The sequence below is a fragment of the Podarcis melisellensis genome, assembly GCF_964234715.1.
Source record: "Podarcis melisellensis genome assembly, chromosome: 17".
NCBI classification, from domain to species: domain Eukaryota; kingdom Metazoa; phylum Chordata; class Lepidosauria; order Squamata; family Lacertidae; genus Podarcis; species Podarcis melisellensis.
The window spans coordinates 13,593,726-13,837,443 of NC_138534.1; the positions used below are offsets into that span (position 1 = coordinate 13,593,726).

Below are 243,718 nucleotides of genomic sequence, written 5' to 3' on the forward strand. Positions count from 1 at the left end.
ATAGAGGGCAAAATTAATGTTTAATATACTCCAAAAATGAAGAATTTTGATTTTTTCAGGGTGTGAGATGCAGGCTGCAGTGCGCCACCCACAGACCTGGAAGTTCCATTGAACTCACTTCTGAGAAGACATGTATAGGATTGTACAGCCATTGTTGCAGATTCAAGTCTGGATTGTCTAATTTTGGTTGTGATTTTAAAAATACTTCCTTTTCCCATCTTGATTTAATAACTCATTCTTCTGATGGGCTGTGTCTTCCTTTCCAGGGGAACATCAGCTGCATGGCTATGGCTGGATAACTCACCTGTGGAGTGGGGCAGGGGGACAAAGTCACCTCATCTTTTAAGTGATCCCCAAGTAACCTAGAGCTAATTACCTACACACAGGCCTGAGGTTTATACCGGTCTCTTTAAAACTGGCCCTCTTTCTGTTGAACCTACAACCTGTATTGTCTAGAACCTCTATGTATTGGCAACAATCACACATGGCAAGAACAGTCCGTGTGGCTCTCATATACCGTATTTTTCCCTCTATAAGATGCACCAGACCACAAGACGCACCTAGTTTTTGGAGGAGGAAAACAAGAAGAAAAAAAGAATCTCAGAAGCCAGAACAGCAAGAGGGATCGCTGCTCAGTGAAAGTAGCAATCCCTCTTGCTGTTCTGGCTTCTGGGATAGCTGCGCAGCCTGCATTTGCTCCATAAGACGCACACACATTTCCCCTTACTTTTTAGGAGGGAAAAAGTGAGTCTTATAGAGCAAAAAATACGGTATATGAAAATGGTCTGAGATAAAAATGAATGTAACAGGAATGGTATAAAGTGGTATAAACACAGCTGTGCTACCTCTTGCCGTGCCACTATTTTAGAGCTGCAATGACAACTTTGTACAGTACTTCTCCAGCATTATTATTTTCCATGTGAAAATAATTAATTCAGTTAAGGGTTTAAACCACATGTTGGCACATGCAGCGCTAGTTAATTTGGACAAGCCACAACTAACAGTGGTTGCTAGCAGTTGAAGCATCGACTTTCATTGCACAACCGAAAGAAATCCAGCAGCTTATTGTGTCTTGCTCCGAAGCATGGAGTTGCACCAATGGCAAAATTTATTCTGGCCCTGCTGAGGTTCCAGAGCCAGCCCAACCAGGAAAGAGAGGCGATAACTCTCGACTCAACTGCTTTAGAGCGTGTGAAAAGGAGACCCCAAAAGATGCTTCTTCCTGCATGCTCCAGTGTCCTACATCAGTGTAACGCTCTACTCAAGGAGTTAGATCACTGAAGCTTTTCTTTTCTTTTCCTAATACAGTGGTACCTTGGGTTAAGTACTTAATTAGTTCCAGAGGTCCGTTCTTAACCTGAAACTGTTCTTAACCTGAAGCACCACTTTAGGTAATGGGGCCTCCTGCTGCTGCCACGCCGCCGGAGCATGATTTCTCATCCTGAAGCAAACCCGAGGTACTATTTCTGGGTTAGCAGAGTCTGTAACCTAAAGCATCTGTAACCTGAAGCACAGTGGTACCTTGGGTTACATATGCTTCAGGTTACAGACTCCGCTAACCCAGAAATAGTACCTCAGGTTAAGAACTTTGCTTCAGGATGAGAACAGAAATCGTGTTCCGGCCGCGCGGCGGCAGGCCCCATTAGCTAAAGTGGTGCTTCAGGTTAAGAACAGTTTCAGGTTAGGTACGGACCTTCGGAACGAATTAAGTACTTAATCTGAGGTACCACTGTATCGTGGTACCTCGGTTCTCAAACACTTTGGTATTCAAACAACTTGGAACCCAAACACTGCAAATCCGGAAGTAAGTGTTCCAGTTTGCGAACTTTTTTCGGAAGCCGAACATTCTGTTTTGAGTATTACCCTTCCGTTTTGAATGACACACTTCCGTTTTGAGTGTTACACCGAGGTCTGTCTGTTTCTGCTATTTATTTTGCCTTTTTGTTTTTGTGTGGAACCCAGATCAGCCACGGATTGATTCTGTGACTGCAGTACATTGTTTATTGCTTTCATTTTATGGATCAGTGGTCTCGTTAGATAGTAAAACTCATGTTAAATTGCTGTTTCAGGGGTTGCTTTTAAAAGTCTGGAACGGAGTAATCCGTTTTGCATTACTTTCTATGGGAAAGCGCTCCTTGGTTTTGGAACACTTTGGTTTTGGAACAGACTTCTGGAACAGATTAAGTTTGAGAACCAAGGTATCACTGTACCCAGACTGTTCCACAACACATTATTGTCCATGTATATATGGCTTACTTTGCACAGCTGCTAATGCTAGTCAGCGCTGATATTAACCAGAGTGCGCTCTCACCCGTTTATATGAGGTTAGTGAGGTGTATCGCATTTAGATTTACAATTTAGATAGTGTCATCTCGACCCGTTCTAGTAATCTTGCACATCCAGGTACACTGTTACTCAACCTATTTCCCTGCTTCTTTCTTTCTCTCTTGCTGGTTTTTTAAAATGCTGTTTTTACCATACACTGCTTTCCACAGAAAAGCAGTATATACATTTACAAAATAAACCCACTCGCTTGGCTATGCTTATTCCAGCAGGTACTTTAAGGTAGTGTTTGGTTTTATGATGGATTTTTATTGTTTTATCCTCTGCATGGCTTATTTTTATGTACACTGCTTTGAAAGGCTAGTGATTAAGCGTCATATAAATGTATTAAATAAGTTGCCTTGAATGGCAATAGCTGTTAGCCTCAGTTCTCCATTTGTGCAATGGGAGTCTAATTACCTACTTCGCTGGCAATGGCTAGGTTAAATGATGTGAAGGCAGTTTGCCTTTAGCCCCAAAGAAACAGAATGGGTAATAACGTAGTTTATAAAAATAGGAACAAATTCAATCAAATCTTTCTACTTGTACGGATTGCAGGCGAGAAGCTGTGGTAACATACGTAAAGGACTATTTTAACAGAATGGATTAAGGGGAAATGTTTTTGTGGCCTAAACTGGACACATTTTCATGCTGATGCAAGTCTGGAATTTATATAAAACCTGGTGTTTTGCTTACTGCAGAAACCTCATTCAGCTTCTTCCTTCAATATACTGCAGATTCTCTTTTGTGATAGGGTGGGGAGAAACACCAAAACAGCTCAAGACACAAAGATAGATTATTTGGAAAGGGCTACGGTCCACACAGATTTGCTTGCAAGTGAAGGTATGTTGCATGTGTGTGCATGAACACACACACACAAATTTCCCACCCCCCACCACAAAAAAGACCACCCTCCCAAGACTTCAGCAATAAGCCTTTGAAGCAAATGAAGGATCCAACACGTAATCTCAGTTAAACATGGGAAACGTTGCAAAGATAAAAGAGCTCAGCCTGGCCAGTATTGTGCGGGGACTGTGTCTGTGCGGTTAAATTTCCATTCCTATTGCTCACTGACATTAGAGCGTCACAGTCGCAGTGTAGAAAACACACATTTCCAAAATATCCTTTGTCTTGCTACCTATGTTGGCGGGCAGGGGCAAGCTGCAAGCTTCCCCAATAATTATGGCATTATATCTCAACAACTATTTAGAAATCACAACACGGGGCGGGGGCGTTGGACGCGGCGCGGATTCCATCTCCCGGCTGCTGCAGCAGCAGCCTCTTTTACGACACAGTCCAGCATCTCCAAGCTGATATTTTTCTTTACCTGCCCTCTGCTCCCCCTGTTCTTCTGTCACAATGGCAACAGCGAGGAGCTGCGGCAGAAGGGCACCCAACTGCAGTGGCTGCTGGGCTGACAAGTGTGATAAAATGATCTTCCTTAACTAAACTCGTAAAGCACTGGGCAATAAAACTCAATCTTCTGTAAAATCCAATTAAGTCATTATCTGACTGATTGTATCTTTAATTGAAAACAGAAGTGACAGTAAATTTCTGTGATATATCAGGATCAATCGATACCGCTATACAATCCAACCCCGAGAAGTGATTTATAATGTCAAACCCATATAGGTAACTCGACATTATTCTCTCTAAAACCACTGGTGGATGAAATTAAGAGTAAGTGCATTTAATAAAAAACAAGATGGTCAGGTTATTGATTACAACAGATGGGGGTGAAATCAAATAGATGTTTTCAAAGCACAGAGTGAAGAAAATACAAGTAATTTCTTTTTTTCCTGTTTAATACAGCTTGCCAACTATACACAAGAAAATTTGGTCATCAATAACGTTTTTATTTCAGGTACCGCTGCAACTACAGAGAACAATGAATTTTTTAAAGACTAGTTTCATTTCAGCTTGGCCTCTGTAACCCAAGGAAAAGTACATGCTAAGCAATTTTTAACAAATACCGAAAATCTGTAGTAACTTTTCAATGCTTTAAGTCAAGATTGTAGCAAACAGGTTAACCTAGAAAGTACTAAATTTATGTTAATTTTATGCTGTTAGCAGAATAAATGCCTAGCCAAAATCTAGCATCTTCCATAAAAACATCCAACCATGAAGGTAACTCACCAGATTTTTGTTGAAAGTATCATTCTTACTTAAACTCCGCCCCCCCCCCCCACTTTTGAAGCCTACAAATAGATAGAAAGCAGCATTTATGAAGGGGTTTGTAAATCCTAGAACATTACACTCACTCGCACATTCTGTTTTACTGTCATTAAAAAATAAAAGCTGAAAGAATTATTTTGTGATAAGAGAATTATCAACCTTTATGCCAATTTCTTAAAATCTTCATCATACTGAAAGCCCTTTTTACAATTTTATCTTGTCTTTGCTGAAGAACTAACTCTTGTGCGCTGTAGAAATCTTGCTTATATAAGTAGCTTAGCCATTCACTTAACTTTGATCACAGTTTATCTGCAAAGTATTATCTTTTTTATACTAGGATTAACCCCAAGGACCTCCCAGGGAGCCCCTAATGGGAAAGACTTGAGTCCTTAAACTAAGAGGTTGCAAATCACATTGTGCGGAACAATACAAAGGGAATAAACTCAATGTTTTCTCAACGGTTACATCGGCATCAATCATCACAAACCAAACACATCTCAACAAGAAGGCACTTTCCCAAGACGTCCAAGGAGGAGCTTCTTCTTCAGGGCTGCTCATTCACCGTCTTCCATGACAGAATGAACAGTGAAGGTCCCAGAATCGGAGGTCGACTCGCACTCCAACACAGCTTTGGTGCTTTCGTTGCTGATGGGAGAGCTGCTGGAAAGGGAAACCAAGCCAGAATCTTGACTACTGGGTGGTGAAAATACTGAGGAAGCAACGAATAAAGGGGGGGGGGGGAGAAAAAAGGGAACACATAGTTAAGCGATCTAGATCAGTGACGGTCTACACAAATACACCCAAAGGCATGGAGTGATGAGCTGCCGTCCTTTCCTAGGCGGGTTCCCATCCATGTATCTCATCTGTCGTCACATGCACATGTCTGCAAGTGACTGCTGCCATGCTCATCCTGTGGGATGTGATCCATGAGAGGCAGTCAAGTACAACATTCCTTGTAATGCTAGAGGAGACACGCAGGGGAATGTTTGATCCAGCCAGTCGAAACTTCCTGTTCCTCCTGGCTGGAGCATCCTTCCTTTTGCATGTGATAGAAGGTGGGCGTGACCTTACCTGTCCTGGTAACAAAAGGACGAGTCGCGCAGCACCCTTTTTACCTCCTTCTTCGTTTGACCAGCTTTTAGCTGGGACTGCTCTGCTAGCTTCTCAGCTAGCAGAAGCACTGGGATTATTCCCCCATATGGAGTAGATCCACATGTACATATTTGTAACTAAGTCTGCCTTCAGGAATCCAACTGTGAACTGATGTAAGTAAACGTCTTTTATTGACTTTGAGTAAGATTGTGGAGTCTTTATTCTTTTAAGAGGGATTCAAGGGAACTTACCAGGAACGTACAATTCAATCTGAGACAGACTGGATTGTATAATAGTGAGAAGCTCGCACGAGCCTGCAACCAGCCATCTGCTGTGCATGTAAAAGGGGATTGTAACTCTGCCATGTAAAGGAACTTGCTAGTGCAAGTTAGGAAGGATATTAGTAAACAATATATCCTCTCCTGCCACTCTGAACTTTCCCACACATCCCCCCCCCTCACCAAAACAGAAACTGACATGTTAGAGTAGACTAGATGTCATCAGGCAACGTTCAGGTCAACGTTCAGTTGTAGACCTTTTTTTAGGGGGAAAAGTCAAAGTTGTTGATCTTTTTTTTAGAGGGGCAGTTCAAAAATGTAAAGCTGTCTTTAGGGAGAAAGGAGCAAGTCACTCTCCGGAAAAGCAATCAGGAATCAAAGAGCCTCACAGCGAGTACTACGTCTTCCGTTCAAGCGATCATGTGCGAATGGAGGATGGGGCGAGGGGGTGGGGCTGGATCCTCTGCCCCCCCAAACGAAAAAGAGCCCGTGATCGACCCAAACCTCCTGGGGATCAACCAGTTGATCGCGGTTGACCGGTTGGACACCCCTGTTCTAGACTAATCTATGCATTCTTAATTTTTATTCATTTATGTAGATCCCAAGGCAGCTCACAACATTAATTACTGTTTGCTGTGTGACTGGATGAAGTGCCATTTTTAATAGGGGGGGACCCTAAAAATTTCAGTGATATACAAAACAACACCTTTTTTTGGGGAACCCACTGTTGTTTGTTTTTTTAAAAAGAGAACCATTCTATGGAATAAATGAAAACGTGGCTAGAAGAAGCCCGCCCCCTTCGCTCCGTAATCATCCCTGTGAAATTACGGTGCAGAATCCCTGATGGGGCACCTGCCAACTGCCTCACGTGTGGTTTCTATTTTTTTTATTAACATATAAAACACATACATATACATTTACATATACAGTGGTACCTCAGGTTACATACACTTCAGGTTACATACGCTTCAGATTACATATGCTTCAGGTTACAGGCTCCGCTAACCCAGAAATAGTGCTTCAGGTTAAGAACTTTGCTTCAGGATAAGAACAGAAATCGGGCTCGGGCGGCACGGCGGCAGCAGGAGGCCCCATTAGCTAAAGTGGTGCTTCAGGTTAAGAACAGTTTCAGGTTAAGAACGGATCTCCGGAACGAATTAAGTACTTCACCCGAGGTACCACTGTACATTTACACAATACACGTACACAACACACTACCTTATTTTCATAACATAAAACATACCTACATTGCTCTATATAATACCTACCTATACTATACATATCAACATACCTACACACCTACCCCACACAGACACCCAACAAGCGACTTGACTTCCAGCCATTCTTGTTACGCTATTTTATTTTTCCAACTAGCTTAAACACATTTCATTATTTCTTTAATCTATTCTTTTATCTTAACTTTCCTCTCCTTTCACTCTAATCATTTTCTGGATTCACTCAGTATCTGTCAGAAATTCTACTTTTCCCACATAATTTTTGATGTATTCCTTAAAGATAGCCCACTCCTTATTCACTTTTTGTACCATATCTCCTCTTATCCTCCCTGTTAGTTCGGCAATATGGAAGTATTCCATTATTTTAGATAATTGGTCTGTTTTAGTTGGGACGCTGCTGCTTTTGAGTAGAGGACCCTCCACCCGCATAGGATTATAATAAGACACACAGACGCATTATTTTAGGTTAATGGGCAAAATTAGGCCACAACTTTTATTGGTTACAGCATGTGAGTGGTATTGGCTTAAAGGTAAAGATAAAGGGACCCCTGACCAATAGGTCCAGTCGTGGCTGACTCTGGGGTTGCGGCGCTCATCTCGCTTTATTGGCCGTGGGAGCCGGCGCACAGCTTCCGGGTCATGTGGCCAGCATGACTAAGCCGCTTCTGGTGAACCAGAGCAGCGCATGGAAACACCATTTACCTTTCCACTGGAGCGGTACCTATTTATCTACTTGCACTTTGATGTGCTTTTGAATTGCTAGGTTGGCAGGAGCAGGGACCGAGCAATGGGAGCTCACCCCATCACGGGGATTCGAACCGCCGACCTTCTGATCGGCAAGTCCTAGGCTTTGTGGTTTAACCCACAGCGCCACCATTGGATAAAACAGCAATACCAGACTCCACCCTGCACAGCTGGGAGTCATATCAGGGTAACAACCAATGGGAGGAGCTTGTTGATGCAAATAAAACTGGAAGCTCCCCCTGATGTCACCGGGGGTCGTGCTATGGCCCTAGCCACCAGTAGGGCATCGGACAGGATCCATGACTGCCAGATTCTTTTAACGGAATACCCAAAAGACGAGGGGTAAATGATGGCGCATACCCAATCCTCCAACACAGAACACATATTCCAATGCCTAACCTCCAATGCCAGAAAGTCGTGACGAATTGCTACGAGGTAGGAGAAAAAACCAAGAGGCTGGTGCCAATTTGCCAAATGGATAAAAAAGTCCTACCAGGCCCCTTGGGCAACTAAGGCAATCAACCGAAGTCCATAGCAAGGTCAATACGCAAAAAGAAGCTGACCTAAGAGGGAGGGAGGGCGGGAGATCCGAAGAAAGCAGGAACAGACTGGGAGCTGAGTGCTTTCGCCCACCAGCCAGCCCTATTGGTCGGCTGGGAGGCTTGGCTGCGGCAGCAGAAGAAATCAGGAGCAGGGAGCTGAATACGCCTCCTCTGCAAGGAGGAGAGGCTTTTCCAATTTTTGGCAATCAATAACCTTGCCGCCGTAGTTGCATACATAAATATTGGTCAGACTGTTTCCCAGTCTGCCACCTCGGCCACTCTGCTCCTCCTTACGCCACTTAATGTTGTATTTTATTTTTTAAAGTTGTATTTCAATCAATTGTTTTTATATTTGGTGTTAGCCGCCGTGAGCCTGGTCTTGGCTGAGGAGGGTGGGGTATAAATAAAATTTACAATTTTTATTACAGTGGTACCTCGGATAAAGTACTTAATTCGTTGCGGGGTTCTGTTCTTAACCTGAAACTGTTCTTAACCTGAAGCACCACTTTAGCTAATGGGGCCTCCTGCTGCTGCCACACCGCCAGAGCCCGATTTCTGTTCTCATCCTGAAGCAAAGTTCTTAACCTGAAGCACCATTTCTGGGTTAGCGGAGTCTGTAACCTGAAGCGTATGTAACCTAAGGTAAAGGTAAATTAGGTCCAGTCGTGACCGACTCTGGGGATGCGGTGCTAATCTCGCTTTATTGGCCAAAGGAGCCGGCGTACCGCTTCCGGGTCATGTGGCCAGCATAACTAAGCCGCTTCTGGCAAACCAGAACAGCGCATGGAAACGCCGTTTACCTTTCCACTGGAGCGGTACCTATTTATCTACTTGCACTTTGACGTGCTTTCGAACTGCTAGGTTGGCAGGAGCAGGGACTGAGCAACGGGAGCTCACCCCGTCGCGGGGATTCGAACCGCCGAACGTCTGATCGGCAAGTCCTAGGCTCTGTGGTTTAACCCACAGCGCCACCCGCGTTCCTTAGGTACCTAAGGTACCACTGTATTATTATCCACAGACAACGATGAATAGGATAAGGGCAGAGGCGGAACTGCGTGACTAGTTCTACCACTCTGGGCACTGAGCCTAGGGGACACTACAGGGCGTCGCAACGATGGCACGGCGTGGGCAGAACGGAGCGTGACAGGCGGAGGCACCACATTTGTGCATCGATGAAATACCAAAGTCTGCCCCTGCTAAGGGTTGCCACCTTTCTGCTGCCAGCAGCGCTCCTCTGACTTTTAACAGCTGCATGATAGGAAGATGAAGCTGTTCGCAGCACGGCACCTGAAGGTTGAACAAGGTTTCTGCTTGCCCTGTAACTATTATAATCACAAAATTTCCATCAGAAAATAAACAAGTTGACTCTCACTTAGCAACTGAGACCTGTGGATATAGGGCAGTATACAAATTTAACTAGTCAAACCTAGACAGCATCTTAAAAAGTAGGGACATCACCTTGCCAACAAAGGTCCGTATAGTAAAAGCTATGGTTTTCCCAGTAGTGATGTATGGAAGTGAGAGCTGGACCATCAAGAAGGCTGATCGCCGAAGAATTGATGCTTTTGAATTATGGTGCTGGAGAAGACTCTTGAGAGTCCCACGGACTGCAAGAAGATCAAACCTATCCATTCTGAAGGAAATCAGCCCTGAGTGCTCACTGGAAGGACAGATCGTGAAGCTGAGGCTCCAAGACTTTGGCCACCTCATGAGAAGAGAAGACTCCCTGGAAAAGATGTTAGGAAAGATGGAGGGCACAAGGAGAAGGGGACGACAGAAGACGAGATGGTTGGATAGTGTTCTCGAAGCTACCGACATGAGTTTGACCAAACTGCGGGAGGCAGTGGAAGACAGGAGTGCCTGGCATGCTCTGGTCCATGGGGTCACGAAGAGTCGGACACGACTAAACGACTAAACAACAACAAAATATTAATAGTAATAACTGCCAGCCCCATACCTCTCCTTAAGAAGGAATGAGGACAAGGAGTAGGTTGTGAATTGTGCAAAGCATTAAAAAAAAACCCAACCCAACCTCAATTCAACTTCCTGATCTGATTTTAGGATGTATTTTAATTGATTGCCTGATTTTATGTTAATGTGTTATACGTTTGATGTTAGCTGCTCTGAGCCCGGTTTTAGCCGGTGAGGAGGGAATATAAATATATAATAATAATAATAATAATAATAATAATTATCAAGATGTATTTGAGTATATATAAAGCGTGATTCAATTAAAGAGGTTCTTCCCACCCATATAAACAGAATGAGGAAAAAAATGTTCAATTATGATTATTTATTTATTCCGATTATTCCTACCCTGCTGCTTTTAGCAAAACAAAACATTGCAAGTCATTTAGAAGGCATGTTGCAGAAAAGTAACGTTGACCTAAGCTATCCAACAGAAGAAAGCAGAAACACTTGAACAACTTCTCGTAAGCGGCAGCAGGATGATAAAACCAACATCGCCTTAGAGCAATAAACTTCAGGGACAATAATAAAATCGGTATCCAAACACAATTAAAAGTTTTCCGGCAGGTGCTAACGGAGGCCAACAGTCCTGTGGAGAAAGAAGATGGTGAGGGAAGCAGGGAGGCCGAGACAGTGGCAGTATAGCTGTCAACGTTTACCCTTTTTAAGGAAAATTCCCTTATTCCGAATAGGATTCCTTGCAAGAAAAGGGAAAAGTTGACAGCTATGAGCAGCAGAGCCTGATCCAGCCACTCTCCTCCTCTCCACCAACTAACAACTCCCCTATGGAAAACATGAACAGGCATCAAAATTCCTGCATTAGTGGAGATTGCATTTTAATGTTTTAATGTTGTATCTTAATCTTGTTTTTAAGTTGTATTTCAATCAATTTGTTTTTATATTGGTTGTTAGCCGCCCTGAGCCTGGTCTCGGCTGGGGAGGGCGGGGTATAATATTATTATTATTATTATTATTATTATTATTATTATTATTATTATTATTATTACTGTCCTTTTCAATTTTTCCAAACTTTAGCACAAAGCAAAAGGAAGATCTTCTGAAAGTGCAGAGAAATCAGAAAGGGGCCTTTTCTCTCTGCACTGGGATTAAAAGATGGGATACACATTAATAAACACATGACCCTCACCACAATGTGTTGAGCACCACTAGTAATAGTTTCTCTACCACCATCCATTTGCAGATTTCTGCCACTCCCATCATGGTTGGAATGACCAAGGAAATGCATGGAGACATTGACGTGTGTCAGTGGCTGCCCATCCTGACATGAAAAGGGTGCAGGGCAAAGAAATAGAGGAGTCCAGAGCCGGCCCTGCCATGTGGCAATGTGGAGCAACCTGCTTCAGGCGGCACCATGAGAAGGGCGTGCAATGGTCAGGGAAAGGATGGGAAGCAGGAATTAAGCGTATGAATGCTGCAGCAGGACTTTTTCAAGTGTTTGCCCTGGGGAGTGGCTGCTACAGTGGTACCTCGGGTTACATACGCTTCAGGTTACAGACTCCGCTAACCCAGAAATATTACCTTGGGTTAAGAACTTTGCTTCAGGATGAAAACAGAAATCGTGCAGCAGGAGGCCCCATTAGCTAAAGTGGGACTTCAGGTTAAGAACAGTTTCAGGTTAAGAACGGACCTCCGGAACAAATTAAGTACTTAACCTGAGGTACCACAGTATTATCGAACAGGAATCCAGCTGCTGTGATGACATATGAAGCAGACAAAAACTGGTGTAGATCTTCTGTCAAACAGAGGGCAAGGAAAAAGAAAAGCAAGCAGGAACGAAACCACAAGTGTCCCGTCTCCGGAAAATGGAAAATAAAAACAGATTGATATGAAATATTGGAAGAATTTGAAAACTAATACAGTGCGAGAAATACTGGCAACATTTCCATCTCCACTAGATACAAAAAGCAAAGCAAAGGGGTCTCTGACCTTGCTCACCTTTGATGAGTCAAGATCCACGCAACTGCACTCCTTTCCTGCCTGGCGTGGATGTAATTAAGGGGAAGCTGCCGTGGTAATTTCTCTCCTCATTAACTTCCTGATTGGTTTGAGGCTCAGATTTCCACCAGGCTGCCGTTTGTCACCAAATCCAAATGGCCAATCGTTAAGACTAATGTTTGTGTAACTAACTGCCGGCATCTGCCGCACGGCTCCTTGTACAACAATAATAGGGAAAGCGAAACATTAAAGCTCCTGTGTTAATTCAGCACTTATTCATCAACGGGGAAATCTATGGTGTAATTAGCAAAATGCATCGCTAGACAAGTGCACCGCCAGTCCTTTGGAAAAAGCTAAATCACAGGAGAGGCGGTCTGAGAGCCTTTAACGCGTTAACCATCAGGACTTATTCCACTCTGAATACTTATCGTTTAGTGGGGGGCCAACACCGAGCTAAGATCCTTTTAAAAGGTAAGTGGAACAATTCACCTCCCGTTGACTCCATTGATTGACAGCGGCCAGATTGCATAAAGTTGCTTAAAAAGATGTGGTCAACCTGGCAGAATCAGAAATGAATTTGTAAGGAATGGCGGTAATGACCCAAATTCTGTTTTCAGGCAGAGACTTCTGCACTGCAACCGGTTGAAACTCGACCCGGCAACTATCGGAAAAACAGGCAAAGTTCCCATTGTAGAAAATACAGTATTTCCTAAGCGTTGAAAGCTGTTTTTATTCTCAGAGCAAGCCCCTGTGATGTCCACCGATTTCAGTGGCAACGGTCAAGTGCAAACGATGCAAGGAAACTGTTCCAAATGAGAGATTCCTCGTAGTCTGTCCCAGAGGAAGGGAATGTCCTTGCCTCCGTTGGCGACTCCCATCCACACACAGCTTCCTTCTGATTCATGATAAGAAAACAAGTCCGTCCATCCCCCAATGCTTTGAGCCCTGGAGGGGCCACAATTGGGAGATCCCTCCCTTTCATCAGTTTCGATAACTATGGAGAGAAATCTCAAATTGATTTGCTGAACCCAAAGGCTACCGGTAGAAGAGACTTCTGCCATCTTTTTAAGGTGCTCACTTGATCTCCTGTGTTGCCCATGCCTCTGCCGGGAGGGGCAAGATTGGGATGGTACAAATGCATCAGCGTGGTCAATCCATTACTCCTGCCAGTGATAAGACCAGTGGTTTCCAGACCACCAACCTCTGGCCTCTTCAGTCGCCACTGAACCGACTCTTCAGATTTTACACCATGCACAAACTCTAAAGAAGGGATGCAGACATGGCCCTCCAGACCTTGATAGACTCCAGCTTTCATCATTCCCAGCCAACATGGCCGATGGCAAGGGATTATGGGAGCTCTTTACACATACACACTCGGGGATGTGCTCGAATACGGGGGGAAAGTTGTCCTGGTTGAAGTCTAAAGACAAGGGACACACAAACACACACACTCCCCTATTTCTAGGGGTGGACGGCAACCCTAATTCGAGCAGAAGAACCTTTACTCTTCTCTATGACAAGCTGCATCTCCCCAAATTGCCCCTTCCACTCAGCTAAAGGTAAAGGGACCCCTGACCATTAGGTCCAGTCGTGACCGACTCTGGGGTTGTGGTGCTCATCTCGCTTTATTGGCCAAGGGAGCCGGCATACAGCTTCCAGGTCATGTGGCCAGCATGACTAAGCCGCTTCTGGAGAACCAGAGCAGCGCACGGAAACGCCGTTTACCTTCCCGCTGGAGCGGTACCTATTTATCTACTTGCACTTTGACGTGCTTTCGAATTGCTAGGTTGGCAGGAGCAGGGACCGAGCAACAGGAACTCACCCCGTTGCAGGGATTCGAACCGCCGACCTTCCGATCGGCAAGTCCTAGGCTCTGTGGTTTAACCCACAGCGCCACCTGCATCCCCTCAGCTACTAAGGTACAAAAGCCCTGTTCTCCTTTGCTTCTGGTCACCTTACAAGACGGCACCGCTCGTTCAGAGATGTCCTTTGTTCCTCACCTTTGTGACATCTGTAAAATTGATGGAAGTTGTAAGAAATTTAGGCATTGGAGGCATGAGCAGCTGAAGCGTGGAGCAGGGCTCTGCCTCAAAACCACCCAAAAGACAGCCATGCCACAACACATAGGCTGGTTCCATCTCATTCTCGTTTCTCCCAACTCAAAGTGGTCATTACTGTTTTCTTGCTTCATGGAAAAATAAAGAAATCAAGCATTGCCCCGCTAATCCACCCAGTTTAGTCCACAGCTAGTGAACTGAGTTATGAATACCGATCTCCCAGGAATGTGCCAAGCCTTGTACTGTTGTCTCAGTCTTACTACAAAATAAATATATGCATGTTTACCTGGGCACATGCAACTCAGCGGCTAATAATTAGTATTTAGTTTGGAACTTGCGTATTTCCCCCTTCCTTCCTTGTATGATATTGGTTACATTTTGGCCAAAATGCAAAAACAAAACAAAACACATAACCTCCAAAATAAAAGTCATCAATGAACTGAGATGCCATACAAAGAACTGCCTAGACTTGAGTGATCTTCTGTAAGTCAATGGCCTGGAAAGCGTAATATGCTTCTACTGATGTGAGAAACCACTAGGATAGTCATGCTTGGAAGGCAAATGTTCTTTGTGTTTACATTTAAAAACCATTAGACTCTTAATAAGAAGCAATTTTTTAAAGATTTAAGCTCTCAAGTGTTACAGACAATTTATTAAAGCTCTTTCACCTTCTTATTCAGGGAAGGAAATAGAAGGCACATCCATTCTGCAGACTCGCTTGGAATCTGGATCCGAAGGCTCGTTTCTACATTAAGGCTGCAATCCTATTGCCACTTATCTAGGAGTAAGTGCCGCCACTGCCATCAATGGGGCTTACTTCCAAGTAGTCAAGTATAGGCTGGTACTGGAATAGAAACAGAGCACCGACATGCCCAAAAGATGGTCTATAAAATGTGGACATAGATTAAGGTTAGTTTTCTGAATGCAGATACGTAAGGAGCAGATGGAAGCCAGAGTAGGTCCAGTTTGGAAGTGCAAATATGTAAAAGACAAAGGGAGTCCATTGCATTCTCCCCTGAGTGTTACCTATTTGAGAAAGGGCTTGTTGATTAATAGAAGCAGATATAACAAAGGAGTGCGTATATCTATTTTGTCTGTTTTGATGGGAAAAGGTCAGGCCGGGATGGCAAATGGAAGGTACAGTGGACCCTCTGGATGTGAACTTAATTTGTCCGGGGGTCTGTACTTATCCCGGCAATCTTAATTCTGGCTTGGGATTCATCCAGCCCAGCCTTTCGCATGATGAATTCGAGCGCTCATTACAAGCACTCTAATGCCAACTCAAGGAATATTATTGTATATTCAAGGGCAATAGCGCACTAATAATAACCAATATTTGAGAATTTAACGGAAAACCATGTCAATACTTTGGTTTAGCACAAATATTGTTTTCTTTTTAAATTTAGGTTCTATTATTTTTGCTTATCTTTGTAGGATACAGATTTTGTAATTAGGGGCAGAGGCGAGGGAGAAGGGACTGCCGTAATAGGGCACCAGTGGGCTTCAGGAATGTAGGGCAGAAATGCGGAGAACCCCCAAACTGGTGAGCCGTTCGAGATAAATTATATCAAAATCCAGGATTTTCCAAATATATTCCTCTGCTGACTATACCCTACATTACGGTGATCCCGGTGAAATATCTATTTAGCACATTGATGGATCACAGACCCCAAATGTTCCGAATGACCATCTGATTACAGCATTCTGAATATTGGGATAAATTATATATATATTTTCTTCTTACCCAGTCATATGGTGGAAAATGCGCGGGTATTTTCTTTTTCCCCCCAACAGGTCACAGTACTTTGTAACACTGTAAATACATATTTGCAGGGCCATATCTTCTCAATATAGTATGAGAAGGGAGAACAAAATTTCCACACACCACAACCGGCACAGACCTCTGCCATGATGGGTGGGACAGTTTAAAGACATTGGTGCTGTCCAAAATGGCAGCCAATATTAAGTTTTCTCCCCCGTCTATATTGCATGCTGAAACATATCCGTACCATGGTGACAACGGGCAAACCAACGAGACAAGGCTCATTTGTTTCCCTACACTTTACAAAAATCACTGTATACTGAGCTGCCATTTTCAGCCGTAGCGCCATGCTTATCTGAACACCCAGTTCTGCCTTGAATACGCCTATTATTTCACAACAGAATCTCTGGCTGCTGCTGATCTCCCCTTCTCACCAACAATGTTAAAAAACCATTAGGATTATCTCAAATGCCTGCCACTTGACTGATTCGCTGTGTACTTTCAAACTGGATTTCATTCTTGGCATTTAGTGCACAGGAGAGACGGATGAATGGATGGCTCCGTTCCATCTGCCCTATCAGAGCTCATATCATCCTTCCCCAGTACATGCCAGTATTTGTAGTCAGCTAGAAAGCTTGCTGTTAAGTGATGGAACAACTAAAATTAGCTAAGAAAAACTAAATTCTCTCCGCACTGGACAATAGATCTCCTGAAAGCTATTATTTGAAACAAATACCTTTCCTGTTTCCCTTGTTTAAAACAGAAAGAAAAAAGAAATAGGGGGAGGTTGACATGTTGGGGAAAAGCAAACAGGAGATTCACCTAGAGTTCCTTGTCTACAAATCCAGATGTGTCAACAGCAGTAGCTTGGCCTCTCAAGATTTGACGCTTGTTATGTCACATGCAAAAGAAAGGAAGGACACTGGCTCTCCCCCCCCCCCAGTGCGTAATAATGCAGCGATACAGAGGGAATGTTATCGATAGGGATTTGCCATATTAGGACAGAAAACACAATGATCGCTTTGGAGCTACAGTGGTATCTCGGGTTACATACGCTTCAGGTTACAGACTCTGCTAACCCGGAAATAGTACCTGAACTTTGCTTCAGGATGAGAACAGAAATTGTGTTCCGGCGTCACGGCGGCAGCAGGAGGCCCCATTATCTAAAGTGGTGCTTCAGGTTAAGAACAGTTTCAGGTTAAGAACGGAACCCCGCAACGAATTAAGTACTTAACCCGAGGTACCACTGTACAGAAATGTCCTCTGGGATGGAAGACCATCTGCCAAGTCTTTCTTTCTTCTTTCTTTGGCAATTCCTTGTAGCCGAGTAAGATTGTCTTCCATGAACACGGTTTTAACACTGAGTCCATATGTGACTGTAGAGGCCATTTCTGGATCCACACGTCCTTCCACAGTGGGGACATTGGTTTCCGGGCGGGAGTTGATCACAGTGAGGGTTTGCCAAGCGTGCCTTCCTCTTAGCACATTTCTCCCTTGTGTCCTGAGTTCGAGTGTCTTCAAAGCCCATGACACCTTTGGTAAAGGCTGTTCTCTAATAGGAGCGCTTGCAGGCCAGTGTTTCCCAGTTGTCGGTGTTTATACCACATTTTTAAAGATTTGTCTTGAGAGAGTCTTTGAACCTCTTTTGTTGACCACCAACATTACGCTTTCCATTTTTAAGTTCGGAATAGAGTAGTTGCTTTGGAAAGCGATAATCAGGCATCTGCACAACATGACCAGTCCTGTGAAGGTGATGTTGAAGAAGCATTGCTTCAACAAACTGACGAGAAACTATAGCTGCCCCCCAACCTGAACAGCATATGCCCCAATGACCCGAATTGGCCGGTGCAAAAACACTGGGGAGTCGCAAGGGCGCAGGAGATTCAAGATCAAAAGTAGGAACAGTGCTGAAAAACAAGGTCTGCCTTGCCCTGGTTCAAAACCAACCCTTTGAAACTAGGCTTTTCTGCTCCTATTGTAAGGTACTCTAGACCTTAGCAGTGGTGGCGCAGTTCCATGAAGGAATTCAACTCTGTTAGCTGTGTAAACTTCTACCATTGCTTGATTTCCTTGCCAACAATTGTATGTATTCCTATTTGGCCCTGGAAAGAATCCACTGGAACAGGTTCTGTTATTGCCAGTAATGTCTCTGGAGCAAAACGCTGCTGGGAGAGAATGAATCTTAGCCTCCAGTGTTAGAAACTGAGAGAGGAAAGCTAGGAGCTCAAGGGACCTTAAACCGAGGTTATGGGCGCAACAATGAGTGTTTTTTATAACAAGAATATAAAGCTGAAAATGAATGAACTGCAGCTAAAATATCATGTTCATTTTGCACATGGTCTGGTCCTTCCCCTGCCCACCCCCCTAATATTCTTAAGAGAATCTCTTCTCCAGTCTTAACAGAGTAGCTGGAAGTGGGGAGGCAGAATAAGCGCCTCCTTTCCTTCCACTCTGCAGTTTCAATCTGAAATCTTAGGTGCAGTATTGCGCCCAGAGCTCAGAAACTGCTCACATTAATGAAATCCCCTGTCGCAAAGTTTAAGGCACCAGAAAGTGTGTAAAGAATGGATAACATTTAAAGAAAATCTAAAACAATATTGTGAAAACGCAAATCTCTTGACAGGTCTAGATTGAATCTTGAATAATAAGGAAAACTATAAATGTAGAAAATTTTCTGGATGTGTAACGGATATAACAGGAAATGCTTCAAGGTAAAGAATATGTAGAAAGCACAATGAGGTGAATCGGAAATCAAAAGTGTGTGTGATGTCAGATGATGTCTTGTTAGTTAATGTTCAGTTGTCATCGAGGTACTGTCTTTGTGTTTTGCAATAAAGTTAAAAAAGAGAGAGAGAAATCCCATTGCAAAATCGCCTGGAACAATGGGAGTTTCGAACACTGTTAGCCTCCTAGTGGCCAATCTAGCTGGCAGTACGATACTCACACAGCGCACCTGCTCATTTGGGTCCGAAGAAAGAAAGTTCAGCTTTCACTCTTTGAGAGCAATTGGCATGAATGAAAACAAAACAAGGCACTTTATGTAGGTTGTATCTGAGAGGGTATACCATATTTGCTGCAAACACCAGCACACATCAGTAGAGCTGGGCGATACCTGGTTTTCAACATTGTAATATATATCCACCAACTAAACATTGCGATATATTATGATGTCTGAAATAAGGGTGGAACTATGCATATGCATAGGTGGCGCTGTGGGTTAAACCACAGAGCCTAGGACTTGCTGATCAGAAGGTCGGCGATTTGAATCCCCGCGACGGGGTGAGCTCCCATTGCTCGGTCCCTGCTCCTGCCAACCTAGCAGTTCGAAAGCACGTCAAAGTGCAAGTAGATAAATAGGTACCGCTCCGGCGGGAAGGTAAACGGCGTTTCCGTGCGCTGCTCTGGTTTGCCAGAAGCAGCTTAGTCATGCTGGCCACATGACCCGGAAGCTGTACATCGGCTCCCTCGGCCAATAAAGCAAGATGAGCGCCGCAACCCCAGAGTCGGTCACGACTGGACCTAATGGTCAGGGGTCCCTTTACCTTTTTATGCATATGCAATCCTGCCTTGTGATTTTTGCCGGCAGCTGCTCTCGTGATTTGCTGCTCCTTGCGTGAGGCAGGGGAGATTTGAGCTGGCAGACTTAAGAGGGGCTGCAGGAATCGAGAGAGAGAATTGCCTGGCTTCACTGTTTTCCCCACACTGTGATTTCTGCATTGCACACGCACAGATACTTATCACGATTCACAATATATGGCCAGGTCAAAAATTATGAAACCAGTATCACGATATGGGCTTCAGACCAGTTTGGAACGATGTATCGCCCAGCCCTACGCGTGAGTTGAGGCCTAAGCCCCACCTCAAAATGCAAAATCACATTTAGTAAAATCAGAGCATAGCTAACATGAGCAGTTATTTCAACAGAAATAAACTGAGCCAGTTCAGCTCCAAGAGACCATTACCAACTGTAAAAGAAATTCTAGCGTTTAACTTTCCAGCCTAAGCTGAGATGACGGTGTCATTATAAATATATGAGGCTATTCACGTACATGGCACAGATATACCTTTTCCTAAAAATGTCAATGGCTTGCTAAGAAGGAAGAAAATGAATAGAATTCATTCTTACAGCATGAAGAATTAAGTGTTTGGCTTTATACCAGCTAGGCAAGTTAGTCTGAAGGCCTGCTGCAATGTGCAGGTCTTTAAAATGAAAACCTTTGTCTCAGTAATATGAGCATATTGCTGGTACGTGAAGCCGACATGCACAAAAAAATTACTTACAAGCTTTAGAAAATAGAAGCTTTGGCATTTGCATGCCTGATCTCCTTCAACAGGTCTACAGGGAGAAGAAATATAATTTATTAGAGCTCATTTGGCTCAGCAACAATGGCTTCTTAAAAAAAAAAAAAACACAAGGGGAAAAGAGAACATTGTAATTGAAAATAAGTGCCCTCTTTAGCGAATAAGCCTCCAGCGCCTGAGGCGGAGAGGAAACTACAACTGATGTACTACAAGGCATTACAAGAGTGCTGGGTGCTATAGCCAGCAATTATCCTGGTATTTAACCAAATCTATCGCTCATCAGCAAAGCGTTTAGTGCGGCAGTCGGAGCGAGACAGGCTGACATGGAGCACAGTTACTTAACTGTCCCCTGCAGCGATTATGCTTTTCCACAGCTCAAGAGTCATGTCAAATTAAACAACAACGCATTGACTTTTCGCTTCTAGAAACATTACGGTGTGATTGACAACTCAGGGATGCTGCAAGCTGGCCGGTTGCTAGAACCTGCTGCCGGAGGTTCTTCTTATTTGGGAGGCTGGCTTCCTCATCTTACCTCATTTTACAATCCTCTATCCCTTGAAGGGATACGGGTGGCGCTGTGGGTTAAACCAGAGTCTCGGACTTGCCGATCAGAAGGTCGGCGGTTCGAATCCCTGCAACAGGGTGAGTTCCCGTTGCTCGGTCCCTGCTCCTGCCAACCTAGCAGTTTGAAAGCACATCAAAGTGCAAGTAGATAAATAGGTACCGCTCCGGCGGGAAGGTAAACGTTTCCGTGCGCTGTTCTGGTTCGCCAGAAGCGGCTTAGTCATGCTGGCCACATGACCCGGAAGCTGTACGCTGGCTCTCTCAGCCAATAAAGCGAGATGAGCTCCACAATCCCTATCGGCCATGACTGAAGCTAATGGTCAGGGGTCCCTTTACCTTTATCCCTTGAAGGCTCCTTATTATCAAGTGATATTCTCCTTGATGGGCAGGAGGAGCAGAAGCCACAATCTGCTTTCCAAACCAGACACTCTTCCCTTTCCCAGATATTCCAGTTTGCCTTTGTTTTAAAAACCTTTTTGTTGTTGTTGTTGTTGCATCCAGTGCCTCAAAGCAGTCCCCTTCTAAATGGAGCTTGGAACCCTGAATTGCAAGAGAAGAGCAACAGCTACTGGTTCATCTTTTCAGGACGTTTCCTCAAATGGAGATTTCCACATTGGGTCCTTCAATTTCCCAGGGTTGCCACGAGGGATAAATGCAGGGCCAACTGGCCTGAAGGTCTCTGGAATAGTCCTATACAGTACAAAAAAAACACACACAAACCTATCCATATAGCAAGTATCCACAGGTAGCCAACGACTCTGGGATGCAAAACGTGCATTTAAAAAGCCATTTCCTTGGCTGTGTTTCTCTCTGTCGTACTCCAGGGAGCCAAGAAATGGAAACTCTGGGCATGGCTATGTAGATGCAGGAATGCAGCTGTAAAATGCATATGGCATGCAAAACATATATGGAGGGCCAATCCAAGACTGGTCCCAGAGACCCTCTGCATAATCCAGAACCCCCTATTATTATTATTATGATTATTATTATTCCAATAACCCCCCCCCAAGAGAGCCACATTTTAAAGGGTATAGAATAAGTCAGCCAAAGGCCTGGTTAAAAGGGACTGCTTTTGCCTGGTGTCTAAAGGTGTATAATGAAGGCGCCAGGCGAACTTCCCTGGGGAGAGCATTCCACAGATGGGGAGCCACTGCAGAGAAGGCCCCGTTCTCCCGTTTCCGCCATCCGCACCTCTTGAGGAGGGGGCACACGAAGGAGGGCCTCGGAAGATGATCTCAGGGTCCGAGTAGGGTCAAATGGAAAGAGGTGATCCTTCAGGTATTGAGGTCCTGAGCTGTTTAAGGCTTTATAGGTCAAAACCAGCACTTTGAATTGGGCCCAGAAACTAATTGGTAGCCAGTGCAGTTGGACCAGGATTTGTGCAATATGTTCAGACTGTCTTGCTCTGGTGAGCAACCCGGCCGCTGAATTCTGCACCAGTTGAAGTTTCCGAACCATCTTCAGAGGCCGCCCTACGCATTGCAGTAATCTAAGGCCAAGACCCTTTGGAACGCTCATTCAGCTTTCATCTCTTGGGTGTCAATGCTCTTCTGGCCTGGGGACTCTCCTGTGCCTGAGCGTCTGCACACGGGAACACCAACCGATCTAAGCCAAGGGGCCGATGCCCTTTGCCAGATGCCACCTCTGTTCGGAAGGGAGACTTGTCCCCACAAGAGGGCTTTTACGCAGCTATGGAACGCCCTCTCCAGGGACGTATGCCTGGCATCAACTTTCTGGTGGTGGCCCTTAAAATTAACCCTGGGATTTAAAACACGCTATTTAAGACTCTCTGATTCTGGGGTTTCCTTTGTTTGTTGGTCTTATGACTGCAAAAAATAAAGGGGGAAAATGGACCCTGTGTTGATGAATGTATTTAAAGGTTTCGAATGAATGCAAAAAATACATAGCGATGGAAGACCTGGACAGAGCATGGTCACCCAAAAAGGCTCAGTGCCATTTTGTGAGGAGATTTCACCCCTCCCATACCCAAGAATCTCCTGATCATCTCCTGAGGTCTCTGCTGACTCTACAGAGAGGAGGAGCAATGTACTGCTCTCTACTTAATTAGTCAAGTGAGTGAGTCTCTGTGTGTGTGAGAGAGTCAGTCAGTCAGTGTGTCGGAGAGTGAGTGCAAGAGATAGTATTTAGAGATAAGATTGCTGCTAAGAGCAGCTGCAGGCACTCAGAGTAGCATTGATGTATGCTCAGAATATTTAGCTCTGTATATAGTTTGTATTAGAGCTGTAGTTATAGAATAAAAGAAGATACTTTACAGAGCTGCTCTCCCGAGTGGTTTATACTCTGCAAGACTCTGCAAAACGCTGCTGCGCAACGACTGCATTATTGAGACAGTGAATCCGGTGCTCTCAGCTCCAAGCTATGAGTCCACAGCACTGTGACCAGTTCCTGTGGTAAAGGAGGTCTCTGGCAGTGCTACCCAGCTCGCCCAGCCCAGTCGGGGCTGTAGTGCATGAGTCCAGTTGGTACACTGGCTCAAGGGCGATGCTGACATTTTGCACCCAACTTGGTTTCCTAGACAGGCTTACCTGTGCTGGTACCGGCATGCCAACAGCTCTCTTTATCTATCAGCGGCAGTTTGGCAGGCTAGAGAAAGAGAACAGTAGCTACACGGGGTCATTGCCTAGCAAAGGTCTCACATTTGAGGCCCAGCAGCAGAGATCAGCATTGCTAAGCATCTGCTGAGAGCTATGGTTTGACTGAAGGTCCATCAGATACACCCTGCTCCCTCCCAAATTCCTACTGTTCCACTACAACAGCCTTTCTCAACCTATGGGTCCCCAGATGTTGTTGAACTACAACTCCCATCATCCCTAGCTAGCAAGGCCAGAGCTCAGGGATGATGGGAGATGTAGTCCAACAACATCTGGGGACCCACAGGTTGAGAACCGCTGCTCTACACCTTACCCAACCCCTCTGCTCTCTCACCTGCCTGGCAGGTGGCGGTCGGAGCAGCAAGGCTCCTCCATGCTTCCACCTGTCACAGTCCCACCAGGTACAGAAAGAGCCAGCGAGGAGGCATCTCAACAGAGCCACCCGATGGACCTTCTCACCACCATGGAAAGAGCTCAGTGAGGGCAACGGCAAGAATTAGGCCCCATGCACCTGCAGGGAGAAGAGTGAGACCACAAGCTCCCAGGTGTGTATGAGAGAGGGGGGCAATTGTGGGTCTCTCTCCTAGGGCTTGCCCGGCTCTGCCCCCCCCCCCAACTTCTTTTCCACCTCTCAGCCTTCTGTCTTCTTTGGCTATCTCCCTGGAACCTGAGTTGGGAACGCAAGAGTCCAGCAGCAACTCTCCAACCCCACCGCAGGCAAGGTCTCTGGAAAAAATGCCACCCACTGTTGACACTTCGGTTTTCTTTCTCAGGCTTGTTTTAAAAACCACTCCTTCATATTCTGGGAACTGGTGGTTGGGAAAAGAACCCTCCAGGAATTCACAATGCAAAGCCAGCCCCACATTTGGAAATTGTGAACCAAGTCTACTTCCCTATAAGCTCACATCCTTGCTGATGGTGGCAGGCCGTACAGTGGTGCCCCGCAAGACAAACGCCTCGCAAGACAGAAAACCCGCTAGACGAAAGGGTTTTCCGTTTTGGAGGCGCTTCGCGAAACAAATTTCCCTATGGGCTTGCTTCGCAAGACGAGAATGTCTTGCGAGTTCCTGCGGTTTTTTTCCTCTTTCCCCCCCTTTTCCTAAGCCGCTAAGCTGCTTATCAGCTGATCCGCTGATAAGCCGCTTAACAGCTGATTGCTAAAAGCCGCTAAACCGCTAATAGCGCTAATCCGCTAAGCTGTCAATGGGCTTGCTTCGCAAGAAGAAGAGAAGAGTTTGGATTTGATATCCCGCCTTTCACTCCCTTTAAGGAGTCTCAAAGCGGCTAACATTCTCCTTTCCCTTCCTCCCCCACAACAAACACTCTGTGAGGTGAGTGGGGCTGAGAGACTTCAGAGAAGTGTGACTGGCCCAAGGTCACCCAGCAGCTGCAGATGGAGAAGCGGAGACGCGAACCCTGTTCCCCAGATTAGGAGACTACCGCTCTTAACCACTACACCACACTGGCAAGACGAAAAAACCGCTATACGAAGAGCCTTACGGAACGGATTAATTTCGTCTTGCGAGGCACCACTGTACTTAGTTAAATAATAAGGGTGAGTTTGGGACAGAGTCCAAAATCTAGCTTTCCTGACTTCTATACTTTATGTGGAAGGGAGAGGGAGAGAGAGAGAGAGAGAGAGAGAGAGAGAGAGAGAGAGAGAGAGAGCGCAAATCATGGAATGTGACTAGCCAATTTGATTTTAACCACCTGTTCAATAGGAAGCTGAGACTATTAAAAAAGGCAAGTCATTCAAACACAGCGGAAAGCTTTTGTCTGGGTGGGAACAATGGAGCTAAAAAACACACACTTGCGTTTGAAGTAAAATGACTGAATCCCAAGATTTGCTGCACTGGAAAAAACCATTTCTTTATAGATGAGATTGTACCAGCAGAGACTCGCCAGGCATGAAGTTATGTTAGGTTATGCACTGGGGGTCCAGCTGCAGTTGTGATCTTAGGCAACTGGTTCCCCAGGTAGCTTTTCAGGTGATATATAATTACACACATAATGAAAAGCCAGTAAGCACACAATACACAACATAGCACCAAAGAAAATGCATGCACATATACAGATACATAGAAGAGACACATGCGCACCACTCCATAGGCGCATGCCTGCTTACAGATACATCTGAGCAAGGACAACGGTGTACGGGCCCTCTGGCATCTATGTACATATGGAAACTAAAGCACATTATATATTACCTAAATATATATAAAGCTAACTTTTTAGTCTTGAGAAAACAAAAGCTATCCTCATATAACAGCCAAATTCCTACATAACTCAATTTCGACATCTCATCTGGTGTGAACTGCACTCATTCCTAGTGTAAACCCCGCCGTGCTGTGCAATGATATACTGTAATGTCACCTCGCAATCTGGATTTACTATAAAGGGCTTCTGACGAGTTTCAGAGCAGTAAACATTGCAGCGAGGTGTATTTCACACTGAGCTGGTTTTTATGAAGAACACTTCACCGCCCAGCCACGGCACCCAGATGATGAATGGTGAAAGATGCATGACAAGCTTCATCATTGTTTGTAAATCTTAACTGTTCCTGCTCACTAACTCTGCAGGCAATTTTCAAAGACAGCGGCCGACAGAAGGACAGCACAGCTTTCCTGAAGGTTATTCAACTTGTTCTTGGCCTAAGCTCTGCCTCCCAGCAGCTAAGCACTGGAAAATAAACTTGCTGGTTACCAGAACCCCGGGCACCAAGCAGGGTGCTAAGGAGAGCAAACTTAAGAAATGCCATCTCTAAGGTACCTTTGCAACAGACACTTCCATTGTCTTTTCGCTGCTTTTTTACTCAGCTAGTCTACAGGCACAACAGAATTCAAAATGTGCTAAGAGCAACTAAGGCCGGGCTAAGTGATTTTGTGCATCAGTCTTAAAACTGCCTGCACAAATTGCACAGCTGCCTCAAACTACTTGAATTGCCACTTTGGACATTGGTTATCCTTAGGCAACAACCCCTTTCATCTTCTATAGAGCATAGAAGACTTAACAGCAATTCAGCTTTGTTGTCTTGAGGCAACAACACTTCCATCCAGACATGCAAGAAATCCAAGGGATTTTAGACCTTCCTCTTTTGTGTATCCCTTTGGGTTAACAGAGATGCTGAACTGAGTTAACAGCAAATGGGAGGGAATTGCATGCTGAGAAAAGCAGAAACATGACTGGGATCTCAGGTATGAAGCAGAAGTGACGGCAAGCACCCAGGTAAAGGTAAAGGGACCCCTGACCATTAGGTCCAGTCGTGACCGACTCTGGGGTTGCGGCGCTCATCTTGCTTTACTGGCCGAGGGAGCCGGCGTACAGCTTCCGGGTCATGTGGCCAGCATGACTAAGCCGCTTCGGGCAAACCAGAGCAGCGCACAGAAATGCCGTTTACCTTCCCGCCGGAGCGGTACCTATTTATCTACTTGCACTTTGACGTGCTTTCGAACTGCTAGGCTGGCAGGAGCAGGGACCGAGCAACTGGAGCTCACCCCGTCATGGGGATTCGAACCGCCGACCTTCTGATCAGCAAGTCCTAGGCTCTGTGGTTTAACCCACAGCGCCACCCGTGTCCCCTTGCAAGCACCCAGAGACCCACATAAATGAGCTTGATTCCCAGATCATCACATTCCCAGGCCATGAAGGGTTGCTGATTCTAAGTAACAAAATCATGCCATCAAACCCATATGAAAATTGTTGTGTGATCTGCAGCTCTACCTTCCTTTTCCATATCAAACCTGGGATGCCAGGGAGGTCATGAACCACAGCTGAACATTGGTAATGGACTGGGTATGATTTAACGAACTGAAACTAAGTTGTGGCAAGTCTAAAGCTGCTCTTGGTCAATAAGCCTTTTGATCCAATAATCAGATTTCAGCTTGATTTGGATGGGATTGCCCACCTCTTCAAAAATCACTTTTTTCCAGGATGACGCACGAACCATTCATGAGAACTCTTTGGGTTCAGTCAATCAACCAGCTACAAATCCACCTAACATTGTTCAACCCACATTTGACCAGCTTCCAAAAGCCTTGTCAAAAGCCTTACCGAAATCAAGATACACTATGTCCACAACATTCCCTTGATCCACCAAGTTTGCAATTCCATCATAAAAAGAAATGAGATTGGTCTGGCAGGACTTATTTTGAGAAACCTATGTTGGGTATTAGTACTCACAGTATCCTTTGCCAAGGGCTCATAGACCAACCGTTGAATTTTCTGTTCCAGGACCTTCCCTGGTATTGATGTCAAGCTCACCGGTCGGTAGTTACCTGGGTTATCTTTTCCCCTGTTTCTGAAGATGTGGACAACACTTGCCTGCCTCCAGTCTGCAGGGACCCCAACAAGTCATAAGTTTAATCTAAGATTCATGTATTGATGGTCACTGTGTTTTCAATATGAACTGACTGTGGTCTCGTTAGTATTATTTTGATCACCTCTTTCTTTTTTAATTGCAATGCATCTCTCCCCCCCCCTCCTTCTTAAATCTGCAAATTTTATTTTTTAAACTCCTCTTTTAATTTATTCATTATCAAGGCTTATATCCTTTCCGTCATCCTAATGTCACAGGGCAGGTAACGTATCAACTTCACTGGCCGCTGGCCTGATTCTGGGTGAACCTCAAACTGATCATCTCGTCTCCTTTGCCACTCCTGCCCCTTTTCACGCAATCTTACAGCAGCATTAGTGACGGGAGAGTCTTGTAAGAAGCACATTTACTCATAATGAAATCATGGCAAACAACATGGCTCTTGATGTCCTAATGAGGACATCAGATGCACTAGGAACCATGTTTCCCTAAATTAAGTTCCCTAAGCTTCCTTTTACTGGGTTTTATAAACAAGAATAATGTTATACAAGCAAGTATACCAAGTTTTCTCATGTCATTTGTATATCACAAAAATAGCATTAAAAAATGTGGGAAAAGATCTACAACATATGTTTCATTAATGGTGGTCAATGTATAGGTTCTTGGTTCATGAATTGGTTTAAACTGTTATATAGAAAGAAAGAAAGAAAGAAAGAAAGAAAGAAAGAAAGGAAGGAAGGAAGGAAGGAAGGAAGGAAGGAAGGAAGGAAGGAAGGAAGGAAGGAAGGAAGGAGGGAAGGAAGTTTGGTTAGGTTCCCTAAATTAAGGGTCATCCTCAGAACCAGATTTGAGCATGTAATGTCAGTCTCACTGCAAGACTTTCCATCACCACTGATGGCACGTGTATTTGGGAGAGGAGGGGAAAGAACTGGCCGAGCCAATGGGAAATTGACCTGAGGGGGGCGGCTACTGCCTTACACAAAGAGGTATTTTCAGGATTTAAGCCTTTAAGATTATTTTCCAAACCATTTGTTTCTGAAATCTTTATTTGCCTCCCCTGTCTCTAAAAATATGCCGTGGGTGGAAAGACCGTTGGCATGGCTATGGGACCACCAGATTCCCCACTCGGGACTGAGCCACCATCGTTCTGTAATTAGAAAGCATTGTTTCCTAGGAAGCTGCAAGACATAATAATAGCACAGTATAGAACCTTGCGTGAAAAAATAAAGTCAGAAGCTTCTCACAAACTTCCCGCTATTCACAAAAGAAAAGTATAAATCAGAGGGCGGCTTATATCTCCTCCCTATGAGCGCAAACACACACAGAGAGAGCATAAACAGGCAGTTAACTCAGCAGAACAACATTAATGAAACGGTAGGTCTAACGGTGCTAATATATGAACTGGCGAAGCCGCCATAAAACGAAAGTTACACCTCAGGATTTGGAGGCAAGTAACAGACTTTGTGAATTATGAAGAAAACGCCGTACACTTTGGTTATTAGCTGTGGTTTAAAGGACATTCCTCCCTCTCGTCTCCCTCTGTCAGATAAGAAATCTTGCTGCCTAATAACCACAGTGGCTGCAACACTTGAGGAATAGCAGGGGCTCAGAAGTATTTCTGCTGGAACACTGACTGCTTTTTCAGTTTGCAGGTCAGTATTTCTGCCCCATGCTGTTCCGACAAACACATCTTTGGGCAAATGTATTACTATAGGAAGAGAGCAAGAGAAGCAAAAATAAAAATAAAATAAAGGATGCGATCGGGGCCACTGAGAGATATTTCTTATTGTCCCTCTCCCAAGTCAGGAACAAGGTTTGGGAAACGGGATGGGTTTGGCCATCAGCTAAAGAAAAACGAAAGTGACGGATGAAGTCCTATTCAGGAATTTCCCCCCACATAGATGAAGGAACAGCAGAGGTGTTCTTTGCTGCCCTGAGCTGCCTCTGGGTGAAACTTAACTCTTATTTCTGCAGGGACGTCATTAATCACGGTGATGTTCATATCAATGCACCCAAGGATCAGGTCGAATTCTGCACCCACTGGAGTCAAGTTAGCTAGGCAAGCTGACTTTTTAGGAGAGAACGTGCTGTGAGTCAGACGACTCACCCCCATTGTTCAGCCCAGACACTGAGGTCCAGCGCCGAGGGTCTTCTGGTGGTTCCCTCCCTGCGAGAAGTGAGGTTGCTGGGAATCAGGCAGGGGCCTTCTCGGTGGTGGTGCCTGCCCTGTGGAACGCCCTCCCATCAGATGTCAAGGAAATAAACACTATCTGACTTTTAGAAGATGGTGCTGACCTTTAAAGCCCTAAATGGCCTCAGCCCAGTATACCTGAAGGAGCATTTCCACCACCATCGTTCAGCCCAGACACTGAGGTCCAGTTCCGAGGGCCTTCTGGTGGTTCCCTCACTGCGAGAAATGAAGTTACAAGGAACCAGGCAGAAGGCCTTCTTGGTGGTGGCACCCACCTCCCGTCAGATGTCAAGGAACTTCACAAAATTGCAAAATACCTGAAGGAGCGTTTCCACCCCCATTGTTCAGCCTGGACACTGAGGTCCAACTCTGAGGGCCTTCTGGCAGTTCCCTCCCTGTGAGAAGTTGGCTCCCAGTATGTTTCTGGGCACAAATCAAAGTGTTGGTGCTGACCTTTAATGCCCTAAATGGCCTCGGCCCAGTATAACTGAAGGAGCATCTCCACCCCCATCGTTCTACCCGGACACTGAGGTCCAGCTCCGAAGGTCTTCTGGCAGTTCCCTCACTGTGAGAAGCCAAGTTACAGGGAACCAGGCAGAGGGCCTTCTCGGTAGTGGCACCCGTCCTGTGAAATGCCCTCCCACCAGATGCCAAAGAAATAAACAGCTATCTGACTTTTAGAAGACATCTGAAGGCAGCCCTGTTTAGGGAGGTTTTTTATGTTTGATGTATTTATCGTGTTTTTAAAATTCTTTTGGGAGTCGCCCCGAGTGGCTGGGGAAACCCATCCAGATGGGCAGGGTATAAATAACAAATTATTATTATCATATTATTATTATGAGACCTGCAGATCTGGGGCAGAGCAATTTGCTTCGTATGCACAAAGTCCCCATTTTGATCCCCAACTGCTTCAGCTGGTGCCAGGAATGTCCCTGGAAGGTCGCTGCCAGTCAGAGTAGACAACACTGCGCTGCATGGACCAATGGTCCGACTCAGAAAGAGAGCAGCTCCCTATGTCCCATAACCCTGTCTCAAGAGTGGGGAGCATTTTTTACTTTGGGGGTTGCCCTTCTTTCTGGGCAATGATCCAAGGCCCACATTTCTGTGGTGGGCAGAGACAGAGGCTCGTTTCTGCACATGCAAAAATACTCTCATCCTCCTTGCGGACAAGCAAGAGGCGATGTTACAGAGGGCCGGGGGAGAGAGGTGGTGCGTATTTCGAACGCTTTCATTTCGGTGAATGGTTTCTATGGGGTTCCGCGGTCCCCGCTCTTCCAGCTGAACGGGAAAGCCACTTCCGCCCTGCAAAGGAGGCGGTGTTACGGGCTTCACGCCCCCTCCGCCCGATTGAGGGAATCCCTGGCTGCGTCACCCCCTGGCCAGCCAATCAGCTGGCTTGGGGGGCGAGGGCTGCCCTATTTAAGGCAGGCGTGGGCTGGGGATCTCCCTCTTTTGCCGCCTGCCAGCTGTTCCTGCTTTTCCCACCGTCCCGCCCTTTAAGGTTTTCGTCCTTGACCTTGCTATGGACCTCGTTTGGTCGCTGTTGAGGGGCCTGGTAGGAATTTTTCCACTTGGCAAATTGGCACCAGCCACTTGGTTTTTGCCTACCTCGTAGCAAATCATCACAACTTTCTTGGTATTGGCAGTTAGGCATTGGTATTGTTCTGTAGGTGGAAGAGGGGAGGTAGGGCCATCACCTGCCCCACATATTGAAGGGTAGTCCGGTAAAGGATTCTGGGGGGCATGGCCCTGTCTGAAGCCTATGGAGGTGAGGGCCTAAGGCATACCCCCAAGCAGTGACCCCGGGGGAGTTCCTAGTTGATGTGCATCAGCAGGACTCCCCCTACTGGTGGTTAACCCTTCCCAGATGGGCTGAAGCCGGATATAGTCGGTTAGGACCAATGCCTAAGCCAATACTGCTCATGCCTGTAACCAATAAAGTTGTGGCCTTATTTAGCCTATTAACCTTAATTATTGTGTCTTTATTTCCGCTGGGGGGGGGGGACTTGCCACGCAACACATTGTGTTGTGTTGTTTTAGGGAGCAGCACGCACACAGACAGCACCAAAGAGATTCATCTGGCCCCGGACTGAAAAAGCGCAGCGTTTGTTTGAAATGATCCATGGGTTGGCAAAGAGGAAGGGCTATTAGGAGAACCATCAAAAAAGTGCGCCACGTCTTTTAATTCACACCCTTCATAATTGTACCTGAGCTTCTCATGCCGGCAGGTCCCCCAGCTATGGAAAAACACTCCGTCAGAGCTTGGAAAACACCGCTGGAGCTCAGTAAATTACATCTCCCGGCTTGTCCGCCGCTGATTGATGAGTGAACTTAGGGAACAATATCAGTATGTGGAATATCGTTTGAACGAGTGGTCAATAATGATTGAAAACAGGGCATTTTCTGCAGTTTACTAAGGCGCATGGCACACTTCTCCTCCGCCTAGAATCAAGGCCGCATTTGGGGAGGCATAAATGTACTTTTAAAAGCCCCCCACCCACTTCTTGTTTAAAAAAATACCTGATTAGAAGAGGAATTTAACAGGTTAGTAGGAAGGGGAAATACCACGGCAGCCGAAGGGATGCCTTTGTTTTTGGACCACAATTTGATCTGCTGGATTATCTGCTTACCATTTGCTTTCGTTTCAGAGAAAGAGGGGCTCTCCTCAAAGGTGAAAATCTGGGGGACACAGGCAGGAGCCCCAACGCTCTGCCCCAAGTAGGAGCTGGAAGGATAGTAAGAATGCATTCTGTACTGGGAACTCACACCATGGCGGTTTTCTGGGCTTTTCACCTGGTTAGAGAAAAACAAGAAGAAAATAACGCCTGTTAAGCCAATCAGAAACAGGAGAACAAAAATGGAGTTACTTTTAATGCCCCCCAACATAATCTTTTGGTCACCAGGTGGAACACTGTATTTTTCTTGCACTCAATTTGTAATTGAAACCGTCAGTCTGAGAACCCCTTGTGCCTGGAAAACTCAATTTGCTCCCTGCAAAAAGTCATTGCCAGGGTTGGTGTTCTAATTTTCTGAAAGGGTTTTCAAGCTAGAAAGAGATGCTGTTTTCCCCAGAGCTTGGAAAGGAACTAGTGCAAGTTCAAGACGTCCCAAAAGGGAACTAATTCCAGTTCACAGTCGTCCCTCTATGGAATGAACCAGTTTGATTCACCTTCAGTTCAAGGTTCAATTGAAGCTCATCCAAACCAGGCATAGGCAAACTTGGCCCTCCAGATGTTTTGGGACTACAACTCCCATCATCCCTGACCACTGGTCCTGTTAACTAGGGATGATGGGAGCTGTAGTCCCAAAAACATATGGAGGGCCGAGTTTGCCTATGCCTAATCCAAATGATCCTTGATAATTTATTTCCAACATTCAGAATTGTTACAAGCTGCTTTATGAAACATACTTAAGAAGACTAAAAAAAGATCAAAACATAAACACAGAAGAATGTGAATTGTTTTACTTTATTTCCCCCAACCGTTATGATCTTTAGGATTAGAGGCCCAAAGATTCTGAAGCTTAAGAAACACATGGAGAGATGAACCAAAAATTGTTTTAACTTCCACCCCAAAACGAACTAAATTCATGTTCCATTCACTTAGCATTTACGGGAACTACTTTGAACTGGAAAGTTTTTTTTAACTAATTCAGAAAACTTGGTTAAAAACGAAGCAGTTGATTCCAAGCACTGATTACGTTTCCCTGTCTACTGTGGTCAAATGACAGCATTATTACAGCTCAAAGGTTTTGCAAGCTTTGGTAGTAGTGATTCTGAAATGTGCAATGCTTGCTTGACCAAAATTACCTGTGGGGCAAAAGAAAAGGTGCTGTGTACATCAAGAAATTCTGTTCAGGCCACAGGGCAAGAAAGCAGGTTGGTTGTCACAGCACCACAAAGGGATTCTGGTTGTGGGAATGTTCAGGATGGCAGGAGAGGATATATTGCTTATTAATATCCTTCCTAACTTGCGCTAGCAAGTTCCTTTACTTAGCAGAGTTTACATTCCCCTTTTAACATGCACAGCAGACAGCTGGTTGCAGGCTCATGTGAGCCTCTGACTATTATACAATTCAGTCTGTCTCAGATTGAATTGTACATTCTTGGTAGGTTCCCTTGAATCCCTCTTAAAAAGAATAAAGACGCCACAATCTTATTCAAAGTGAATACAAGAGGTTTACTCACATCAGTTCACAGTTGGATCCATGAAGGCAGACTTAGTTACAAATATGTACATGTGGATCTACCCCATATGGGGGAATGATCCCAGTGCTTCTGCTAGCTGAGAGCTAGCAGAGCAGTCCTAGCTAGAAGCTGGTCAAACAAAAAAGGAAGTCGAAAAGAGGGAGGACTCGTCCTTTTGTTACCTGGACAGGTAAGGTCACGCCTTCTATCACATGCAAAAGGAAGGATGCTCCAGCCAGGAGGAACAGGAAGTTTCGACTGGCTGGACCAAACATTCCCTCGTGTGTCTTCTCTAGCATTACAAGGAATGTTGTACTTGACTGCCTCTCATGGATCACATCCCACACTGGTGGGTGAAAAAGGATGGAAGCAAACCGAGGCCTTTGGATTGAACTGGATTTTGTCCATGCCAAAGCTTATTTGATGTTTGCAGTTGGACATGCACAGTCCACACAAATGGAAAAGCAAAGACTAAGAACACCAGCTGAAGAACAACTGGAACACACTGAGCTCTTTGAAGGCGTCTTTATTCTTTTAAAGAGGGATTCAAGGGAACTTACCAGGAACGTACAATTCAATCTGAGACAGACTGAACTGTATAATAGTGAGAGGCTCACACGAGCCTGCAACCAGCTGTCTGCTGTGCATGTAAAAAGGGGAATGTAAACTCTGCTAAGTAAAGGAACTTGCTAGCCTTGAAGGCAAGAGTCCCAACCCTTAAGTTCACCCCCCCCATGTATGTACACAGCCTGTCCTCTGTTGCGATGCTTCCACATTACACAATAACTCTCTGCACAGGTTGGTTTTTCAAGCCTGCTCTCCGTGCCATGATCTCTCTTTACTTTCCCCCACCATCCATCCCCTAAAAATAATCACTGGACAAGGACAATATAATTTTAGCATCTATTAAATGGCCCCCACTAGCCGCTGGTGCTGAAAGGAGGTCTGGTTTGTTTTCCTTCTCCAGAGGATGTGGGCAATGACCTGTTTCCTTTCAAGCCTTCTTGTTTTCCTCTCATCTCACCCATTCCTTAAAAAAAAAAAAACCCACCTAAAATCCCAGGACCCAATGAATTATTACAACTATTATTATTAGTATGTGGTCGCTGGCTAGCAAGAGACATGTTTTATAATCTTATTACCCGCACCAAGTCTGTGAACCACGGTACGACCGACAGACGGAGGCTAGGCTCTGCAAACAATATGCGCTGGATTAACCACTGGAGAAAATCTAGAAAGCTTTAGGCTTTGTTTTATTAAACTGTTTAGAATATATACCACAGTAAATCTGAGCCACAAGGTTTCCTTTTTATAGAGCTTAGCTACCCTGTTTTATAGTAACAGTAAAGAACAGGGGAGGCATAAAAATGCTTGACCTTAGCTCTGCATTGCAAAGGGGACCAGGAAGATCATTTGCCCAATGAAGATGACGGGAGTCGCGTCTTTTAGCTCCAAAACTCACTGGGCATCCTTGCCCTCGTGTGCTACGGGGTGTATGTGTGCCCCCAAAAATACACCACTGATCTGGTGGCAAGGGAAGAGGGCAAAAAGATCTGAGCAGGGAATGAGTAACTGTGACTCTTTTCAGAATGAGAAACTGTGCGCTGATGCAAATCTTCCCAATGGCCCTTGTTATAGACTTCTTCTAGGTTCATGTTCCACAGCCAGGATGGACCTGAGACCAATGGAAAGCTGGACTTGTTGCATGCCCTCAGGGGCATTAAAACACGTGCACACACTCAGTATAGGTGTGCCTTAGTCTTGCTGCATGTTCTTTGCCTCCCAAAGGAAATGCATCTGTTGTTCATGACTCCCTGGTCCTGAATGGGGTAACTGAAGGAACAAATGCACAGCCTGGGAGTCGTTTTGGACTCACAGCTGTCCATGGAGGCGCAGGTCAATTCTGTGTCCAGGGCAGCTGTTTATCAGCTCCATCTGGTACACAGGCTGAGATTCTCCCTGCCTGCAGACTGTCTCGCCAGAGTGGTGCATACTCTGGTTATCTCCCACTTGGAATAATGCCATGCGCTCTATGTGGGGCTGCCTTTGAAGGTGACCCGGAAACTACAACTAATCCAGAATGCAGCAGCTAGACTAGGAACCGGGAGCGGCTGCCGAGACCATATAACACCGGTCCTGAAAGACCTGCATTGGCTCCCAATACATTTCCGGGCACAATTCAAAGTGTTGGTGCTGACCTTTAAAGCCCTAAACGGCCTTGTCCCGGCAGACCTGAAGGAGCGTCTCCACCCCCATCGTTCTGCCCGGACACTGAGGTCCAGCACCGAGAACCTTCTGGCGGTTCCCTCACTGCGAGAAGCAAAGCTACAGGGAACCAGGCAGAGGGTCTTCTCGGTGGTGGCACCTGCCCTGTGGAACGCCCTCCCATGAGATGTCAAGGAAATAAACAACTACCTGACTTTTAGAGGACATCTGAAGGTAGCCCTGTTTAGGGAAGTTTTTAATGTTTGATATCTTTTTTTTACTACTATTATTAATATTCTGTTGGGAGCCACCCAGAGTTGCTGGGGAAACCCAGCCAGATGGGCGGGGTATACATTACATTATTATATTATATTATATTATATTATATTATATTAATATTATATTATATTATAATTACATGCGCCTGATGCTGGGAGTGGAGAGAATTGCTAGTCCCTGCGCTCATTCTCTCATAGTAGGGCAGGTTGCAAGGCTGGCATCTCCTTTGCTGATTCTGGAAAAATCCCAATTCTTCATTAACTGAGTCCGGAGGATTATCACAGTCAGATGCAGTCGATGCGTGGCAGCTTTCCCACACCCCAAAGCAGTGCCCTTTCTCATAGGTTAACTTGGGGTAGCTAACACCCAGCCTGCAGGCCTGATAGCTCCGTCTCCACAAATCTCGCTCCCCCACACCCTGCAAGACTTCACTGATTTGGTCAAAACTAGAAAATTACGGAGACACAGTGTGGAGGTGGACAGAGACGTTTCAACCTGTCCACCTAGTCCAGGACCCCAATGAGATATGCAAAGAGTCCCCTTTCCCAGTCACTGGATTGACAAAGTTGCAGGTTCTATTCCTGAGTCGAAGGGGGTTGGACTAGATGATCGCTGGGGCCCCCCTTCCAACTCTACAATTCTAAAATTCCATGATGTGTGTGCTTGGAAAAGGATATGGAGCAGCCACCACTGGCATCCAGCCCCTGAAAGGCTGGCCGAGGGTAAATGCAGCCGCCAAGCAAAAGAAATAAAATAAAATAAATTAGGCACCCCAGAGTCATTGAAACGGTGGGTCACTCAGAGCTTCAAAAGTTGGAATTTCCTGTGTTAAATTATGCTGCATTATTACTGCTAAGAACTGCGTGGAGCCACCAAATTTTAATCCTGAGACCTACCAGCGGGGGGAAATAAATAAATGGTGACCTCCCCACCGTCTCCCTTGAATTTCAGGGTGGAAAACGCAAGCGCCATCTATATCTGTCCCCCCGTGATAGACAAACTTAATTAACCTTTGCTATTCTGTTCCAACCTACTGTTTAAGACAAAGGCGTTGACCCACAAACAATATGTTACCATCAGAATCTCAACTGCCGTGACATCAAGAGATATGGCCCTATCAGCACTATTGGAAAATAAACAGCCTAGATTAGCTTCCCGAAGAAATATGGATTATATTCATGTCACACTTGAGCTGTCAGAAACATTAGGTTACTTTTAGCATAAATCTGTATTGTGAAGGCTATAGCTTATAAATACAATGTAGGATTACGCTGTTGGCATTGCAAACCCAGAGCATTTTTAGATTCGTGACAGAATCCTGCAATAGCTGGATTTCTTATATAGCTCAGTTTCTTAAATTTGGACAGGCCTTTTTTCCCCCTAGACTGGTCAAGGGTGGTTAAAAAGCAAAATCTGTTTCGCATTCAAATGGCAAATTAGCCTTCAAGCACTCTCTGTTGTCCCCTTTATTCACACAAAAGCACACTTCATAAAAATAAAAATTAGGTGCAAGCCCTTTCAGGACATGGGCCAGGTTCGTATTTTGGAGGGAACCATGGTTAACGGCTAACCCTGGGTGAGGAGATCCTTCCAACTTCATTCCTCCCTCTGGAAAGAGCAGCAGCAAGCCACAATCCTTGACTTTGTACCGTGTCCAAACCAGGGTTTGCAAGTTAGTTGTTGTGTTGTTTAGTTGTGTCTGACTCTTCGTGACCCCATGGACCAGAGCACGCCAGGCACGCCTGTCTTCCACTGCCTCCCGCAGTTTGGTCAAACTCATGCTGGTAGCTTCAAGAACACTCGTCCTCTGCCGTCCCCTTCTCCTTGTGCCCTCCATCTTTCCCAACATCAGGGTCTTTTCCAGGGATTCTTCTCTTCTCATGAGGTGGCCAAAGTATTGGAGCCTGAGCTTCAGGATCTGTCCTTCCAGGGAGCACTCAGGGCTGATTTCCTTCAGAATGGATCGGTTTGATCTTCTTGCAGTCCCTGGGACTCTCAAGAGTATCCTCCAGCACCAGAATTCAAAAGCGTTAATTTTTTGGCGATCAGCCTTCTTGATAGTCCACCTGTTGATCGCGGTCGATTGGTTGAATGTGTCTCCCTTAACAGCAACTCTAACCTCTGGAAATAAGTCACCGCCTAAAGGTAAAGGGACCCCTGACCATTAGGTTCAAGTCGCGGACGTCCCTGGGATTGCGGCGCTCATTTCGCTTTGCTGGCCGAGGGAGCTGGCGTACAGTTTCCCGGTCATGTGGCCAGCATGACTAAGCCACTTCTGGCAAACCAGAACAGTGCACAGAAACCCCGTTTTCCTTCCCACCGGAGCGATACCTATTTATCTACTTGCACTTTGACGTGCTTTCGAACTGCTAGGTTGGCAGGAGCAGGGACCGAGCAACAGGAGCTCATCCCGTTGCAGGGATTCGAACCGCCGACCTTCTGATCGGCAAGCCCTAGGCTCTGTGGTTTAACCCACAGCGCCACCCGCGTCCCATAAGTCACCATCTAGATTTCCACAAATCTGGTAAAGAGGTCTCCAGAGGAGCCCCTTTGGTCACGCCAATATCCCTTTTCACCCATTGCAGCCCTCATTGTGGACAGAGGATGGAGACATTTTTGGAGACTCCTGTTGGAGAACTCTAAGGAGGGCAGAGGTGAGGAGGGCAGCATTTTCTTCGCTGGGAGTAACTACTTTCAGAGACCACACTCCAAAGCGCTTAAAAGGATGCCGGTGGTGTTTTTTTAAAAATCCTTCACACACAAGTTGTTTAGGTCAACAAGCTCAACACCTCTTGTAATTAACAATGTAATATATCTCTCGGTACAGCCAATTAATTTTTCATTTTCGCTTTCCGTGGCAGTTGTTTTGCATCTTCTCCCTAATCACTGCCGCAGGAAGGAAATTGAAAGAGAGCTACCCAAAAGGGAACATGATGATTTATATTTGTGTTGGTTTTTTTTATCATGTTACATTTAAAACATAAAGCTTCGGAATCTTAATTCATAGCCAGCTAGTAATTCAAGGTTTAATGTCAGAACCTTTCGGACTCCCTTTTCTTTGCCCGCTGTCCTTGGCTAGAAGAGAAACTTATTAAAGCTTCCACAATAATAAAGGTCATCTGCAGGGGAGACCTGACAGTTGAACTTCAAGGATAAAACTTTCAGCAGAAGGATCCAGAATTCCTAATTGGATAAGCTTTTTAAAGCTTATTTAAAGGATTCCTGACTGCAGAACTGGGTGAAGATCCACATCACACATATGTCCCCCACCCCCCAATTTAAGGATTCTGGGAACTGTAGTTTGTTTGGGGTGCTGGGAAATGTAGCTCTGTGCTTTAAATATGTGTTGAATGTGTTTTAAAGGTGCGTGTTTTCTCTAAGGCTGCATTCCTGTGCACAGAGGTTATCCCACAACGCCTATTTTTGACAGCAGCTGAATGGGCAGAAAACATTGGAAAGAGATGTATTTCTAAGCCTACCACTTGGTTTTTGGAAACTGGGCAACTAACCCAGGGGTCAGCAAACTTTTTCAGCAGAGGGCTGGTCTACTGTCCCTCAGACCTTGTGGGGGGTCGGACTATATTTGGGCAGGGGGGGAATGAATGAATTTCTATGCCCCACAAATAACCCAGAGATGCATTTTAAATAAAAGCACACATTCTACTCATGTAAAAACATGCTGATTCCTGGACCGTCCGCGGGCCAGATTGAGAAGGCGATTGGGCCAGATCGGGCCCCCGGGCCTTAGGTTGCCTACCCCTGTAACCACAGGAAAAGTTAGTAGACCATAAGCCAAGAATAAAGAAAACAAAACTTTCCCTACAATCAGAGCGATTGCTCATTGCCTTTGGTGAAAGGCGTTTGACAAGTTACCAAGCCCAATAAATATTATATCACGGCTGACTTAATACTTTGACATAATGTGACTCTTTAAAAAACAACAAATTATCTCCTATCTCCCTGTCTCTCTGCTACTTACTTATTTATAGGTTTGAGTTAGATGCACATTATCTATTTTATATTGTAACAAATATGGTAGATATTTATAGGCCACTTTGTAGTAATTGCTTATGTGTGAATCCTCTTCCCTGAGCATATGGGGCAGGCTGCGTTTTCTTTAAATGACACCTTGAACAAATCTTTGTTTATTTGTAAACTAAAAAAAACAACAAATAGCAAACGGACCCTGAGATACAAAGTCACCCTGGATGCTTATCAGAGATCTGAAATCGTATAAACTGAGGGTTGCGAACCCAGCACCCATGGGTGCCATGACGCCCATGCAGACCTTTACCGACACCCCTGGGTGGAAGGCTCTATATTTTGAGCTTCCGTTTTTCTAAAAATGTACGGCTCTTGCCCTCCTAGAAAGAAAGTTATGAAGCAAAATGTGCAGGCACCCTTCTGAGCAGTTGGTGTGAAATGAGAGGTGCCAGCCTGGCTGCTCTCTGCCAGTGCTTTTAGCCAATCTGAAACCAGAGCCATGATTTGACAGGGGAGTTATTTGGAATCCTAAAGAGCTGTTGTTTCTGACCCCTTTAACATACTTTTCCTGCTTCTGACTTATTTTTTAGCAACCCCTAGAACTGCCTGCTGGACCATCAAGAAGGATGATCGCCGAAGAATTGATGCTTTTGAATTATGGTGCTGGAGGAGACTCTTGAGAGTCCCATGGACTGCAAGAAGATCAAACCTCTCCATCCTGAAGGAAATCAGCCCTGAGTGCTCACTGGAAGGACATATCCTGAAGATGAGGCTCCAATACTTTGGCCACCTCATGAGAAGAGAAGACTCCCTGGAAAAGACCCTGATGTTGGGAAAGATGGAGGACACAAGGAGAAGGGGACGGCAGAGGACGAGGTGGTTGGACAGTGTTCTTGAAGCTACCAGCATGAGTTTGACCAAACTGCAGGAGGCAGTGGAAGACAGGAGTGCCTGGTGTGCTCTGGTCCATGGGGTCATGAAGAGTCGGACACGACTAAACAACAACAACAACAGAACTGCCTGCAATTTCCGTTTTCTTTCCCTATCAGCCAGGATGCATCTTTCTCTAAGTAAGCAATCCATACCATACCTGCCACTGGTTTCCTGACTGGCTTGACATATAGGTCGCTGGGAGGCTCCGGAGGCTGTTTTTAACAGGGGACCCCACCAGCGGGCCCCCCATATCTCCAGGGGTGGCTTCGCTGGCCACAGCCATCTGGTACTGGGAGTAGTTGTAGAGGTTGTTGTAGTAAGGATACAGGGAGGGCTGGTAGAAGCTGCTGTAGTAAGTGGAGTCCACGACCAAGTCGGAGGCGCTCTCCAGGTGACCTCTGCTGGCCAGGGAAGGAAGGTCCGGGATCAGCATCCGGCCCTCTGCAAAGAACAGGGCAGGGAGGGAAAGAGAGCCGTTAGGAAACAGCAGGAGCAGCTGGCAAAAAACCACTTCTGATCTCTGAAGCATATTTCAAATTTGCCGAGAGAAAGGCTTGGCAGGAGCAGATGGGAGGGAAAGTTGACTCAAAAGACAGGGCAGAATCAGAGGGATGTGATGAAACAGACCTGCTCTGTGCCCCTTCAGGTGTCAAAGGAAGGAAGGAGGGAAGGAAGGAGGGAAGGAATGAGGGAGGGAGGGAGGGAGGGAGGGAGGGAGGGAGGGAAGGAAGGAAGGAAGGAAGGAAGGAAGGAAGGAAGGAAGGAGGGAGAGAGGGAAGAAAGAAAGAAAGAAAGAAAGAAAGAAAGAAAGAAAGAAAGAAAGAAAGAAAGAAAGAAAGAAAGAAAGAAAGAAAGAAAGAGAGAGGAGGGAAGGAAGGAAGGAAGGAAGGAAGGAAGGAAGGAAGGAAGGAAGGAAGGAAGGGGGGGAGGGAGGGAGGGAGGGAGGGAGGGAGGGAGGGAAGGAAGGAAGGAAGGAAGGAAGGAAGGAAGGAAGGAAGGAAGGAAGGAGGGAAGGAAGGAAGGAAGGAAGGAAGGAAGGAAGGGTGAGTGAGTGAAGGGAGGGAAGAAGGAAGGAAAGAAAGAGGAGGGAAGGAAGGTCTTAGAAACATGGTCACTGGCAATCATTCTGCACTCCTCAGTATTATTTATTATTGTTGCGGTCTTATCCTGTCTCCACTGGAAAGAGCTCAAAGCGGCGCACTTATGTGACATCCAATGCCCTTTTGAAATGTGTTGTGGGGGTGGTTATTGGGTTGTTTTTGTTTTTAGTTTGATTCAGTATTTTGTGTTTTTATATTGTGATTTTGTCTTGTGAACCATCCTGAGACCTGCAGTTATAAGGCGTTTAATAACAACAACAACAACAACAACAACAACAACAGCAGCAGCAGCAGCAGCAGCCTGGTTTTATCCTCACAACACCCCTGGGAGGCAGGCCAGGCTGAGGCACAGTGTCTGGCTCCTTGTCACTCAATGAGCATCACTGGTGAAAAACCCTGCTGCTATGTAATGGAAAATACTGCTGCCCCCTCTTTTCAAAATTGTGTATCATTCTTCTACCCTAATGCTTCTCAGTAAGAAAGTTAGCTTTTTAATATATAGATGGGTTAAATCTGTTGATTTCAGCTGGATTTCCAAAGACTGGCACCATCTGATACAAACAAGGAAATGCACGATGGGAAAACAACAAGTCTCAAACATCAATCCTAGAAATCAGCACTTTGGGTTGACAGTTCACTTCCTCTGGGTTTATACGTTCAGGCACAGAAAACTAACCCCAATGCCTTAAAGAATCATGTAACACATAAAAACAGCAAGCATCCTTAATATTAGTTCTGATTCAAGTTTACAAATACCAGTTCACATAAAACCTACCACCTAGGGCAAATACACCTGAGGGGCTTCATGCAAGTCAGGTTAGATTTGATTTAAATCAAATCGATTTAAATCACAATTTAAATCATGATTTGAATCATTAGTCATTAAGACTTGATTTAAATCTTTTTTAAAATCAAGAAGGACTCATTCTTGCTAGTATAATCTTAATATTTACAACCAGACGAAGGTTTCGTTTTTGGAATAATCAAATTTCAGAGTAGTTTTTACAGTTATATCAAAAAGTACTGATTTGGTTATACAGTGGTACCTCGGGTTAAGTACTTAATTCATTCCGGAGATCTGTTCTTAACCCAAAACTGTTCTTAACCTGAAGCACCACTTTAGTTAATGGGGCCTCCTGCTGCTGCCATGCTGCTTGAGCACAATTTCTGTTCTCATCCTGAAGCAAAGTTCTTAACCCGAGGTACTATTTCTGGGTTAGCAGAGTCTGTAACCTGAAGCATATGTAACCCGAGGTACCACTGTACTATTAGAAGTATATTGGCAGGTAATTATGAAATTATGGTGAGGTTTAATAAGTTAACTGTTTATATTTGGACAACTTTTCTGCTGTACTTTATTGGAAGGAGAAAAATAATCATTTCCTTAATAATAATTTAAACAATTTATTTAACTAAAACAATAACATTATAGCATATGTATCCATATTTGTTAACTGATGTAGTTAAACATCTATTTATTTATATAAAACTTAGGCTGAGTTCTTTCACAAGGAGAAGGGGACGACAGAGGACAAGATGGTTGGACAGTGTTCTCGAAGCTACCAGCATGAGTTTGACCAACTGCAGGAGGCAGTGGAAGACAGGAGTGCCTGGCGTGCTCTGGTCCAAGGGGTCACAAAGAGTCGGACACGAGTAAACGACTAAACAACAACAACCCTGGTTTAAGGAGCCATTTGGCACCTAGCTTATATATCCTAAGTTTCTAACACTGCCTTCAAGAGAAGAAAGGTTTCCCGACCCAGTTATAAATTATATGAACACATTCAGTAAGGTGTTGGGATTATATGCCATTTTCGACTTTTTTTAATACTGCACACCCCAGGTTGGGGGTTGTTGCTTTGCAATTCTGTGTTGGGTTTGATCTCTTTTTGCATACGTTCAGGCATGACGTCACCAAACTCTAATATAATTTGATGAAAGCCCTTTGAGAAAACATGGAGGAGAGAGAAACTTCTTTTTGCTTCCTGTTTTGAGGCAAACTGCAGCACCATATTAGTAATGCATTAACTCCTAAAATGTCAATACTGCAATGTATTAAATATTTCAACAAAAATGCCACAGTTGAAATTAAAGGCCTTCTGCAATCAATAAACATATCACTCCAGGCAACTTGTGGCTAATTCGCTTGCCATAAATCAAGATACTATATGCAGCGTGAGGACAGCATAGTATTTCAAGGCTAGCGCAGGGCTTGAAAAGTGCATAGCAAGGCAACATAAATTATGAGCAATCTAAATCTTCTTCCTTTCCAGAAAAAAGCTGGAGAACTCTCCGTTTGGGAAAGAAATAGACAATAGAGGGATAAATGCAGAAATGCATAAATTGCAACACAACAAAAAGGGATTAAAAACTGTTGCTTCACAAAATAGTCAGGTTAAATACATGTGCTAGAGATCCCAGGCCCTGAGCTCTCAAGAGAAGCCATTTTGGAGGGCCTGCCAGTGAACTCAGACAGGGCCTTTTCTGTGGTAGTGCCTTGCCAGTGGAACTCCCTCCCACCAGGCCGCCGATACATGAAGACTCATCTCTTCACCCGGGAAGTTGGGGACATTAATCAGTGTTGCCTATTCGAAATAGGGTCCGTTTCCTGCTGTTGGCTTGGTATGGTTTTTAGCCCTGGTTTCAGCGTGTTATTGAGCTTTATACTTTTTCATAGTTTTAATAATGATCCCGGGCAGCATAGAAATATACTGAATGACTAACACATCTGAAAACAAACCAGTTCCCAGATGTCACAGGTGTGGAGAAAACTGTAAAAGATATTAAAGCTTCTGAGATCAGAGGGAAGCTTTAAGTTTAATTTGTTCATTTAATGTATTGATATGTAGCTTTAAAATTCAGGGGTTCTGGGTGATGAAATTTGCACAGAAAGAGAAGGGAGATCTTCGGTCAGGCACAGGCAAACTCGGCCCTCCAGATTTTTTTGAGACTACAATTCCCATCATCCCTGACCACTGATCCTGTTAGCTAAGGATGATGGGAGTTGTAGTCCCAAAACATCTGGAGGGCCGTGTTTGCCTATGCCTGTCTTTGGTGTTGTTGATTTTGTCAATAAAGTAAAAAATAATAAAGATTTCAGCTGTCGGGGGAATAAACTGTTTTTAACATTGTGACTCAGTTCTCCCTGTTTTAACAACCTTAGGCAGAACATTTGCTACCTTCCCGACTGCATTCCTACATGTGAAAATCAGCTGTCTCTTTCATTCCAGATCAATGCCTCATTATTGATCCTCCATGTTCTACAAAAGCCTTTCGGCCATATGGCATATTAACTTACGGCAGTGAGCAGTAATTCGTTTCAGAGGAGAGTGTCTATTCCTAGAGAAAGTCTAGCTGTGGGGTCAGCTATAAAATAAGTAAACCAATGGAGAAGTTTCCAGCAACTGGCATTCAGGACCATCCTGCCTCTCACTCAGCAGACGGGTTACAAATCAACCCCAAAACAGGAATTTGAGGGAATGAAAGGGGAGGTGTTTGCAATTAGTGCCAAAGATCCAAAACAAACTAAAAACACATAGCTCAATGACATGAGGAAATAGTTAACTCTTGGGCTCTTGTAAGCATCGTCTGGAGTCAAAATAGTTGTGGCCATGGCAACAAAGGAGTTGCTGGAGACCTTAGTAATCCCTAAATAGGTTATCAGGTTCTGAGGGCAATGGTGTTTTTTCTCGATGTCCCACATGGATCGCTGCTGTGTGTGCTATGGTCAACAAACACCACTATTGCCTCATTGTTGTTTAGTCGTTTACTTGTGTCCGACTCTTTGTTACCCCATGGACCAGAGCATGCCAGGCACTTCTGTCTTCCACTGCCTCCCGCAGTTTGGTCAAACTCATGCTGGTAGCTTCGAGAACACTGTCCAACCATCTCATCGTCCCCTTCTCCTTGTGCCCTCCATCTTTCTCAGCATCAGGGTCTTTTCCAGAGAGTCTTCTCTTCTCATGAGGTGGCCAAAGTCTTGGAGCCTCAGCTTCAGGATCTTTCCTTATAGTGAGCACGCAGGGATGATTTCCTTCAGAATGGAGGTTTGATCTCTTCCAGCACCATAATTCAAAAGCATCAATTCTTTGGCGATCAGCCTTCTTTATGGTCCAGCTCTCACTTCCATACATTACTACTGGGAAAACCATAGCTTTAACTACACGGACCTTTGTCAGAAAGGTGATGTCTCAGCTTTTTAAGATGCTGTCTAGGATTGTCATTGCATTGCCTCATTACGACTTGACAATCCTTGGACTTTACGATACTAATACATACAGAAGATACGATATGTTGCCATCAGGGACTGTGCTTTTTGATATGATGATTAAAATTACAGTTTTATTACATACCATGTTATGTTACTTTACAGCTAGTTACGTGTGTGTTGTGGTGTGTGCTATGGAGTGTGGAGTTCATGCGAGTTTGTGTGAAATCCCTAAATCAGATTAATCAACTTCTCTGAAGGACCGAGCTGGCCAGCTACCATTGCAAACACGAGGAGACAGGGAGGAGATAGTACACCCATCTTGAAGCACTTCATGGAAGATGGAGCAAGCTTGTTTTCTCCTGCTCTGGGAGGTAGGACTCGAACCCATGGCTTCAAGTTACAAGGAAGGAGATTCCGGATAAACATCAGGAACAGCTTTCCGAGGGTGATAACTGTTCAACTGTAGAACAGATTCCCTCGGGAGCTGGTGGACCCTCCTCCCTGGGAGTTTTTCAAGCAGAGGTTGGACAGCCGTCTATCATGGATGCTTCAATTCCTGCATTGCAGCAGGTTGGACTAGATGACCCTGGGGTCCCTTTCCAACTCTTCAATTCTATGCTAAGCTGGAAAAGGGACAGAGTGTCTGCTCCTGCTGGTCTCCTGTTCTGGACATTTGGATGGCAATGTTAAGGCACTGTTTGCATGGGAATTCACAGAACCCCAGATCTGAGATGGAAGCCTTTGAATTCAGAATTGCCAACACTAAGACTCTTTGGTAAAGTTGCAAAATAAGAAAAAACAAACAAACCCCGCAATCTGACTGAGTACCAAGACGACTGATCTTGACTCAACCATTTCCCAGCATGCTCCCCCCCCCCCCCGGCTTTGAAGCATCCTCCCTCCCTCCATAACAGACCTGCCTGTACTTCGGGCTGCAGCAACCGGCTGCCGCTGAGGTCAGACAAGAGCCTTGAATTGAGGCTGCTGTGAAACAACTCCCTAAAGTCATAATCAGAAACCGGGGGAACAATGTGTGTTTCTCCCACCAGACCTATCATGACAGAGCAATTCTTGTTGCTGAGCCCCTCGCTGCCAGCATTTTCCGGAGGCAAAATCAAGGCTGCGTTTCCCAACGGCGGCATGGGGAGGAAGGGGGGGGCACAGAAGCTTGGCGTTCTGCTTGTGTCTCCCCATCACCACCACCTATAAGCCTTGCCTTTAAATAAAACAAAATAAAACCAATTCTCCTTGCAACTTGTGCTGTTTCAGTGCTGAACTTGTAGCTTACCATAAAGTTAATGTACTACGCAATATTCATTCCAGACTAGGCTGGGTGTGTGTGTGTTTTTCCCCACCCCCAAAAAGAGCCATTATCTGTAATTACCCATTACCAGGCATAATTATTTCTCCTGGGCTGCTCTACAACCCCCCGGATTTGATGCAGTTACAGCTCACTGCATTATGTTATCAAGGAAGCTTTTTTGACCTTTAAGAGCTCTACTCTCCCTACATACAAAAGTGGGCAGTAAATTGTTTAAGCGTGTGATTTATCCTGGGGGCCCCAATCGGGTGTGCCGCATTGCTCAGGAGTCAGAAATGTTACTTGTACCCACTGCCAAATTTTAGGGGCAGGACAAGACACCTTCCAGAATTGTTCGCGTCGAACATCCGCATTTGGGCTACTGGTCCAATGTGTGTTTTTGTCACACCTCAAGCTAAAGGTCAGGGACTTTTCAAATGTTTAAAATGCACACAGAATGACACATGGGCAACAGTGCACGGGGCAAAGGATCCAAATATCTCTCCCACCTGCAAAACACCTGACAGTCCAGCTAGCAAGTCAGCTGCAAGGCGATCAAAATATATTTTCCCTGCCAAGCTCAACTCAGGCTGGGCTGCGTCTTAACATTATCCACTCCAGACACGTCCCACGTTAAAAATCTGCAATTCTGCAAGCGCATGCAGAAGAAGATTTTCCTTGTTCAATCTTAGTAGCCTAATATGAATACATGAAGACATGGTGTTGCCGTAAGACAAAAATTCCATTAGTGGAGAAATAAAATAGAATCAATGTACACTATCCTGTAGGCAGCAAAGTAAGAGGTTGCTGGTTTTATATAGTGTCTTGGCTTATGGTATAAATGCATGGAATATATACCGGGATGCAGGTGGCGCTGGGGTCTAAACCACTGAGCCTCTTGGGCTTGCCGATCAGAAGCCCAGCGGTTTGAATCCCGCAACAGGGTGAGCTCCCAATGCTCGGACCCTGCTCCTGCCAACCTAGCAGTTTGAAAGCATCCCAGTGCAAGTACATAAATAGGTAACACAGTGGCGGGAAGGTAATCGGTGTTTCTGTGCTCTCGGGTTTCCATCACGATGTCCCGTTGTGACAGAAGTGGTTTAGTCCTGCTGGCCACATGACCCGGAAAGCTGTCTGTGGACAAATGCTGGCTCCCTTAGCCTGAAGCAGAGATGGGTGGCGTACCCCGTAGTCAAATTCGACTGGACTTAACCATCCAAGGGTCCTTTAAAGTAAAGGTACAGGGACCCCTGACCGTTAGGTCCAGTCACGGACGCCTCTGGGGTTGCAGCGCTCATCTCGCTTTACTGGCCAAGGGAACTGGCGTACAGATTCCGGGTCATGTGGCCAGCATGACTAAGCCGCTTCTGGCGAACTAGAGCAGCACACGGAAACGCCATTTACCTTCCCGCCAGAGTGGTACCCATTTATCTACTTGCACTTCATGCTTTCAAACTGATAGGTTGGCAGGAGCAGGGACTGAGCAACGGGAGCTCATCGCGGGGATTTGAACCGCCGACCTTCTGATTGGCAAGCCCTAGGCTCTGTGGTTTAACCCACAGCGCCACCCGCATCCCTCCAGGGATCCTTTACCTTTTCCTTATATGGAATAAAACGGCATGACACTCCTTCCTGGGCCAGGTCCCTATTTAAAAAGGCACTTTTGCACTTGCTAGTTCTTGCTCCATCATGGTTTCTTCTCTCCACGACCAACCTGGTCAGCATCCAACAAAGCAAAGCAACCAATGACAACTTCCTTTGAAACTCCAAAGAAAATATGTGATATTCAGGCCATAGCAGTGCTGTTTCTGTGACTATTATCAGGTACCCATGCAAGGCCTATTGGCAAGAGAGAAGAGAGCCGTCTGTGGGCGGACACTGGCTTTATCTAGAAAGACGTCAATGGCTTCAGCTCAAGTGTTTCTCAAGGTTTATCCCTTCTGCCGGGAACAACGCTCAGTTGTGTTTTAAATAGAGTGGAAAAACGAAGAGCCTTTCCCCCCCGCCCATCAGCGATAAGTTGGCACCTCCGCCGACTGCAGTCCCCGTCTCCAGGAATGAGCTGCTTCCCATTATATCATTGCTTCTACTAATTATATCAAGGTGTCAAGAGTTCTCCCATTAGGGATCGCCGTACAACGTTAATTACTGAGCAATTAGGCACTGCAGATTAGCACACACACACCCGGCACATCAGGGAATTTAAAAACAGTTTCCACATGGCTCTCGTAAGCCCAATAAAGTAAACCTGGTGTCATTGCTGCTATCTTGGGTTGATGGCAAGTGGGTAGTCCTGTCTGTATGTCAAACGTGGGCCACATGGGATGGGGAAGATTGGGCACACTGGACAGACCCAGTTCTCCCTAAATCTCCCCACAATGGTTCCAATGAAAATCTAGGGCTGGGGAAAAGAGGTATGCATGAAACCAGAAGGGTTTCCAAATCCAATATATGTCTGTATTATTGGCAGCTCTTCTGCTCTACCTGCCTGGGAAGACAGGGGAACTAATACCAGTGTACTGGAAGAAGCAAAGACCACCGGTGTTGAAGCAATGATTCTTCAACATCAACTTCGTTGGACTTGCCTGATTATCATCTTCCAACGCGACTCCTCTATTCCAAACTTAAAAATGGAAAGTGCAATGCTGGTGGTCAACAAAAGAGGTTTAAAGACACTCTCAAGGCAAATCTAAAAAAAATGTAGTAGAAACACTGACAACTGGGAAACACTGGCCTGTGAGTGCTCCAATTGGAGAACAGCCTTTACCAAAGGTGTCATGGGCTTTGAAAACACTCGAACTCAGGACGCAAGGGAGAAACGTGCTAAGAGGAAGTAATGCTTGGCAAATCCACACCGTGATCAACTCCCGCCTGGAAACCAATGTCCCCACTGTGGAAGGACATGTGGATCCAGAATTGGCCTCCAGAGTCACTTACGGACTCATTGTTAAAACCGTGTTTATGGAAGACAATCTTACTCGGCTACGAGTGATTGCCAAGGAAGAAGAAGAAGCCTGAAATAGGAAAGGGTACTTTTCAACCTAGTTCTGCCATTGCTGCAGTGATAGAAAATCCTTGATGTTTGGCCCATGCAATGCCAAAACTAAACGTTATGCCTAGTTCCGTCATCTGCCGGCAAGAAGTACCAGTGTGGCCTTCTCCTTTCTAGCCAGTTTCCCACTCAAAATCAAAACCTGTCCCAAAAGTAAAATATATGGGGACTAGCGTGTGTTACACAATGTGCTACATGGTGGGGAAGATAAATGATAGAGCCACACGTAAACTGAACCCTAAGGGTGTTGTTGTCATCTAATAGACTACGAGTGCAAGACCATCTGGATATTCTGGAAATGAAGATTTGTAGTTAAGGCAGCAGAAAAGCCTGGCAATAATGCCTCTTACAATCCCAAAGCAAAAAAAAAAAAACCTACAACAACCAAAAAACCTTCAGGGGGAGAAACAAAACCAGTGTGGTTACAATCAGAATGGAACAAATTTCATTAAGGGAATATCAAAGGCAATATTGAGAGGGGAGTATGAGCTGTTCAAGTATCTGCAAGCGAAGGCCTTGGAGAAAATACGACTAGGATAAAATCATTATAGCTCACACTAAAAATAAACTAAGGGAGGTGGCAACTGATAGGAACTCACAAGAGGCCACTTCATTAGCAGCAACATGATGAAAGAAGCCCAGGTGGTTTCTAAAAAGCAGAAAATGGCAAGGCAGGGAACATCCCGCTCAAAGCTGAAATAAAGCAGACGGGGGCAATTGGTGAGCTTTGCAGCTCAGAGCTGCTGATGAGAAAAAGTAAAAACGGATGCAAAGATACAGAAAACACAAATGAGAGACCCAAGTTACAAATGCAAAGACTTTGCATTTGGAAGTGACACTAAAAACAAGTTAGTTTAAAATGTGATCATCAATCAAACTTATGCTCTATCCTAGAAATAGATTTATCTCTCTATGCTTTCCCTTTGCTCAGAATTAATCACGACCAATTTAAAACAGAATCAGCTTTCTTCCTTTTTAGCAAAGCGTTCCCAGGTGATATGGGAGGGGTAGAAATAATAAATTATTATTATAAATTATTATTATATGGCCGATCCTGGCACTCTGAGAATGGTGCCAGTGAGTGAGGCAACATTCACTACTAATCAGCTCAATGTAATCAATTAAAAAATTCTCAGGCCCAATTAAAATATTGGGCACTATTAACGGCTACTAGCTCTTACTCCTCGTAGTTACCTCGTCTGTTCTACAAACAGTGTGTAGAGGGACGAAACTAAACTTTCCAGCAACTGGTGAAAAACCTTTTCTTTGTTCTTGTTGCCTTTTTCGCTTCTCTGGCATGCCTACTCAGAAGTGAGCCCCTCTATGTTCAATGGGAAGATGTGCACAGACTCCAGCCCAAAGAGGCGAAGTAAGAGATTGACTTTAGCTCTGCAAAGCACTCCAGGGCTTTCCATACTTGGGTCTCCAGCTGCTTCTGAACTACTCCCACCATCCCTAGCTAGCAGGACCAGTGGTCAGGGATTATGGGAACTGTAGTCCAAAAAAAAATAATTAGCTTGAGAACCAGCTTTGGAAAGCCCTGCACTTCCTTTTCACACACCCAAGTATTGCTGAAAAGGGATTGTGTTTGGACATTACAATCGCAAAAACCTCCAGCTAGCTTTGGCATTGTCAGTGGATGTGTGCGCATCATGCAATTACAGCGCGTCTTTCTCTTCAAGGAATCCGTAGAGATAGCACTCCCAGGACTCTTAACAAACCCTGTGTGGAGGAGGGAATGTGCTTCAGACATGTGGCATGTGCAAAGTGCCCCACAGCCCTAAGGTCATTCCAAGTCTTCCCCATTGCAAAATATTGCTTACAAATGCAGAACATTTGGAACAAATAGTATAAACGCCATCTCCAACTCCTTGAAAGATTCCATCAAGGGGTTCTCCGAAATTTTTTGCACATCGCTTGGGAAGACAGGCAAACTAATGTCAGTGTACTGAAAGAGGCAAAGATCACCAGTGTCGAAGCAATGATTCTTCAACATCAACTTCGTTGGACTGGTCGTATTGTGCGGATGTCTGATGATCATCTTCCAAAGCAACTACTCTATTCCAAACTTAAGAATGGAAAGTGTAATTCTAGTGGTCAACAAAAGAGGTTCAAAGACTGTCTCTAGACAAATCTTTTAAAATGTAGTATAAACACCAACAATTGGGAAACACTGGCCTGCAAGCGCTCCAGTTGGAGAACAGCCTTGACCAAAGTTGTCATGGGTTTTGAAGACACTCAAACTCAGGACGCAAGGGAGAAATGTGCTAAGAGGAAGACACACTTGGCAAATCCACACTGTGATCGACTCCCACCCGGAAACCAATGTCCCCACCGTGTGGTTCCAGAATTGGCCTCCACAGTCACTTACGGACCCATTGTTAAAACCATGTTTATGGAAGACAATCTCACTTGGATCACCAAAGAAGAACCATAAAGGATGCAACCACAGCATCTCTTACTGGTGGCCATCTAGCCTTGAGTATCTCCATCATCTTCATAGGCAGTCTGTTCCACTGGATGAACAGCTCATACCATTAAGTTGGTTCCCCACCCAATGTTTAGATGAAATTTGCTTCCCTGCTCATTCTTCCCCCTGCAGCAACGCATAACATGCCTGGTCCATCTTCTCTGACAACCCTTAATGTATATAAGTTTGCTATCCTCTACAACTTATCTTCTCCAGAGCAAGCACCCACAGCTCCTGCTTTTCTTCCAGACCCTCAGACAATCCATTCACCCTCATTCGGACACAGCCCAGTTTGGTCTATTGCACAGCAAAGTTGAATATGGCTAATCAGCTACCTTTGGCCGGGGTGGTAAGCAGAAATATATAACCTCTGCAAGTCTAAAGAGTTGGCTTCAGCACCACCCCAGGCAATTATCTTAAATCCCTCCAGCAATGATGCTTGAAGAACTTGCTTTCCCCCATGCAGGCCATTCAACTGCCTAATTGCATTTCTAGTTAGGAAAGGAAGTGTCTTTTAATTAAATTATTTTCCTTGTGCTTTTAGGGTTTTTTTTCAGTTTCAAGCCACTGCTCTTTGTTATTGCCTCAAACACTGTAAATAATCCCTCCCCTCCTCCCTATTATTACCTCTCAAATATTTATAGACTGGTTATATCAACCCGCAGTCTCTTTTTCTACAAGCCGTACATCATTTTTGTCACCCGTCTCTTGATCTGCTCAGATTTATCTATGCCCACCTTTCATAATAAGATATTCAAAAAAAAAACAGCAACTCAGGGCTGGATTCCAAAGTAGGATTTCAAGAAAACTGGAGAGAGACTGGGTGAGACTCTCTCTGTTTTTGTTATTTATTTTGTACAAACTGTACCCTGGACGAACTGTACGGTGGCTTTAAGGCTCAGGTCTAGCAGACTCCATTTGTTCTCCTTAGCCAGGAACTCTGGAATCGGTGTTTCCAAGGAGCTGATTAAAAGACCGAGGGATGGGACGACACGTACCACTTCCGAACATCCACAGAGGACCACATGTTCAGAGTCAATATGGCAAGAAAGAAAAGGGCTGAGAGACAAGTCTTCTCAATGACATCTTAATAATCACGTTAAAAGTCTGATTTTCAACCCACTAATTCCCCATGTGCATATCTGGGGCAAGGGATGAGAGTGGCGCTGTGGGTTAAACCACAGAGCCCAGGACTTGCCGATCAGAAGATCAGGGGTTCGAATCCCCGTGACGGGGCGAGCTCCCATTGCTCGGTCCCTGCTCCTGCCAACCTAGCAGTTCAAAAGCACGTCAAAGTGCAAGTAGATAAATGGGTACTGCTCCGGTGGGAAGGTAAACGGCGTTTCCGTGCGCTGCTCTGGTTCGCCAGAAGCGGCTTAGTCATGCTGGCCACATGGCCTGGAAGCTGTACGCCGGCTCCCTCGGCCAATAAAGCGAGATGAGCGCCACAACCCCAGAGTCGGCCGCGACTGGACCTAATGGTCAGGGGTCCCTTTACCTTATATCTGGGGCAACCAAGTTCCATGAGGCCTAGAACCACGTGCCCTTTAAATGCCCAATGTTAATATAGAACATGGTTGTTCCGGAAGTTGTCTGTGGCCATTGGAGCACCCACAGGGCTTGAGTGTGATTTTTACAAGGCCCAAGTTACCAGTGATGGGGAAGGAAGAATTCTCCACTGCTATATTTTCCTATGGAAAAGTCTTTGTTTCTAGAAATGTAAGATTATACAACTAATTGATAAAAATAGATCCAATTAATGAAATTATATATTCAAACAAATCAAAATAGCGTACTTGGAAATGAAGACTTGGGGTGTGTTTGAAAGTATAAACCTTTCACATGTGATTTATCAATTCTTTGTAGGCCACGAGAGAATCCAGAATTGGCCTCCACAGTCATTTACAGACTGTTAAAACCATGTTCATGGAAGACAATCTTACTCGGCTACGAGGGATCGCCAAAGAATTAGACCATTAATTCCCCGCCACACACACACCTCGTCTCCATCAAGTACAGTCATACCTCGGGTTACAAACGCTTTGGATTGCATGATTTTGGGTTGCGCACCGCGCTGAACCCCAAAGTAGTGGAACGGATTACTTCAGGGTTTTGGCACTTGCGCAGAAGTGCTAAATCGCGCTTTGTGCATGCACAGAAGTGCCAAATCGCAACCTGTGCGTGTGCAGACATGGCACTGCGGGTTGCGAACATGCTTCCCGCACAGATCACGTTCGCAACCTGAGTGTCCACTGTATCTCAGTTCAACTACTTTTGCTCTTTAAAAGGACCCACATGCTCACTTCTTCCAGGTGACAGATTAATGCCGCACGTCGAATATGACCCTCAGGTCCAGCAGACTATCCCAATGCAAAAATGCTTGGTTCAAATTTTCCTCTAGCATTAGCTAGGAAAGTGGGTTAGAGGCTTCCACGGGCATCCCATCCCCATCGTTCAACAAGGATATTAATCCATACCTGTTTAAACAGATTTACCCTGAATTCCTGCAAGTGGTGGCCCTTATTTTGGCGCTTGACCATCATAAACTGCCCACATGTTAAGGCTGCAATTCCAAGCACAATTGCTTGGGAGCAAGTTTCTGGAGAACAGGGATGCACAATTCCAGAGCGTTTCCCACCGACCTAAAGTTCAGGCCCTACTGCAGCTTTTTCCTATTCTTCCCCCCAACTCAGGCAAACTCCTTTTAAAATAACCATGACTACAATGAGGTATGTGCATGCTGGCAAGGCACCACGGCTTCCCGGCCTGCTTTTTTATTTTCCTGAAGAACTGCATGTCACCAGAGCCTAGAAAAATTGTCTCTGGCCTCTCAATGCGCTGTAATATTTCTGACCTGCCAATAAAATGGATACAGTAAGAAAAAGACTTTTTTCCCCGGTACCTTGTATGATTTGTGTGGCTCCTTCACATCCTATTCCTCTCCCTGTAAACTATGTTCGGTGTGATGAAGTTTGCAAGAAAAACTGCTAGACCTCAGGGCGGCAAGGAGGGGGGGGGGGCGCAGGGATCCCGACAAGGTGAAATTGAAGCCGCTGCTACTCTGGAAATGTCAGAAAGGAATTCTGACCCCCGTGGAAATCAACAGACCTACTGAGCAAGAATTGCGGGTGCTCATATTTGTTCGGCGGCAGTGAATAATTCGATGCCGACAGTCTCCTTCCCATCAAATCCCACAATATTCTCAGGCTGCCTAAAGCACCATAGCTGTCAACGTTTCCCTTTTTTTAAGGGAAATTCCCTTATTCCGAATAGGATTCCTCGCAAGAAAAGGGAAAAGTTGACAGCTATGCTACCGCATTTCTCCGGAAGCAAGGCTCCCTTGAACCCAGCGGAGCCCACCTCTGAGGAAAAATGCACATATTTGAGCTGCACACCTGTAAAAAGGCACCTGCCTGAAGCATAATGTGCAGCTGCCCCCCAATATCTGTGTAGCAACAGTAGAGAGCACGACACAGATCTTGCAGTCCCTGTAAGCCTCCTGAACCCTTTTTGACCAGATGGCACATTCCGCAATTTGGCAAACATCGCTGAGGGTTCCAGGCACAAAATGGCTGCCTGGGAACATGCCACAATACAACATGGACGGCACGGTGCAGCACAAAATCAAAGCGAGGAGTGCTGCCCCGTGTGTGTGTGTGTGTGTGTGTCCCACTTCATACTTGCTGTGGGAAATCAACTATGTCCTGCTGGTCCGGATGGTGGAGACCACACCGTATTTATCCCCTTCCCCAAAAACAACGTTGTTTCTGTCTAATAACAACCGGGAGCATTCTCCTGTGGGAGAAATATATGAGGTGTGCATGCCACACTCTCTCACAAACTGCACAAACACACTGCAGATGACTTCGTTTGGATACAGGATGCCGCGCATAAGCAGAGCATATGCTGCACATGAAGAAAGATCCCAGATCCCTGGCATCTCTTTAATAAATAGTCAGCTAGCAGGAAAAGATCTCTCTCTGTTGGGAATACGGAGAGCAGCTGCCGGCCAGAGTCTGTAATACCAGGGTAGATGCAGTGCCGGATTTATGTATAAGCTAAACAAGCTCTAGCTTAGGGCCCCACTCTCTTGGGGGCCCCAACAAATTTAAAGAGAAAAAAACCTGGATGTACATTTCCAAAATATAAGATAAAAAAACCAAATAAAATAAAACCTACATACAGCAACCATGTTTTGTGTTGTATAGGCTCCTGTGATATAAGTCATGGGTCCCGACTGCTTGCCTGCTCCCTCAAATATCACTGGATTGTCCTTTCTATATATATAGGGTGCCTACATTCTGCATGGACTGGTTGCACAGCAACATGTGCAAATGGCTTGAGATACCTCTTAAAGGTAAAGGTAAAGGACCCCTGACCGTTAGGTCCAATCGTGAACGACTCTGGGGTTGTGGCGCTCATCTCACTTTACTGGCTGAGGGAGCCGATGTTTGTTCGCAGTTTTTCCGGGTCATGTGGCCAGCATGACTAATCTGCTTCTGGCGAACCAGAGCAGCGCACAGAAACACCGTTTACCTTCCCGCTGGAGCCGTACCTTGGTCTTTGATGTGCTTTCGAACTGCTAGGTTGGCAGGAGCTGGGACCGAGCAACGGGAGCTCATCCCATCGAGGGGATTCGAACCGCCGACCTTCCAATCGGCAAGAGGCTCTGTGGTTTACACCACAGCGTCACCCGCATCCCTCAGATGCGATCCAGAAATTACCATATAGCATGTATTCATCACAAGAAACCGTGATGATTTGTTCTTGACAAAGGACAGATGGACATAGAAAGAGCCCCATCACCTTCAGGAGCTTAGGGCCTCCCTTGTCAAACCTTAATCCGGCCATGGGTAGATGGACAAATGATCTCACCTGGTGTGAGGCAGCACATGGTTATGCTCCTGAATGAAAAACTAAATGGATGAAAATGGCGATGGCTTCCTATTTGGCTTGGAAGAGCCTCTAAATACTGCCATCTTACGGGGTGAGGGCCGGGTCCTTTGGCATTGCGATTACCTGTGGACGAGGTTGGCACCGCGGAAGCTGACGTGGTGGGCAGTGGTGGGCTGGCACTCTCCAACAAGAGGCAGGAAGGGCCCCCGCTGGCGTTGCTCTCTTTCTTCACGTACATTTCCGTGGCGCTGGGCAATGGGATGGGGTGGCTGATGCCCAGCTCCTCTTCCTGAGCTTGCTGCCTTCGCAGGGCAACCTGAGAAAGAGATGTGGGAATGTTCAGGGATGCAGGAGATGATATACTGTTTGATAATAACCTTTCCAACTTGTGTTAACAAGTTCACAATTTAGCAGAGTAACATTCCCCTTTTAAAACTTGCAGCGGATGCGTTTGCTCAGGCTCGCTAAAGCCTCTATAATAACTGTTCTGGTATTTTCCCCTTATTCCCTCATAAAAGATAAGACACGATACAGTCTTCTATGAAAGTATAAAAAGAGTTTACTCACATTCTGTTCACAATCGGATCCCAGAAGGCAGACTTAGCTTAGAAAAGTAACATACACCTGGAAACTATCTCAGAAGGAGACAGACCTTTTGTCCTCTCTTACCAAGAGAGCATCTTTGGCTAAGCAGATGTTGCTTCTTCGATGCATGTAGTCAAAAAGAGAGAGATGGCTGCCCTGCCCTGTGCTTTTGTCGTTACCTGCACAGGTGAGGCCACACCCACCTCTAGTCACATGCAGAGGAAGTCTGTCCCAGCCAAGAAGGAAACAGGAAGTTTACCTGCTGGCTGGACAAACATTCCTCCCCATGTGTAAACATGTTCACTCTAGGAATGTTGTACTTGGCTGCTCTTGTGTTTCACATCCCACAAGAAAAGGGGCAAAATGGTGTTTCCTCTCCAGATTGAAAGAACGATGACGGCAGCAACTTTGATGGGAAATGCCAAGAGCAAAACCAGAACGGCATTTTAAACAGTTTGCATGCACCAGCACAAAAGGAGGCTGGGGGAAGGGCGGCAACACACACAAATACACCTTTCCTCATTTATGATATTTGTCTGCATGCATGCAGAAAGTTGCATGCAAAACTGGAAGTTCACATAGGGAAATTAAAAAAAATAATAATGTTTTTGTATACGTTGGAAGCTGCTCAGAGGGGCTGGGGCAATCCAGTCAGACGAGCAGGGTGCAAATAAAATCACCATCATCAGGACTCAGGACTCCTAACCAAAGGCAACAAGGAAAAGATTTCCTTTGCTTCAGTGAATTCTGGATTGCACCTAGAATTATGGCAAATTCAGGCCCGGGTGTGTGGAGAGAATCAAATTCACTCCAATAAAAGGTGGAAACTACTACTGAAATCCAGAGTTCTCCGATTCTGCTCGGATATCTGCGTAGTTCCTCTAGAAGAAAAGGAACAGCTGCAGAAAAAAAATAACAGTAGAGGTTTCTTGAATAAAGGACCTAATCCAGTGGGGGGCTTGCTTTAGGACTGAGGTTAACAAGTTATATTACTAATTAACGTGATTTGATTATTTTTAATCTCTCTCAAGATTGTTTTAAATATAATTTTTTGTTGTTTTTCTCTTTGTAAACTGATTTGAGGTTTTTTTGCTATGTGTGTTTTACAATCAAGCAGTGTTTCCTCTGGAATGCTTGAAAGAAATGGCATGGGTGATTTTGGAGCAGAGCAGAATTAAATGTTGGGAAGAGTGTCTTTTTGAAAGGAAGAATACGTAAGGAAATATGGGACAGTCTCTGTTTTTCTCCTTAACAAGTGAGCAAAGAGAAATCACAGTAATATAATCCATACTAAGGTCCTAGCACAAGCCAGCTTAGAAATAAAGTATAGGCGAATGTATTATTACCGAAAAAGATGGCTATTCCTACATCTCTATTCTGAGATCTGGTTTAATATTGTGTGTGTGTGTGTATGTATAATCACTGGTATTTTTTAAATGTATTAAGAACTATTAAGAGAGAGATGATGCCTATTATTTAGGTTAATGGGAAACCCACAGAAATTCAAATATCTTAGTTTAACTGCGATTTGAATGTCGGCTACTTGTTATCTAAGGACTGGTGGCTGAAACTTTCAAAACGCTCTTAAACTGGGAACTTTGAAAACATTTGTAGCAGATCTTTTCCAACCGATTTTGCATCAGGTCTAGTTATTACATAGCATTTTAAATGGAGGGAGAACAGCTTTATAATGGGAAGAGAAAGAACAAGTCAACAATGTATTGATTTGAGTGGTATTTACACACCAATTTGCAACTCAACACCTTGGGTTGTTTTCCCTTTTTTTGTGCTTTTCATTCCTGAAGTATTCTAAATGAGTTAATGGCACAAGGCCAGAGAAAAAAAATTGAAATATTTTTGCTCATATATAACCATTAAAGCCAACCTACTTGCAAGAATCCCAAATCCTAAAATGTCTGCTGAATAAAAACAGCGCTTGAAATTGAGAGTTTTTGTTTCTTTCAATTGTCTTCATCATGGAAGTTGAAGTTTCCCCTCGACTCTCAGCGCATTCCTACATGTGCCTACTTAGAATCAAGTCCCACGGGCTTCAGTGGAAGCTTCTCCCAGGTAAATGGATATAGAATTGCGGGACATGAACTACCATTTGCACAACAGAACACTTTTAACATCTTCTATGTGCACTTTTTAGTGTAGCCATATACCTTTCTAGAACGCAAATGACAAATCTTCCCAAAATCCAATGTGATTTTTAAGTTTAGAGATTTCCCTTAACAACATTCAACCCTTTCCCCTCTATTTTTACATCACATACACAAATTCTAATATATATTTTTTCATCAGTAGATATAGCAAAATAAGATGGAGCCGTTATTCATAAGTTCTTCATGGATAACCGTCTACAAAATATAAGCTCAAAATCCTGATATGCAAGGGCGGGGAAGAAAGACTCAGAGACGACAGAGAGAAATCGCATGATGGATATTATTTTAACTAACAAATAAGCAAACTCCATTTGTTGTTTTAACAACTGTAACATAATTTTTTCTTTTAATATAACGGGATGTGATGCATTTTCAGATATTATCAAGGTAGCTTCAAATCTGGCAATGAACGGTGGGCTTTTTAGCACCATCTTACTCAGAAGTAAGCTTGGCTGTGTTCAGTATGGCTTACTCCCAGGAAAACCAGCATACCATTGCAGCCTTTCCATTAGATGATCTGTCACTGGATCCTTAATTTTAGAAATCATGACGCACACACCCTAAAGTGTCTGAACAATCCAGGAAAAAAGTATTTGGAGTTGCAAATCCGTACCAGGGAGAAAGGCCCAGTGCTATCCGTGGGCCTTACTCCTGAGAAGGAGGAGCAGGGATGGACCCGAGTCTTTCTAAATGCAAAGCTGGCTCGCCCGCTCACTTCCCTGGGACTCCACCTGCCGCATTGCAAGCCAGAGCTGCGCGCAAACGGCCCGGGCATCCTTATGGGGCGGGAAGGGGGTCTCCCCGCATCTCGTCCCCCCCGGGAGGTTTCTGCTCACCTGGGCGGCCATCACCCGCTGCCTCTCGGCGATCAGGCTGCACTTCTTGCACTGACAGTCTCTCCACATGCAGAAGCGCTTGTGCCCTTTCAGGGGCGAGGAGTAGCCGTGGTTCCTGCACCGCGCGCACTTGGGCAGCCGGGGGGACTTCTTCCCCGACGGGGCGGCCGCGCCAGCCGGACTCTGAGCCGGACCCCCGGCATTGCCAGTGGTCCCTGCGGCCGCCAGGCCAGAGGATTTCCCGAAGGTGCCCACCTTACCCCCCTGGCCGGCATGCTCCGACTGGGCCGACGGCTTGTTGAAGGAGGACTCGTTTGGCATTTCTTCTGTGGGGACGACTGATTTGACCGTGTGGGGTTCAATTGCTCCTGTTTTTCTGCAGCGGGGATTATGTCTCAAGGACCAGTTAATCTGTGTGCCCAGTTTTAAACAGAGGCGTCGAGGCCCTCGAGGCGCCCCTGGTGCCCAGCGGCTGCTCTGGTGCGCGCAACCTTCCTTGCAGAGCCGAGCGCAGCAGCTTTGCGCAAGGAGCAGGAGTTTCGCCAAGGACGCCCGTTGCAAGGAGGGAAGCGGGCACCCGACGGCGCCAGCTCCGCCCCCCACCTGCTCCCGGGGCTGCCCTGTGCAAGGCCCAGCCCGCGCCTCCCTGCAAGGGCACAGGGGGCTTCCTCGGCAGGCGCCAGTACTCCTGCCAGAGGGTCAGAGTGCACGCGCTCGGCCATGGGCAGATCGGGACTCTAGCATGGGAGGGTAGGGGGCTTTCGACCTTTTAGCATCCCACGCCTGCAAAATTTGCAAGGGGGGTGGGGGGCAACAACAGCTTCCCGTTGCTTCCAGGAGCGTGCACTTATACTCCGAGGGAGCTGCGCGTGCAGGATTGCAGCTGGTGCGTGCAAGGCTCCTGTGCACACTTCTGGTGCACCGCCTGAACCCTTTGCACTTTGCTGCAAAAGCAAGCAGGCGCCTCTGCTCTTTTGCTGCAAAACCCTTAGCAGCATGCAAGCTCAGTCTAGTGGAAGGAAGAGCATTGCATTGCTACTTTTTCTACTGGGGTGGAGACTCATTTTGCGCCCCTTAAACCCCCTTAATTTTGCAGGCAGCAACCGGTATATTAATTGCACGTCTGTTATATATTTATTCCCAGGGAAATTCCAGAGCCCAGTTTAGCCACTTTACACATGCTTATCTGTAACTTAAAGGAAACATGTCTTTTCAACCACAGGAGGCTGCAGTGTGGCGCGAGGGTGGCCGGATCGGGACCTCACCACGCCCGCTTTTCCAGAACCGAATTCCCCGCTCCGCACCCGGGAAGGAATGGTGGATGAAAACGTTTTCTATGCTACGTTTCCCTTTGCTTGAGGTGATAACAGTAAAACAGATTGGAAAGTGGTTTAATAGTTTTATTTAACGGCTTAAATGGCACTGTGCAACCATGGCTTGATCTAAAGATCATTCCCTTCCAAACTATGATGACAATCATTTGAAGGAGGTTTTTCCAAGAGAGAAATTTTAATCCAGGGGTGATGCACTGGTGGGCCTCCAGTTGTTGCAGCAGTGCTGGATTTACATATAAGCTAAACAAGCTATAGTTTAGGGTCCCACTCTCTTGCCCCCCCCCCCAAATTCACTATTAATATACTTCTTCTTAATTGTATTTCAGTTAAACAGTTACAGTACTTTGATAAAATACATACTTTGGTATGTATTTTAGATACCTATGAGGTCCATAAATTACCATATAGCATATAAAAAGGTAAAGGCTAAAAAAAACCTTGACCATTAGGTCCAGTCGTGACTGACTCTGGGGTTGTGGCACTCATCTCGCTTTATTGGCCGAGGGAGCTGGCGTACAGCTTCCGGGTCATGTGGCCGGCATGACTAAGCCACATCTGGCGAACCAGAGCAGCGCACAGAAACGCTGTTTACCTTCCCGCCAGAGCGGTACCTATTTATCTACTTGCACTTTGACGTGCCTTCGAACTGCTAGGTTGGTAGGAGCAGGGACCGAGCAATGGGAGCTCACCCCGTCACAGGGATTTGAACCACCGAGCTTCTGATTGGCAAGTCCCTATGTAGCATATATTCAACAACAAAAAACAGTGATCATTTATTGTTGACAAAAGACAGCTGGACATAGAAAGGGCCCCATTACCTTCAGCAGCTTAGGGCCTCATCAAACCTAAATCTGGCCCTGGTTGTAGGGCTACAACTTCCATAACTGGCCATGCACACTGGCCATGTTCAGGGCACCAGGCATAAAGAGATTCTTGCTCCTAGTGACACAAACCCTCCAGCCACCGGTGCACGATCTGCGCTGAATTTTTCTGCTGCTAGTGTTGCTATGGCTGCAGCCGCAGCAGCATTCAACACACCTCTTGTCCCCACACCTTTGCAATGGCACGCAAGTCCCACCTGCAGTGGCAAGCCACCATCTTAATTGGTCTAAAATACAAAGCCCCAGGGCCTATATGTTAAGTTGTGGGTGAACATATCCGACAACACAGCGATTCTTCAAACAGCTCTTGCTTATTCACAGGCCAGAACAGAACTGAACTGAAGGGTTCAGCCAGCCTGCTTATACATAGAGCTCCACTAGAACGCAACAGTAACCATTTTCTGTAACTATCCAATCACTGAACGTCACTTTCAATCCCTTATTTGCATATGTGGACCTGAATTATCTACAGTATCCCCCTGCTGGCCCAGGGTGAGAACTTCTGTACTGTACATAACACTACAGGTTTACAAAATCTGTCAGCTGGGGGCTTTTCGTTGGGGTGAATTAAGATGGTGGGCAGCCACTGTGGCCGGAAGCCAAGCTTGCTTGCCCACCCAGCTCCAAACCTACTCATCAAAGGGCCAGGTGAGTGGGGCAGTTAGTAGCAGCACAACTGGTCACATGACATCCCCAGAAGGCATCAAATAATCTACCAACATCTGGAGAGTCATTGTCTCACCACCCTTGCTATGATCTCTATTGTTGCTTTTGGCCAAGGTGTAGGTTTTTGATAAATACCAAAGCCCAGTTACCTGAGATAGAATTGGAATGATGTATCAGCGACCCTTTTTTCAATTGCCTTTTAATTCTCTGGGGGAAAACAACTATTACCTGTCTTCAGCTTATGAATCAGCTACATTCTCCGCATAGTGAAATAAATGTTCAGAAAGGAATAATGTCTTTTGGACTCTTAGCTTCCCCCCCACCCAAGAAGAACATCTTGTGAATATGGTTAATGTAGCGTGGAATGCAAGAAACAACCATTTTTAATTTGAATAATAATTCCTAGGTATGTGGGTCTTTAATTCAAATTATCAGAGGGATGCATACATTCCTGTTCCAGGGAAGAGATGGCGGTTATTAAAGATGTACATTATCAATTGCTCCTTGTCACTTCTTGTTAAAGAAACTACCTTCCGAGGAAGCTGTGTCCCCCCACGCTAGAAAATGGTGCCTGTGATAAAGGAATTTAAAAAACGTTAGCATTTCAGCATCGTAGAATGTGTGCCACTGTGACATTGTTACATACATAACAGCAAGTGCAAAATGCAATTAAATGTTATGTGTAAAAAACAACAACAGATCCTTAGTCAAAATGGGAATCAAAAGTTGTGAGGATTCTTTAAAGTTGGAGAGACATAAGAGGTCCCACCTGAGAATCAAAGTAAGGTCACCTCCAGCCATCCTGATTTGTTTGCACCTAGTCTGTGAGGATATTATAGGAGATTGGCTGCTTATTTAGCATTTAGTCTGATTTGTTTGTAGGGACACTCTACAGCATTGCATCAAACAGCTGTTATCCCACATTTCCCATTGTGTTTTCCTGCCAGTTTCCTTGCTGTTAAGTTGTGGGTGAACATATCAAGACGACACAGCGATTCTTCAAACAGCTCTTGTTTATTCACAGGCCAGAACAGAACTGAACTGAAGGGTTCAGCCAGCCTGCTTATATAGAGCTCCACTACAACGCAACAGTAACCATTTTCTGTAACTATCCAATCACTGAACGACACTTTCAATCCCTTATTTGCATATGTGGACCTGAGTGAAAACTATCTACAGTATCCCCCTGCTGGCCTAGGGTGAGAACTTCAGTACATAACACTTACCACACAAATACTGGATTGTGGTGGTTGTGTTTTTTGCAAGCAGGCTTGCTGGGTAAGAGCACAAAAACCTCTCATTGTGTGGCCTTAATTTGCTGGCATGTGCTTGAATCCAACCCACAACATTGTGGGGGCCTGAAGAGGCCTACGTATGATATAAAGGGCTGTTGTTTGCATGCCGTTCAGATTTTGGATTGCTTCAAAAGTGATAATGGGGTAAAAACAACAACCATGTGTCTACCTGTCTCTCTGTCTGTTTGCCTAAAATCAGCAGCGGGTTGTGGCGGCAGAAAAGGCTAATGCAATTTGGGGGTGCCTTAATAATAGCCCTTGTTTCTGCTGGACTTAGAATATACAGTGGTACCTTGGGTTACATACACTTCAGGTTACAGACTCTGCTAACCCAGAAATAGTACCTCGGGTTAGGAACTTTGCTTCAGGATGAGAACAGAAATCGTGCTCCGGTGGCGCGGCGGCAGCAGCAGGAGGCCCCATTAGCCAAAGTGGTGCTTCAGGTTAAGAACAGTTTCAGGTTAAGACCGGACCTCCAGAACGAATTAAGTACTTAACCCGAGGTACCACTGTAGTTACAACGAAATGTGTTTGGAAGAGGGCAGCAAAGTATGGTCAATAGTATGGAAAACAAGTCTGGGGGAGAGAAGCTTGGAGAAGATGCCTGAAGGTCATTTAATGGGCTAGAATCTAGGTCTAATGGGCTTCTGTGAAAAGAGAGTAGATGTTGCTTGAATATGAGGAAACATATTCAGTGTAGCAAGCAGATTTCTACCAACCTGGACATCGGTCACTAAGCATGTTAGTAATGGAGATGGGAGGAAAAAGGCACTCGCCAAAGTTTCCCCTCCCCCTCCACTGTAAAGGTTCCAGGAACCTGTTTGATTCAAGACCTAGCAAGTTCACACGTTAGGGAAGGTGTAAGGTGTAGGGCAGGCCCTCCAACTGTTGCTGGAACCACAGCTTCCACCACTGATCCCTGGCCATTGTCATTGTGACCAGCTCCACCTGGTACGCAGGCTAAGATCCTACCTGTCTTGCCAGAGTGGTGCATGCTCTAGTTATCTCCCGCTTGGACAACTGCAATGCACTCTACGTGGGGCTACCGTTGAAGGTGACTCGGAAACTGCAATTAATCCAGAATGCAGCAGCTAGACTAGTGACTGGGACTGGCCGCTGGGACCATATAACACCGGTCCTGAGAGATCTGCATTGGCTCCCAGTACGTTTCCGAGCACAATTCAAAGTGTTGGTGCTGACCTTTAAAGCCCTAAACAGCCTCGGTCCTGTATACCTGAAGGAGCGTCTCCACCCCTATCGTTCAGCCCGGACACTGAGATCCAGCGTTGAGGGCCTTATGGCGGTTCCCTCATTGCGAGAAGTGAGGTTACAGGGAACCAGACAGAGGGCCTTCTCGGTAGTGGCGCCCACCCTGTGGAACACCCTCCCTTCAGATGTGAAGGAAATAAGCAGCTATCCTATCTTTCAAAGACATCCTAAGGCAGCCCTGTTCAGGAAAGTTTTTAATATGTAATGCTGTACTGTTTTTAACATTTGATTGGGAGCCTCCCAGAGTGGCTGGGGAAACTCAGCCAGATGGGTGGGGTATAAATAATAAATTATTATTAAATTATTATGGACTGGTTGGACACAGAGGAATGGTGGGAGGCAGAGACCAGGGAACCACCAAGGGAAGAAGGCTCAGCGCCCAGGGGTGGGAGCATGGTGAGAGGTCAGAGGGAGAACAGGAGGCATCAGAAGCTGGAGACGGGACAGGGCTTATAAGCTGGGAGAGTCTGTGGCAGAGAGAAGGCCAGAATCAGAGGCAGAAGCTGAAGCAGGAGAGTGGGAAGAGGGCTAGGCCAAGACAGAGAGATGAGTCAGGATGGTGAAGAGTCACAGGTGTCACCCCTGCTGCTGCAACAAGCTCCTCTCCAGCCCCGTCTCCCAGAACCAGAAGAGGGCTGAAATGGGTGGAGCAACAACAGGTCGCAGGTAGGCATAGTCTCTGTCTGGTTGGGAAAAGCCCTGTAGAGGAGAGGACTTAGAGGGCTGGGGGGAGGCAGGGGCTTTCAGTATGACCCACTGGGAATATGCTGCTGCGCTCATTGGATCTGATGCTCAGCCAAGACTGTGCAGATCATGTTTTTGCACCAGCTCAGCATTCCTGCTTTAAGAGAATATTGAAGCACAATAAATGCTCACAACTGCAGCCTTTCAGGCTCGGTATAGAATAGTTCAAAATAATATGCTTAACATAAACTGATCATATAAATAGGAACTTTCAATCTCTGTGTCAGCCAGATGAACTGATCTTTATCTTTTTGCTTTGTAATATTTGCATGTGCTTAACAGTGGCGTATTTCACACAGAGGAGTAGTGTGGTGATTGCATGGGGTAGGGGCAAAGAATCGTGGCACTGCGGAGTTTGAAGGGACCCCAAGGGCCATCTAGTCCAACCCCCTGGGGATCCCCACTAAAGCATCGATGACAAACGGCCACCCATCCTCTGCTTAAAAACCTCCCTTGGAGAGTCCACCACCTTCCGAGTAGACCCACTGAAATTAATGGACCTTAGGTAGTCATGCTTTAATTGGTCAATTTCATGGTCAATATCAATGGACTAAGGATCTGAATAAAACTTATTTGAATACCACCCCATTAGCTAATGGCTAGTCTTTTCTTTCTCTCTTGTTACACATCTTGCTATATTTCAAACGATAAAAGATGGATTGCCTGCAATAATCAGGTGCTTTGAATAAATTTCCGATAGGCCTATCAAGCAGTGAAGTGGGTTTTAGTTAATTACGTCCTTTAACTCATTATTTTAATAACAAGCCCATCAAGCCAATTAATCATAAAGAAAAGGGGTGTTCTGAGGGTCTTTATACCTGTCCATTCTTTCGTTGCCACTTGGAATTCAAAGTAGACACATTTTGAATCCTCTGCCAAATAATTACTTAGTTAATCAAGTTGGCTAATTGTAACATGTTTCCAAAGCTTGGCTGAGCCTCATTTATAACAGAGATGTTGAGGGCAGGCAGAGGAAACCGCTGTATTACTCCACAGTGATCTTCCAATTCATTTTAGGTGCAGTAAAAAAATTAATTGGACCAGTGACTTAGAACATTGAGGGCCGCTGCATGACTCATTAAACTGACATTCTGAACATTTGTAATTCACAATACAAGACTGATAGAATCCTATATGCGCTCTATATGTTTGTCCTCTTTTATCATGGGCCAGCACCGGTACAGAGAAGGCCTTCTGATTAAGCTGCCACCATCAATTGAGAGAGAAGACAACCGTAATGTAGCTCGATTTGATAAACCGGCAGAGTGTGACAAAGGAAGTCTCTTTATATAAAAAAAGGCTACGCAATTAATTGCTACCTTTTTTATTTATGATATTTAATTCCTTATTAGATACAGCCGGTTTTCCACCGTGGCGAGACAAGGTCAGGAATAAGAAGATGGTTTCAAGTGATTAAGCAAATGCCTTGCTCTCTGCATTTTTAAAATATGTGATCCATCTAATTATGGCATATTTTTGGCTGTTGCAGTGGGACGCGGGTGGCGCTGTGGGTTAAACCACAGAGCCTAGGACTTGCCGATCAGAAGGTCAGCGGTTCAAATCCCCACGACGGGGTGAGCTCCCGTTGTTCAGTCCCTGCTCCTGCCAACCTAGCAGCTCGAAAGCACGTCAAAGTGCAAGTAGATCAATAGGTACTGCTCCTGCGGGAAGGTAAACAGTGTTTCCGTGCGCTGCTCTGGTTCGCCAGAAGCGGCTTAGTCATGCTGGCCACATGACCTGTACGCCGGCTCCCTCGGCCAATAAAGCGAGATGAGTGCCGCAACCCCAGAGTCGGCCACGACTGGACCTAATGGTCAGGGGTCCTTTACCTTGGCTGTAGCAGCTCAGCCTGTGCCTGCAACAGCCAGTCTCCCATCTGCATGCAGTGGGTGAATACATTTTCAACTCCCCTGCTTGTCCTGCTGAACTCCTTCCCTTGCGGTTATGCATGTGTGCCTGGTTCAGCAGAGGAAAGAGCAGCGCCAGATTTAACCAAAAGCAACTGCCCCGCTGGGACACCTGGCAATGAATATTACCACCCAGAGGGGTTTAGCCTGCAATTGCACTGAACGGGGCACCATCCTTTCTTGGGGAAAGCAGGGCATTCTGGGATCAAATCCGGGGAAATACTTGGAGGGTCTGTGATTCATTTCTGCCCTGGCTTAACCCTGGTCTATGTTTTTAGCTCTTGAGCATCGCTGCCTCAGAAATCTTGCGCAGGTGAACCAGCAATGCCATTTGCCTAATTAAATCTATTTGTATTCATATGTTTTCATTTCCTTGCTTTTTCTTTTTTAAAAATATTTTTTATTAATTTTCCATTTAAACATATGTAAATCACATCATTATTAACCACTTATTTGGCTCTTTAGAGCCTGTCGCCTTTCTTCCCTCCCACCTCTTGGCTTTCAAAACTAACCTTCATCTCTCTCTCTCTCTCTCTCTTTCTCTCTCTCTCTCTCTCTCTCACACACACACACACACAAACATTTATACACCATATTTTTTGCTCTATAAGATGCCCCAGACCACAAGACGCACCTAGTTTTTGGAGGAGGAAAACAAGAAAAAAAATATATTCCGAATCTCAGAAGCCAGAACAGCAAGAGGGATCACTGTGCAGTGAAAGCAGCAATCCCTCTTGCTGTCCTGGCTTCTGTGATAGCTGCGCAGCCTGCATTCACTCCATAAGATGCACACACATTTCCCCTTACTTTTTAGGAGGGAAAAAGTGAATCTTATAGAGCAAAAAATACGGTATATATATATTTTAGTTTTTTTAACGTATCATTTTCAACAGTAATTAAACATACTTTTACATCTTATTCAAATTTTTGACTTCCATCAATCCTGTCTGAAAATTTTCCAATCTAATCTCTCAGTATGCATTTCTTATTTTCCCTATTACCGTACATTTCAAACTCATAACCAATATCTCTATCTTTTTCTACTTTGTAACACTTCATATATTTCTCCTTACAAAACTTCTTGTAGTCCTACTAGCATAATTTGTTGACTACAGTTGCTCTTCAAATAATTCATATACTTCTTCCAATTTTCTGTAAATCTCTGGTTCCGCAGGTTTTGAATCCTTCCTGTCATTTTGTCCAATTCTACATAGTCCATTAATTTCGTCGTTTGTTCTTTCATCGGAATTTCTTCTTGTTTCCATTTCTGGGCTAACAATACTCTTGCCGCAGTTGTTGCGTATAAAAACAATTTAACATCTTGCCTATTAATATCCTGATGTATAATACCAAGTAAAAATGCTTCTGGTTGTTGTTTTTTTTAAAAAAATAACAAAACTAACCTTCATATCACAGCATTTTATATATTTTCCAGTTCTAATATAACTCATTCCTAAATACCTCAAAATTTACCGTATTTTTTGCTCTATAAGACTCACGTTTTCCCTCCTAAAAAGTAAGGGGAAATGTGTGTGCGTCTTATGGAGCGAATGCAGGCTGCGCAGCTATCCCAGAAGCCAGAACAGCAAGAGGGATTGCTGCTTTCACTGCGCAGCGATCCCTCTTGCTGTTCTGGCTTCTGAGATTCAGAATTTTTTTTTCTTGTTTTCCTCCTCCAAAAACTAGCTGCGTCTTGTCGTCTGGTGCGTCTTATAGAGCGAAAAATACGGTAAATAAATATAGAAAGATAGAAAATTTCTCATTACAAGGCTCCATATAACCCTACTAGTGCTGTTAAATGCTTACAACGATCTTTCAAATGTTGTATAAATTTACTCCAGTCTTTTTGGAATACTAGATCGTCACTTATTTGCTTTTTCATGCCAGACTCTCAAAGCGGCAAATCACGACCCGTGCACCCGCAGATGCGGGTTGCGTTCTGCTCAGGTTGCAAACGGGTCTCCAGAATGGATCCCGTTCGCAACCAGAGGTACCACTGTATAAATATGTATCAGAGCGCCATCTGTGTCAGCAATCTCATGCCCACTAACAACTAATTGCATGAAGGTGACTCTAAAAGACTTTCAGAGGATACCCAAGAAGAAAGACTTCGGTTTGTTGTTTGTTTGGTTATCATTCGTTAAATGTCTATTCTGTCCTTCATCCTTAGATCACAGGGCAGTTTGCAATGCAAAAACACAAAAATATATAGCCTAATAAAAACAATACCCCACAGAGATCATTTAATTAGCCAAAGGCCTGGGATAAGAGGAATGCTGGGTCCTTTCCTGTCTTGCTGATCACACAGGGAGAGGAGCAGCCAGCCTATGGTGGTGTTTCTGCCAGATATCTCACCTTGAACTTGGTTTCTGAAACCAATGCTGTCAGAGGCCCAAAGTGCAACTAGACACAAATATTTATAATTGTTACAGGAGGATTTCTGTATCGCCGTATCATAAAAGAGCAGGGCAGTTTGCAACGTTAACATATAAAATTCCATTTTAAAAAATAATTAAGAAAAAGATCACTGCAGATGGTGACAGCAGCCACGAAATTAAAAGACGCCTGCTTCTTGGGAGAAAAGCAATGACAAACCTAGACAGCATCTTAAAAAGCAGAGACATCACCTTGCCAACAAAGGTCCGTATAGTTAAAGCTATGGTTTTCCCAGCAGTGATGTATGGAAGTGAGAGCTGGACCATAAAGAAGGCTGATCGCCAAAGAATTGATGCTTTTGAATTATGATGCTGGAGGAGACTCTTGAGAGTCCCATGGACTGCAAGAAGATCAAACCTATCCATTCTGAAGAAAATCAGCCCTGAGTGCTCACTGGAAGGACAGATCCTGAAGCTGAGACTCCAATACTTTGGCCACCTCATGAGAAGAGAAGACTCCCTGGAAAAGACCCTGATGTTGGGAAAGATGGAGGGCACAAGGAGAAGGGGACGACAGAGGACGAGATGGTTGGATAGTGTTCTCGAAGCTACCAGCATGAGTTTGACTAAACTGCGGGAGGTAGTGGAAGACAGGAGTGCCTGGCATACTCTGGTCCATGCGGTCACGAAGAGTCAGACACGACTAAACGACTAAACAACAACAACAAAACAGCTGTAAAAGCCTGTTGGCACAAAAAGTGATGTCTAAAAGTCAAACATGAGGTTGGCAGGACCTAGTTTGGTGCTTTTCATACCATTGTCCTCCAATAAGAGAGATGGACGTTAGTTGCTTCTTACACACACACACACACACACACACACACACACACACACACACACTTGGCGTAGCAATTCACAGGTAATGCACTCTAGCCAACCATGTGTCTGTAAGTGAAACGCGCTCATATTAATTAATGATGCTTTGCTTTCTATATGCATCATTAATACCCTGTTTTTGATAGATCCTACCAGCAGGAGTCTCCCTTCTCCTTGGGGAAATGGCTGCTGCTTCTGCAGGACATTAGTAGGTATAAACAGACAGAACAATCCCTGCTTGTGAGTTTCCCACAGACACCTGTTTGGCTGCCGTGAGAAAAGGCTGCTGGATATGATTGGTTTGATGGCCGAATCTTCCCTTTTCTTATTTTATTAAATTGTAGCTAAGAGATGCTGAACTGCACGTGATGCCAGAATAAGGTTACCAGATGTTTTTCAAAGAATCTGGGGTCACTTTTTTTTTGAGAAGAGAAAAAAAAAGTTATTTTAAAAAATTATTTAAAAATATATATTAAGAAGTAATATCTTCTCTTCTGTGGTCTCCTCTGTCGCGCGGCTTTCCTCTGGGCCACAGCCTGCTCTCCTGGAGCACCAGCCGCAGTGGAGTAGGTTCAGTTCGGACCTGGGCTCAACCATGCATCCTTGTCCTCCCAGGGCTCTCCTGAGAGCCAGTGTGGTGTAGTGGTTAAGCGCAGTAGACTTGTAGTCTGGTGAACCGGGTTCACTTCCCCGCTCCTCCACATGCAGCTGCTGGGTGACCTTGGGCCAGTCACACTTCTTTGAAGTCTCTCAGCCCCACTCACCTCACAGAGTGTTTGTTGTGGGGAGGAAGGGAAAGGAGAATGGTAGTGATAAAGCGGAATATCAAATCCAAACTCTTCTTCTTCTACCTCTCTTCTTCAGAGGCAGCAGCAGTGGCGTGGCAAGGTCAGGACTCCCCTCTTTTTTCTCCTTCCTCTTCCTCCTCCTCCTCCCTGCGTTAGCTCTGGGGTTTTTCTGGCCCAGCAGTGCCGCTGGGCAGGTGGCCGGGCGCTCTCACACATCAGCTCGATTGGGGTGGTGGACAGCGGTTCCCCCAGTTGATGCGCCGGGCGTCCCCGGTTCCCCTTTGGCAGCGGCAGTGGCAGTCTCAGCAGCCCGGAGCCAGCCTGGTAGCGCAGTTGGCTCTGGCTGGCTTCAGGAGCTGTTCACTGTTGTGGCGCCCGCCATTTTGCCTCGCCGGAAGTCCCCATACGATGTGTCTTGTGCCACTGAACCAATCACGCAACATTCATTCCCTACTTATAAATCTACAACACTTGAAATATAAATCCGGGGACATTAAATGAAATCCAGGGACATTACCACGGACGGACTCCCCCATTGCGAGAAGCACAGCTACAGGGAACCAGGCAGAGGGCCTTCTCAGTAGTGGCATCCACCCTGGGGAACACCATCCCATCAGATGTCAAAGAGATAAACAACTACCTGACATCTGAAGGCAGCCCTGTTCAGGGAAGTTTTTAATGTGTGACATCTTAGTGTATTTTTGGTCTTTGTGGAAGTCACCCAGAGTGGTTGGGGAAACCTAGCCAGATAGGCGAGGTACAAATAATAAATTATTATTATTATTATTATTATTATTATTATTATTATTATTATTATTATTATTTTGTTCTGGGACAGATTTGTAAGCCCGGGGACTGTCCCTGGGAAACGGGGACATCTGGTAACCATATGCCAGAACATTCCTGTTTTCCAGTAATACAAGTTCAGTGATAACCTTTTGGGAAATCTTTTAGCAATACACTATGCATAACCTGGGACTATTTTCTCAAATTCAGCGCTGTGCCATTCAAGAGAGACATGTGGTATAAAACCCTCGGTTGCTCGATAAATTTTTAGCCAGGTTTGAGATATTTGATTATATAGTGTGTGTGAATATATACTTTCCACAGCACTTTTCAGGATATATAGAATGCCACAATCTCTTCTCTACAGATCTTCTCACAACAACCCTTCGAAGTAGGCTAGGCAGATGCGCTGTCCTGCACAAGGTTAACCCCCTGGGAGCCTCGTAATTGTGCAGTGATTTGAAGCAGGGAATCTAGCCAGCTCTTCTGTCCACTGAGTGACACTGCTTGCCCACTGAATGATGAATCCAGTATCTTTCACAGAACTGTCGAGTTGGAAGGGACCGCAAGGGTCATCTAGTCTCAACCCCCTGCAACAAAGCAGTCTCAAAAACACAGCCTATTTCAATTGACTAGCAAACTCAGAGGAAACTCAAAGCAAAAATTTGCGGGAAAATGGGATGGTTATAGAAGATATGTTCAAAAAAACAATAATAGTTTTGACTCCGTGCTAGCATTTGAGTGACAAAAAACATTACAACCATACTACCACAAAATATAATTGAGAAATTAAGATTACATACATCAGTATTTTGTTTGTTATTTGTTATTTACTGTCTTATTTCCTCCCAAACATTTCGTACAAAACACCCACCCACACACAAACAGAAAATAATAATAATGAAAATAAATATTTCCCCCCTTTTATCTTACAAAATCTTTTCTTCCATTTCAATTTTGACTTCCTGTCAAGTCCCTTCTCATAGGTTTTATTTTACAATTGAATGTACTCAAAACAATAAACCTTTGTATATAAATTTTCCAATACATTCAGAAGACATAATAAATCCTTAATTGTTATCCACCTCCTTTTACTTCCTTTGTAACATAAAATCATTCAATAATTTTTTTAAAAAAACAACAACAACACACAGCCCATTTGGCACCACTGTATTTGAATGAAAGTTATTCACAACTGGGAGAACTTACTAGCTTCCTAAGTTAGATGTAAAATTCTACACACACAATTTGTCATTTAAATGTTGTAAGGAAATGAAAAAATTCCTGAATCCTCTCATCTGCTCCGATATTTGGAGATTACCATGAGATTTTTTTGTGCCTGTACCAACTGGTCAATTAAAAAAACATATATATACTGCTGACTGCTCCTGTGGGTATTATGCTGTGATAACCAAGAGAGTTGGCTCTCTAAAATTTGATACTTTTCTAAAATGTAAATTTCTTTAAGAATACAGACTGCTCCTGCAAGTCCTCTTTTGGAAGGCAGACTTAAGAACTGCAGTTCATCCATAGCTACGTTAGACCCTCAAGGAGGCTGTTGTGACCACAGCCCAAAGTAAAAATTGAATTGGGGTGGGAGAGAAGCTGGAGATCTGTGGCCCACCACCTGGTCTTCAGGTCCTCTTAATGATGCCACTGCTGTGTGAGCTTCAAGAGAAACCATCAAAATTGCAACAAGACCTGAGAATTGTTCTGAATTTCAAAATCAGAGGGGATGTGTGTGGCCGGGCAGAAAGCTTCGGTATATGCGTACATTCATGTGAGCTGCTCCAGATCAGATAGCTTATATTTCGATCGAGTCCTACTGCTTTTCTGACCGCAACACTGGGGTGTGCCACTCCATTTTAAAAGAGTTATCTGGCAAACCTTGTTAGTTCAGCAAGTGGGCTGTATCTCTTACATCTGATGACTAGGCAAGCCTGTGGTCAAGTAAGGTCTCTGCCTTATAATCTGCAATAACCATGCTTTTTATATTGCCAGTGGGCTTGAAAATTGCTGCCATGCTAAATAAGCAAACAGGCCACCATATGATTAGCAATTTCCTTATGGCAGGAAGCTCAGCTAAGCGGGTTCTGGCCACAAACCTATTCTAAATAAAACTACTCTTCCCAGTAAAACGGAAAATAGAAAGCTGGTTCTGTTACAGATACTCATGCACCTGTTTAGCTCGAGGGCAGTCAGGAAAGCTACACCTTCAAGTAATCTGAACCGGCTTTGAGGGGCTAGTTTGACATTCTTCCTCCCTTAACACACAATGACTCCAAGTGTGGGGTGGATAGAATAGCTACCATAGTGTGCATGCAACAGCCTGCCTTGCCAAAATGACTGGAAGAATCTGACCACTTCCTCACATTCCCAACCATGAAGGCCACACTCATCATGAATAATAATAGTTTATAGAGGTCCCGGGCCCTAAGGAAGTCAGATTATCCTCCACCAGGGCCAGGGCCTTCTCAGTGATGACTCCGACCTGGAGGAATGCTCTGTTCCATGAGACCAGGGCCCTGCAGGATTTAACTTATTTCCGCAGGGCCATAGCTGTCAACTTACAGATTTGAAAATAAGGGACCAGCAGCTTCGAAAATAAGGGATCAGCAGCCAAAATAAAGGATTTTGCGGGCACAGGTATGTTCAGCTTCTGAGCCCCTTGAGCCAAAGGCAGAAAGCCCAGCCAGCAGCCAAACGAAGCCTCAAGCGGTGGTTCCCACAGCGCAGCAACCCGGCAAAGGGGATGCAGCAAGGAAAAGCACCATCACCTCTCTGCTGGGAAGCGCTGAGCAAAGGCAAGTCTCCAGGCAACGCGGCCAATTTGATCGGCACAAGGCATGCAAGCTCCACCCCCCCAGACGTTCTTAGACTCCTTATTGGGTGAGCAACGCAGCCAAGCAACACAGTTGGAGCCTTCCTCCTCCCTGGCAGGCAGGGAGGGAGGGAGGGAGAGGAGATGCTGCCTTTGAAACCCGGGAAATTTAAGGGACATCATCAATAAGGGACAATAAGGGAGCCTGGTTTTCTGAACCGGGAAGGGTGGGGTATAAATAAAAATTTATTATTTATTATTATTATTATCACGTGGCAGGGCATGTCAGCAACCAGCTAAACCCGCTCACTGGGTTTAATGCCCTCCAACTGTCGCTGAGCTGTGGCTCCTACAATCTCTGACTGTTGGCCATGTTAGCTGGGGCCAATAAGAGCTGGCTCCCACCATGTCCAGAGGGCCGCAGGTTTCAAGGGCTAAAATGACCCTCACCGCATTCTGAGAAAACTTTTGCTGCTTTCTTGGACAAAGGAATTTCTCCCGGAATCTTGTTTGCTGATATTGGCCTTCTTTCCCGCTACTTAGTAGCAAGCATTTCACTTTGCCTTCTCTTGCAAACATTCGGTAAGATTACAGAATTGCTTTGATAGCTTAATGCCTGTAAGATTTCTGTGATCAAGTCTCTCCTCTTTCTTTGCTACTTAGTTGGGAATTCACACATTTCTATTTTTTGTAGAATGGTACACGTAAGTTTTTCTTTTTTTAAAAAAATATTTTTATTGATTTTCCAATAAAAAACATCCAGTTAATATATCCAATCATAATACTTCAATTAAATAAAAAACTAAAATAAAAAGATCAAATTAAGGTCCAAATTGTATTTATTAATTTTTCAGAGCTCCCCACAGTCTGAAAGTTTTTTTACCATAGAAGGCAGGTCTATGTGCTGCCTGCACTTGCCTTGAGGAGCTCATAATTTTTGTTTTCGGCAACTGAGGTGGCATTTCCCCAGTAGCAGCATCTCCTACAGCCAATGTTGAGGAATGTTTTAACAAACCAGAAATAAGGGAAGGTATAAGCAGCACCCGGCATGTCACACAGCAGCCAGTTTACAAATATGCCTGGCAGTATTTTGGGCTGTTTTATACTCTCCCCAAGGCTCTCTTGTTCTGCTGACATAACTGTAGGCTTGGTGTCCTGTGTCTTGTATTTTTAAAAACTGCTGCTGAGTACCGGTATTTTATTTCAGGGTTAGGCCTTTTGCCATTATCTTTTTAAACAACCAAATCATCGTCCTTATTATATCTGCCTAGAAAAGTTTTGGATAAAAGTGTAGCGAACAGTTCTATTACAAGGAAAAGAGCTAAGCTGGATATCATCATTTTATGACTATTTCTTTTCATTACCCCTTAGTTGACAGATATTTATTTATTTGCTTCAGTATTTTAGGTTGTATCTTCAGTGGCACTGCTAAATACAGTGGTACCTTGGGTTAAGTACTTAATTTGTTCCAGAGGTCCGTTCTTAACCTGCAACTGTTCTTAACCTGAAGCACCACTTTAGCTAATGGGGCCTCCTGCTGCTGCCGCACCGCTGGAGCCCGATTTCTGTTCTTATCCTGAAGCAAAGTTCTTAACCTGAAGCACTATTTCTGGGTTAGCGGAGTCTGTAATCTGAAGCGTATGTAACCTGAAGCGTATGTAACCTGAGGTACCACTGTAATACAAAAACAGCCATCACTTTTGAGTACCATTTCTGCCCTGCCCACAGTGGTGGTGCTCCTCTTTGCTTTGTGTTGAATTTTCACAGAGCGTGAAAATATGTTCAGGCTGCTAAATGCATCTTAACATAGTGCAAAGCCAAACTTTTATTTTTAATCAGGTGTTAAATAAGCCCAGTTATTTCCAGAATATCAATGCTACGTCTTCAAGAAACTTTTTAGAAGATAAGTTTTATTTCATTCAAGTTCCCTTGCAATTCAAGTTTCCAGCTCTCAAGAGGTTAGTGTGCTATTAAAACACATGAAAAGCAAAGGGCGAGTAAAAAGCAGCCCCATATCATTGCTTTTCCGATTCCATAAAACAACAAAAGTCAGGAATAAAATAGCATAAGGAAATTTTATTTTGAAAATATGGCAAGAGTCTAAGGCACTTCAAACATTAAAATGCACATGACTGAAGTGAACATGACAGAGAAATAGCTTTCCATATATATGTGCCCAGAACTACCTTTGATTTCATTAGAGATGAACATATCATCCAATATATCTCAGGGATCAGGTATATAACAGTTAATAAAATCTAGTTAACAATTGTGTAATGTATTATTTTAATTACAATGGAATAAAAAGTGTCAAAAATACTGACTTAATATTTGATATAAAAGCTATACAAATCGGCAGCAACAGTTTATTTAGCAAGTTTCAGACCCATCTTCCACTGTTAAGCCATCAACCCACCAGCTGAGATTCCAAAGAGCTGACAACATAATCAATTGCCACTTTTTAAAAAATAAGCATGAACACACTCAAAACCGTTTTGGAATGACATTTATAATAAAAGAGTTCTTGCCAACAATTCCAACATTAGCAAATATAAATATCTGTAAAGAACATACCTTAAAAAAAGCCAACAAGATTTGTCCAGAGGTGCATTAAGGGGGAGTACAGTCATAACTGAACAGATAGCTTAAAAACTGTACGCAAAGTAACAGAAGATATATTCTGCAGCAAAAACATCATACCATTTCCTAGAGGCTGAAAATGTGGGCTCTAGGAAGACTCAAAGGGCTACAGATGCCACACAAAGGCTTCATGAAAATACCGTATTTTTCTGGGTATAAGAAGCCTCCTATTTTGGGGGACTCCTAATTAAGAAAATGGTTGTTGACCTTTTTTTTTTGGAAAGGATTTCCCATAGTTGCTAAGGGGTTTTTTTTTTGGGGGGGGGTAGCCCAAAGTTGTTGAGCAACCTATCACACGTCGCCCTGATGCACTATCCATGTATAAGACACCCCCAAATTTTTAACATACTTTTTGAATAATAATTAAAAAAGCTCGTCTTATACACAGAAAAGTATGGTAGCTACGGCAATTATCCCGCTAACAGCGTCCTTTGTGTCCAGCAACTTGCCCTGTCATCAGATACTTCCCTATACCTCACTGTATACCTGTAAGATCCTGCACTGGCATGGGGAAGTCTGCCCAGTCCGTGTGGTGAGCAGGCACACACGCATGACCATGGTCACGCTATGTACACGGATCCTAGGTGACTTTGTTAGGAAAGGTGCTATCCTGACTTTTCTTCCTCTTGACCCTTCTTTGTATTTAGCTCCAGATGCTTTATTTCAGTTTGCAGGTGAGCTCAGGCACAAGACGATTACATTCAATATCTGTCACTGTAAAACAGTAACCGCTAGCAGCTTGGGAGAGGTGACATGAGAGTTTACAGATACATGTGCATTAGCAATCAAATGTGCCTCTATGTGTAGGACCAGGAGATGGCTTTCTTCCAAGCCTCGGGGTGCCCTAGAAAAGAAAAAGGAGACGGCTGTTAAAGATGGGAAATAATTAACGTGGCCGTAGAGAGCCACTGACCCTAGTTTAAAGCTTACTGAATACTTTTATCGGCTCAAAGATAGATGCAGCTCCACCAACTTCAGTACAGTTCTGAAGTGTCGGGTGTGATACCTAAGTAGCAGTCAAATACAACATTCCTTGTTTTCCTAGAGTGGACGTGTAGGGGAATGTTTGGTCCAGCCAGTCAAAAACTTCCTGTTTCCTCCTGGCTGGGACACACTTCCTTTGCATGCAACTAGAGGTGGGCGTGACCTTACCTGTCCAGGTAACAAAAAGGACAAGGCACACAGCACTCTCTCTCTCTCTCTTTGACTTCCTCCGTCGTTGGAACAGCTTTTTAGCTAGAGATTATCTCCATATGGGATTGATCCACATGCATATACTTTGTAACTAAGTCTGCCTTCAGGGATCCAACTGTGAACTGAATGTGAGTAAACTTCTTTTATATACTTTATACAAGATTGTGACGTGTCTATTCTTTTAAGAGGGATATAAGGGAACTTACCAGGAACCTAATAGTGAGAGGCTTACACAAGTCTGCAAACAGCTACCCACTGTGTGTTTAAAATGGGAACTCTGCTAAGTAAAGGAACTTGCTAGTACAAGTTAGGAAGGATATTAATTAACAATATATACTCTCCTGCCTCCCTGAACATTACCACATGAAGCAGTGAAAGAACATGGCTTTCATGAGGCAGTGGCCACAGGTCATCGTTTTTCGATTGTAGCCATCATAGCAGAAAGAAAGAAAAACAGCAAGAAACAGGAACTGTGGTAGATTTGTATAGCAAAAAGGGAGTATGAGTACACTGGATGGGGAAAGTGACACAACCTCCACCCTGGAGACCAGACTATCCAACACTGGAGGTGGGTGTGGGCATGTTAAGTATAATTGGTTTAATTCACTCAGAAATGGGAAAATGTCTGAGTATTAATGAAGGTTTAAAAAGGAAAATGACTAAATGTGTATTGGCAACATTGGCTTTCTAAGTGGTTCCTGGGCTTCTTAATGGGTTGATAATTAGCTAACTGTTGTTTTCTGCTTGCTCTAAACTGAATGTAACATTTGATCAGATGACAAAGGTACTGAGTTGCAAACTCGCCATCTTGTAAGTGTGGTGGCCATTTTCTTTCTCTCAAACTCTGTGGAGTGAGGATGTAAATGAAGCTTTGCATATAAAAAGCCTAAGGCAGGCTGCAGGGAGAGACAGACTTCTGCTTCTAGGTCTGTTTGGATTATTTCACATTTTCTAAGATGCTGAGCCTGTGCTGGACAGAACAAGACACTGTATGGATATTTTGGATGTATCATTTGAAGTTTTTGTTATGCTTTGAAGAAAGTTCTGCAAGTAAAAGTTGGAATAATATCTAATGGGCCTGGACAATGGTTGCTTCCAAAAGGAGTCAGTTCTTATGCTTCCAGTTGCTTCAAACTGCACAATATATTAGTACCTACAATGGGGCACACCTTTCTCATCAGTGTATCTTTTAATAAAGATCTTGTTCCAGCAACCATGGCAGAAAAATTCCAACCATCACAAGAAGAAAAATACTGAAATGAAGAATAGCAGCTACAGTGACACCAAGCAGAAGGCTAAATTGGGAGAGACATACCAAGATCACTACTGGTTAAGTTTCTAAACTTTAAGAGTCGGCACTGACTTGGACGAAGACTCAAAAATCCTTTTGCCAACCCTGACCACATAAACCAAAGAATTATGTGTGGAATGTAACCATGTAACTCACCGGGGACTGTGTTTTGGAAAAGTTCACGTGAGCATAGAGAAGAACAGCTATATCCTTGTGCCCTGCCTCCAGGGCTATCGAAAGTGCCGTACTGCCATCCTTAAAAGAGAGAGAGAGAGAGAGAGAGAGAAATAATGTGCATATGTCCATCTAGAACTTTCTTAAAAGTGCAACAGCCTTTGAATGTTGAAAGAGAGCAAAATGCAAGTCCTGCCATTCAGCCAGCCAAAACCATATAGAGTAAGTTTCAAAAACAATTACAGTGGTGCCCCGCAAGATGAATGCCTCGCAAGACGAAAAACCCGCAAGACGAAATGGTTTTTCGGTTTTTGCGACGCTTCGCTAGACGATTTTTCCCTATGGGCTTGCTTCGCAAGATGAAAGCCCATAGGGAAATCTCCGGGGACCTCTTTTAAATGCTGGCAGTGGGGAGCAAAGCCTTTCCCCCCCCTCTGGACTTCAGAAGAGGTCCAGGAAGGCCGGCGGGGGCGAAAGGCTTTGCTCCCCACCGCCAGCATTTTAAAAGCCTTCGCTGCCGCCCGCCAGCATTTTAAGATCGCCCCGGGACAGCGGAAAAGTCTCCACTGTCACGGGAAGGCAGGCGGGGGGGGGGGGGAGCAAAGACTTTCACCCCCCGCCAGCCTTCAGAAGAGGTCGGGGGACAGACTGTCCCCGGACCTGGTCTGAAGGCGGTTTCCATAGGAACGCATTAATTGATTTTTAATGCATTCCTATGGGAAACCGTGCTTCGCAAGACGAAAAACTCGCAAGACGAAAAGACTTGCGGAACGAATTAATTTCGTCTTGCAAGGCACCACTGTATTACAATTGGCAAGATCTGTGTTTCTGTTTTGTGAGGCAATGCGATGGTCAGGGGGGTCTTCTCAACGAGGGAGCAGGATTATTACAAGAACACTGGGACCACAAGAACACCAAGTAATTTGGTGACCATTTTAGGAAGCTGAACATTATATTGCCCAGAGGAAGAGAAATGGGGTGATAAAACGTTCATCAAATCTTAGAATTGGCTGTGATAGTTCCAGTTAAATTAACCACATTCTTAAATTTCAGACACTCCCAGAGGGCAGGCTTCTCTTTACGACTTTCCTACATGCGTAATCTTGACACAAAAACAAAAAACACCACCGTTGTCAGAATCACAGGGTGCTATATTGCCTTATAAAGACTTCAAGATATAATGACACAGCCAGAGGTGCCAGCTTGCAAAGGCGATGGAGGGGGGTCGACTTCAGGGTGTTGGGGGTGGAGCTGAACATGGCGGCAATGCGGCTTCGATGGCCGGTGGCTCCTCCTCCTCCAGCCGCCACCAGTTGGGGGCTGATTTGACCCTCCTCCCCCTCCGCAGCAGGCCTCTGATGGCAACTCACATTATCCTCCAGCGTGCCATTGCATCCCAGCTGAGCCAGCAGAAGTTTGACTATTTCCACGTGTCCATGTTCGCTAGCGCACATCAAAGCTGTGGAGCCCTCGTCATCCTGGATGTTGACATCTGCGCCACAAGCCAGCAGAGCTTTCACCATATCTATTCGCCCATGGCTCACAGCAAGCATGAGAGCAGTCTGGCCAGCCTGCGTGCAGGAGAACAAAAATGATACACGTTTCCTGGAGCACAGATTAGCATAGTGGAGTCATACCCAGATCACACTCTGTCCAACTCCTCGAAAGATTCCATCAACAGTGTCTCCGAAACATTTTACACATCACTTGGGAAGAAAGGCGAACTAATGCCAGTGTACTGGAAGAAGCAAAGATCACCAGTGTCGAAGGAATGATTCTTCAACATCAACTTTGTTGGACTGGTCATGTTGTGAGGATGCCTGATGATCGTCTTCCAAAGCAACTATTTTATTCTGAACTTAAAAATGGAAAGCGTAATGCTGATGGTCAACAAAGGAGGTTTAAAGACTCTCTCAAGGCAATTTTTTTAAAAATGTAGTATGAACACCAACAATTGGGAAACACCGGCCTGCGAGTGCTCCAACTGGAGAACAGCCTTTACCAAAGGTGTCATGGGCTTTGAAGACGCTCAAACTCGGGATGAAAGGGAGAAACACACTAAGTGGAAGGCATGCATGGCAAATCCACACCGTGATCAACCCCTGCCTGGAAACTTGCCGTATTTTTCGCCCTATAGGACGCACTTTTCCCCTCCAAAAATGAAGGGGAAATGTGTGTGCATCCTATGGGGCGAATGCAGGCTTTCGCTGAAGCCTGGAGAGCGAGAGGGGTCGGTGCGCACCTACCCCTCTCGCTCTCCAGGCTTCAGGAAGCTCTCCCACCGCTTGCGGAGAGCTGCCTGCTCCCAGAAGCCTGGGGGGCGCTGAGCTCAGCGCCCCCAGGTTTTGGGCTTCGCGCAGCTCTTGGCAAGCGGTGGGAGAGCTGTGCGAAGTCGCGCAGCTTTCCCTCGGCTTGCGGGTAGCAGCCTGTTCTGGGGGCTGAGCTCAGTGCCACCCAGGCTTCTGGGTGCAGGCAGCTCTCCGCAAGCAGTGGGATAGCTTCCTGAAGCCTGGAGCTTTCCCGTGCTTGGGGGAGGGGAAAAATAATTTCCCCCCTTATTCCCCCCCCCAAAAAAACTAGGTGCGTCCTATGGCCCGGTGCGAAAAATACGGTATGTCCCCACTGTGGAAGGACATGTGGATCCAGAATTGGCCTCCACAGTCACTTACGGACTCACTTTTAAAACTGTGTTTATGGAAGACAATCTCACTCAGCTACGAGGGATTGCCAAAGAAGAAGAAACTCTGTCCGTTATTATACAGTCTTACAAAACAGAATACTGACGTCTATGCATCTATATACCCAGCTAATCCTCCTACAAGTGCCTTCTCACCTGGAGGTCTTTTCTGTACAGTGTTAGCACCAGGCCTTTAGTGGGGCATCATGTCCTCTCCAGAACTCTCTCTTATTACAATATAACCATCTCTAATAACATCATCATGATCATTAGGGGGTTGGACTCAATGGCCCTTGTGGTCTCTTCCAACTCTATGATTCTATGATCATCATTTGTACCCCACCCACCTGACTGGGTTGCCCAAGTCACTCTGGGCAGCGTTTCAGCACCTGTTGAAGATGTTCCTTTTTCAACAAGGGAAGATTTTTTTTATCCCAGTTGGTATCTGTATTAGATGTGTAATTGTTTTAACTGTTTTTATATGTGCAAGCTGATTGAAAGCTGGCTTCGCCCCACTGCAGATGATATGACACCTCTCTTCATTCTAAGTTACTGTAATAGATTCAGGTCTAGGGGAAAATGTTGACTGTGTATGCGCATATTATTTATTTATTTAGGACCTGTGTCCTATGAGGCAACTCAAAGTGACTTCACAATACGATCCAAACGTATATAAAACTATTGCACACATATTAAAAACAGTTAATACAATTGCAGGTATAAAAACATCCATGTAGGCTCAACTTCTATAGTAGAAACACAAAAATGTGAAGCACAACACACAAGCATGAAGTAATTTACTTATGTTTGCAAGTGGGGGCGTAGTAATTTGCATTTAATGCTTACACCTTTTACCAAAATCCTATTAAAAATGCAAATGCATAGATCAAAAGAGGGTCTGGTTGGGTTCTGGCATTTTGCATTACTCACAGAATTTACTAGTAATGGGTTAGAATGGGCAGCAACCAGCATTGCACAAGGGGACTCCCACTCCCACAATGGGATTTCCCCTCCCCCCTTGCAGCCCCCCCCCCTTTGCACCCACCAAAATCTGCTGTGGGGCTACAAATATAATTGGGTGCACTCTTCACACCTTGGATCAAATCTATGCTTCCAGGTGCCATAAAAAAGCTGCAGAGATAGCGCAGGATAGTGCGCACCCCGGAAATTATCTCTTTCAGCTTCTGCCTTCTGGAAGAAGGTACAGGGTTATAAGGACTAGGACTAGCCGCCTGAGAAAAAGTTTCTATCCAAATGTGATTTGGATTTTAAACACATTGTAAGGAGTCTGTATGGGAGTATATTATATTTAAAAATGGGGTATCAGAGTTTTTAGGGGGTTAAGCAGGCTGGGATAGCAGGCTTGTTGGGTTTTGAATGTCTGATGTAGATTTTTCAATTTCGTTTCGTTATTTTTCAATAAAGATTATCGAATCGAATTGAATCAAGAGGGAGGAGTGGAAAGTCCTACTGTAGGAGCAGAAATCTGTTGCCCAGGAAGCCAGGCAGACTCTAGAAGTGTGCCTGGCCAGCAAAATATGCCAGGAAATTGCAGTTTACATAGGGTAGCAAAGCAAAAATAAGAAGTGGTTGTTTTAAGTGATCTAGTGAAGTACCATGGAAAGAAACACTAAGGGGCAGCTTAAGCCTGAACGTCTATCGCTGCGCAATGAAGGCTGAATTCAGCGGCACCAACCTGGCTTGCTTTAGCGTTCACATCCCCACAGGCAAAGAGTTCTTCCACTATTCTCATTTCTTTCTCCGCGTCTACAGCTGCAAGAGCAGCCAGCATAATGGGGGTGTAGCCAGCCTTGTTCTGGTGATTTACATTGCAGACATCTGCAGAGGAGAAGAAGAGACCATCTCTTGAGAAAGTTGGACGCAATTGTGCAAAAGAACTGAATCGTCTGTTACTAGAGCAGCTCTTTTGGAAGTTCAGCAATTGCTTACATAATGAAGATGATTCAGAAGGACTTCCAAAGGAGGCAAGCGTGGTTCTTGAGCCAAGTAAAGCAAACAACTCTCGTTATTGTATGCATTATAGGAGAGAGAGGGCACAAAGCCACATTTCATGCGACTGCTAAGGCAGTTAGCTTGAAGGCAATTGTTCAATAATTCTATGAACAGAACTGCAGGCGGACAGTACCAGCTTCTGCCAGAGGTTCAGGTATGCAGGGATAGAGCTTCGGATTTACGACAGGAAACATCACACAAAACAGTGAAATAGTGGCCGAAATATATAAAAGTGTCTGCACTGTTCCCCCCGCAACTTTACACCGCAGTATAGCCATTAAGGAACACTTTTTACATTTCCAAAGCTTTCAGACATGACTTGCCGGTTAAATGGCTTTCTTCACTGAACAGCATTTGTGTGGCTTCAAATGCATTCAGGTCCCCTGAGGAACTGCCAAAAGCGAGGAAGCAAATTCCTAGCGCCAAGGAAGCTACTGCTTTTGTTCAGGCCTAGCACACCAGTTTATTATCTTTGCCCAAGAGTCTCTAAAAGGAGCTCTGAAGGCCTTCAAACTTGCTAGCTAAGAAGTCTTGGATGTACTGATTTGAATTAAAAAAAAATGTGGACAGATTGCATGTATTTCTGTAAGATGACTAGTCACACAAACTTCAAATTTATTGGCTGCTGTTTCCAAGATAAATATTCACATGCGACATTGGGACAAGAATAGACACTGAAGCAAAAAGCATGCATTCTCTGAAGTCATAGCAGCAGATTAAGCCAATATTTGTAGAGAACTGTAAACTACAGTTTTAAGCCAGTTTCCACTGCAGAGAATATTCTTTAAAAGGTGCAGTTTTCAATAAACATTTAAATGGAAACATTCAAATGCAAACAGTTAAAAATAAAAAAAATCTAATTAAACTTGAGGTTACAAAATAATCATACACTATATACACTATATTAAAGCAATCCAAATTTTAATTCAATAGGCCTCTTGCCTCTGAAACTTCCAGGACTCCACAGGTTCAAATATATGGGAAATTATCCCTCAAAGATTCAAATATGGGAAATTATCCCTCAAAGAGTGTTGTAGAAACTTTTGATTTCAGAACTTCCCAACTAAGACACCAGGTGTTCATCAGCATCCAGTTCTGGCAAGTTGTCTTATAAGGCAACCTGGTCTGAGCTGTTCATATCATTACAAGCTCATTTAATTGTATGCAGAATGATGAAAGGCAGTTTTCAATTGCAGCCCTTATTGAAGCAACATTCATCCTCTAATGAGAGCTCTAGTAACCTAGGTTTGAACTGGAAGGAAGGGACAGGTGGCTTCAGGAAGTGGTTATCTGCACCTGCTTGCTGGGAATTAAGATGCTAGAGATCAGTCGTGCTTAAGGAGTGGTGGCACAAATTATAGAAATATTAAATGCTGATGTTGTGTTGCACCGTCACGTCCCAGGACTTTTATCTGACATTCTGCTGGAGAGGGACCCAGTGCTCTGCACGGAGATCACACAAACATTTCAGAACAGCCAACTTACTTGCATCTAAAAGCAGCTTCACAATTTCAAAGTTCGAGTGGGAGACGCTGTAATGGAGAGCTGTGTTGCCATTGCCATCTGACATGTTGATGATATATCTGAGGACTGCAGGAGAAACCTCCAGAAAAGCAGCGATGTAGTCTCCAACCATTGCAGGAACAGCCGACTTTTGGCTGGATACACGGAACCACTCGTGCTGGATGGTGTTTAAACAAAATCTCTGCCAAAGACACACAAAAAAGTTTTTCAAAGGGATGCCTGTATATGCAAGCGGTTTCTGTCCAGTACTGAAATTACAGGAAAAGTAGTCTTCTCCTTTAAATCAAAAGTTGGCAACAATTCCTAGGCCCCCACATCATGATCATCATGATCATCATAATCATCATCATTATTATTAACTCTTTTTCTGGCTTCTGTAGTATTTTAGCCACACAAAGCACAAAGTCTGCTTTAACAGGGCTTGACTTTTACCTGCCTCCTGCAACTATTTGAAATAAGTATGTTCATGGACATTCGGAGGATAAAGAGCGTGTGTTGGTGGGTGACAAAAAAGCATGGAAAACCGAGAATGCATGCAAGGAGCCTCCTCCTCTCTTGTCAAGAAAAGAAAACCATCCTTGGTGAGATTCACCTCCCCCACCGATCATTAACATTTATGTAACATTTGAGAACAGCCCCATTTGCCCAGGCATTTGCCCATAATTTGAAATTCTTAAATTGTGAGGATACTTGGGTTTGCTTTTCTTTTTTAACACTGCATTGCTTTTATTGGTGCTAAAAGCAGGACCAGGGCAATAGACAACCACAGGGCATACGTCTCTAGGGAGTGCTCAACTACTTCAGCAAAATCTGGTGCCCATGGACAAAAGCCATACTTTTAACATAGGATGGAGCAGAAGCTCTAGTGTGCAATACAAACTAATATTGTGTGACACAGAAGAAAGGTAGCCAGCAGGGCAGATGTGCGGCTGGAGTGTCCTTTAACCCAGAAAATCTGGCTCTTGAGTCAGGATTGAAATAAATTGAGCTTTATTGGCTACGAGCCCTCCAGAACTACTAATTATCTCTAAGGTGGCATTTGCATACATGTTCATCTGTGTGTATACACTCAACATAGTTTTTCATTAAAATGATGCCATAAACCAGGGGTCGGCAAACGAAGGCCCACGGGCCAGATCAGGCCCAATTGCCTTCAGGATCCGGCCCGCAGACTGTCCGTGGATCGGCGTGGGGATTCTGTTGGTTCGGGCTGCGTCATTCCATCCCCCTCCCCACACACTGCGGCAGCACCTCCTCCCTCCCTCCCAGTATATCTGAAGGAGCGTCTCTACCCCCATTGTTCTGCCTGGACACTGAGGTCCAGCTCCGAGGGCCTTCTGGTTCCCTCCCTGCGAGAAGTGAGGTTACAGGGAACCAGGCAGAGGGCCTTCTCGGTGGTGGCACTCACTCTGCCTACACACAAGAAGCAGCAATAGCGATGGTGGCAGCCCCTGGGAAGGTAAGCACAGCGGCTGGTGGGGAGGACTATTTGCCCCCCTTGCCTCTTCTTCCAGCTCCCCCCCCCCAGTACCGCTTCCCCGGACCACCCCAAGGTCTGAGGGACAGTGCACTGGCCCGTGGCTAAAAAAATTTGCTGACCCCTAGTATAAACAGTGTGAAGGAAAGCCTGCCGGAAAGCTCAGAGACAATGCAGGTTATCTGGGGACACCTGAGGCTGAAGGGCCCATCGGCTTTGATCTGCTCGCCTGCGTGGCACAGATCATATACTTCAGCCCAACTTCAAAAATGGAGAGATGGAAAGAATTTCTTCCTGTGTTTGGCTAGAGCTGGAGTACATTCCACATTGGAACACAAACTTTATACTTTCATAATCAAGAGGAATGCTAACTTCCTATCCTGTGTACTTTCCCAAATGTGTTAGGGCTGCTAAGAGCAGAAGCATGACTAAGTGAATGGTGGTTCTGCTTTCAGCAGCTTGAGGATGCTTCATGGGGCTTTAAAACAAGCCTTTTAAAAAATGCTTTCCTTCTATTAATAGCTGCATTAACTAGCGGCACAATGATGTTTGGGAAGGTAAGTGAGCTGAAGTCTTTTTGGATGGGACTGAAATTAGATTCAAGCCTCCATCACTCTTATTGAAGGGAAGGAATGCTTGGGGTTCAGCATGCCTGGTCATTTTGGCACACAAATTTGGCTACCTTCATTCTACCATGGTCCCTCGAGTGTCCACAGTAGATTAAGCAGGTCTACTTCTTCAGTACAGTGGTACCTCAGGTTACATACGTTTCAGGTTACATACACTTCAGGTTACAGAAATAGTAACCTGCTAATGCAGAAATAGTGCTTCAGGTTAAGAACTTTGCTTCAGCATGAGAACAGAAATCGTCCCCGGCAGCAGCAGGAGGCCCCATTAGCTAAAGTGGTGCTTCAGTTTAAGAACAGTTTCAGGTTAAGACCGGACCTCCGGAACGAATTAAGTACTTAACCCGAGGTACCACTTTATCAAAGAAGTGTGCATGCACATGAAAGCTCATACCAATAACTAACTTAGTTGGTCTCTAAGGTGCTACTGGAAGGAATTTTTTTATTTTGCTTCGACTACAGCAGACCAACACAGCTACCTACCTGTAACCAGGTCTACACGGATAGCTTTGCTGCAGGAAGCAGGAAATGCAACTTTCTATTTCCAGGGAAATTTCCCTTTTATGGGCCTTGCCATTTTTTTTGCTTCATCTGAGCAGGATCTGGCAAGCTGCAGCAACCAGGCAGTGATGTTTTGGCGCATAGACAGCTCTATCTTAGGCAACTCAGATTTTAATGTGGCAAGTAATGAGAGCATATACGATTTTTAAACGGCACTGGACTTACTATCTCTTTGCTGAGCATAGCCTTTGGATCATCGATGCTGCCTTTAAGAAGATGGCAGGCAGAAAGCATCTTTTCACTCAATTCATATCTGAAGGAGGGGAAAAAAGAGGTTATGTTTAGATGACACACTTTCTGGCATTCGTGTTTGGGGCAGGGGGATGAAAAAATAGGATGCTCTTTATCAGACAGTGGAGCTACTCTGAGAAAGAAGAACAGTGGCATGAACTGACTTTATATCAAGGAAGGTGGTAAGATGCCTTACGCATTTTATCCTAAACTTCTGAAGAAATATCCTCAAAGATCAGTGCCTAAAATATCTCCCCACCCTCTTAAAGCCCCTCCAATTAGTCTAAAGGCCAGTGCTTTTTTTCCATATATATATATATATATATATAATATGTGTGTGTGTGTGTCTCTGTGTGTGTGTGTACTCTCATTTTCCTACTCATATTGAAATACTGCCCCTCAATGAGGCCAAACTTAGATTCACAAAAGGTTTAGGGGTACGAGTCCCCCTGCGTCCCCCCAGAAAAATTCAGCAGTTATGTACAAAGCCTTCGTACTTGAAAGCCCTTATGCAGCGTCACTGTTTAGAGGACTGAAGTCAAGCAGGTAGATACAGGAGCTATCGTGCACTACGTGTGAAGACCCCTCCAATGCAACAAGAAATCTGGCTGCCTGAACCTATGGATGGCTTGTTCCAATGTATGTTACTTAAGAACATGGGAAGCTGCCTTGTACAGTGGAACCTTGGTTCCTGAACGGCTTAATTGCTGAACAAATCGGCTCCCAAACGCTGCAAACCCGGAAGTAAGTGTTCCGGTTTGAGAATGTTTTTCCAACGCCGAACGTCCGACGCGACTTGAGTGCAGGAAGCTCATGCAGCCAATCGGAAGCCATGCCTTGGTTTTTGAACCGTTTCGGGAGTTGAACGGGCTCCCGGATCGGATTAAGTTCAAGAACCAAGGTTCCACTGTACTGAGTCAGACCTTTAGTTCATCTAGTTCAATATTGTCTTCGCTGACTGTCAACAGCTCTCCAGGAACTGAGACAGCCCTACTTGGAGACACCAGGGATCGAACCTGCGACCTTCTGAATGGAAACAGCTGCTCTACCCTAGAGCCACGGTCACGCCATGGCATATTATGTTACACTGCAAGCATCTCTGGCAAGGTGCACTTGAAGTCATTCAGGTCGCCATTGTACAATCGTGCCAGAGACTAATTTGCAAAGGATGTTTGTGTCACGAAGGACAGGATTGCCAATTATACTGGAGCAATCATCTATTCTTTCCAGCCTTATGATTCTAAACTGTGCAATACATTTGAATTATGCCATCTAATCAAGCAGTGGATGTTTAATTAATAGTGATGATGCAAACATTATTGAGTGGCATCTGATTAAACGGCAATCATCACTAAATAAATATGCATTGTTTGGTGGCTACTGAAATATCAACGTTTGATTTCTGCCATTATTGTGCTACCATTTCTGCCATTTATTTAAGTCTCTTGACACACTCTTAACTCGACGTGTTAGCAATGTTTCCCCCCCCCCCCAACTCAACGGGTGTTTCATTTTGGCTCTCATTTGCAAACCATATTTCTCGCTTAAGTTTATTATGTAAGAAATAATAAAAACACATACAGTACTGCCTACAATGCAAAGCACAGCATGTGTTTGAATCCTATTTATTAGAGGTGCAAACAAATTGTGGAACAGCAACTTAACATTCATAGAGTTTGGGTTTAATAGACCACACTCAGCATATTTCTCAGTCTAGAAAGATTAGTAGACATATCCAGACTTCAGAAGGAGGAATTACACAGGAAACCAAGGAGCCAGCGTTAGAAGAGGAAGAATCTTGTGGCTATGAACACAGTTTTGGATGGAGTCAGCTGTGTAGTCCTCCTATCTGCCATTTGTCCAATGACCAGGTAGATTAAATATCCTTAAAAATTACATGCTTTTAACAGGTCTATAAAAGAAAGGACTTACAAGGGGGCTTGAGGTATCCCTGGTTCACTCTTTCTTTTTATTGTACTGGGGAACAGGTCTTATGGGGAGGGGGAAATAAGAGAGGTACAACTGGTAGAAATTCCAGATACAGGAACTTGAAAGTACAGAGAAGTGAAATTATTATTTTGGATTTGATATCCCGCCTTTCACTCCCCTTAAGGAGTCTCAAAGCGGCTAACATTCTCCTTTCCCTTCCTCCTCCACAACAAACACTCTGTGAGGTGAGTGGGGCTGAGAGACTTCAGAGAAGTGTGACTGGCCCAAGGTCACCCAGCAGCTGCATGTGGAGGAGCGGAGACGCGAACCCAGTTCACCAGATTACAAGTCTACCGCTCTTAACCACTACACCACACTGGCTCTCTCTTCAAATAATGCTTTGAAAATTCCTCAGAAATATAAAAAGAGATTGCAGTAACTGCTGCTCTGAATATTAAGCAATACACAAAGCAGGAATTAGCTTTTGGGTTCCGAAAATAAGTCTTACGTTCAACTTGACGCCCAAAGCTTAGGCTGTGGACAACCACCAATGGTCAGAATTGGGGTCTAGTTTCCCTAAACACATAACATTTTAGAATGCGTAAATGGTACCTCTCACGGATTTCCACTTTCTCCATCTCCGTCTCTTGAACCTCCACCATTTCTTCCACCCTGGCAGACTTAACATCTCCTTTGTTTATCTCCTGCTGTCCTTCCACTTCAAGCAAACTCCCATTCTCTTCAATTTGAGCATATTCGTTCCCGACACACTCATCATCTGACTCAGATGATGAACTCTCTTCTGAACTGGAATCGTCACTCGATGTTGTTTCATACCTACACGACAAAATGTTGTCTATCAATGCTGTGTATAAATTCCTTTCATTTAATAAGCAGCTTATTAAAAATGTCGCTTATTTCATTTCCCTTAAGTAGCTGTGAGATTGCAGTTGTTCACAGATTACATTTATGGAGGAGGAATAAACTATGTCCAGAAAAGTCTGGTGGCTTCTCTCCAAAAGGTTCAAAAGTGAAGATTTGTAGTAAAGCACTGCCTAGCAGAGGAGAAATCAAGCACCAGAATAGTAGGGGCAAACAGACGTTAGTCAATGCTAACAAAACTACAGTACGACAACAAATCTAACTTTCTAAAAACCTGACTGGTTCATGCAAATACTGTGTGACCCCATGAAGATTACAACATTTCAGCATTAATTGTTGTTTTGTGTACAGTGCCATTTCCAATTGTTCTTGTGAACTGGTCTTGTCAGAAGGCAGGAACGTTGCAGAAAATCCAATTTGTTTTTATGAAAAGGAAGACAGGCTGAAAGTGGGCAAGTCTACTAGACACATGGCAAATTGACAGCTGCGTTCAGTTAATCTGAAAGACCATAAAACTGGAAAATTCATGGGCATTTAGTGTAAAAGGCGTTAGCCAATGAGAACCCGGCAGACCAGGAAGTGACCAGGCCACATATGAGGTCTCTGAGTGGGTACTCGCTGGGCGGCAGACTTTAGTGTAAGGCAATGAAAGGAATTTTCTCCCCTGTCACATCCTTAAGTTTGCACTAGCTGTGATCTACTATCAGTAGCACAGTATTACGTTGAGAGAAGTTTTGCTACAAGAGAATATAATATTTTTAAATGTCTTAAAGTACACAATGGAAGATCCAGGCTCCACTTCTCTCCCCTGAAGAGGAGAGGCATAAAGCCTTGAAAGAGTTGAATTTTATTATTTTATTTTATTTTAAAAAGGGAAAAGAGAGAAGGCTTATGAAATGGTGTGGAATTGCTAAAATGGAACAGGATATTCTTCTTCCTGAACTAAGGGCGTGGGGCACGAATGTCGCAGTGGGGAAAAGGAGCAAAGTGCAGCCACATTCTAGGCAGCTCTCATTCCCAACATCATAAAAAGCTAGTTGTGGAAAGCATGTCGTTGTTTGAGGGCCAGAAAAATGGGGATTTGCATGCAGAGGAAACTGTACACAGCAGAGAAACACATGGAACCCACAAAACAAAGCGGAACTATTGCACAGAAAGCTAGTCCTTAGGTTGTCATATTGTGAAGTCTCCTTTTGTTTTTGTAATGGACATTACAGTCGTACCTCAGAAGTCGAATGGAATTTGTTCCGGAAGCCCATTTGACTTTGAAAATGTTTGGAAACCAAGGCACCACTTCCGATTGGCTGAAGGAACCTCCTGTAGCCAATCGGAAGCTGCAGAACTCACGCTGGATGTTCAGGTTCCAAAAAACATTCGCAAACTGGAGCACTTACTTCCAGGTTTGCAGCGTTTGGGAGCCAAAACGTTCAAGTCGCAAGGTGTTCGACTTCCAAGGTACAACTGTAGTCAGTTTTGCTTATATAACTTTGAAGAGGAAGCAGCTTATTTCAGACCTGGAACTCCTTACCCTCCATTAATACCGACAAACTGCAGGTTCTTCTTCCCATTCTCTTCCTTTTTCCCATCCTTTTTCTTCATGATGGACTTCAACATGCCCTCATTTGCACATACTGGGAGAGAGAGAGAGAGTGCCACAAGAACTCATTTAAGTAAAGCTTTCACGTCCCTATGTGTGCTGCTGTTTCAGATCTTAAAGCCAAGCTGCTCTGGTTCACCTACAGATTTAAGATGTACTGGTGTGGTTAAAAGGTAAAGGGACCCCAGACCATTAGGTCCAGTCGTGGACGACTCTGGGGTTGTGGCGCTCATCTCGCTTTATTGGCCGAGGGAGCCGGCGTACAGCTTCTGGGTCATGTGGCCAGCATGACTAAGCCGCTTCTGGCGAAACCAGAGCAGCGCACGGAAACACCGTTTACCTTCCCGCCGGAGTGGTACCTATTTATCTACTTGCACTTGACGTGCTTTTGAACTGCTAGGTTGGCAGGAGCAGGGACCGAGCAATGGGAGCTCACCCCATCACGGGAATTCGAACCGCCGACCTTCCAGTCGGCAAGCCCTAGGCTCTGCGGTTTAACCCAGAGTGCCACCTGCGTCCCACTGGTGTGGTTATAAGCACATAAAATTGGGTCCCAATGAATAATGCACTGGAAATTAGCCCTCCCCTGACCCCTCTTCCCCATGCCCAGCTGCCTCCTTTCCCAGCCTTTGGATTATTTATTTATAAAAAAATATCTGTATACTGCAATTTCACCAAAAGATATAAAAATTAAGAAAGCAAAGCGGTTTGAAACAATTATAATACAACAAAAACCAAACAAAAATTGAAACAGATCACCAGCTAGTTATTACCTAAAACTTTTTTTCTGAACTGTTTGCATAAGCCTGGCGGCAAACATGTAAAAGGGGATTCAAAAGGGATTTAGAAACGTGAGACACAAATGATTTTAGAGCTTACTTTGAAATACAGTCATGCCTTGGAAGTCCGTTCGACTTCCAAAATGTTTGGAAACCAAAGCATGGCTTCTGATTGGCTGCAGGAAGCTCCTGCAGCCAATCGGAAGCGCCGTTGGACGTTCGGCTTCCAAAAAACGTTCAGAAACCAGAACACTCAACTTCCAGTTTTCCATTGTTCGGGAGCCAAAACGTTCAGCAGCTAAGCCATTCGAGATCCAAGGTACAACTGTATACATTTTCTTAATGTTGTAAGAGACAGGTGTCATCATATTTGGGTTGCTGAGATATTTATATTGTCTGCAACAATAGAATCGTAGAGTTGTAAGGGACTTTGTGGAATATGCAGCTGCCCCAAACTTTGCATTATCAGCATCATCCTCTAACCAAATGGGCATGGAGCAAGGGTATAATTCTATTACGAATTACATTTCTCCTGCTTGAATTAATGACATTTTCCCTAAAAGAGTTCCACTTGAGAGTGGTGCACGAAGAAGTCATAATGGCCAGATACGTTTATTTACAAACTAACAACAGCACAAATAACAACAAAGCAAAAAAGAAACAAAGCAATAATAAATAAATTACCATAAAGCCCAGAGGCCAGCTGGTCATCTGTAAGATTAATTGGAGACATGGTGCTGTCTTGGGAGGGCGAGGCTGTCCGGTCCGGTCCTGCTCCCACTAGGGTGGTCTTCTCCTTGCTTATTGTCCCCATCTCCTGACCCAGTTTCAACACTTGGGAGCTTGAAACTAAATGAGAACTACCAGGGTGGCCACGAGGAACGTGCAACAAATTGTCCGCTGTCAGCAAAGAAAGGAGTGGATTACTGAACCATGAAAGCTTCTGGCTTAATGTTTCTGTTATACAGTGGTCCCTTGGTTCTCAAACGCCTTGGTACTCAAACAACTTGGAACCCAAACACTGCAAACCCAGAAGTAAGTGTTCCAGTTTGCAAACCTTTTTTGGAAGCCGAATGTGCTCCGTTTTGAGTGACACACTTCCATTTTGAGTGTTATGCTGAGGCCTGTCAGTTTTTGCTATTTATTTTGCGTTTTTTGTGGCTCCTTTTTTCTTTTGTTTTCATGACTGTTCAGCTACTGATGGATTGTGAGACTGCAGTACATTGTTTATTGCTTTCATTTTATGGATCAATGGTCTCGTTAAATAGTAAAATTCATGTTAAATTGCTGTTTTGAGGGTTGTTTTTAAAAGTCTGGAACGGATTTATCCATTTTGCATTACTTTCTATGGGAAAGCGTGCCTTGGTTTTGGAACGCTTTGGTTTTGGAACGGACTTCCAGAATGGATTAAGTTTGAGAACCAAGGGAGCACTGTACTCAATTTCTAGTATTTTGTTATCTATGGAAATGCCTCAAATATCCACAATGCACAACAGTTTGCTCCTGTTTGCGCTTGCTTGGCCTCTTCTACACTGAAACCAACTTCTTAAACATGCTCACATTTCACTGGATGCCGGGAATAGACACCTCCCCTCTCTTGCATCCTGGTCACAGAGGCTGTGGCAGTAGTAGTAGTAGTAGTAGTAGTAGTAGTAGTAGTAATAATTTTATTATTTCTACCCTGCCCATCTGGCTGGGTTTCCCCAGCCACTCTGGGAGGCTTCCAGCAAAATATTTAAAATAATAAAATGCAGTGGCGTAGCGTGGGGGGTGCAGGGGGGCCAGCCGCACTGGGCGCAACATCTGGGGGTTAGGGTTAGGGGGCGCAAATCCACGGGTTAGGGGGTGAAAATTACTTGCCTTGCCCCGGGTGCTGACAACCCACGCTACGCCACTGATAAAATGTCAAACATTAAAAACTTCCCAATACATGGCTGCCTTTAGATGTCTTCTAAAAGTTGTGCAATTCTTTATCTCCTTGACATCTGATGGGAGGGCGTTCCACAGGGTGGGCGCCACTACCAAGAAGGCCCTCTGTCTGGTTCCCTGTAAGTAAGTCCAGTGAAATAATCTTCAAATGTTATCTGTAAAACAATTTGAACAGATAACATTTGAAGGTATTTCACTGGACTTATTTAATTTTTTTAAAAAATTACCATCTTGCTTTTCTTTTCAGAATTCAAGGACATCAGTTTTTGCTTGTATAAAAAGGCGCTGCTGTTCAATGACCACAAGCAAAAAGTTAATAATAAACAGTCCCTCCCATGGGGTAAATCTAACATCTGGAGATGAAGCTGGTTACTTCTATATCTCACACCTCTGTCTTCCAGAGAAAAAGATGCTCTTGGACTTTCTGCAGGAAGGTAGCTGCCAAAATAGGGGGTGGAGTATTCATTTATTTTATTTAAAGCATTTATTAGCCATGACTCAGAGTGCTTACAAAGCGAGACATAAAATGTAGATTTTTTTTTAAAAAAGAGACAATGGCCCTTCAGCATATTGAGAATAAATTATTTCTAGTTTCTTCCAATAAACGTGGAGTCTTTGTGGAACACCATTAAAAGCTAAGCTTTGAAAGCCGACTGATTCATGACAGCAAAATGCATCCAATGAAATGTGGAAGGATACAAATTCCAAGTTTTAAGAGCTCTTCCTGGAAGATGCTGTAGGCAGCTGGGAGAAGCTGGAATGGACTTCTGCCTTGTTCTTCTCCCTTACCCCCAAGAAATGTCCCAGTAAAATCCAGCGTCTTTCAAAATGTGCTTTTCCTTCTGGGAAACCGTGATGATTTTGTTTTTCTTATTATTATCCTGGTACATCTCCTATACACACATTAAACAACTGCAAATATTTAACATGGTGTTTCCATTGTGGCTGCTTCCAAGAAGGAAAGAGGGGGGGAACGTTTTGAAAGATACAGGACTGTTGTTGCAAAACAAGGCCAACTCTCAAAGGCTGCATGAGACTTGGTCTGACACATGGAACTACTATGACTTAACGCATTAAGAGACTGGGCTGCCATTCATTTTAAGGCCTCTAAATATTTTAAGCTTGAGGTCTGTGCAGAAAATATTTTCTTAAAAAAAACAACAAGTAGCAATGTAGCTCTCAATAGCCACTATATGGCACGCTTGAATAAAAACAGATACTGGAAGCTTGTGTGACTTCCCACACCAATTTTAAAAGTTACTTTGTGTAAGTAAAATGATCCTATCCCTTTTGCAAATCGATTAAGGGCTTCTAAAATCAAAAGCAGTGGGAAAAGTCAGCAAATTAAATTATACTATAAATTAAATTAATTAAATTATAGTAGATCCAGCGGGAACAATGAGCCTCGTGTCACTCATGTTCATTAATTTCAATGGATCTACCTGGAGTATAAATTTGTTGGCTAACACCCAGCAGGTTTAGGTTCTGCTAAAATAAAAGTTTAATTTCATGCAAGTGTCTAGGACCTAGTTCTCTCTAAAGTGGGAAACCTACATCTATCATAAACAGCCACTTAAAACTTTTATTTTTTTAAAAAGATTCCTGCAAATTGGACGAAGAGAAGATTGTACCTGCGATGGGGATTTTCTGAATGGAAGAGCATTTGAGCCAAGTGAGCCCCTACCTGAAGCTGTAAGGCCCAGGCTTTACAGAGAAAATAAGACATGGGGATTAGGTGCCATGGTGCAAATTCATTGTTAAATAACGGAGGGATGGAATAATGGCCAGCGTATGATGGCTGTTCAGAGAAATCACTTTAAAAAGACCAGACCACCATAGGGAGGTACAAAATCTGGACACGTTCCATTATGACACTAATAATTACAGGTCACACAGATTGTGTGCATAATAGCCAGGATCCCTAGGACATCTGTCCATAGGACAGAGGACAGGGGAAGCAGTGTAATGACAGACCTGCCTTTATCTGTAGGTAAGCAACACTGAGAAACAGAATTAGTTATGATGAATCAAAAGTATAAAGGCAGTGGGAGCAAACGTCTCTAGTCTGCAAAATGTTCACAGAAATGAGACAACGGTGGTAATAGCTGTTCTACTCTATAAAATACCTCTGGCCGTAATTTTAGAATCACTTCCTGCCATTAAGAGGGGTCTGAGCTCTTAAGATCTTGAACTATATAAAGGTTAAATTCCCAGGAAACAGGACAGACGATTATCCAGTCACTGGGTATTTTTAGGCATTTTAGGTATTCAAGCACTGACACCGCTTTTATCTATTCACTGCAATCTAAGACTGGCATCTCCTCCCCAATCCTTTCAGTCCTGGAAAGGCAAGTCATGGCATAAGCAGTTTGGTGAGAACGACTCATGCCCCTCCTTTTAAGGCACCAGCAACCTTTAAGCAAACGAGAAAGCCCCTTCCAGCATACCTGCTGCAGAAGTTCTCTCCGCGCACTGCTTCGACATATCCAAGTTGCGCAGTTCCTCGGTGCTTGCATACTTCATGACGCTGTTGATGGAGGACAGAGTGCTGATGAGCTGAGAATTAATAGAGCCGATCTGTGAGTGGGGCTCTCCAAACGCATCAGCTAACTCAGAATAGTTTTCAGCAAGTAGCATCTGCTGCTCTTGAACGAGCTTCTGGACCCGTTCGATGTAATGATCCAAGCCGGTCTTCATCTCAGGCTGAGAGAACGGGCTGTCCAGCCCAAGGTTCCCCCAGTCAGAAACAGAGTCATCCCCAACACCAATGCTTCTCATGCCAGGTGGCGCTACAGACACCGGAGGAGGACCACAGGCAATATTTCTCATTTTCAGGCCCACTAGATAGTTCTCGTTAATACTGATCTGCCCCACGCCACAGTCTTTGGTCTTTGTTAGGGAGGGTTTGTCAAAGCTAGCCATGCTAGAAAGCACCGTCCCCACGCCAATGGAGCGAGTTTTAGCCGCCGTGTTTACATCCTTGACCCTTCCATCTCCTATAGCAACTGTCCTCATCTCAACAATCACAGTGTTTGTCTGTTTATCGCAAGTGCTCAGGAAAGTGTTGGTGCCAGAATCCATCAAGGGAGCTACATCCGTGTTGGTGAACTGGTCAGCTTGTTCTAACACTGTGTTGGTTCCCTGGGTCGCCGTACGAGGCACCGCCATGACTCCAGTATCTGCCTTGCAAGCAGGTTCCGTGTTGGTGCTGCGGGAAACGGCCTTGCTTGTTGGGCAGACTGTTTGGACGGGACAGTCTCCGCAGCCTATGGACCGAACTTCCTTGATTTTCAGCTCCGTCTTGCGCAGGCTTAATCTGTCCACCGATTCCTCCGTATTGACCCCCGTTTCGCAGACGGACCTTTCCGTGCCCACACCCTTGTCGCACATCTCAAGAGAGCTCCCAGTGCACCGATCACACATTTCTTTTCTCTCCTTCACAATCCACCAATTCATAGGCACATCTGGGCCCGCAGCTGAACTGTGCGATTGAGGCCTGCACAATACTCCAATGCTGCTCATCTGCAGATGGCTGCCCACGCATGAATCAACCACATCCACGTGACCTCCCACCATTTGGTCTTTTGTTTGTACGACTGCTTCCACCGCTCTGCTGAAGACAAGGGGCTGCGCCATCATTGCCTTGTCCATTTTTTTCCTTGATCCAGCTGCCTGGAGCTCATGCTTTAATTTGGTCATCTCTCTGTCGTGAGTCGTTTCCCTCAGTTGAACTTCCAGCCGGTAGATCTTATCTTTGAGGGCTTCGATGGTCTGATGCTGGAGCTCTAGTTCCCTCTCGGCCTCTGTAGGCAAGCCAAGCATCCCCTCCGTCACCCCGACGCTCGAATCTTTAGTCTTCTGCTCTGTTCCTACTGCTACATCCCTGCACTTTATCAAAGCTCTGTTGTACACAACAACGTCGTTCATGTTCTCCTCTGTGCCCACGGCAACCGATCTGCTCTCTTTCGTTGCACTCGCTCGGTTCACTCGCAGGTTAGATGGAACGTCATAGCTGCTGTCCTGGATCTTCTTCTCCAAGGCTTGCATTTCAGCAGTCAACTGCCTGAACTCTTCCACCCTCTCTGAGCTATGTTCCACACTCCCCATGTCTTCCTCACAGTCTATATAGAGTTCGCCACCCCCTCTGGCCGGAGAGAGGGGCTTCCACTGCTCCGCATTTCCTGCACTATAAGATCTCTTTCTGAAATGGCCTGCGTCGTTCTGGTTGACGACCCTTTGGCTTTTGAGCTTCTCCACCATCTGCCTTTTCTCCTCCTGCAAGACTGAAATCTTAACCTGGAGCACGGGGATGGTCTTGACTTGCTCCTCAAGCTCCTTGAGGCGCTTGAGGGCAATGGCCATTTGTTCCCTGATGTGTTGCAGGTGCACCGGGCTGACGTTAGTCACCGGTGTCGATATCCCTGAGCTCAAGGGGCTGTGGCGGATGGAGCTCCCTAGAGAGGATGCGAGATAAAGATTGTATTCCCCATTGCCCTGGTATCCGTTCTGAAACTGCTGAGACATCTGGTTGTGGCCGCTGGACCCCACAAAGGAAGGGAGGGAACTTGTGGAGCCCATGGCTCCAAAACTGGAAAGCCTCGGCCTCCGAGATTCTCCTGGTACTGCCTGCATCGCCATCTTCTCCTGCTCCAATCTCCTCCGTGTTTCCATGAGAGTTTTTGTAACGCGGAGGTTGTGCCGAGGCGGCTGTGGCGAAGGAGGCCGGAGCTGTTTGCTTTCGGGGATAGTTAGGAAGCTTGGAGAGGCTTCAAAGGACAAGGACGGTCTCGGGGCGGCGGCTGCTGGGCTTCGTGCTGCAAAGAGCGAAGACGAATGTTTGTTTTCATCACTGTTGGACGAAGACAGAGATTCATTGGATGTCCACCCGCTATATTGGCCAGAGGTGTTTTTGCCGGCTGCAAAAGGTGGCGTCACTTTCTGCTTTTTCTGAATGTTCAGTTTCTTAATAGTATTTCCCTTCTGTATATCCTCCACATACTTGAGAAAATCCAAATCAAGCTGGTAACCGTAAGGTGTTTCCACAAAATAGGGGTCCTTCTGATTTCTGTCATCCTCCCCATTCAGAGCATTTTCATCTTTTTCTAAAAAAAGGAAACACACACATTAAGCATAAAATCCTACATAAAAGGGTTGGGGTTTTTTGTTTGTTTGTTTTGGAAAATTATAAGCACTCTATAATTTGGTGAGTTATAAGCACTCTACTCAGACAGCAGAATCAGTGTTCCACGCTGGAAAATCTATTGCATGTCTCTTGATTAAATTTTTAGCAAGCACACATTTTCCTTTTAAGAGTGCGTCAGCAGAATTTTAAACCACAAAGCAGGTGGGTACATTTCTCATAGGCTTTACATAAAGCTGTATTTTTAAAAAAGAAACAACAAGACCCTGTTAATACCATGAAGCAATACTCTAAAAGGAATTCTGCATTTCTACGACATCCCCAGTATACAGTAGTTTCCACGTGAAGTTCAACTATTTGATATGCTGCGGTGTTGTGCAAGGGAATTCAATACATCTCAGAGCTCTTCCTAAGGGCTACTTCCAAAAAAACCCCCAAACCTCTCTTGGTTTACAAATGCTAAAAACAGACAAAGTTATTTGGATTTCAAAACAAGACAGTCCAGAGGAGGAGGATCTCCCTAGCACATTCATCTCCGATTGTTCATGCAACCTATTTTATATTCCTATACGGTGCAGAGTCGACACACTGAGAACTATGCAGGCAGACCATTTCCAGAGCAGTCTAAAATATCTCAGATGAAAGAGAAACTGTCAGCTCAGATGTCAGGACAGCCCAGCTTCCTGGAGACACGGGAGAGGCATGTCGCACCAAAGCAATCTAAATAAAACTGCAGCAGATCTGCCGAGCTTCTGCAGGAAGGATATTTATGCCTAGGGTGTCTCTGCAACCTGCTTCCCACTCTCAAACACAGAAACGCAGCAAGAACTTCAGAGCAAAGCCTTCATTTACATCAGCTTGAAGTTTCTCTTTCCGTCCCTCCACGCTGCTGTTCAAAGTCTACCCGGCCTCGCTCTATTTCCCGCAATCGCGGCTCCGTACGTCACGCAAGCTATTTTGCCTGCAAAATCCCTGCCTCCCAACTTTCTCATTCTTCAGCCCTTAAAGGGAAAAAGTACTCGGCATTTATATAAATACAGCAAAACAGAGCACAAACATTTCATAGGCTGAGCTTCTTCCAATGAGTTCATCAGCTCAGATCTGGAAGGGGGGAGAAGTTTTTCATTTCTCTACTCCTTTCCAGCACAGATCTCTCTCTCCTTATTGCAGCAGACACCTCTTAAAAAGGCTCACAAGTCCCGCTCTTTTCATTAACATTTCTTCAGATTTGAGGTGTTGCGCTTTTCCAGTTTCTCCTTAAGAAATAGTTTGCGTTCATAATCTAAGTGTATACTAAGACCTCTGAAATCATGAAATACATGAGCCATTCTTTGATATCTTAATGTGAGCTGTTGAAAAAACAAAAATGACTCTGCACACCAATGATCCTTTAAAAATGACACAAAAGTGGCTGCATCATATGCCATTTCTCCTGTGTGTGTTTGTGTGTAGGGAAAGCTAGTTTATACACAACTTTTAGAAGGCTGCCCTGTTAAAGGGAGGTTTTTAATGCTTGATATTTTCATTCTGTTTTTAGATATGCTGTAAGCTGCCCAGAGTGGCTGGGGAAACCCAGACAGATGGGCAGGGTATTATTATTATTATTATTATTATTATTATTATTATTATTATTATTATTATTTTACACATCACTTGGGAAGACAGGCGAACTAAGGTCAGTGTACTGGGAGAAGCAAAGATCACCAGTGTCAAAGCAATGATTCTTCAACATCAAATTTGTTGGACTGGTCATGTTGTGCGGATGCCTGATTATCATCTTCCAAAGCAACTCCTAACTTATGAATGGAAAGTGTAATGCTGGTGGTCAACAAAAGAGGTTTAAAGACTCTCTCAAGGTAAATCTTAAAAAATGTAGTATAAACAACAGCAACAACTGGGAAACACTGGCCTGTGAGAGCTTTAGGTGAAGAACAGGCTTGACCAAAGGTGTCATGGGCTTTGAAGACACTCGAACTCAGGACGCAAGGGAGAAACGTGCTAAGAGGAAGGCACGCTTGGCAAATCCTCACCGTGATCAGCTCCTGCCCAGAAACCAATGTCCCCACTGTGGAAGGACATGTGGATCCAGAATTGGCCTCCACAGTCACTTACGGACTCATTGTTAAAACCGTGTTTAAGGAAGACAATCTTACTCAGCTACGAGGAATCGCCAAAGAAGAAGAAGAAGATAATAATAATAATAATAATAATAATAATAATAATAATAATAATAATTCCTACACAATATATGCAGAGAGCTGCATAAAAATAATGCTGGGTTTCCATGCATGTCCACAGGTGGAACAACAGATAGCAGCTCATGGAACACATACATATCCTTAATGCTGTTTTTGTCTGTCTGTTTGTTTTTAAGACAGGTTTTAAAGCAGCGGTTTCTGTGCAAGGCACAATGGCCAAGCAGGAATTTTGAGAGCAACGTGTCTAGAGAAGTAAGAAATAATAACACAGCCTGATTTCATACAAGTTTGACTCCCCTCCCCCCACCCCACCAGCAAAAATAATAATTGAACAATTTAAAACATTAATAAAGGCGGTGGAGTGGGGGGACTACTCACAAATAAATACATAATCAAAATATCCCTCTAATAATCACCTTCTAATATTGGAAGTCAGGTGGTGAGTGTTAACCAAAATGGAGCCAGAAGGGGGACTGGCTGATAAAAAAGAGTGAGGGATTGGTACGCACAGGGGAACACACAGGTGTGCAGAAGTACGGGGATATTAAATAATAAATCTAGACATGCTCACCTGTGACCTACGAGATAAAGCACAATAATGTTTCTATAAAAGCGGAAATGTTTCGTGAATATTACAGTAAAGCAAAGCCGGGTGGCCGGCTTACGCAAATAGATTTATTTGCATTCTGCAGAGGGTCAAACAGTTGCCCAACCAGCCGTTTCTTTGTTGGTCTAACCAGCAAAACTGCATTTCCCACCGCTGGAAGAGGAACTGCTCCTCAGGAGTTTCGGAGGCTCCCTGTATCTCAACGGTGTCCCTGCCTCCCTCCCCTGTTCCGATGGCAGTCCCCTGGCATCCGGCAGTTACTTGACAAAGCTAGAGAGGTTTGAACTCTGGCCTTGGCTAGGTGGCTTGGCTAGAGGACAATGTCCCCAAGGCACCTTGCAAAGTTATGCCTTGTGGGACAGTCGAGTGTCAATGTCCACCAATGCAAACCCTGTGGGCATGGAGGGGAACAGAAGAGACCCAGAAAAGAGTTTGTTTCTTTCCAAATGGCTTCCTTTCTTCAGCGTAAGAAGCCCCGCTTTTAATTAATGGAGACACACCTGGGGGCTCCAAAGTAGCTCTTAAGTGCATGCTTTTCCATCAAAGGTGACGAAGAGATCAAAGCACTTTGGGGGGGCCCATCAAGTCATCTTGACATGAGGGCTCCCCCAATGCTTTGGTCTCTTAAGGGACACGCAATGTCAGATCGCAAGTAATGTAATGTCAACTGCTAGAGGAGGATAATCACGGTTAATAATAATAATAATTTATACCCCGCCCATCTGGCTGGGTCCCCCCAGCCACTCTGGGCGGCTTCCAACAAAACACTAAAATACAATAACCTATTAAACATTAAAAGCTTCCCTAAACAGAGCTGCCTTTAGATGTCTTCTAAAAGTTTGGTAGTTATTTTTCTCTTTGACATCTGGTGGGAGGGCGTTCCACAGGGCGGGCACCACCACCGAGAAGGCCCTCTGCCTGGTTCCCTGTAACTTGGCTTCTCACAGGGAGGGAACCGCCAGAAGGCCCTCGGTGCTGGACCTCAGTGTTCGGGCAGAATGATGGAGGTGGAGACGCTCCTTCAGGTATACAGGACCGAGGCCATTTAGGGCTTTCAAGGTCAGCACCAACACTTTGAATTGTGCTCGGAAACATACTGGGAGCCAGTGTAGGTCTTTCAAGACCAGTGTTATATGGTCTCGGCGGCTGCTCCCAGTCACCAGTCTAGCTGCCACATTCTGGATTAATTGTAGTTTCCAGGTCACCTTCAAAGGTAGCCCCACATAGAGCGCATTGCAGTAGTCCAAGCGAGAGATAACCAGAGCATGCACCACTCTGGCGAGACAGTCCACAGGCAGGTAGGGTCTCAGCCTGCGTACCAGGTGGAGTTGGTAGACAGCTGCCCTTGACACAGAATTGACCTGCGCGTCCATGGACAGCGCTGAGTCCAAAATGACTCCCAGGCTGCGCATCTGGTCCTTCAGGGGCACAGTTACCCCATTCAGGACCAGGGAGTCTTCCACACCTGCCCACCTCCTGTCCCCCAAAAACAGTACTTCTGTCTTGTCAGGATTCAACCTCAATCTGTTAGCCGCCATCCATCCTCCAACCGCCTCCAGACACTCAAAAGATTACATTTCAAAAGATCTAATTTTAAGGAAAGCACCATATTGCATCATTAAGATTGGCAAATTTAAAATTTAAAAATTAATTTTAAATTTATACAATTTATAACTCTGTTGCATATGCTATACAAAAAGCAGATACTCCTGCAATATTATTCCAGTTCTGGGACTCTTGGGCACTTTTCTTCCCAGGTCCAGAAGAGAATTTATTTGGCAAAGTATTTTAGGTTATCAAACAACCTTCCTTTATGCTTGAACTGCTGGCAACTTCTCCTGACCTGGAGCAATTTTGGTGCAATGATTGTCAAGTTCTATTTCACTGTTTGCTTTGCTTTGCTTAAGCACTTAAAAGACCATAAAACGGCCTCTTTCTCTCCTACCTAAGGGGTTATTTTTAGCTTCTACCATATTAGGATTAGCCGTACTTGTTATTTTCTTGGAAGGATGCAAACATGGGCTCAGAGATTTCAAGTGCTGAAACTGTGACCGTAGGTACTGAGAGCAAAGAGTTGTGTTGAATGCAGGCATAATAAGCAGTATACCAACATTATGGGATGGAGGGAGGGAGAGAGGAATAGATTCTGCAGCTCTGACAGGGCTCCTCTCAGTTCCTAATATGTAAAATTGTTCTCTGAGATATTTGCAAAAAAGTCCAAAAAGTACTCGTGATAAAGATTAAGTGAGATGTCATTAAAGGTTGGTTCCCCCCTACAGTGTATGGAGATTTCTCATATATTTATTCTGTAGAACTTTGGGGTAGGCTGTAATTTGGGTTTTTGATTTTTAGTTTTAAGTAGATGAGAGATCTTGCTGTTTCTAAATTTACCTTAAGTTGTATTTTTGTGCTGCCTGTTTTTTTCTTTTTCTTTTAAGAATTGTTTTATCCTCTGAGTGCCATCTTGGGGGGGTCTGAAGGCAGCACAAAACAAATTTATGACATTAATAATCACTTTCCCCCTTCCCCAAACAAGAAAAATCTATTGCTTACATGTAGGCAAGGGAAGGTGTGAAATAGCCGGTACAGAACTTCCTCTGCTTGGCAAAACCAAACAGTCACAGGTAGATATTGGAGTGATCGTTCTGTGATATTATGGCAGCGGAAAAAGCTGTATTGTAACTTTTGAATAAATTGAAACTTTTGTTTTTAAAAAAGGTGCCCAATCAAATAAGGCATAACTGTAAAAATCAAGCTCATTTGGTTAGTATATCTGAGGTAATAACAATCATCACTCCTCTAACTTTTTTGCATATTCAAACAAAGCACGGCCCTTGAGTGTGCAAAAATCTCAAAGAAAATGGGTAGGTCTCTTTAGTTAGATGCTTGACATTGATGCATTCTTATCTGAAAGTGCTTCAGGAGTGCCAGTCACAAAATAATTTTTTGTGTGTGTCTGTTCTCAGTTGCTAATAGACAGCAGTAGTGTGTTTGTGTGTGTGTGTGTGTGTGTGTGTGTGTAATAACTATGTTCTGGGAGCCTTTTTGGCTGAAGAGAGGGGTACAAATCCTTTAAATAAATAACTAAAATGGGCCATGCGTAATGCAAAGAGAGCCATTCCTAAGATAGCCTTATGCTTTCCATAGGAATACTGATTTTTTACACACACACACACACACACACACACACACACACACACACACTACTGCTATCTATTAGCAACAGAGAACATTCCTCAGTACCAGGAAAAATATGCAAAGGTAGACACTTCACACTGACTCTCATCAATTGCTTACAAGGTTCCTTCACATTTTGCCCGACAACTTTCTTTCTAGGGGGGGGGGGCCCACAGACTTGCTTTTAAAAAAGAAGAAAGCAAGCTCAGAGCCTTGGGAAACACCAGCAAAATGCTCTGCAGGCTCCACAATGCCCCTGGGCACTGGGTTGGCAATCCCTGGTCTAGAGGCACTATTTTGGAGAGGATTAATGAAAAGAAACACACATTGTTCCCACAGTTCTGCATTGCTGAAGCCTTGAGACCTGGCTAGCCACTCTGACTCAGACAAATTTGCCTTCTCTGCTTGCAGAAGACAGAAATCTGTGCAGTACCAACTCCTCAAAGTTCTCAAAACTCTCGCTTTGGCTGGGCCATCAAGAATTGAAAACGACTTGCTCCAAATGAGTGAGCCAAGATTCATTGTATACCTTGAGGGAAACCTTGACAGTGAGTAAATTCAACCAGTGTACAAGAGCAGCTCTGACGGAGACCTTAAAACCATCACCTTCCTCCCTCATGGAAACAAACCACAGGAATGGAGAGGCATGGCAAGGGAATATAACCCTTCCAGAAAACCAAACATTCCTGAGATGACAACAACTTCATCCTGGGAAACGTGGATGTGTCAAAGACTTCACTCAAGCACATTCTGTTGGGAGTTCTGTGCTGGATTTTTTTTTTAAAGAGAAGTATTCCAAAGAGAGGGGGGAAAGGTTTGTATGAACAGGCAGTAAGTTTGCAATGTGCTCACAAATGATAAGGGGCACCAAGGTATTCCAGACGTACAATCACATTTGGTTAATTGCATTCCTGTTGAGTGTTCAGAGTCGGGCCTCTGCATTTGAGCACCTCCTTATGCCAATAACAAGGTCAGTAATTTTATAATTTCAGAAAATACTCCTCTCCCATCCCCTTTCCCCCTTAAGGTGAACAAACACTCCTCGCTCAGGTTTAGCTATGTCGAAAATGCTTGGTAATTTACAACACAAGCTATTCATTATCGAAGCCATTGCCTGAAAACAACTTACTTTTTTAAAAAAGAAAGAAAAAGAAAATATATCCAGCTTGCTCCCTAGGTTAAGAAAGCTCAACCTGCTCTGTTAAACGTGATTTAAATAATATACTATTTCCTAACACACTATAATGCCACAGGCAATGAAAATATAAACTCTTCAAGAATGCCTCAGAACAGAAGCATTGAGATGTTTCCCTTAGAGATACCCACCATCTCTCACATACCTTGCTATGTCCAAGCAGAAACGGCACATTAAAGTTGAGAATTAACTCTCTTTTTTTAGAAAAAAAGGTACACGAACATGCAAACATTCATTTAGAGGATGGAAGTTGTGTTAAGTGAGGGGAAAACAGGCTAAAAACAGAGACACGCTCAGCTGTTGCAGAGGTAAATTGGAAATAGGCACTCTCCTATGGCCATTAGTCTAACAGAGTTACTTTGTCCGAGAGAACAGTGCTATCTTTATGTTAAAAGTCACAGTGAGAAAAGCAACCAGCCAGCATAGGTAGGAGCAGATAATTCTTTGGGGGGAGGGCAATGAAACAACAGAAGTTACGAACTTACATTTCCTAAAATTTAAGTCGTTCATCCCCCACCCCCAATCTGCCAGCGTTACTTACTTATTCCGTGAAGAGCATAAAGTTGCCGTGTGTTTTCCTTGCAGGAAGCTTGGCTTGAGGCAGACTTTCCTTAGCTTTGCAGGGAATATGTGCTTCTGACACATAAGCAGGCAAGGAGCCCAAGGCTCGCTGTGGAGAATTTATTTATACTCATTTGGAATTTCCTGACAAAATTCTCCCCTGCCTGCCAGGCTCGGCTAATGGAGCTCCACGGCGCAACCTCTCCCGGCTTGTGCAACATCATTCGCTGCACCGTCAAAACGTAGACGGCCGCTGCTCAGGAGGAGCTGGATTTCAGAAAAACAGCTCTATGGCAGGAGGTCGCATCATGTGAACCACGAAGAGTTGCACTCCTCTGATCATGTCGAACAAGCCAAATCAGACAAGAGGGGAAGAAAAGGCAGCAGGACTCCTCTCGCCCTCCTCATTCCTTCCCCTTTTGACCCCACCTCCCATCGCAGGCAAAGAAAGGTTCGCGGAAATAATACGGTCAGGATAATTGTCTCCCTTGTAACCATACCACAGGCTGCTTTCAAATAATTCTGGTTTCCTTTGCCACATGCAGTCTGTTTTTGCTCCCTTTTGTCCAGCCCAGCTTGCAATTTGGAGGCTAAAAATAAAAGCTTTATTCCGCCTGGGAGGCAGGCAAAAATATTTTGCTGAAGGATGCGGCCAAAAATGAGACAAGTGCGCTTTCTAAAGGGGGGAGGGAAATTTGTCGGAAATAAAAAGACAGCCTTCCCAGAGCTACTCTGTCAAAAAGGCTTCCCTGCACATGCATTTTTTTAAGTTTTCAAACATTAAGTTATCAATCTAACCGTGTGCCCAGGCCCAGATATCCGACATTCACAGCACCATAACAAATCAATTTCTGGAAAATGTCAACTAAATCTCTTCCATCTTTTCGCCGATATTGCAGATTAGGAAAATATTAACAGATTCGTTTTGTTTTTAGTAGATAATTTCCAGCGTAGGTCAGCTGTTGAGAGAGTCCAAAGTGTAGGGGCTTCGAGAGATACCCTTATCTTGAGGAAAGTATCAGAATTTGGAAATACGTTTTAGTGACTTTGGTTTGAACTGTTTGCAAAGGAGCATTGTGCTCTACACCAAACTCCCAAAGTCAGAAAGAGGGTTCAGGGGTGCAACACAGTTTCACAAGATCAAGCCCCCCCCCAACCATTTCCAAATGATCTGCCAAGAGCTCTGCAGCAACAGCAGCACATTTCTGCACAAACTCCAAGGGTTTAAAGTGGAAATGACCAATGGCGTTGGCATGTTGGCATGACCAAGAGCATTCACGTCTCTCCGTCTGAATCAACTCCCACTCTGGGCAGCTTCCAACAAAATATTAAAACACAATGATTCATTAAATATTAAAAGCTTCCCTAAACAGGGCTGCCTTCAGATGTCTTTTAAAAGTTAGATACTTGTTTATTTTTTTTTGACATCCGATGGGAGGGCATTCCACAGGGAGGGTGCCACCACCGAGAAGGCCCTCTGCCTGCTTCCCTGTACTTCTTGCAGGGAGGGAACCAACGCCAGAAGGCCCTCGGAGATGGACCTCAGCGTCCGGGCAGAACGATGGGGGTGGAGACGCTCCTTCAGGTCTACTAGGCCGAGGCCGTTTAGGGCTTTCAAGGTCAGCACCAACACTTTGAATTGTGCTCGGAAACATACTGGGAGCCAATGTAGGTCTTTCAGGACCGGTGTTATGTGGTCTCGGCAGCCTCCCCCAGTCACCAGTCTAGCTGCCGCATTCTGGATTAGTTGTAGTTTCTGGACCACCTTCAAAGTTAGCCCCACGTAGAATGCATGGCACTATTCCAAGTGGGAGATAACCAGAGCATGCACCACTCTGGCAAGACAGTCTGCGGGAACGTAGGGTCTCATCCTGTGTACCAGGTGGAGCTGGTCCTGCGCCTCCATGGACAGCGCTGAGTCCAAAATGACTCCCAGGCTGCACACCTGGTCCTTCAAGGGCACAGTTGCCCCATTCAGGACCAGGGAGTCCTCCACACCCGCCTGCCCCTGACCCCCAGAAACAGTGCTTCTGTTTTGTCAGGATTCAACCTCAATCCTGAACCAATGGTGTAGCTGGTAAACCAGCTGGTGCTGGTAATAAGCCCCTCAGGACACAATCTGTGACTAGAGGAGCAAGCTGGGGTCCCTCAGGGCACAAATCTGGTCCTTTAGGGAGTGAACAATCGCACCCAGAGCCGCCATTTTCCTGGCCAACCCGTCTGCTGTGTTTCCTGTCCTAGTCACCTGTTTCTTATCTGGTTTAAGCTCATTTCCCCTATTGCTGTCCATAATTCATTTCAAATAGTTCTTCAAAAATGTGGCTGCTCCACTTGGAGCTGATGACAAAGAGAAAAAGCGCTGGTGTCACCAGTAAACTCCATGGTCTTGGCCTGCAGCTCCCAGTCCTTTGTAAGGCAAGTATTTTCTCATTTCAAATATTTATGAATCATACACAAGGAAGTAAAAATATTAGAAGAGGCCAGATCAAATTATTTTTCCAGATATATTTACAGAAATAAATGATACTTCAAAATCCATACAATATCTGCATTTAAAAGCTTGGGAGACCAAACTCAACTTGAGAAGCTCCTTAGAACGAGTCTGTTGAAAACTGTTTCTCAGAAAAGGCCACAATGGTACAATACTCTAGCCTGAAGATGGTACTAAATGGTTGATGGTACTGAAAGTACCAAGAATCTTTTTCTCTGTATTGGCCAGCTGGCTGGGCAACCAAAGCAGTTCTTGTACTAAAACAAAAATATTTTAAAAATGTCCACCGCATTGCTCTCAATCATCTGTTTAGTCTTCTGTATTTTATCTATGTTGTTTTAATTTGTGTAAACCACTTTTGAGTCCTAATCTGGGGGGAATGAGGAAAATTGTGGCAGTTTTTGTTGATAGAATGAGAGTAACAACTATATTTTATATAAAGTTAGGGAGGAAATCAGGTCATTTCTTAGCCAGATGATTATTAAAGTCAATTCATACAGATCACGTCTTCTTATTTTCAGTCTTCTGGGGTCCTGGTTTCGCTCTCAGCCTTTAGGAGTGAGCACTAGGCAGCCAGGTCATCACATCCTGATACCATTCAAAACAAAAGCAAGGGCAGCAAATAGTTCTTTAGGACAGAAAATCTAATATGCTTGCAATAAACAGATGCTTTGATGTATAGAGCGGACCCTGTCAATTCTGCCAAAGGGAGGAGAAGAGGTTTTCCAAAGCAGAAGACAAACACAGCAGCGAAAACACTCTCTTTGCCATCTTCCATAAAGTCTAATAAGGGACACATTTCTGGGAACATGCCCACTGGGAAACTGTTGAGAGGGAGATTCACGGCACACTTTGAGTGAGATTTCTTCTTTTGCCCACTTGTGGCCCTTAGAATGGAACTCTAAAACTGCATATATGGCAATGGGCTTTCAAGTGAAATACAGTGGTACCTTGGTTCTCAAACGCCTTGGTTCCCAAATGCCAAAAACCCAGAAGTGTTCTGGTTTTTGAACATTTTTCAGAAGCCGAACATCTGATGCAGCTGTCGGCTATTGTTTCCGGGGTGCCTGCACCAATCAGAAGCTGTGCCTTGGTTTTTGAACATTTCAGAAGTCAAACAAACTTCCAGAACTGATTAAGTTTAGCCCTTTTGTTTTTGCTATTTATTTTGTGTTTTTGTTTTTGAGGCTTTTCCGGTTCATTTGGTTCAATTTTTTTTTAATCTAAATTTTTATCATCTACAATACTGTCTTATTAATTTTATAGTACAGTACTTTGATCATTGCTTTCATTTTATGGATCAATGTTCTCGATGGAGAGTAAAATTTATGTTAAATTGCTGTTTTAGGGGTTGTTTTTAAAAGTCTGGAACAGATTAATCCATTCTGCGTTACTTTCTATGGGAAAGCACGCCTTGGTTTTGGAACGCTTTGGTTTTGGAACGGACTTCAGGAACGGATTAAGTTTGAGAACCAAGGGACCACTGTACTTTCATTTCACAGGCACCTTCAAAATCCCTACCTCTCTCATTCTCCTCCGCAAAGGTAAGCTCTGCAGTCACAAAATCTTCCACCTTGACACCCACAGGTGGAATATCCACGCCAAACAAAACCACCGGAAGCCTCCAGGCCTGCCTCAGAGCCACCAGGTAGCAGCCGCTGAGTTGGGCAGAAGTAGTTACATAATAAGGCAGTACTAGCTTGTTACCTGTTTACTCCACCTTTCCTCTAAGGGGCTCAGGGCAGCATTTATGACCTGCCCTTCCCATTAATCCTTATGACAACCCTGTGAAATTGTGGAGGCTGGAATATAGGGAATAGGCGGTGTCCACATGTTACATCCAAAGTGTGTTCTCCCAAATCTTGGTCACCGTAGTAGCTCAAGGGGTTGCTGGGAACTGTAACTCTGTGAGGGGTAAACTACGTTTCCCAGAATCCTCTGAGGGGGATGTGGCTTTGGCTTTTAAGGTAGACTGCAGCCTACATATAATACTCTTGGCACTGTGCTTTTTAAATAATTATTGGTTTTTTTAGACCAATTATCTCACTGAAAAATGTTCGGTGTTTTCTTTTCCCACGGAAAATTTTCCATCCCATAAGTGCATTATTAACAATTGCCAATTGCAAATGAAGTATTAGGCAAGGCTGGCGGTTTCAAAGCTTTAATTAATGTTTTTCAGGGGATTATCTCTAGCAGATACACAAGAGAAGCATATTTCAGGTCAAACATCTATGGTGTACTGAGACAAAAACATTAACGGTGGGCAGTTTTTCTAGCCTGGTTTAGTAGATACAGGTAAAATAAATATGTTAAATGATATCGCTCTCATCAGGAAACGTTCCAATGCAAATCATGTTGTGCAAAGGAACCCAGCTCAAAGTTCTCCTGAAAATCTGCAGCCCTAAAGGAGTTTCACAACAAGGTGCCATCTCACAATTCATTCACAGCCTCAACTACCGATGCATAAAGGTAAAGGTAAAGGGACCCCTGACCATTAGGTCCAGTCATGGCCGACTCTGGGGTTGCGGCGCTCATCTCGCTTAATTGGCCAAGGGAGCCGACGTACAGCTTCCAGGTCATGTGGCCAGCATGACTAAGCCGCTTCTGGCAAAACAGAGCAGCGCACGAAAACACCGTTTACCTTCCCACCGGAGCTGTGCCTATTTATCTACTTGCACTTTGACGTGCTTTCGAACTGCTAGGTTGGCAGGAGCAGGGACCAAGCAATGGGAGCTCACCCCATTGCGGGGATTCGAACCGTTGACCTTCTGATCAGCAAGTCCTAGGCTCTGTGGTTTAACCCACAGCGCCACCCGCGTCCAAACCAATGCATACCTTAACACACACAAAAGTACAGTGGAACCTGGGTTGTCGAATGCTTCAGATGTCGAACGTTTCGGCTTTCGAACGCCAAAAACCTGTAAGCAAATGCTTCCATTTTCAAATGCACCTTGGAAGTCAAACGGCTTCTCCATTTTTTCAATGGATTTTGCTGGCCGGCAATTGTGCCTCGGTTGTTGAATGTTTTGGAAGTCGGTCTTCTGGAATGAATTATGTTCGACAACCGAGATTCCACTGTACAGATAACTAGGCTGTGATAAAAAACGTGAGAATAGAGAGGTGCTAGCATAATCCAGTTGTGCAGTTCACACATCACAGAACCATGATCTCACACAAAAGCTGTATATTTAAAAGCACAGGTGAGCAGGTTATTCCTGAATCCACTCCCTGTAAGAATAGGTGCCAACAAGCAATAGGTGCCAAGAAGCAAATGCACTTAATATGCAAAATGTACATGAGAAGATTTCATAAATGGGCAATTGATTTCCACACTTAATCTTCCTCTCCCACACAACATCTACTGATCATCAATTTCTCCTGATGATCTAGAGACCTAGAAAAGGAGAGACCAAGAACTCAAGGGCTACCCATTGAAGGGAGCAGAGAAACAAGGCTGGTGGCTTATAGAAGAATGTGAGACAAGGAGAACGTCCATGGAACTTTGTACGATATAGAGGTCAGGGCAGCTGGAAGAGAAATGCAAAATTTCCTGAAATTTTGATGTCATGGGGAAAACAGGCTTTTTTTCGGGGAGTGGGGTTTCAGGAAAAACCCATAAATTGGGGAGAGGGGAGAATGAAAAGCATGCAATGTTTGTTTAGCTCCCTCTACGGCTCAAAAGTCACTGTTACTCGAGTAACATAGAATGGGTGTATAATCTGGTTTGCCATTATATCACCATGTTTGGTATATCAAAAAAATACAATTTATTCAGTAAATAATTACAACTTCAGTTCCCTTTTATTTGTTATTTTAAATGTTACAAATGGAGCTATATGACACTGAACTGTTTTGCCGGTTTTTGAGGAGTAGGCAAACAATTACAAAAACGGGAGAAACCATGAACCTTTGTAGCAAAAAATGAAAATTACTATGGATCTGAAATTATGGATTGTGAAAAACTAAGTCCTACTTAGACCAGACCCATTGAAATTAATCAACTCAAAAGCATTGTTAGTTGATTAATTTCAATGGGTCTGGTCTAAGTAGGACTTAGTTTTTCACAATCCATAATTTCAGATCCATTTTAACAATGCTTTTGGGTGGCACGCATATTTGTGGTATGACAAAGTTAAGATAAACAAGGCCTTTAAGAACCATATTGTCAGAAAAGCAGTGTTTAATGTCTGGACAAAATACAAAGACTTATTAGAAAATAAAACTCCGAGGTGGCTTTCACCCTTGGAAGCTAAGGCTTGGAAAAGACCCAATATGGAAGCCTACTGGCCGAAATATTGGGAACTGTTAGAAAAAGATGGGGACAACTGGAAATTGCAGAGTATGGAGAAAATGAAGGATAAAGTGCGAGACTGGTTACATTACGCTCAGATTAAGGAAATTTTTAAAAGTGATAAAAAGCTAGGATTCCAGGTGGAGAAATCGAAGTTGGAGACAGAGCTGTTAGAACCTAAGACTAAGGTACTTTCAAGAATGTATAATTTGCTGCTGAAATGGAATACGCAAGACGAAATGGTTAAGTCGGCTATGATAAAATGGGCACAGGACATTGGGCATAACATTATGTTTGAGGATTGGGAAAGGTTGTGGACCACTGGGTTGAATTTCACTGCATGTAATGCTTTGAAAGAAAATGTAATGAAAATGATATACAGATGGTACATGACCCCAGTTAAACTTGCCAAAATATACCATTCGTCTGATAACAAATGTTGGAAATGTAAAGAAAATGAAGGAACATTCTTTCACCTCTGGTGGACTTGCCCTAAAGTGAAGGCCTTCTGGGAAATGATATATAACGAGTTGAAAAAGGTGTTTAAGTATACCTTTACCAAGAAACCAGAGGCCTTTCTTCTGGGCATTGTCGACCAGAAGGTGTTAAAGAAAGATAGAACATTTTTCATGTACGCAACAACAGCAGCAAGGATACTACTTGCTAAGAACTGGAAAACTCAAGATCTACCCACACTGGAAGAATGGCAGATGCAACTGATGGACTATATGCAATTGGCGGAGATGACTGGCAGAATCCGAGACCTGGGAGAAGAAAGGATTGAAGAAGATTGGAAGAAATTCAAGACCTACCTGCAGAAATATTGTGATTTAGTGGAATGTTAAGAAGGATGCTTGGTTATAAATAATTGGCCATCATTAAAATAGATTAAGAATTGATACTTAAGCATGTGGTTATAGATTTGGAAATAAGATGATAATTTGCTTGACAAAAATTATTAAAGATGTAAATGGGAGCGGGAGACGTGAGGAAGCTCAAGAATATTACGAAACTTTGTTAAAACAAAGCAATAATGTTTATTATTATTGTATTTTCTTTTTTTAAAAAAACCTTAATAAATATTTATTTAAAAAAAAATGAAATTAATCAACTCAAGTTAGTCATGTCTATTAACTTCAGCCGGTCTGATTAGGACTTGTGTTGACTCCCACCCAGTGTCTCCCTCTGTGCTCCACAGTGTCAAGTAGACGAAAAGCATTCATTTCCATAAAAAGAGCTGTGAAAAGCAGAGGGCAGAGAGCCAAAACTCAATATTTCAGAAAGAAAGACTAGTTAAATGTCATGTGCTATCTGTTTCCGCTTCTTCTACATCTTCATATTTATCATCGTATTTATCACGACTTTCTAAAAACTGAAGGTTTGCCCGAATTGAAACAAGCTTCTCTACCTTTTCCAATTTCATAGTCCAACATTTTTCAGTTTTTTGGGAGGGGGCAGTTTGGATTGCCCAGCCCCCAGGCTATCACATCTCTGAGACCTGGGGGGATAGGGTGGTATCCAAATTTAATAAATGATGATGATGATCTCTAAGTAGGAGAAGCTTGCTTTGAATATAGTGCATATTCACAGAGGAACCACTAGACAATTTGTGGGGAAATGAGTTCATGCTTATTGCAGCAAAAGGCACAGAGGCCAGGCTTTGTTCTGCTCCTCCAATGGACAGCCTCAGACGCCGCAATTAATTTTGCAACGTATGTCATATGCTGGGAGCAACAAGAGAGAATGTGCCCAGTTACAGCATTCCCTGAAATGCACCTAGTCACCGTTTCCATCCTGCTTTATCTGCAAAACGTCAATATTGGGTCAATCTCATCCTCAGGTTAATTTTTAAATGACCTCCTAAAATGGGAACAAATGATGCAATGCAGAGAAACGTAAAGGAAAGGAGGAAGGGCACAGGTTCTATGTCCTAGGTAAAGGTAAAGGGACCCCTGACCATTAGGTCCAGTCGTGGCCGACTCTGGGGTTGCACCGCTCATCTCGCTTTATTGGACGAGGGAGCCGGCGTACAGCTTCCGGGTCATGTGGCCAGCATGACTAAGCCACTTCTGGTGAACCAGAGCAGCGCACAGAAACACCGTTTACCTTCCTGCTGGAGCGATTCCTATTTATCTACTTGCATTTTGACGTGTTTTTGAACTGCTAGGTTGGTAGGAGCAGGGACCGAGCAATGGGAGCTCACCTCGTCACGGGGATTCGAACTGCCAACCTTCTGATCGACAAGTCTTAGGCTCTGTGGTTTAACCCACAGAGCCACCCACATCCCTGTTCTATGGCCTACCCTACACCAAAGGCTTTTGATTCTGCAGACTTCTATATGCAGGAAGGATGGAGGCAATTTTTGCAAATCCCCGTCCTCTGTCTTCTGAGGTCTTGCATGCTGCAACCCATGGTACTCTGGAGAGCCCCCTACCCTCTGGAGCAGATCACAGGGACAATGAGGATTGCTGGGGTGGGAATCAGCAAAAAATATGCCTTCCCTCCCCCTTCCATTCTTGGAAGCTTCTTCAGGATCAAAGAGCCATCTCTGAATGAAAGGACAGCATTGGATACAACCAGAAGTTCAATGGTACATTCCTTCCCCAAGAGTCCTGATAAATGTATTTCAGTCTCCCCCGTACACAGGAATATGTATATTACCATATTTTTCACTCTATAAGACGCACCAGACCATGAGACGCACCTAGTTTTTGGAGGAGGAAAACAAGAAAAAAAATATTCTGAATCCCAGAAGCCAGAACAGCAAGAGGGATTGCTGCGCAGCGAAAGCAGCAATCCCTCTTGCTGTTCTGGCTTCTGGGATAGATGCACAGCCTGCATTCGCTCCATAACACACACACACACACACACACACATTTCCCCTTACTTTTTAGGAGGGAAAAAGTGAGTCTTATAGACCTCTGCTGCAGATAAGACACCCAGATGACTACTAAGATGAGGGTTTTTTTAAAAAAAAAAATCCTTTTAGAGTATTCATCAGTCATAATAACTCATGTAGGTTCGTGGGGGAATGTGGTATATGAAAGCCTACATTGCAAACCTAAGTGTCAAATAAACAGGAGAACTGCATTTGAAGGCACAGAGATTTCTGAAACATCAGCATGAGAACAACTGTGAAAGCTAAGAACAACTTTGCTTATGGGAGGAACTTTTTAAATATAATCTAAATGCACATGAACTTCAAGTACAAAGTGGTAAGGAAGCAAATAATTACATTAGCTCAGCTAGCATCTTTGGCCTGTTAATTTTATTTTGTGAGATGATGCTGGATTAAAACTGAAGTCAACCCCTGCTGGGTTCAAAATATAACACCCTAAAGTTTCTATGTTACTGAGCTTATGGAGACTTTCCAGGGGGAGAGAAGGCAGCTGTAAAATAGCATACCCATCTAAGACAATATTCCACATCTTGTTTCAGTGTTTACTGTACAGTTGAGCTGAGTCCCCAGTTGCTATCAACCTATGTTACTTCTAAGAAGTAAAAAGGTAAAGGTAAAGGGACCCCTGACCATTAGGTCCAGTCGTGACTGACTCTGGGGTTGCGGTGCTCATCTCGCTTTATTGGCCGAGGGAGCCGGCGTACAGCTCCCGGGTCATGTGGCCAGCATGACTAAGCCGCTTCTGGCGAACCAGAGCAGTGCACGGAAATGCCGTTTACCTTCCCGCTGGAGTGGTACCTATTTATCTACTTGCACTTTGACGTGCTTTCGAACTGCTAGGTTGGCAGGAGCAGGGACCGAGCAACGGGAGCTCACCCCGTCACAGGGATTCGAACCGCCGAAGTCGGCAAGTCCCAGGCTCTGTGGTTTAACCCACAGCACCACCCACGTCCTAAGAAATACTTCTAAGAAGTATTTGCACCTAAAACACTGCCAAATGAAAGCTTCAAGGCAGACACAATTCTCTACGTTTGCACCCCACAAAGTCACTTGTGTGGATCCAAAGGTGACCTGTTGCTAGTTGCTATAGCAATGAGCTCATATGTTTGCTTTGATGCAACTTAATTGGTTTGGTTTGAAGGTATCCTTATCTGTGGGTCTGAGATACTGGACTCTGAGTCCAGAGAGGGGAGAACAGCTGTGATGTGTTGGGCACCAGCCACTTGTGCTCCCATCGAGTTAGGCAATGGGACACAGTCTGCTCCACTGTACAAAAAATTCATAAATTTTGGGCTGGGTGCGGACAAATCACCTCCTTGCTGCGGTATCTGCTTGCTACAGGCTTGCGCCTCTAAGAGAAAGGAGAACCAATGTTCTGCTTTGGCTGTAAGTCTATACTGTTCTTTAATAAAGCATTAGAACTGACTATTCTCACGTCTTTCACCTTCTTGGCTGGCACCGCACAGATCTCAAACTCCTAGGACCTCTCCTCTAGCTCTGGGGCTGGGATGCAACTCACAACATCACTGTACAGTGGACCTTCTGGATGCAAATTTAATTCATTCCAGGGGTCCGTGCGCACCCTGAAAAATCCATATCCAAAAGCGCCACTTCTGTGCACATACGCAGCACGATAAAGCACTTCTGTGCATGTGCGAGCAGCGAAACCCAGAAAAATGCTTCCAGGTTTGCTGTTTTCGCAACCTGAAGTTTACATTACTCGAGAGTAACGTAACCCGAGAGTCTACTGTACAATGAAGAAGTTCCGTCAGCAGCCAGGTGCCCACCCTTAGTTCCATTGCCATCCTGTACACATTTACTTGGGAGTAGTCTCAATGGAGGGACACAGGTGGCGCTGTGGGTTAAACCACAAAGCCTAGGACTCGCTGATCAGAAGGTTGGTGGTTCGAATCCCCGTGACGGGGTGAGCTCCCATTGCTCGGTCCCTGCTTCTGCCAACCTAGCAGTTCGAAAGCATGTCAAAGTGCAGAGGATCAATAGGTAGTGCTCCAACGAGAAGGTAAACAGCGTTTCCGTGTGCTGCTCTGGTTCACCAGAAGCGGCTAGTAATGCTGGCCACCTGACCCAGAAGCTCCCTTGGCCAGTAAAGTGAGATGAGCGCCGCAACCCCAGAGTCGGCCACAACTGGACCTAATGGCCAGGGGCCCCTTTAACTTTACCTTTAGTCTCAATGGACTCGGTTGGGGTATGACTCTTCTACTTGTTCCAAAGAATTTCCACAGGATTTGGATAATTCATGGGCTGCATTCATATGTTCCATTCTGAACTACTGTTTTAGTGAGAGGTCAACAAGCCTGGCCTCTTCTCTCCCGCACGGATGCAATAAGAAATCGGGAGCCTCCACTTCTGCTTAACCTCTAAACAAGTAGAGCAACATTGAATGCTCAGTGCTTGGAAACACCAGTGGAAGCTGCCTGGGAAAGTTTACAGTCGTCATTCCAGCCCACAGAAAACTCACTCAGTGCATGAGTCAATTCTTTTTACTAGAGAGCCGAGAGTACAAAGAAAGTAGGAAGATTCTACATCTGGGGGACAGGTGCATTTTCCCAGGTGCTTTGAACAAGGGTATTTTGAAGTTTCATGGGCCAACATTCTTTTGCAGAACTATGCTGTAGAACAACATTCACTTGGTCCTCATTTTCTTCATGTAATCCCTCACCACAAGAGGTGGAGCTATAGGGAACCAGGCAGAGGGTCTTTTCGGTAGCAGCACCCAACTTGTGGAACGCCCTCCTGTCAGATGTCAAAAAGACAAGTAACTACAGTATATAACTTTTAGAAGACATCTGAAGACAGCTTTTTAATGTGTAAAGTCCTATTGTGCTTCTATATGCAGTCGTACCTTGGTTTTCAAACAGCTTAGTTCTCCAACGTTTTGGCTCCCAAATGCCGCAAACCCAGAAGTGACTGTTCTGGTTTGCAAATTATTTTTGGAAGCCAAACATCTGATGGGATGTCCGATTGGCTGCAGGAGCTTCCTGCAGCCAATCAGAAGCCGTGCTTTGGTTTCTGAACGTTTTGGAAGTCAACGGACTTCCAGAACGGATTCCGTTCAACTTCAAAGGCACAACTGTATGTTGGAAGCCACCCAGATTAGATGGGGCAACCCAGTCAGTTGGGTGGTGTGCAAATAATAAAATCTGTCATCATCATCACAATTCACCTCCCCAAATTTAAGATTAATACTACACCTTAATTAGGTAATCAGAAACTTGATGGGAATTGATTGTGGTCTTTAAAAGACTGATAGCTTTCTAAACAAGCTGGACATTTCCAGCCTCTGTGGCTTAAAAAGATAAGATCAGCTATATATTGATCTGCTTCACAGTGAGCTACAAAGCAAGATTCTTGCAACCTTTAGGCAAAGCGGAGTTAAAATGCAATCAAGACTGCAAAGTTAAATCTGAAGGCTGAAAACTAGTTGTATAAGGTTGTGTCCACACACAAATGGGTCTCTCCCACAGGAGTACGAATATTGCCTTTGTGCTTATAGAGCACTCTCATTCCTTAGCTGGTGAAAAGAATCCACTGTGTACCTACAGTTTTCTGATGATGGTGAACAGCACTAAATATTATAGTATACAGTATCTTCAAAGGATTTGACAGTCACTTCAGACCATCTTTCGAACAAGTTCTATATGGAGACAACAAACTAAAAACGCGGATGACTTTCTTCTTTGTTGCTGAGTTTTCACGAAAGAGGCCCCAAACTATTTTCAAAAGGTGCCTTCTCAGCTCCATTTGGCAAATGATGCTATCAAGTTAATTAATACACCTACATGCTTTTGAAATTCTTGCAAGCAGGAGGGTGTGTCCTCTATAGCTGCTTTTCAGCATCTTTCCCAGGTTCCCAGAGAATGAAGAGAAGCAAGAAAGAGGGAAAGATATGAGGAAGAAAGACAACCGGGGGGAGTTATTAAAAGTGTGAAACTGTAAACATAACTATGGAAGAATGAAGTGGGGAGACAGTGGCTTTTACATTCTTTAGCATTTTCTTCAGCTTGAAATGTGCCCCTCTGTGCCCTATGCAGACTTTTATATACCGTATTTTTCGCTCCATAAGACGCACTTTTTTCCTCCTAAAAAGTAAGGGGAAATGTTGAGTGCGTCTTATGGAGCGAGTGGCGCTGCGCAGAGAGGGAGAACTGCGCAGCGCCCCTTCAGCGACGCGCCGTCCTGGCTTCTGCCTTAGCCATGCGCAGCCTCTTTGGGCAGGGGCAGCCTTCATCCAACTGCCCTGAAGAGGCTTGGCGCGGTTATCCCAGAAGCCAGAACAGCCACACGGTATCCCAGAAGCCAGATCCCTCTTGCTGTTCTGGCTTCTGGGATTCAGAATAATTTTTTCTTGTTTTCCTCCTCCCAAAACTAGGTGCACCTTATGGTCTGGTGCGTCTTTTGGAGCGAAAAATACGGTAATGCTTCCAGGTTTAAGAACCCAAGTTACCTTTAAAAACCTCCCAAACAATTTGTATTTAGAAAGGTGATTTCTAAATGCCCTGTTCCAAGGCCTCTCCCCAATATGAACAGCACCTTGCCCCAACTTGCCCACGTGTCTCCTCCTCCTCAGGGAACGGCTAGCTTTTCAAACAGGGAACAAACTGTTCAGTTTTCTTGGAAGGAAAAAACCTAACTGACCAGGGCACACAGTTGGAAGTGGCAGAAAATAATGCCTAGGCCCAGCACTTCTGTAGTCTCAAGTGTGCATGCCACTGGGAGCTTCTCTATAAACCTGCACCTCATAAAACAAAGCCATAATTTCTGCAAGCCACATATTGCTGCAAGGCAGTGTAAAAGCTCCACTCCCGAATTGCTCCTTCCCAGCCTGTCACAACCAACCATGGATGGTTTCTGCTAGGTCCCTATCGTCTTCTTCACCTCCCATCTTGACTACAGACATCTTCCAACTGCAGTATCATGACCTAGGGCACTGTTTCTTCTACCACAAACTCATGGAAGAGGTGCTCGCTCCTGCTTCCCATGTATACTCAAGGTTATTTCATGAATAAACCCTTTAGCCTAGTCCCTCAAAAAGAGACCCTATGGTGCAGAATGTGGTGGCATAAATCTAGACTGTACCACTTGAGTCCAAAATTCGGTGCACCACAATTCAGCCCGGACACAGAGGTCGGGCTCTGAGGGTCTTCTGGCGGTTCCCTCAAAGTGGCGGTGTTTAAAGTCCTAAATGGCCTTGGTCTGGTATACCTGAAGGAGCGTCTCCACCCCCATCATTCAGCCCGGACATCGAGGTCCAGCGCCAAAGGCCTTCTGGCGGTTCTCTCACTGGAAGAAGTGAGGTTACAGGGAACCAGGCAGAGGGCCTTCTTGGTGGTGGCACCTGCCCTGTGGAACGCCCTCCCAGCAGATGTCAAGGAGATAAAGAACTATACAACGTTTAGAAGACATCTGAAGGCAGCCCTGTATCGCGAACATTTATGTTTGACATTTTATTATTTTTTATATTTTGCTGGAAGCCACCCAGAGTGGTTGGGGAAATATAATATAACAACAACAACAACAATTTTGATGCCTTCCGTCAGCTTTGGCATCTGCACCCCTATTTGGGCAGGGACAGCCTAAGTTCTGTCATCTATGCTCTGGTAAGCTCTAGCTTAGATTACTGCAACGTGTTATACGTGGAGCTGTCTCTGGAGACAGTTCAAAAACTCCAGCCAGTGCAGAATTCAACAGCCAGGTTTGTCACTGGGGCAAGATGGTTTGAGCTTATTACACCAATTCTGTCCTGGCTGAAGTGGCTGCTGGCTAGTTTCCGGGACCAATTCAAGGTGCTGGTTTTAACCTATAAAACCTTTAACAGCCAAATGCCTGGTTATGGAGAAACCTTTTCACTTTCTTTAATGTGGTATACCACAAGATGGAGCCAGTCCAAGTGGTAACTAAAGACCTTTGCAGCATCAAAATTGATTTGAGGAGAGGTGTACACGAGTTTTCAGGAGCAATCTGAATAAGCAAAAGAAACTGGCCACAAGATACTAAAACGTTTATATTTAGATTTAACTCCACTTTAGAACACATCCAAAATTCAATTAGGATCATGTCACACACAGCAAGAAGTGATATCAGATATTCCAAGCACATGCCATAAGTAGTCCACTTTGGAGATTCCTGCCCCTTTATTTAAGGCATCCATGAAGGTTGCAGCTGAATTCTGAATAGATGGTCCATTGTAGACCACATTACATGTGACACTGCCACGATTAATTGAAATAAATCAAAATAAATCAAAATTGCATCATGCATTAAGATCTTTAAACAAATTACTGCTGCACCATCTACTCTAATTCAACTTACAAAAATTAAGGAAACTTTTGAGTGTATGCATGAGACGTGTCCGACATCATTGCAAATCTTATAAAACTGACTTATTAACAGCATGTTCTTGTTTAGCTTACATGCCTAATAAAGCGACTGCCGTTAATCCTGCCTCAAAGCAACAGCAACACAAACACATACCACATCCCTATGTTCTGACAACACAACGTGCAAAGCACACGGAACACAAGTGCCAGAATAAAAATTCAAAACCTGCCTGCACATTCCAGTCAGTATAGTCTTGCTGGCTAAAACAGAAGATCACACATAATGAAATAGTCTACTCCCCAAACGTGTAATCGACGACTCATTGCTCAACACCATATGAAATTAGTTCCCAAACATCTGCAACCCCTCTGGAACCTACCGTTCGAAGGGCTACAACAGTGTCCATGAGCAGACACTCTTGACAGTGGAATCGGTAAGCCAATGTTCTGGTCTTCGTCCCGATAGATTCAGAGCATGGAGAGGAAAAACCCTCCGCCTGTTTAGCTTGACTTTCTGCTCTTTGAATACAGGGCAATTAAGAAACCTGTTCCGATGCTCTCAACGCCCAGTTGTGGATTACGAGACCAGACTCCCTCACCCGGCACAGCAGAGAACCAATACCAGACGTGCCGGGGAGTTCAACGCTATTATGAAATGCTCATGATCTGAACAAACACAAACACAAAAAACCAAGAATGACACGTTGGAACGAGGAGCTCAAGGGTGTATAATGCAAAGCAAGTCCCGACAGTGTCAGAAGTGCAGAACCCTAGTTAGCCTTTGGTTTGGGTGCTGTGCTTTTTAAAAAAGAAGTCACTCTTAATGAGATACGGGGGGCAATTTTATTTCTTTTATGCATTTGTCGTAAGAAATATCAGCGTATGTAACGTGGCTGCACATGCAGCAATATTTGTTTACCACTTACAACAGTGGAACAGCCTAACTGGTGTGTGAATTATTCAAAGCAGAGAGATCCGGTTTCATATGTCCCTGACCAATAAAGAAACACATTGCAGACAACACTCTGGCTGCACTGCAAATCCATCCCCACAAATTCCATGCATAATCATTATCTCCCAAAGGGAAAAATTCCTTCTGTATTACGTAAAAAAATAGTTTCTCGGCCTTCTGAACAGAACGCCAAAATTGAAAGCAACTTCTGCCAAGCTAATAGCCCTAAAGGGCTTCCAGTTCCTTTTCAAACACCTCCTCTGACACAACCTGGTGTCCTGTACTGAAGTTCTGTGACTGACATGATAGGTTAACTGAAAGGAGACTGTAGGGTTAAAATAAATTTGGCCTTCTCCATTTGGTTTTATAGGTTTTAACCTTATACCTCCCAAACACTGACACAGCTAGATGAGCTTGTTATATATATTTGGAGTGTGTGTATGGAAATCTATACTTAAAGGTAAAGGTAAAGGGACCCCTGACCATTAGGTCCAGTCGTGGCCGACTCTAGGGTTGCGGTGCTCATCTCGCTTTATTGGCCGAGGGAGCTGGCGTACAGCTTTTGGGTCATGTGGCCAGCATGACTAAGCCGCTTCTGGAGAACCAGAGCAGCGCACGGAAATGCCTTTTACCTTCCCGCCGGAGCAGTACCTATTTATCTACTTGCACTTTGACGTGCTTTTGAACTGCTAGGTTGGCAGGAGCTGGAACTGAGCAACAGGAGCTCATCCCGTCACAGGGATTCGAACTGCCAACCTTCTGATTGGCAAGCCCTAGGCCCAGTGGCTTAGACTGCAGCGCCACCCATGTCCCATACTTAAAGAGTTCAAATATCAGTTGAAGCCTATCTTCCATGTTCAAAATAGCCAGGAAAGACACCGTAAGTGGAATTCAATATCACATTATTACAAATTCTTTGCCCGGGCAAGCATACTAAGCTTGGCAGAAGACTGATCCTCCTTTTCTGCTGTGTGTTCTGAGGATTCTCCCAACTGCCCCCCCCCCAAAGTCAATTATTTGGGGAGGGAGGCTGCAGAGGGAGGAAAGGCGAGGAAGCCGCATTGCAGAAGCCCTTCCACTGAACTTCAACTTGCCATGATTTGTTAGTAGATTCTCACCCAAAATGCATTGCAGTTCGGTATCTTTCCTGAGTGGCTGAGATACCACAACTAAAATTGGTATGTTTGTTTACTAATTATAAATTTAAAGTTACATTCTACACATTCATTTTTAGAGAAAAGAGGGGGGAAAGTTCAAACTACTTTATAGTAGGATATTTGTTGAAGGGCTTCTTGAACATCGTGATTGCCTAATCCTACCCTAGTAAGTTTTCCTGCAGCAACTGGGTGCCAGTGTGGTGTAGTGGTTAAGAGTGGTAGACTCGTAATCTGGTGAACCAGGTTCGCATCCGCTCCTCCACAAGCAGCTATTGAGTGACCTTGGGCTAGTCACACTTCTCTGAAGTCTCTCAGCCCCACTCACCTCACAGAGTGTCTGTTGTGAGGGAGGAAGGGAAAGGAGAATGTTAGCCGCTTTGAGATTCCTTCGGGTAGTGTAATGGTTGTTAGGGGTTACTTGTGCGTAACCTTACTTCAGATCAGTTAGCTTGCTTGCCCCAACCATGCCCAGGGTCGGAGCTCGCCCTCCGTGACCTGTTAGTCACTTGCAGAATCCGAGAGTGGGCGTCTCTTGAACCTCTTCCAGCATAAAAGCTGTTTGACCCCGAGTCTCCTCCTATGTTCTCTGCGCGGAACGCGTCTGCGCAAGTAAGGGGAAGGCAGGGGCGTCCCAGCGCTCTCTCCACTATCGTCGGGGGAAGGGTCTTGGAGCCCTGTCACCAATTCCTCCATCTCCCTCTCTTCTCTATGGGTGTTACGTTGAAATCCTTCCCCCCTGCTCGTCCCCTCTCCGGCATCGCTGGGTGGCCCTGCCTCCGTCTCTCGTTCTGATGGCAGTTCCCTGACAGGTAGTGATAAAACGGGATATCAAATCCAAACTGAAGGAAGGAGGGTCTAGAATCATATTTTCTGGTTGGACACATAAATATAATAAAATCAGGTAATTCAGCTAGCGTTGCTTAATTTTCTCTCAGGTTTGGTGCACCCAGACAGAAGAAAAAAAGCACAAATGCATGGCTTCAGAGTCGTCAATGAGGTGCACAAGGAAGCTGCTACATAAACCAGTTCTGCAACAGGAGGGGCACACGAACTATTGGTGTGTACACACTGCGTGACAGTTTTGTGTTCAGTGATGGATGCAGACGCCTTGATGGGGTGCTGTATAGACATCATCCCCATGTCACACACCATTTGTCAATCTAAAGCTCATTCTGCTGGAACGGTTATGATCCATTTTGTGCCAAGAATGCACTTCTCAAGCACAGGGGCGTTTTCAAGGGCCACCTTCTGCTGGGACAGGACTGCGCCACGCCCCAGCACCAGGTCCAACTTGTCTTTGAATGAAGCAAAATAGGAAGCAGTACGGTAGTATCTTAGCTGCCTCTATAGACAGTGGTACCTTGGTTTACGAACTAAATCCCTTTCCAGAAGTCCGTTCTTAAACCAAAGCATTCTTAAACCAAGGCGTGCTTTCCCATAGCAGCGGGGGACTCAATTTACAAATGGAACACACTCAACAGGAAGCGGAACATGTTCTTATTCCAAGGCAAAGTTCACAAACCAAAACACCTACTTCCAGGTTTGCAGCGTTCTTGATCCAAGTTGTTCATACACTAAGCTGTTCTTAAACCAAGGTACCACTGAGATATATATTCGCTGCATAGAGGCATATTAACAGATCATCTCCCAGCGCCTCTCTTCCAAAAGACTGTGAATATGAGAATGTTTATCTGGGGAACAGAGGACACAGTTGCACACTAATTTGAAAACATGTTGACCTGTGTGTATAGACAATGCAGTTTTCATGGAAAGGTGTTGTGCAACTGCAAACTGCTATGCACAAACGAAAAAATGACCCATGGGCATTTGAAAGGCAATGTTTGTTTGGACCCTGGGTGGGAACCCAGAGGCTGAGGTGAAGGGTATATCAGAAAGAAAATGAACTTCTAACTTTGTATCAAAGTAACATTTTTATGTGCAACTGTGTGTTTTTGTAATATTTTTGTTGTTTACGTTGTCCGTTGATGCTTCAGTTTTCTTAGAGATATTTTTAAGATAGTAAGCAGGATAGAAATGTTGTAAACACCAACAACACATTTGTACATAGCCTGTACAAACTCCTCCTTCTAACCCAGTAAATGCATTCAGACCCTAGAGGTTGCACCTCTGCAAAAGGATAATGTCACAAGTGGGAGGGAATCATGACAATGAAAAGATTCCAAGCCTGATAGAGCTTTACAGGACTTCCTTTGACAGAAATGTTCTGTTCCTGGCAAGGAAAAAACAAAACCAGGAATGCTCTGTTTCACTCTGGTTATGCAAGTCTTCATAATGGTGCCATAAGTCTCCATACTTGCAGTTCTCTTAACGATTCCAGGTCATTTGTTGCTTCTTGTTAAAAACAGAAGCCAGTTTGCTGCTATCAGTTATGCAACTTATACACCGGATAACTTGGATGCAGACATCATGCATGAGCCATTCAGACATGACAAACCTGACATGGAAATAACCATAGTAGGGAGATATTTCATGATACTATTTCAATACTTGGGGGGATAAACATATACACAGCATTTTAAGAACATGACATTTTTTTAAAAAAAATGCCCTGAACAATAGGCTTAGTATAGCTTTGCTATACTAGGGAGGTTACTTCTCATAAGGCAAAAAGTTACCTGTGGAGCTGCCATTAATATTTGTTGGCTGGGCCATGCTTGCTGAGTGACAAATCCAGAAACTGATTGTTAGGAGTCATGCAAATCAAGCATCAAATCCAATCAGGCATGCAACCTGCAAGAGAAAAAAAAAGGTCATCAAAATATTGCAATTCCAAAACTAGTTGACTTTCATTATAAAGATCACCAGGTATAGGCCCATGTCCTCAAGTTTAAGCATAGAAAATGGAATAGGCTGATGCATTTTAAAAATAATAATACAGAAGAGTGTGAGTTTCAAAAGTCAAGTGACTTAAAGTGTTACTGTCAGGCATAAAATTAACAGAAAGACATAGCTGTCAATTTACAGATTTGAAAATAAGGGACCAGCAGCCAAAATACGGGATCAACAATTGCTTTGATAAAATACATATTTTGCTGCGTGCAAATGGCTTTAGATACCTATTAGGTCCATAAATTACCATATAGCATATATTCAACACACAAAAAAACCAGCAACAATTTGTTGTTGAAAAGGACAGCTGGACATAGAAAGGGCCCCATTCCCTTCAGTAGCTTATTTAAGGGACATCATCAATAAGGGACAGCAGCGGGACATGGTGCTGGGATAAGGGGCTGTCCTGCCAAATATGGGACCCTTGACAGCTATGCAGAAAGATGAAAATATCTGAGCAAACTGAACACAGATGTTGGTAAACACCACAGACCACAAATCCTCTACAGCAAATATGAAGTAACACAAGCATGGCTTTGGCTTTGGTTAGAGGGGAAATCAATAAGGCAGTGATTGTAACAACGAAGCCCTGAAATACAAAGAGTCTACATGAACATAAAGGAGGAAAGAACTTCAATTTGGACTCACAAACGTCACTTTTATTTGCCTCTAGGTTGCTTGAAAGGCATTAGAGTCCAGACCGGAATTTGACTGAAATGTGTTAGTTGAAATATAAAAGCAAAGGGGAGCTAAATTATAGACTGGAAAATTACAGACAGGCCCCAAGGACCTAGACAGTAGCATGAGAAATGTACTTTGCCAATACTGTTTGTGAGAGAGCATGATGTTATGCCACAATAGTTCCAAAGTGCGAAAAATGGATTGGAAAATCCAAATCTGCTTCTGGGCACAACTGTATTCATGTCACAGGACCAATACAACTGAACTGCACACTAGCACTATGTTTGCAGTGCAGATTCAGAAGCAGCGAGCTGCATGGCGCTATCATTCTCACATCAATGATTAAACCGTGTGGGGCTTGTTTTATCATTCAGCATCATTTATCTAGCCAGCAATAGGTGGCTGTAATTTAAACCAATCAAGGGGAATTTAAACCAAGAAGGAAAACTGATCTGCAAAAAATATAACTTTGCAATTTGCAGGCAGTGTTCAGCCTTGTGTATGTATATACAGTGGTACCTCAGGTTAAGTACTTAATTCGTTCCGGAGGTCTGAAACTGTTCTTAACCTGAAGCACCACTTTAGCTAAAGGGGCCTCCCGCTGCTGCTGCTGCTGCTGGAGCACGATTTCTGAACCTATCCTGAAGCAAAGTGCTTAACCTGAAGCACTATTTCTGGGTTAGCAGACTCTGTAACCTGAAGCATATGTAACCTGAGGTACCACTGTACTGAATATCACACACACACACACACACAATATATATATATGTGTATATTGAAGTTAAGAAGGTGTCACACAGAGCATGAATATTAGAAGAAAGTTTGTTTCTCAGAAAATTAGGCTTTCTGCCCTTACCAATCCTGTGTTCCTACATGCTTGTTTCATACCTGCCTGAGATTACTGTGCTCTGAATACTTCAGGGCAAATGCAAAAACAAGTAACGACTGGTTAGAAGTACTATTTGCTAATAGAAGTTTAGATGCTGCTCTCAAGGCGGGAGAAAGCATTCTTTATTCCGTATTCAAACACTGAATAGTCAATGTGCCAAGAGTCTCGGTACTGACATGGCTTGACAGGACTGTCAAAAATTGGAACAAAATTCTTTTCCGCATACAGGCAAAAGCTTATTCAGCAACACACATAGATTATGAAAGTCTTGAGAAAAAGAAAAAGGGGAAATAAAAAATCAGGTCCTTTGTCCACCTATTGCCGTTTAGTAAAGGTAAAGTGACCCCTGACCATTAGATCCAATCGCGGATGACTCTGGGGTTGCGGCACTCATCTCGCTTTATTGGCCAAGGGAACCGGCGTACAGCTTCCAGGTCATGTGGCCAGCATGACTAAGCTGCTTCTGGCGAAACAGAGCAGCGCACGAAAACGCCGTTTACCTTCCCGCCGGAGTGATACCTATTTATCTACTTGCACTTTGAGGTGCTTTCGAACCACTAGGTTGGCAGGAGCAGGGACCGAGCAACAGGAGCTCACCCTGTCGCAGGGATTCAAACCGCCGACCTTCTGATTGGCAAGCCCTAGGCTCTGTGGTTTAACCCACAGTTAAGCCTGTGCCTAAACCACACATTCAGAAGCTACCATTGACTAGGCTTGAGGTCCCTTCACCTTGACTTAGGCTGCTTACCTGCACTGCATCTCGTGCAATTAGTATAAATGCATATATCTGATTCTAAGCATAGGAAACCCACCTTATAATGCACAAACTACAGAAACAAAAAAATATAATGCATGTATCCACCATGCATGCTGCAGGGTGCGCTATGGACATGTGTGGTACATGGTCAATTTAACCACTACTCTGTGAGTGTCAGCTATCCGGTGCAAAATTCAGATTCACTAGATAGCCTTTAGCAAAGCCAACAGACTTCCTTTACCTCAATATTTCATATGCAATATGAGGATTAAAAAAATGATGTGATGATAACCAGGGTAATATGTTCAGGTAGGTAGCCGTGTTGGTCTGACACAGTCGAAATAAATAAAAGTATAAGGAAATTGTCCAGTAGCACCTTAGAGACCAACTAAGTTTGTTTTGGGTATAAGCTTTCGTGTGCATATAAACTTCTTCAGATGGTACCTCAGGTTACATACGCTTCAGGTTATAGACTCTGCTAACCCAGAAATAGTGCTTCAGGTTAAGAACTTTGCTTCACGATGAGAACAGAAATCGTGCTCCGGCGGCACGGCAGCAGCAGGAGGCCCCATTAGCTAAAGTGGTGCTTCAGGTTAAGAACAATTTCAGGTTAAGTACGGACCTCCAGAACGAATTAAATACTTAACCTGAGGTACCACTTTACACTAAACCTTATATATAGTGGGAGGGGGGCGGGGTTTTTCTCAAAAGGAGACGGGTGATTGAAGAAGTGCGCATGCACATGAAAGCTTATACCCAGAACAAACTTAGTTGGCCTCTAAGGTGCTACTGGACCATTTTTTAAATTTATTTTGACAGGGTAATATGTGACATGCTTTAGAAAAGCTCAGCAAAAGCCAGGGGTAGGCAGACACCACACGCAATAGCTTTTTCTGAAGAGTAAGCATTAAGGTAAGTGAAATGTTAAGATTATATAAAGTTGCCAAAGCCTGAGAACTGAAATGGCGCTAACGTGGGCCGTTCATTCATCAGTGGGAACTTTTAGTTAATCTGCAATTTCAGCCTCCCCAAGTTGCCAGTCGCTGCATGAAGATGTTTTTCTGGGAACTTGGCCAGAGTACAGTGTTTAAAATGTAACCCTGAGTGACGATAAAAACAAGACACACCAGCCCCTGGAACCTCCCACAGCAGGGCATGAAAGGGACTCCTTCAGACATGGCTTGCAGGAAAGGGGACAGTCATGTCAGGAATAGCTTACCCAAACCACATCAAGGTACCACTATGGCTTAATTCAAGACTTCATCGTATTTAGAGTAGATCCACTGAGTTCAGTGGGTTTACTCAATGTAGGGCTATGTCTAGTTCAAATCCCTTGACCAGGCATCCCCAAACTTGGCCCTCCAGGTGTTTTAGGACTACAATTCCCATCATCCCTGACTACTGGTCCTGTTAGCTAGGGATGATGGGAGTTGTAGTCCCAAAACAGCTGGAGGGCCGAGTTTGGGGGTGCCTGCCCTTGACTTTACTGCATAAGCATATAGTTAGCAATACATGCCGCTGATGATGACATCCCTGTGGCCCAGGTGTTCCCTTCTGGGTTCGGGAGCTTAGGAGTGAGACATTTTAAACAGAGCTGGGATTCGTTCGTAGAGTTTAGATGGTAGACTCACATTTACAGAGCTTCAACAGTAAGCAATGTTACAAGACTTGCAATGATATGAACTAGTGGTTACACTGTAATTATGGATTGCAATTTTTAAGCAACGATTGCTATGGTCTCACCTGCTCCATATACTCAAAACTTTTTATTTATTTGCATTCTTTGTTTATTGTGTCAATAAATAAAGTATCTCGACAAACTTTCATTAGCTATGAGAACAGACGTATAGCACAGGAAAATGCTTGCAGAATAGTAGCAAAGGCATCACAGAAACAAAGGGTAAAAAGCATTGTTTACATTATTTTAGAAATGAAAGGTTGTTTTTTTAACCCAAACACCAGCTCTTAAAGCATCGTCCCCATTTTAGCTCATGAAATGCAACTGAAGAGCCTGAAGACCACTGCGATTTTGGTATCTGTTTACCATGAGAATAAAGTAGAATAACAATTCCTGTTGCACTCCCTCCCCTCTGCCGCAAATATCAATTTGCAGCTCAGTAATAAGTGACCTGCATTAAAGTGTGCTATTCAAGTTATGATACGGATAACCATTATGTAGGATTCCACTGCCACCACCCTCTTATCAAGTGCCAAGCTGGAATTTTCTACATTTCAAGGTTAAGAGTACTGGAAAATGTATAGTTCTGCTAAATCTGGCTTGGCATCTGTCAGGTCCATAATATGTACTGTATTTTTTGCTCTATAAGACTCACTTTTTCCCTCCTAAAAAGTAAGGGGAAATGTGTATGCGTCTTATGGAGCGAATGCGTCTTATGGAGTGAATGCAAGCTGCACAGCTATCCCAGAAGCCAGAACAGCAGGAGGGATTGCTGCTTTCACTGCACAGCGATCCCTCTTGCTGTTCTGGCTTCTGAGATTAAGAATATTTTTTTCTTGTTTTCCTCCTCCTAAAACTAGGTGCATTTTGTGGTCTGGTGCGTCTTATAGAGCGAAAAATACGGTAGTTATATTGTGCAGGCTGAATGCGACCTCTGACCTAGGTCATAACACTTGTGACACTTGGTACTGGGCAAATTGCTTATTACTCTTTACACCACTGTCAGTGTGCATCATTTTTAAAAAAGTAACTTGTAGAAAGAGGCAACACTATGGCTCTGAAGACGGCAATGATAAATCTCTGAGTCAGGACAAAGTGTCCTGTCTTTTCAGCCACACAGGAAGCTCCAGCAAATTACATTTGGCAAAACTATTTAAGAGCTAAGGCTACAGCTCTGTGCTGATATTAGCTAACACACTATTCAGAGAGCACCCTGTATATTTGTGTACATTCCAAGCTATAATCAGACACCTATTCCTAACAAAAGTTCAGCTCGAAAGGGCAGATTTAATTGTAATGCGACACTCGCCAAGCCCAATCCAGAAGACTAGCAAACTTTCTTAGTCTGGATACACTGCTACTTCCAATATTTAATAGATAGAAAAACCTTTTAACAAAAGCTCATTGTTCTTAGCGCAGTTCAGGAAATAAAGATGGAATATTTTTGTTGCACAGCAAATTATTCAGCAGAAAAGGGGTTCAAAGCGGGTGGTTCAAAGTGCTTTCTATGTAAAAACATTGAAACTAAACACTGAAACTAAGATTTCATTGATTTTTCTTGGTGGTTGTTGTTGTTGTTGTTGTTGTTGTTTTGCATGGTTCACATCTTTACTTCACAGGCGCAACTACCCCCGAAGACAGCAATAACTTTCATGAAGTTGTTCACAAAGATTTGAAATATCGATTTACTCTATGAAGTATCTATATGTGCTTTATACTTGTGTAGTCCAACAGCTCTTAGTTGGTAAAAAGCCAGTCGTTAAATTTCAGCTCTTCAGCTCAGCTTCCTCACTTCTACCCAGAGATGTTGGCAAGAAAATTTTCTACTCCTCCACCCAAAACCTCCGAGTCTCCTAAGTTCATAAGTACAGTGGTACCTCGGGTTAAGAACTTAATTCGTTCTGGAGATCTGTTCATAACCTGAAACTGTTCTTAACCTGAAGCACCACTTTAGCTAATGGGGCCTCCTGCTGCCGCCGGAGCACGATTTCTGTTCTCATCCTGAAGCAAAGTTCTTAACCCGAGGTACTATTTCTGGGTTAGCGGAGTCTGTAACCTGAGGTGTATGTAACCCAAGATACCACTGTAATAACGCATCACAGAATCAAAGAATTGTAGCGTTGAGATTGAATCCTGACAAGACAGAAGTATTGTTTTTGGGGGACAGGAGGCGGGAAGGTGTGGAAGGATTCCCTGGTCCTGAATGGGATAACTGTCCCCTTGAAGGACTAGGTGCGCAGCCTGGGAGTCATTTTGGACTCACAGCTGTCCATGGAGGCACAGGTCAAATCCGTGTCCAGGGCAGCTGTTTACCAGCTCCACCTGGTACGCAGTCTGTGGACTGTCTCGCCAGAGTGGTGCATGCTCTGGTTATCTCCCACTTGGACTACTGCAATGCACTCTACGTGGGGCTACCTTTGAAGGTGACCCGGAAACTACAACTAATCCAGAACGCGGCAGCCAGACTGGTAACTGGGAGCAGCTGCCGAGACCACATAACACCGGTCTTGAAAGACCTACATTGGCTTCCAGTATGTTTCCGAGCACAATTCAAAGTGTTGGTGCTGACCTTTAAAGCCCTAAACAGCCTCAGTCCAGTATATCTGAAGGAGCGTCTCCACCCCCATTGTTTTACCTGGACACTGAAGTCCAGCACCGAAGGCCTTCTGGTGGTTCCCTCACTGCGAGAAGCCAAGTTACAGGGAACTAGGCAGAGGGCCTTCTCGGTAGTGGCGCCCGCCCTGTGGAAGGCCCTCCCACCAGATGTCAAAGAGAACAACAACTACCAGACTTTTAGAACACATCTGAGGGCAGCCCTGTTCAGGGACGCTTTTAATGTTTGATGCATTACAGTATTTTAATATTTTGTTGGAAGCCGCCCAGAATGGCTGGGGAAGACCAGCCAGATGGGCGAGGTATAAAGAAATTATTATTATTATTATTATTATTATTATTATTATTATTATTTGGAAGGGACCTTGAGGGTCATCATCCAACCCCCTGCAAAGTAGGATTCCTGCCCACAGCCATCCCTGGCTGGGCTCAAACCACCAACCTTATACCTTATAGTTAGCAGCCAGACACACTGACCCATTGAGCCACAGAAATGGATACTTGTGGCAAATAGCTATTAGGCAAGCTTGGCCATCCCAAATTTTTCAGCTTTGTTCACTATATGCAAGTAAAATAAACGTGTTAAATTATATCACTCTAGAGCATCCCATTTTTTCCCCATTTCAAATTTTGCCGTGCACATTGGCCAATTCAGAAGAAGAAGAAGAAGAAGAAGAAGAAGAAGAAGAAGAAGAAGAAGAAGAGGAGGAGGAGGAGGAGGAGGAGGAGGAGGAGGAGTTTGGATTTGATATCCCGCCTTTCACTCCCTTTAAGGAGTCTCAAAGCGGCTCACATTCTCCTTTCCCTTCCTCCCCCACAACAAACACTCTGTGAGGTGAGTGAAACTGAGAGACTTCAGAGAAGTGTGACTGGCCCAAGGTCACCCAGCAGCTGCATGTGGAGGAGCGGAGACGCGAACCCGGTTCCCCAGATTACGAGACTACCGCTCTTAACCACTACACCACACTGGCTCTCAAGGAAAACACTCTAGGAAACCCCTATTCACTGCCCCATCTCACCTAAGTAGGATCCTCTGAAGAAAGTAATGTCAGAAAAGGCTCAGCGCATGTAACAAAGTTCTGCAAATTCGTATTACTGACTTACTAAGTAGACCGGATGCTTCAGAAAAAAAAACGCCACCCAGGACAGTTTTTACAACTAGCCTTGGAGACTCTATTAGGGATGGGGATGATGATGATAATATTTTATTTATATCCCGCCCTCCCCAGCCGAATCCGGGCTCAGAGCGGCTAACAACGGTAAAATAATACAGCATACCGGATGCCCACCAAAGACAAGATTCAGTATTTCAGAAACTGATTTACATTGTTTTGAACTGCCTGTCTTGTCTCAAAGAATAAGAGAAGTGTGTTAGGGAGTTATTAGGAATGATAAACAATTTGACACTTTTCTTGCTGTTTTCTGCTCAGCTGATCTACCTCCTTTCCAAAAGCACCTTGTCTTTTGTTGTTGTTGTTGGTCAAATTGTTTTCATTGACTTTCCAAATTTTACCAAATGAGCCACAAATTAAGACAAACCTAATACACCTTTTCCAAGCATTGCTTTCTCGCACTCCCTTATTGGCGCGCCCAAAGTTTCCTCTTGTTGCTGCTTTATTTTCCTGGTTGCTTCTAGTTCACATTCCATTCCTTAAAATTGACCTTGCATTGCATTAGGTTCTTTTATTGTTTTTAAACTTATCATCCTTAACCGTCAGCTATCCACTTGCCCAAAAGCACCTTGTCTAGAAAGAAAACGACAGCCCTGGCAAATTTATTCCCTGGCTGGAAGCTCAAGATATCACACACAATACACACAACCTCTTCCTTTTCCATCCTTTGTAGACTGTTTGGTAAGATGAAATGACTTTAAAAACAGTCTGGGCTCTCTGGTCCCTGGGGCTTCAGGAGCACCTTAGTTCAGTTTAATGTGCCTCAGGGAAGACTTGCTTCACCCCAAAAGAGCTCTGATCTCCCCCAAAGCAATCTTCTCTGGTGATCCCTTGTGGCCGAGTAAGATTGTCTTCCATAAAGAGAGTTTTAACAATGAGTCCGTAAGTGACTGTGGAGGCCAATTCTGGATCCACACGTCCTTCCACAGTGGGAACATAGGTTTCCGGGCAGGAGTTGATCATGGTGTGGATTTGCCAAGCGTGCCTTCCTCTTAGCACGTTTCTCCCTTGCGTCCTGAGTTTGAGTGTCTTCAAAGCCCATGACACCTTTGGTCAAGGCTGTTCTCTAATTGGAGCACTCACAGGCAAGTGTTTCCCAATTGTTGGTGTTTATACTACATTTTTTAAAATTTGCCTTGAGAGAGTCTTTAAACCTCTTTTGTTGACCACCAGCATTACGCTTTCCATTTTTAAGTTCGGAATAGAGTAATTTCCCCAAAGCAGGATACACGAATTCAAAATCATGCTTTCTCTAATCTTACTGAGTGAAACATGTGTACCAAGTGTTCTTGGTTGATGCTAAATGGAAGAAGCCTTAATGAAAATTCAACAGGATGTCAGAGGTAATCAGAACAAGAACAATGAAGGGAATAACCTTAGATTAACAGATGGGGGGAGGAGAGGAACAGGATGGGGGGAGGAGAGAGAGAGAGAGAGAGAGAGAGAGAGACCAGTGGCGTCCTCTTGGTACCATGGATGCAGATCTGGTAGGCTGTTGACTAGTATCCGATTTGGCAAGAAATTATCCTAGTTCCCTACATAATATTTACATAACGTCTGAGGTTTGGCACATACACAACATTTTATCACTTCATTTTTGGCAATCTGTAACTCAATTTCCACAACTGAGTAATTTTGTTGATGCTCTGATTTTTTTGTATTTAAAACTAACTCTACATACCTACTAGCCTAATCAGCTACGGGAATACAGACATCCTCCAGGCATTCCAGATAGAGATAGCTTTGTAAAACTGGCGCCTTTCCTCTTTCAGGTGACAAATACACACCTAGGCAAGGGCACATGAGCTAGTTTTTGTGAACTCATTTTGCAAAATTGTATTAAAACCCAAAATGCTAATTCCAGTGACAAAAGGCATGGCTCTGACAGACATCTGGGGACCCTATAAATTGCCATACAATGAAGACATTCTCTAGAAGTCCAACCAAGTCAGAGGACTACCATTTTCAGTATAGCAGAATTATTATTTTTTTAAGGTATAAATGAGGAACAGATTTTTATTTGCTGAGAACTAATTCATTCCCTTGGAGTGCTTTTTTAATATATAAAAATCCACATGGTGGCTATTCATATACACCCTACGCAAGTCAGGCATGCTAGTACCTTAAACTAACATAAGGAACCCTTTCTAATTCTGTACCTCTTAATTCTATTCCTTTATAAAGGGAAAGAAAATGGGGAACAGATTTTTGATACCTCCAGTTAATCTATGTGCAGTTTAAAGCAGTCTCTTCCTTGGCATTAAACAGCAGTTTGTAATTTTAAATCTTTACTTACGGAAGTCTATATAGAAAGAGTGCATTTTTATAAGAACATCATATAGTTGATGCAGATTTTAACAGTATTCAGCCATGATCAGAAATTTCTTACCTGCTGCCATCACACTCAAACTTGTTTTTTTTAAAAAAAAAATAATTAAAAAAATGCTGGGAAAGAAAGAACAGCAGGTTAACACACTAAAATGACACTCTCAAATGCTGAGATTGGGAGCCCTAACTCTCTTCTAAGTATAGATAAAAGTTATCCCAGGAGAGCTAAAGCAAGCTGACCTATTCGGAGGAACCACTGAGAGCTATTTCCACGAGGTGCTCAGAATTCATTTACCTCATGAGAAACCAAGTTTCAAGCAGCAGATGGCATTGAGAAAAGATCACCGCTATTTAAACACGCTTCATTCTCCTTGTCAGTAGAAGTTAAGTGGGCTCTAACTTTAGCTTGGAACATGTAGGGCTTAAATTATAATTTAGACATGGCTGCGACATAGTGGAGCAACTGCTTTGCATGCAGAATGTCTCTAGTTCTGTCCAAGTAAGGCTGGTAAAAGATTTCTGGCCACTTAGTGTTTGCAATGATTCTTCAACATCAACTTCGTTGGACTGGTCATGTTGTGCAGATGCCTGATGATCGTCTTCCAAAGCAACTACAGTGGTACCTCGGGTTATATACGCTTCAGGTTACAGACTCTGCTAACCCAGAAATAGTACCATGAACTTATTCAGGCATAGGCAAACTTGGCCCTCCAGATGTTTTGGGACTACAACTCCCATCTTCCCTGACCAGTGGTCCTGTTAGCTAGGGATGATGGGAGTTGTAGTCCCAAAACATCTGGAGGGCCGAGTTTGCCTATGCCTGAATAAGAGCATGGAATCCAGTAATGTAAGATTATGAATGCATCAAATTCGGCACATGGAGACCACTTTAACTAAAGTGTATTAATAGGGAATTAATTGGTATTGTTATAATTGGGCTGTTATTGGGGCAATACTGGAAAACTAATATAAATTTATTTCACGAAGAAAAAGCTTGCACTGATGGAAAGATCAACTTAGCACAACACTGAATTCTTCCCACTGACTGGTTCAACAAAAGTTATCACGCCCATACACACAGCTCTGGCTCAAGTTGGGATTTTCAGCTCTGCAAAGACCAGAGCCTGTTAAAAGTTTATACACTGTTTTTTCATCCAACATGCTTCAGCTTTATCTTAAAACAATCACTGAGGCACCTCGCTTAACAAAGTGCAGTTCCACAGTCAAAATAGGAAACACATGTGTCTAAATTTGTACAGCTGGCAGAATGCAACTGTAGAAATAGCACAGTATTAAAACAACAAGACTGCAGGAGATTTTGCGATGCTGTTGTGCAAGTTGCGGGACCTGGTACTTGCCTTCCAAACTGCAGAAGAGAAATTGTCGAAGGGAACGTACAAGGGCTTGGTTCAGGCTTTGAGTCTATTTATTTATAGATAAGCTCACCCACCACATGAAGAGGTCGTGCAAAATCCAAGATGTTCTCTCTCCAATGTGGCAAGCATTCCTGAGGTATGCCAACCGTACGTCCCAGATCTAACCCACACCACTCCCAGGATCTTTCTAAGACCTTCCTGACCCATCAAGAGATGATAAATACAGGCTGAAGGTTTTGCAATTCTGCATGCTATGCACTGCAACCAAAGTGCTGCGTTTGAGTAAATTTTTTTTTGTGTGATTGGGTTTCTTTTCTTTTTTAATTGGGCTATGCATAGACCGTTCACTGTATAATGGAAAATTCCATATAAAGTTTTAAGAATTCTTTCTGGAACAACATTAAGGGGAAAGCAAATCACATCTCCTATAGCAGCCTCCAACAACCTGGTCCCTTTCAGATGTTTTGGACAACAAACCATAGCAGTTCAAGACAGCAGGCGAGTTGCAGTCCAAAATGGATGCAGGGCATCAAGTTGGTAACACTGGTCTTCCAGAGACACAAAATTTGAAGGCACAATTCTAATTATACCCCAAATACATATAAGCTGTAGTTGTCAGATCTTCCTGGCATTATCCCAGAAGGACAGGTTCATCACAACTAGCCCAAATCCCCACCTTTCCGTTCTGTGTTATCCCTGGTGCATGGGGTGTCCAAGCAGTGGAATATGAAAGACAAGCAACAGGCATTGTCTTGTGGGTGTTGTGTTTCCTATAAGACAGGGGTGGCCAACTGCCAAGAGACTGCAATCTACTTACAGAATTAAAAACAGTGATCTACCCCCGTTTTTTGGGGGGGTTCGGGTCAAAGTTGTTGAGCTTTCTTTAGGGAGGATCTGCAGATCGTGAGAGAATGGAGGGGGTGGGCAAGGGGGGGATTCAATTTAACCAACGCTACGGAAAGGGACCGAGCGATCGACCGCAATCTACCAAAACCTCCCAGGGATCTACCAGTAGATTGCGATCGACCTGTGGAACATCCCTGCTATTAGAAACAAGTTAAGAACAGCCACTACTTCCTCTGGCCTGAGAAGAAACATGCCAGGGGCTGGGGTATTTAAATAGGATGGAGGCGGCTTATAAAACACAGAATCCTGCAAATTTCTGTCAGCCCATCCTCACATCCCTCCCGTCTCCATCCCTTTCAGGAGACGTGGGTGGTGGTGCAGTCTAAACCACTAAGCATCTTGGGCTTGCCGATTGGAAGGTCGGCGGTTTGAATCCCCACAACAGAGTGAGCTCCCATTGCTCTGTCCCACCTTCTGCCAACCTAGCAGTTCGAAAGCACACCAGTGCAAGTAGATAAATAGGTACTGCTGCGGCGGGAAGGTAAATGGCGTTTCCATGCACTCTGCTTTCCATCACAGTGTCCCGTTGTGCCAGAAGCGGTTTAGTCCTGTTGGCCACATGACCCAGAAAGCTGACTGTGGACAAACGTTGGCTCCCTCAGCCTGAAAGCCAGATGAGCACCACAACCCCACAGTCGCCTTTGACTGGACTTAACCATCCAGGGGTCCTTTACCTTTTACCATACTGTTCAGCCCCACTCAGCTGGATCCCACCCCTATGACCACATTAGGTTTTGCACCACTCCCAGCAACAGTTTTACTGATGAAGTTGGAAGGCGACTGTTGTTAACAAGGACAAAGCAGGTGATGTTGCCATACTTTATGGAAAACATTAGAAGCAACATGTGGTTAATTTGACTAACTTCCCAGACTTTCAGCAATCATTTTCTGGTCATCAATAAAGGTTTGGAGATCAAGAATCCATTGTAAACAATACAAATATAACATGCAAGTGGAACCATCTCCCTCAAGAAGCTGTGGACTCTCCTTCCATGGTGGTTTTTAAGGAGAGGCTGGATGGCCATCTGTCATTGGATGGTGTAGCTGAGATTCCTGCATTGTGGGGGGTGGACTGGATGACCCTCAAGGTCTCTTGTCAACTCTATAGTTCTATGATTAAAAAGAGAAGTCTCTCTTAGTCCCAGTTCTAGTCATGCTGTTTAGACATTTCATATGCCAGTATGTGCCATGTATGTTAAGTTCAAGCTTAAATTTGTTAAAAAGTCACTTTGCTTACAACCTCTCACAATTACTGATGAGAATTATTTATGTTCACTTCCTGTGAAAGGTTTCCCTCCTCTTAAAAATAGGCCTTCTTATTTTCCTATTAGTTTTTCTTATTTTATTGGCATTTTAGCTGTGTTATGCAAGCAGCAGTACCTTTTACACAAGAGGTTTAAAACTTAAAATTAAAAGCTGTTGATACATACAACTCACAAAGAGGTTCTTTCATATGCAAAGCACTCCAGAAAACGTGGTCGAGAAGGAAATAGATGCAGGAGCCAAGTATTCCAGCCATTTTGTCGGCTTTAAAGGGAATTATAGTCTGGCTTTTCTATAGGGATAACTAGGTTGCTAAAATGGAGACCAAAAGTGAAGCAACAGGTCAGAGAGCTTGCTGAAAGACAGAAGACAGAAAACAGCTCCCACCCAAAGGAGGATATAGTTTCAGATGTCACCACACCTAATTATTATCATTATTTATTAAATTTCTATACCGCTTTACACCCATAGATCTCAGGGCAGTTCACAACATAAAATTACACTATAAAAACGACAAAACACACAATAAAAACAAAAGCAACCCAATAACACCCGCCCCCTTCCACAACACATTTTAAAAGGGCTTTAGATCTAAATCTGCCAAAGGCCCGGTTAAAGAGGAAAGTTTCCACCTGCCAACTAAGAATACACAATGAAGGTGCCAGGAGAACCTGACTGGGAGGAAAATTTCACAAATGGGGAGCCACTGCAGAAAAGGCCCAGTTCTCGTGTTGCCACCCTCCGGACCTCACACAGAGGAAGCACATGAAAAAGGACCTCAGAGGCAACATTTGAAATTCGCTAGGTGTGTTTTGTAGGCGTGTTTTAAATTATAAAATTGCTTTATTTTAGTAGTTAATCAACAACCTTTGGTTAATTTAGGTCCTTACTGCCAGCAATCTGCTTTTTTTCTGCTGCATTCAAGAACTATAATGTCAGTTAACTGAATCAATGTCATTTTATAACCTCTGAGTCAAGAGGCGTAGCAAGGTGGGTGGGTGTGTTCCGCCCCAGGTGTCACCTCTGAGGGGGGTGACAAAATGTTGTGCAGCACTCAACGTCTGTGAGAGACGTTGTGGCTTTGGCGAGCACAGGCTTCCCGCTGCCGAAACGGTCTGCCCACTGGCTCTCTCTCAGATGTTGGCCGGCTGTTAAGACTCCTCCTTGCAAGGCACACGATCTCCGCTAAAATAGCTCTGGCCGCGCAAAAAATACTCAACAACTTTGGCTCCGCAAAAAAAAAAAAAAATGAAGTCAAACCATTTTTGCAGGCAAAAAATAACAACTTCAATGTGTGGAGGAGCGACAAGAAATTTTCCACACCGGGTACCACTTGACCTTGTTACGCCACTGCTCTGAGATCCCTGTCCCGTCCCTGAAGAGTGAGGAGATTAGGGAAGCTTTTAATGTTTGATACATTACAGTATTTTACAGTATTTCAATATTGTGTTGGAAGCTGCTCAGAGTGGCTGGGGAAGCCCAATAAGATGGACGGGGTATTATTATTATTATTATTATTATTATTATTATTATTATTATTAAACTGTTGTTGTTGTTGTTGTTGTTGTTGTTGTTACAGTGGTACCTCAGGTTATATACGCTTCAGGTTACATACACTTCAGGTTACAGACTCCGCTAACCCAGAAATAGTACCTTGGGTTAAGAACTTTGCTTCAGGATGAGAACAGAAATCGTGCTCCGGCGGCGCGGCAGCAGTTGGAGGCCCCATTAGCTAAAGTGGTGCTTCAGGTTAAGAGCAGTTTCAGGTTAAGAACGGATCTCTGGAACGAATTAAGGTACCACTGTATTATTATTACCTAACCCCTGCAGGATGGCAGGACTACTGAAGGAGCTAGGAAATTGCTCAAAATCTGGCTGGGGTTTTGGTGGTCTCCTCTTCCCCAGCAGACCCTTCGCTCCTCATACCATATTGCTCTGGAGGGTCTCCTTAACTTTCAGAGGGAGTTTTCAGGGGTAACAGGCAACTTTTGGGGGGGGGGCGCGAGAAGGGCAACTTGGTTTCCATGAAACTCCTTCCACTGACTTAACAACAGCTTGAATTTTAAGGCAATTCTGACCTCTCCAATTAAAGTCCATTGCAGAATTACAATACAATGAAGGGTTGGGCTCTACAAGCCAAAAGTAGTCCCAAATCTGTTGATTAATTGCTTCCTGTCAACGCATCTTAATTGAAGGCATGACAAAACCTTTGCCTATTCAGTTGTCATTCCACAGTAGGATTAATATTGTTTAAATCTTCCCATGTCAATTGCTTCCTCCATTAGTTCCTCACACAGTTCTCTCAGGGAAACAACGCAGGACAAATGCAATAGACTTTGACGGCATTGCTATAGCATACCAAGCAATTTGTACAGCCTTAGATTTTAATAAGCTGCATCGAGGAAACTGAAATATCATGAACAGGAGAATCAGCCCAGATGCATGGGATTGTTTTATGGATGCCTTTGTCCATTTTACTCTCAAAATATTGTATAGCGCCTTGAATTAAAGTTTTTTATGAAAGTGTGGATTATAAACACATGCATACATAAATAAACTTTATGGAGTAAGTATGTCCATTACTGTTTTTTTTGTTAGAAGTGAAGTTGTTGTTTTTTTTAAAGAAAAAGAAAAATCAGCACCAAGTCACTAAAACAACTATATTTGGGTTATTGCCTTTCACAAACAAGCAAACATCTCCATGGAACCACCTTACAAAACACATATTGTTCAAGAGAAAGTAATTCCTCTGGTGGGACAACTGATCGAAAGTGTCAGGTGAAACAATGGCTCTGTGAATCTGGCCGTTAACCAGAAGGTTGGTGGTTCGAGCCCACGCAGGGACAGATGTGGGCAGGATTCCTGAATGGCTGGGGGATCGACTAGATGACCCCCAGGGTCCCTTCCAACTTTATGAGTCTATGAATCATGGTTGAAATGTGTCCCCTTATCTTCTGTTGCATTCTGCATTTTCCCTCCACTTTGCTTCACACGTCTTGCTTACGATGAAAACTTGTATTGCAAAAAAAAAAAAATCTGTGTTTAAGGCTGTCCCCCACATTAAAAAATAAACTGCATACAGTGGTACCTCGGGTTAAGAACTTAATTCGTTTCGGAGGTCCATTCTTAACCTGAAACTGTTCTTAACCTGAAGCACCACTTTAGCTAATGGAGCCTCCTACTGCCACTGCGCCGCTGCTGCACAATTTCTGTTCTCATCCTGAAGCAAGGTTCTTAACCCAAGGTACTATTTCTGGGTTAGCGGAGTCTGTAACCTGAAGCGCCTGTAACCTGAAGCGTCTGTAACCTGAAGCGTCTGTAACCTGAGGTACCACTGTAGTCTGCTGGAATGAAATTCTAAATCCTAGTCTTAAAGCCAGAGGTATCTATGTAACAGACTTCCTTCAATCAAAGAAATATGTATCAGCTTGGCAAGTCCAATCTGTTTCCCAAAGCTTAGCAGGAAAATGCCAGCTCAAAATGCCCAGATATCAACACCAAAGAAATATCTTTCAGAGACTATATTTAATACCAGGCAAGTTCCGGATGTAGGAACACCCTAGTTTCCTGCGGCTTAACAGTGAAAATCAAAACATCAACACCTGCCAGCTGATAAGCAATGCTCAGGAAATTGCTTTTTCACACACGTACGCATGGAGCACAATGTTCAGCTGTTCAGAACTGGGGCACAGCCGACATCTTTCCATTATCTAAGCAAATAACTCCCAAACACGGTTTCTGCTCTTTTACCTTTTGCAGATAAAAGGTTACACGTTAATAGTGTATCGTCAACATACTCTTTGGGAAATGGTAATCAATTTGAAGTGAAAGGAAGTGAAAATATTTTTCCTCATGGGACCTAAACACAGTCTCTTGATGATAATAACCTTGCCTTTCGATTTCGTGATTTTCGTTTCAATTATGGAATCAAGGAAATAGCAGAATGGAGGTGGAATAGCACACATTAATTTTTCCTTGGCCGCACAAGTGTAAGATTAGTTTTACATATACAGTAGACCAGGCATAGGCAAACTCCGGTCCTCCAGATGTTTCGGAACTACAATTCCCATCATCCCTAGCTAACAGGACCAGTGGTCAGGGATGATGGGAATTGTAGTCTCAACACATCTGGAGGGCCGGAGTTTGCCTATGCCTGCAGTAGACGCTCAGGTTATGTTACTCTCGAGTAACGTAAACTTCAGCTTTTTGGCTTAAGAGGAAAGATGTGGATGTGATTCTGGGTGGTGGGCATGAAATATAGATTTACACACATACTCCAATGCACAGATAGCGACACTTCTAGAATGAAATGAAAGCAGTTTGCATAGTGATGAAGTTGAAAGCTGCCCTTTTCATATGTACTTGACTAAACTTTGCTGATGTGGAGAAAGGCAGGATGCTCGACCGTGGATACAGAACTTTCATCAATAATTTCTTTTGTTACGACAGCAACCGATTCTAGTTTCAAGTATCGGAAAGGCAACTGTTCTAACCTGTAGGTATCCTTTCTGATTCCAATTAAAAACAAAACAAAACAAAATCCCTAAGGGAAAAGATAACAGAATTTTAAAAGCCTACATTAAATGAGCAGCTGTAGGTTTAATTTATTTGGGCCACACAATATTTGAAGTGTCAAAGTGCAGGATCAAATTATACACATTGGGGTCTGCTACTTTTAAAACTAACCAAGGAGCTGGTTCTCATTTTATTGTCTCAGAAGCAATCTTGTGGTTTAAATTCTCTGCTCTACTGAAATGAGTCAGAGCCCTGAAACTTGTTTCCTCCTCAAGATTTGTCCATACATGTGTGTCATTTTCTAAAGGAAAGATGTTTACTCTCTAAAAGTTCATTAAAGCTGCCGTCCCGTAGTCCCAGGTAGTACATATCTCAGTGAGTCCCACTGAAGTCCTCAGAGTTTACTTCTGAGTAGAGATGTATAGGATTGTACTGCAAATTAATTACATCCAACTCCCAGGGGCTTTATTATAGAAGGAAAGTGAAAGCAATAAATCCAATGCACAACCGCAGCCTCTTGCGTCCTGAGCCAGGAAAATAACGCAACTGTTCTGCGTTGGAGAGGAAAGCAGGAGTGAAATCCTGACTAAAGTCATGGCCAGACGTAACTCTTCTTTATTAAATTTATTGGCCACATTTTCTTGGCAAAGGCATCTCAAAGCAACTTACAAAGGAAAACAAAAGGAAAACCCCACACAGGAACATTATAACAAAACCAAAAAGCACCATTAGAATGATTAAAAGTACCTTAATATGATACTCCAGCGCCTATAAAACATGCCACAAACTCCTGGGCCATGCCATGTTCAGGTGCATTAATGTGGCGCGGGGGCAAACGGGACAAAATAAAACTTATCTGCAAGCAACCGAGTTCAAAATATTTAGTAATTATTGCTGCTTTATACATAGGCAAACTCCGGACCGCCAGATGTTTGGGACTACAACTCCCACTATCCCTGATCACTGGTCCTGTTAGCTAGGGATGATGGGAATTGTAGTCCCCAAACAGCTAGAGGGCCGAGTTTGCCTATGCGTGCCCTAAGTCCTCAGTGTTAAGCAAGTGTTACTCTCTAGTAAGATTCCCTCCTCCCCAAAGCTCTGTAACAACTAATTAAGTACAAATTTCTATACGTCTTATCTGAGTTTGTAACTTTTCCAATTTGGAAAGGAATACCCAGGGTTTTGTTGCTGCTGAATGACAAGTTGTTTTGAAAGAGCAGCTTTCTGGTCTGCAAGCGGCAACATGCACAAGGCGTTCAGGTTGCACCTGTAGGACGGAGTGTCAAGAGCATCAGAGAGCACATGCAGTGGTTTCTTAGCCATTGTGCTTCTTGGAAGCAAGTTGGAAAACGTTTTTAGGAAGGTGGACGGGGGCTTCCTTCCTGGCCCTGCTAAAGAAGAGGTGAGAAGGGAGCCACTATCCCAGATCTCACCTGCCACCTTTGCAGGGCTCCCTCTTGGAACACGGCTACTATGCTTGTGAGTTCACTTCTCACACTGGCATTCCTAAAGTCACAAGTGGAGAGCCTTCTATGTCATTAGGTACAGACAAACCACTAGTTTTCCAAAGGGAGAAAGTGGTTGCAAGTTGCATTCTTTGAAATTACTTATTGTTGGCGTGTGTCTAATAATAATAATAATAATAATAATAATAATAATAATAATAATAATTTATTTATACCCCGCCCATCTGGTTGGGTTTCCCAAACCACTCTTGGAGGCTTCCAACAGAACACAAAAATACAATAACCTATTAAACATTAAAAGCTTCCCTAAACAGGGCTGCCTTCAGATGTCTTCTAAAAGTCTGATACAGTGGTACCTCGGGTTAAGTACTTAATTTGTTCCGGAGGTCCGTACTTAACCTGAAACTGTTCTTAACCTGAAGCACCATTTAGCTAATGGGGCCTCCTGCTGCCGCCGCACCGCCGGAGCATGATTTCTGTTCTCACCCTGAAGCAAAGTTCTTAACCCGAAGTACTATTTCTGGGTTAGCGGAGTCTGTAACCTAAAGAGTCTGTAACCCAAAGTACCACTGTAGTTGTTTTTCTCTTTCACATCTGATGGGAGGGCATTCCACAGGGCGGGTGCCACCACTGAGAAGGCTCTCTGCCTGGTTCCTTGTAGCCTCGCTTCTCACAGGGAGGGAACCGCCAGAAGGCCCTCGGCGCTGGACCTTAGTGTCCAGGCAGAACGATGGGGTTGGAGATGCTCCTTCAGGTATACTGGGCCTTTGAGGCCGTTCAGGGCTTTAAAAGTCAACACCAATACTTTGAATTGTGCTTGGAAACGTACTGGGAGCCAATGTAGGTCTTTCAAGACCAGTGTTATATGGTCTTGGTGGCCGCTCCCAGTCCCCAGTCTAGCTGCTGCATTCTGGATTAGTTGTAGTTTCTGGGTCACCTTCAAAGGCAGCCCCACATAGAGCGCATTGCAGTAGTCCAAGCGAGAGACAACCAGAGCATGCACCACTCTGGGGAGACAGTCTGCGGGCAGGGAGCGTCTCAGCCTGCATACCAGATGGAGCTATAACAGCAACTGTTCATCCCCCCACCCTGCTACCAAGCTGGACAAAATCAGGTATTTTTATTTTTTTATTTACATTTACATTCTGCCTTTTCTCAAATGAGCTCAAGGCAGAATATGTGGCTCTCTCTGCCCCCCCCCCTTTTAACCTCACAACAACCCCATAAAGTAGATAAGGTTGCAAAACAGAAACTGGCCCACAGTCACCCACGAAGGTTCATGGCTGCGTATTGACTTGAAACCTGGTTTCTCAGGTCCTAATCTTAAAGAATAACCATTTCCTCATATCTCATTTGTTATTTGCCACAGGAGATGCACATGGAAACACACACTTTTTTTGGGGGGGGGAACAACTCCAAAGCAAATATTCATCTCCACCCTGGCCTAGTTCCCAGTTTTAAATCAGGAGATTCGCTCAAATAAGAAAAAGGAACTGAAGTGAGATGACATGTTTGTAGCTGGAAAAGGTGCGGTGATGTCTGATTTAAATGATCATAAAGTAAATTAAACCATCACCACTCAGGGCAGCTTCCATATAGGAAATAACATAAAGTCTGTGGATAAATCACATTCAGCATTTTACGCATGGAAGTAAACCTAACACCGAAACCTGGTCAGATTTTGCATCTCACAGTATAGGAAGGATAACACATTCTCCCTAGACAGTGACTGAATAAAACATTCTAGGACAGGAACTGACAAAGGGAAGAATTTCGCTCCCTCTGTAATGATCCCTGCACGATAAACCATGGTTTATTGATCTAAGAACAAGCTATGTGATCTACATATTCCCTCCCGCCAGGACGCCAAGCTTCAGCACAGCTTTCTTTCTTAAAACCACAGTCTTTCACGATGAGCAAACCAGGCAACTGTGGCTCAAGGAATCCCTGCAAACCAGGAAATCAGACCAGAATCCAATCTTAGTTGGATTCACAGAAGTGGATGCACTCACTTCTCGCAATGAGGGAACCGCCAGAAGGCCCTCGGCGCTGGACCTCAGTGTCCGGGCTGAACTATTGGGGTGGAGACGTTCCTTCAGGTCTACTGGACCGAGGCCATTTAGGGCTTTAAAGGTCAGCACCAACACTTTGAATTGTGCTCGGAATATAGTGGGCAAGAGACCCGGGTCTAATTCAGAATTTAGGAACCTTATTTGCTTAGTATTCTTTGGAACAGCAGTCAGATTTTATTCTTATTTTAAGATGATGTTTAAATATCCATACTGCCATCTAGTGAATAAAATTGTTCTTTTAAAAAGTGCACTGTACAACCCACAACATTTTTTAAAAAAATAATAAGATGAAGTTCCCATTTACAAGCTCTTACCGTGGAATTCTGCCCCTTCCCCAGCCTATGCAAAATTTGCATTAGTAGTTATATAAATATTTGGGGAAACTCTGTGGGGGGGGAAGCCCGAGAGCAACCTTTTTCATCTTAAAAACTACAAAAGCCCCTTTTTTCATATGCTCTAATTAGAATGGAGAAAAAGGTGTGTCTGGGAACAAAACGCAGCTCTTCAAAACATACAGGAAAAACAAGGAGCCTCACCCTTGCAGGGCTGCAAATGCAAAGTTCAAACTATTATTATGTATTACATCAGTAATTATGATTATTCTGAAGGCAGAATACCCCTGGCAGGGATTGCTGCAGAGATAAAGCAAACATAAGCATGTGCAGACAGTTAGACAAGTTCAGTGCATGAGGAAAGGACAGAGAGCTTTGTAGCAGAACGAATATTGGTAGTTTTGTGGCTCACTTCCGGCACTCACAACGAACGAGGATTGTGCTAGCCGAAGCTTCAGCTCCCAGATGTGCAAGCAAACCATGTGCAAGCAAACCAAGCAATGTGCCTGCTTTCACATTCTGTCTGCTCACTAATTCTCTCTCTTCCGGCAAAGCCCTATGGAGATGGAGCAATTGTAGATACAATGGTTTGTCAACGCAAGCCGCAATTACCGCAAACCATGGTTTGCAAATCTGTTTCAAACCATTATTTCATCCTATATGGAACTGGCAGAAATGACTGGCAGAATCCGAGATCAAGGAGAAGAGCAGGTGGAAGAGGACTGGAAGAAGTTTAAAGTTTATCTACAAAAACATTGTAAAATTTATGAATGTTAAGGGCATTGTAAATGAAATGAGGGGGTTCCAGTGATTAAGATAAATAAGAGTATAAAGGTAAAGATAAAAAATGAATTTGAACAATATGATAATTGCTGAACTAATTTTAAAGTGGAATACATGAAAGGAAAGCGGGTGGAAGCAAGGAAAATAAGATCTGGAAGGTTATTAATTCGAAACAGAGTTTGTTTTTAATCTTGAATTTTCTTTGTTGTTTTTTATTGGTTTTTTTTTGTCTTTTGTTGGTATTTTTTGTTGTATGCGTTTGTTGGTTTTTGTGTGATTTGGGTTGTTTTTATTGTTGTTAATTTTTGTGAAATTTAATAAAATATTATTTAAAAAAACAAAACAAACCATTATTTCATCTACTGGCTTGTCAAATTTAGGTATCGTACAATACCAGGCTAAGCCTTGCTAGCAATGGATTGGTGTGTTATCTCACCTGCACTTGAGTGTCCTATTAATATTTCAATCTTCAAGGTCCCTTGCAAGGTTTTGCAAAGGTTTTTAGCGGGGGCAATTAGAGTGAGATCTATTATTTGATTATTGACGTAAACCTCCAAAATGTATTTTGTATAGTTTTTTACCTCTATCTTCAGTACATTTTATTTTGTTTTATTGTTTTATTTTTATTTTGTTTTATTGTTATTGCTAGTGACTGATGCAAATAAATAATATTCTGATCTGATCTTCAAAGTCCCAGTTACATTTTGAAGGGGACTACACATTTAGTTTTTTAAAGTTTTCAAGTAGGACAGGTTAAAATGTTGTACTACAGTGGTGCCTCAGGTTACATACGCTTCAGGTTACAGACTCCGCGAACCCAGAAATAGTACCTCAGGTTAAGAACTTTGCTTCAGGATGAGAACAGAAATCGTGCTCCGGCAGCATGGCGGCAGCAGGAGGCCCCATTAGCTAAAGTGGTGCTTCAGGTTAAGAACAGTTTCAGGTTAAGTACGGACCTCCGGAACGAATTAAGTACTTAACCTGAGGTACCACTGTACTTGCATTTTATAGTAAGTAGGGAGCAGAAGTAGCTCATGAAGGGAGAAAGGACATCAGAAGTGCCCTCCTAGTGTCACACAGGATTCACCAGGCTGGGGAGGCCTGTTCAGGGGAAATTTATACATGGACCCTCCAGATACAAATTAAATTTGTTCCGGGGGTCTGTCCGCAACCTGAAAAGTCTGTAGGCAGAGGTGCCGCTTCTGCGCACCTACACAGCACAATTGAGTGCTTCTGCGCATGCAGCAAAACCCAGAAGTATACGTATCCAGAGCGGTACATAACTAGAGGGTCCACTGCAACAAATAAGAAGAAGGGAACACATCTAGATTGTACCTATGAAGACAATAAAAGCAACCCTATAAGCAGTCAGTTCTGCCAAGTATGAGGGAATAATGTCATGTGTTTCAGTCTAATCTAAGAGCATGACTATTGTGATAGCATCAAGATTAAAATAAGAGAACATTAGGAGGAAGTAAAGGCCTTCAGACCATTTTAATTATTTTCAAAAAATGTTTTCCTCAATTCATGCTATGAGCTTTAAGTGCTATTCCCCCACACAAAATCAATTTGGTGCACGAATTCTGACTTTCGCTAAATTAATTTACTATTGCCCATACAGTGGTACCTCGGCTTAAGTACATAATTCGTTCCGGAGGTCTGTTCTTAACCTGAAACTGTTCTTAACCTGAAGCACCACTTTAGCTAATGGGGCCTCCTGCGGTTGCCGCGCCTCCGGAGCCCGATTTCTGTTCTTATCCTGAAGCAAAGTTCTTAATCTGAAGCACTATTTCTGGGTTAGCAGAGTGTGTAACCTGAAGCGTATGTAACCTGAAGCGTATGTAACCTGAAGCGTATGTAACCTGAGGTACCACTGTATTATGTTCTCTTTTAAGTAGGATTACATGTAACCTAACTGGTTTGAGGTTATGCTAACTTATAAGGCCCCACATAACAGGGCTTACTTCTGAGTAGACACGTACAAGAGTGCACTGTGAACTGTCACAGCCCAAATGTCACGTTCCACAGGTATGCAAATAAAATATGCTGGCAGCTTGAATGATGTGTCTCAGTTGTGCCCTCTTGTGGGTGTACTTATTCTTTTAATTTGTTTGAAATCTCTGGCAGCAATTCTACAGACATACAGTGATGTGCACTCAAAACCCTATGGATCTTGATTTGACTTACACACTGACACAGGCATGTCCAAAGTCCACTTTGGGGGCCTAATCCAGCCTGCCGGTTGAATTAATCTGTCCCCCGTGGCAGTGTTAGAATTCCTACTCCATGATTGCAGTCATAGGATTTTTGTCTATCACATGACGATATATGTTTTGACAACACAGAGTGGGAAGTGACGGAAACAGGATATTTGTGTTACTGTGTTCCGTGAAGTGGATATTGTCCTTCATTCTTTTCTCTTTGCTGTCTGATGCTAGAGAGAGAGGGAGCCATGTTGCAGTGCTCCGTGTATGTTTATATCTAAATAAAGTAGATTAGCCAAAATGCTGAGTTGCTGAGGTCTGTCATGCACAAGTTGCGCAAACTCTGCGGATCCCTAAGTGTGCTGGTGTCAGTTGGCATCGGTCGCTGTGATGTTCAGGCTGAAGAAAGCTTATGAAGCTCCCGAACGATTGGCCAGGAGGGAGAGAACATGCCAGTCAGGCATGTGTCTCTGCCAGAGTCCTACTCGAGGCAGTATATGTCCTGGGGTAAAAAAAAAAAAAAAGCTCAACAACTTTAGGGTTAAACCCTTAAAAAACCTCAACTTTCAATCCTGCACTAACAGCCCTGCACTAACAGCTTTGGAAATAGCAGTGGCTATCTGCACACAACTTGCTTAAGCAAATCCTATAATGCTGATTAAATATGGTGAGCTGGAGATGCAGATCTCCCACCCATTTGGGGTGTGGCCTCAATACGATGCTCGAGTTTAGGGAGAAACGTGCTTCTGCACCTGAGTAATTTCGTGGGTGGCAAAATGCCCAAAATGAGAAAAACGTGTCTTGAGCAATCCTGAACAAAACCTGGAGATTAATGCATTATGAAGCAAATATCCTGTTTACATTTAAAGGGCCGGGGGGGGGGTAGTGACAAGACTCATTAACCAGTTATTTGTATGACTTATAAAAAAATTGCATGCCAAGAAAATAATACGCACACACTTAAATGGAATGTAGCTGATGGACCAAACAGATAAACACATATTTGGGGGAACCGTGAAAAGTGCTGGTGTCTTTCTAAATACAGTGGTACCTCGGGTTAAGTACTTAATTCGTTCCGGAGGTCCGTATTTAACCTGAAACTGTTCTTAACCTGAAGCACCACTTTAGCTAATGGGGCCTCCTGCTGCCGCCGGTAACCTGAAGCATATGTAACCAGAGGTACTACTGTAGTTTCATTGGGGAGGTGGGAACCAATAGCATGGCTTTGAGGGTTAACACTAGGCTAACTGATTTTTTTTTATTAAGTTTCCCAACAATACATTTATTTACACATTGATAATAACAATACATTAAACACTGATGCGGGTGGTGCTGTGGATTAAACCACTGAGCCTAGGACTTGCCAATCAGAAGGTCGGCGGCTCGAATCCCCGTGACGGGATGAGCTCCCGTTGCTCGGTCCCTGCTCCTGCCAACCTAGTAGTTCAAAAGCACGAAGTGCAAGTAGATAAATTGGTCTTGCTCAGGCAGGAAGGTAAACGGTGTTTCCGTGCACTGCTCTGGTTCGCCAGAAGCGCCTTAGTTATGCTGGTCACATGACCCGGAAGCTGTACGCCGGCTCCCTTGGCCAGTTAAGCGAGATGAGCACCACAACCCCAGAGTCGTTCGCAACTCGACCTAATGGTCAGGTGTCCCTTTACCTTTAAACATTGAACGTTGACTTCCCTTCCATCTCCCCATGGTTTCCTTCAAATATCAATTTTTGCTGCATACTATAATCCAGTGGTGTCCAAACCTTTTCCAAAGAGGGCCAGATTTGATGAAGTTAAGGGCCGTGAGGACCAACCAAAGTTGTTAACCTTTTTTTAGGATTGTAGTTGTTGAGTTTTTTTAGGATTTTACCCCAAAATTGTTGAGGGTTGTTTTTTGTTGTTTTTTAGGATTTACCCAGGCCAGCTTAGGCTTCTGAAACAGAATTTGGACATGCCTGCTATAATTGAATCATACATTCTTTTGCTCATTTCGCTCTCAGTGTAACTTTAAATGAGGGTGGCGCTGGGGTCTAAACCACTGAGCAACTTGGGCTTGCCAATCGGAAGGTCGGCGGTTCGAATCCCCATGACGGAGTGAGCTCCCGTTGCTCTGTCCCAGCTCCTGCCAACCTAGCAGTTGGAAAGCATGCCAGTGCAAGTAGATAAATAGGTACCGCTCCGGCAGGAAGGTAAATGGCATTTCCATGCACTCTGGTTTCCGACACGTTGTCCCATTGCACCAGAAGCGGTGTAGTCATGTTGGCCACATGACCTGGAAAACTGTCTGTGGACAAATGCCGGCTCCCTTGGCCTGAAAGTGAGATAAGCGCCGCAACCCCATATTTGCCTTTGACTGGACTTAACCATCCAGTGGTCCTTTACCTTCACCTTACTGCTGGATTTATTCTGAACCTACTAGTGATTTAACCTGTTTACAATAATTCTTCATATTATCTACACTATGCTAACTGCTGGCCATCAAGTCAAGATCTCTGAGACAATACCCAAGGGCCTAGATGCTGCAATACTAACCCTCCTTCTAGGCCATGGGATGACATAAAAATATTCCTGCACATACTTCATAGTATTAAAGAGAATGAGAGAGGCTTAAAGGTTCCCTTTTAGTGACTGTTGGGGGAATCTTATAGAATGAGTCACCGAAACAAATCCACTAGCTAGCCAAGCTAGCCTTGATGCTATCTCACAAGACAGATTAGCTTGGGAGCTCTCTGTGTTTTCAAGGAACTTATCTTAAAATTTGGGATGGTAGCCTTAGTCTAAGAAGAGCTGTCAGAATTCCAGAAGACTCCACCCAGCTTTAAAAGACTCGACTTATGTAGTAAACATCTCAATTTCATACGTGTTTGGAATTTTTATGGACAGGTGACACTCCACCCAAGAAGCGAGGAGGATGTTAGATAAATTATGACAAGAAAATTGAGGTGTGCATGGAACAGCTTAAGGGGAAATTCACTAATTAGCCGCAGTGGGTGTAGCAGCGTATATATAATGAGCCAAATACCTGTGCGTGTGGAACAAACAAAGGGGGGGGACACATGTTTTACTTGCCCTGCCCACTGGCACAGAGGGAATGCCTCATAACGTCCCATACTTTAAAAGTTGAAGCTAACTTAATTAATATTCTCGCAAAAATACTTGTCATGTTTGGATTAGAACAGGGCAGAGGCCAGGAACCTGGACCCAATAATTACAGCTGCATCACTATGGAAAAGGGGGAAAGGGGGCTAGGAGTTCTGCATCTGAATAGTTGTATAGAAGAGGAATTTATATAGATGTCGCTTCTGAATTTGCTGAAATTCCCTCTTCCGCACAGCTATCCCAGGTGCAGGAGTGCTGGCCTCTTTCGCAAAGCCATCATGCTGATGTTGGTACATAAGGGAAAAACAAAAAGCCAAGACAAGTTATGTAAGAAGTTGAAGGTCAGCTAGAAACTAGCTTTTAGACCCAAAATTCTAGGGTAGCAGTGGTAGCACAATTCTACTACCACAAATGGCAAAGAGAATTTACCAAAGCATTGCGGCAATAATTCTTTTAGCCCCAAAATGGAAACAACAAGAAGTACCAACGAAAGAAGAGTGGCAGATGAAGATGATGGGCTTTGCAGAACTGGCAAACTGACGGGAAAAATCCAAAACCAGCAAGATCAAGTATTCCAAAAAGACTGGAGCAAATTTGTACGATATTGGAAAGATCATGGTAAGCGATTACCACCACTAGCAGAGTTGTCTGAAGACTTGTAATGAGAAATTTTGTATTTCTATATTTATTTAAATTTTGAGCCTTTCTGTAATGAGTGTAATTAGAATTGGAAAATATATAAATTGCAATGATATAAAGGTCAATTTTGAGAGCTGTGAGGAAGTTGATAGGCTCTAAAGAGCCAGGGCGGTAAAGTGAATAATGATGATGTGAATGTATAATAATAAATGGAAAATAAATAAAAATTCTATACATAAAAAAGAAAATCTACCAAAACATTGCATTAATTTAACTAATTCCTTATATCATTCACATGATAAAGTGTTTCCTAGATTACATTATTTCAGACCGCAGGTGACTCGTGTCGGTATGTTTCCTCGTAAGGAAATATCCTGTTTGTTAAGCTAGGTCAAGCGCAAGGAATCTTTTCACGGAAATAGCATTCTCTTCTTCCCCACCCCCCAGCAGTTAAAAAGCACCCTCCCCATGTAGAAATCATGTGCTTATCACAGTTTTGCAAATGGGCATTGATTTCAAGTACTTTGCCAAAGGCACTGTATGGTGCTGAAAAATGACACCGGGTGGTAATTTTCAAAAGCTGTCCCATCCAAAATAAAAACATGAGCTTCAAATGTAAAAAAGCATTACCATAAGAAGCCTGATTCTCTGCCTCAGCGACGGTAACTGTTCCCACTTTTCGTCTCTGAGATTTTGGATACCATAGAGTTCTGCTCCCAGCTTTTTAGCTGCCAGTTAAGTTTTGCCATAGTTCTTCTGGATAAATTATATTTCCGTGTTAAGAAGGCTGATCAAGTTTACGCAAATTCCCTCCCCCGCCCCCACTCCCATCTCCCTTTGATATACAATACCCTGACGATGTTCTTGCATCTCTTTCTCCAAAACACACACACACACACAATAGCACCACAACCTGCCTCCGGGCAAAACAAACATGTCTGAATTAGACCCCGATCACACCTGCCTCGTAGTGTGGAATTCCTTCTCTGAAGAATCACCTCTCGTTATTAAAAATGATGCTTCTCTTTTCTATTTAAGGCACAACATGAATGAACAAACAAGGCTTCGCTTTTGCATTTTTCAAATCCATCTCTGCCTTGATTGACAGAAGGTAGTTCCAGTTAGATCACCTGAAGGCATTCTGAGTAAAGTCAGCACATGCCAGACACTCAGCAGAACTTGTAAGGAAGCCACAAGCCGAGATCCAAGCAGACACACTTTGCTGCTCTTGGCCCTGACTCTCCCATTTACAGCAGGGCTGAGCAGCTCCCATTCCTTTTTAAAAATTATATACCGTATTTTTCGCTCTATAGGACGCACCAGACCACAAGACGCACCTAGTTTTTGGAGGAGGAAAACAATTAAAAAAATATTCTGAATCTCAGAAGCCAAAACAGCAAGAGGGATCACTGCGCAGTGAAAACAGCGATCCCTCTTGCTGTTCTGGCTTCTGGGATAGCTGCGCAGCCTGCATTCGCTCCATAAGACACACACACATTTCCCCTTACTTTTTAGGAGGGAAAAAGTGAGTCTTATAGAGCAAAAATTACAGTATTTATTTGAATTTATTTTACGACACACATACACATGTTAAACATCATCATCAACAACAACAACACTAAAACTTACAAAAAAACACAAAGACAAAAAACAGAGAAATACAACTACAGTGGTACCTCAGGTTAAGTACTTAATTCGTTCCGGAGGTCCGTTCTTAACCTGAAACTGTTCTTAACCGAAAGCACCACTTTAGCTAATGGGGGCCTCCTGCTGCTGCCGCGCCGCCAGAGCACGATTTCTGTTCTCACCCTGAAGCAAAGTTCTTAACCTGAAGTACTATTTCTGGGTTAGCGGAGTCTGTAACCTGAAGCGTATGTAACCCGAGGTACCACTGTAAAAGATTGCTACTTACAAAAATTTATACAAACAAATGAACATCAATATATATACACCACACTTCATTTCGTCTTTTCTTCCAATTGACTTCCTTCATCGTCAACACAATTCTACTTTCGTTTTTGGTAAACTGTTTCCTTCTTAATTCCTTCTTACCTCTTTTTCTTTCTATTTTTGACTTACATACCTTTATTTATTTTCTGAAACAGCATCATACGTTGAAACTAAGGCACATTCTCTGATGAAGTCTTGTACCCTTAACTAATAAATGTGAGCTGAGCCATTCTTTGATCTCTTTTTATAGTTGAAGGGGGTGGGGAAAATACTTCATTAACCAGCACTAGATTCTACAAAATTAGAGGATCCTACAGAATCCTAAATAGGCTACAGCCATCTATAAGACAAACTTTTCAATTTGATGCATAGAGTATTGCAGATTATATCCAAAAACGTTTACCAAAGACAGGAAATAATTTTTGAAGAAAGCATAACCAGTCCGGCCAGTTGCACTTTTTCTGGCTTCCCTTATCGTTAGCACTGAGCACTGTTTTGCACTGTGTGATGTATACAGCTGCTCTTTAGAATATGCCGAACTTCTGCAACGCAAACTGGACCTATTGTTTTGTAGTTATTTTGAACAACACAGTTTGCAATAAGGGGCACTTGACACATTCTGTATCAGAAAAGGCTTGGGGGAAAGTCATGATAAATCATGGTTCCTGCACAGCATGTCCCCATAACAAACATAGAATATTTATTCAAAAACAATGTGCAAGGTAGTCCTGGGCATCTTAGAATTGAGTGACCATAAAGCTAGTGATTCCAGAGGGAGGGAGGAAAGGGAAGAAACAGTGAATCTGTCAAGCAAACACATTCTACAATTCCTTCAAACATCTCCTTCCCATGTAGATTTGATATCCTGTTTCTCCCAAAAAAATTTACACATCACTTGGGAAGACAGGCAAACTAATGCCAGTGTACTGGAAGAAGCAAAGATCACCAGTGTCGAAGCAATGATTCTTCAGCATCAACTTCGTTGGACTGGTCCTGCTGTGCAGATGCCTGATGATCGTCTTCCAAACCAACTACTCTATTCTGAACTTAAAAATGGAAAGCGTAATGCTGGTGGTTAACAAAAGAGGTTCAAAGACTGTCTCAAGGCAAATCTTTAAAATGTAGTATAAACACCAGCAACTGGGAAACACTTGCCTGCAAGCGCTCCAGTTGGAGAACAGCCTTTACCAAAGGTGTCATGGGCTTTGAAGACACTTAAACTCAGGACAAAAGGGATAAATGTGCTAAGAGGGAGGCACGCTTAGCAAACCCTCACCGGGATCAACTCCCGCCTGGAAACCTGTGCTCCACTGTGGAAGGACGTGTGGATCCAGAATTGACCTCCACAGTTACTTATGGACTCATTGTTAAAACCGTGTTTATGGAAGACAATCTTACTCTGCCACGAGTGATCGCCAAAGAAGAAGAAAGAAATCTAGATTTGAAAGTGAAAACCCCATGTTCAAGCCTACACTCAAGTATGGAGCTTACTTTACATCACTCTTAAGCCTAAACTCATTATTTATTTTATTTATCAGATAGATAATCATAAGATCTCAGGGCAGTTCACAGCATTTCAGCCAAGCAGCATTCAGACATCAAGGGAGTCCATGCTGGAAAACTAAACTATATGATATAATAATAATAATAATAATAATAATAATAATAATAATAATAATAATTTCTCACTGCCACCCCCCCAATCTGGCTGGGTTTCCCGAGCCACTCTGGGAGGCTCCCAACATAATATTAATAATAATAAAGTGGTAATGTTTGTGACACCTGAGACCCTGAACATAGGAGCAGCAGAACTTTGAGAGCTTAACAACTTTGCAATATAACCAGACCTGCAGGTTACTCAATATACCTCCCAGTATCCAAGAAGCTTAGATATTTATAATTATAACAAGAAACCTGAGCAAACCCTCTTCACAAAACTACCCCACTGTAGAGCAGATGGTTCTACAAAATTTGGGGGGAAATGGAGGAAAAAACCATTTTACCCTCCCAGATTAGCAATGGTAAAAATGATTATCCTTCCAACATTGTTGTGTCCGTTCCAATCCCTCTCAATTTGGATCGCCCTCAACCAGATACAAAAGTAGAAAGAGGGGGGGGGATTCATTCATTCATTCATAAAAAATTTTCCTACAAAAAACCCAGAATAAATGCCAGTCAGGTTGTTTATCCCCAGCAGAAGAATAACTGTTGGGAGGAGTGCAGAGAATAGAAACACTCCTTTGTCTTCCCCACCTGCAATAAATCTTGTCTCTCTCCATATCAGGTGTTGTAACTTCGAAAGACTTTGTCCCTGTACTTAAGAGTGGACGCCAGGCCAAGAGGAACCAGCCCCTACAGAAGGAAGAAGCCTCTGCCAAAGACAAAGAAGATTGCCAAAATAAACTACTGAACTATGCAGGACAAATCAGTTAACTCGAAACCCAAGAAAGAAAGAGGACCGTGATTTTTTTTTTCGAAGGGGGCAAAGGTTTAATGCTTCTCTTTTCAGCTTTGTGTATAGATTTTTACATTAGTACAGTCATTTGTTGTTGTTGTTGTTTAGTCGCATCCGACTCTTCGTGACCCCATGGACCAGACACTCCTGTCTTCCACTGCCTCCCGCAGTTTGGTCAAACTCATGTTAGTCGCTTCGATAACACTGTCTCACTATCTCGTCCCTCTGTTGTCCCTTTCTCCTTGTGCCCTCCATCTTTCCCAACATCAGGGTCTTTTCCAGGGAGTCTTCTCTTCTCAGGAGGTGGCCAAAGTCTTGGAGCCTCAGCTTCACGATCTGTCCTTCCAGTGAGCACTCAGGGCTGATTTCCTTCAGAATGGATAGGTTTGATCCATCCCTTCTTGGATCACTGCCTTGCCGTGGCGAAGGGGCTTGAATAACTCAAGAGAAGCTATGAGCTATGCTGTGCAGGGACACCCAAGATGGACAGGTCATAGTGGAGAGTTTTGACCAAACGTGATCCACCTGCAACAGGAACCGGAAAGCCACTCCAGTATCCCTGGCAAGAAAACTCCATGGACAAAGACAACAGTACAGACACACCTTGGGTTAAAGTTGCTTCAGGTTGAGTGTTTTCGGCAACCTGGAAGTAACGGAATGCATTACTTCTGGGTTTTGCCGCTTGCGCATGCGCTCAAAATGACGTCATGTGCATGCGCAGAAGCGGCAACTCGTGCAGACGCGGGTTGAATTCTGCTCTGGATGCGAACAGGGCTCTGGAACGGATCCCGTTCGCATCCAGAGTATAGCTGTCAACTTTTCCCTTTTCTTGAGAGGAATCCTATTCGGAATAAGGGAATTTCCCTTTAAAAAAGGGGGAGCATTGACAGCTATGATCCAGAGGTACCACTGTATAACTTTTCAAAGTCACCTGTAATACGATGAAGAAGGTTTAAAATTGGATTATTAAGAATACAAGGCTTTAATGACATGCGTGAACGAGTATTAAACAATGGAACCAAGAGGGGGAGTGGAGGGAAGTCAAGCAAAATTTCTGGTTTAAAAATTGGTTGATTTTTGTTGTTGTTATTTCTGGAAAATTGATAAAATGTTATTCCCCCCCAAAAAAACAAACAAACACCCATATAATGTGTTGCAACTCAACCATGGTTTGACTTTATCCCAGAAGGCGCATTCTTCCATTGTCTCCAGAGTCAGAGAGATGCCAACAATGGATAACATAAGATAAATGACTATTACTCATACTTACAGAATTGTAGAGTTGGAAGAGATCACAATTCTGTGATTCTGCAATCTTAATCTATTCTAATCTGAGAATAATCACAAGGCTCCCGATTAGATATTTAGCTATGAGATGTTGAATGTTATCTGTTCTAGCCTGTTTCCCCTTTGTTTAGTGTAACCCCCTGTGGCAGTTTATTTATTGCGGTCAAATCCTAAAGAAACCTCAACTTCAACCCTAAAAAAAACCTCAACAACTTTGGGATAAAATTGTAAAAAACAGGTTGGCCCTCACGCATGTTCACTTCATCAAATCTGGCCCTCTTTGAAAAAAGTTTGGGCACCCCTGGAAGCCAACTCATAAACCCATCGCTTACATACCGGTCACTGATAATGCACCGTAGGTTGTAGATATCGCCACAAATTCATTGTGCTAATTCTGTGATTTACAAACGATATGGGATGACTCGGGTCTGTTTATTTGTATCGTTTGTTGTTCCTATAATCCTCGTTTATAAAACCCAATAAAAAGTTATTCCAAAAAAAGCAAAAATGTATACATTATGAGAACCTGAATCAGAACTTTCATTTGAATTTGTAACATGGGATTCCTCACTTAATAAATTAATCTGAATTTCCGATGAGGTGAACTTGTCCAACATTTGTCCTAATCAATTAGCCCAATCCATTTCACTGGGTGAGGAAGGGAGGCTATTTCCAATATCTACATACTTTGTAAACTTTCATCATATCCTCACTTTTCTAAACTAAAAAATATACAGTATGGACGAGGCGGGGAGAGACAATAACAATATAAGGAAGATACTTAGAATGTGTCAACCGTATTATTCATTGTTGCAACAATTTTGATGCCTATCGCTACTTACAGTGCTATGAAAACTGTCATGTCTTTCAGGTGCTTCATTAAAAACGATTCCATTGAAGATAAAACCAGCAACGTTTTTGCCAAGGACAACAGAGAGGATTCTGTGACACACCCAAGATAACCCAAATTTTCCCAGACTTTGTTCTTCTAAACTGCTTCTCCCTTCCATAATCTCACTTCCTTCCCCCTAAAATGAATAAATTACTTCTTTGTGGACTTATTCGTGAAAAATACAGATAAGCTGGAAGCGAGCTATTTGTTTTCTTACATTAGTGAGGTGTGCCATAACTCTGAAACAAACGCGGCAGAAATCCATTCACCTTGAACGTTTTAATCATCTCAGACCTACAGCCAGTTGACTAAAGGCCAAGAACAAAGTCAAACTTTTATATTACAACGTCCGTTCTACTTCATTTTTAGAAATATATATTTTTTAATTATAAAGCCGATGAAAAAGGCATGATCTTGTTTAAAAGCCCACACACAGAGTGCCTTTAGTTATTTTATGTTAAAGGTAGAGAACCCAAATGCATGGCAAAAATCAAACAGCATTATTGTTTTGGAAACAATCTTATTTATTAGAAAACAAATTTGAATCTGTGCTTTCCAGATTCACTTCAACAAGGACAGACAGCCTAGAGACTGAACCTTAGATTCCAGAGCTTGAAAGTTTGCTTCCTCTTATTTCACATAGACTCTCCCTGTTCAAATATCTCAATTCCTAACGCAGCCTTGAGGGATGCATCTCATTATCTTCTGTCATCACAGACACACAGTCAAACGCTACAAAGACTGGCAAAGTACCCAACTGTTAGCTGATTTATTAAATAGTTGTTCTTAGCTCAGTGTTATAGAGCGAAGAACTCGATGTGAATAACCCACGAGTACCACAGAATTTGGGGGAAAGCTGTAACACAGCAAGATTATGGATGAAGCAATCCCATTTCCCACCCCACAAATTGTAAGCAACGCAAAGGTACACATGAATATGTTCCTTACCGACAACAGTGAGTATCAGTGCTAGGGTTGGGCAATATATCTATCAATATATTGTCTGAAACCGGTTTGAAGTCCATATCGTGATATTGGTTTCCTAATTTTTGATCTGGCAAGGTATTGTGAATCATGATGTGTGTGTGTGTGTGTGTGCGCGCGCGCGCGCTATGCAAAAATCACAATGTGGGGAAAACCATGAAGTCAGCCAATGCTGCTGCTTTTTTTTTTTAAAAAAATCAACCTTTATTATACGGAAAACTTAAAATACATAGTCATACCTCATGTTACGGACCCTTCAGGTTATGTTTTTTCAGACTGTGTCCTGTGGCGACCCGGAAGTATTGGAAAGGGTATATGCAGGTTTCTCCACTTGCGCATGCGCAGATGCACTAAATCGTGCTTCGGGCATGCGCACAAACGCCAAATCGCGCTGCGCACCTGTGTAGATACGGTGCTTCATGTTGCCCTCTTTTCAGGTTGTGAACGGGCCTCCAGAACGGATCCCGTTCGCAACCAGAGGTACCACTGTACAATATAAAGCATTACATTTCAGACATTACAAATTATAAATACAGTGGTACCTCAGGTTAAGTACTTAATTCGTTCCGGAGGTCCGTTCTTAACCTGAAACTGTTCTTAACCAAAAGACCACTTTAGCTAAAGGGGCCTCCTGCTGCTGCCGCGCCGCCGGAGCCCGATTTCTGTTCTTATCCTGAAGCAAAGTTTCTGAAGCACTATTTCTGGGTTAGCAGAGTGTGTAACCTGAAGTGTGTGTAACCTGAGGTACCACTGTATACAAAAGAATATAGAAGAAAAGGAAATAAAAGAAATAGAAAAACAAGATAGAAGGTGGTTTTATTTACAATAAAAAAGAACCTTCCAACTGTACCTGTTGTACTATTTTGAAATTATTATTATTTTTTGCACATGCTTTTCTCAATTCCTGCAGCCCCCGTTTTAATTCTGTTGGCTTAGCTTTTCCCTGCAGAGAATCACAAGAGCCCTGGGAAAAATCACAATCCGGAGAAAACCATGAAGCCGGCCAATGACTCTCCATGGCTCCATTCTATAGTGATGTTTAGCTGGTGATATATCGTGATGCTGAAAACCAGGTATTGCCCAGCCCTGATTCGAACTAGGAATACATTGTAGATCAGGAAGGCAGGAAAATCAGCCAACTTTATACGGCAAGAGATGGGCATTTTTGTCATGAGTAAGAACTATAAATGTTGATTTTACACCATTCACAGAATGCCAATTAGCCACTCACCCATTTTTCACAAAGTTTCAAAAACCACATTTTTGTTGTTGTAACTTTGTCTTTAAAGTACCTGTCAGGGTTTCTGGGAGAGAGGAGGAGATGACAGAGGAGACGGAGAGCGAGTGGGAGGAGGGGCAGAAGGATGAGGAAGAAGATGACGGAATTCTAAGGGAATCCACGAGTCTGAGCAGCGAGTCAGAGGATTCTCAAAAGGGGGTTACCTTAATCAAGCAAAAGGGAGGAGAAGGGAGAAGCGGAGAGGAGCCCAGTGGAAGACAGACGCAGCAAGAGGCGTCTCAGCTGGAACGGAGTAAAGGGGGTGGAGTCGTCAGCCTCTCGGAGGGAGCAGGATTAGGAGAGAACAGAGAGAGGGGGTTGGAGCAAGGTGTTCAGCCGGAAAGGGTGGAGAGCAGAACAAAGGGTGGTGTAGCGGTCGAAAGAAAGGTCAGGAGCAACGTACGCGCGCCAAGTTCAAACGTAGAGGCGCGCGGAAGTGGAGAGAGCTCAGGGGAGGAGCCCGGCCCCAAAGCCAGAAGGAGGGGGGAAGAGGCGGCAGAGGATTCAGCCTCAGGCGAGTCACGGAGAGAGGGAACCCAGGGGGGCAGGAAGACCCTGCGGAAAAGAAAGGAGAGGAAGAGGTGGTCTAGAGCCAGGCTATTAAGTTGGTGTGGAAGAGGGGAGGAGTCAGAGGGGACTTCAGCGGTCTAACGTGACAGACGTACGGCCACAATGCTGAACTGTATGAGGAGCAGAAATCTTCAATAAACTTTTCCTGTAAATAAACTGCAACGGAGTGAGGTCTCTTGTGAGCTGGGACCCATCCTGGGTGGCCGTGACAGTAAGTCCCCTCTCTCAAAGCAAAAAATTTTTTTTTGCGAAGCTCACGAACGGGAGCAGCCATGAGCGCTGAGGAGCAGCTGGTTGCACTGCGGGATCAGGTTACCGCTCTCACATCGGCAGTCATTGCTTCGCAGAAGAAGAATGACGACTTGGAGAAGACGTGCCAGGATTTGCAGGCAAGGTGGGAACACGCGGACAGGGCGGGGGCCCCAGGATCCAGAGCGGAGGGCATTGCGCTTGGACGGCGGGGGGGTGCCCTGGTTCCGCATTTTAATGGCAACTTGCAAGATTATCCCAATTTCAGAGCGGACGTCGTGTATGCACTGCATTTACTCCGTCACGATTTTAAAGATGAGGAGGAGAAAGTGGGGTTCATTGTTTCGCACCTGCATGGGGAGGCCAGGGCTTGGCTACGCAATCTGTGGCGCGAAGATGGACCGGCCCGTCGCAATTCAACTGCGTTCATCAAGGCGATGGATTCTTGTTTTCAATCCTCTGTGGATGTGGACATTGCGCGCCGTCAAATGCACGGGCTGAGGCAGGGGAAAGCGACTGTGCGCCAATACCACTCTAAATTTTTTGCATTGCTCACCGCCTTAGATTGGCCAAAGGACAGTAAACCGGTCAGAGATCTTTTTTGGGAGGGATTGAGCCCCCCCATCAAGGATGAGATCGCTAGGGGGGACAGACCCCAGACCCTAGAAGACGTGGTGCAACGGGCTTTAGCTATTGGAATTCGACATGAGGGACGTCCGTGGCACGAGGAGGACGGGCCCCAAGCGCGTGCGCAAGCGAGGACTCTCCCTTTTGTGCACAGGGATTTCAGCCGTGCGCACCCCTCGCCAATGGGGAAGGACAGCGAGGAGCCAATGGAGATTGGTGGTGCTAGGGCTCAGAAGCCATCCCAGAGCCCTGTCCCTGGTGCAGCCAAAGCGAAGCCTCCTAGAGGAACCAGGAAGTGTTACATCTGTGACAGTGCGCACCATATGGCGAAAGAGTGCCCCCAGAGGCTCCAGAAGCACACTGCGGCACTGGCAACTGTGACAGCAGAGGTGCAACCAGGGGAGCGACTTCAGGGAAACGACAGTGCCTGGCTGGAAGCAGAGCTCCTGGGGCTCAGCCAGGCGGATCTGTAGACAAGCCCCCAGCATCGCCGCAGAGTGTGGACCCTTTGCCTCCCAAACCGGCAGTTCTGCTCACAGCAACACTCCAGCTGCCTGATGGGAGACTCCTCGAGGTTCCAATAACGATCGATTCGGGAAGCAACGCCGACTTCGTGGGACTGCAGTTCGTTAAGCAGCACAACATAGCGCTCCTGCCTGCAACGACGCCTCTGAACGTGGTCACGGTAGACGGCAGGAAGTTGCTGGGAGGGCAAGTGGTGCAGCAAACCCCTCCCATGCTGATGCAGATTGGCAACCATCGAGAACTTATTAGTTTCAATGTCACCCACTTATCGGACACGCCCATCGTGTTAGGCATGAGTTGGCTGGAGAGGCACAGTCCCGCGGTTGCGTGGTATCAGCGGCAGATCACCTTTTGTTCATCGTATTGTGCTCAGCATTGCTTTCAGACCGATCAGGGAGGAGAAGCCGAGCAGCAGTTGCATCTGGGTATGGTGCAAACAGTGCCTCACAAGTACCAGGACTTCTTGGAGGTTTTCTGTGAGAAGGAAGCTGACAAGTTGCCGCCTCACAGACCTTACGACTGCGCGATTGATTTAGTGCCAGGGGCGCAACTGCCTGCTGCCAAGCTGTACTCCATGTCGGAGGACGAAATGCAAGAGCTTCGGGAGTTCATAGACCATAACCTCAAGCGCGGTTTCATCCAGGAATCTAAAGCAGCGGGAGGCAGCCCTGTTTTCTTTGTGAAGAAGAAAGACACGCCCCAAAAAAGGCTTATAGTGGATTACAGGTTCATAAACAGCTTGACTAAGCCCAAAGCTTTCCCCATGCCCAAGATTGACGACCTTTTAGCGACCGTCAGGAGGGGCAAGATTTTCACCAAGCTGGACCTACGTGGAGCTTACAATCTCATCCGCATCCGGAAAGGAGATGAGTGGAAGACCGCCATGTTCACCCCTCTGGGCACATACGAATACAGAGTCATGCCTTTCGGCCTCCAAAATGGCAGCCACGTTTTTCAAGCATTTATGCACCACGTGCTAGCAGGTCTCCTCTACAAAAAGTGTGTCTGCTTTCTCGACGATATCCTGATTTTCTCGGAATCGCCGGAGGATCACGATAAGGACGTGAGGGAGGTCCTGCAGAGGCTGAAGGAACACAGGCTGTACGCCAAGTTGGAAAAATGCCAGTTTGATGTCAGAGAGGTTGATTTCCTTGGCTACAAGTTGTCCGACGAGGGACTGGCCATGGACAGGGCTAAGGTTCAAGCGCTGTTGGACTGGAAAAGCCCTCGAAATCGGAAAGAGGTCCAGAGGTTCATCGGCTTTGCCAATTTTTACCGCAAGTTTATTAAAGGCTTTGCGAACGCGACGGCGGCTATCACTGACACCCTCAGTTCCAAGAAGAAGAAGTTCGTCTGGACCGAACAAGCGGAGCGGTCCTTCCGGACGCTTAAGGGTCTTTTCGCCTCCGAAGAGCAGCTGCTCCACGTGAATCCCGGCAGACCCATGCGGGTAGAGACCGATGCGTCAGACAGAGCGGTTGGGGCCGTTCTTTTGCAAGAGGATTCACAAGGCAACTGGAGACCGGGTGCGTTCTACTCCCGGAAGCTCAGCAAGACGGAGCGCAATTATACCATATGGGACAGGGAGTTGTTGGCCATTCATGCAGCTTTCAAAGCGTGGCGACACTTCTTGATAGGAGCCAAGCACACGGTGCAGGTCCGCACGGATCACAAGAACTTAGAGTATTGGCGGACGGCTAAGTTGCAGACCCAGCGACACATGCGCTGGGCGGAGTTCTTCGCGGACTTCGACTTCAAAATAGAATACATCCCAGGAGACTCCAATGTTATTGCAGACGCGCTGTCCCGAAAGCCGCAATACTTGGAGGAAGCAGCTCCAATCGCAGCAAAGCACATTTTCGCACCGCAGGCGTGGACGTGCGCTACCATCGCAGTCGACCTGGACGCGGTGCGACGCGCGTTGCAAAGGGATCAGTTTGCACAGTCTAAGATGAAGGAACTACGCGGAGGGTCGCGAGACAACGATGAGTTTCAATTGCAAGATGGACTTTTGACTCGTAAGGGTGCCCTTTACGTGCCCACCGACGAGCTTCGAGCCAAGGTTCTGCAACAATTGCATGACGCCCCTAGTGCAGGCCATTTCGGCAAAGAGAAGACGATGGAGTTGGTGGCTAGAGACTTTTGGTGGCCCCAGATGAGAGGAGAGGTAGCGGACTACGTCGCCAGGTGTGATATCTGCCAGAGGTCCAAACCAGTGCACCAGAAGCAGGCGGGATTGCTAGAACCGCTGGAGACACCGCAGCAACCGTGGGAGAGGGTAGCGTTGGACTTTGTTACAGACCTGCCCAGCTCCAGAGGTAAGACGGCGGTGTTAGTGGTGGTGGACTTGTTCACCAAGATGGCGCACTTCATCCCTTGTGCCAAGGTGGCGACGGCAGAACAGACCGCAAAGCTCTTCATCGATCACGTCTTCAGAGTGCATGGACTTCCGCAGTCCGTCTTGTCCGACAGGGGGCGCCAGTTTGTTTCCACTTTCTGGCGAAAGCTTCTGGGCATCTTGCACGTCAAAATCAACCTGACATCGGCGAGGCATCCACAAACCAACGGTCAAGCGGAGAGGGTCAACGCGATCATGCAGCAGTACCTGCGGTGCTACGCCAACCAGCAACCTGCGGCGTGGGTGGACTATCTGCCGATGGCTGAATTCGCCTACAACAACACGAAACACGCATCCACCGGGGTGACGCCTTTCTTCGCGAACAATGGCCGTCATCCCAGGACCTTCCCGAGATTTGCGGCACCAGGAGGGGGGGGGGCCTCAAGATGCCGACCAGTTTGCAGCGGAGTTGCAAGAGGTGCACGAGGAGCTGCGGAGACATTTGGAGCTGGCAAAACAGGCGTATAAGGTGCAGGCCGATAAGCACAGGAGGGCGGGAGAGGACATCCAGGTTGGGGACTGGGTGTGGTTAGCAGCCCACGCGATGCCGGCCAGGTCATTGGCCAAGAAGAAGTTAGGACACAGGCAGCTAGGGCCATATCAAGTTGAGGCTAAGATCAATCCGGTGGCTTTTCGTCTAGCCCTTCCGGAGGGTTCCAGGGTGCACCCGGTCTTTCATAGGTCGGTGCTCACTCCCTACAAAACCCCACACAGGTTTCAAGAGTCAGGAGCACCCCCAGAGCCACGTAGGAGGGCGCCTGAGAGGGGGGAATCGCCAAGACCAGAACCTCTTAACGAGGTCACAGAGATACTGGACTCGAGATGGGGGGAGGAGGGAGTTGAATATTTTCTCGCCAGGGAAGGCACTCCGGCCTCTGCCAATAGCTGGGTGCCGGGTTACGCGTTGGACGAACCCCTGTTGAAGGAGGAGTTCCATGCACTTTTTCCGCACAAGCCCATGCCCGAGGAGTATTTTGATGATTGGCTTTTCACGCCCACTTTGTCGGACAGCACGTTCGAGGGTTTCTCCTCGCCCGAGGGCCATACGCCCGAAACAAGCCCGACCAGGGATCCGAGACTGGGGGGGGAGGAGACAGGCCCTTGTTGGTGGGTGGATCAGCCAAGGGAGGCATGGAGTCAGAGATGGATGGTAGGTCCTTGGCAGGCAGCGCCAGGAGAAACAGTGATGGAGGAAGAGACTGTGATGTCTTTGGGTGGGGAACCCGAGTTCGAACACACATATACGGAGCTGCCAGAGGAGAACGTTGAAGTGGACAACCTGTATCCTGAACCGACCCCGGAAGAACCACGTTTTCCTCAACCTGCACCCGGCGAGCGGGAGGGGGGAAGGGGGGGCTTCGAGGGGGGGATGGATGTCAGGGTTTCTGGGAGAGAGGAGGAGATGACAGAGGAGACGGAGAGCGAGTGGGAGGAGGGGCAGAAGGATGAGGAAGAAGATGACGGAATTCTAAGGGAATCCACGAGTCTGAGCAGCGAGTCAGAGGATTCTCAAAAGGGGGTTACCTTAATCAAGCAAAAGGGAGGAGAAGGGAGAAGCGGAGAGGAGCCCAGTGGAAGACAGACGCAGCAAGAGGCGTCTCAGCTGGAACGGAGTAAAGGGGGTGGAGTCGTCAGCCTCTCGGAGGGAGCAGGATTAGGAGAGAACAGAGAGAGGGGGTTGGAGCAAGGTGTTCAGCCGGAAAGGGTGGAGAGCAGAACAAAGGGTGGTGTAGCGGTCGAAAGAAAGGTCAGGAGCAACGTACGCGCGCCAAGTTCAAACGTAGAGGCGCGCGGAAGTGGAGAGAGCTCAGGGGAGGAGCCCGGCCCCAAAGCCAGAAGGAGGGGGGAAGAGGCGGCAGAGGATTCAGCCTCAGGCGAGTCACGGAGAGAGGGAACCCAGGGGGGCAGGAAGACCCTGCGGAAAAGAAAGGAGAGGAAGAGGTGGTCTAGAGCCAGGCTATTAAGTTGGTGTGGAAGAGGGGAGGAGTCAGAGGGGACTTCAGCGGTCTAACGTGACAGACGTACGGCCACAATGCTGAACTGTATGAGGAGCAGAAATCTTCAATAAACTTTTCCTGTAAATAAACTGCAACGGAGTGAGGTCTCTTGTGAGCTGGGACCCATCCTGGGTGGCCGTGACAGTACCTAAACACAGTAGTGGGAGAGAGGATCCTCTGCCCGGAACTATCATTCTACTTGATCCCTGGTGATCTACTTAATCAAGCACTGGATTCCAAATCTTGCCTTTACAAGCACCACAGAATCAAGCGGTGCTATGACTTCCTGATTCCTTGGTGCTCAAAAGATGTTTAAAATAACTTTTGTTTAAAGCCCAGGCATTATAGGTCAAGACCTGCCCAAAGAGAAGAAGAAAATTTTCACATATGCGACAACGGCGGCTAGAATATTGCTAAGCCCCGAAGTAGAAAAGCGATGAAATACCAACCAAAGAAGGATGGCAAGACAGACTTATGGACTATGCAGAAATGGCCAAATTGACTGAGAGACTAAGAGACAAGGACAAGAGAGACTTTTTTAAAAAGAATGGGAACCATTTATGATGTATTTACGGAAATATTGTATAAAAAAAAATGAACTCACTAGCAGGATTTGGCTGAACACTTAAAATTACAAAACAGAAAATATAAAGGATTCAACTTAGAATATACTTAGAATATACAGTATTAAGGTATAACCAAAAAGCAGGAAAACTATCATACAACAAACCAGAAGAGGAAGTTGAGGGAAGTCATAGGGGAGAGGGGGGTAATTGGGTTTGTGTTCATTTTTGAGATGATGTGATTGTGATGAAGATAAAAATGTAAAAACCAATTAAAACTATAATTTTTTAAAAAAGGATGCAATTGTCTAACGGTTCAGTGGTGGTCCATCATCTACTACATTCTCCATCAAGAAGTAGAAGGAAAGCTATTGAGATCAACACCCCAATCTATTTTTCGGAGCAAAATTTTAGTTCTCAATGCCCTTTTCACACCTCCCATTTCCACCACCACCACACACACAAAACTTTTACCTGGTGCAAAAACAAGCTCTTTTAAGTAGTACTGTAATGTCTGTTTCAGGAAACATCTAACCCTAATTATAGGCTATCTAAGAACCGGCCAAATTGGGGGCAGTCAAGAACTGGATAAAAGAATATGGGGTTTATTTTTCAGACATTAAAAACCTCTCATGAAGTTTCATAACTCCTAGGGGCAAAAACAGGTCTCTCAGTAATTTTGGCCTGTGCAGAAGCAGGGACAGATTTATTCTGCATTTTGCCCTCTAAATAAAGTTACCTGCACCAAAATAAAAGAATAGAGTTTGTGGAAGGAGGTAGGGAAAGGAGTAGATAACGCCCAAAAGCTTCATTTATCCCAATATTTCTTAACTTTCTCCTTATATGTTTCTACTAGATTCAGAGTCTTTGTTTAAAGAAGTGAACTTCAAATAATTTAATACTTTATCTAACCCCCTGTACCTTAAGGATTATATATCATAAGGTAAAGGTAAACCTGGTAAGAGATTTACAAAGTCAATAAGAAATCATAACTTCTGCATTTTAATCATACATAGCCAGTATATTTGATTTACCCTCACAACTCCCAGTTGAAAATGGAAGAAAAAAGTCTGAAGAATGAGTTATTCTTAATGTAAATCTCCAGCAAGCCTCTGTCAATCATATTAGCTAACTGAGGAAAGAGCTATTCCTGACAGAAACTACACAGCCAGTTTAATTGCTTTGTGACTTATATTAAAAGTCAGCAAGATATGGAATGCTAAGAATTGCTTCCTCCTTGTAGGTCCTTCAGCCAGGGCAGAAGAAAAAAATTCCACGATGGAGACCGCCGCCCCCCGGGCATTTATGCATATCAGGTTTGCGCAAGCTTATCCTCAAAAAATAAAAAATGCTAAGAAGATGCTGTTTTCCATACAAACATTTTAAAAATTGATGGAAAGAATTGGATTTTTGGGGTCCCTTTTTGGGGGGGGTGGACCACCAAAATAACGGATAAATTGGCTGCTATTGGAATGGTAAGAGGAAACAGAGTTACAATTGCTCCCTCATGAAATCCAGTTCTTTGAAATACCAAGCCAAAGATGATGTCCAATTGTGGGGTTTTGCTCATGCAAATAAAATGGCTAGCTTCTTGCCTAAACAGACCCCAGTTTGTTAATAGCCTAAAAGATGATCCCAATTCCACCTGAATGATCAGTGGAGAATGGTTACTTGAAAGTAGGATGACTTGAGGAATCCAGTATTTGTGATTTCCAATACAAACTGAGCAGATATACACAATCCAGACTTAATGTAGTGATCAGAACTTAGTTGTTCATGGACTTCATGTTTTCTGAGTGTTCCAGGATAGTTATCAACACAGAACCACATCAATGTAAGTTTTAAAATGCACATGGTTGTTATTAGGTAGCTCTGTTGAAAAATCAATGAAATGTGTTGTTGTTTTTAAATGCATAGATTAGGTGGTAGAAGCTGCCAATCTCCCACCCAACTGCCAGAGCATCAGTCAATCAACACCCACCCATTGACGCAGCAACCACCCATTGACGCACAAACCCAATTGACGAAGCAACCAATAACATGCACAACACCCACTGACAGCCTTGGCAGCAACCAGTCAAACGTCCACCCTATTCGCTACCCATGTATAAGACGACCCCCACTTTTTAGCATGATTTTTTAAAGAAAAAAACATAGCCTTATACACGGAAGCATACGGTAGCTTGTTCCTCCCTTGGCTGCCCCCTTTAAACTTCTCCAGTGAGGGATGTGCAGGAAGAACAAACTGCCTCGTCTCCGGAACCATGAGATGCCAAGCTGAAACCACCTCCGCTCCGAGCTTGGTCCTCCCTTTCCACATTGCAATGCATCACCAGATGATGATGACCACTGTTTGTATTCTCTTTGCTAGATTTTGGATACTGTATCTTTAAATTTCCTGAAATTTTATGTGATCCATTGCACCTGTGGGTAGCCTGTATGATGCTACTAGGGTTCTGCCAACAGTACAGTAGACCCTCCGGATATGAATAAAATTTGTTCTGGGGGTCCGTACTTAACCGGAAAAGTCCGTAACTGGAGGTGCCACTTCTGCGCATGGTGCGCAGAGCGCTTCTGTGCATGTGCACATAGTGAAACCCGGAAGTATAACCCGGAAACTTCCAGGTTTGCTGCGTTCGCAACTCGAACGTTACGCATCCAGAGCGGTACATAACTCGAGGGTCCACTGTATCAGCTTACTACACTTTTAAGTGATTGCTGATCCATGGCCATTTGATGTACCTTTGGGGACAATTAATTTGGGATGTATTTATGATTGGTTGTTTATATGCAGGCCTGTCATTTCAATCTCTGTATTGTATTTGAACGTAATGGATTTCACTTCGTATTATTGCCAGCTGATGGAGAATTATCATGGAAACAGTTCATTATCCCGGAAGAACTGTTCTGTCTGCTGCTGTGCTAGGAGACCCTATTACGACGTTTGGAGCACCCATCTCACGTTTGTACGATATTGACTGTGGAAAGGCCTTCTGCCTCCATTTCAGTGATCTTTGACAGTGACTTACCACTCCTACCATTCCTGCTCATGGAGTGTTTATTTGATGTGTATTACGTTTGTGATTCCATGCACATATTGTATATCTTCTGCTTAAGAATTTTGAAACAGTGTTATGGTGCTATAAAAATATTGTCAGTATACTATTAGCCGACGTGCTGCTTGTTGTTGTTCAGAGTGTTCTGTTTTGCAACACGGGGTTTTCTTTGGTGTGGGAGATCATGATGTTTGGCTGGCGATATATCGCGATGCTGAAAACCGAACATTGCCCAGCCCTAGTACAGTGGTACCTCAGGTTAAGTACTTAATTCGTTCCGGAGGTCTGTTCTTAACCTGAAACTGTTCTTAACCTAAATAACCAGTTTAGCTAATGGGGCCTCCTGCTGCTGCCACGCTGCTAGAGCACGATTTCTGTTCTTATCCTGAAGCAAAGTTCTTAACCTGAAGCACTATTTCTGGGTTAGCGGAGTCTGTAAACTGAAGCGTATGTAACCTGAAGCGTATGTAACCCGAGGTACCACTGTATTTATGATTTGCCCACCACTGACACAAGTCACTTTGCAGAACTCAGAAACTTCAGAGATCTTTCTAGGTGTGATTCTTTGCTAGGGCTCTTTTGACTTCTGCAGAAACACTTCAGGCAATAGCACAATCACTCCTAAAGCTCCAGTATTCATTCAGGGAGTAGAAAAAGGATTTGCTCTCTCTGTGTTTTGTTTTTTTAAGTGACGTTTACTATTTTTATTTTTGAAACGAACCAGGAACAAAATGTGCAACTGGGATCCTTTATGCTTACCGACTTGGGGAGGAGGGGGAGTGAAGTGAAGAGCAAGAAAAGGGGGGGGGGCAAATAGTCAGCCAGCTGTTGTGCTGACAACATGAAATAAAGAAATTGTGGAGTTTTATACTACCCTTTATCAATAATGCATGGCTGCACACAGACAATTTATAGCTGTTTTCCATCACTGGGTTCCGTGCGGCGCTAAATTAAGTCCACAAAATTCAAGGACAGTCCACCCACACAGCTACTGTTAACTGGGAAAAGCACTTTGAAATTAACATTTTAAAGGCCCCTTTGGTTTTATTGGCATCTTGAGACACACAGCTAATTGGGTATGTATTTTTTTTATCTTTAAAAAGAGCATTCATCCACTACCACCGAACAGAGAAAAAGAAAACAATCCGATATTCTGCCTGCCTTCCTTCCCCCCACCAATTGTGTTTGGCAACTGAAATTACATGCAGGCGACAAAGTAGAGGTTTACTTCAGCAGAATAAACCTAGAAGCCCTGCACCTTCCTAGGCTATGGCTGCAAAAATAGATCCAATGCAGTAAAATGATTGAGGCATAAAAATACTGCCTTGACAAAACTTTATTTTTTAAAGTTTCGTACTGCCTAAATAAATAGTGATTTTTAAAAACAACAACAACAAGCCTCCCTATTTTAACTGTGTTCTACAGATTTTCCTTTTCCATTGAGAAAATATATATTATCCCACATATGCTAAACTCTTTTGTAAAACCACAGCAAGGCTATGTTGGGACTTCCAGAATCCACAGCTTATCCGTAAAACGAGCAAGTGTATTTCAGAAGGATAATGATTAATGAAACAAACCATTTTCCCTACATGATTTCTTTACCCAGAGGGCACGTCTATAGCGCTATTACATTACTATAATTAAATTTTAATTGCAGCGAGTAGGGTATGATTTGTTGCCATTCAGTTAAGTTCCAACTTATTCATTCCTTAAACATTGAGAAAACTTGTTATCAAGCTTTCATGTGAGGTCTTACACACACTTGTGAACAGAAAGCTGCATCTTCAAACATTGTTGCTACATTGATAGTTTGATTTGTCGTACTAACTCTATGGTGTTATAATTGTTGGTAACTAACATGCAAGCAATAAGTAGGGGAAAGGCAGGCTTTGAGCGAATGCCTATTTTTTAGCACTTTAATATGCTTGCCCTCCCCCCTTAAACCTGCCAGCCGGCCCCCCAACTTGTTCAAGGAACCATTAAAATGCATCTACAGTCAGAAAATTAACTTAAATTCAATTTCTCCTTTACTGACCTGGAATGCATCTCTCCAAAATGTGCTACTACATCATGATTTTTGGAAAAAAAAAACCCAACAACTTTAAAACCATCTTCAAAACAGATTATTCAAGGTAATTTGAAAACATGCTTAATGTATTGAAGTAGAAGCAGATACAATCCCTTTTGCGATTTAGTTAAAATGTTAAGGGAAAATTCTGTACTTCGGATTTGCTGTTTTGGTGGACTTATGAATTGAGCACAATTGCCACGGAATCAGGTTCTTTTCACATGGGATCACACACAGAATTGCATTTGTCAACTTGTTTGCAAGTACTTACGTTGAAACGTATTTGCCATTTTGTTGCCAATATGAACATTTGTTATAGATACCTAGCAGATTCCTGTACAGTGGTAACTCGGGTTAAGTACCGTATTTTTTGCTCTTTAAGACTGACTTTTCCCCTCCTAAAAGTAAGGGGAAATTTGTGTGCGTCTTATGGAGCGAATGCAGGCTGCGCAGCTATCCCAGAAGCCAGAACAGCAAGAGGGATCGCTGCTTTCGCTGCGCAGCGATCCCTCTTGTTGTTCTGGCTTCTGAGATTCAGAATATTTTTTTTCTTGTTTTCCTCCTCCAAAAACTAGGTGCGTCTTGTGGTTTGGTGCGTCTTATAGAGCGAAAAATACGACAATACGACACTTAATTCGCTCCGGAGGTCTGTACTTAACCTGAAATTGTTCTTAACCTGAAGCACCACTTTAGCTAATGGGGCCTCCTGCTGCTGCCGTGCCGCCGAATCATGATTTCTGTTCTCATCCTGAAGCAAAGTTCTTAACCTGAAGCACTATTTCTGGGTTAGCAGAGTGTGTAACCTGAAGCATATGTAACCTGAAGCATATGTAACCTGAAGCGTATGTAACCCGAGGTACCATTGTACAATTAAAAATATTTCCAGTGATTACTTTGACTAAGACTGGGACAAATACTCATGGATGTTATGGATTTAAACAGGGGTCAGCAAACTTTTTCAGCAGGGGGCCAGTCCACTGACCCTCAGACCTTGTGGGGGCCGGACTATATTTTTTTTATTAAAAAAAATATGAACCAATTCCTCTGCTCCACAATTAACCCAGAGATGCATTTTAATTAAAGGGACACATTCTACTCATGCAAAAGCACACTGATTCCCAGACTGTCCGTGGGCCAGATTTAGAAGGCGAGTGGGCCAGATCCGGCCTCCGGGCCTTAGTTTGTCAAATAAAAAATATCCAGAGCAAAGAGAAACAGCTTGGGCTGGGTTCCCTGGACTTCCAGGTGTTGCTGAACTACATCATTTTCCATTGGCTATGGGAGATCTAATCCCACAACATCTAGAGCATGGGTGGGCAAACTAAGGCACGGGGGATGGATCCGGCCCAATCGCCTTCTCAATCCAGCCCACGGATGGTCCAGGAATCAGTGTGTTTTTACATGAGTAGAAGGTGTCCTTTTATTTAAAACGCATCTCTGGGTTATTTGTGGGGCCTGCCTGGTGTTTTTACATGAGTAGAATGTGTGTTTTTATTTAAAATGCATCTCTGGGTTATTTGTGGGGCATAGGAATTCATTCATTCCCCCAGCCCCCCCCCCCAAATATAGTCTGGCCCCCCACAAGCTCTGAGGGACAGTGGACTGGCCTCCTGCTGAAAATGTTTGCTGACCCCTCATTTAAATGGTCATGGTTCCCATTTATCTGTTGAATTCTGAAAATGATCTAAATATTCACTTCTATATTTTCGGTGTTGCTCTGTGTGGGCAACAAAATGCCTTTACTCTAACTGTAATTCATTGACATTTAAATGTTCAAAGTCAGAACAGCCAGGGTAATATAATAAGATTCCCCGTTCTCCTCGTGGAAAGGTAGTCTGCAAAGCCCTTTTTCCCCTCAGCCAGGGGAGTCTTTCAACAGGATGTGGTGTGTTCATAGCAAAGAAGAGAGGAAAGAAAACAAAACAAGGGGGGTAGTTTTGAATTCAAATCATTAGAATACAAATTATGAAGAAAGGAGGTTTAAGAACGTCTGATCAACCAATTAATTTAATCGGTAATAATCTACTGCGGAATCTTCCTAAACAGTTACCATTAACTAGTGTAACAAAGGGATGTGACCTAGCAATAATGGAATGCAAGCAAGATTAAAATTCTTAACAAGCCAGCGGGCACTGAAATTAAGCCACATTCTGATGCTCCCAATTGCTGTCCTTATCCTTGCTGTTAAGCTCCTGTTTTAGTCTAATTCTGCAATGCTTCATATATATCCAGCCTCTAAAGAGATGGCAAGCTAAATGCATGGTGTGTGGATTTTTCTTCCTTTTGTAAACATCCAGAGAAATGTGGGCATATTTGAAGTGTGTGGGGGGCAAGGAATTCCTCTGCAGAGTCAGAAGGCAGTGGAACAAAAGACAAATAATTCAAGATTTCGTAAGAGGAAGCTTCAGTACTTTTTGAAGTTGGAACAGTTATTAGAGGACATTTAGCGTCAATGATTGTTGTTGTTGTTGTTTAGTCATGTCCGACTCTTTGTGACCCCATGGACCAGAGCACGCCAGGCACTCCTGTCTTCCACTGCCTCCCGCAGTTTTGTCAAACTCATGCTGGTAGCTTCGAGAACACTGTCCAACCATCTCGTCCTCTGTCGTCCCCTTCTCCTTGTGCCCTCCATCTTTCCCAACATCAGGGTCTTTTTCAGGGAGTCTTCTCTTCTCATGAGATGGCCAAAGTATTGGAGCCTCAGCTTCAGGATCTGTCCTTCCAGTGAGCACTCAGGGCTGATTTCCTTAAGAATGAATAGGTTTGATCTTCTTGCAGTCCATGGGATTCTCAAGAGTCTCCTCCAGCACCATAATTCAAAAGCATCAATTCTTCGGCGATTAGCCTTCTTTATGGTCCAGCTCTCACTTCCATACATCACTACTGGGAAAGCCATAGCTTGAACTATACGGACCTTGATATGAAACCAATATTCCTTCATAAACGTGCAATCTGTTAACTAGTACGTTTAGCCTCTCTCTTAAATAACCTCACCTTTTTAGAAGGAATTTTTGAATTGTACATCTGGTACCTTGGAAAATATCATGGGATGGTAAAATGCAGGGCTGGGTTCTATCAAAAGCTTATCATACAAAGTAGTATCCTATCAGGATGTGAAAAAAGCTGTAAGAGGCAGAAGATCTCTCTTATAGCACAGCTAAAGACAGGCTAAACTGCTCAAGGCCTGATTCTCAAGCAATGCTTTGGGACCCTGAACCCAACCAACACCCAGAAGAGAGAAAATAGGGGCCGACATCACCAGAGAGTAGTTTTCTCTCTGTATAATTTATGACAAAGGTCTGTATAGTCAAAGCTATGGTTTTCCCAGTAGTGATGTATGGAAGTGAGAGCTGGACCATAAAGAAGGCTGATCGCCGAGGAATTGATGCTTTTGAATTCTGGTGCTGCAGGAGACTCTTGAGAGTCCCATGGACTGCAAGAAGATCAAACCTCTCCATTCTGAAGGAAATCAGCCCTGAGTGCTCACTGGAAGGACAGATCCTGAAGCTGAGGCTCAAATACTTTGGCCACCTCATGACAAGAGAAGACTCCCTGGAAAAGACCCTGATGTGGGGAAAGATGGAGGGCACAAGGAGAAGGGGACGACATAGGACAAGATGGTTGGACAGTGTTCTCGAAGCTACCAGCATGAATTTGACCAAACTGCGGAAAGCAGTGGAAGACAGGAGTGCCTGGCGTGCTCTGGTCCACCGGGTCACAAAGAGTCGGACACGACTAAACAACTAAACAACAATAACAATTTATTGTTCAAACATGACTTAGAAATGGTCCTTATACTTTAAACACAAACTGAATAAATCACAAGAAGCAGCCTCTTCTACCTGAAACCTTCCTGCTGGGGATAATTGGCAAAGATATTAAAGAAGAAGATAGAACCCTTCTTCAATACGCAACAGCGGCCGCTAGAACCCTCATAGCACAGTACTGGAAAACAGCAAAAACCCCAACATTAAAGGAGTGGCAATTTAAATTAATGGATTATTTAGAATTGGCAAAATTGACTCAGAAAATAAGAAATCAAAAACGTACAAAATTTAGTAATGAATGGGATAAATTTAGAATATATATGGAAATAGAGACAAAGGGAAAATCAAAATGTTAATCAGAAATATAGATGTATCTTAAAAAAAAAAAATTCACAGTAGGCATGAGATAACGCTTACTATGTTATAAATTTTATTTTGGAATAGATACAGCAGAAAGATAATTAAGATAACATTATCCGAAATCGAGATAAAGGGAAGTCGATCAATGTTGTTGTAAAATTAATGTAAGTTGTGTTGTTCATGTTGTACGTATTTTATGTTCTTTTTCTTTTCTTTTTTTCTTTTCTTGTTATGTTTATTTCATTTACTTTTGTCTGTTGTATGTCTGTGAAATATATTTATGCAAAACTTAATAAAAAATAATAAAAAAAAGAAGCAGCCTCTTCTGAAAAGGGGGATGGGTAGAATTTAGCATATCACAAAATGCAAATCACGCTGTTTAATTAAAGCAGGGGGGGCGGCAAACTGAATGACTACAATGGGGTGGGGGAACACAACTCGGAAGTCTGAGGTTCAAAATCTGACCGTGGCTTATGCACAAATTGACATATCTCATTGCAATTTCTTGTTCTTAGAAGTGAAAAATTGTGGGTTTTTTCAATACACACACAGACTCATGCTTGGCAGGTGTTTCCAATATAAATGAGAGTCCACATTAGCACTATCAAAAAACAAACCACCTCCAGTCTTTTATCCCAACCACCTGCTGATGCAACTCATTTGACTGGACGTGCCAGGAACTCGCCTTAAAAAGGCACCGTATCCATTGGGTGTCTTATTGGGATAAGGGGAGGACGAAACTCGTTTTGTTTGAACAATAAAATAGGGTTGTAGCTCACCATTCTGTGGATCACCCAAGCAAGAATGTCTGCTTTACAAGTATGTTGACATGACCATGTATCATTGATGACCATCGCCTTGGTAACACCCTCTTTTTGTGAGTGGAGAAACAGGATAGCTGGCTCATCCCAACCACGACTCAACTTACCATTTGCTTAAAATAAGTTGCAGGGTAATTAAGATCAGCCTGTTAATAATGGTGCAAATTATGTAAATTGAGCACAGGTCAGACACCACAAACAAATAAGGACAAATGAAGCATTAGTAACAGAGGGTGTGATAATTTGCATTTCACACTGTACACAGGATGTGTGAGGCAACAAAATGTGAATTATAGTCTTCCTCTGCCAATTGCTTATAATATCCGAAGTCAACTTCAGAACACTTCCAAGATGAACTAAGTGTAATGACATGAGTATTCCATCTCACTCGAGACTGTTGAGTTTCCTTAGAATCTAGAGGAGCTGCACAGTATTTTGAAGTCTTAAGCTTCCTCAGAGTAAAAGCTTGATTCGTCTCCTTCTACCCTGTCCAGGTGTTAGAAACTCCAGTATATAACCTAGGTGCCAAACGGCTCCTTAAACCAGAGTTATGGTTGCCAAAATGGAATGCCTAGGTGCCACGTTGGGGCCAGATGGCTCGAAAGTCGTATTTTTCAGTAAGACCTTTTGGTCGCTGAAACTCATTCTGATTGTGCAGATAAAATATAATGGATAGAATTCTACAGGATGTGTTGCTAATGTGTAAAAACAGTTCAGATCTAAGGACCGTCAGGCAGGCACCTCCAGATGGTGGAGATTTCAGGCACCATCCTGGCTCCCGGGCACCTTCACTTGGTCGCTAGTGGCTGGTAAAGGTAAAAGTAAAGGGACCCCGGACCATTAGGTCCAGTTGTGGCCGACTCTGGGGTTGCGACGCTCATCTTGCTTTATTGACCAAGGAAGCCGGCGTACAGCTTCCGGGTCAGGTGGCCAGCATGACAAAGCCACTTCTGACGAACCAGAGCAGCACACAGAAAAGCCGTTTACCTTCCCGCTGGAGCGGTACCTATTTATCTACTTGCACTTTGATATGTTTTCGAACTGCTAGGTTGGCAGGAGCAGGGACCGAGCAATGGGAGCTCACCCTGTTGCGGGGATTCGAACCGCTGACCTTCTGATCGTCAAGTCCTAGGCTCTGTGGTTTAACCCACAGCGCCACCCAGTAGACAGGTGCAAAATGCACCCGGTGAATTTCGAATGCTGCTCTGTCCCAGCCCTTGTGTTTGCTCTACCCCCATGGAACATGGCCACTGTGGCAAGTAGCTATTGATAGCCTCATCCTCCATGAATTTATCTAATCCTCACCTAAAGCCATCCAAGTTGGTGGCCATCCAAGTCCCGAGTGGGTCCTTCTCAGAATCTGCTGCAGCTGGGTCAGCAGAAAACAGCCCACTGACAGGTTCTGGCAGATGGCTACTTGAGAATCCAATGGAGGAACCAAAGATCTTTTTCAGGGCTCACACCGTCACACTGCGAGGCACAATGATGTGCTCAGTTGAGATCATAAAATGCTCTAGGCCAGGCATCCCCAAACTCGGCCCTCTATATGTTTGGGACTACAATTCCCATCATCCCTGACCACTGGTCCTGTTAGCTAGGGGTGATGGGAGTTTTAGTCCCCAAACATCTAGAGGGCCAAGTTTGGGGGTGCCTGCTCTAGGACATCATCCAGCCTGTCTTGCTGCCCAGAGCTCCCTGGATGAAAGCCAACAATGGTTTATAAACAAGCTGAACTACCATTAAAAACACCAAGCACAACCAGGAGAAACATTTGAACGTGCATTTCTTACCCTCCACCCGTTACCAAACGCCCCGTAATAAAACTATAGCAGCATGCATTAGTCACTCAGCAGCACAGATTTATTCATTTTTAACCAGTCTGATCCCTCAAGGCTCAGGGTGAGTAATGTATAATATATTCTCTCTTAAAAAACAAATGCATGTTCCTCTGGCTTAAAGTCAATTCCACACTGGCAGACATATAGAAAAGCCTTACCTAACCCCACATTAGCTACCAACCACAGACACACAAAACAAGAGCTCAAAACAACGTGCAAAGTTGGGAGTGTGGTTGCATTTAGCACTGAAGATAAAAACAGAATTGTTCAAGTCGCTTAAGGCATGGAGAACATTCATGAAACCAGCCATTTCATTAGCGTGAATGTAAAACAGTCTTCATTCCACCAGTTTTCACTGAACCTTCAATGTGTGGGAGAATACTACATGTATATGTAACCATGCACTTAAAAATACAGTGGTACCTCGGGTTACGTTACCTTCGGGTAACGTTATTTCGAGTTACGAACGCTGCAAACCCGAAAGTGTATACATCTGGGTTTCGCTGTGCGCGCATGCGCAGAAGCGCTCTATCGCGTCGCATGTGTGCACAGAAGCGGCGCCTCCAGATATGGACCTTTTGGGGTAAGTGCGGACCCCCAAAACGAATTAAGTTCATATCCGGAGGGTCCACTGTACTAAATACCTTTACAGAAAACGGGCTTATCCAGAAACTCATAATGTCAAGCAACTGTTCTCTCACAAACAGTCTGACACACAAAAAGCAAGCCTTGACTTCAAAACCCACAATAGCACATGCCATACCTTTATTTGATCAAGAAAACGCCACAAAATAGCGTCTCGGGGAAAACGTGAAGCACAGCAGGAAGAGAGGCGAAGGCTGAATAACATGAAACTTGCATAGCACATTGGAGGGCTTACTGGCCTGCTATGAATATAGTCTCTCCGTTTTAGTGACAGGGTTGTAGACCTGAAAAGTACAAAACTAATAAGGATTATGTGCTGGCTTCAGACAGATCCCTGATCCCAAACCAAATCAAGCCAATTTGGGTTTTGTCTGAGGTTAGCCCTAGTTTGGGTCCACCTGGGCTGTTGAAAGGGGGGAATGACAGTTGGACAACCACAAGTTTAATCAGGGTTAATTGAACATGTTTTTGGTGGGGAAGAGGAGAAGGAGATACGGAACGAGATGCTCAAGTGTCCACCTGCCAACCATGATTACCGTATTTTTCGCTCCATAAGACACACTTTTTTCCTCCTAAAAAGTAAGGGGAAATGTGAGTGTGTCTTATGGAGCAAATGGCGCTGCGCAGAGGTAGAGCTGCGGAGCGCCCCTTCAGCAAAGCGGGAAGAGGAATAGAGCCCCTTCTGTTCCTTCTCCCGCTTCACTGAAGGGGCGCTACACAGCTCTACCTCTCTGCACAGCGCCTCTCCAGCGACACGTCTGTCCTGGAAGCCGGAGGAGGAACAGGAGAGGCACTGCGCAGAGAGGGAGAACTGTGAAGCCCCTTCAGCGACGCACCTGTCCTGGCTTCTGCCTTAGCCACGCGCAGCCTCTTCGGGCAGGGGGAGCCTTCATCCCGCTGCCCTGAAGAGGCTTGGCACGGTTATCCCAGAAGGCAGAACAGCCAGAAGCTATCCCAGAAGCCAGATCCCTCTTGCTGTTCTGGCTTCTGGGATTCAGAATTATTTTTTCTTGTTTTCTTCTTCCCAAAACTAGGTGCGCCTTATGGTCTGGTGCGTCTTATAGAGTGAAAAATACGGTAAGTAGGCGTTCAATGTTTTATGGAGCAATTAGGGCTGTGTGAGGCCTCAAATTCAGTTCAAGGTTTGGATTTGGCGAGGTGAGGCATTTAAGGGGTGTTTTAGGGGCAGACCACTATGGAGAGAGATAAAACAGCTTCAGTTTCTTGTGTGAGCTGGTCCTGCACCTCTGTTGTGAATAACGGAACAGAGAAGAAGAATTTATTATTTATACCCCGCCCACTTGGCTGGGTTTCCCCAGCAACTCTGGGCAGCTCCCAAAACAATATTAAAAACATAAAACATCAAACATTGAAAACATCCCTTCACATGTTTCTAAAAGTCAGATAGTTGTTTATTTCTTTGACATCTGAAGGGAGGGTGTTCCACAGGGCGGGTGCCACCACCAAGAAGACCCTCTGCCTGGTTCCCTGTAACTTCGCTTCTCGCAAGGAGATAACTGCCAGAAGGCCCTTGGAGCTGGACCTCAAGAAACAAGAAGCCAACTTCAGACTCATTTAGCATTAGCCTCCTTCACCCACACAGCACAGTAATTGCCATGTTGGATATGGTTCATGGCTTTAGAGGGACCTGCAACATTGAGTAGTAGTAGTAGTAGTAGTAGTAGTAGTAGTAATTTATTATTTATACCCCGCCATCTTGTGCTTGGAGGAATTGAGCCCCAAAACTGCCTGATCTGTGCTGCAAAATACAGTCTCTGCCTCTAACACGCAACACACACTGCTTTACTGTATTGTGTTCCCTGGAACTTGACCTCTCTGGGAAAACGGGTGGCATTTTATAGTCTGAAACAGTAGAAAGTCAACTTCTAATGAGTTGACATTTCCTATGTCCTTTGATCCACGGACAAAGTATAATTAAAGTCTGAACAGAAAGTTACTCAGATGTTTAAAGCTGCGCTTTCAAAATTCAAGTGAAAATGAGTGTTCCTTTCAGAAGATGTTTCATACTTGACATTTTCCCAAGAAGCAATGGTAAGCAACACTCAAATAGATTTCAAAATCTGGAAGGCTGCACCTATTTTAACACACCTGCCGTGCTTCTGCAATCTTTTTAAAGTTGCTGTGTTGCATGAGGCCATGTCCTGGAAGCACTGCCGAAGGGCAATATGTAACTCTTCTAAAATAAAGTAGATCTGTAATCAGAATATTTGCAACACTTTTTACAATTTGGGGGGCATTAATGAGAGAGAGAAATTTTTTTTGCAATCTTTTTGCAATAGAAAGGGCATGCAATATGTAACTGAATCATAAGAAGAAAATCAAATTCTCCAGTAAAAACCATCCATTTACTATCACATTGATCAGAAGCGGAGTTGCCAGCTTAGGGTACAGAAATAAATGTATAAATGTTAAGGAATGGATCTAAACTATGTAGAAAACTGCAAGGCTGAAGTCCTCTGTGGCCTGTAGCTGCCTTTGCATGAAACAAAGAATGCTAATCTCTCAGCTTCTGAATGGAATTCCTTTCCTTTTGCTGTTGTTCTTCAGAGAAATACCTAACGCTCTCCTTGCATGGCGCCTTGGGGCTTGTAGAAATATTCTGTATTCCACTGCAAGCCTAGGCAATGTCATGTTAACATCTGCCATACACTGGAGCTGCAGAAGCACCAGTCTGAGCAGTTACACCCTCAGTCCTTGTTTTATAACACCACTCGCTTGTGGAAAGTGGCAGGGACAGAAGCCAAAACAGGTGGTACCACGATGGCACCAGCAAGTTCTCAGGTTAAGACTTCTCAGCGCCATAAATGTGTTAAGAATGGCAATTAAGTTTAATGGGAAACACAAACATTTCCCACCTTGCATGTTCAACCTTCCTACACCCTCAAGCTAATTGCTGGCATGTATCATAGGAGTCTTATAAGCCACTCCTTGCTCTCCACTGTTGCAGAGTTCCCACAAGAAATTTACCCTGAAAATATTTCCCACCTTCCCAGATTCAAGTGCAACATTCTTCACAACTCTTTCTCTTTTATGGGACTCACTTAGGTAAAGGTAAAGGGACCCCTGACCATTAGGTAAAGTCGTGACCGACTCTGGGGTTGCGACGCTCATCTCGCTTTACTGGCCAAGGGAGCCGACATACAGCTTCCTGAGCATGTGGCCAGCATGACTAAGCCGCTTCTGGCGAACCAGAGCAGCGCACGGAAACGCTGTTTGCCTCCCCGCCGGAGTGGTACCTATTTATCTACTTGCACTTTGACGTGCTTTCAAACTGCTAGGTTGGCAGGAGCAGGGACCGAGCAACAGGAGCTCACCCCGTCTCAGGGATTCGAACCGCAACCTTCTGATCGGCAAGTCCTAGGCTCTGTGGTTTAACCCACAGCGCCACCCGCGTCCCTGGGACTCTCTTAGGCAGGTCAAATTTCATGGGGTGATTTGTCTAGAACAGTGGTGGCCAAACTTGGCCCTCCAGCTGTTTTAGGACTAAAATTCTCATCATCTCTGAACACTGGGTCTTGTTAGCTAGGGATGATGGGAGTTGTAGTCCCAAAACAGCTGGAGGGCCAAGTTTGGCGACCACTGGTCTAGAACCTTCTGCTTGTCCTGAAACACTGATTTAGCAGCAACCCCCTCCAAAAAAACCCTTTTGTATTGAAAGAGCAGCTTTTAAAAGTAAACCCCAAAGGCTACATTCACCACCCATTTATCATTCAATTGGTTTACCGTGAAGGTGGAACAGGCACCCACTTTATTTGTTCCCCTTATCAGACTGGGAGTGGCCGCCAAGACCGTATAACACCGGTAGACCTACATTGGCTCCCAGGACGTTTCCAAGCACAATTCAAAGTGTTGGTGCTGACCTTTAAAGTGTTGGTGCTGACCTTTAACGGCATCGGCTTTGGTCGAGGAGGGCAGGATACTATTATTATTATTATTATTATTATTATTATTATTATTATTATTATACCTTAAGGAGCGTCTCCACCCCCATCATTCTGCCCAGACACTGAGGTCCAGCTCCAAGGGTCTTCTGCTGGTTCCCTCACTGAGAGAAGCAAAGTTACAGGGGACTAGGCAGAGGGCCTTCTTGGTAGTGGCACCCGCCCTGTGGAACGCCCTCCCTTCAGATGTCAAGGAGATAAAGAACTGTGCAACTTTTAGAAGACATCTGAAAGCAGTCTTGTATAAGTTTTTTATGTTTAACGTTTTACATTTTTTTAAGTGGTGTAAACCACCCTGGGGAAACCCAGCCAGATGTGTATCATCACTACCATCATCAAGCAGGAACAACAAACCACTATCCCTGGCTTAGCATTGCTCTATACAATCCATAAGAAGATCAAACCTATCCATTCTTAAGGAAATCAGCCCTGAGTGCTCCCTGGAAGGACAGATCCTGAAGCTGAGGCTCCAATACTTTGGCCATCTCATGAGAAGAGAAGACTCCCTGGAAAAGACCCTGATGTTGGGAAAGATGGAGGGCACAAGGAGAAGAGGACGAGATGGTTGGGTAGTGTTCTCGAAGCTACCAGCATGCGTTTGACCAAACTGCGGGAGGCAGTGGAAGACAGGAGTGCCTGGGGTGCTCTGGTCCATGGGGTCACGGAGAGTCGGACATGACTAAACAACATACAATCCATGACTGGCTTGATGATCATAAGATTGCAGTATGCATATAAACTGATGAATGATGTATTTGTAAATGGGGGTGCATCTGGAAGCGGGTGCTTCATGCTAGCTATTCCATCTGTTTTTGCTTGTTACCATGTGATGCTGATTACACTACTATTCATACAAACTGAATTTTCAAATCAGCCTTTTCGTGCAAGTTTTTTTCTGTAGCCTACATGTGCCCACCTTGTTTTTTGTGCAAAAGGTTAGCTGAGATTCCTGCATTGCAGAGGGTTAGACTACATGACCCCTGGGGTCCCTTCCAGCTCTACAATTCTAAGTTTCCTCAAAGAGATTTGGGCAAAGTAATAGTAGTGTAACATAAGCTGCATTTATTTGACAAGTTAACTAAGTATACCCCCATTTATGGAGACAGTATTCCATTAAAGGAATCACATAAGCTTGTGTCCTACATAATCTTCTAATCAATAAGCATTAATATCTTTGTTAAAAATAGTGCCGGCATCTGGAGGGCTTTCTACCAGGCCTTTATCCCACAGTTACCAGGGCTATTAGTGAGTTAAAGGTGCAATGCATTTTAGTGATATGAAATGGTATCAGCAGTACAGACTTGGGAAGTTGGTTTAGCTAATAATACACATAAGGAAATACCTCTTTTCTCTCTATAAGCAAAGGCAATAAAATTTAAACAAAATTATTTGCATCTGTAGGGACACGGGTGGTGCTGTGGGTTAAACCACAGAGCCCAGGACTTGCCGATCAGAAGATTGGCGGTTCGAATCCCCGAGATGGGGTGAGCTCCTGTTGCTCGGTCCCTGCTCCTGCCAACCTAGCAGTTCGAAAGCACATCAAAGTGCAAGTAGATAAATAGGTACCGTTCCGGCGGGAAGGTAAACGGCGTTTCCATGCGCTGCTCTGGTTCACCAGAAGCGGCTTAGTCATGCTGGCCACATGACCCGGAAGCTGTACGCCGGCTCCCTCGGCCAATAAAGCGAGATGAGCGCAGCAACCCCAGAGTTGGCCACGACTGGACCTAATGGTCAGGGGTCCCTTTACTTTATTTGCATCTGTAACACAGGAAGAAGGCAAGCATAGAAGGAGGAGTAGAAGACTCTTAATCTCAGGGTTGTGGGTTTGAGTCCAGCATTGGGTAAAAGACCCCCCAAATCACAGGGGGTCCTTTTCAGCTCACCAATTCTATGATTTGTTGGGTGTCTAAATTACGATGGCTTCCAAATCATTTATTTCGATAAACCCCTGCCTCATCTAACACTATGACTATCAACATGTGCATTGCGCTGTTTACTTTCTTCCAGAGGACTAGAAGGAGACTTAAAGGTGTAAATAAGCATATGAAGAAAGTCCACACCCCTAGAACGGGGCTTTAATTTTTTCACTTCTTAAATAAGCCATCCATCTCCTGCCATTGCACACTTCACCTCCTCCTTCAAGCACAAGTCTGAATAGCCCTATGGGTACCATATGAAATTAGACACGTCAGATTTGTGCGAAAGACAGAGATCGTTCATGTGTCAAGAGCTTTGACGGGCCTCGTAAATATGTCAGGCGATGTTTACATCCAGGCCAAACTTGCGGTTTGGCAAAATGGTTCATTCGCCCCACCAGAGCTTTGATCTCCTGACAAATCATTTCCTGATGCAAGTTTAAACAACAGGCAAGGACTTTGGACACCGACCAGCTGTCACGGTTGCCCTGGGAATTGGCACCGGGTGGCCGAAGGGAAAACAGAAAGTGAAAAGAGGCTGAGTCCACTCACACCTTTCAGGCAGGACGGCCAAAACGGGAACAAACCATTTGTTTCTTTCCAAAAACGGAAAGCACAGACACATCTCTCTCTCTCTCTCTCTCTCTCTCTCTCTCTCTCTCTCTCTCTCTCTCTCTCTCTGCATCCTTCTGATGGTATGGGATACAGGTTTCAGAGGAAATTGGTTAATACTTTCTCCTCCAAGAGTTACTGCAGCATGCCAGAAATATTTTTTTTAAAAAAGGATCCCTGGACGGTTAAGTCCAATCGAATTTGACTATGGGGTTGCGACACTCATCTCGCTTTCAGGCTGAGGGAGCCGGTGTTTGCCCACAGACAGCTTTCCGGGCCATGTGGCCAGCATGACTAAACTGCTTCTGGCGCAACATAACATGGTGACAGAAACCAGAGCTCATGGAAACGCTGTTTACCTTCCCGCTGCAGTGGTACCTATTTATCTACTTGCACTGTTGTGCTTTCAAACCGCTAGGTTGGCAGAAGCTGGGACAGAGCAACAGGAGCTCACCTAATGGCAGGGATTTGAACCACCAACCTTCTGATTGGCAAGCCCAAGAGGCTCAGGGTTTAGACCCCAGCGCCACCCGCCTCCTCAGAAATGTTTACAATAATTCAACAACAACAAAAACAATTGTATTATTTATAACACACGCCCCCCAATCTGGCTGGGTTTCCCCATTCACTTTGGGCGGCTCACAACATGTAAAAAAATATCTTTTGCCACTGCATATTGTAACTAATCTGTGCCCTTTTTTTTCAATTTTATTCTCAAAGCAAGATTTACTGCTGAACTTACTCCAAACCCGCTAGCATGCTAACCTATTCACAGTTAATTACTGAAAATAATAATCTACAAACATTTCCCACTCCCCCTTGAAAACTTCCATTTTGTTCTCTGGTTTTACTAGTTGAAACTTGTTAATTCCGCATAGTCCATCCATTTCAACCGCCACTCATCTTTCACAGGTACGCCAGTTTTGGGGCATTTAATGATCTCGCTGCAGCACTCGCAAACATAAATACATAAATTATTATTATTTGAATTTATATGCCACTCTATACCCGAAGGTCTCAGGGTGGTTCACAGAACAAAATCAAAACATAAAACCACAAGATTTGTTCTTTGAGTTAACACCGGGAAAAGGTGCAATCTGATATCCTTCGAAGAACTACCTATTCTTTCTAAGATACAGAAGCTCAGGGAAATATTAGGAGCTTAAATCAGTGGTTCCCAACCTTTTTTTTGGCCATGCCCCACCTAAGCATCGCCAAAATTCTGATGTACACCCTCCCGTGACATATAATTCTTATTATTCAAAAGGTAAACTCCTATTCATGTGGAGGAAGCCTAAAGGGCCATTAACTGATAATAACTCATTCTCAAATTCTCCCCTTAAAAATCTAATTCCCCCCACTCCCGTGGGGCACGTGCCCCACGCTGGGAACCACAGGCTTAAATAGACACCGTAAAAAGACATAAAGAATATATGGGGAAGAAGCTAAGAGGCAAAGGAAGTATGGTCCTCCTCCTTCCCTGGTCCCCCTTCTCTCTCACCCCAGAGAGGAATGAAAGCTGTTTTCCTTTCCTTCCCCTTGTAGCAGCTACTGTTTTGATATTCATAATTTAGAAGCTGGGAGCCGGTGCAGAAAAATAAGGTAAGAAACTGCTCTTTACAGCATTACTGCTATTCTGGCAGGTAACAAAGAAAGCAGCCTTCACACTAATAATCCCCAATGACCATCCCTACTTGAGCCTGTGGTTTGGGAGGACCGGACTGGTGGTCAAGGTTTCTTGGAGATATGTGTGTGTGTTTTAAAAGGCAAAGTCAGAAGACTTTTAATTAACACCAACAGAAGGATCCGTGAGCTTTGCGGGAGCAAAGCCTCTGTTCACGGTATTCTCCTAAACTCCCCTTGTTGTGGGTGGCGGAGAACAACATTCCTCACTCCCACTAGCGCTGTCTTTGTTTGCACAGAGCCATTTCTAATTAAAGAAGAGTTTTTTGCAACTCCAGTGCAAACACTACTGTGGCTATCACGTCAGTTATAGAAGAAAGCATAAGGCCAAACAGGAATACTCAGAGGAGGGGAGAGGAGAGGCCGGTAAATGACCCTGGGAGATGTTAGAATAAGTAGCAACATGAATAAAATGAAATCTTGCCTCTGAGCACTCACTCTCTCATAGTTACACACTTATAATAAAGTGTGATGCTTTAAGCATGGACCATAGTTACTAGATAGGGACGCGGGTGGCGCTGTGGTCTAAACCACTGAGACTCTTGGGCTTGCCAATTGGAAGGTTGACCACGTTTGCAACATTTGCACACCAGGATTCTGTGGCCCAGACGGGTAGCACTGTGATCTAAACCACTGAGCCTCTTGGGCTTGCCAATCAGAAGGTCGGCAGTTCAAATCCCCATGGTGGAGTAAGCTCCCGTTGCTCAGTCCTAGCTCCTGCCAACCTAGCAGTGCGAAAGCACGCCAGCGCAAGTAGATAAATAGGTACCGCTGTGGCGGGAAGGTAAACGGCATTTCTGTGCGCTCTGGTTTCCGTCACGGTGAACTGGGCCAGGAAGGAAGTTCAGGAAATTTGGCCTGAGAGCAGAACCACTTAGCAGCTGACATCCAGCCACAGTACCTCTCGGGGCCTTAGAAATGGTCATCCTGCAAATGTGAGACCCCAATGATGGCGACTCCCTAATGGGTAGTCCCTCCTGAAAGGCACTTGGCTTCCCCACGTTGGCTTCATTTGGGCACAAGGTGAAAAAAAAACCTTTCGTTTTCTCAGACCTTTGAAATGCAGACAACTTTCTGTATTCAACGGCTATTTTTCTACCCTCACTGTTGGAGGCAGTAAGCTTCAGAAGTATTTGGTTTTCAAACGTCTCGGAAGTCGATCGTTTTGGTTTTCAAGCATCGAAAACCCAGAACTGCTTTGGTTTTTGAACGCTTTTTGGAAGTCGAACATGCCATGCAGCTTCCATATTGAGTTTTCCATAACTACTGTATTTTTTGCTCTATAAGACTCACCTTTTCCCTCCTAAAAAGTAAGGGGAAATGTGTGTGCGTCTTATGGAGCGAATGCAGGCTGCGCAGCTATCCCAGAAACCAGAACAGCAAGAGGGATTGCTGCTTTCACTGTGCAGCGATCCCTCTTGTTCTGGCTTCTGAGATTCAGAATATTTTTTTTCTTGTTTTCCTCCTCCAAAAACTAGGTTGCGTCTTGTGGTCTGGTGCGTCTTATAGGGCGAAAAATACGGTAAATGCTTCCAGAAGTAAATGCTTTGGTTTTCGAATGTTTGGGAAGTCGAACGGTCTTCCGGAATGGATTGCATTCGAAAGCCAAGGTACTACCAAGTTTGAGCAACCACTACAGGGCTGATGGGAATTGGAGTCCAACAAGACTGGGAGGGCCATACCCCTCATCTCAGAAAATAAAGATGTATTTTGGGAAGGGGGGAGGCCATGGCCCTGGACGCAAAATTCTGAGGGAATGCAACCAAGTTCCCCCATGCAGGCATTGGCTTCCGTGGGGATCTCTATCCTGCCCCAGCAAAGTTGGTAGAGCACCCCAGGGAGGGAGGTGGGCAAGGAGTGACCTCAGCCCAGCCTGGCCTGGTGCTCCTATCTGTGGGCCTTGGGGGGGGGATTCATCCGCCAAGGGCTGCATTGGCCAACCAGGATTCCCCCTGCGTGAAAAGGCAGGCGGATTAGTACAGCCCCGCTTGGTGAGGGAGGCGCTCTGGCGGTATCAGCAGCTTGCATGCCCTGGGCACCGGAAACCCACGCTGCACCACTGGGTGCATCCCCCCCCCTCGAGTGCACCTCCCTGTTTATTACAGCCTTTGTTGGGTCAGAAGACATAGTCGAGGACAGAGCCTTCCACAAGCCAGAAAGGTCAATGAGCTTTCTAGTGCTTTCTAGACGCAATGCTATTTCTGAGATTGAGGGGCGAGAATCCTCTCCACTTCTACCGGTTAGGTTGTTTTTCCCTGGGTCTTTGTTTAAAGAGCTAATTGCTTGTGGTTTTGAAATGCAACTCCGTTGCAGAAAGAGAAGCAAAGGCTCGGCTGTTTTCAACGGAGATAAATACACTTCGCCAAGTGGAACCTCAATCCTGAATGGCTCCCAAGGGAACACTCACAGGTAGGGCTTGAGACGAGAGCAGTAAGGACAAGACCCGGAATGTACGATGAGTCAAAATGCCGTGACTGTTTTGCTTAATTAGCTGCCTCACATTTAGAATTTGCACATCATTTTCAGGGACACACAACAAACAGCAAGCCAGTCTGGCAACATACTGCCCTTGTTTTACAGTGCACTCTGCAACATGATGGATTGTGGGGGGGGGAAAGTTCCATGCCAAAAGTTGGAACTTGTTCATATCCTGCTTGGTTATTCTATTATTCCATCTAAGAAAAATATACACCCAGCCCAATGTTTGTTCTTTATTGGAAAGAACATGCAAGAGTGATTAACTGATAAGGTGCTGAAATAACAAAGAGATTTTGAAAACGACACACTTTCCTGGACCTTACATGACAGCTTCAGAAGGCACTGTGTTTCTCTACCCAACCTTTTAAAAAATATGAGCAAGTACAAATGGTTCATATCGAAGTATGTGTGCAAGCTCTCGTTAAATGCCACTACTTAATTCCATTAACTAAATTACTAAAGGCCAGTGACTGGTGCTGGCAGTATACATTTACAGCAGTTCCCAATTAAGTGATTGTGCTTCTATAAAACCCGGCAGTATGGAGGGCTGCCCGTTTCTGACAGCTCCACCTACCCTATAAGCAGCGGAAAAAAGCAAAAAGAAAGAGGGGGGGAAATGCTTGCATCAGTTACTAAGCAAGTCCTTCATTAGAGAGATTTCATTTCACTTCCTACATCTATTATTTAAGACGGGCCATACATACCCTGCAAGAATGGAAAGGCCAATAGGCAGAAAGGAAAGCTGACGGCATAGTTTGATTCAGAGGGCATTCGTAAATACAACACAGAAGAGGCATATCTTCAGTTTCCATCAAGAGCAAAAACATCGGAACTGATCCTGCAATGCCAAGTTGACAGCAGAGCTCCAAGCGTTAAGAGAAACAATATTTTCAGCTTTAAGAGTAATTAGGTATATTTACACAGGAACAACAACGGATCGTGAATACCCAGCAACTCCTCTTAATTATTACTATCGTTGTGGTTATTTGTTAATTTATATACTACTTATTATGCCAAAACTATGTGGCCAAAGGAGTAATAGTCATGGTTACGGATCAATACTGAAAAGCTCTTTCATATTCCAAGGAAGAGTGTTGTTGCTTTTTAATTTGCATACCCAAGTTCTACAGTATGCAAAGAACTCATACTTTCCTTCATGCCAGCTGCTGACAAACACACTCATCCTTTGTTTTCCGTTCTGACCAAGCCATCTATCTGTCATAAGCCAATTCTTCTATTCAGATCAATTAAAAAAACTAGCTTCTGCTTCTTACACATACCATACCCTCCAACATTTCTCCAATAAAAATAGGAACATCCTATTCCATTATTATTATTATTATTATTATTATTATTTAAGGAAAAGCGGGACATTCCAGGAACAAACCAGAAAAGAGGCACTTGGAGGGTCTGAGCCACAATCTGTTAAGTTTCTTGCAGAGCAGCCACAAATCCAGAGCCCCAAATGGCAACTGGTTTATTTGAGGCAGTTCCCATATGGACTAGGTGAATCTTTAAACGTTTCCAGCCAGTGCCGGATTTACGTACAAGCTAAACAAGTTATAGCTTAGGGCCCCAAGGGAGTGGGGCCCCCGATGAAATTTAAAGGGGGGAACTGGATGTACATTTCCAAAATGTAAGATAAAGGGACCCCTGACCATTAGGTCCAGTCATTGCTGACTCTGGGGTTGCAGCACTTATCTCGCTTTACTGGCCGAGGGAACCGGCGTACAGCTTCCAGGACAGGTGGCCAGCATGACTAAGCTGCTTCTGGAGAACCAGAGCAGCGCACAGAAACGCCGTTTACCTTCCCGCCGGAGTGGTACCTATTTATCTACTTGCACTTTGATGTGCTTTCAAACTGCTAGGTGGGCAGGAGCAGGGACCGAGCAATGGGAGCTCACCCCGTCGTGGGGATTCGAACCACCAACCTTATGATCGGCAAGTCCTAGGCTCTGTGGTTTAACCCACAGTGCCATCCGCGTCCCAAAATGTAAGATAAAAACCAATAAAATAAAACCTACATACACCAACAATGTTTTGTGTTGTGTAGGCTCCTAGGATGGAAGTCATGTGCCCAGCTTGCTCCCTCAAATATCCCTGGTTTGCTCCTTTCTATATATAGGGTGCCTACATTCTGCATGGACGGTTGCATGGCATCATATGCAAATAGCTATGAGGTCCATAAATGACCATATAGCATATATTCAACACAAAAAACAACAAAATTTGTTGTTGACAAAGAGCCCCATTACCTTCAGTAGCTTAGGGCCACATCAAACCTAATTCCGGCCCTGTTTCCAGCACAACCTTTTCCAAAAATATGGATCTGCAAGGCATTGCTAGAAATCCAAGCCTATTCATACAAAAAAGGCTTAGCACTCTGAGCTCCATAAACAAGGATGAACTCACAAGAAGCCACTTCCGCAGATGGGTGCCTGTAAAAGTCGGCCATTGGCACCCACCATTTCAAGTCCATGTTTAGGACCATGGGTAGGCAAACTAAGGCCCGGGGGCCTGATCCGGCCAAATCGCCTTCTAAATCTGGCCTGCGAACGGTCCGGGAATCAGCATGTTTTTACATGAATACAATGTGTCCTTTTATTTAAAATGCATCTCTGGGTTATTTGTGGGGCATAGGAATTTGTTCATTTCCCCCCCCCAAAAAAAAATATAATCGGCCCCCCACAAGGTCTGAGGACAGTGGACCGGCCCCCCACTGAAAAGGTTTGCTGATCCCTGGTAAACTATGCTCAAAGCAGCTTACAGTATGACAAGGTTTACATAATTACAAACATAGGAGAAGTCATAAACAATAAATAAAACACATGAAAAAGTACACAACCAAATGGAAACAATTTCCAGGTAAATCGTAAGATCTAAAACTAAAGATACAACAGTAATATCAATACAGTGATATCTCTGGATGCGAACGGGATCCGTTCCGGAGTCCTGTTCGCATCCAGAAGCGAACACAACCCGCATCCGCGGGTCGCGATTTGCCGCTTCTGTGCATGCGCGTGACTTCAGTTTGACCGTCTGCGCATGCGGTGAAACGCGGAAGTAACGCACTCTGTTACTTCCGGGTCGCCGCAGCACGCAACCTGAAAATACTTATCCCGAAACTACTTCAACCCAAGGTATGACTGTAACAGCAACAGCTCTCTCAACCCCCTGTGAACAATACTCCAGCCCAAGAATCTGTTCAACAGCCTCAGCTTTTATTGCTGGAGTCAGTCCGCACTTCACTCTCCCAGGCCAGATGGGAAAGGGCCAGCAAGGCAATTTAAAAGCAGCTGCAACTTTCAGATACCTGGTCGGCCACTGTGAGACCAGGATGCTAGACTAGAAGAGCCACTGGCCTGATCCCGCAAGCTCCACTCATGTCCTCATATACCACCTGACCAGTGTTAGAATTTAGCCAGGCGCCAGGCACATTTTGCTACTGGAGCGAGCGGATCCAATTGCAACTACGTGGAGATTTGTGGGCGCCGGGTTGGCAACCACAGTTTAAAAACCCCTGCCTTAGTCCACAGTTAATACCATGTCCACTGTGTTTCTCTTTCCTGCATGCTGGGACGAGGGAATTGTTGGAAGAGCAAGTCAAGCAATGTAGTTGAGATCATAAAATCATAGATCTTTGGAAGGCACCCCAGGGACCAACTAGCCCAACCCCCTGATGAATAGGGGGTGACCTAACCTAGATTTAAGGTGCCATTGCACCTGAATAGGTCACCCCTATTCGTCACCCAGCTTATATACTGTATCTGAGTTTCTGACACTGCACCTGACCTAAAATTACACCAACACGTTTAGTGCAGGTATGCAGAATACAGGTCTTACATACAGTGGTACCTCGGGTTACATACACTTCAGGTTACATACGCTTCAGGTTACAGACTCCACTAACCCAGAAATATTACCTCGGGTTAAGAACTTTGCTTCAGGATGAGAACAGAAATTGTGTAGTGGCGACGCAGTGGCAGCAGAAGACCCCATTAGCTAAAGTGGTGCTTTAGGTTAAGAACAGTTTCAGGTTAAGAACGGACTTCCAGAATGAATTAAGTATGTAACCAGAGGTACCACTGTACCTCTCGGTTTGTATAAGGAGCTCTTTCAGGGAAGAAACGGGAACGTGATCAACCCAAAATCAGATAATTGGCCCCATAATTAAGTCCGCAGGTAGCACAGCAAGGAATAATAATAATAATTTATTATTTATACCCCGCCCATCTGGCTGGGCTTCTCTTTGACATCTGGTGGGAGGGCGTTCCACAGGGCGGGTGACACTACTGAGAAGGCCCTCTGCCTGGTTCCCTGTAACTTGGCTTCTCACAGCGAGGGAACCGCCAGAAGGCCCTCGGTGCTGGACCTCAGTGTCCGGGTAGAACGGTGGAGATGCTCCTTCAGAACAGGCAGGGGGTCTCCTTTCTGCAAGCCCTCCTGCATCTCCCCCTCAAGTATGCACTCAGTATCTCTCTCCTGGAAAGGGGCACGATTGCCATGTTATATATATCCACAGAGGTAAGCAGAGGAAATAAACAGCGACCTGACTTTCAGAAGACATCTGTACACAGTTCTGCTCAGGGAAGTTTTTAATGTTTGGTGTCATGTTGTGTTTTGATTCGTTGGAAACCAGAGTGGCTGGGGGAACCCGGTCAGATGGGCAGCATATAAATATGTTGTGGTTGTTGTTGTATTCAGGAGGCAAACAGGACCATAAACGAATGGACCATAATCCTGCTACTGTTCTCACTTCAGAGAGCCAACAGCGACTGCACACAAGCGAAGTTTAAGTGGTAACCATGGAAGTTATCACCGAAGTAGACCAAGAAGTGTTCTCTCCTCACAGGAAATGAATGAATGGATGGCTCACCCTTATAACAAACCTAGGCTTAGAAAAGCGTTCAGAAAAGACCACGTGAAGTTTAAGCTTCGTCTGTACACACACACACTAAGACGATTTCATATTCAACTATTAATCCCCATTGTTTTGTCCCTGTTTCCTAGATGCAACAATCACCATACCTAAGGAAGCCTTTTAGTGGTCCGAACTTTTCATCCACATAAACGTTCACATTTACACACAGCTATTTGCACAGCAAGGTAAAAACTGCTGGTTTTGAAAGGATGGGTAGAAGAATCCAAGTTTAAATTCAACATTATTAAAAGCAGCCAGGCTACGCGAGGGGTGGGGGTGGGGATTTTCGATTTTCCTACAGTCTCCCAACAGACTGCTTAAGTAATAAGACTGAGCAGCAGATCAATAAACTTCCAGCTCCGCATAAAATGCAGCTTCATTAGCTAATTCACGTGCCCGGGAGCCAAGAGGGAGGGAAAGAAAGTTGAATTCTTTTTCTCCCTTCAGCAAAGAGAGGGGGGGAGAGGGAGAGGAGGGGAAAGCACAATGAAGCGCTGATAGGCACCATCTTTCTCGCCTCCAAAATGTTGTGTTCCCTTCGACCTCTCCCCCCCCCCCGCACCTCAAATACCTTTGATGTTTCCAGAACAAAAGCTTCCCTCTTTCCCGCTGTTCCATGGAACGGAGGGAGAGGTGAACCAGCAAAAGGAGGAATGGGGAGGGGAAGAGAGTGAGAGAGAGAAGGGCAGAGGAAAGAGAAGCAGCAAATTCCTCCGAGAACACCCCCCCCCCCAAGGCCCGGGCCATTGCAATGTCAAGTGAAGGGGAACCCGAAGTTCTTTGCAAAAAAATAAATAAGAGCGCGGCGCGTTGCTGCAGCTCCAGGCTTCGCAGGCAGAGACAGGACGGCGAGGCAGAGACTCGCGCAGAGGGAGCCCCTGGCCGCCTCCCCCGCGCAGGAGATAAGGCACCCAAGAGAAAGGAAAGGGGGCGTGGGGGGGGGAGGCAAGAGGGCGCCAGTCGGCAGGAGGAGAGAGCTGTCCCGCCTCCCCACCCCCACCCCAAGGTGGAGAGGGTTGCCACCTGCAAAATGCTGCGTCCCGTATGGAGAGATCCCGGGTCCCCCTCTGTGCCAAGTTAGGGACCCTCTCTCCAGTCCAAGGGGGCGCGAAAGGCCATGCATTGAAACTCTGGGTTGCCAAGCGCAGGCAAGAGTTACAAATGCATGTGCGCGCCGCCGCCCCCCCCCCCCCGCGCGTGAACGTGCGTCCTGTTAGGCTGCGAGAGATCGCTTGGAAGGTGCAGCAACAAAAAAATCGCCCCCCTCCCCTGTCCTGCATTTTGCCTGAACAAAGGTGGCCACCCTAGACGGGGAAGGAGCGAGGGGGTGTTCCCATGCTGCGTTTCCCACGACAGAGTTGCACAAACTTTCCCTTTCGAGAGGAACCCGCCCCCCCCAGCGAATTTGCATGGGGGCGAAGGCGCAACCGGCCCCCCTTTCTTGCAAAAAACCCCCCAAACCCTCCGGGAGAGGTGGGAAGAAAGACTCACCTCGGAGTTCTTGAACCTGCTGGGAAGCAGGAGGAGGAGGGACTCCGGTGCAAGTCCGAGCGCACGCGGGCTGGGAGGCGGGCGAGCGGTCTCCCGGAGGCGGCGGAGGACGGGCCAGAGACCGGCTGCTCCAAACAGACGGAGCCCCCCGACCCGGGAGCTGCGGGGGGAGCAGAAGCCGCCGCCACCTCCGCGACTCGGGACTTTGGCGCTGCAAAAACTCCTCTTGGAAGCAGCTGCAAGCGCACCGGCTGGGAGGCGAGTGCGCCTGCGCTCCGATGCCAGGCTCTCCACACCCCCCCCCGCAAAGGGAGGAGCAGCTGGAAGGAGAAATCCCCCGCCCCCGTGACGTCACGGATTCCACGGGCGAGGAGGTTCCAGTCACGTGGCCCTACTCCCGGAGAGGGGGCTTGGCGCGGAGCAAAGGGGGAGGCAGCAGGGGACGGGGTGGCGGGCGCCACATCGGGGATCTGGTGTCTTTGCAAGATTGGGGTGAGGGCGAGGAATTGGAAGAAGGAAGGGGGGAGGGAGGCAGCCGGCCGGCAAGAAGCTGCGCCTTCTGCTGGGACGAAGAGCTCTGTGGTGCTCGGAAACCGGCGCGCGCTCGCTCGCTCTTTTGCGCAAAGGTCGCCCCCGGGAAGCGTCCTCGCCTCCTTCCCAGTTGGAAAGGATTCTTCGGAGGAAAGCGCATGCATACGTTGTGGATGGGATCTAAGAAACGCAGGGAATCAGTGCTGGATTAGCTATATAGCTTAGGGCCCCAATCTTTTTGGGGCTCCAAAAAAAAATTAAAGGGAAAAAACTGGATGTGCAGTTCCAAAATATAAGATAAAAAACAAATAAAATAAAACCTACATACAGCAACCGTGTTTTGTGCTGTATAGGCTCCTGTGATGTTACGTCATAACCCGCCTGCTAGCCTGCTCCCTAAAATATCCCTGGTTTGCTCCTTTCTATATAAAGGGTGCCTACATTCCGCATGGACTGGTCGCATGGCAACATGTGCAAATGGCTTGGGATACCTATTAGGTCCATAAATCGCCAACACAAAAAACAGCGACCGTTTGTTGTTGGCAAAGGACAGCTGGACATAGAAAGGGCCCCATTACCTTCAGGAGCTTAGGGCCTCGTCAAACCTACCGTAAATCCGGCCCTGTGTGGATGGGACCTAAGAAACGCAAAGAAACCGAAGAATGGGATGGGATGGGACCTAAGAAACGCTTTGCCATGCGTGCGCTTTGCCGTGCGTGCGAAGCTTGCATCCTTTATGAGCACAAAGTTCCCAATAAGCTGCCTCGGAGGCATCTCCAGTCTCTGAAGAAAATTATTTTCAGCATTCTCCACCAATGAATTAAATACTATTAAATACGGCATCAAAGTTTGTGCAGTACAGACACACTTGGAAGCAACGTACAAACATGGGTGGAGCCAGGATTTAGTTGGGGGGCAGGCTTTGTGTTTGGGGGGGGGCAGAACCAAGTTATCTGTGACGCAATTGGTTAGTTAGTTAAGTGTTTTTATTTATTTACTTGATTTAGGGAGGCAGCTGCCTCCCCGTGGCTGTGATTATGCATATCTACAAAAACACACACACACACTGGAGAAAACACGCACAGGAGAAAACGTAAAGTCGCTCATATTCTGCCGCTAAGGTAGTTTTTGTCGTTGTGTGTGTTGAACAGAAAAGGAAGCCCCTTTTTCCAAAGGGAAAACTCCCTTTGCTTTGCATCCCTTTCCTTGCTCCCGTGTCTCTGACTGGCCCTGACCTCGATAGAAGGTTGCTGCGTTTCTGTGACAACATCAACACCATGTTCCCGTTTCCATAGGACACAACAGATGTCTGTGTTTTCCAGCTGTCTCTATAATAGATCGGTGTAAGCAATGATGTGCCCCTGGCTGCTGCTTTCTGAAACTTTAAAAAAGCAGCACACATTTAGATAAGCGGAGATTGCCTGCCTTGCGTTTTGTTGCACCTGTGTCAAGTTTTGGTCCCCAATTCCGCTCTCTAAATATTTGCCCCTTGGCCCACTGGTAAAAGCCTCTGCCACTCAGTTGCTGTAAAGATCCATTTTCCTTGCATATCAAAATATCAAACCAGGCAGAGGGCCTTTTCAGTGGTGGCGCCCTCCCATCAACATAACTTTTAGAAGACATCCAGAGAAGAAGAAGAAGAGTTTGGATTTGATATCCCGCTTTATCACTACCTGAAGGAGTCTCAAAGCGGCTAACATTCTCCTTTCCCTTCCTCCCCCACAACAAACACTCTGTGAGGTGAGTGGGGCTGAGAGACTTCAAAGAAGTGTGACTGGCCCAAGGCCACCCAGCAGCTGCATGTGGAGGAGCGGGGAAGCGAACCCAGTTCACCAGACTACAAGTCCACCGCTCTTAACCACTACACCACCCTGGCTCTGGAAGTTTTTTATGTTTTATTATGTTTTTAATATTTGGTTGGGAGCCACCCAGAATGGATGGGGAAACCCAGCCAGCTAGACAGGCTATCATCAACATCATCAAAAAAAGAGCACTACAACATGTGCGGCCAGAATAGACCCAGCTTCTGACCTTGTTGTTGTTTAGTCGTTTAGTCATGTCCGACTCTTCGTGACCCCATGGACCAGAGCACGCCAGGCACTCCTGTCTTCCACTGCCTCCCGCAGTTTGGTCAAACTCATGCTGGTAGCTTCTAGAACACTTACCAACCATCTCATCCTCTGTTGTCCCCTTCTCCTTGTGCCCTCCATCTTTCCCAACATCAGGGTCTTTTCCAGGGAGTTTTCTCATGAGGTGGCCAAAGTATTGGAGCCTCAGCTTCAGAATCTGTCCTTCCAGTGAGCACTCAGGGCTGATTTCCTTCAGAATGGATAGGTTTGATCTTCTTGCAGTCTTGCAGTCTCAAGAGTCTCCTCCAGCACCATAATTCAAAAGCATCAATTCTTCGGAGACCAGCCTTCTTTATGGTCCAGCTCTCACTTCCATACATCACTACTGGGAAAACCATAGCCTACTGACAAAAAAAATGTCACACCGGGTACCACCTGACCTTGCTACGCCACTGCCTGCATTGTGGACTAGATGAGCCTCAGGGTCCCTTTGAGCTCTACAATTCTATGATTCTGTGAAGCACCATGCAAGGACTCTTTGTAATGATGTTCTGCAGCCCTGACAATGATCCCCTGATGTCAGGAGATTGACAGTTGGGTGTGAGGGGTAGGGGAGATAAGAATCATAGAATTGTGGAGTTGGAAGGGACCCTGGGGGGTCATCTATTCCAACCCCCTGCAATACAGGAATATGCAGCTGCTCCATAAAGAGATTGAAGCTGCAACCTTGGCGTCCTCAGCACCATGCTCTAGCCGACTATCCCCTGTCAGATCCCTTTCCTCACTCCTGAGTTAAATTCCACTGGGTGGAGAATCTCTTTCAGCCCAAGGGCCACATTCCCTGTTGGAGAGCCTTCCAGGGGCCACACGCAGCTGGTTGGTGCCGCAAGCAACGGCGAACGGAACAAACCTGACTTTCCCCCTTTTGCACACCAGGCTCGTTTCTACACACCAGCCCATTGCACCACCTCACGCAGGAGCAGTGAGGGGTGTGGCCCCTGGTGAGCCCCAAGGGCCGAATAGAGTTCCGCAGAGCCACATTTGGCCCCTAAGGCAGAAGTTCCAGGGTCCCAAGTTGGGCCATCAAAACAGAGGAAAGCATTTTGGGAATCTATCTTACATGCAGATAGATAGTCCTTTAACCCCTTTGTGGCATCTAAATTAGAAGTGCTCCTGTGCCCTGTTTATCTAAGCGCCGCTGCTCTCAGTTCCTTAGGTCTCGCAAGCATAGTTACTTCAGGACCTGAGTGTGCTGGCTAAAAGACCTGACTTTACCATTTCAATTCTACAAACTCCTTGTATACTTGCATTAGGTAAAGGGACTCCTGACCATTAGGTCCAGTCGTGACCGACTCTGGGGTTGCGGCACTCATCTCGCTTTATTGGCTGAGGGAGCCGGCGTACAGCTTCCGGGTCATGTGGCCAGCATGACTAAGCCGCTTCTGGTGAACCAGAGCAGCACACAGAAACGCCGTTTACCTTCCCGCCGGAGCGGTACCTATTTATCTACTTGCACTTTGATGTGCTTTCGAACTGCTAGGTTGGCAGGAGCTGGGAGAAAACAACGGGAGCTCACCCCGTCATGGGGATTCGAACCGCCGACCTTCTGATCTGCAAGTCCTAGGCTCTGTGGTTTAACTCACAGTGTCACCCGCGTCCCTATTGCATTAGGAAGTAGTTAACAAACAAATTCATGGACCCAGAACAAGTGGCTCACAATGGACTCAACAACTGCCTGCATTGTGAAGAGTCCTGGTCTTTCTTTTCCGATTCAGGTGCACAATGTTGCTGGTTGATCAGGCAAGGTAGTTGTTCCATCGCTGACAAATCCTCAGCTGTTAAATATTGGGCCTCTCATCTCCCTGTTCCTTTCTCTATTTCGCTGTTAGTCACTGGCGTCTTTTGACTTTCTTCTCTAGCTGTTCCTTGTTTCTCTCTTTTATTTCCTTGGCCACCAGAGGCTTCTCCCGCTAATGCCATTGTCCAACTTTTTCTACACCTGCAATAAACTAAAGAAAAACCCACACACATCTGTTTTGCCAGTTCAGAAGTCATAGCACTAATCAAGCTATTTCGATTTTATGAAATGAAATATAATAAGGTTATAAAACAGGAGATAATGGTGTGTTTGACCCAGTGTGACCAATTTAAGGTTGTTGTTGTTGTTGTTTAGTCATTTAGTCGTGTCCAACTCTTCGTGACCCCATGGACCAGAGCACGCCAGGCACTCCTGTCTTCCACTGCCTCCCGCAGTTTGGTCAAACTCATGCTGGTAGCTTCGAGAACACTATCCAACCATCTCATCCTCTGTCGTCCCCTTCTCCTTGTGCCCTCCATCTTTCCCAACATCAGGATCTTTTCCAGGGAGTCTTCTCTTCTCACGAGGTGGCCAAGGTATTGGAGTCTCAGCTTCAGGATCTGTCCTTCCAGTGAGCACTCCGGGTTGATTCCCTTCAGAATGGAGAGGTTTGATATTCTTGCAGTCCATGGGACTCTCAAGAGTCTCCTCCAGCACCATAATTCAAAAGCATCAATTCTTCGACGATCATTTTAAGGTTAGTGGAGATTAATTTTTTATGGGATTGGCACATTTTAGTTCCTGATTATTAAAATGGAGGGTTCCCAAGCCCTAAGGAATGCAAAGTTTCCATCCTCATTTCAAAGTCTGAAAAACATCACCCAGGAAATTCCAGTCCATTATTACATCTTCAAGCTAAGCACTTATGATGCAGTTGCAGCAAAAGCTATTTCTACAACCACTTCAAGCGGCAAGCCAATGCCCCATTACGTGCGTGGATAGCTTTTATTTAGAAACTAAAAATATCACAGGAAATACATCTTAAAAATTGTATTTTTAGAAACACCTCCATGCTGCAACTCTTGCTTACCCAAGTAATTATTAGCACTTACCGTGGTGTATTTAAGAAAATGCGTTAATATTTTATGCCTGGGTTTTCAACTGCTGAGAAAAGGGTGCGTCATCCCTCTCACAAACGTAGTCGGAGCAACAGGGAGGCTGTTCACCTTGATGAGCATGCTGCAATTCTCTTTCTGTATATGCAAACGACAAACTCCACTCTCAATTCTAAATGCATTTTCCCCTTCACTTCTAAGCAAACTTACTTCTGAGATGAAGAACCCTAAGTACCTATAGGAGGAATAATAAACCACAGTCAGTGCCGGATTAACGTATAAGCTAAACAAGCTATAGCTTAGGGCCCCACTCCCTTGGGGGCCCCCAAAACAATTAAAGGGGAAAAACCTGGATGTACATTTCCAAAATATAAGATAAAAAAAACAAAATAAAACCTACATACAGCAACAGTGTTTTGTGTTGTGTAGGCTCCTGTGATGTAAGTCAGGGGCCCCACCTGCTAGCTTGCTCCCTAAAATATCACTGGTTTGCTCATTTCTATATATAGGGTGCCTACATTCTGCTATTTATAATTATTAGTAGTTTGCATCATATATTTGCACCTATTATTATTTCATGCTATAGCAGGTTTCTAGAGACTAGATTATGAGTCTTTGTAAATTGTGTTTCTAAAGGAACTTTTGTTCTTGCCAAATGCCAATGTGTTTGCATTATTAAGTTTGTTATGAATTACCAAAACATCATTTTAAGTTAAAGCTTAATAATTATTTCACTATTAATATGTTTCTTAATTGTATTTCACTATTAATATACTTCTTCTTAATTGTATTTCGGTTCAACAATTACTTTGATAAAGTACATATTTTGTTATGTGCAAATGGCTTGAGATACCTATTAGGTCCATAAATTACCATATAGCATATATCCAACACAAAAAACAACAACCATTTGTTGTGGGCAAAGGACAGCTGGATGTAGAAAGGGCCCCATTACCTTCAGGAGCTGAGGACCTTATCCAACCCAAATTCGGCCCTGATCCCAGTAAACGCATTACGTTTTACTTCCAAATACATTTGCATGGGACTCCTCTGTAGTTGTGCTTAGGGCAGTGGGTGCTGTACCACACAAAGCCCACCACTGCAGCTGCCTCCTTGAATAAGGGCTGCCTATGTGAGTACCAGCTCAAAGGTCAGGTCCCGAGACTAATAAACAGATGAACTTAGGACATCATAAAGAGCTGAGCAAGGCAAACAAAGCACCCTCTTTCTTTCTTTTTTGACTCATTCAAAAGCTTCCAACCAGTGACAGTTCCAGTGGATACAACTGAAAAGGAAATCAATGGTAATCTTCCCTGCATAAAAGCTTCGGGGTTTGGAGACAAGCAGGATTAGATGTCCCAGAGATAGGAAGGGTGTTCAGTTCTGCTGTCCGTCGTGAGCCAAGAAATACACACAACAACAGAGGGATGTTTCACTGCAGAACACAAGCAAGCAGTATTAGGCAGGCACAAGGACTGTGATGCAACTAGACCACAGCACTGCCTGCTTCAACTGGCTCCCAGAGATCAATAGTCTTTTAACAGTCCTGGGATTGGATATAGACCCTTCGGCAGGCAGGCGGGCATTCTGCCGCTGAACAATGGGCCTGGCCTGAGCTGCAGCCTGTGTGATACAGAGGAGTTCCTGACATGATGGGCAATCTAGGGTCTGCATATCAATCCCAAATACAGCGTTCAAAACTATAAGTCAACTTACACAACCCCTCTATAGCATGTTCAGAATCTACATACCCTCCAACATTTCTCTGATTAAAATAGGGACATCTTATATAATACAGTGGTACCTCGGGTTAAGTACTTAATTTGTTCTGGAGGTCCGTTCTTAACCTGAAACTGTTCTTAACCTGAAGCACCACTTTAGCTAATGGGGCCTCCTGCTGCCGCCACGCCGCCGGAGCACGATTTCTGTTCTTATCCTGAAGCAAAGTTCTTAAGCTGAAGCACTATTTCTGGGTTAGTGGAGTCTGTAACCTGAAGCGTATGTAACCTGAAGCGTATGTAACCCGAGGTACCACTGTAATAATAATAAAAAAATACAGTCATACCTCTTGTTACGTTTGCTTCAGGTTAAATCTTTTCAGGTTGCGTCCCACTACGACCTGGAAGTACCGGAAAAGGTTACTTCTGGGTTTTGCCACTCTATCATGTGCGGATGCTCAAAATGATGTCACATGCATGCGCAGAAGCGGCGAATCATGACCTGGAACAGATCCCGTTCACAACCAGAGGTACCACTGTACAGTCATACCTTGGAAGTCGAACAGAATCGTAACCCGCGGATACCGCGTCGGACATTTGGGTTGCAAAGAACGCTCACAAACTGGAACACTCACTTCCAGGTTTGCAGTGTTCAGGAGCCAAAACATTTGAGTCACAAGACGTTTGACTTCCGAGGTACGACTGTATTTAAAATTATGCCCCAGCCACTCTGGGAGTCTTCTAACATATACCAGTATATAAAAACATAAGAAAACATGAAACACTAAAATGCTTCCCTATACAGAGCTGCCTTCAGATATGATCTTCTAAAGGTCTTCTAAAGGTTGTCTAGTTACATATCTCCTTGGCTTGGGGGTTGCATAACTCCATACCTTCCAGCATTTTTCCAATGAAAATAGAGACATCCTAAGGAAAAGCAGGACTTGCCAGGATCAAATCAGAAACCAGGACAGTTTCTGTATATCTGGGACTGTCCCTGGAAAATAGGAACACTTGGGGGGTCTGAAAGGCATAGGCAAACTCCGGCCCTCCAGATGTTTGGGACTACAATTCTCATCATCCCTGACCACTGGTCCTGTTAGCTAGGGAGCTATTAGGGAAGAAGACTCAACAGTAGCATCTCCCACTTTGTTCCTTCCTTGTCCAATCTCTCACCCTCCCTTCCCATGGATTTGTTGACAGAAAGGACAGTCTCTTTGCTCTAGCAGGTGGGTGGGCGGGGGGGGGGCTGCTGGGACCAGAAGATTGAGGGGAAACAATGGGAAAAGCTGTTAGCAGCAGCTTTTCCTTTCACAGCTGCATCTCTCCTAAATAAACAAGTGGTGAGAGCCAGAATTAAGTGCTAGGAACAAAAATAGTGTTGTGAATTTGCTGTCTGGCTACTGAGAATGGGTTTTGCCTGATTTGCAAAAGATGATTGGTGCAAATGACTCTTAATGTTCTTACATGGCTTTGGATGGTTCCCAAAAAGGAAGGTTCTTGGGAAATTATGTGTGTGAAAGAAACAGGAGTTTGGGGTTTGAAAGAGAGAGAAAGAGAGGTGGGAAATGGCCAAATGAAGCCCTTTAGAAAGCAGGTTCTGCCTCTAGGAATAGGATCCACAGCCTTGTAGGAGCAACTTCCTTACCTCTGTTGATGCTTTCATACCAGTAAGCGGTTATTCTGATTGGTTCAAAATTGGGAAAGGAGTACGACAAGGCTGTATATTGTCTCCCTGCTTATTTAACTTATATGCAGAATTCATCATGCGAAAGGCGGGGCTGGATGAATCCCAAACCGGAATTAAGATTGCCGGAAGAAATATCAACAATCTCAAATATACAGATGACACAACCTTGATGGCAGAAAGTGAGGAGGAATTAAAGAACCTTTTAATGAGCGTGAAAGAGAGCACAAAATATGATTTGAAGCTCAACATCAAAAAAACGAAGATCATGGCCACTGGGCCCATCACCTTCTGGCAAATATGGAGGCAGTGAGAGATTTTACTTTCTTGGGCTCCATGATCACTGCAGATGGTGACAGCAGCCACGAAATTAAAAGACACCTGCTTCTTGGGAGAAAAGCAATGACAAACATAGACAGCATCTTAAAAAGCAGAGACATCACCTTGCCAACAAAGGTCCGTATAGTTAAAGCTATGGTTTTCCCAGTAGCGATGTATGGAAGTGAGAGCTGGACCATAAAGAAGGCTGATCACTGAAGAATTGATGCTTTTGAATTATGGTGCTGGAGGAGACTCTTGAGAGTCCCATGGACTGCAAGAAGATGAAACCTATCCATTCTGAAGGAAATCAACCCGGAGTGCTCACTGGAAGGACAGATCCTGAAGCTGAGGCTCCAATACTTTGGCCACCTCATGAGAAGAGAAGACTCCCTGGAAAAGACCCTGATGTTGGGAAAGAAGGCAGGCACAAGGAGAAGGGGATGACAGAGGACGAGATGGTTGGACAATGTTCTCGAAGCTACCAGTATGAGTTTGACCAAACTGCGGGAGGCAGTGGAAGACAGGAGTGCCTGGTGTGCTCTGGTCCACGGGGTCACGAAGAGTCGGACATGACTAAACGACTAAACAACAACAAAACAAAGTGGTTAGGAAGAAATGCACTGTGAAACTCAAGTGCTCATGGAAATAAGTCAGAGAACTTCTCTAGAACTTCTCACCATCTGGGAGGGCATGCTGCTCACAATAGCATATAGCAGATTACAGGTGTCAAGGACTGATTTAGCCTAATCTGTAAACCAGCCTGTGTCAACAGTAAACTTTTAGGCACAATGCCATGACTCTTAGATCTCCCCATTTCACCCCATCCCCAATATTTCCTCAACACAGTCCTCCTCTCATCTCCCTCAACGGTCCTGTCTTTTAATTTTAAATACAAAATTTAAGGCCTTATATATATAATAAATGTTCATAAATGTACCAACCAAGCTCGTACATAGATATGCAGGCCACATGTCTGGAGCAGCAGAGGGAAGACCTTCCTGAAACCATTTTGACTCCCCAACTCACCAAACAGTTTTCTCTGCAAGGAGGAAGGGGGTAAGGGAACCTTCCCATTGTCTCAGGAAGTGGGAAATCACATCTCAAAGGAATGGCCAGACTACTAGGAAAAGCAATCAGATAAAGCATTATCAGATAACCTGACAGACAGGAAAAACAACAACATTCAAATTTCTGTTGTAGAACGCCTTTACTGTGATGTAGGTATGATGTTTGGGGGGGGTGGTCTTGGGTTACACCCCTTCTGTGATGTATGTATGATGTATGAAGGGGTGGTCTTGAGCTCCAGGGAAGGCAATTTAAAATGTCTATATAAGGAGGGTCACACCTTTGTTCTGGGTCCTCCTCCTTTCCTGCGTGTGAAGGGGGCACCCTGTTGCAACAGATCAATAAAGATCAGGCTTACTAGCTGCTTTGCTTCTCAATATTCTCTGGTTGGCCTCTGTTATTTTCTCCAACCAATGGAGAACCTGCAAAGGACTCTATAAGGGCTCTTGTGTTCCCCATAATGGAATAAGGGCAGGTTTTGTTTATTACAACTTCTTATAATAAATCATGCATTATTATAGAGCAGCGGCAGAGCAGGGACACCCCCCCGACACCCAGCTGCCCTTGTGACCCCTCCTGGCACCCGGTGCGCTACTGAATTGGAGTACAAATTAGGTGGATGGCTATGATTGTTTTAAAACATTTAAAACCAAGTGTTGTTGTTGAAGTCCCTGCACTGTATCCGTCTAGTAAACATCCATGGAGCCAGCTCTCAAGTCAGAGCTCTTATCTAGGGTCAAAGAGGCATCATCGTCTCAGAAGACAACTGTCTTGATTCATGTCAAGGCTGGTGCTTGTGACCGATTCCTTTCTCGTGTTTCCTGTCCTTTAAAAAGGACCTGTTTCACGATACAAAAAGAAATCAGACCACAATCCCTTAATTGTACGGCTGAAAGCATGGACTGCTTGGGTGTGATTAATTCATTAGACTACCGATGACAGAGGGACAATGCCATCCTAATTACAGTGTGACGTGCCTGAAGCAGACAGAATCATACCAGAGCCCTGGGGGGACATTTTGTGAAGGAGCTCAGCTTTGTTATTGTGCTAAAGAATAACAAATTGATTTATACCTGACTCTCCCCCCCCCTTATTTTTCTATGTTTTAAAAACTTCCTCACCTTTTGGGGGGGGGGCGCGGAGAAGCAAACAATCAAATGACATATTCATAGACTCATAGAATTTCAGAGCTGTAAGAGATCTCTTGGGTCATCTAGTCCAACCCGCTGAAATGTAGGAATCTCAACTGAAGCATCCATGACAGATGGCCGTCCAACCTCTGCTTAAAAACTTCAGCCCAGTTCTATTTGGAAGATACACCCCTGGCTGTGGGGGCTGTAGGATTAGGCAGAAAGCCTGCTACAAGAATGAAACCCCTGCTACACACTGCTGCCATGACAGCTAGGGCAATGGACCAGTGGTGCTTAGCTAGCATTTTGTGTAAAAAGAATGCCCTTGGCATGGACAGACCACTTCCTGGTGAAGTTTGGATGGTCAATGGCAGTTAAGATGTCCCAGATTCATGAATGACTTAGGAGATTTTCCTTTTTTAAATAAAAATATTTTTATTGATTTTTACAAACAATTTCCAAAAATCATATAACATACTTATCATATACAATGTTTTGGACTTCCATCAACTGCATCTGAAGATTTTTCAGTTTTGATCACTTAATCTGCATTTCATTATTTTCAGTATTACATTTAATACTCCTTCACTAATAATTCTGATGTATGGAAGTGAGAGCTGGACCATAAAGAAGGCTGATCGCCGAAGAATTGATGCTTTTGAATTATGGTGCTGGGGGAGACTCTTGAGAGTCCCATGGACTGCAAGAAGATGAAACCTATCCATTCTAAAGGAAATCAGCCCTGAGTGCTCACTGGAAGGACAGATCCTGAAGCTGAGGCTCCAAGACTTTGGCCACCTCATGAGAAGAGAAGACTCCCTGGAAAAGACCCTGATGTTGGGAAAGATGGAGGGCACAAGGAGAAGGGGACGACAGAGGACGAGATGGTTGGATAGTGTTCTCGAAGCTACCAGCATGAGTTTGACCAAACTGCGGGAGGCAGTGGAAGACAGGAGTGCCTGGCGTGCTCTGGTCCATGGGGTCACGAAGAGTCAGACATGACTAAACGACTAAACAACAAAATAATTCTTATCATAGTCTTCTCTGCAGTATTTCGCATAATCCTCCTTACAAAACTTCTTGCAATCCTACTAGCGTAATCTGTTGATTGCAATTGTTTTTCAAATAATTCATATATTTACTCCAGTCCTCTGAGAATCTCTGATCCTGCAGGTTTTGCGATTTAGGAGATTTTCCAGCTGACTTGGCTGGTGTTCCTGTTTAGGTCCTGGTCTTCCAGTGAGTAACTCAGTGAGTAATTCAGTTGCTGCTGTGTCCCACACACCCAAGGAATCCAAGCTCATTTCAAGGTCTGTGGGTGTTTTAACAAAAAGCACTTGGCCTGTGTCGAACTGGCAAGAGCTGGTTTGCAGGTGAAATGGAAAAGCAGTGAGGAAAACATTACTGCAATTACTCGAGAGGAAGACCAAGCTCTTCTCCCCCTGTGTCAGCCAGACTGTGGGCCGGCTTGCTTTAAGCCATTAAAACTATAGCCTGATTTCAAATCAATCAATCTTTATTACGGTCCAGAGACCCAACAAATTGTTACAAAGCAATGCATGATTCAGACAGCCTACCTCCAGGTTAAACAAGCATTTTGTTCAGACTTAAAGATAGGGATCATTAGTTCTTGCAACCACCGATAAAAACTTCGCCACTGCTAATGTTCTAGCGTTTGTCTGGTCTTCCAATAGGAACCTGTCATAGTGAGCCTCTGATTTTCCTGGGAAAGGTACCAGCAAGGGTAGTATTAGTTCAGCCCTGGCTTGCTCATATTTTGCATAATGCAGCAAAATACGTTTCATAGAATCGATGTCTTGGGCACACAAGCAAAGTCTGTCCTGGTAGGGAACTCCTCTCCTTCTATCCAACACTGCAGAAGGAAAGACATTTAGTCTGGCTTTGGTGAATAACCTTTGATAATTTAATTTCAAATCTGCGTTACACAATTGTAAGAGAACCGAGAACCTGGCTCTTTATGGTGCTGTCCCTTGTGAAGTCATTTCTACCTGTGGATAAAAGGGGGATGGCAAATTATCTAAATGGCCTCGGTCCAGTATACCTGAAGGAGCGTCTCCACCCCCATCATTCTGCCCAGACGCTGAGGTCCAGCGCCGAGGGCCTTCTGGCGGTTCCCTCATTGCGAGAAGCAAAGCTACAGGGAACCAGGCAGAGGGCCTTCTCGGTAGTGGCACCCGCCCTGTGGAACGCCCTTCCAGCAGATGTCAAAGTGATAAACAACTACCTGACATTCAGAAGACATCTTAAGGCAGCCTTGCTCAGGGAAGTTTTTAACGTGTGATATTTTACTGTATTTTTGGTTTCTATGGAAACCACCCAGAGTGGCTGGGGAGGCCCAGCCAGATGGGCGGGGTATAAATAATTATTATTATTATTATTATTATTATTATTATTATTATTATTATTATTATTATTATTATTATTCAATGGTTGTTTGTCAGTGCTGAAGGACCAAGAGGAAAGTTTCTAAAATGCCTAGTTGCATGGCCATAAGTGACAATTCTGAAAGCTTAACAAGTCAGTTTCATTTTCATTTATCCGGCCTCTTCGCTTTGTAGGGAAAGTGGTGACTTCTGGGAGCCCAGTTAACCTTTTTTTAATTTTTAGCCACAATGCAGCACTCTGCAAGGTGTATGTTTCTGAATGGGAACGGATGAATGAACAAATCTTTATTTGCTTCAGCCATCGACCATAGCAAGAAAACAACAATACGATATACAGTGGTACCTCAGGTTACATATGCTTCAGCTTACATACGCTTCAGGTTACAGACTCTGCTAACCCAGAAATAGTACCTCAGGTTAAGAACATTGCTTCGGATTAGGATAGAAATCGTGCTCTGGCAGTGCGGCAGCAGAAAGAGGCCCCATTAGCTAAAGTGGTGCTTCAGGTTAAGAACAGTTACAGGTTAAGAACGGACCTCCGGAACAAATTAAGTACGTAACCAGAGGTACCACTGTACAAAGAATAGAAATAAAAAGCCAATTATATAAAATACATTTTAGGGTTTTGAATCAATAGTCAAATAGTGGGTCATATTCTAATTGCCCCAGCTAAAAACTTTGCAACCTTTGCTGTCACCTGCTCGTCTTGATCTGCCAAGAGAAAGCAGAATGGGAACATATAGGACACGTTTCACAAACACAAAACATGGCCCTTTCTTCCCGTGACCGTCTTCAACATTTGCATCTGTGCTAACTTGAAAGGGCAGATATGCCAAATGATGTGGACTTAGCCACAAGGTGTCTGGCTTTTCAGGATCTGCTTTTTCTCTCCTTTGGGGGACTCTTGCCTGCCTGCTAGATCTTATCTGAGATCCCACCATTAGGTTTGCGCATATCTATGGCTCAGCAATATGCTCGATTTGTGCATGAATGCACAAGAATGCCATTCCAGAAATAATTTACTAGACAGAATGTAACTCCTTCCTTACTATATTTAGCCAAACCTTGTCAAGACGCTGTCCCCCCAGGATCCGGCCTCTCTTAATGGTTTTAATGAGTTGTTATTACAGCCATGACTCAGAGTTGCATCTCTGCATAGCTGTTGGAACACATATAATAATTCCTGAGCTATAAAAGGTTAATAGGGATGGAGTCCGTCCCTCCCAGATCTCACTGCCTATGTTCTTTCCAAAGCTATAATTTGATAGCTATATTGATGGGAATATTTTTAAAATTCTGCTTCACAGAACCTGGTGGGTCACAGTGGGATTAGGGTCTGCAGTGTTTAGGAGCCCATTTTGCAGAGTCCAGATTTTCACTACAGTGGTACCTCAGGTTACATACGCTTCAGGTTACAGACTCCGCTAACCCAGAAATATTACCTCGGGTGAAGAACTTTGTTTCAGGATGAGAACAGAAATTGTGCTCCGGCGGCGCAGCAGCAGCAGCAGCAGCAGGAGGCCCCATTAGCTAAAGTGGTGCTTCAGGTTAAGAACAGTTTCAGGTTAAGTACGGACCTCGGAACGAATTAAGTACTTAACTTGATGCACCACTGTATAAGATTAGAAGGGGTGGGGCTAAAATTGTGTGCTCCCCCCCCCCCAACACATTGGTTGGAATGAATCGTTCAAACTGACAAAGTTTGTAAAGCAGGTGTTTTTTTATGGCTTGTTTAGTTTATGCAATTGAGTTTGAGAACAATTTGGGTCTTCAGAGATATTCTTTTTTTAGTCCAGAGGCAGGGAAATCATCACACCTTGCCAGGGAATCAACAAGTGCATGTTAAGGTCAGGGACTGGATCCTGAACAGGATGAATGAACTTATACTATGCTGCAGAACTGACCCCCCCATCACCTTTAAAATGCTGTTTTGCCGTGTTCCATTAACACAACAAAACGCATGGGCACATGTGAGCCTAAACTGCGTGTGCATGGCAATTCCAGAGCATGAAAATAATCACTTCCTAAGTGCAGTACCGGGATGCGGGTGGCGCTGTGGTCTAAACCACAGAGCCTCTTGGGCTTGCCGGTCAGAAGGTTGGAGGTTCGAATCCCCGCGACGGGGTGAGCTCCCGTTGCTTGGTCCCTGCTCCTGCCAACCTAGCAGTTTGAAAGCACGTCAAAGTGCAAGTAGATAAATAGGTACCGCTCCGGCGGGAAGGTAAACGGCATTTCCATGCGCTGCTCTGGTTCGCCAGAAGCGGCTTAGTCATGCTGGCCACGTGACCCGGAAGCTGTACGCTGGCTCCCTCGGCCAATAAGGCGAGATGAGCGCTGCAACCCCCGAGTCAGCCACGACCGGACCTGATGGTCAGGGGTCCCTTTACCTTTAAGTCCAGTACCAAAAGGGGGCAGCTTTCTCAGCTCTCCTTCAGTTATTATTATTTTTTAAACCCTCCTACGACACTAATGGAAGAAGAAATCCCTACAATGTTTCCAGAGTTGAAAGACTTTTTCTTGCCCTTTCTGATTGCATGTGGGGGGGGGAGTTTTGGATGCTACGGACCAGGGGTCGGCAACCTAAGGCCCATGGGCCACAAGTGGCCCACGGGGGTCATTTAACCGGTCCATGAGCCGCCCCCGAACTAAGCCGTCCGCTTAGCAAGTCCCCACGCGCTGCGCTAAACCGGTGCAGCACGGCACAGGGACTCGCTTCCGTGGTGCCGAAATCATGTCTGCGCATGCACAGATCCTGGAAATCGTGTCTGCACCAGTGGCATAGCATGGGTTGTCAGCACCCGGGGCAAGGCAAGTAATTTGCACCCCCTAACCCATGGATTTGTGCCCCCTAACCCGTGGATTTGCACCCCCTAACCCTAACCCCCAGATCTTGCACCCGGTGCGGCAGGCCCCCCCTGCACCCCTCACGCTACGCCACTGGTCTGCACAGACACAGATGCCGGAAATTGCGGGTGTATGTGCGATCCAGCCCACGGAGGGATCTCCGCTGGAGTGAACTGGTCCAGGTGAGGTAAACCTTGCTGATCTCTGCTATAGACACAATGCCTAATCCACTCCAACACCTGCCCAGAAGACCCTATCTCTGGGCCTTCCGCCCTCAGAGCACCACCTGTGGGACAGCAACAGTGGCAGAGGTTTCTACTGCTGCACCTGAGAGACTTCTGCCTGCGGAGATGGAGGTCCGACTGTCTGACTCCCATGCAGCCATATGGTAGTTTAAAGATAGGAAAACGTACTGTGTCAGGATTAATCTCCTCTTATATTTGACATTTGTGTCTTTTTTTAAAAAAAACCTGTACCAATTTACCGTATTTTTCACTTTATAAGACACACTTTTTCCCTCCTAAAAAGTAAGCCACAGACACAAAAATGAAAAAGCTACACAAACAAAACCACAAAAAGTAGCAAAAACAAAAGCACCAAATATCACCTCAAAACATTGCAATCAGAAACAGTAGGCTTTAATTAGGATGGGGGTGGGACTTAAATTTGCTGCTTAAGGGTAAAACGGGAGCAAATAAACCTTTATTACTATGCAGGGGACTCAAATTTGCTGCTCAATGGTGAAAACTGAACTTCGGCTTCCAAGGCAAAGTTTGATAACCGGAACACCTGCTTCCGGGTTTGCAGTGTTCGGGTTCCGAGTTGTTCGGGAACTAAGCTGTTCAAAAACCGAAGAAAATACATTTTTAAATACATTTAAAAAACAAAACAAAACTTGACATCTTTTTCCTGAGCAAAGACTACTGCAGAAGCTGGCATTTTTGAAGAATGTAAAAGCATGTAGGTGGCATCGGTCCAGCCTGCTGAAAGACCTGCAACCTTTGAAGAAAGCAACATCAGCTTATTCCAATTGTACCAACTGTTCTCCTTGCCAATTCCACTCATTCTTCTTGTACTGTCTCCACTGGGAAAGATGCCACCTTATTTTCAAATGGAGGATTATGTGTGTTAACCCAATGAACACAGTGCATTCGCATGGAACGTTTCCAGGCTGTCTCAGTACCTGAATGAAGACTGTTCCGCCATTATCAAAGCTGACCTGCAATGGAAAATGAAATTGGCTTTCTGCCTTCATGGCTATGTTTTCGGCATTCAAAGGAGTTTGACAAGGTTACGTTTGTTTTGATGTGCTCTTCTAACCTCAGGACTACTGGGAATTGTAAATTTAATAAGAGAGCCTTTCCCCTTAAAGCAGTGTTTATCATCTTGAACTAAGATTTATTTGGACATTTTAATTAGTTGTCAAGAAAGCTTAACCAAACCCAATGTTATCAGAGATTATTAATAAAATTTCAGATGTTCACATCACTGCTACTTCTGCTATGTGTCTCGTGCAAAAGAGCAACCAAAACTGATACAACCAAAGGCATAATTTGGTTAAGTGTCACAAGACATACATCACTTTCTCTCTTCTCGGTTCTCTAGCAGTTTCTAGCACTCTTAGGCCTCAACTATTCCTTTTACCCCTCACTTCCAGTACATGCAGCTGCAAATAGATATATAGAGAAGAAATGTACCAGGATGTCTCTATAGCTTCTGAAAGAGACTGGATTTTATGGGATCAACTCTTTCATGAGAACATCTGCCAGTTTTCCTTCATCACTGTAGGGTGGCTGAGAGCGCGTGTGACCATTGTTATGGGTGCTGCTTGAGCATCGCCTGTATCGGCGCCACTCGAGTGCTGTCCGTATCAGTGTTGTGCATGCGTCGCCAGGCATTTTGCCCCACCCCTGTGGGTGGTTTGCCCCGCCCCTCGACACCCCGCCCCGGATACCAGAGAGCCTTCCTTCGCCACTGTCTACAGTGGCAAGCACTGAGATTTGCAGCTGCCACTCTAAGGAGTGTATTTGTGCAATACTTTGCTGAAGTACAAGAAACAGACAATCCACATTATACAGTGGACACTTGGGCTGCGGATGTGATCCGTGCAGGATGCATGTTTGCAACCCGCAGCAGCACATCTGCACACACAATGGTTGTGATTCGGCGCTTCTGCGCATGCACGATTGCCGAAACCCGGAAGTAACCCGTTCTGGTACTTCCAGGTTTCAGCGGTCCACAACCTGAAAAAGCGCAACCTGAAGCATCTGTAACCCGAGCTATGACTATACTATGCAAGATTATTATTTTTCTGTCAAGGGCCACCATTCCTGGGGGGCAATATGCTGGGGGGCATAGGGGGTTGGAGCCAATAGGGGGCAGGGCCAGAACTAAAAGTGGATGGGGCTTTTTCTCTCTGCCACGCCCCTTTCCCCCATTCTTGCCACCTATTGTGGCCCTTGGGACTCTCCCCAGGCTGGTGAGTGTGGGGTCTCTGGGGTGTGAGAGAGTGATGCAGGAAGGTGTGTAGAAACTATCTGTTATGTACTGAAGTTCTCACCCTGGGCCAGCAGGGAGATGCTGTAGATAGTTCAGGTCCACATATGCAAATAAGGGATCGAAAGGGACGTTCAGTGATTGGATAGTTACAGAAAGTTGTTACAGTTACATTGTACTGGTGCTCTATATAAGCAGGCTGGCTGAACCCTTCAGTTCAGTTCTGGTCTGACCTGTGAATAAACAAGAGCTGTTTGGAGAATCGCTGTGTCGTCTGATATGTTCACCCACAACTTAACACTATCCTATTGCAGAAAGGTAAAATTGACATTTGTTGCTGTGCCCACTTCTTAGACCCTGTGCCCTGTGGACCCAGAAAAGTTGTCTAGATGTGAATTCAGCCCCCAAATTGAAAAAGGTCTCCCATGCCTGTTGCTGCTATATAAGTTAATACTGTTCTAGGTATTCCCGTTTGATATTATTTCTTCCTCGGAGTTCTCTGTGTAAAATCATACTTGTTTATAATAATTTTTATTAGTTTTCAATTACAACAATCCAATAATAGCCTCATTATAACAATGCCAAATTATGATACAGTTAATAATGCCAATCATTCAGATGCCAAATTATACAATTTAGGTGGCCCACCCCCAGCCCCGCATGCTAGAATTGATGGTTTGATGATTTACTTTATTTCTGCGTTCCAGAATCTTATAAATTCCAATTACGCTCCAGTCAAAATAGCAATCCCTTATATCGCAACTGCAGTTTTAACGACTTCATTCGTATTGACACATTAAATGCTTTATACACCTACAGGTGAAGGATTCAAACTCTCTCCTTGTTCTTCCTGAGCGTGGCGATTATTCTGTCCGTAATGTTTCTTCCTGTCCTTGTAATATATTATGTCTATCTTTTGTCAGTTGTTGCTGTCCTCCATCATGCCTTGGGCGGAGCTAGTGTCCCATTATAGTTTCATAAATTCTCCATTGCTCCATCCCTGATTCATTGTTTTGCAACATTAGCAGCAGCTCCAAAAATCACACTGTCCCAATAAATATCCTGCTTTCGCCCTTTCCCTCTCAGCCTGGGAAGGAGATTAAGCTGTTGAACTTCAAATAACTCAGTAATGAACCTTATCAACTCCTTGGCAAGCTCGTAGGTTTCTCTCATCCCTCCGTTCAGCCAAAGATAAGCCGATTACTTTGCATCATGCCCTCTGTATTCATTTTTTTGTTCTATTTACATCCAGGTCTTCCTCCAAGGAGCTTGTGAAGCCTTTTTTTACCTAGGGATCCATTAGCCACGCCATCCCCTGGACCTCGGAGGGAACAAAAGTACCAGGAAAGCAAAATCTTCTTTGGAGAAAAAGAGTTTATTGAGATCTGAGCACAGAGTCAAGGTCTGTACTCAGAGACAGCCTGCTAGTTAGTTCCTAGAAATACTGGCTGTCCAGCAAGACACTTCAGCAGACTTTCTTATACCCCCAGACTTCCCCAATCGGCTAGCAAATATTGCTTGCTTAACACATTTTATTGCTTGCTAAACATTCCTGTCTTTCTGCTAAGCCAAGCACTCCCTCCCACCTCCTTGTACACGTGTCTTCTTTTGCTAGCTAAGCATTCCCTTCGTATCTCTTCTTATTCTTGCATTACTAAGCAGAAGTAAAGTAGGAAACATCTTGCTAGTGGTTTTCTCGGTTAACAGCAGTTTTCTGGCTAGGCAGGAAGCGACCTTCTGACCTGTAGCTAGCATCAGCAGTTTCAAGTAGCTGGTTAGGCAGAAAACGACCTCCTGACCTGTCTGATTTAGACTTTTGCAAGCAACTGCAATTTTGGGCTGTTTTGACCATCCTAGCAGAGTGCAGGAATTTACTATGTGTAGATAATATTAATGATTAACCGTTCCCCTCTCCCTTCACTCCCTCCTCTTCTTCTGAACAACCTAATACTTAGGTTCGTTCTGGGGTATGGGCCTATACTCCCTCATCACAGCGATGACTGTGGGTCCTAGCTTCCGTGACAGGAGTCTTTGCATCATTTGCTGCAAGCATTGCAATAAGCAGGGTATACAGAAGCAGAAAAGCAATAGAAGCATTATTGGGCCTATTCTCCCCACAAATACGATACCGTTCATGCCAACAGAAATACGAGAGCATCCATACGACAAGGGCGGTACATATCACTCCTACCCACCAAACCCAATATCTCCATGGTTCCTCCCACCAATATTCAGGGGGTGTGCTCATTGTTGAAGAGCCCACTGATATTTGTGCCCGACTACCTGTTGAGCCTCAAGGATGAGAGCCCACCGGTGAGCTGATGCTCCCACTATGTGGGTCAATTTTTCTATTAGCCCTGTTGGGTGGATTGAACTCTCGTGCTGCCTCCCTAGTGACCAGAGCATATGGAAGCTGAAATCCTGGGGTGGCAATTCTTACTGGCACTTGTTTAGTAATTTCAATGCACACCTGGCTAAGGCTCCCACCCCTGCGGTACTTGCATTAAGATAGGTTCCGTCTCATCAATCGCCTGCATTAAGATTAGAACCTGGTCCGCTAGATCAGGTTGGTACAGTGCTCTACCCCCCGGATAACAGTTGACTACCCTCCCACAGCAGCAAGAGCAGTCCAGAACTCGATAGATTTCGAACGTCTCTGCAACTTCCCGTATGAGCACTATCCACATGTGCTGGACAGTGGTGTGGAAGAGGAGCCACAACGGGGTAGTGGGATGTCTTAATATGGTAACCTCATCAAACCCCAGTTGCCAATAGCCAAGGAGCACGCCATCTCTTACCACCGGCAAGACGAACCAGTCGTAGCAGAGGCCAGCAGGCCAATAGGGTTGGTATGGTTCGGTAGGGTCAGGGCAATAAGACATAGAGCAAGTCAATAAAGAAAATAAGAGAGAAAAGAGAAAGTCTTTGTAACTGTCCTTGTGATGATTAGTCGCAGGATCTCGTTGCCCGTGGCCTAACGCTTTTTCCTGGTAGCGTCAGACACAAGGTGATGATCAACTTCAGAGGGTCAGCGGGATTTCTTTTGCAAGTCCAGACACCCTTCTTCAGATGCGTGTGATGTACCCAGGGGATCACCTCGACTACTTTCACTGCAGTTGGGGATGAGGGGGTCGCCAGACGCTGTCACTCAGAGGGACTGGTGAACCGGCTCAGCGAGACTGCCACGGGACTGCAGGTGTACGCTTGAGGGAATACCTGGAAAGAGAGCAAACACACACAACAAACACAGGGATTGCACTTGTTCTTGGGTGATGTGATCTCCCATCTGCCCAAACCGGCGGGGATGCCTCGGACGAAAGGGGTTGGCCTGCCATATAGAAGTTCAAAGGGCGATAGTTCTCAGTCTCTTGGTTGGCGCACAGGGCACATTTTGGGATATAGAATATTCTCCCAAGGTGCGCCTTAGCAGCTGGGCCTCCCAAATGGGTGGGCTCGTGGTAATTCTTTACAATTGTGCTGGCCAGATGTTGGGGCACAAAAACACGGCTGTCCGGTCCTTCCTGGAGCGTTGCTCCTTCTTGGCTGGTCCACTGCTGTTCATCAAGGGTGTAACGTGGTTCCACATCGTCTGGAGTGAGTTCTGGTACCAATATCAAAAGTCCTGGTGGTGCCTCTAAATTGGCTGGAGAACAAATGTCTACGTTGGGGGCGCTGCCTGCGGGCGCCCCTCCCATCCAATTCTTCACCGTGCATAGAGATATCAGCAAGGCGGTCGTCACTGGAGGGGATCTTCAGGATGCTGAGACACAGTCCAATCTGAAGCAGCTTTCTTATGTGGTGGACCCAAGGGGTGGTGCCAGCGACCTTCACAGCTGTGGGTGTGGAGAGCAGATGGGCCCTTCCAGCACGGCGGCAGTGGTGCCTGGGACCGGTCTCATCCACACCACGTCACCTGGCTCAAACTGGTCATGCAAGAAGTTCGGGCCTGGGTTGAGAGAGAAAATCTCGAGAGAGAGACTGTACATAATTGTTCAATTCCACATCTTGAGCAGGGATAGGTGAAAGCATGCACACATAAGGAACCGGTCTCCCAAACATCACTTCAAAAGGGTGACAAGTGAATACGTTTCAATGGGAGGCTACAGACTCTAAGCAAAGGCAAGGGCAACATGGACACCCAATTAGACCCTGTTTCTTGCGTCAGCTTGGATAGCTGATTCTTTAAAGTCCTGTTCATTCTCTCTACCTTTCCAGAACTCTGGGGTCTATAAGCAGTATGCAGCTTCCAGTTGATCTGGAGCGCTTTTGCCAGTCCCTGTAGGACTGCATGAACAAATGCTGGTCCATTGTCAGATCCTATGGACCTTGGCAATCCATAGCGAGGGATGATTTCCCTAAGCAGGCACCTGGTTACTTCAAATGCCTTTTCAGTCTTTGTTGGCCATGCTTCGGCCCTCCGGTGTAGGTGCACACTGCCACCAGCAGGTAGCGGTGTAGTCCACAACGGGGTAATTCAGTAAAGTCCACGACAAGATCTTCCATAGGTGCCGTTCTACTGTGCTGAATCCCTGGGGGAGCCAGTGGTCCGGCTCTGGGATTATTCTTTTGACACAGCAGGCATTTCCTGGAGATCTGGGCTGCCAGTTGGTAGAGGTGGGCTGTATAGAAGCATTTCTCCAGCTGCTTGGTTGTAGCATCTGGTCCTATGTGGGTTGAATCATGGTATCTCTGAGTAATCTGCCGAGAAAGGGACTCTGGAATCCATATCCTGTCATCAGGGGTAAGGTACCATCCTTCTTTGGACAATGTCAGCTCCTGAGCATCTGCAGTGTCCCTTTCCTGCTTCGTGTAAGCTGGCATGTCAGTGGTGCTTAAAATTTCTTCTGGGACCAGTGCTCCAATAACCGAGGCGGGGGCCAGTTCTTGGGCTGCTTCCTTGGCCACTCTGTCTGCCAATCGGTTTCCTCTGGCCACTTCTCCTGGTCCAGTCTTGTGTCCATAACAATGGATAACTGCCACTGCATCGGGCTCCCATACAGCATCCAGAAGGTTCAATAAAGCTTGTGGGTGGGCCACCTGGCTTCCTCTGGAGGTAAGCAAACCTCTTTCTTTCCATAAGGCTCCATGGGCATGTAAAGTCAGGAATGCATACTTAGAATCTGTATAAATGTTTATCTTCTGTCCCTTTGCCAGGCTCAGGGCTCTGGTGACTTGGAATTTTTAACGCGGATGTAGTAGTAGCATCTGACATTTCCTCATTTTAGCCTGGGAGAGGAAATAGGTGCCTTTCGGCAGATGGCACGCTGATTCTTTCCTAAGCGGCCTCGCCCTCCTCTTCTTCTAACGGTGGACCTCCCGTCTTCAGGGCCATCAACTTCTTTGCCTGGTACTTCTTTTTCTTCTGGGTCTCTTTTCCTCTCTGATTATAAGTGGTTTGGGCTATTTTCTAACATCCATTTCAGGGTGTGGCCCATCTGGATTTTTCGGCAAATATCGGGCGCTGCCTGGGCTACAAAAGCAGTTTTTATGATAGGGGCATTGGCAGCCTCATCTGGGTCCACAGGAGTATACTGGCGGTAGGCTTCCTTCAGCCTCTTTAAGTAGGCTCCAGGGGCCTCCTCTGTTCCTTGTACTATTTCTCTGGCCTCCACGAAGTTGGTGAGTTTTCTGGCTGCCCTCCTCATGCCATTTAAGACATTCTGGCAATAAATGGTGAGAGTATTTTGCCCTTCAGTGATCTGATAATCCCAATTCAGTGTATTTCCAGGATATCCTGCTGCAACAGCTTGATCTCCTGCCCCCTGCGCTCTCATGTGTGCTCGGACTTCAGCATGAATTTGCCTAGCCTCTTCTGTAGTTAGCAGGGCATCCATCAAATATTACACATCATAAAAAGTGGGGTTGTATGTTTTAAAAAAATTCCCTCAAACAGCTTAATGATTTTGGCAGGGTTTTCCTCAAATGAAGGGTTTTTGGTTCCTCCAATTACAAACATCTGCACTAGAGAAGGGACATGTTGAACTGTATGAGTTCTATTGGGCACCACCCCATCAGGTCCCGCGGGGGCCAGAGGGTCATACACTCTATGGAGAGGCATCACTCTGGCCGCGCCCTTCTCCTGTGCTTTATGTGCCCTATGGAGGGTCACTCTTTTCACTGCTTTCCCCACTCTTTTGTCCACGGGATTGGGGCTGGGCCATCTGTTCCCTGTGGCGGGGGTGGTGCCAGGGCTGTTGCCGGGGCATAAGGCGGTGGGGGCATTAAAACTTTATCTTCTTCCTTCTCTGAATCCTGGAGGACTGGGGGGTTGTCCTCCTGTTTTCCTGACTGAGCAGATACTGCTGCCTGAGACCTTTTGGCAGCATGACTTCAGCCAGGAGGGGGGGGTTCTTTTCCATATTGGTCTTCCATGTGGAAATGTAGGGGATTTGATCAGGGTGGACATTCAAAATGTTCTGATATAATGGATTAATGAGTTGCAAATCAAGGGTCCCAGTGGACGGCCAATTTGTTATTTTGGGGTGGGCCAATCTAATTTACACAATGTCCTCGTCCTCCCCTCTCATTAGCTTGAATCCCCAAAAGCATTTCAAAGGGGTACTTTTACTTTGGCCAGAACCCATTTCTTCCAGATCCTTCGCTACTATTCACAGTAAAAATTCTCTCACACTTCACACACAACAGACCTACAATTGCTCGGCCAAGGGGACACTAAGCCCTGGCCCACACTTGACAATTCAGTCACTGGAGTATCTTGACATGCAACATACAACATACAAAACACACCAATATAATTTCAACACACTAAACACACCAAAATAACTTCAGCATGCAATACACAAAACACACCAAAATAACTTAATTTCAACATGTCACATGCTACAGTTTGTCAGAAAATGCACAACCCTACAATCGCTCGGCCTCATTCAACAATTCATCCACTGGAGTATCTGACACACAACATGTCAACAAAACACTCAATTCCCTCTGCCCCATTCCCTTTCCCAAACCTTTACCAATTCCTTTCCTGGTGGCATTCTTACTGCCGGGCACTCTACTGCCAACTACCAGGTGAGGCTGATCAGGCCTCTGGCCCTTTCCCTCGGGCCCCTAGCCCTTTCCCTCGGGCCCCTAGCCCTTTCCTTCGGGCTTACCTTTCTCCGCTGCGGACCTGTCCCCTCGGCGCCGTTCTGTCCTCTTGTTCTCCCTCAACTAGATGTCTCCGCTCCAGGACGGTGTGGCAATCTCCCCCTACAAACTGGCAGGGTGTGCACCGGAAATGCGAACGCCGATTGGAGCTGTTCACCTTGGTTGAGCCTGGCCCTCCGGTCCGTATTTGGGGAGGGGGCTGATCCCGGACGAGCCCCCAAAGAAATGAAGCCTTTTTTTACCTAGGGATCCATTAGCCACGCCATCCCCTGGACCTCGGAGGGAACAAAAGTACCAGGAAAGCAAAATCTTCTTTGGAGAAAAAGAGTTTATTGAGATCTGAGCACAGAGTCAAGGTCTGTACTCAGAGACAGCCTGCTAGTTAGTTCCTAGAAATACTGGCTGTCCAGCAAGACACTTCAGCAGACTTTCTTATACCCCCAGACTTCCCCAATCGGCTAGCAAATATTGCTTGCTTAACACATTTTATTGCTTGCTAAACATTCCTGTCTTTCTGCTAAGCCAAGCACTCCCTCCCACCTCCTTGTACACGTGTCTTCTTTTGCTAGCTAAGCATTCCCTTCGTATCTCTTCTTATTCTTGCATTACTAAGCAGAAGTAAAGTAGGAAACATCTTGCTAGTGGTTTTCTCGGTTAACAGCAGTTTTCTGGCTAGGCAGGAAGCGACCTTCTGACCTGTAGCTAGCATCAGCAGTTTCAAGTAGCTGGTTAGGCAGAAAACGACCTCCTGACCTGTCTGATTTAGACTTTTGCAAGCAACTGCAATTTTGGGCTGTTTTGACCATCCTAGCAGAGTGCAGGAATTTACTATGTGTAGATAATATTAATGATTAACCGTTCCCCTCTCCCTTCACTTGGAGCAGGGTTTTATCTTCACAGCATCCCGGCGGGACAGGAAAAGTTTGCCAAGGCCACAGAAGTTGGAAGTTGCTTCTGGCTTTCAGTCTAAAACTCTAGCAGCTATGGCACCATGGTGGCTTTTAGCATAGCTAGCGGTTCGAAAATGGGCTTTTTAACCGCATCATTCCATGCTGACTATTTAGCATGTGGTGCACATCCACAGAACACCAGATGACACGAATGAATCAATGCCTTTAGACTTGTAGGCAATGTACTTCATGCAATATTGGTTGCCTAAGCTGACAAGAATTGTTGTTAGACTTGTTCAGGCCTCCCTGCAATTTGCATGTCTCGTTTCCTGTATTAAGCAGAAGCTGAATAGCAAATGTGCCTTTCTTTTTTTCTTTTTTGGGGGGGCAGATTGGGCTCCTTATAATCTCAGCCGCGTACTCCAGTGTTCAGGAAGCTTGTGTGTGTTTTGAGGCCAAAGTGTCCTTAACAGCTCTTTGGAGGCTGAAGATGTTCCCCTCGGTTTGTTCATTTAAGAGCCCTACTATGAAGAACCCAAGTCAATGCTGGGAATCTAAAACAAATAGTATTTTATTTTTATTCTTACAATCACTTAAAGCCTGCTCACCTCTGTGTTACTAATACTTGAAACTGAAAAAGAAGCAGGGCAAGGTCGCTGTCAAATATTTGGCTGCAGTTCCCCTTGAATGTTAAGTATATGCAAGAACTAATAAAGACTTCAGAATGTTCTTTTTCCATGAGAGGGTCTTATAGACAGAATGTTCTCCTTTGACAGCACGTTTCATTGCATTTAAAGCTCTGCCTTCAGCTCCTGTTTACTGCGATGGGTCTTGTGGAAGGGGGGCTCGACGTATGAAAAAATAAATTTTACTTGGATGCAGGTTCAAATTATTTAATATAATTCATGAGCAGTGCCAGATTTACGTATAAGCTAAACAAGCTATAGCTTAGGGCCAGTGGTGTAGCGTGGGTTGTCAGCACCTGGGGCAAGGCAAGTAATTTGCGCCCCCTAACCCGTGGATTTGCGCCCCCTAACCCGTGGATTTGCGCACCCTAACCCAACCCCCCAGATGTTGCGCCCGGTGCGGCCGGCCCCCCCTGCACCCCCCACGCTACGCCACTGCTTAGGGCCCCACTATCTTGGCCCCCCCTGAAAAAAATTAAAGGAAAAAACCTGGATGTACAGTGGTACCTCAGGATAAGTACTTAATTCGTTCCGGAGGTCCATTCTTAACCTGAAACTGTTCTTAACCTGAAGCACCACTTTAGCTAATGGGGCCTCCTGCTGCCGCTGTCTCGCCGGAGCCTGATTTCTGTTCTTATCCTGAAGCAAAGTTCTTAACCTGAAGCACTATTTCTGGGTTAGCGGAGTATGTAACCTGAAGCGTATGTAACCCGAGGTACCACTGTACATTCCCAAAATATAAGATAAAAAAACAAATAAAATAAAACCTACATACAGCAACAGTGTTTTGTGTTGTGTAGGCTCCTGTGATGTAAGTCATGGGCCCCGTCTGCTCGCCTGCTCCCTCAAATATCCCTGGTTTGCTCCTTTCTAACAGTGACAATTTGTTGTTGACAAAGGACAGCTGGACATATCAAGGGCCCCATTACCTTCCGTAGCTTAGGGCCTCATCAAACCTAAATCCAGCCCTGTGCATAAGGTATCTGAAATGTGGAACAAACTTCTCAGCGGCACTAAAATTGCTGATCTCAAAATGGGTGCCCAGGGATCTTCTCGTTGTTTGCAAAACACCTTTTCTCACTGCACCCACCCCACCCTACGCTTCCTTCTCAAGGAGAGCTGGGGAACCTGTGGCCCTCCAGATGTTATTGAACCACATCATTGACTATTGGGCCATGCTGCCTTGGGCTTATGAAAGTTGTATTTAAGCAACATCTGGAGGGCTACAGGTTCCCCATTCCTGTTATAGAAGTAAGAAGCAGCAGGATTCCTCAGAAATGAACTCCACCAGCCTCCTCTTCTCCCTTTGACTGTCATTTGCTGAATCGGGCTGCAGAAGAAGGGGAGCTGGGAAAATAGGCCATTCCATCTGGCTCCTTCTCTGCCTGAATTAGGAACGCGGGTGGCGCTGTGGGTTAAACCACAGAGCCTAGGACTTGCTGATCAGATGGTTGGCGGTTCGAATCCCTGTGACGGGGTGAGCTCCCGTTGCTCGGTCCCTGCTCCTGCCAACCTAGCAGTTCCAAAGCACGTCAAAGTGCAAGTAGATAAATAGGTACCGCTCCAGCAGGAAGGTAAACGGTGTTTCCGTGCGCTGTTCTGGTTCGCCAGAAGCGGCTTAGTCATGCTGGCCACATGACCCGGAAGCTGTACGCCGGCTCCCTCGGCCAATAAAGCAAGATGAGCGCCGCAACCCCAGAGTCAGCCACGACTGGAGCATGGTCAGGGGTCCCTTTACCTTTACTGCCCGAATTGCTTCCATTTTAGCCAGTAGTTCTAAGAACTATAACACGGTTTTCAGAACTTGTGCCTTTGCTTTTTCCCCTTTTCACTCTGTGCCCTCTTTTACTTTTTGTGTTGTTTCTTTTATACTGCAAGCCTTCAGATTATAAGCCACTTCAGGGGGTTTCTTAAAATCCAGTGGTAAAGAAATTTTGTTAAAGAAAGCCTTCAGACAGGAACTGTGGTGCTTGCAATGCAGCTTACGCAAGCTGCTCTGGAAGCCTTCTTGGCTGGAAAGGGGATAAAAATGCTTCAATAACTAACACCGTTGTTGCATCTTTGAGCTTCTTAGCACTCTGCCCTCGAGGAAGTCATATTCTCTTGGCATCCAACGCCTCTAAAGTCTCGCTGGCACTTTGTGGCTGTAAAAGTTTTGCGGTTTCATTCACCTTGAGAGTTCAGATTGTTCATATCTGATGGAGGAATACATTACGCACAGCTCAATCTCAGAGGTGTGCTTACCTTCCCAGGGGCTGCCACCACCACAGCACGAAAGGGCTGGCTCCGGAGAGGGGCTACTTAAAATGGTTCTGAGGCAGCTCAGCTCCCTTCCTCCTCTAGGCAGGGCAGGGAAAAGTCAGGAGGGAGGAGGCGGCGCCTGGGTGTGTGAGGGAGAGGGAGAAAAATGGCACAGAAAAAAAATGGCGGCGCAGGTAAAAAAATGAACAGAATCCCCATGCTGATCCATGGACTGTCCGCAGGCCAGATCCTGAAGGCAATTGGGCCTCATCTGGCCTGTGGACCTTAGTTTGCCGACCTGTGGGGTAAACAGATACTTACCAGAATTAGTAAGCTAACCACATGGACCAAACTGGTTGTCAGAGATTATGCACAGAATTTCTTCCATTGAGCTCTCACAGTGTAGAAATATGTGGATGCTGCAAATACTGTTTGGCCAGGTATACAATTGGTTTTCTTTTCTCTTTGGCCCTACAGCTAGTCATAAAAACTAAACGTTCAAACGGCAAAACCAAACAGAGGAGGGAACAAACTGGAATGTGTTCTGCCCTCTTTCGCTCTTCATCTTTGTTCTTTGTATTCCCGAAGATACTCCCATAATCCCTTGAGGGACAGTGCTAAAAAAAGGCACAGTGCCAAGGCATGCCCAGACTTCATTAGATTACTAGATGTTATCTAGCAATCTTGGTTTACCAGTGTTCTCAAAGCAACTTTGTTAAAAGCACTGCCACTTTGAAGAGGCTTCTGTTGGCTTTCATCTAGGGTGCTTCTAAACAGGTGTTTGTTCTGGGATGGGTGTTCCCCACGTATCCAACTTTTTTTCTCTCTTTTTGCAACATTCACACAACATTATTGGCATCAAAACACCAGCCTGTATTTTCTTCTCTCCATTTAAACTGGATTTAGCCTTTCTGGTTAGGTTAGCACCAGTGCTTAAAAGCTGACACTGGCTGACCATGTGACTATGGGCCCTGTTCTAGGTTCTAGTCCAACTTACAAGTTGTTTAACAATTTGTGTCCAGGATACCCTCAAAAGCTACCTCCTTATATCCCTGCCCAATCACAGAGGGAGTCACTTTAGGGGGCCACCACTAGTGGCACTGTGGGTTAAACCACAGAGCCTAGGACTTGCTGATCAGAAGGTCGGCGGTTCGAATCCCCACGGCGGGGTGAGCTCCTGTTGCTCGGTCCCTGCTCCTGCCAACCTTGCACGTCAAAGTGCAAGTAGATAAATAGGTACCGCTCCGGCTGGAAGGTAAACGGCGTTTCTGTGCGCTGCTCTGGTTCGCCAGAAGCGGCTTTGTCATGCTGGCCACATGACCTGGAAGCTGTATGCCAGCTCCCTTGGCCAATAAAGCGAGATGGGTGCCGCAACCCCAGAGTCGGGCACGACTGGACCTAATGGTCAGGGGTACCTTTACCTTTTAATCAGGCACTTATTTTTCTTCACTGCTTCACTACACCTGTTCTCTAAAAACAAAGGAAAAAATTACATGTTGATTAACTTTACCACACAACATTGGACCATGTGCATCTTGTTAATAATGTTACATTCTAGGCTGGGACCAAGGTTTTGAATGGCACGGCTCTGAAGAAGTCAGAAATGGATAGGGGGTTAACGAGGCACTTTTTAGTCTTGTAATGAGGAACAATTTAGTGTCTGAAAACAGTGGGAGAACAATTTCACCAGAGACTGCCCTCTGTGCTACTGTGGGGGTTGTGCAACTTGTTTATACCTTTGCTGTTAGGCAGTTCACACCCAAGAATGTGCGGACAGAGTGTAATTGCAATTTTAACAGATTTTGCTTTGCTACTTTACTCACCTTTTATGAATCCTTTGAAGCGTAACCTTAGCTTGTTGTGATGTCGATAAAAGTTTTGGAACTTCTGGAATTCCAGCCAGGTATATCAGCCTGCACACATTCCTGTTTGTTCAGTTGTGGATATTCATTGCTATTCCCTTCCTTGCCATCCACATCAGTCAGTGGAGTTTAAGAATGTTTCAAGAGGTGTATTTTGGTCTCTTTCTTTTTACTCTCTTCCACAGTCATTCTTCCTCTGGCTTAGCTGCCTGTACATGCACACCTTTGAATTCCCACACCGCAGGAAATGCACAAGGCTGCCTATAATCGACTCTTTTAAAAGAAACAAAGAGAAAGAAATATGCAGTTAATTTCAAAGAAATCAGCTCCCTCTTCCTTCCCCCTCCTTCCTCCAACCTCTGGCAGCAGGACCCCCCCCCCACACACTTTTAGTGACAGATTTCTTCTTTTTATAGCTTCCATTTCAACATAACAAATTATCAAATCATATAATCACATACATTATTTCCCCCCTTTTTTCCACCCCCCTTCCATCCCTCCTCCTCCCCCCCACCTTCCCTCAGCTCCTCTCTCTGATATATATTATTCTCTGCATGTTATAAAATTATACATATCCTTACTATCATGCTATCAACCAATAAATTTGTGTATGTTTATGAAAACATGGCAAGGAGTCCAGTTCATTTTGTTGTCTTTTTAGATAATTTGTAAAATTCCCATTCTTCCTTAAAGTCACAGTTGTCCTTGTGGGCATGGGATGATCTTAATTTAATCCAATTATGGGAGCCAAACCACTCCCTGTGTCAGGGGCGCCAACTTGAATAAAATATTGTGGGGGTCCAGGTAAGCCCCCCTCCCTGAATAATCGATCACATGATTCAGTGCGCACACACTATTTGAATGGGAATGCCCAGTAACTTGGGGGAGGGGAGCCCAGCGCCCTCAAATATTTTATTTTGTGAGCCCAGAGATGGAAGGAAGAAACAACCCAACAAGAGAAGAATGGCAAACTAAGTTGATGGACTATGTTGAAATGGCAAAATTACCGTATTTTTTGTTCTATAAGACTCACTTTTTCCCTCCTAAAAACTAAGGGGAAATGTGTGTGCGTCTTATGGAGCGAATGCAGGCTGCGCAGCTATCCCAGAAGCCAGAACAACAAGAGGGATTGCTGCTTTCATTGTGCAGTGATCCCTCTTGCAGTTCTGGCTTCTGAGATTCAGAATATTTTTTCCTCCTCCCAAAACTAGGTGCAACTTGTGGTCTGGTGCGTCTTATGGAGCGAAAAATACGGTAACTGGGAAGCTCAGAAATCAAGAAGACAAGAACTTTAATAAAAGAATGGGGAAAGTTTACAATCTATTTACAAGGCCATTGTATGCAGGTTAAAACACTGGCAGGATTTTAATCACACTTGTAAACTAACGGAAAGTATAGATAATTTGGAAGGATAAAAGTTGATACTATTGATATGCAGTTGTAAATATTACCCCTAGGACCCATGGAAGGGATGGGCGGAAGTCAAGAGATTCAGAGCAATCTCAATATTTGGATCTTGAATTGTTGTTTGCTGTTTGTTTATATTTTTAAAATTATACACACACAGTATACAGTGGTACCTCAGGTTACATACGCTTCAAGTTACAGACTCCGCTAACCCAGAAATAGTACCTCGGGTTAAGAACTTTGCTTCAGGATAAGAACAGAAATCGTGTGGCACGGCAGCAGTGGGAGGCCCCATTAGCTAAAGTGGTGCTTCAGGTTAAGAACAGTTTCAGGTTAAGAACGGACCTCCAGAACGAATTAAGTACTTAACACGAGGTACCACTGTATATATAATTGTTTATATTTTTAAATATGTTTTAAGTTTTCAGTTGCATGGAGACCTAGTGACTATCAAGTCCATTAAATACATACATAAATAATGTTTTATCTTGCCACATGACTTTTCTCCATACAAACTATCTAGTCCACAAATTAACTTCCTCCCATAATTCAAGCAATTATTACCGGTATGTATTGGCAGTACACTTATCTCTTAATGAATGTTTGCTAGCAACACATTGTTTGCCTTAAAGTTCAATTGTTAGCCAAGCAGTGTAGCTCCTGCCCCCTTATTTCCCAAATAAATCTTTGTTTTCAGAGCAGATTGTCCTGGTTTTTTTAGGGTGGGAAGGCTTAGGGAAACAGGTTGGCAACAAAATATCCTGGCTTATAAACCAAGCAAAAATAATCGCCTTCCGACAGAGCAGGAACCGTAGGGTGAATGTTGGTAAATAAAGTTGATGATGTCCTTAGATGACTTGTTTTGCCAAAGGCGGAGCATTATCGTAATTAATCCGGAACAAACCTGAGGCCTGCCTTGTTTACTCCTTTACTTCATGCCTAAAATAAATAGTTTTAATACGCAAAAACATAAGACGTGCTGTTCATCTACCGTAAAATCTGTTATTGCTTAAGAGTCTGGTTTGAAAACATGTATGGGCATCTGCAGGGTTTTGACAAGGCAAGTCTGTCAGCAAATTCTGAAATATCCCAAAATGACTTTAGAAACAGGCTATGTTTCTATATATTTCGTATGAAAAAGGGGAGCTCTCCTCACATCTTGAAAGAAGACTACAGATCTGTTTATGGCAGAACAGGAAGCAAGTCCTAGCACAAAGCAAGATTGGGTTAGCTCAACTGTACGGCTGCAGAGATCTGCATTCAGACCTTACAGTGGTACCTTGGTTCTCAAACTTAATCCGTTCCGGAAGTCCGTTCCAAAACCAAAGTGTTCCAAAACCAAGGCGCGCTTTCCCATAGAAAGTAATGCAGAATGGATTAATCTGTTCCAGATTTTAAAAAACAACCCCTAAAACAGCAATTTAACATGAATTTTACCATCTAACGAGACCATTGGTCCATAAAACAAAAGCAATAAACAATGTACTGCAGTCAGACAATCAATCCATCAGTAGCTGAACTGAGTTCCACACAGTCACAAAAACAAAACAAAGAAGCCGCAAAAACAAAAACGCAAAATAAATAGTAAAAACAGACGGACCTCAGCGTAACACTCAAAATGTAGCACGTTCCGCTTCCGAAAAAAGTTCGCAAACCGGGACACTCACTTCCAGGTTTGCAGTGTTTGGGTTCCAAGTTGTTTGAGTACCAAGACGTTTGAGAACCAAGGGACCACTGTACCATATTCCTCAGGCTGGAGCAGCCGTCTATGCCTAACCCCAGATCTCCATCCATAAAATGGGGGAGGGGTGTCCTATGGCAGAGTGACAAGGTAAAATCTCCCCCCAAACAAGGATGTTTTACCATCTCACTTCCTTTTAAAATTATCCTTCAAAACCCACCTTTTCTGTGAAGGTTTTAGCTCAGCCGCAATTCTCTCCACAACCAAACAGATCCTCAGCAGATTTAAGCGCCCTTGGCCTGCACTTGTCTCATTGTTGCCAACTTGGGACTGGGTGCTGCCATGGCATCTTGTCCACAATCTGTTTCTGAGCCTAATTAAAAAATGTTGGTGTTGCAAGAGTAGATGGCAAACAAATACAATCTACTCTTTCATAATGAAATTTTCCAAAGATGTATTTGTGATGGAATTTCATTTTGCCTAGTGCATTATATCTTACCTTTCCTCCAAGGGAGGCACACATGGCTCTGCCCCACCCCAACAACAACCCTGTGAGGTAGGTTAGGCTGAGAGTCTAGGACTGGCTCAAAGTCACCCAATTAGTTTCAGGGCTGAGCAGGGATTGTAACCTTGTTGTCCGCAGGTCCTAGTCCAACACAAACTGCTACACTGGCTCTCTTTGTTGGGATAATCTACACAAACGGTGTATCATAATTCTTTTCCCCCTTAAATAATAATAATAATTTATTATTTATACCCCGCCTATCTGGCTGGGTTTCCCCAGCCACGCTGGGCGGCTTCCAACAGAATATTAAAATACAATAGCCTATTAAACATTAAAAGCTTCCCTAAACAGGGCTGCCTTCCGATGTCTTCTAAAAGTGTGGTAGTTGTTCTTCTCTTTGACATCTGGTTCGATTTGTGACAGTTATGAAATTTGGAGAGGGGGCAATAACCAGAGAATGTGGTCATGGCCTGTGAGACCCTGCAGGTAGACACAACTACCATCCCTTAGGTTTTGGAGCTGAACGATCTGCTACACCAGGGACGTCCAATTCCCAAAA

General features: G+C 44.6%; 2 protein-coding genes and 2 long non-coding RNA genes across 5 annotated transcripts; all 4 read right to left on the bottom strand.

Moving 5' to 3' along the window:
* Nucleotides 1–4,109: 4,109 nt before the first annotated feature.
* Nucleotides 4,110–63,211, bottom strand: DMRT1 (doublesex and mab-3 related transcription factor 1). 2 transcript variants are annotated; one of them, XM_081894601.1, is made up of 5 exons: nt 62,314–63,211; nt 58,851–59,043; nt 41,857–42,140; nt 32,743–32,905; nt 4,110–5,206 (listed from the first exon to the last, which is right to left on the bottom strand). In XM_081894601.1, exons 1-5 carry the CDS (start codon nt 62,632–62,634, stop codon nt 5,052–5,054), a joined length of 1,116 nt encoding a protein of 371 aa, XP_081750727.1. In that variant the 5' UTR covers nt 62,635–63,211; the 3' UTR covers nt 4,110–5,051. The 2 variants fall into 2 exon arrangements, with proteins under 2 accessions (XP_081750727.1, XP_081750728.1); XM_081894602.1 differs by lacking the exon at nt 62,314–63,211 and adding an exon at nt 62,091–62,267.
* Nucleotides 63,212–80,111: 16,900 nt separating this feature from the next.
* KANK1 (KN motif and ankyrin repeat domains 1) lies at nt 80,112–207,804 on the bottom strand. The gene is made up of 12 exons (XM_081893779.1): nt 207,599–207,804; nt 133,222–133,336; nt 102,027–104,681; nt 98,335–98,550; nt 96,803–96,905; nt 95,005–95,229; nt 92,398–92,485; nt 89,530–89,749; nt 87,728–87,870; nt 84,725–84,925; nt 83,337–83,435; nt 80,112–81,539 (listed from the first exon to the last, which is right to left on the bottom strand). The coding sequence occupies exons 2-12, from the start codon at nt 133,256–133,258 to the stop codon at nt 81,474–81,476; spliced, it is 4,053 nt and encodes a 1,350-aa protein (XP_081749905.1). The 5' UTR covers nt 133,259–133,336; nt 207,599–207,804; the 3' UTR covers nt 80,112–81,473.
* A 20,329-nt stretch (nt 207,805–228,133) lies between these two features.
* On the bottom strand, nt 228,134–234,281 carry LOC309360553. Its single transcript, XR_014164209.1, has 2 exons — nt 233,893–234,281; nt 228,134–229,993 (listed from the first exon to the last, which is right to left on the bottom strand). It is a non-coding gene; the product is annotated as an uncharacterized lncRNA (long non-coding RNA).
* On the bottom strand, nt 231,610–233,534 carry LOC309360554. The gene is made up of 2 exons (XR_014164210.1): nt 233,416–233,534; nt 231,610–233,381 (listed from the first exon to the last, which is right to left on the bottom strand). It is a non-coding gene; the product is annotated as an uncharacterized lncRNA (long non-coding RNA).
* Nucleotides 234,282–243,718: the final 9,437 nt, after the last annotated feature.

Excerpts from the sequence above, each read along its gene's own strand:
- DMRT1 (XM_081894601.1), bottom strand. The coding sequence starts at position 62,634 with ATGCCAAACGAGTCCTCCTTCAACAAGCCGTCGGCCCAGTCGGAGCAT. Across the intron at positions 59,044-62,313 it reads AGCGGGTGATGGCCGCCCAG|GTTGCCCTGCGAAGGCAGCA; the intron begins GTGAGCAGAAAC and ends TCTCTTTCTCAG. Across the intron at positions 5,207-32,742 it reads CTCTGAAACGAAAGCAAATG|TATTTTCACCACCCAGTAGT; the intron begins GTAAGCAGATAA and ends TTGCTTCCTCAG.
- KANK1 (XM_081893779.1), bottom strand. The coding sequence starts at position 133,258 with ATGGCCCAGCCAACAAATATTAATGGCAGCTCCACAG. Across the intron at positions 92,486-95,004 it reads AAAGTGGAAATCCGTGAGAG|ATATGAATTGAGTGAAAAGA; the intron begins GTACCATTTACG and ends CCCCTCCTTCAG. Across the intron at positions 83,436-84,724 it reads ATGGCACGCTGGAGGATAAT|GATGGCAGTACGGCACTTTC; the intron begins GTGAGTTGCCAT and ends CTCTCTTTTAAG.